The sequence below is a fragment of the Salmo salar genome, chromosome ssa01, assembly GCF_905237065.1.
Source record: "Salmo salar chromosome ssa01, Ssal_v3.1, whole genome shotgun sequence".
NCBI classification, from domain to species: Eukaryota; Metazoa; Chordata; class Actinopteri; order Salmoniformes; family Salmonidae; genus Salmo; species Salmo salar.
In genome coordinates, this window is record NC_059442.1 from 106,321,025 (window position 1) to 106,560,903 (window position 239,879).

General features: G+C 45.5%; 5 protein-coding genes and 1 long non-coding RNA gene across 12 annotated transcripts in view; 4 read left to right on the forward strand and 2 right to left on the reverse strand.

The window, feature by feature from the left end:
- Positions 1-5,902, reverse strand: part of LOC106560905 (aftiphilin) — an 8,574-nt gene extending 2,672 nt beyond the window's left edge. The window contains exons 1-5 of the mRNA XM_045698484.1: positions 5,739-5,902; positions 5,472-5,598; positions 4,873-4,929; positions 4,207-4,323; positions 2,986-3,052 (exon numbers count right to left, since the gene is read on the reverse strand). Coding sequence (XP_045554440.1) covers positions 2,986-3,052; positions 4,207-4,323; positions 4,873-4,929; positions 5,472-5,598; positions 5,739-5,902 — 532 coding nt within the window. The remainder of the gene's footprint in view (positions 1-2,985; positions 3,053-4,206; positions 4,324-4,872; positions 4,930-5,471; positions 5,599-5,738) is intronic.
- Positions 5,903-27,220: 21,318 nt separating this feature from the next.
- LOC106577180 (galectin-related protein-like) lies at positions 27,221-34,802 on the reverse strand. Its single transcript, XM_045687202.1, has 5 exons — positions 34,527-34,802; positions 33,856-33,939; positions 33,634-33,722; positions 29,719-29,905; positions 27,221-28,430 (listed from the first exon to the last, which is right to left on the reverse strand). Exons 1-5 carry the CDS (start codon positions 34,557-34,559, stop codon positions 28,287-28,289), a joined length of 537 nt encoding a protein of 178 aa, XP_045543158.1. The 5' UTR covers positions 34,560-34,802; the 3' UTR covers positions 27,221-28,286.
- A 2,805-nt stretch (positions 34,803-37,607) lies between these two features.
- Positions 37,608-84,366, forward strand: LOC106560913 (ABC transporter G family member 20). Its single transcript, XM_045698546.1, is given in 20 exon segments — positions 37,608-38,139; positions 44,065-44,216; positions 45,133-45,265; positions 45,267-45,293; positions 48,080-48,234; positions 51,946-52,053; positions 52,778-52,871; positions 55,586-55,660; positions 55,924-55,966; positions 59,778-59,918; positions 61,077-61,173; positions 61,349-61,517; positions 63,311-63,318; positions 72,929-73,047; positions 74,516-74,609; positions 75,521-75,609; positions 79,388-79,491; positions 79,983-80,142; positions 80,534-80,638; positions 82,861-84,366. Coding segments are annotated over 19 exon segments (1,965 nt in total). The 5' UTR covers positions 37,608-38,139; positions 44,065-44,079; the 3' UTR covers positions 82,968-84,366.
- Positions 84,367-90,776: 6,410 nt separating this feature from the next.
- abch1 (ATP-binding cassette, sub-family H, member 1) lies at positions 90,777-152,041 on the forward strand. Of its 5 annotated transcripts, none has more exons than XM_045687239.1 (21): positions 91,244-91,411; positions 91,917-91,954; positions 93,873-94,021; positions 102,516-102,675; positions 104,573-104,727; positions 109,727-109,834; positions 110,351-110,444; positions 116,765-116,839; positions 121,517-121,697; positions 125,546-125,642; positions 125,920-126,088; positions 128,217-128,317; positions 135,869-135,939; positions 136,242-136,291; positions 137,827-137,883; positions 138,278-138,348; positions 138,699-138,787; positions 139,700-139,803; positions 146,592-146,751; positions 150,409-150,513; positions 151,615-152,039. In XM_045687239.1, the coding sequence occupies exons 3-21, from the start codon at positions 93,888-93,890 to the stop codon at positions 151,719-151,721; spliced, it is 2,088 nt and encodes a 695-aa protein (XP_045543195.1). In that variant the 5' UTR covers positions 91,244-91,411; positions 91,917-91,954; positions 93,873-93,887; the 3' UTR covers positions 151,722-152,039. The 5 variants fall into 5 exon arrangements, with proteins under 5 accessions (XP_045543163.1, XP_045543195.1, XP_045543180.1 ...); XM_045687224.1 differs by having other exon boundaries at positions 91,256-91,411; positions 91,785-91,954; positions 151,615-152,038; XM_045687230.1 differs by lacking the exon at positions 91,244-91,411 and adding an exon at positions 91,418-91,699 and having other exon boundaries at positions 91,785-91,954; positions 151,615-152,038.
- A 1,599-nt stretch (positions 152,042-153,640) lies between these two features.
- On the forward strand, positions 153,641-159,998 carry LOC123724373 (uncharacterized). Of its 2 annotated transcripts, none has more exons than XR_006756882.1 (2): positions 153,641-155,084; positions 155,144-159,998. It is a non-coding gene; the product is annotated as an uncharacterized lncRNA (long non-coding RNA). The 2 variants fall into 2 exon arrangements; XR_006756881.1 differs by having other exon boundaries at positions 153,641-155,046.
- Positions 159,999-167,010: 7,012 nt separating this feature from the next.
- On the forward strand, positions 167,011-235,838 carry LOC106569858 (E3 ubiquitin-protein ligase pellino homolog 1). 2 transcript variants are annotated; one of them, XM_045687263.1, is made up of 8 exons: positions 167,011-167,606; positions 190,995-191,208; positions 211,143-211,272; positions 211,970-212,071; positions 214,231-214,428; positions 217,229-217,417; positions 232,172-232,372; positions 233,678-235,838. In XM_045687263.1, exons 2-8 carry the CDS (start codon positions 191,120-191,122, stop codon positions 234,074-234,076), a joined length of 1,308 nt encoding a protein of 435 aa, XP_045543219.1. In that variant the 5' UTR covers positions 167,011-167,606; positions 190,995-191,119; the 3' UTR covers positions 234,077-235,838. The 2 variants fall into 2 exon arrangements, with proteins under 2 accessions (XP_045543219.1, XP_045543220.1); XM_045687264.1 differs by lacking the exon at positions 167,011-167,606 and adding an exon at positions 173,470-173,495.
- Positions 235,839-239,879: the final 4,041 nt, after the last annotated feature.

Here is a 239,879-nt window from a genome sequence, read left to right on the forward strand (position 1 = left end):
GGTCCTTCAACACAGTGGGTGGCAGTATAGAGCTGGAATAAGAATCTACAGAACAGAGGAAAGCAGCATAGAGTTGGATAGAGTGCTCTTCCTTACATCTTTGCCATACTGGCTTCAGAGACTGCATGGGCAGCAATATTGAGGGCTTTCTCCATTTTACCTCAACTAGTTAATTGGCATTCGGTAAACAAAGTGAAAGGGTTTGCATACTGCCTCCTGGAGTGTGTTGTCTGAACAGGCATTAAGGCCAAGGTGGGTGATTTACTGCCACACCCAGGTATGGAATGTTTGCTCAGGAGTATAATTCATTGACAGATCCTTCTTGCTGATCTGGATGGAATTCTGTGATCCTTATTTATCCTATAGAAATTCCCACCCAGTTGACTGCTTCCTAATGGTGAACGGCCTCAATGGCACTGCCCATGTTGAACCAGGATGTGTTACATCTATCCATGTCTATGGAGGAAAGTAGTCAGTGCAGTGAAAGAACAGCCAGTGAAAACCAAGAGGCAGGACAGCTCAGATAGGTGTAATATATTAGAAAGAGGTTTATTCACGTATTTACAACAGTGTTTATTGCAACCACACTGAAAGAACCTTAAAACACATCATTGGTTGGGGGAATCTAAAAAGAAATATAAAAACATATACAAGCTAAATCAAAATGTATTTTTTATATATATCACAGTGATTGTAAAGATCAGTTTCAGTTTACTGAATATATATGTCCTCTTTATTTTACAAAGAAAATGAAAAGTAAAGATACAGAAGAATATAAGAAAACACAGAATAGCAGCTTAAACAGAAAACAGTAAGAGAATCCTGGCTTTCTCTATCCTGGGTACCAGTAAGAGGATCCTGGCTTTCTCTATCCTGGGTACCAGTAAGAGGATCCTGGCTTTCTCTATCCTGGGTACCAGTAAGAGGATCCTGGCTTTCTCTATCCTGGGTACCAGTAAGAGGATCCTGGCTTTCTCTATCCTGGGTACTAGTAAGAGGATCCTGGCCTTCTCTATCCTGGGTACCAGTAAGAGGATCCTGGCTTTCTCTATCCTGGGTACCAGTAAAAGGATCCTGGCTTTCTCTATCCTGGGTACCAGTAAGAGGATCCTGGCTTTCTCTATCCTGGGCACTAGTAAGAGGATCCTGGCTTTCTCTATCCTGGGCACTAGTAAGAGGATCCTGGCTTTCTCTATCCTGGGTACTAGTAAGAGGAACCTGGCTTTCTCTATCCTGGATACCAGTAAGAGGATCCTGGCTTTCTCTATCCTGGGTACCAGTAAGAGGATCTGGCTTTCTCTATCCTGGGTACTAGTAAGAGGATCCTGGCCTTCTCTATCCTGGGTACCAGTAAGAGGATCCTGGCTTTCTCTATCCTGGGTACCAGTAAAAGGATCCTGGCTTTCTCTATCCTGGGTACCAGTAAGAGGATCCTGGCTTTCTCTATCCTGGGCACTAGTAAGAGGATCCTGGCTTTCTCTATCCTGGGCACTAGTAAGAGGATCCTGGCTTTCTCTATCCTGGGTACTGTAAGGAACCTAGCTGCTCTGGTATGTCCTTGTTTGTGCTAATATTCCACTCCATGTCATGCCAAACATCATTTTTGGCATAAGACAAATTACAAGGAGTGGAATGTTAGTACAGAACAGGTCTGGATTTCAGGCTTTTTCACATGAGCTTATTTCTACTACAACCAAAATGCAGCTACTGGGGGGATTCCCTTTAGGCTATGGCCACACATTCATCTATATGGCTTGACTTGTCTTTGCCCCATTCCATCCACTAATACTGAAATAACTCTCACCCAGTGCAATAAGAAACAGTGTTTGGATCAATGATGAAGGGTAACAACATGTGAGAAACCTCATCAGCATCACTCTATACAGGGCAGATGAGGTAGCCGGTTAAGTTAGACGTATAGAGAGAGAGCCTTGGGATTCCACAGTACAAGATACAATTAAAGGGAAAGACTGTCATGAAAATGAGTAGTACCATCTAGAGGGAGAGGGGGGAGAGAGGGGGAGTGATAGAGACTATGTTCCAAAGTCCACACTTGCATACCACTTACTTAGAATGCATGTCCAACACATTGCTTCATTATAAATGGTAGTCTAGTATGCCCAACACATTGCTTCATTATAAATTGTAGTCTAGTATGTCCAACACATTGCTTCATTATAAGTGGTAGTCTAGTGTGTCCAACACATTGCTTCATTATAAATGGTAGTCTAGTATGTCCAACACATTGCTTCATTATAAATGGTAGTCTAGTATGCCCAACACATTGCTTCATTATAAATGGTAGTCTAGTATGTCCAACACATTGCTTCATTATAAATGGTAGTCTAGTATGCCCAACACATTGCTTCATTATAAATGGTAGTCTAGTATGTCCAACACATTGCTTCATTATAAATGGTAGTCTAGTATGCCCAACACATTGCTTCATTATAAATGGTAGTCTAGTATGTCCAACACATTGCTTCATTATAAATGGTAGTCTAGTATGTCCAACACATTGCTTCATTATAAATGGTAGTCTAGTATGTCCAACACATTGCTTCATTATAAGTGGTAGTCTAGTATGTCCAACACATTGCTTCATTATAAATGGTAGTCTAGTATGTCCAACACATTGCTTCATTATAAATGGTAGTCTAGTATGCCCAACACATTGCTTCATTATAAATGGTAGTCTAGTATGCCCAACACATTGCTTCATTATAGGTGGTAGTCTAGTATGTCCAACACATTGCTTCATTATAAATGGTAGTCTAGTATGCCCAACACATTGCTTCATTATAAATGGTAGTCTAGTATGTCCAACACATTGCTTCAGTATAAATGGTAGTCTAGTATGCTGGTGTGGACATTGGAACCAAAGAGAGAAACAGGAGTCAGGTAGCAGCAGAGTCGGAGGGGGAGAGTGTGTACAGCAGCATCACCTCTGGCCCTGTAGGTAGGGGGCTCAGTGGGAGGACGTACCATCCAGACGGTTGACGCCAAGGCCACTGCTGCTCCAGTCAAACTCGGACCAAGGCTGAGGGGCCCCCTGCTGGCGGAAGGTCAAACTGTAGTGAGGCTCAGTAGTGTGCCCTCTATTCAACAAAGTCTCTTGAAGGCCCATACTCACAAAAGCACATCAGACAAAGGAGTGCTGATCTAGAATCAGGTCCCCCTGGTTCTTGTTATCTTATTGATTATTAGTTAAAAGACTAGACTGATCCTAGATCAGCACTCCTACTCCGAGACACTTTGTGAATATGGCCAGTTCTTAGTGATGGATTGAGGACAGCACAGAGGAATTGGGAGTTAGTTAGTCCAGGATATTGTCATTATCCTCCTAATGCTAAGGTTAGGATCTGCGGTAAGGATATCTGATCCTAGGTCAGAGTTTAGGGTTAAGTTCATTATCAAGGGAGTATAAAATATAGTACCCAATGTTGCCCTGTTTGTGTTGGGTATACTATGTGAGTCACCGGCTGTCTGGAGACTTTCCCAACTGTCACATCCTAGTCAGACTGTCTGGAAACATTACCAACTGTCACATCCTAGTCAGACTGCCTAACACAGTCAATCGTAGTCATGCCTGGAAACATTACCAACTGTCACATCCTAGTCAGACTGTCTGGAAACATTACCAACTGTCACATCCTAGTCAGACTGTCTGGAAACATTACCAACTGTCACATCCTAGTCAGACTGTCTGGAAACATTACCAACTGTCACATCCTAGTCAGACTGTCTGGAAACATTACCAACTGTCACATCCTTGTAGTTTTGGCATTACCAACTGTCACATCCTTGTAGGACTTCTAAACAGTCACTCCTTAACTTCTACTTACCAACAGTCACATCCTTGCCTCTTCTGTCCTGAATTCAAGGAAATAACTATTCTTACTTCTCTCAAAGTTCATTAGAAGAGAGGATCCAAGGTCCCTCCTCTCAGACCTCCTCCTTCTCCAATGAGCTTTGAGAAAGGGGTGAGGGATTGAGCAAACAAAGACGGAGGAGAGTTTATCAGCTGGTAACATGTTCACACACAGCCGTGGTGTGCCTGTTGCTCCGGGGTGAAGTTTCCCCTAGGTACAGATCTAGGATCTGCTTCACCTACCCCAATTCTAACTGTAACCATTAGGAGGGAAAATGCTAAACTGACCCCATATCAGCATCTAGGACAACTTCACCCTACACCTGTTTCTGTACCTGTATTGACGAGGTGGTGGTGGTTTCCTGTGACCCAGGAAGTGCTTGTGCTGTGGCAGCAGTCTTCTCCGCAGCTGAAGCTGGTCTCAGCGGCTCTTTGGTGGGCTCTAACATTCCCTGATAGAGAGAGGAGAGAGGGACAGGGGGAGAGGCGAGAGAGAGGGAGGAGAGAGGGGGGTGACGGGAGAGAGAGAGAGAGATGGGAGAGCGATAGGGAATCAAAGGTGAATGGGAAAGGGAGTGGCAGAGAAAGAAAGAGGTCACCATGGAACACATGTCACATGATGAAAGGTTTGGAGAGGGAGAAAGCAATATGGCCAACAGTCGAGTCATCATCTTATTGCTTTACACCTACCCAGTATTTTCAGATCTGTGAACATTAAGGGGCTATCAGCATACAAGGCTAAGGGAAGGTAGCCTGGTCCCAGATCTGTTTGTGCTATCATGTCAACTCCTGGTCATGTTTGGCCTGAAAACAAGTGGCCAGGAGAGGCATGACGGAACAAACTGACTGGTACCCAGGCTTAGGGGGAGGATCTAGGGACAGAAATGGAACTAGGGCCACCATGGACTGTGTCCATATGGGCCCTGGTCTAAAGTAGTGCCCTATACAGGGAATAGGGTTCCATTTGGGACATAGAACAGTATCTCCATCAGTCCACTCACCAGGCTGGTTGCAAACACTGGAACTATGACAGGCTGCTTTCTCTGGCCAGTGAACAACTGTGGAGGAGAGACAGAATCAGAAATCACCAAGTAACTTTACATGTAGCAGGAATTCAAGCTGGTGAAATGGTGCTGCTTTTCCACCAATAAACAGAATAACATTATATTATATTATAGATGAAGAATTGACATAACCCACATACAGTATGTACACTATAGACACAGCAACAACAGAGCACTTCTACATAGTAAAGGGGATATATAGACACATTTACAGTAGATGATGTACAATATGGTAATATGGGGAGGGAGGGGCTTACGGACAGACAGACACATTACTTACTACATCGTTGATGCTGTTGTTGTCATTGACAGATGGCTTCATGTTTTATTTAGTTATGTTTCTCTAATGGAAAGTCATTCACTGAGCTCTATACATGTAGATGTTATAAAGTCATGTGAAATGACATCCATCCATTTTCTTACTGTTTGTTTACATCTGCTGTTATTCTGTTGAGGTGGCTGTGGCTCACTCTGCTATGCATGGAGCCATTCACATAATTACAGAGTGTAGCTTTAAACTGAAAAGAGGCCGTTACCATGTTCCTGGTGTCTATCCCCAGACAGCGGAGCAGGGCCCTGTTGCTATGGGAACCGCCCCAATAGAACCCCAGGCCCACGGCATCGTGGAGGTCCTGAGGCTGCCGCCACACACCCCTAGGAACCCTGGGTAAAGCAAAACAAGGAGGCGGTCACATACAGCAGAGTAGTGCTTTGGCCAGCCTCCAATGCTATCGGCTGTTATTCCACTGAACCACCATCATCGTCATTGTTTTAATCATCTTCATCACTAGAGGTTCTCTCACCAGTGTGTAGTGTGGTTGAGCCCCTTCGACTCCTCTTCCACAGGCTGGGTGTCTAGAGTCTCTAACAAAGCCCTGAGGCTGAGTACCTTCAATACCTCCAACCCACTGTCCTCCTCCACCCCACTGTCCTCCTCCACCCCCGTCCCCTCCCCTTCCACCCCCATCTCCTCCCCCTCCAGCCCCGTCTCCTCCCCCTCCAGCGCCGTCTCCACCCCCTCCAGCCCCGTCCCCTCCCCCTCCAGCCCAGTCTCCTCCCCCTCCAGCCCAGTCTCCTCCCCCTCCACCCCAGTCTCCTCCCCCTCTTGATCCAGTTCTGGGACTGCCACTGCAGGGAAGCTGGTCTGCAGGACTCTCTGTAGCCGGATAGACACGGAGGCCTGAATGGGAGAGACGAGGCTTGTTTGAGATCTACTACAGTGCAGTCTACTACATTGTAATCAAACACAATTAATGGGAAAGATTTTTAAACTAACTATTTCCATCTACCTGATTTTGAAGCGAACTGAAGACTGGCAGGAACTGTCTTATTCCAGCAAACTCATTTTGGGGTGAACTACCTGTAGGAACTACCTGTAGGCTAACTGCAGTGACAATCTATTGATACAATAATAAAACCCACCTGGGCAGAATTATTCTTGTGGAGTCAGAGGTTATGACAAACATACTACAAATGTCAGAGTGGATTTCTACCAGATGTTGGACAACTAAGTACTGTAGGATGCCTCGTTATCCAGACTCCTGGAGAATCCTGTTGGGAATCCCAACGCTCTATCACTTTACATTTGAGCATGCGGCAGCTGACCATTCATCTCACCAGTGTCGGCCGTGTTGGGAAAATGTGAGGTGTCGGAGCTGGGACTGTCTCTCCGGTGTTACACAATATAAATCCACTCTACTAACTCAGAAGACCACTCACCTGCAGACTGTCCCTTCGTACAGCAGCACCTCCCTGACATCTCTCTCCCCCTTTCTTCACCTCCGCCTCTTCTGTCCACCTGGGTCTATCCTCCTCTCCAAACTCTGCCCAGGTCTCCCCCTCTGACAGACCTCTCTGGTCCCCAAACGCCCCCCAGCCCTCCAGGGGAGCAGAGTGGAAGTCTGCAAAGCTGTCGCTGAGGGGAAGGTCTCCATGTCCAACCTCCTCCCCACACGCCTGGGTCGGACCTGGGTCCTCAGAATAGTCCTGGTCAAAGTCGCCGAAGCCCTCCTGTGTTCTGGACTCCGATTGGTTGAAGTCAGCAAAGTCCTCCTGGCTAGGGAAGGATCCAGCATCCCTGAAGTTTCCAAAGTCCTCTTCTTCATCTTCCTCCTCCACCATCTTTGTCTCGGTCTCCTCCCTGAGGTCACTCCGCTGCACCTCCTCTTTCTCCTTCTCCTCCTCCCCTATTGACAAGGGAGTGAAGACCGTCTCGCCAAAGTCCCCAAACTCCTCCAAAGCATCTGACACAGCCTCACAAAAGGAGGCAAACTCCTCACTCACTGACCCACTGACTGTGGTGGGGAGAGGAGAGACGCTGTCCTCTGTTTCGCTCTCCTTATCTTCCTCCTCCTCCACCCTCCTCCCTCCCAGTTCTGGGTCCTGTGTAAGCGTGCTATCCCTGTTGATGCTGGGTGCCCTCTCTCCAGGCTCCTCCAGGCCCTCACCCCTAACACAGAGCACCTCTGTGGTGGCTAAGAGGCCAGAGTCCTGAGGGTGGCCCCTTAGCTTACAGTGTTGCTGGACTCCAGTGCAGTCCCTCTCCCCTTGCTCTGCTAAACATTGAGAGTCAGGCCCGCCAGGCTCTATTCTGGCCATCTGCTCTATGTCCTTCTGGACTGAGTGTGCATTGCAGAAACCGTTGGTTAGGTTTGTCCCTTCTGTTCTGACGTCCTTCCTGTGCTCTGTACTGTGAGTGAAGCCACAGCACCAGGGCTCCAGCTCCATCTCTGGCTCGGCGAACGCAGAGAAATCTGCAAACCCCTGCTCCTGGCTGGGGGAGCTCTGCCCAGCCGGTACAAGACCTGTGGTGAATGAATTAATACATTTTATTGGAACGCATTTAAAATACGTATAGAGATGCCTCAGCCATTTGAGTACAACAGCACATATTAAAAATTAATCGAGGATTAAAAACACAATACAACAAAAACTTCACTAACAACTCCATGACAGCCCTCAGGACTAAAGTTGTTACCTGCAGACATAGTTCCCTGGTGATGTCGATTGGTAAACCCATTGGTGAGAGGGAGGTCAGGGAGGTTGCAATGACAGGGCTGCCCTTTGAACTCCGACCCCGGCCGAACCCTGCCAATCTCTGAGGTCCCAGTATTAGCGGGCTGTGATTGGTCCACCACCGGCGCCCGTGGCTTCTTCAGGTCGTCAGCTGCTCGGAACTGTTTTGAGATTCCGTTGCTATGGGTAGTTCCGGCGAAAGAGGAGGAGTTACTAACACTAAAGCGCACTGTTGATGGGGTTGGGGAGGCGGGGTCTGTTGTGGAGGGGCACGGCTGGTTGGATGACATTGCCACACCCCCAGAGAAATCCCCAAACTCGTCATCAACCTCCTCTCCCCCTGATTCGTTGTCCAGCGGAGGGGGGGGGGAGGAGTATATGCGCATCACTTCCTGTTCCATGGGAGAGCTCTCCTGGCTGAAGGCCTCATAGATCTGGAAGGAGAACACACACACAGGTTGAGTACAAAACGGCCTACCAGAAGACAGGTTGAGTACAGAACGGCCTACCAGAAGACAGGTTGAGAACAGAACAGTCTACCAGAAGACAGGTTGAGAACAGAACAGCCTACCAGAAGACAGGTTGAGTACAAAACAGCCTACCAGAAGACAGGTTGAGTACAGAACAGCCTACCAGAAGACAGGTTGAGTACAAAACGGCCTACCAGAAGACAGGTTGAGTACAAAACGGCCTACCAGAAGACAGGTTGAGTACAAAACGGCCTACCAGAAGACAGGTTGAGTACAAAACGGCCTACCAGAAGACAGGTTGAGTACAAAACGGCCTACCAGAAGACAGGTTGAGAACAGAACAGCCTACCAGAAGACAGGTTGAGAACAGAACAGTCTACCAGAAGACAGGTTGAGAACAGAACAGCCTACCAGAAGACAGGTTGAGAACAGAACGGTCTACCAGAAGACAGGTTGAGTACAGAACGGCCTACCAGAAGACAGGTTGAGAACAGAACGGCCTACCAGAAGACAGGTTGAGTACAGAACAGCCTACCAGAAGACAGGTTGAGAACAGACCGGCCTACCAGAAGACAGGTTGAGTACAGAACGGCCTACCAGAAGACAGGTTGAGTACAGAACGGCCTACCAGAAGACAGGTTGAGTACAGAACGGTCTACCAGAAGACAGGTTGAGTACAGACCGGCCCAGAAGACAGGTTGAGTACAGAACGCCTACCAGAAGACAGGTTGAGTACAGAACGGCCTACCAGAAGACAGGTTGAGTACAGAACGGCCTACCAGAAGACAGGTTGAGTACAGAACGGCCTACCAGAAGACAGGTTGAGTACAGAACAGCCTACCAGAAGACAGGTTGAGTGCAGAACGGCCTACCAGAAGACAGGTTGAGTACAGAACGGCCCTACCAGAAGACAGGTTGAGTACAGACCGGCCTACCAGAAGACAGGTTGAGTACAGACCCCTACAGAAGACAGGTTGAGTACAGAACGGCCTACCAGAAGACAGGTTGAGTACAGAACGGCCTACCAGAAGACAGGTTGAGTACAGAACGGCCTACCAGAAGACAGGTTGAGTACAGAACAGCCTACCAGAAGACAGGTTGAGTACAGACCGGCCTACCAGAAGACAGGTTGAGTACAGAACGGCCTACCAGAAGACAGGTTGAGTACAGAACGGCCTACCAGAAGACAGGTTGAGTACAGACCGGCCTACCAGAAGACAGGTTGAGTACAGACCGGCCTACCGAGAAGACAGGTTGAGTACAGAACGTCCTACCAGAAGACAGGTTGAGTACAGAACGGCCTACCAGAAGACAGGTTGAGTACAAAACGGCCTACCAGAAGACAGGTTGAGAACAGAACAGCCTACCAGAAGACAGGTTGAGAACAGAACAGTCTACCAGAAGACAGGTTGAGAACAGAACAGCCTACCAGAAGACAGGTTGAGAACAGAACAGTCTACCAGAAGACAGGTTGAGTACAAAACGGCCTACCAGAAGACAGGTTGAGAACAGAACAGCCTACCAGAAGACAGGTTGAGAACAGAACAGCCTACCAGAAGACAGGTTGAGAACAGAACAGTCTACCAGAAGACAGGTTGAGAACAGAACAGCCTACCAGAAGACAGGTTGAGAACAGAACAGCCTACCAGAAGACAGGTTGAGAACAGAACGGCCTACCAGAAGACAGGTTGAGTACAGAACGGCCTACCAGAAGACAGGTTGAGAACAGAACAGCCTACCAGAAGACAGGTTGAGAACAGAACAGCCTACCAGAAGACAGGTTGAGAACAGAACGGCCTACCAGAAGACAGCCTGAATGTTCAGTCAATCAAAAATAAAGAGAACTTGGTGGGAGGAAAATAGGTAGGCCTTGTTCTACATAGCCATATGTCATTATTAACAAGACAGTAGACCTTGTTCTACATAGCCATATGTCATTATTACACAGACAGTAGACCTTGTTCTACATAGCCATATGTCATTATTAACAGACAGTAGACCTTGTTCTACATAGCCATATGTCTATTATTAACAGACCAGTAGACCTTGTTCTACATAGCCATATGTCATTATTAAAAGAGTAGGCCTTGTTCTACATAGCCATATGTCATTATTAACAGACAGTAGGCCTTGTTCTACATAGCCATATGTCATTATTAACAGACAGTAAGCCTTGTTCTACATAGCCATATGTCATTATTAACAGACAGTAGGCCTTGTTCTACATAGCCATATGTCATTATTAACAGACAGTAGGCCTTGTTCTACATAGCCATATGTCATTATTAACAGACAGTAGGCCTACATGCTCTTCCTATTGAAAGTTAGCAGTAACAAATAAAGCAGAGCAAGTTTGGCTAAACAGAGCTCTACAGTGCGACCATTTTACTCAAATATGCGCCTAAATATTTAGCTGCGTGACCTGGATATTTATTCTAGGAGCACCAGTGCACCTAGACAGTTTTGGAATTCTAGCTTTAATACCTCAAATATATTTCATTGTGCTACTAAACCCTGGCACTAAATTGTGTGCGCCTACATTTTTCAACTTGGCATAAACGTGCTCCTTGTAAAAAAAGGTCAGCGTAGAGCCCTGCTAAATGTAAATGTAAACATTAGGAGAAGTGTGTTGAAAAAAAACACTTTGGCTACTCAGACATCAACTGTAATCACATCACCCAAGTGTATGATTGAGTCCCAAATGGCACCTTACTCCCTATATAGTCAAATCTAATTTCATTTGTCACATGCGCCAAATACAACAGGTGTAGACCTTACAGTGAAATGCTTACCTACAAGCCCTTAACCAACAATGCAGTAAAGAAAAATAATTGAAGTAAAAAATTGATAAGTAAAAAATAAAAGTAACAAATAATTAAAGAGCAGCAGCAAAAATGACAATAGCGAGACTATATACAGGGGGTACCGATACAGAGTCAATGTGCGGGGGCACCGGTTAGTCGAGGAAATTGAGGTAATATGTACATGTAGGTAGAGTGAAAGTGACCATGCATAGATAATAAACAGAGTAGCAGCAGCGTGTGTGTGGGGGGGGGGCAATGCAAATAGTCTGGGTAGCCATTTGATTAGCTGATCAGGAGTCTTATGACTTGGGGTAGAAGCTGTTAACCTGTCTGGGCAAGGGGGCAGTATTTTCACGGCCGGATGAAAAACGTACCCAAATTAAACAGGTTACTACTCTGGCCCAGAAACTAGAATATGCATATTATTAGTAGATTTGGATAGAAAACACTGAAGTTTCTAAAACTGTTTGAATGGTGTCTGTGAGTATAACAGAACTCATATGGCAGGCAAAAACCTGAGAAAAATTCAAGCAGGAAGTGGAAAGTCTGAGAATTGTAGTTCTTTTGATTCTCTATCGAAGCTACAGTGTCTGTGGGGTGACGTTGCACTTCCTAAGGCTTCCATTGGCTGGTTTGAGCATTTTCCTGTCACTGGGCAGATAATAGGAGCTCAGTTACTGAGTGGTCTGCCTGGCAACAAAGGGATTGGATACGCGCGGTCACGCCGTTCCTTCTTTTTCTTCTTGAATGAATATGCTATTGTCCGGTTGGAATATTATTGCAATTCTACGTTAAAAATACCATAAAGATTTATTTTAAACAGCGTTTGACATGCTTCTAAGTACGGTAATGGAACATTTTGTCTTTTCGTCTCTCGTTCCACGCTCGCGCGTTATGCCTTTGTATAAGTGATCTGTACGCACGAACAAAACGGAGGTATTTGTACATAAATATGGATTATTTTGAACAAAAACAACATTTCTTGTAGAAGTAGCAGTCCTGGCAGTGCATTCTGACGAAGATCAGCAAAGGTAAGAGAATATTTCGAATACTAATTCTGAGTTTAGGTTGCCCCGAACTTGGCGGGTGTCTGAATAGCTCACCGTGATGGCTGAACTATGTACTCAGAATATTGAAAAATGTGCTTTCTCCGTAAAGCTATTTTAAAATCTGACACAGTGGTTGCATCCAGGGGTAGTCTATCTATAATTCTTAAAATAATTGTTATATATTTTGTCAACATTTATGATGAGTATTTTTGTAAATTGATGTGCACATTCACCGGGAGTTTTGGTGGGAATACATTTTCTGAATATCATGCGCAAAAATGCTGTTTTTGGATATAAATATGAACTTTATCGAACAAAGCATACATGTATTGTGTAACATAATGTCCTAGGAGTGTCATCTGATGAAGATCGTCAAAGGTTAGTGCTTCATTTAGCAGTGTTTTGGGTTTTATTGACACATGTCCTTGCTTGGAAAATGGCTGTGTGATTATTTTTGTCTATGTACTCTCCTAACATAATCTAAATGTTTTGCTTTCGCAGTAAAGCCTTTTTGAAATCGGACAAAGTGGTTAGATTAACGAGAAGTTTATCTTTAAAATGGTGTAAAATAGTTGCATGTTTGAGAAAGTTGAATTATGACATTTTGTTGTTTTTGAATTTTCCGCCCTGATATTTCACTGGCTGTGTCCCGCAGGTGGGACGCTAGCCCATAGAAGTTAAGAAGTCCTTTGGACCAAGACTTGGCGCTCTGGTACCGCTTGCCGTGCGGTAGCAGAGAGAACAGTCTATGACTAGGGTGGCTGGAGTCTTTGACAATTGTTAGGGCCTTCCTCTGACACCACCTGGTATGGAGGTCCTAGATGGCAGGAAGCTTGGCCCCAGTGATGTACTGGGCTGTTTGCACTACCCTCTGTAGCGCCTTGCGGTCACACCAGGCAGTGATGCAACCAGTCAGGATGCTCTCGATGGTGCAGCTGTATAACTTTTTAAGGATCTGAGGCCCCATGCCAAATCTTTTCAGTCTCCTGAGGGGGAATAGGTTTTGTCGTGCCCTCTTCACTACTGTCTTGGTGTGTTTGGACCACGACAGTTTGTTGGTGATTTGGACACCAAGGAACTTGAAGCTCTCAACCTGCTCCACTACAGCCCCGTCGATGAGAATGGGGGCGTGCTCGGTCCTCGTTTTCCTGTATTCCACAATTATCTCCTTTGTCTTGATCGTGTTGAGGGAGAGGTTGTTGTCCTGGCACCACATGGCCAGTTCTCTGACCTCCTCCCTATAGGCTGTCTCATTGTTGTTGGTGATCAGGCCTACCACTGTTGTGTCATCTGCAAACTTAATGATGGTGTTGGAGCGTGCCTGGCCATGCAGTCATGAGTGAACAAGAAGTACCGGAGGGGACTGAGCACGCACCCCTGAGGGGTCCCCGTGTTGAGGATCAGTGTGGCAGATGTGTTGTTACCTACCCTTACCACCTGGAGGCAGCCCGTCAGGAAGTCCAGGATCCAGTTGCAGAGGGAGGTATTTAGTCCCAGGGTCCTTAGCTTAGTGATGAGCTTTGAGGGCACTATGGTGTTGAACGCTGAGCTGTAGTCAATGAACAGCATTCTCACATAGCTGCTCCTTTTGTCCAGGTGGGGAAGGGCAGTGTGGAGTGAGAGACTGCATCATCTGTGGATCTGTTGGGGCGGTATGCAAACTGGAGTGGGTCTAAGGTTTCAGGGATGATGGTGTTGATGTGAGCCATGACCAGTCTTTCAAAGCACTTCACGGCTACAGACGTGATGCACTACTACCCAAGTGCACTATTATGTGGAGCGTGGTAAAAAGTAGTGCACTATATAGGTGAACAGGATGCCATTTTGAATGCAGCCTGTGTGTCATTGACTTCCCCATGCGTGACTTTGTGCTCTCACTAAACAGGAACTGCAAACACAAATGTGTTTGGCACGCAAAAGATTTGGTTGTTAACTCGGAAATTGGACTATGTTCAGTCTTATCCCTCAGAGGAATGGGTGTTTTATAGGCTAAAGGTTCCCACTACGGTTACCCATTTGGGACAAGGAGAGAATGACAAAGAGATCAAGGTCACGGGGTGATGTATAACGCAGGTCTAACTAGCTACCTACTTCACTCCTCACTGATAGACTAGCTGCATCTTACAGTACACAAACACAGTTTCCCCATTACGTGAGCCAATTCAATAATTGAAGAATCTGTTAAATAACCTCAAAGTTAATAATTATTCTTTAGTCTCTTGCTTGCCTGTAATATCAGTTATTCTAGGCTCAAAAGGCCTACTCTCTACCTCCGCCTTAGTTGTTTTCTTGTTGTTGAGGCTATTGGAGTGGAAAGTCTACACAACACCGCCAGTCAGCCAGTCTGTCAACGAGCCAGTCAGTCAGTCAGTCAGCCAGTGTAAACTGATCCAGGGAATTGTATCCAGCAGCACCATTGAGCTCTGCTAGTCAGCTCACAGATAGGGAGGATGAGGGCTGCTGCTGCACCTACATAAACAGATTGCGTCTCAAATGGCACCCTATTCCCTATATAGTGCACTACTATTGACCAGGGCCAATAGGGCACTGGACTGTTCAAAAGTAGTGCACTACATAGGGAACAGGGTAGAGCCTCTTCCACCAGAAACTCTGTACTTCATAATATTATCCGCCAGCACACCATTAAAGTCAGACCATTTCTGTGTGTAAACAAACAAGCATATCCCTTCACCACTAATTTACTAGGTATCAGTGAGTACATACAGAGATATAGGCTTATCCATACCCATCCAACTAATGAAGGAGCATTTTAGATAGCTACCTGTAACATGGTGCCAATGCACTGCACTGAATATACATTTACGGTCAGTGGAAAATGTGAACTACATTCCCAACTCTGTGTTTTAACGTTTAGAAACGTCAAAAAAACACTAGCAGTTTTGCACAGATCTGTACAGCTATGGGCGCCTCGGCCTCCATCCAACAAAACTACACTTCAGCTGCACTTCCCGAGTTACGCCTACACGTGTTAGGGCTACGCTAGGTATCTAATTTGCTGTAACATGTAGATATGGCCGTTTGAACACCAACCCTATTAAAAGGTGTGTATCAATTTAACATTATTTCTCCTCTGATATGAAAGATAAAGTCATTGTGCGTCTAAAACCATACCGCAAACAATGCGTGTTAATGTCCAGCCCGAGTGTTAAGGCGCTTAACAAAACTCCCCCCTACAGAAGACATCTTCCTCCAATGACTCTTATGTGTAATGTCATGGAACTGAGTCATGACCAAGGGTTAGATGTAATGTAATGGAACTGAGAGTCTTGACCAAAGGTTAGATGTAATGTAATGGAACTGAGAGTCATGGAACTGAGAGTCATGACCAATGTAATGGAACTGAGAGTCATGACCAATGTAATGGAACTGAGTCATGACCAAGGGTTAGATGTAATGTAATGGGACTGAGAGTCTTGACCAAAGGTTAGATGTAATGTAATGGAACTGAGAGTCATGGAACTGAGATCATGACCAATGTAATGGAACTGAGTCATGACCAAGGGTTAGATGTAATGTAATGGAACTGAGTCATGACCAAGGGTTAGATGTAATGTCATGGAACTGAGTCATTACCAAGGGTTAGATGTAATGTCATGGAACTGAGTCATTACCAAGGGTTAGATGTAATGCTTCAAGGAATTGAGTCATTACTGTAATGTGTTGGAACTGAGTCATGACCAAGGAATTAGATGTAATGTAATGAACTGAGAGTCTTGACAAAGGGTTAGATGTAATGTAATGAACTGAGAGTCATGAACTGAGAGTCATGACCAATGTAATGAACTGAGAGTCATACCAATTAATGAACTGAGTCATGACCAAGGGTTAGATGTAATGTAATGGGACTGAGAGTCTTGACCAAAGGTTAGATGTAATGTAATGGAACTGAGAGTCATGGAACTGAGAGTCATGACCAATGTAATGGAACTGAGTCATGACCAAGGGTTAGATGTAATGTAATGGAACTGAGTCATGACCAAGGGTTAGATGTAATGTCATGGAACTGAGTCATTACCAAGGGTTAGATGTAATGTAATGGAACTGAGAGTCATGACCAAGGGTTAGATGTAATGTCATGGAACTGAGAGTCACTAAGGGCTAGTGTTGTTTTAACTAGCTAGATAAACCACTTGACTTTGATACCCTGTAGAAGTGGAAAATAAAGTTGATGTCTGTTGACAGTGAGATGACAACACTGAGCTATGAGAAATAGGTCATGATGAGAAAATATATAACTAGCGAGCTTGTTGAGAAACAAATACAATTTTGCTAGCAACTAATGTTAGCTAGCTTTGAAACAACAGACCCATTTGAGATTAGGCAGGTGTCTTAAACTGGCAGGCTAACTAATGCTGTAATTAGATATCTAGCTAGTAAACTAGATACGTAGATCTTAATAGTTAACGTTAGCCAGTTAACTGTGAGCATAAATGAGACAAACGTGTTTGCTTTTGAAAACACCAGAAATTTTTTCTTTAACTAACTCTGGTCCAAGGGCATACGTCGGATACAGCCCATATTGCAGATCCAGCGCATTCGCATGAGCTAGTGTGGCGGTAGCTAGAGCATACAGAGAAAAGTGCGTCAGCACTTCAGCAACATATTTACTTAAAGTAGCTATATTGAAACCAGTCACTAAACAACGCGTGAAAAAAGATTCAGGCCATTGAAGAAGGCTCTTGCTGCATAATGCCACACGTAATGCCCTGGACCAGAGCTAACAACTAGCTCGCTAATAGCTAACGTTATTGGCTAGTTATTTCCCTCTTACCTTCAAATGTTGTAGCTATGGCATGTTCATCTCACAACCGGGATGTGCAGATAAACTAAGATGTATGAAACAGATTTTGAGTAAATGCCTGTTATGATAATTAGCGTAGCAGGTGCCTGGAATGTAGCTAGCTACTGTTACTGCCTCTCTCTATCAAGCTACTGTTACTGCCTCTCTCTATCAAGCTACTGTTACTGCCTCTCTCCACCTCACTCTGTTGGCATGATAACAAACAAATTCAACTATTGTGCCGATTCGTTACTTTCTGTAATGCCAGCCCAAATGCTTTTATTTGTAAAATCCTCCTTTTATTTAGCTTAGATTAAATAAGCGTTAGTGTTGATTTACAAACATTTTTTTTTCAATATATTTACAAAACATGAGAGCTTCTGGGTAAAGTGGGTAGGTAACAATACTTTCCTGGCATGACATGTAGGTGTAGAGTATATACCAGTGATGCCACATCACTGCTCATATGGAATTGCCACATATCCTTTGTTCATACTGTAATAATGTTAACATAGGTTATAGCCTACTCCAGCGGTGCTGTGCTCACAGACACACCTAGACAAGTGTACATATCAACTACTGGACTGTGATTGAAGGATGCTCATGCTGCATCTATTTTATTCAGCTGAACATGAGAAATATTGTAATTCAAGTTGAGAGAGAAAGAAAGAGACAGACAGGCAGACAGGCAGACACAGACTGGCAGAGAAAGTCAAAGACAGACAGACAGACAGACGGGCTGGCAAAAAGATAGAGTTATAAATATTATTATCATGGGTTATAAGAATCCAATCCATTCACAGAGATTGTTCTTCCATTAAGAACCACTATGCATGGCCTCTGTAGGCTAAGTGGACTCAACGACACCCACATAGAATAAGCTATTTGTCATTTAATGTGTCTGACTGACACATTGTCAACGTATCAGAGAGATGAGGGTCCTTTTCCGGTCATCTGGCGTCGCTCAGTTGAAGAGGGAAAATACATTTAAGGACATCTATGTTCTTGAAGGTGCCCTCAGCTCCCAGCAAAGGAGACTTGGTTCCACAAGTAATTTATTCCTTGTTATAACAACAGTCATTTTGCATCCCAAATAGCACCCTTATCCCTATGTAGTGCACTAATTCTGACCACAGCTGGTCAAAGGTAGTGCACTATATAGGGAATAGGGTGCCATTTGGTAGACAAACACAATCAGTCCACATTCAATATTGACATCCACAACTCTGGAGCCGCTATGGCAGCAATACACAGTCATTGAATGAGCCTCAGAACTCTATCTGGCTATCTGTGCTCATGAGACTCAGATTAGGTCGAGCAATCACTCCAACCAGATTAGATTACTGAGTAACGTTCAATCATGTCAGATCGTCTCTATAATCTTTTATGATTACATCACATTATTACCAATGGAGATCATAGAATCAGTCAAGTCATATAACATGTGATGTTTCTACATTATGAAGCAGACACTGTTTCAGTGACAATTAGGGTTAAGTGCCTTGCTCAAGGGCACATCAACATACTTTTCACCTAGTCTGTACAGGGATTCAAACCAGTGACCTTTTGGTTACTGGCCCAACACTCAACCACTAGGCTACCTACCGCTACAAAATCACATCTATAAAAGGGCATCTTGAAATCATAAAAAATAAATAAATATAATTTTATGTTGATAAAAAAAGGTGCTAGATCTTCTTAATAGAAATGTGATAAGAATGTTACTATTGAACGGTACATTGGCCTACATTCCAGTGGTAACAGTTTGTTAAAGAAACAGCAGGGGGCAGTACAGAGCATAAACAACCATCACGAGTCATCCTGAGCATCCCATTGAAAGCCCGACGAAACAAAAACGGACCCTTACCATAACTCCAACCTTCACCCCTAACCTTTATCTCATTTGAACCATTTTGTTTATTAAATATCAGTTTGTATGTCAGACACATCCCCTTAGTTTTTCCCCGAGGCATCCCAGGCTGAAGAAAGCAGTTTGAAAGGGGCAATCTGTGATTGGTACACCCCATTTTGGACTTTTAAATGAATGATAATACCCATTGATTCTTGATGAATAGAACTTCTAAATGAGCTTATTAGTTCATCTGTCAGAACCCATCAGAACCTAAAATAGATAGTTTTACTCAATTGTTTGTAAACAATGCAATTGTAAATCAAAACAGTCATAATTTAAATACTGATCATTTTGATATCATGGATGGTCAGTCCTTTCATTTTGATATCATGGATGGTCAGTCCTTACATCCAAAGCTTGGTCTATGAATTTGAGAGTGGTTACATTTCTGCAGCTCCATCCCTCAGATGTTTATTACCAAAACCTTCTTTAACCCATTCCACTGCTCCTCCACATAACTGCATAACTTCCTGTCTGTAATCACTCAGTGACTGCGACAAAGGCATTTGTGTCTGTCAGGCAAGACGTCAAATGTCAAACCAGCGGACTCTACCCTGTCTCCATCCCTTTGTCTCTCTCTCTCTCTCTCTCTCTCTCTCTCTCGCACTCTCTTGCTCTCCCATACTTATTTTATGCACACTCTATCTCCTTCCTTTCCTCCTTCCTCTCTCAGCTTGCCAGGGGCAGGACACAGACTCCCTTGTTTTCCTGATGGCTTGTTGTCAAGAGCTCCATACTGTGGTTCAGCCTGTCAGAATGAAACACATTGAGCACCGGCACATTCCAAGATGACACGTTTATTGGTCTACAAAGTAGTTGTTTTAACAAAAGCATGGGAAAAGAAAACGTTTGAAGAGGAAGAGAGCACAACTAGTGGAATTACTCCTTTAATGCACACAAACAAAACATGCTCTAATGCAAAATGTTAAAATTCTCCATGAATGACTCAATTTGGTTTCATTCAGTTAGGAAATAGTGTATAATAAGTCTGCGTGTCCCAAATAACACACTATTCCCGACATAGTTCCCTACATTTCACCAGTTGAAAGTAGTGCTCTATATAAAGGAATAGATTGCCCTTTGGGACACAGCCAGAGTTGTATTGCTCCTGTGGGACTGGTTATATGCAGGATCCTCTGTTGAAAACCCAGAATAGAGAATGAACCTGTTAACCAGGGATCTTCTTTCCTGAGTCAGTCAGTCAGACAGAAACAACCCTTTACATATTGTAGCAGACAGGCTTCTTTTACACTTCATAATAAACAATAAACTTCTCATCCTAACTCCTCATCTGATGTCAATTGTTGAGAGAACAACTTGGTCAGAGTTAACTTTATAGATGTCTTGTAATTCAAAAGTGTTCATCTTTTAGTATTTAATAGGCACTGTTTAAAAAGGAAAATGACCTTGTTCTTGACTCTTTAGAAATGAAAAGGGAAACCGATTGTACACACACACACATCAACAACAGCACAACCTAACCTACATAGGACACTCCATAATAACTACAGTTTGCTTTTCCAAAAAAGCTATAATAATTACTGCATCCCAAATGGCACCCTATTCCCTATGTACCATAGTGCACTACTTTGAACCAGGGCCCATAGAGCTCTAGTCAAAAGAAGTGTCACTTGTAAGGAATAGGGTACCATTTGGTACATAACCATTGACTTGGGCCTTTTCCTTCCAACAGCAGTGTAATGCTTCACTAGGTTATAACACAGCTGGTAGAAAGAACAAAAAGACATCACATATTTTGACAAGTCTAAAAACAAAAACTAGGAAAACCTATAATCTTGGCTTCTCAGATATACAATATGCTCACATAGTACTTGTTTTCAACAACCAGACCAGGGTTCAATTACTACTTGAAATCTTTCAAAAACGTTCAGAGTTTGCTCTAGTCTAGTCTGCCTGGAGTGCCTGATGGGCGGGGCTTGCAGTCCGTGTGACTATTCTATTGGTTCCATTGTGCCAGTCGAGCCAAGATAAAGTATTTGAAACGATATCAAATAGTATTTCAACCCAGGTCTGTCAACAACACAAGCGTACCGAAACGCTTTGCCTATAAAGCACTTATAGACACATTCTCATGTAAAAACCAAACCAACAAGGCCATGTTCAAAATATGTACAAAGTCCGAAGGCATGTTAACATCAGATTATAATCAGGGAGCAATGACATTCAGTTCAAACCAAAAGTCTTCCATGTTTTTCTGCTGTTTTTCTGAGGCCAGTGTAGGTCAGAGTAGGTTGAATGGTATTGGTGTTGTGGCAGGCTGCAGCTGTAGACCCAAGGGCTGAGTTCAAACAAACACTGCAGGTATTTCACATTGTGGAGAAGTCCTGGTAGCTCCTGTGTTCCAGCAATACACCATCTCATTCAAATCCAATCACAGTAACTAATTTCAATCAAATCCAAACCTGATTTCTTCCAATTACCATTGACTGATTAATCAGTATTTATGCAGTTTTTTATGGCAAAAGACCAATGTAACATTTTGTCTGTACTGCATGTTTGCTTGAATGCCAGTCCTATTAGAGGAGTTAGGATCATGAGACACAGAGTCACAAAACAAGCCTTTCTAGGGGCTTAGTCAGTAGGATGCACCATTTACTAGGCTGTTGCAGATAGAGATATGAGGTAATGACAAGTTACCATTTCCTATTTCACATTACAGACAGACATGACTGTTATACACAATGTATTTCTATGTTAACGTTGTTGTGCCCCTCCGGAATAAGCCCCCGCCCCATGTTGTGAATCAGGAAGTCTTTGTGTTATCTCCCTCCCCCGTTCTTCCTGGATATGCAGCGCCATGGGAGTGAGTGACCTCTCAAGTTGACCCCTGGACCACAACTGACAGGCTGAACCACAGGAGAGATGCTAGAGTGACATGTAACAGGCTGAACCACAGGAGAGATGCTAGAGTGACATGTAACAGGCTGAACCACAGGTGAGATGCTAGAGTGACATGTAACAGGGGGAGAACCACCGGAAGAGGAGAGTGACATCATGTATGACATTATTAAGCACTAGAACACGTCTTATTCTGCCTCTTGGTTTTAACCACAATTTGGTCGTTTATACATAGATGTATTATTAGGTTATTAAGTTAGGTCTCTTAAGGATTTCCAATGTGAATTATATAGGTCTACTTATTTTCCCATGGGGCAACTGGATATTTGTTTGTATTTAAAATGAAGTAGTTTCACGAGGGATGTTTTCCAACTCACTACAGCCAGAAGTTGTGGTTTCACGAGGGATAGTTTCCACTCACTACAGCCAGATCAGCACCGACAATGAAATCAGCCACCCGAAACACACCCAGACTCAGCCTAATATAACATTAAGGATACAATACTGTTGAGGTCAGTGCATTGGGCTGGTTCATTCTCTCTCTATGTCCTCCGTATTGCCTTCCTAATAGCCTACTGTAGTTTCCTTACGGAAATGAGTGCCTGTCATGCAAAAAAAAAAAAAAATTCTCTATCTTAGTACCTCAGAAAAACCCTGTGTGACCATCCAGTAGAAAAAGACAGAGAGGAGGATGTTATTGCTCTCTTACAGAAAAGACCTGTGGATATGAAGCCTACTGAACATCCCACAGAATATTGTCATGGATTGCCTACTGTAATGATGTTCTGAGACTGAACGTCTGATATAGCACACACACATTCATTACCAAACATTCACTATCCCCCCATGCTGAATGTAATGCACTGTACAGGGTTCAGTCAGTGCAGTGGCCTATCTGGGCAAAACCAAGGAAGGGTCCATTTGAAGCACATTACAGTGGTAAACCAAGGAAGGGACCATTTGAAGCACCTTACAGGGGTAAACCAAGGAAGGGTCCATTTGAAGCACATTACAGGGGTAAACCAAGGAAGGGTCCATTTGAAGCATCTTACAGGGGTAAACCAAGGAAGGGTCCATTTGAAGCACATTACAGTGGTAAACCAAGGAAGGGTCCATTTGAAGCACCTTACAGGGGTAAACCAAGGAAGGGTCCATTTGAAGCATCTTACAGGGGTAAACCAAGGAAGGGTCCATTTGAAGCATCTTACAGGGGTAAACCAAGGAAGGGACCATTTGAAGCATCTTACAGGGGTAAACCAAGGAAGGGACCATTTGAAGCATCTTACAGGGGTAAACCAAGGAAGGGACCATTTGAAGCATCTTACAGGGGTAAACCAAGGAAGGGACCATTTGAAGCATCTTACAGGGGTAAACCAAGGAAGGGTCCATTTGAAGCATCTTACAGGGGTAAACCAAGGAAGGGTCCATTTGAAGCATCTTACAGGGGTAAACCAAGGAAGGGACCATTTGAAGCATCTTACAGGGGTAAACCAAGGAAGGGACCATTTGAAGCATCTTACAGGGGTAAACCAAGGAAGGGACCATTTGAAGCATCTTACAGGGGTAAACCAAGGAAGGGACCATTTGAAGCATCTTACAGGGGTAAACCAAGGAAGGGACCATTTGAAGCATCTTACAGGGGTAAACCAAGGAAGGGACCATTTGAAGCACTGTATATGACTACAACAAAGAAAATAAACACCAAACAACCAACCCCTCAACCTTCAAAGTTATCATGACTTAAAGGTGCTACACCCCCAGAATCCCATTTCCCCCGTAACATGGAGACTCACAACTGAGCCTTTTACTTTCTGTTTTGGTCCAGCAGCTTCAAACAGCTGGAAAAACGATATATGTTTTATTATTGAACATATGTTTAGCTACACCCCTCAAACTCAACACTGGACCTCCAAGCCAGTTCCACTGCTTTTTGTTGGGACACCAGGTGGGTGATATTAATGATCAGGTAGAACAGACAACCAGCAGGCTCCGGACCTCGTAGGGTCAGAGGTGAATACCCCTGCCCTACACTATTCAGTGCTTGTTTTCTCACATAAACAAATTGAGCGAACAGTGTAGAATTTTTTTAATCAAGAAATTACAGAGTGATTTCTACATTGGCCACTTGACCAGATTTTAAATAGATAACACAGCCACAAAGTCAAAACAGCTTTCCCATTTTGACAACAGATGCCTCTCCAATGGGAGAAATCAATAGGCAAATATCACAGCCAGGTAAGTAATACTGTGAAACACTATCATTCCACTATTATAATGCCATTTAAAAAAAATCCTGTGTAGCACCTTTAATCCAAAGTCCCTCCCTACTCATCTACAACTCAGAGCTGACTCGCTTCCAACAGGAAATACGCATCCCAAATGGCACCCTATTCCATACATTGGGCCCTGGTCAAAAGTAGTGCACTTAGGGTCAAACGTGTCTTGGGTTAAAGTTAGGGTCAAAGTTGTGCATTATGTAGGGGCAACCGAAGAATGAGCGCTCCCTCCAACAACTAAGCCCAGTAAGAGACAATATAGAGAAGGAGAGATCCAACAACTAAGCCCAGTAAGAGACAAGAGAGAGATCCAACAACTAAGCCCAGTAAGAGACAAGAGAGAGATCCAACAACTAAGCCCAGAGAGGAGAGAGATCCAACAACTAAGCCCAGTAAGAGACAATAGAGAGGAGGAGAGATCCAACAACTAAGCCCAGTAAGAGACAATATAGAGGAGGAGAGATCCAACAACTAAGCCCAGAGAGGAGGAGAGATCCAACAACTAAGCCCAGTAAGAGACAATATAGAGGAGGAGAGATCCAACAACTAAGCCCAGTAAGAGACAATATAGAGGAGGAGAGATCCAACAACTAAGCCCAGTAAGAGACAATATAGAGGAGGAGAGATCCAACAACTAAGCCCAGTAAGAGACAATATAGAGGAGGAGAGATCCAACAACTAAGCCCAGTAAGAGACAATAGAGAGGAGGAGAGATCCAACAACTAAGCCCAGTAAGAGACAATATAGAGGAGGAGAGATCCAACAACTAAGCCCAGTAAGAGACAATATAGAGGAGGAGAGATCCAACAACTAAGCCCAGTAAGAGACAATAGAGAGGAGGAGAGATCCAACAACTAAGCCCAGTAAGAGACAATATAGAGGAGGAGAGATCCAACAACTAAGCCCAGTAAGAGACAATATAGAGGAGGAGAGATCCAACAACTAAGCCCAGTAAGAGACAATATAGAGGAGGAGAGATCCAACAACTAAGCCCAGTAAGAGACAATATAGAGGAGGAGAGATCCAACAACTAAGCCCAGTAAGAGACAATATAGAGGAGGAGAGATCCAACAACTAAGCCCAGTAAGAGACAATATAGAGGAGGAGAGATCCAACAACTAAGCCCAGTAAGAGACAATATAGAGGAGGAGAGATCCAACAACTAAGCCCAGTAAGAGACAATATAGAGGGAGGAGAGATCCAACAACTAAGCCCAGTAAGAGACAATATAGAGGAGGAGAGATCCAACAACTAAGCCCAGTAAGAGACAATATAGAGGAGGAGAGATCCAACAACTAAGCCCAGTAAGAGACAATATAGAGGAGGAGAGATCCAACAACTAAGCCCAGTAAGAGACAATATAGAGGAGGAGAGATCCAACAACTAAGCCCAGTAAGAGACAATATAGAGGAGGAGAGATCCAACAACTAAGCCCAGTAAGAGACAATATAGAGGAGGAGAGATCCAACAACTAAGCCCAGTAAGAGACAATAGAGAGGAGGAGAGATCCAACAACTAAGCCCAGTAAGAGACAATATAGAGGAGGAGAGATCCAACAACTAAGCCCAGTAAGAGTAAAGAGGAGGAGAGATCCAACAACTAAGCCCAGTAAGAGACAATATAGAGGAGGAGAGATCCAACAACTAAGCCCAGTAAGAGACAATAGAGAGGAGGAGAGATCCAACAACTAAGCCCAGTAAGAGACAATAGAGAGCTTTGATGGAGTACAATAGCTCCCCTAGGCACCATGTGATGTCCGTGTGCCCCATTCTTGCTCTCCTGGCTCGGTTTCGAGAGGGCGAGAGAGAGAGAGAGACAGAAAGTGGCATTGGGCCATAGACATGGGGCAGTGTGTTGTTAGAGGCATATCAGTGATGTTGTGGTAAATAACAATACGTAGGTAAACTGATCCCTGTTTGTGGTGAGTAAAGTAACGCTCTATATATTTTCAAAGCATTATTCTGCAATAGGTGGGTAAATGCTTACGCAGAATACAAAAGGTGTGTAAGCTGCGATCACGTGAATTTACCCTCCACTAAACCACTGAGTCATATGACAGTTATTGGTGAACAGTAGTATCTCTGTGTGTTGATGAAGTGGTGGGCACTGATCCAAAGTAGTGCACTAAATAGGTAATACACTCTTAGAAAAAAGCCTTCCAAAAGGGCTCTTCTCCTGTCCCCATAGGAGAACATTCTGGTTCCAGGTAACACCCTTTTTGGTTCCAGGTAGATGGCACCTTTTTTTTCTAGAAGTGTAAGGTGCCATTTCAGATGCGGAAATTGGTTGAATCAACGTTGTTTCCACGTCATTTCAACAACCCAAAAAGTATTTGTGATGACATTGAATCAATGTGGAAATGTTTAAATGAAACAATCGTTCATCACTCTTAAATAAGACCTTTTTTCACCCAGCGTTTAACCTAAATCCAATACATGGTGAAACTCTGTTGATTTCACGTTAGTTACAACTCAACCAATTGAAATGAAAACTAAGGCGTTAACTGGCGTCTGTTCCAGTCATCTACCATAGAAAAACATGGCTGCTGTACATATAACAGATTCTTCACAACAGTCAACCGCTAATCGCTAGCTAGCGGAACAGTCTAACTTCCAAATACCCGATTACAGTTTTAGGTCAACTATTTTTTATTTTGGGCAAAACATTTCACTTAGGTGTGCACTAATAGATCTACCCTGGTTTAAAAAATGCTCAAGTGTGGAAGAAATCTACATTTGCATACCAGTAATAATCTGTTCTGTGACCAGCGAGGTTTGAGTGGAATGGTTGTTTAAGGACTAAGTGCAGGCCATCGCTGGGTGTGTTTTCACTCTGGGTTTTCTTCATTTACAAGTCAAGTCCAGTTAATCAAACTCCTTAAAGGGATAGTTCACTCCAAGATAAAATTTGCTAGGATGTTTTCAAGTCTAGAAAGACCATCTGAGTCCATATTCCTACGTGTTGTGTTGTCTAACTGCTGTGAGTCTTCAAAAAACCTACTGATCTCATCTAGAACCCAAATGAATAGGAAAGATTGGCACCTCTAATTCCAGTTTATTAGCTCGACACACAGAACGTTGTATAAAAGACGTTTGATGACATTGAATCAATGTGGAAATGTTTAAATGAACCAATCGTTCATCACTCTTAAATAAGCAATGTAAACGAAGCTCCAAATGAACTATACATTCTATTCACTACCATGTAGCTCTATGTCAGTGCAATATCTATATCTACAGGAGGAGAATGGTTGCAATGAACTGAAATTGTGAGTAAGAACCACCATTAATACACAGTTACAAGACATTTCAATCAAAAAGCTGCTACGGTACATCTTGCTGAGACTCCACAATATATTTCCCTTTCCAAATGGCACCCTATTCCCTACGTAGTGCACTACTTTTGGCCAGAGCCCAATGGGCCCTGATCAAAGTAGCACACTATATAGGGAATAAAATGCAATTTAAAATGCAACCTCTGTATGTAGGTCATTGAGTTAGGATGCCAATAACCATGACAACCAACCAACCAATAAAACCCAATTCAAGAACAGGGAGGGAGTGCAAAAATGGAAGCTCCCATAATATTGAGCTTGTCAACCCCACGAAATAACCCTCATTTAGGTGATAAATGGTGTTGATTCCTGAGAAACCTCCTGAGAATTGTAGGATTTCTCCACATGAAAGCAAATACTTCTTGGTGCTCTACGGTTGTGTCCCAAATAGCACTCTAGTGCCCAATAGTGCCCCAAAAGCAGTGCACTATTACATTTGGAATAGGGCCCCCTCTCTCAGCAAAATCCTCATAGGATGCTTGGTAACCATGAGCAGGCGTTTATATTGTGAGATCCCTGACACACACAGAACTGAGGAAGAAAACAAAGGAATTCTTTCAGAACAAAGACACGCAGAGCTGCGTTACATTGCAACCATTCAACCAACAATTAGGAAGGTCACAATAACGTCAGATCTTGGTAGAGACATGACAAGATAAAAGGGAAAGAAGAGGAGTGATGGCAGAACCAAACCGGGATGGCGAGGCCTTTCCAAAGCGCTAGGCCCACTGTCGCTGCAGTGTTGCATTGTGGGTATTGTAGTAACAGGTGTGTGTGTTCACCTGTATTGAGTTCTTGTTGTGTCACACACAGGCATGGCAGCTGGGATGGTTAACCTAGCTTGGTGATCTGTAGATCCCCTTCTATCCTCACTGTATCGATGGACGGCAAAGATTTCACTTTGTGAAAAAAGTCAAAGAGCGGGTTTCCGTCCACAAATATCCGGAAGCGCGTGTGCTCGCAGTGGATCTCGATCTGGATAGATGGAGAGAGATGGAGAAAGAGAAAAGGCAAGGAGAGAGAGAGAACAGGATAAAACACCCCATTTCTAAACCAAGTCACATTATGTGGCCATGTGGTTCTTTCTCCAAATGAAAGAGAGCTTGTTAGCTTTTACATAACTTATCACTTATGACATCTCCGACCCTCATCCTCTGACATCTCCGACCCTCATCCTCCGACCCTCATCCTCTGACACCTCCGACCCTCATCCTCTGACATCTCCGACCCTCATCCTCCGACCCTCATCCTCTGACACCTCCGACCCTCATCCTCTGACATCTCCGACCCTCATCCTCTGACATCTCCGACCCTCATCCTCTGACATCTCCGACCCTCATCCTCTGACATCTCCGACCCTCATCCTCTGACATCTCCGACCCTCATCCTCTGACATCCCGACCTCATCCTCTGACATCTCCAAACCTCATCCTCTGACATCTCTAAACCTCATCCTCTGACATCTCCCTCGACATCCAAACCTCATCCTCTGACATCTCTAAACCTCATCCTCTGACATCTCTAAACCTCATCCTCTGACATCTCTAATCATCCTCTGACATCTCTAAACCTCATCCTCTGACATCTCTAAACCTCATCCTCTGACATCTCTAAACCTCATCCTCTGACATCTCTAAACCTCATCCTCTGACATCTCTAAACCTCATCCTCTGACATCTCTAAACCTCATCCTCTGACATCTCTAAACCTCATCCTCTGTCAAATGTGTGACTGGAGCAACCTGCTTTACACTAAAACCACAACAAGGAACAATGTGTGTTCCTTATCACTGGGCTATATCTTTACTGAATCATATTACAGCAACTAAAGACAAGTCAGAGAGGGGTAGAGCGAGGGAGTGTATGAGATAGAGATAGTGGTGGAAGGCCAATTATCGTGAAGGTAAGACCCTTGTTAACGTGGCCCCATAGGGCTCTGGTCAAAAGAAGTCTACTAGAAAAGGGATGTGGTGCCATTTGGGACAAGTTGGATAAGAACGTGAAGTGTTCTCGGTACCCTGAAGGGATGGTCGGGTTAGGGGTTAGAATTTAAAAAGAGAGTGGAGTGTTATGGTATCTTGAAGGCCTGATCCAGTTAGGGTTATGGATTAAGGGGTAGGGGTTGGGATTAGAGGTTAGGGGTTGGGATTAGAGGTTAGGATTATATTTTAGGGGTTAGGATTAGAGGTTAGAGATTAGGATCAGTGTAACAGGTACCCTGAAGGGCTGGTCAGGTTAGAGGTTAGGATAAGTGTAACAGGTACCCTGAAGGGCTGGTCAGGGATGAAGGGGAAGTAGTCGATAGACTTCTCCTCCTCGCTCCATTTTCCCGAGACGCGGGAGTTACGCAGAAACTGGCGCTCGGCGAATCGAGCGCTGAGTTTCAGGGCCACATCCGGCTGTGGTTCCTCCTTCTCTGTGCCGCGGCCGCAAGTCAGGCTGACGTCAAAGCTGAGACAGAAAGAAACGTAGAGAAGAAAGAAGAAATAGGTGTCACTGTGCTGGTTTAACAATATCCCTTTTTACCCTAGGTAACCTGTCCCTTAGTGGGAGCCCTAGGTAACCTGTCCCTTAGTGGGAGCCCTAGGTAACCTGTCCCTTAGTGGGAGCCCTAGGTAACCTGTCCCTTAGTGGGAGCCCTAGGTAACCTGTCCCTTAGTGGGAGCCCTAGGTAACCTGTCCCTTAGTGGGAGCCCTAGGGTAACCTGTCCCTTAGTGGGAGCCCTAGGGTAACCTGTCCCTTAGTGGGAGCCCTAGGGTAACCTGTCCCTTAGTGGGAGCCCTAGGGTAACCTGTCCCTTAGTGGGAGCCCTAGGGTTAACCTGTCCCTTAGTGGGAGCCCTAGGGTAACCTGTCCCTTAGTGGGAGCCCTAGGTAACCTGTCCCTTAGTGGGAGCCCTAGGTAACCTGTCCCTTAGTGGGAGCCCTAGGTAACCTGTCCTTTAGTGGGAGCCCTAGGGTAACCTGTCCCTTAGTGGGAGCCCTAGGGTTAACCTGTCCTTTAGTGGGAGCCCCAGGGTAACCTGTCCCTTAGTGGGAGCCCTAGGGTTAACTTGTCCCTTAGTGGGAGCCCTAGGGTTAACCTGTCCTTTAGTGGGAGCCCCAGGGTAACCTGTCCCTTAGTGGGAGCCCTAGGGTTAACTTGTCCCTTAGTGGGAGCCCTAGGGTTAACCTGTCCTTTAGTGGGAGCCCCAGGGTAACCTGTCCTTAGTGGGAGCCCCAGGGTTAACTTGTCCCTTAGTGGGAGCCCTAGGGTTAACCTGTCCCTTAGTGGGAGCCCCAGGGTTAACCTGTCCATTAGTGGGAGCCCCAGGGTAACCTGTCCATTAGTGGGAGCCCTAGGGTTAACCTGTCCATTAGTGGGAGCCCTAGGGTAACCTGTCCTTTAGTGGGAGCCCTAGGGTAACCTGTCCTTTAGTGGAAGCCCTAGGGTAACCTGTCCTTTAGTGGGAGCCCTAGGGTTAACCTGTCCTTTAGTGGAGCCCCAGGGTAACCTGTCATTAGTGGGAGCCCTAGGGTTAACTTGTCCCTTAGTGGGAGCCCTAGGGTTAACCTGTCCTTTTGTGGGAGCCCCAGGGTAACCTGTCCATTAGTGGGAGCCCTAGGGTAACCTGTCCATTAGTGGGAGCCCTAGGGTAACCTGTCCATTAGTGGGAGCCCTAGGGTAACCTGTCCTTTAGTGGGAGCCCTAGGATAACCTGTCCCTATGGGACTGGAATGAGCCTATGGTAACCAAGAGAGAGGGGGCCTATAGGGACATGGTGCTGTAGGGGACATAGAGGAGGGCCTATAGGGACATGATGCTGTAGGGGACATAGAGGAGGGCCTATAGGGACATGGTGCTGTAGGGGACATAGAGGAGGGCCTATAGGGACATGGTGCTGTAGGGGACATAGAGGTGGGCCTATAGGGACATGGTGCTGTAGGGGACAGTGCAGGGCCTATAGGGACATGGTGCTGTAGGGGACAGTGCAGGGCCCATAGGGACATGGTGCTGTAGGGGACATAGAGGAGGACCTATAGGGACATGGTGCTGTAGGGGACAGTGCAGGGCCCATAGGGACATGGTGCTGTAGGGGACATAGTGGAGGGCCTATAGGGACATGATGCTGTAGGCGACATAGGAGGGCCTATAGGGACATGGTGCTGTAGGGGACATAGTGGAGGGCCCATAGGGACGTGGTGCTGTAGGGGACATAGGGGAGGGCCCATAGGGACATGGTGCTGTAGGGGACGTAGGAGGGCCCATAGGGACATGGTGCTGTAGGGGACATAGTGGAGGGCCCATAGGGACATGGTGCTGTAGGGGACGTAGGAGGGCCCATAGAGACGTGGTGCTGTAGGGGACATAGAGGACCTATAGGGACATGGTGCTGTAGGGGACATAGTGGAGGGCCCATAGGGACGTGGTGCTGTAGGGGACATAGAGGAGGACCTATAGGGACATGGTGCTGTAGGGGACATAGGAGGGCCCATAGGGACGTGGTGTCTGTGTAGGAGAAACACCACATAAATGTTGTCATTATGTTTTGCATCTGGAGGAGCAGCATGTTGACATCTGCCATGAACTTCCACATAAATATTGTGCGCCAGGCATTTAAAACTGATGTCACTAAATGTGTTTTTAAACTGACCATTAGTTTCTATTGAGGCCTATAAAGGACACACCCTAAAATGTCTCAACAAGCACTGTGTCCCGTCCCAACTGGCACACTATCCCCTTTGTAGCACACTACGTTTGATGAGGGCCAATGTAGCCCTAGTTGCCTACATAGGGAATAGGGTGCCATTCTTGACAGACCAGCCCTGCCTTGCATTATGAAAAAGCCCTCCGTTCTCAACACACCCACCCACACAGTTCTCCATGTTTCCTCTTCACCTCCCCCAGGCTGTTTCTTTGCCTTCTGCCATGCTGCTAATAATAAACTATTCTTTTGAACTTTTTCCTTTCTGAGCCTGTGTTCGATTCTGTCTTTTACAATACATGTTCTCTCTCCTTATTAGGCTAGATTCACATTCTTCAGCAGACATAACATAGAAAACACAGCATTTCACCAATTAAACATGTAATACACAGGTCCACAACAATTCATTCTGTAGACTACATTCTTACAGAATCAGATCTCCACCTAAAATGGAATGGGACTTACAATCTAATGAAAAAGCAGTATATGAAAGATAAGAAGTTGGTAATGACATTCATTCAGATAAGCCAGGGTGCAGTTGACTAATAGACCTAGTTAGCTCCAGTCCAGAGCGCCTTCTCTTCTACAAGAATAAGTTGAAGGCTCAGCATCAGGAAGCTGCACGCAACGACATGGACCAGAGCTAAGACCTAATGAGTGGAGGTTATATCGCCCTGGACCAGAGCTAAGACCTAATGAGTGGAGGTTATATCGCCCTGGACCAGAGCTAAGACCTAATGAGTGGTTATTGTTTTAGCCTGCCTGTCCAACGACATGGACCAGAGCTAAGACCTAATGAGTGGAGGATATTGTTTTAGCCTACCTGTCCAACGACATGGACCAGAGCTAAGACCTAATGAGTGGAGGTTATTGTTTTAGCCTACCTGTCCAACGACATGGACCAGAGCTAAGACCTAATGAGTGGAGGATATTGTTTTAGCCTACCTGTCCAACGACATGGACCAGAGCTAAGACCTAATGAGTGGAGGATATTGTTTTAGCCTACCTGTCCAACGACATGGAACAGAGCTAAGACCTAATGAGTGGAGGATATTGTTTTAGCCTACCTGTCCAACGACATGGACCAGAGCTAAGACCTAATGAGTGGAGGATATTGTTTTAGCCTACCTGTCCAACGACATGGACCAGAGCTAAGACCTAATGAGTGGAGGATATTGTTTTAGCCTACCTGTCCAACGACATGGACCAGAGCTAAGACCTAATGAGTGGAGGTTATTGTTTTAGCCTACCTGTCCAACGACATGGACCAGAGCTAAGACCTAATGAGTGGAGGATATTGTTTTAGCCTACCTGTCCAACGACATGGACCAGAGCTAAGACCTAATGAGTGGAGGTTATTGTTTTAGCCTACCTGTCCAACGACATGGACCAGAGCTAAGACCTAATGAGTGGAGGTTATTGTTTTAGCCTACCTGTCCAACGACATGGACCAAAGCTAAGACCTAATGAGTGGAGGTTATTGTTTTAGCCTACCTGTCCGGCTCCAGATCAACAATGCCCATGACAATGACCTTCTTCCCCGGCCTCATACCACCTCTGATGCGGCCGCTGAATGGCACCTTCTACGATTGAGAGACAATATTTTATTTTAAATCATCACATTTAAACCATCATCACAACACATAATGTGGACAAAGAAAATAATACTGGCATATATATTGAATAACGTGGATGTTTCAGGATGAATCGTCCCACCAGAAGCCGTGCAATGTCCTCCCTATCCGGCGAGATAAGCCCGGGGTTCCCGAACGAATCGTTGTGATGGTCATCTTCAGTATTCTTCAAAACCACCAGAGACAAAAGGGAAATAAAAAAACAACGTATTGATCAGGTACAGCCTAAATGATAGTAGCCTACTCAATGGGCGGAGTAGCCTAACGTTTTAAAAGGCTGCATATTGCTCTAGATGTCTTCTCTGCATGGTCCTCATGTCGCTATTCAACAATGAAAAGGTGGGGAAACCCATGGCTGTCAAAACATCTGTCATGTTTTAGACTAGAGCGGGTAAGACCTGTGAGAACGGTCGGTCATTACCACCAACCCGCACATAGACAGCCCACATTGTAAACTGATACCGAGAAGTAATGCACCGTATCGGTCAAACGACCTAGGTGAGCACCACACAGAAACATGTTATCATGCAGAATCATTGAATTTGTTCAGCGCCCACAACAGAGGTCGACTCGGGCTGTGCTTGGGAATGCACAGGCAGCCTATTGCCATATTACTCCACACAATAATACAAACTTCATGATGACGTTAATTATAGCTCTCCACAAATGACACGCTTCAACGTTTTACGTACAGATACAGAAATCAACAAATTCCGAGCAAACCGCTGTTTTCCTGAAAATTGTAGTACTCACTATTGCGTCCTTTTCCGTTGCCGACACCGCCATCTTGACTTGTACAGAAGACCATAGGATGCTTATCAGAAGAGAGGCAGCCCGGGCAGTCCTCCTCTCCTGGAATGTGTCAGCGTCGTGGCAGCAGTGACTCAGTCAACATATTTCTAGCTGTCCACACTCACACTCCACATGCAGCGAAGAGTGGAATTACCTACGGTATTCACGTTTAGGACTAGGATACGTCTGGCTGGCTGAGGCTGCGTGTTGTAGTATACTATGTCTAGGCTGTGTTTATCCGCTCTGGAAATGGGTGGATAGTCTTTTTATTTAGCTGACGTGTGCTTTACAATAATAAGAGGGGCTTTGGTAATCCCCGTCTGTTCGTGAACGGGAACGAGCCAGGCTAATCAGATTCTTAATTTCCTACAAAGAACCTTCACCTAATTAAACTGTACCCCCATAAAGTGGGGGCACTTCTCTCATTCGATTCTAATCTTGAGTTAAAATATTTTGTATATCTTCGTTCCTAGACTAATTAAAGAGGCCTGGTATGTGGTAGGAGCCTAGGATAGAAAATGTAACCATTTGGGATGATAATGATAGTGAACAAAATGTGGCGCTAAAGAAACCACCGACCTGATATATAAATCTAGGCTATAAGAGTACAGCTACTTTTGTTCTTGAAAATGTAACCTTCATTTAACTAGGCAAGCCAGCTGAAGAACAAATTCTTATTTACAATGACAGCCTAGACCGGCTAAACCCGGACGACGCTGGGCCAATTGTGCTCCACCCCATGGGACTCCCAATCACGGCCGGTTGTGATACAGCCTGGATTCAAACCAGGGTGTCTGTAGTGACGCCTCAAGCACTGAGATGCAGTGCCGTAGACCGCTGCGCCACTCGTGAGCCTAAAGGGCTTTTTGATTCTAAATACTAAGTTCATTGAGAAATATCCTACTTTGTTGGACACCATTGAGCTATAATAGCATGTTTCCACTCAATAATTATATAGAACATTATTTGCCTATGCAAATCAGGAGGGCATGTTCAAATTGTCAGAGGGCTCCTTCTGTGGCAGTTCACGGTACTACAAATACAAATCCTCTACTCTAGTCCTGCTCTGTTCTATTCTGCAGTTCCCTCATCCAGAAACAAGGGCTCATTGGGGTTCTATATAGAACCTATTGGTTCTGTATAGAACCATTTCTTATAAGAGTGTAGACAACATGTAGACAGAGATTGACTGACAAGATGTTTTGTGGGTCTCAAGCCTTCTGTCTTCTCACCCTGATAGTGACTTCCTCAGTCAGAGCAGCCTACATGATTGGATAACAGGGAACCATCAGTCAGTGTTGTATTGGGGCTGTGTGTAGCCCTGCATGAGGGTATAGAGGAGATGAAAAGGTTGGGACTGAATTGGCCACAGAAGAGCTGCTGGTTTCTACTACCGTTATGCCCTTGAGCAAGGCACTTATTTTGTAACATAGGATGACTCTCAAAAGACAGCAAGGCACATCTCTGACATTCTGTCCATTGCAGCACCTGTCCCTGAAGTTATGCTGGCTAGCCCAGGACATATCTCCTACCATCCTCCTCTCTTCAAGTCATGGGGACTAGCCCAGGACATATCTCCTACCATCCTCCTCTCTTCAAGTCATGGTGACTAGCCCAGGACATATCTCCTACCATCCTCCTCTCTTCAAGTCACGGGGACTAGCCCAGGACATATCTCCTACCATCCTCCTCTCTTCAAGTCACGGGGGCTAGCCCAGGACATATCTCCTACCATCCTCCTCTCTTCAAGTCATGGGGACTAGCCCAGGACATATCTCCTACCATCCTCCTCTCTTCAAGTCATGGGGACTAGCCCAGGACATGTGGGTGTCTTGAAAACCTGGGAACGTATCAGTGCAACACAAGCTCCAAAGAAAATGGCGTCCCTCGCCGTAACTGCAGCGTTATAGGGCCTATCCATTTATTTATTTATTTTTTTGGGGGGGGGGATAGATAGAAACAATGTAGGTTATATTGAAGGTGGCTCTGTTTATTATCCTAAGATGGCATCCTGCTGCCACACATAGACCTAAACTACAGAAACTAATGCAGCCACACATAGACCTAAACTACAGAAACTAATGCAGCCACACATAGACCTAAACTACAGAAACTAATGCAGCCACACATAGACATAAACTACAGAAACTAAATCAGCCACACATAGACCTAAACTAGGGAAACTAATGCAGCCACACATAGACCTAAACTACAGAAACGAATGCAGCCACACATAGACCTAAACTAGGGAAACTAATGCAAAAAGCCAAGATGGTACCGCCTGGTACAGCACCGCCTGGTACGGCAACTGCACCGCCCACAACCACAAGACTCTCCAGAGGGTAGTGAGGTCTGCACAACGCATCACCGGGGGCAAACTACCTGCCCTCCAGAACACCTACACCACCCGATGTCACAGGAAGGCCAAAAAGATCATCAAGGACAACAACCACCCGAAGCCACTGCCTGTTCACCCCACTATCATCCAGAAGGCGAGGTCAGAACAGGTGCATCAAAGCTGGGACCGAGAGACTGAAAAACAGCTTCTATCTCAAGGCCATCAGACTGTTAAACAGCCATCAATCTCTAGCCACTTTAATAATTACAAATTGGATGTAATAAATGTATCACTAGTCAGTTTAAACTATGCCACTTTATATAATGTTTACATACCCTACATTACTCATCTCATATGTATATACTGTACTCTATACCATCTACTGCATCTTGCCTATGCTGCACGGCCATCACTCATCCATATATTTATATGTACATGTTCTTGTTCATTCCTTTACACTTGTGTATGTGTAAGGTAGTTGTTGTGAAATTGTTAGATTACTTGTTAGATATTACTGCATGGTCGGAACTAGAAGCACAGGCATTTCGCTAAACTCGCATTAACATCTGCTAACCGTGTGTATGTGACAAATAAGATTTGATTTGATGTGTCTTTTGTTGTTTTTCTTAGTCTACAGATGAATGATCTTAATTTGAGCCTGTTTTCTATAGCAGGAAAATAATCCTGTAGCAACAGGAAATATGAATTATGTGGGTTATAATTAATGGACATTTTTTGTAGGGGTTGCTACATTTTTTGTTAGGGCAAATCAAATAAGACATTTGAAACTGGAAATTCCAAACTTTAGAAGCCTTTTAGTACCTTGAATACACTATATGTTTCCATTTCCTGCTGTGCAGGAAAATTCTCTGTAACAAAAGAGTGATCAATTTAAGATCTTACATCTGTAGCTACTTCTGTTATGTAATTTAGTAGTAGGTTAACAGGTGTATTCATTCCGGAGCAAGACGCCTGCATGCATTCAGTCTGAATAATGCCACTTCTCCCTTCTCAAGAGCCAACCCGTTCTACCACTTGGAAATAGGCTAAGGCCCAACTACACCCTGATGACATGGAATTGTCAGCTGATCTTCACACAATGTTTAGTTCTGTTGGTTCATGTTTTCACATAGTAGGCTAGGCACACTCACACTCATTGCTACAGTGCTATAGGCTATGTTGTTGCTCTCCATCTTCTAGACTTCAGCTCCTTCTTGTGTAAGGGAACCTTTTCAGGTGAGTCCCTGTTGTAATTTAGGACCAGTATTTTCCTAGTTGGCTAAATTACAGCTGGTGTTTCTGTATTTGCTTTTCTGTGGTTCTTTCAAAGATTGGCTAACGGTATGTTACCGTATCGGAGCATATCTGAAATGATAACGATGAATCGATTTGTCACTTGTCAGACTCATCAAGTGTAGCCCGGCTCCTCCAACTGTTTTCCATCGTGGTCCAAAGGGCTGCACCTGAAATCGGTTGTGTTTCCTCACTGTCAAAATGTACAAAAACATATTCCTCTATCCATTACTGTTGGAGTTTTCTCTGCTCCCTGACTGTTTCGATGACTGTTAGCTAGCTGGATTATAAATGTAGGTCTATTCTCATTTCTACACAGTTTAGATTTTGGTGTTAGACATTTTAAATCAAATCAAATTGTATCTGTTACATGCGCCGAATACAACAGGTGTAGACTTTACTGTGAAATGCTTACTTACAAGCCCTAATCAACAATGCAGAGTTAAAAAGTAAGAACATTTGCACATTTTCTTTGGAGCTTGAGTTTTTTTTCATGTATTTTTTTATTGAACTATTATTAAACTTGGCAAGTCAGTTAAGAACAAATTCTTACTTACAATTAATAACAATAACAAGGCTATATACAGGGAGTACTGGTACCGAGTCAATGTGCAGGGGTACGAGGCAGGTAATATATATATATATATATATATATATATATATAAAAATATATATTTTTTTTTCTTCTCAAACCACCAGCGGGCCGGATTGAATTGTCTCAAGGGCCGGATCTGGCCCGCTGGCCACATGTTTCACACCTCTGAACTGGATGCTTTACTAAATATTGTAACATCTGTTTGTTGTATGACTCCAATTATTATTATTATCCTATTTGACTATTACTTCTTTTATGGAGCTTCTTTAACCGGAGATGGAGTCTTTTAATCTGTTAATATCAAGTATTTCAGAGAGTGTTTGTTGTCTGCAATTTGATTAATTAAAACGTTGAACTTGAATTTATTCTTCACACAAAAAGATAAGAACCCATGTCCGAAATTATTTTGCAGTGAATTAATACTGTCTGTCTGTGTAGAAAGGCTATAACCCTATAATGTCTCACGAAACTATATCCTTTATATTACAATGTTATTACAGTACAACAATATCCTGGCCATTACTCAACAACAGTTCCTTTCTGTACATATGCTGCCATGTGTCATAGCTTGGGTACCAGTTGGTTTAGCTAACATTCTACACTTTGCACTCATTGTTTCATTGTGAAACATTCTTTGGCACCTAACACAGAGTGAAAGGAGTGGAATGTTATCTAAACAGACTGGTACCCAGACTACATGTGACATTGTGTAAAAGTAGGTGATCTTGATCAATAGAGTAAGATTACGGAGTGGTTTCCCTCTAATCTCCCAACGGTGGAATGAAAGATGCTGGATTATGTGAGGGAGAACGGGGAAGCCAACACAGAGAAAGGGAGACTGAAACAAGGGAAGCCAAGGAAAGGAGGCAGGGATTAAAGATTATTTGACCCAGGGTGCATCCCAAATGGCTCCCTATATATACCACTATAGCCTCTATGGGGCTTAGTGAAAAGGAATGCACTACGTAGGGAATATGGTGCCATTTGGGGGCGACACCTAGTTAGGGTTGCTCTACGACCTTGATTCGATGCAGGCTGCACACAGCACCACCAGACCTGGGTTTACATTCTATTTGAAATCTTTCAAATATACTGCTCAAAAAAATAAAGGGAACACTAAAATAACACATCCTAGATCTGAATGAATTAAATAATCTTATTAAATACTTTTTTCTTTACATAGTTGAATGTGCTGACAACAAAATCACACAAAAATAATCAATGGAAATCCAATTTATCAACCCATGGAGGTCTGGATTTGGAGTGACACTCAAAATTAAAGTGGAAAACCACACTACAGGCTGATCCAACTTTGATGTAATGTCCTTAAAACAAGTCAAAATGAGACTCAGTAGTGTGTGTGGCCTCCACGTGCCTGTATGACCTCCCTACAACGCCTGGACATGCTCCTGATGAGGTGGCGGATGGTCTCCTGAGGGATCTTCTCCCAGACCTGGACTAAAGCATCCGCCAACTCCTGGACAGTCTGTGGTGCAACGTGGCGTTGATGGATGGAGCGAGACATGATGTCCCAGATGTGCTCAATTGGATTCAGGTCTGGGGAATGGTCGGGCCAGTCCATAGCATCAATGCCTTCCTCTTGCAGGAACTGCTGACACACTACAGCCACATGAGGTCTAGCATTGTTTGCATTAGGAGGAACCCAGGGCCAACCGCACCAGCATATGGTCTCACAAGGGGTCTGAGGATCTCATCTCGGTACCTAATGGCAGTCAGGCTACCTCTGGCGAGCACATGGAGGGCTGTGCGGCCCCCCAAAGAAATGCCACCCCACACCATGACTGACCCACCGCCAAACCGGTCATGCTGGAGGATGTTGCAGGCAGCAGAACGTTCTCCACGGCGTCTCCAGACTCTCACGTCTGTCACATGTGCTCAGTGTGAACCTGCTTCATCTGTGAAGAGCACAGGGCGCCAGTGGCGAATTTGCCAATCTTGGTGTTCTCTGGCAAATGCCAAACGTCCTGCACGGTGTTGGGCTGTAAGCACAACCCCCACCTGTGGACGTCAGGCCCTCATACCACCCTCATGGAGTCTGTTTCTGACCGTTTGAGCAGACACATGCACATTTGTGGCCTGCTGGAGGTCATTTTGCAGGGCTCTGGCAGTGCTCCTCCTGCTCCTCCTTGCACAAAGGCGGAGGTAGCGGTCCTGCTGCTGGGTTGTTGCCCTCCTACGGCCTCCTCCACGTCTCCTGATGTACTGGCCTGTCTCCTGGTAGCGCCTCCATGCTCTGGACACTACGCTGACAGACACAGCAAACCTTCTTGCCACAGCTCGCATTGATGTGCCATCCTGGATGAGCTGCACTACCTGAGCCACTTGTGTGGGTTGTTGACTCCGTCTCATGCTACCACTAGAGTGAAAGCACCGCCAGCATTCAAAAGTGACCAAAACATCAGCCAGGAAGCATAAGAACTGAGAAGTGGTCTGTGGTCACTACCTGCCGAACCACTCCTTTATTGGGGGTGTCTTGCTAATTGCCTATAATTTCCACCTGTTGTCTATTCCATTTGCACAACAGCATGTGACATTTATTGTCAATCAGTGTTGCTTCCTAAGTGGACAGTTTGATTTCACAGAAGTGTGATTGACTTGGAGTTACATTGTGTTGTTTAAGTGTTCCCTTTATTTTTTCGAGCAGTGTACTTTAAGTGTTTATTCTAGCCTGCATAGAGTGCCAGATGGGCAGGTTGGCATTTATTGTCATGAATCTTGCCCTGGAGGCAGCTCTGAAGAATGGTCACTAGCTGTCACAGCCACAAAGTCATAAAATTGGATTTTAAACCTTAAACCCACTGTTATCCCTAATGCCTAACCCTAACCTTAAATTAAGAACAAAAAGCTTTTTTAAATGGATTTTTATGACATAGTCTAGCTGCCAAAGACAAAAATTGTCTATCTAGTAGAAATCGCTCAGCTCTTCTACAAGGGCAACAATTTGTGACAATAAATGTCAACCTGCGCCAGAATCTCAAGGCTGGTGTACAGGTTAACAGTGGCTGCTATATATATACCACCCCAGCATGAGTAACAGTGGCTGCTATATATACACCACCCCAGCATGGGTAACAGTGGCTGCTATATATACACCACCACAGCATGGGTAACAGTGGCTGCTATATATACACCACCCCACCATGAGTAACAGTGGCTGCTATATATACACCACCCCAGCATGGGTAACAGTGGCTGCTATATATACACCACCACAGCATGGGTAACAGTGGCTGCTATATATACACCACCCCAGCATGAGTAACAGTGGCTGCTATATATACACCACCCCAGCATGGGTAACAGTGGCTGCTATATATACACCATCCCAGCATGGGTAACAGTGGCTGCTATATATACACCACCCCAGCATGGGTAACAGTGGCTGCTATATATACACCACCCCAGCATGGGTAACAGTGGCTGCTATATATACACCACCCCAGCATGGGTAACAGTGGCTGCTATATATACACCACCCCAGCATGGGTAACAGTGGCTGCTATATATACACCACCCCAGCATGGGTAACAGTGGCTGCTATATATACACCATCCCAGCATGGGTAACAGTGGCTGCTATATATACACCAACCCAGCATGGGTAACAGTGGCTGCTATATATACACCACCCCAGCATGGGTAACAGTGGCTGCTATATATACACCACCCCAGCATGGGTAACAGTGGCTGCTATATATACACCACCACAGCATGGGTAACAGTGGCTGCTATATATACACCACCCCACCATGAGTAACAGTGGCTGCTATATATACACCACCCCAGCATGGGTAACAGTGGCTGCTATATATACACCACCCCAGCATGGGTAACAGTGGCTGCTATATATACACCACCCCAGCATGGGTAACAGTGGCTGCTATATATACACCACCCCAGCATGGGTAACAGTGACTGCTATATATACACCACCCCAGCATGGGTAACAGTGGCTGCTATATATACACCACCCCAGCATGGGTAACAGTGGCTGCTATATATACACCACCCCAGCATGGGTAACAGTGGCTGCTATATATACACCACCCCAGCATGGGTAACAGTGGCTGCTATATATACACCACCCCAGCATGGGTAACAGTGGCTGCTATATATACACCACCCCAGCATGGGTAACAGGGGCTGCTATATATACACCACCCCAGCATGGGTAACAGTGGCTGCTATATATACACCATCCCAGCATGGGTAACAGTGGCTGCTATATATACACCACCCCAGCATGGGTAACAGTGGCTGCTATATATACACCACCCCAGCATGGGTAACAGTGGCTGCTATATATACACCACCCCAGCATGGGTAACAGTGGCTGCTATATATACACCACCCCAGCATGGGTAACAGTGGCTGCTATATATACACCACCCCAGCATGGGTAACAGTGGCTGCTATATATACACCACCCCAGCATGGGTAACAGTGGCTGCTATATATACACCACCCCAGCATGGGTAACAGTGGCTGCTATATATACACCACCCCAGCATGGGTAACAGTGGCTGCTATATATACACCACCCCAGCATGGGTAACAGTGGCTGCTATATATACACCACCCCAGCATGGGTAACAGTGGCTGCTATATATACACCACCCCAGCATGGGTAACAGTGGCTGCTATATATACACCACCCCAGCATGGGTAACAGTGGCTGCTATATATACACCACCCCAGCATGGGTAACAGTGGCTGCTATATATACACCACCCCAGCATGGGTAACAGTGGCTGCTATATATACACCACCCCAGCATGGGTAACAGTGGCTGCTATATATACACCACCCCAGCATGGGTAACAGTGGCTGCTATATATACACCACCCCAGCATGGGTAACAGTGGCTGCTATATATACACCACCCCAGCATGGGTAACAGTGGCTGCTATATATACACCACCCCAGCATGGGTAACAGTGGCTGCTATATATACACCACCCCAGCATGGGTAACAGTGGCTGCTATATATACACCACCCCAGCATGGGTAACAGTGACTGCTATATATACACCACCCCAGCATGGGTAACAGTGGCTGCTATATATACACCACCCCAGCACGGTACCAATCTGGACCCCACTGCTATTCTCCTTCTTTATCCCCCTGTTGTTCACTACTATTCCTGTCTTAATAAAGTGACAATTATGGGGGGAAATATATATATATATATTATTATTGTTATTATAATATTATTATTTATTTTTTAACATTTGTTTGTTTTTCTTCTTCCAGTTGACGGAAGGAAGGATGAAGGCAGACCAGGAAGCTCCTCCCCCCTCCCCCGGATTGGAGGATTTGGCGATCCGGTGTCGGGAAGTGTGTCGGTCGTACGGGAAACTCAAAGTCCTGAGTAATCTCAACTTGACCGTGCCACAGGGACACATGTGAGTAATCCACACTGACATTACAGAAAAATCACCCATCATGTCCAAATGATGTATAAGTAAGTTAATTGAGTGGCACCATTAAGTTTTAGATACTTTATGATGATTTGGACATGAAGCGTGAAAATGCTAATATACTGTAGGTACCTTTGACTTGCATTGGATTTGTGCCACATTTGAAACAATGGCCAAGTAAACAAAACCAAAGCATGGATTGCTATCATACCTTGTCCATAGACTGCTTACAGGGTAAGGAACAGGGCCTGATTACTGAACGGGCACGCAGGGCACGTGCACCAGGGCCCCCGTTTTTTTGCGGGGGTTGTGGGCCCTCTGGAGGTCACAAAATGTGTTGAAATGCAGGAAGTTAGCTATTTTCCAGGACCCCAAATGCAGTAGTCCGGCCTTGGTAAGGAAACCAATATGTCATTTTTTTATTTGGGTCAACTATCCCTTTAAAGCCTAATGATAATCCATACCTTTAACAAGTAAACAACATAATTGCATTCTTGCGTTGCGCACTTGCGTATGGTAAAAATTAGGCTTCACTTGGATTTTCACATGAATCATGCATTGATGTCATTGGAAGTTGTATGCGAGTTACGATTAAGAGGCAGACCATACTGAGTAATAAAGGTAGCAATGCTATCATACTATCATACTATAGTACAGGGGTACTCAACCCTGACCCTACGAGGTCTGGAGTCTGCTGGTTTTCTGTTATACCTGATCATTAATTAAACCCACCTGGTGTCCCAGGTCTAAATCAGTCCCTGACTAGAGTGGAACAATGACAAAATGCAGTGGAACTGGCTTGGAGGTCCAGAGTTGAGTTTGAGGGCTATAGTAGATATCTATGATTTAGCTCTCATGTCAATTTTTTTAACCCAAAATTCTGTTCTCTCTTACCTTGCAGCTACGGCCTGCTGGGTCCGAGTGGATGTGGGAAGACCACGCTGTTGAAATGCATTCTGGGAACACTGAAGATCTCCCGAGGGCACATCAGCGTGTTGGGGAAGCCGCCAGCATTTCCTGGACACCAGGTCCCTTGGGAGGATGGTGGGGTACATGCCACAGGTAAACTGTTACCTTATAGGTACACTACATACCACAGGTAAACTGTTATCTTATAGGTACACTACATACCACAGGTAAACTGTTATCTTATAGGTACACTACATACCACAGGTAAACTGTTATCTTATAGGTACACTACATACCACAGGTAAACTGTTACCTTATAGGTACACTACATACCACAGGTAAACTGTTATCTTATAGGTACACTACATACCACAGGCAAACTGTTATCTTATAGGTACACTACATACCACAGGTAAACTGTTATCTTATAGGTACACTACATACCACAGGTAAACTGTTATCTTATAGGTACACTACATACCACAGGTAAACTGTTATCTTATAGGTACACTACATACCACAGGTAAACTGTTATCTTATAGGTACACTACATACCACAGGTAAACTGTTATCTTATAGGTACACTACATACCACAGGTAAACTGTTATCTTATAGGTACACTACATACCACAGGTAAACTACATACCACAGGTAAACTGTTATCTTATAGGTACACTACATACCACAGGTAAACTGTTACCTTATGGCTACACTACATACCACAGGTAAACTGTTACCTTATAGCGACACTACACACCACAGGTAAACAGTAGAACATACTCCATAGTATGTCCGTATTCACAAAGCGTCTTACTCGTGTTTAAGGGAGATGTATGTACAGATGAGCTTACCTCCTCACCTCCTCAGCAGCTGCAGGAAACACACAGCTACAGGCAGACTCAGCCTGTCGACAGGTGTGGCACAGATACAGTAGAAGAAGGAGACAGGTGTCTCAATGGATGTGTAAATCTGAAGCATTCGTTTAGAACTTCTTTGGTGGTGAGAGGAAGTCCAGTGGCGGGAAGTGGGAGATAGAGCTAGATGAAATTTGGCAGACATTCTGCCAATTTGTCATTGATGAAACATTCGATCTCAATACAGTTTTCTGTTCTCAAAACTAGAAGCTGTTACGAACAGAGGACTGAGTTTTATAGGTTTGACCTATTCTAAAAGTTTTTGAAAATGTGTTTTAGGAGTGCAAGGGTGAATTGAGTTATGCGGAACGCCATGGTAACTAGATTAGATGTGTATTTTCACTCGCTAGCCAATCAGTTACTTAGGAATAGAGTCATAGCCGGGGGGTGTCATCCTCCATGGTCCTTGGTTAAGGTAGGGTTAAGGTTAGGGTTCGGGTAGGTAAGGGTTAAGGTTAAGGTAAGGGTAGGGGTTAAGGTTAGGGTAAGGGTAGGGGTTAAGGTTAGGGTTAGGGTTCGGGTAGGGGTTAAGGTTAAGGTAGGGGTTAAGGTTAGGGTAAGGGTAGGGGTTAAGGTTAGGGTTCGGGTAGGTAAGGGTTAAGGTTAAGGTAAGGGTAGGGTTTAAGGTTAGGGTAAGGGTAGGGGTTAAGGTTAGGGTTAGGGTTCGGGTAGGGGTTAAGGTTAAGGTAGGGGTTAAGGTTAGGGTAAGGGTAGGGGTTAAGGTTAGGGTAGGGGTTAAGGTTAAGGTAGGGGTTAAGGTTAGGGTAAGGTTAGGGGTTAAGGTTAGGGTAGGGGTTAAGGTTAGGGTTAGGGTAGGGGTTAAGGTTAAGGTAGGGGTTAAGGTTAGGGTAAGGTTAGGGGTTAAGGTTAGGGTAGGGGTTAATGTTAAAGGGACATTTAAAAAAAAATCAACTTGGGCCTTCTGAGTGGCGCAGCGGTCTAAGGCGTCACTACAGACCCTGGTTCAATCCTAGGCTGTGTCACAGCCGGCCGTGACCGGGAGACCCATGAGGCGGTGCACAATTGGCCCAGCATCGTCCGTGTTAGGGGAGGGTTTAGCCGGCTGGGATTGTCTTGTCCCATCATGATCTAGCGACTCCTTGTGGCAGGCCGGGCGCAGTGCACGCTGACTTCGGTTGCCAGCTGGACAGTGTTTCCTCCGACACATTGGTGCGGCTGGCTTCCGGGTTAAGCGAGCAGTGTGTCAAAAAGCAGTGCAGCTTGGCGGGGTCGTGTTTCGGAGGACGCATGACTCTCGACCTTCGCCTCTCCCGAGTCCATACGGGAGTTGCAGCGATGGGACAAGACTGTAACTACCAATTGGATATCACGAAATTGGGGAGAAAAAATACACCAATTTAATACTTAAAAAAAAATGTCCACTTCATGTTCATCATCTCCAGCACCACCACAACATCAACATATGTTAAAATGGAGTGTTTCTATGTTTTGTAGTAAAAAAAATAGAGGAAGATAAGTGTTTTCAATGACATCATCGGTGTGCATCATGTGATTTTAGCCAATTATGAGCAGGCATTGCCTAGTTATCTTCATCTATCTTTTTTACTACAAATCATAGAAACGCACCATTTTCATATATGTTGATGTTGGGGTGGTGCTGGTGGTGATGATAAATATGAATTTGAGACATTTAAGGGAAGGTTAGGGGTTAGGGTTGGGTTAAGGTTAGGGTTAGGGTTAGGGTTAGGGTTAGGGTTAGGGTTATGGTTTAGGGTGGGGATGTCCCAAGGATCCCGGATAGCACTTCCCCCATGGTACAGAAGAGGTATCTCGTGTTACTGGCCTGCTGTACGAGACTCCTAACTTTGGCTGGGCATGAGACTCTCCTTTTCACTTAAATGAAACCTGGGCATAAGCAGCACAGCTCCGCGAGAGGTTCACGCTGCTCAGCGTAAAATTACGTTCTGGTTCTATTTCCAAGATTTCAACTAACAGCTCACAGCTGAACACAACACACCAAAACACAACACATACCATGACAAAACATTGTGATTCCCCTTTAGGACCTGGCGTTGTACAATGAGTTTTCTATCAGTGCCACCCTGACGTTCTTCGGACGGATCCACGGCCTGTCAGCTACGGACACCCAGGCACGCATGGACTTCCTGGTGGACTTCCTGGACCTACCTCACAACAGCAGCCTGGTTGGAAAACTCAGGTAATTAGGGTTGCAAAATCCCAGTATCTTTCTCAAAGTTCCCAGGATTTCCAGAAACCTTTCCTTTAGCTTTCGGAGCATTGTTAACTCGATGCCATTTTATTTACGAGCTGGAATAAATAATACTCCATGCTATCTCCCTTAAAAAATAAACAACGCTACGTATACAACAGGGTGGTTAAATAAGTGCCTTTCGCGTCCCTTTGATATTTATATTTTAAGTACAAGTTGTGCACCAATATTGAATTTTAAAAGCCTGTGATATCAAACTAAGTGTGTTTTAATATAGACCACATTCATTTTTAATATGAATGAAGACATACTAATGTGCCAAAATTCTGCATTGTGACATGTCCCTCCGTCAACCCTAGGAAGATTTTAACACACCTAACCCCAACATTTCTCCAAGTTTCACCATCATTGTAAAGTCCTAGTTATGTTGTTGCTTTGACAGTCATTTCTGAAGATGGTTATTTATTTAATGTGTTTAGTGATCCCTCATTTTAAGGTCAACCTTGTTACGTGAACTGACCTCTTTTAACATGGGGAAACTATTTCTCTTTAAAATATTTATTTTTCTAAATAATCATTGAACATCTAATAGTCAAATCACAGAGTAAAAACAGGTGAGCTGTTTCTACTCTTTTTATCCATGTTCTGGTGTTTTGTGGTGGGAAACGGCATGGCAGCAAGACTTTGGGGTGACCATCGCTAATTGTGAATGGGAAACTATTCCCACTAATGCCCCAAAAATTATGATATTCCATTTAAAATTATAAATAAATTACAAACTACACCTGTCCCAAATATAAGCAGCACTTGGTACTTATGCACATGTCTGCTGATACTGTCCTGTAGTTAATGATTTGGGAAAAGAGGTGGAAAGGGACATTTCAAACATTTTGGGCTCTCCAGTTGGTCTATAGTGGGTTTTAATCTCCTCCCCCTGTGCCTAGACTATGGCTGAATCCCAAATGGGACCATATCCCCAGTATAGTGCACTACTTTTGACAAGTAGTCCACTATATAGGAAATAGGGTGCTGTTTGGGACTCAATATCTCTCATTTTGATCTGGGGAAAAGTAGTCTACAACCAAGAGAGATAGAAAGAGAAGGAAACTGTTTCCCCCTGAGGAGGTTTATGTTTGTGTGTCACAGGCTTCTGTCATGTAAAAATGCTGTGGAGTCAGCCCGCCCTGTCTGAAACTAAGTAGGTGTTATGCAACAGACATTTGTCAAGACGTCAATGCCAAAACGAAGTCTCCCTCACTTCCATCAAAACAACTCCTCAATGATTGCTTATTACTTTTAGATGTAAAAGTAATAGTACACAGCAAACTGGCCAGTGTTACCTGGCGTTGATTATTCAGTGTAACACTTCTAGTGTTGATTCAGGAGTTAAATTAACACTCAGTGGTGTTAAATAACCCCAGTGTTGGTGTTAATAACCAGAGTTGCTGAAATGGTTGTTCCAGTGTATTGCTTTAGGTAGTGTGATATTTTAGTCTTCCCAACTCTGGCAGTCATTCACAATGCAGGTTGCAGGTGAATAAAAATTCCACATTTTGGATATCCCCTGCTCTGGCTGGATTTTAATAGGAATGACACATCACTTTGCAAGCCAGCATAATGTGACTTGCAGAACTTGATGTGGCCTGTAAACTATGAGTTGTAGGCCACTGTATAAGAAATATGTATTGTATTGTCTTAAAGGGATACTTCAGGATTTTGGCAATGAGGCCCTTTACGTTTTCATGTCTCTGTGTCCAGTATGAAGGAAGTTAGAGGTAGTTTCACGAGCCACTAGCATTAGCACAATGACTGGAATTCTATGGGAATCTACTAGCGTTGCCAAAATCCCAAAGTTTCCCTTTAAATAATTTGTATTTAATGACAGCATATTCACTTAGGACAGGGATGGGCAACTGGCAGCCCATGTGGATTAACAGTTTTTCACTTCAATCAATCAATCAAATGTATTTATAAAGCCCTTCTTACATCAGCTGATGTCACAAAGTGCTGTACAGAAACCCAGCCTAAAACCCCAAACATCAAGCAATGCAGGTTTAGAAGCACGGTGGCTAGGAAAAACTCCCATGAAAGGCCAGAACCTAGGAAGAAACCTAGAGAGGAACCAGGCTATGAGGTGTGGCCAGTCCTCTTCTGGCTGTGCCGGGTGGAGATCATAACAGAACATGGCCAAGATGTTCAAATGTTCATAGATGACCAGCAGGGTCAAATAATAATAATCACAGTGGTTGTAGAGGGTGCAACAGGTCAGCACCTCAGGAGTAAATGTCAGTTGACTTTTCATAGCCGATCATTCAGAGTATCTCTACTGCTCCTGCTGTCTCTAGAGAGTTGAAAACAGCAGGTCTGGGACAGGTAGCACGTCCGGTGAACAGGTCAGGGTTCCACTTGTTATGTCAGGCACTGATAGTCACTCAATTAGCCCATGTTAGCTAACTATTTTAGATTGGTAAGTTAGTCTAGCGGCCAGCTATCTAAACTTGTAGTAATCAATGGCAAAATGTGTAGAATTGCAGGAAATGAGCTCATGATTAGTTCAGAAATTGCCCATCCCTGGTTTAGGATCTCATTTGGTGAAGGCCACAGGACTAAAAATGAATTAATTCAACAACCATGCCCTTTGTCACTAACAAATACAGTCATGGGTGGTAACTCTACAATTTAGTTGAAAGTCAACCTGGGAAAAATTCAAATAAGTCTTAACACTAAGTAGAGTGTTAATTTAACACTGAAGTGTGGAAGTGTGAACCCGTATAGATACTGGAACAGTGTTAATTTGCTGTGTAGCTATCGTCATGGCATCAGCTCATGGGAATCTGAAAAAAGATGGAAGATTACTCTTGGATAATAACTCTTAGATCTGGTATAATAACTCTTAGATCTGGTATAGTAACTCTTAGATCTGGTATAATACCTCTTAGATCTGGTATAATAACTCTTAGATCTGGTATAGTAACTCTTAGATCTGGTATAATACCTCTTAGATCTGGTATAATAACTCTTAGATCTGGTATAGTAACTCTTAGATCTGGTATAATACCTCTTAGATCTGGTATAATAACTCTTAGATCTGGTATAATAACTCTTAGATCTGGTATAGTAACTCTTAGATCTGGTATAATAACTCTTAGATCTGGTATAATAACTCTTAGATCTGGTATAGTAACTCTTAGATCTGGTATAATACCTCTTAGATCTGGTATAATAACTCTTAGATCTGGTATAATAACTCTTAGATCTGGTATAGTAACTCTTAGATCTGGTATAATAACTCTTAGATCTGGTATAATAACTCTTAGATCTGGTATAGTAACTCTTAGATCTGGTATAATACCTCTTAGATCTGGTATAATAACTCTTAGATCTGGTATAATAACTCTTAGATCTGGTATAGTAACTCTTAGACCTGGTATGTAACCATATTATTAAATCATTATTATATAATTAACACAATTCAGCTGCAGAAGGTGATACATTATATTAATGTATTTAATGTGATTCAGAATGTTGCATCTTATACAGCTGTCAAACATAGAGCAGAACCAACAGCTCAGTCCTTGTGTGTGTGTGTGTGTGTGTGTGTGTGTGTGTGTGTGTGTGTGTGTGTGTGTGTGTGTGTGTGTGTGTGTGTGTGTGTGTGTGTGTGTGTGTGTGTGTGTGTGTGTGTGTGTGTGTTTACAGCGGAGGGCAGAAACGGAGGGTGTCTCTGGGAGCAGCCTTACTTCAAAACCCCCAGTTATTGATTCTGGATGAACCCACAGTCGGGGTGGACCCTGTGCTGAGAGCCAAGTATGTACTGGACAACAACACACACATCCAACCAAAACCAAACTGTGAAAACCCAACTATTGTACCCAACCTCATGCCTTCAAAGAACCAGTCTCACACCTTTATTATGATTTAAAAGGCTTAACAGATCCTAGACCAGCACTCTGAGATGCTTCATGGATAAAGAAAACCCGACCAGGTCAGCTTTTCCCAGGTAACCCAGGCAGGTCATCAGGCTAAGACTGCATCCCAGATGGCCCCCTATTCCCTATGTGGTGAACTACTTTAGACCGGGGCACATAGGGTGCCTTTTGGGGGCCCAGAGGGTGCCTTTTGGGACACAGATTAAGACATCTTTATGGTGGTAATCAAATCATATCTGCACGAAGTTAGTTTATTCGTTGTGTGACGCTGAAAGGTGGTTCTCTGAACTGCACTCATGTGATGAGTAACCTTGCCTGAGACCTCAAGACCTGCGTTAGCTCCCCAAGCTAATGCCTAGGCTTTAGCTCAACGGGACACGTAGTCTTGTGGTGCGCAGATGATCACATTTGCACACTCTCTCTCTGTATCTCTACTGCTCGAGGTACAGTACAACATTGTCCCAAACAGAACCCCATGTCCTGTGTAGTGCAATACTTTTGATCAGAGCCCTGGTTATAAAAGTGCACTTTATAGAGAATAGGGTGCCATTTGGGACCATAGGATGTGCCCTTAAACTGAGTTGTGTCATGTGTCCCTGTAGGATCTGGCAGCATCTAGTAGAGATTGTGAAAACTGGAAAAGTATCAGTCGTCATCACCACTCACTACATCGAGGAGGCCAGGCAAGCCAATGTGGTAAGATACAGTCTATATACATGGATAATTACCTACTGATAGACACTACATAGAGGAGGCCAGGCAAGCCAATGTGGTAAGATACAGTCTATATACATGGATAATTACCTACTGATAGACACTACATAGAGGAGGCCAGGCAAGAAAATGTGGTAAGATACAGTCTATATACATGGATAATTACCTACTGATAGACACTACATAGAGGAGGCCAGGCAAGCCAATGTGGTAAGATACAGTCTATATACATGGATAACTACCTACTGATAGACACTACATAGAGGAGGCCAGGCAAGCCAATGTGGTAAGATACAGTCTATATACATGGATAACTACCTACTGATAGACACTACATAGAGGAGGCCAGGCAAGCCAATGTGGTAAGATACAGTCTATATACATGGATAATTACCTACTGATAGACAACTATCTACTGATAGACAACTATCTACCGATAGACAACTACCTACTGATAGACAACTATCTACCGATAGACAACTATCTACTGATAGACAACTACCTACTGATAGACAACTACCTACTGATAGATAACTATCTACTGATAGACAACTACCTACTGATAGACAACTATCTACTGATAGACAACTATCTACTGATAGACAACTACCTACTGATAGACAACTATCTACTGATAGACAACTACCTACTGATAGACAACTATCTACTGATAGACAACTATCTACTGATAGACAACTACCTACTGATAGACAACTACCTACTGATAGACAACTACCTACTGATAGACAACTACCTACTGATAGACAACTACCTACTGATAGACAACTACCTACTGATAGACAACTACCTACTGATAGACAACTACCTACAGATAGACAACTATCTACTGATAGACAACTACCTACTGATAGACAACTATCTACTGATAGACAACTATCTACTGATAGACAACTATCTACTGATAGACAACTACCTACTGATAGACAACTCCCTACTCTATATACGTACATGCCATATGTTTTCATAGCTGCTTAGAGGTTCATTTCAGAAAACATTGGTTGTCTCTATACTGTCTCTATACTCTATAACAGTCTCTATACTGTCTCTATACTCTATAACAGACTCTATACTGTCTCTATACTCTATAACAGTCTCTATACTGTCTCTATACTCTATAACAGTCTCTATACTGTCTCTATACTCTATAACAGTCTCTATACTGTCTCTATACTCTATAACGGTCTCTATACTGTCTCTATACTCTATAACAGACTCTATACTGTCTCTATACTCTATAACAGTCTCTATACTGTCTCTATACTCTATAACAGTGTCTATACTGTCTCTATACTCTATAACATACTCTATACTGTCTCTATACTCCATAACAGTCTCTATACTGTCTCTATACTCTATAACAGTCTCTATACTCTATAACAGTCTCTATACTGTCTCTATACTCTATAACAGTCTCTTTACTGTCTCTATACTCTATAACAGTCTCTATACTGTCTCTATACTCTATAACAGTCTCTATACTCTATAACAGTCTCTATACTGTCTCTATACTCTATAACAGTCTCTATACTCTATAACAGTCTCTATACTGTCTCTATACTATATAACAGTCTCTATACTGTCTCTATACTCTATAACAGACTCTATACTCTTTAACAGTCTCTATGCAATATAACAGTCTCTATACTGTCTCTATACTCTATAACAGTCTCTATACTGTCTCTATACTCTATAACAGTCTCTATACTCTATAACATACTCTATACAGTCTCTATACTCTATAACAGTCTCTATACTGTCTCTATGCACTATAACAGTCTCTATACTCTATAACAGTCTCTATACTGTCTCTATGCACTATAACAGTCTCTATACTCTATAACAGTCTCTATACTCTATAACGGTCTTAATACTGTCTCTATACTCTATAACAGTCTCTATACTGTCTCTATGCACTATTACAGTCTCTATACTGTTTCTATACTCTATAACAGTCTCTATACTGTCTCTATACTCTATAACAGTCTCTATACTCTCACCTGTCACAATAAACCTGTCCTCACCTGTCACAATAAACCTGTCCATACCTGTCACAATAAACCTGTCCTCACCTGTCACAATAAACCTGTCTTCACCTGTCACAATAACCCTGTCCTCACATGTCATACTAAACCTGTCCTCACCTGTCACAATAAACCTGTCCTCACCTGTCACAATAAACCTATCCTCACCTGTCACAATAAACCTGTCCCTTCCTGTCACACTAAACCTGTCCTCTCCTGTCACAATAAAACTGTCCTCACCTGTCACAATGAACCTGTCCACATCTGTCATAATAAACCTGTCCTCCCTGTCATACTAAACCTGTCCTCACCTGTCACAATAAAGCTGTCCTCACCTGTCACAATAAACCTGTCCACATCTGTCATAATAAACCTGTCCTCACCTGTCACAATAAAGCTGTCCTCACCTGTCACAATAAACCTGTCCACATCTGTCATAATAAACCTGTCCTCACCTGTCATACTAAACCTGTCCTCACCTGTCACAATAAAGCTGTCCTCACCTGTCATACTAAAACAAGTCCTACACGTACAAATATTTAATGACTAAGGCTCTTTCTTAATTCATCTTTCCTTGATTCCTCGCATCCTCTCTCCTCGCCTCGTTCCTCAAAACTCCATTTTGAATAACCCTGCTGTTTTCTATCTCTCCAGGTGGGTCTGATGAGGAATGGCCGAATGTTGGCCGAGGGGGAACCAGAAACCATGATGAAACAGAACAGTGCTGCGGTGAGTAGCTAATAACAGTGTATACAATTTACTTATATTTTGTAGATTTCGCATTTTATTCAGACAGTTGGAAACACAGGGGGGGAGACAGGGGGACAGGCAAGCGGGAGTACAGTAGAAGCGGGGATTGAACGGCGGTATATATTAGAGTATATTTAATGGGACTGATGCCAGGAGTGTTACCACTAGACAACCAGCCCTGCAGGCAGTAGCCCTACATTGACCCTATTGCTTCCTACCATCCACCCACCAAGTCACTGCAGACTCTGGAGAAAGCTTTCCTTCAGCTGTGTGAGACATCTGACTGTTGATGTCTGACTGCCTTCCCAGTAGGCAAAATTATATTGAAAAGACGTCTAAAAAAACATATTTTCCAGATGTTCATTTTAGGTTCTGAATGAAAGATGAAAAAACATACAGTACCAGTCAGAAGTCTGGACACCTACTCATTCAAGGGTTTTTCTTTATTTTTGAAGACATCACAACTATGAAATAACAATATGTAATCATGTAATTAGCAAAAAAGTGTTAAACAAATCAAAATATATTTTATTTGAGATTCTTCAAAGTAGACCTCATGAAGCTGGTTGAGAGAATGCCAAGAGTGTGCAAAGCTGTCATCAAGGCAAAGGGTGGCTACTTTGAAGAACACTTTTTTGGTTACTACATGATTCCATATGTGTTATTTCATAGTTTTGATGTCTTCAATATTATTCTACAATATAAAAAATAGTACTAAAATAAAGAAAAACGCTTGAATGAGTAGGTGTGTCCAAACTTTAGACTGGTACGGTATTTTCCGGACGTTTAAAATACGTATTTTCCGGATGTTGAAAAGTCCTATTTTCTGGAGGTGGAATTCGGGTTCATTTTTGGTTCTAAATGAAAGTTGAAAATATGTATTTCCGGATGTTGAAAATACGTATTATCCAGACGTTGAAAATATGTATTTTCTGGACAGTTCTGAATGAGTTGAAGAGACGTAATTTTGGTCATTGATTTAAACTGCACATACTGTTCATTCTCAATTAAGTTTGCATTATATCAGAATAATACTTTTTTTTATCCATTTAATATAAGAAAGAGGAGCCAAGTGAAGATTGCAACATATCATATATCTTGCTCCAATCTGTCAGTCACTTATGTAAGCTTTTTCAAAAGCTTTAAAACTGGCAGCAATGACCTTCAAAGTGGTCCAACAAATGGAATGAACCCACAAACCACTTCAACTACAAGAACATTCTCAGTAACGGTTACAGAATTTTTTTTTCTTGCTATGACTTTGAGATGTTGTTGTTTATCAACCTTGGTTGAATGCACTGACTGGAAGTTACTCTGGACAAGAGCGTCTGCTGAATGACCAAAATGTAAAGGTTCATGTAAATTATTCTAATGCGCTCCACCCCCAAGGAAGTACACATTGGGTCAGTCCGGACCAGAACAAACCTGAACAAATCATAGACATCTAGGCTATGTTTCACAAGTTTGAACAGCACAGTACAGTACGGCACAGTTCAGTAGAGCACAGTACAGTACGGCACAGTTCAGTAGAGCACAGTACAGTACGGCACAGTTCAGTAGAGCACAGTACAGTACAACACAGTTCAGTAGAGCACAGTACAGTACGGCACAGTTCAGTAGAGCACAGTACAGTACGGCACAGTTCAGTAGAGCACAGTACATTATGGTACGGAGGACAGTACAGTTTAATTCAGTACAGAAGAGTACAATACAATACAGTTTAATTCTGTAGAGTAGAATACAGTACAATACAGTTTAATTCAGTACAGTAGAGTACAGTACAATACAGTTGAATTCAGTAGAGTAGAGTACAATACAATACAGTTTAATTCAGTAGAGCACAGTACATTATGGTACGGAGGACAGTAGAGTTTAACTGCACTAAACAAACTTCAGTTAGTGCTAAATACGGCTGCTAGAATCCTGACTAGAACCAAAAAATGTGATCATATTACTCCAGTGCTAGCCTCCCTACACTGGCTTCCTGTTAAGGCAAGGGCTGATTTCAAGGTTTTACTGCTAACCTACAAAGCATTACATGGGCTTGCTCCTACCTATCTTTCCGATTTGGTCCTGCTGTACATACCTACACGTACGCTACGGTCACAAGACGCAGGCCTCCTAATTGTCCCTAGAATTTCTAAGCAAACGGCTGGAGGTAGGGCTTTCTCCTATAGAGCTCCATTTTTATGGAATGGTCTGCCTACCAATGTGAGAGACGCAGACTCAGTCTCAACCTTTAAGTCTTTACTGAAGACTTATCTCTTCAGTAGGTCCTATGATTAAGTATAGTCTGGCCCAGGAGTGTGAAGGTGAACGGAAAGGCTGGAGCAACGAACCGCCCTTGCTGCCTCTGCCTTGCCGGTTCCCCTCTTTCCACTGGGATTCTCTGCCTCTAACCCTATTACAGGGGCTGAGTCACTGGCTTACTGGTGTTCTTCCATGCCGTCCATGGGAGGGGTGCGTCACTTGAGTGGGTTGAGTCACTGACGTGGTCTTCCTGTCTGGGTTGGCGCCCCCCCTTGGGTTGTGCCATGGCGGAGATCGTTGTGGGCTATACTCGGCCTTGTCTTAGGACGGTAAGTTGGTGGTTGGAGACATCCCTCTAGTGGTGTGGGGGCTGTGCTTTGGCAAAGTGGGTGGGGTTATATCCTGCCTGTTTGGCCCTGTCCGGGGTATCATCGGATGGGGCCACAGTGTCTTCTGATCCCTCCTGTCCCAGCCTCCAGTATTTATGCTGCAGTAGTTTATGTGTCGGGGGCTAGGGTCAGTCTGTTACATCTGGAGTATTTCTCTTGTCTTATCCGGTGTCCTGTGTGAATTTAAATACGCTCTCTCTAATTCTCTCTTTCTCTCTTTCTGTCTTTTCTCGGAGGACCTGAGCCCTAGGACCATGCCTCAGGACTACCTGGCATGATGACTCCTTGCTGTCCCCAGTCCACCTGGCCGTGCTGCTGCTCCAGTTTCAACTGTTCTGCCTGCGGCTATGGAACCCTGACCTGTTCACCGGACGTGCTTGTTGCACCCTCGACAACTACTATGATTATTATTATTTGACCATGCTGGTCATTTATGAACATTTTAACATCTTGACCATGTTCTGTTATAATATCCACCCTGCACAGCCAGAAGAGGACTGGCCACCCCTCATAGCCTGGTTCCTCTCTAGGTTTCTTCCTAGGTTTTTGGCCTTTCTAGGGAGTTTTTCCTAGGGAGTTTTTCCTAGCCACCGTGCTTCTTTCACATGCATTGCTTGCTGTTTGGGGTTTTAGGCCGGGTTTCTGTACAGCACTTTGAGATATCAGCTGATGTACGAAGGGCTATATAAATAAATTTGATTTGATTTGATTTGATTCAGTACAGAAGAGTACAATACAATACAGTTTAATTCAGTAGAGCACAGTACATTATGGTACGGAGGACAGTAGAGTTTAATTCAGTACAGAAGAGTACAATACAATACAGTTTAATTCAGTACAGTACAATACAGTACAATACAGTTGAATTCAGTAGAGTAGAGTACAGTACAATACAGTTTAATTCAGTAGAGTACAATACAGTACAGTTTAATTCAGTCGAATACAATACAGTGCAGTTTAATTCAGTAGAGTACACTAGAATACAGTAGAGTGCAGTACAGTTTAAATCAACAGAGTACACTAGAGTACAGTAGAGTGCAGTACAGTACAGTTTAATTCAGTAGAGTACATGAGGGTAAAATACAGTACATTATAATGTATTATACTCTACTGTACTCTACTGTACTAAACTACTTTTCTTTCATGTACTGTACTCTGCTGTGCTCTACTGTACTGTACTGTAATGTAGTGTACTCTGCTGTGCTCTACTGTACTGTAATGTAGTGTACTCTGCTGTGCTCTACTGTACTATAATGTACTCTGCTGTGCTCTCATGTACTGTGCTGTGCTATCAAAACTTGTGAAAAATAGATGTCTATGATTGGCTCAGATTTGGTCCGGTCTGAACCAGACCAAAAATGAACGTCGAAATCAAGGCCGGTCTGGACAGTACAAAAAAGAATCCGTTATCGTGTGTTCAATTGACTGTTTTAATGCTCCCGCTGTGTGAGACCTAGACCAGGTGAGCTCCAAACACAGCACCTACCCTCAGGGTGGGGTACTAGAGAGCGGCCAATCACTCGAGAGCGGCCGGGAAGAGAGTCAACCAATCCTGGGAGTCGGGCCGGGACCAGTTGAAGAGCTGCCCAAATACTCAGGTAAATGTAGGGTTGTATGGACACTACACTGTATATACTCAGGTAAATGTAGGGTTGTATGGACACTATACTGTATATACTCAGGTAAATGTAGGGTTGTATGGACACTACACTGTATATACTCAGGTAAATGTAGGGTTGTATGGACACTATACTGTATATACTCAGGTAAATGTAGGGTTGTATGGACACTATACTGTATATACTCAGGTAAATGTAGGGTTGTATGGACACTACACTGTATATACTCAGGTAAATGTAGGGTTGTATGGACACTATACTGTATATACTCAGGTAAATGTAGGGTTGTATGGACACTATACTGTATATACTCAGGTAAATGTAGGGTTGTATGGACACTATACTGTATATACTCAGGTAAATGTAGGGTTGTATGGACACTATACTGTATATACTCAGGTAAATGTAGGGTTGTATGGACACTATACTGTATATACCCAGGTAAATGTAGGGTTGTATGGACACTACACTGTATACACTCAGGTAAATGTAGGGTTGTATGAACACTACACTGTATACACTCAGGTAAATGTAGGGTTGCAAAATTCCGGAAACTTTCTTGAAATTCCTAGGTTTTCCAGAAATTCCAGATGGAGGATTTCAAGATTCCTGGTAGGAGGATTCCCTCCTAGCATATTCTCTTCTGATTACTGAAATCATGATGACATTGGATAACTTAACTTCTCTCTGGAACCCGATACCAATACTACAGTGTTTCAGCTATTGTCTTGAATTTCCTCAGATATTTGATACTGTGTGTGTTGGGTTTTACTATCTTTGTCGGGACCAGAAGTCCTCACAAGGATAGTAAAACAAGAAAAATTCTGACAAGTGGGGACATTTTGTCGGTCCCCACAGGTAAAAAATGCTATTTTAGGCTTAAGGGATAGGTTTAGGGTTACAATTAGGGTTAGAACTAGGGTTAGCAGTTAGGGTTAGGAGTTAGGGTTAGGTTAGGGGTTAAGGTAAGGGTTAGGTTAAGTGTTAGGGTTAGGAAAAATAGGATTTTGAATGGGAATCAATTGTTTGGTCCCCACAGGGATAGTAAAACAAACGTGTGTGTGTGTGTGTGTGTGTGTGTGTGTGTGTGTGTGTGTGTGTGTGTGTGTGTGTGTGTGTGTGTGTGTGTGTGTGTAGCGGACTGGAAGGTACAAGTCAAGCATGTGATGCCAAAGTGGAGGAACATCGCAGCTCTGATTATCAAGACCATGGTGCGGATGAAGAGAATGCCTGGGTGAGGAGGAGGATGAGGATGAATTAAAGGAGTAGAATTAGCTGGAGGAAGGCAGACAGGATAATGATGAAGATGATCCCGAAACCTTCCAACCACAATTTCTGGAATACCTGGGAATTCTGGGAAAGTTGACAGAATTCTGCAACCCCAGTCTGATTGCATTGTATCTGTCCAGGTCCCTGTTTTTTCAGTTCCTGCTGCCAGTCATGCAGATCTCTCTGATGTGTCTGTGTATCGGAGGAGACCCCAAAGGAATACAGGTGGCTGTGGTAAACAATGAGACCTCCTCCAGCTCCTTCAGCCAATCCCTGCTCTCCTTCCTAGACAACTCCAGCGTGCAACAGGTACTGGACCAATCGGTTGTTAGTTAGTCAGAGAGACTTTGCTCCAGGGTGAAGTTTCGCCAAGGTAAAAATCTAGGATCAGCTTCCCCTCCCCCAATACTAATTAAAACCTAGAAACAACAGTCTATGTTGTGTGTTTAGTTATTACAGTACGGTGAAACAGCACAGTGTCTTCTTTCTACTACACTGTCCTCCTAAATGGAGGAATAGGGTGTAACACTGTCCTCCTGGTCAGATGAGTCCACTAGATGGAGGAATAGGGTGTAACACTGTCCTCCTGGTCAGAAATAGTCCACTAGATGGAGGAATAGGGTGTAACACTGTCCTCCTGGTCAGAAGTAGTCCACTAGATGGAGGAATAGGGTGTAACACTGTCCTCCTGGTCAGAAGTAGTCCACTAGATGGAGGAATAGGGTGTAACACTGTTCTCCTGGTCAGAAGTAGTCCACTAGATGGAGGAATAGGGTGTAACACTGTCCTCCTGGTCAGAAGTAGTCCACTAGATGGAGGAATAGGGTGTAACACTGTCCTGCTGGTCAGAAGTAGTCCACTAGATGGAGGAATAGGGTGTAACACTGTCCTCCTGGTCAGAAGTAGTCCACTAGATGGAGGAATAGGGTGTAACACTGTCCTCCTGGTCAGAAGTAGTCCACTAGATGGAGGAATAGGGTGTAACACTGTCCTGCTGGTCAGAAGTAGTCCACTAGATGGAGGAATAGGGTGTAACACTGTCCTCCTGGTCAGAAGTAGTCCACTAGATGGAGGAATAGGGTGTAACACTGTCCTGCTGGTCAGAAGTAGTCCACTAGATGGAGGAATAGGGTGTAACACTGTCCTCCTGGTCAGAAGTAGTCCACTAGATGGAGGAATAGGGTGTAACACTGTTCTCCTGGTCAGAAGTAGTCCACTAGATGGAGGAATAGGGTGTAACACTGTCCTCCTGGTCAGAAGTAGTCCACTAGATGGAGGAATAGGGTGTAACACTGTCCTCCTGGTCAGAAGTAGTCCACTAGATGGAGGAATAGGGTGTAACACTGTCCTGCTGGTCAGAAGTAGTCCACTAGATGGAGGAATAGGGTGTAACTGTCCTCCTGGTCAGATGAGTCCACTAGATGGAGGAATAGGGTGTAACACTGTCCTCCAGGTCAGATGAGTCCACTAGATGGAGGAATATGGTGTAACACTGTCCTCCTGGTCAGATGAGTCCACTAGATGGAGGAATAGGGTGTAACACTGTCCTCCTGGTCAGATGTAGTCCACTAGATGGAGGAATAGGGTGTAACACTGTCCTCCTGGTCAGAAGTAGTCCACTAGTTGGAGGAATAGGGTGTAACACTGTCCTGCTGGTCAGAAGTAGTCCACTAGATGGAGGAATAGGGTGTAACACTGTCCTGCTGGTCAGAAGTAGTTCATACCGTATACATACCGTTTCCATCCACAGGTCATACCGTTTACATACCGTTTCCATCCACAGGTCATACCGTATACATACCGTTTCCATCCACAGGCCATACCGTATACATACCGTTTCCATCAACAGGTCATACCGTATACATACCGTTTCCATCCACAGGTCATACCGTTTACATCCACAGGTCATACCGTTTACATACCATTTACATCCACAGGTCATACCGTGTACATACCGTTTCCATCCACAGGTCATACCGTTTACATACCGTTTCCATCCACAGGTCATACCGTTTACATACCGTTTCCATCCACAGGTCATACCGTTTACATACCGTTTCCATCCACAGGTCATACCGTTTCCATACCGTTTACGTCCACAGGTCATGCCGTATACATACCGTTTCCATCCACAGGTCATACCGTTTACATACCGTTTCCATCCACAGATCATACCGTATACATACCGTTTCCATCCACAGGTCATACCGTATACATACCGTTTCCATCAACAGGTCATACCGTATACATACCGTTTCCATCCACAGGTCATACCGTTTACATCCACAGGTCATACCGTTTACATACAGTTTACATCCACAGGTCATACCGTGTACATACCGTTTCCATCCAAAGGTCATACCGTTTACATACCGTTTCCATCCACAGGTCATACCGTTTACATACCGTTTCCATCCACAGGTCATACCGTTTACATACCGTTTCCATCCACAGGTCATACCGTATACATACCGTTTCCATCCACAGGTCATACCGTTTACATCCACAGGTCATACCGTTTACATACAGTTTACATCCACAGGTCATACCGTGTACATACCGTTTCCATCCAAAGGTCATACCGTTTACATACCGTTTCCATCCACAGGTCATACCGTTTACATACCGTTTCCATCCACAGGTCATACCGTTTACATACCGTTTCCATCCACAGGTCATACCGTTTATATATATATATATATATATATATATATATATATATATATATATTTTTTTTTAATCATGACAGTTGTGATGGAAACAGTTAGCAGACATTTGTTCATTCGACATGGTGGGATCTTTTTGTGTCTGTAAAATGCACAAATATTGATATAATAACCATCATATCGAAGTCAACTTGAAGTCACGCGATGACATGACTCAGGAAACCATGCAGTTTATTAGGCTACAGATGAAACATGTTGTGTGGTCCTCCCACTACGACTCAGGAAACCATGCAGTTTATTAGACTACAGATGAAACATGTTGTGTGGTCCTCCCACTACGACTCAGGAAACCATGCAGTTTATTAGGCTACAGATGAAACATGTTGTGTGGTCCTCCCACTACGACTCAGGAAACCATGCAGTTTATTAGACTACAGATGAAACATATTGTGTGGTCCTCCCACTACGACTCAGGAAACCATGCAGTTTATTAGACTACAGATGAAACATGTTGTGTGGTCCTCCCACTACGACTCAGGAAACCATGCAGTTTATTAGACTACAGATGAAACATGTTGTGTGGTCCTCCCACTACGACTCAGGAAACCATGCAGTTTATTAGGCTACAGATGAAACATGTTGTGTGGTCCTCCCACTACGACTCAGGAAACCATGCAGTTTATTAGACTACAGATGAAACATGTTGTGTGGTCCTCCCACTACGACTCAGGAAACCATGCAGTTTATTAGACTACAGATGAAACATGTTGTGTGGTCCTCCCACTACGACTCAGGAAACCATGCAGTTTATTAGGCTACAGATGAAACATGTTGTGTGGTCCTCCCACTACGACTCAGGAAACCATGCAGTATATTAGGCTACAGATGAAACATGTTGTGTGGTCCTCCCACTACGACTCAGGAAACCATGCAGTTTATTAGACTACAGATGAAACATGTTGTGTGGTCCTCCCACTACGACTCAGGAAACCATGCAGTTTATTAGACTACAGATGAAACATGTTGTGATGAACTTCACAGGGTGGTGAAAGAGCACGGTGATGAGCTTTATTGAGGGTTTTATTCTGGTAACATGATGCTTAATTGCCGGTTGGACAAATAAAAATATTCTTGCTTCTATCCATAATAATCTCATCCTGTAGACGAGCCTACCCGCACAGCCTACCCACACAGCCTACCCGCACAGCTTACCCGCACAGCCTACCCGTACAGCCTACCTGCATAGCCTACCCGCACAGCCTACCCAGACGGCCTACCCAGACGGCCTACCCGCCTCCCCTACCCACACAGCCTACCTGCATGGCCTACCCGCACAGCCTACCCACACATCCAACCTACACAGCCTACCCGCTAGCCTACCTACACAGGCTACCCGCATAGCCTACCCGCACAGCCTACATGCACAGCCTACCCGCACAGCCTACCCGCACAGCCTACCTGCACAGCCTACATGCACAGCCTACCCACACAGCCTACCCGCACAGCCTACCCGCACAGCCTACCCGCACAGCCTACATGCACAGCCTACCCGCACAGCCTACCCGCACACCTACCCACACTTCCTACCCGCACAGCCTACCTGCATAGCCTACCCACACAGCCTACCCGTAAAGCCTACCTGCATTGCCTACCCACACAGCCTACCCACACAGCCTACCCGCACAGCCTACAAACACAGCCTAACCACACAGCCTACCCATACAGTCTACCCACACAGCCTACCCACACAGCCTACCTGCACTGCCTACCCATACAGCCTACCCACACAGCCTACCTGCACTGCCTACCCATACAGCCTACCCACACAGCCTACCTGCACTGCCTACCCATACAGCCTACCCACACAGCCTACCCACACTGTATCTGTGAGCTGTTGGCTAGAGCACACCTGCCATGACCAGAGTAGACACACCTGCCATGACCAGAGTAGACACACCTGCCATGACCAGAGTAGACACACCTGCCATGACCAGAGTAGACACACCTGCCATGACCAGAGTAGACACACCTGCCATGACCATAGTAGACACACCTGCCATAACCAGAGTAGACACACCTGCCATGACCAGAGTAGACACACCTGCCATGACCATAGTAGACACACCTGCCATGACCAGAGTAGACACACCTGCCATGACCAGAGTAGACACACCTGCCATGACCAGAGTAGACACACCTGCCATAACCAGAGTAGACACACCTGCCATGACCAGAGTAGACACACCTGCCATGACCAGAGTAGACACACCTGCCATAACCAGAGCAGGATAAAGTAGGATAAAGTAATCCTTCTAACCCCCCCCTTAAAAGATTTAGATGCACTATTGTAAAGTGGTTGTTCCACTGGATATTATAGGTGAATGCACCAATTTGTAAGTCGCTCTGGATAAGAGCGTCTGCTAAATGACTAAAATGTAAATGTAAATGTAGACACACCTGCCATGACCAGAGTAGACACACCTGCCATGACCAGAGTAGACACACCTGCCATGACCAGAGTAGACACACCTGCCATGACCAGAGTAGACACACCTGCCATGACCATAGTAGACACACCTGCCATAACCAGAGTAGACACACCTGCCATGACCAGAGTAGACACACCTGCCATGACCATAGTAGACACACCTGCCATGACCAGAGTAGACACACCTGCCATGACCAGAGTAGACACACCTGCCATGACCATAGTAGACACACCTGCCATGACCAGAGTAGACACACCTGCCATGACCAGAGTAGACACACCTGCCATGACCAGAGTAGACACACCTGCCATGACCAGAGTAGACACATTTGCAGTTTAACTGAACCGTTACTGTGACAAAACTATCTGTAGAGGTGAAAATGCGATGGAAACACATTGAACCTTTGCTTTTATTTCTATTCATGACAACTATGTCATCATGGACTGACTTTCATCCACAACAAGTCCGTTTGGTGGAATCACACCACTTGTGGGAAATATTAATGTAATGCGTATTTTATTATTATTCACATGAAGATCTGTCAGCAATTGGATGTAAACCGAGCTATTGACTTGTAATGTTGGTTAAGTCCACCATGATAAAACCAAGGTCATTGTCTAGATTCTTCTCAATGGAAACATGTGCACCTTCAAGTGGCAAATGTGACTGACAAAAGCATTCCGTTGGATAACATGGATACAAAACATGACAAAGCAAAAACAGGTTTTTAGAAATGTTTGCAAATGTATAAATAAATAAAAACGGATACCATATTTACATAAGTATTCAGACCCTTTGCTATGAGACTCAACATTGAACTCAGGTGCATTCTGTTTCCATTGATTATCCTTGATGCTTCTACAACTTGATTGGAGTCCACCTGTGGTAAATTCAATTGATTGGACATGATTTGGAAAGGCACACACCTGTCTATATAAGGTCCCACAGTTGACCGTGCATGTCAGAGCAAAAACCAAGCCATGACACAGGATGGTGTTGAGGCACAGATCTGGGGAAGGGTACCAAAACATTTCTGCAGCATTGAAAGTCCCCAAGAACACAATGGCCTCCATCATTCTTAAATGGAAGAAGTTTGGAAGCACAAAGACTCTTCCTAGAGCTGGCTGCCCCCCCAAACTGCGCAATCAGGGGAGAAGAGCCTTGGTCAGAGAGGTGACCAAAAACCTGATGGTCACTCTGACAGAGCTCCAGAGTTCCTCTGTGGAGATGGGAGAACTTTCCAGGACAATCATCTCTGCAGCACTACACCAATCAGGCCTTTATGGTAAAGTGGCCAGACGGAAGCCACTCCTCAGTAAAAGGCACATGACAGCCTACTTTCAGTTTGCCAAAAGGCACCTAAAGGACTCTCAGACCATGAGAAACAAGATTCTCTGGTCTGATGAAACCAAGATTGAACTCTTTGGCCTGAATGCCAAGCGTCACATCTGGAAGAAACCTGGCACCATCCCTATGGTGAAGCATGGCGGTGGCAGCATCATGCTGCGGGGATGTTTTTCAGCGGCAGGGACTGGGAGACTAGTCAGAATTGAGGGAAAGATGAACGGAGCAAAGTACAGAGAAATCCTTGATGAAAACCTGCTCCAGAGCGCTCAGGACATCAGACTGGGGCAAAGGTTCACCTTCCAACAGGACAACGACCCTAAGCACACAGCCAAGACAACTCAGGAGTGGCTTCAGGACAAGTCTTTGTCCCTAAGTGGCCCAGCCAGAGCCTGGACTTGAACCCGAACAAACATTTCTGGAGAAACCTGAAAATAGCAACCTGACAGAGCTTGAGAGGATATGCAGAGAAGAATGGGAGAAACTCCCCCAAATACAGGTGTGCCAAGCTTGTAACGTCATACCCAAGAAGACTCAAGGCTGTAATCGCTGCCAAAGGTACTTCAACAAAGTACTGAGTAAAGGGTCTGAATACTTGTGTAAATGTGATATCCTCCCCCCCCCAAATAACTAAATTCTGCATTTGCAAAAATGTGTGTTTTTGCTTTGTCATTATGGGGTATTGTGAGTAGATTGATGAGGGGAAAAAATATTGAATCCATTTTACAATAAGGCTGTAACGTAACAAAATGTGGAAAAAGAGAAGGGGTCTGAATACATTCCCAAGGCTCTGTATTCCAGGAAGGCATGTAATGTTGCCAAGCAATAAAGTACTCATGTGTGTGTTGTATTATACAGGATCCTTACTGTATCATGTCTCTGCTCTGTGGTGTGTGTTGTATTATACAGGATCCTTACTGTATCATGTCTCTGTTCTGTGGTGTGTGTTGTATTATACAGGATCCTTACTGTATCATGTCTGTTCTGTGGTGTGTGTTGTATTATACAGGATCCTTACTGTATCATGTCTCTGTTCTGTGGTGTGTGTTGTATTATACAGGATCCTTACTGTATCATGTCTGTTCTGTGGTGTGTGTTGTATTATACAGGATCCTTACTGTATCATGTCTCTGTTCTGTGGTGTGTGTTGTATTATACAGGATCCTTACTGTATCATGTCTGTTCTGTGGTGTGTGTTGTATTATACAGGATCCTTACTGTATCATGTCTGTTCTGTGGTGTGTGTTGTATTATACAGGATCCTTACTGTATCATGTCTGTTCTGTGGTGTGTGTTGTATTATACAGGATCCTTACTGTATCATGTCTCTGTTCTGTGGTGTGTGTTGTATTATACAGGATCCTTACTGTATCATGTCTCTGTTCTGTGGTGTGTGTTGTATTATACAGGATCCTTACTGTATCATGTCTCTGTTCTGTGGTGTGTGTTGTATTATACAGGATCCTTACTGTATCATGTCTGTTCTGTGGTGTGTGTTGTATTATACAGGATCCTTACTGTATCATGTCTCTGTTCTGTGGTGTGTGTTGTATTATACAGGATCCTTACTGTATCATGTCTGTTCTGTGGTGTGTGTTGTATTATACAGGATCCTTACTGTATCATGTCTCTGTTCTGTGGTGTGTGTTGTATTATACAGGATCCTTACTGTATCATGTCTCTGTTCTGTGGTGTGTGTTGTATTATACAGGATCCTTACTGTATCATGTCTCTGTTCTGTGGTGTGTGTTGTATTATACAGGATCCTTACTGTATCATGTCTCTGTTCTGTGGTGTGTGTTGTATTATACAGGATCCTTACTGTATCATGTCTGTTCTGTGGTGTGTGTTGTATTATACAGGATCCTTACTGTATCATGTCTCTGCTCTGTGGTGTGTGTTGTATTATACAGGATCCTTACTGTATCATGTCTGTTCTGTGGTGTGTGTTGTATTATACAGGATCCTTACTGTATCATGTCTCTGTTCTGTGGTGTGTGTTGTATTATACAGGATCCTTACTGTATCATGTCTCTGTTCTGTGGTGTGTGTTGTATTATACAGGATCCTTACTGTATCATGTCTGTTCTGTGGTGTGTGTTGTATTATACAGGATCCTTACTGTATCATGTCTCTGTTCTGTGGTGTGTGTTGTATTATACAGGATCCTTACTGTATCATGTCTGTTCTGTGGTGTGTGTTGTATTATACAGGATCCTTACTGTATCATGTCTGTTCTGTGGTGTGTGTTGTATTATACAGGATCCTTACTGTATCATGTCTCTGTTCTGTGGTGTGTGTTGTATTATACAGGATCCTTACTGTATCATGTCTGTTCTGTGGTGTGTGTTGTATTATACAGGATCCTTACTGTATCATGTCTGTTCTGTGGTGTGTGTTGTATTATACAGGATCCTTACTGTATCATGTCTGTTCTGTGGTGTGTGTTGTATTATACAGGATCCTTACTGTATCATGTCTGTTCTGTGGTGTGTGTTGTATTATACAGGATCCTTACTGTATCATGTCTCTGTTCTGTGGTGTGTGTTGTATTATACAGGATCCTTACTGTATCATGTCTGTTCTGTGGTGTGTGTTGTATTATACAGGATCCTTACTGTATCATGTCTGTTCTGTGGTGTGTGTTGTATTATACAGGATCCTTACTGTATCATGTTTGTTCTGTGGTGTGTGTTGTATTATACAGGATCCTTACTGTATCATGTCTCTGTTCTGTGGTGTGTGTTGTATTATACAGGATCCTTACTGTATCATGTCTCTGTTCTGTGGTGTGTGTTGTATTATACAGGATCCTTACTGTATCATGTCTCTGTTCTGTGGTGTGTGTTGTATTATACAGGATCCTTACTGTATCATGTCTCTGTTCTGTGGTGTGTGTTGTATTATACAGGATCCTTACTGTATCATGTCTGTTCTGTGGTGTGTGTTGTATTATACAGGATCCTTACTGTATCATGTCTCTGTTCTGTGGTGTGTGTTGTATTATACAGGATCCTTACTGTATCATGTCTGTTCTGTGGTGTGTGTTGTATTATACAGGATCCTTACTGTATCATGTCTCTGTTCTGTGGTGTGTGTTGTATTATACAGGATCCTTACTGTATCATGTCTCTGTTCTGTGCTGTGTGTTGTATTATACAGGATCCTTACTGTATCGTCTGTTCTGTGGTGTGTGTTGTATTATACAGGATCCTTACTTTATCATGTCTGTTCTGTGGTGTGTGTTGTATTATACAGGATCCTTACTGTATCATGTCTGTTCTGTGGTGTGTGTTGTATTATACAGGATCCTTACTGTATCATGTCTGTTCTGTGGTGTGTGTTGTATTATACAGGATCCTTACTGTATCATGTCTCTGTTCTGTGGTGTGTGTTGTATTATACAGGATCCTTACTGTATCATGTCTCTGTTCTGTGGTGTGTGTTGTATTATACAGGATCCTTACTGTATCATGTCTGTTCTGTGGTGTGTGTTGTATTATACAGGATCCTTACTGTATCATGTCTGTTCTGTGGTGTGTGTTGTATTATACAGGATCCTTACTGTATCATGTCTGTTCTGTGGTGTGTGTTGTATTATACAGGATCCTTACTGTATCATGTCTGTTCTGTGGTGTGTGTTGTATTATACAGGATCCTTACTGTATCATGTCTCTGTTCTGTGGTGTGTGTTGTATTATACAGGATCCTTACTGTATCATGTCTCTGTTCTGTGGTGTGTGTTGTATTATACAGGATCCTTACTGTATCATGTCTCTGTTCTGTGGTGTGTGTTGTATTATACAGGATCCTTACTGTATCATGTCTCTGTTCTGTGGTGTGTGTTGTATTATACAGGATCCTTACTGTATCATGTCTCTGTTCTGTGGTGTGTGTTGTATTATACAGGATCCTTACTGTATCATGTCTCTGTTCTGTGGTGTGTGTTGTATTATACAGGATCCTTACTGTATCATGTCTCTGTTCTGTGGTGTGTGTTGTATTATACAGGATCCTTACTGTATCATGTCTCTGTTCTGTGGTGTGTGTTGTATTATACAGGATCCTTACTGTATCATGTCTGTTCTGTGGTGTGTGTTGTATTATACAGGATCCTTACTGTATCATGTCTGTTCTGTGGTGTGTGTTGTATTATACAGGATCCTTACTGTATCATGTCTGTTCTGTGGTGTGTGTTGTATTATACTGGATCCTTACTGTATCATGTCTCTGTTCTGTGGTGTGTGTTGTATTATACAGGATCCTTACTGTATCATGTCTGTTCTGTGGTGTGTGTTGTATTATACAGGATCCTTACTGTATCATGTCTCTGTTCTGTGGTGTGTGTTGTATTATACAGGATCCTTACTGTATCATGTCTCTGTTCTGTGGTGTGTGTTGTATTATACAGGATCCTTACTGTATCATGTCTCTGTTCTGTGGTGTGTGTTGTATTATACAGGATCCTTACTGTATCATGTCTCTGTTCTGTGGTGTGTGTTGTATTATACAGGATCCTTACTGTATAATGTCTGTTCTGTGGTGTGTGTTGTATTATACAGGATCCTTACTGTATCATGTCTCTGTTCTGTGGTGTGTGTTGTATTATACAGGATCCTTACTGTATCATGTCTCTGTTCTGTGGTGTGTGTTGTATTATACAGGATCCTTACTGTATCATGTCTCTGTTCTGTGGTGTGTGTTGTATTATACAGGATCCTTACTGTATCATGTCTCTGTTCTGTGGTGTGTGTTGTATTATACAGGATCCTTACTGTATCATGTCTCTGTTCTGTGGTGTGTGTTGTATTATACAGGATCCTTACTGTATCATGTCTCTGTTCTGTGGTGTGTGTTGTATTATACAGGATCCTTACTGTATCATGTCTCTGTTCTGTGGTGTGTGTTGTATTATACAGGATCCTTACTGTATCATGTCTCTGTTCTGTGGTGTGTGTTGTATTATACAGGATCCTTACTGTATAATGTCTGTTCTGTGGTGTGTGTTGTATTATACAGGATCCTTACTGTATCATGTCTGTTCTGTGGTGTGTGTTGTATTATACAGGATCCTTACTGTATCATGTCTCTGTTCTGTGGTGTGTGTTGTATTATACAGGATCCTTACTGTATCATGTCTCTGTTCTGTGGTGTGTGTTGTATTATACAGGATCCTTACTGTATCATGTCTCTGTTCTGTGGTGTGTGTTGTATTATGCAGGGTGATCCAGCGTCAGGTCTCTAAGGAGGTAGTGGATGGAGGGTCGGTGCACGTCTGGTTGGACCTGACCAGTAAGCTCTCACTCCGCAGTCTGCTGGCCTGTGACAGTGTTCCAGAATGTACCTTCAAATAGAGTAGAATACAATACCGCTAGAATAGAATAGAACACTGTTAGAATAGAATAGATCTGAATAGAATAGAACACTATTAGAATATAATAGAATGCCGATAGAATAGAATAGATCTGAATAGAATAGAACACTGTTAGAATAGAGCTGAATAGAATAGAACACTGTTAGAATAGATCTGAATAGAATAGAACACTGTTAGAATAGAATAGATCTGAATAGAATAGAACACTGTTAGAATAGAATACTGATAGAATTAACCTGAATAGAATGGAACACTGTTAGAATAGAATATAATACCGATAGAATACAGTAGATCTGAATAGAATAGAACACTGTTAGAATAGAATAGAATGCCAATAGAATAGATCTGAATAGAATAGAACACTGTTAGAATAGAATGCCGATAGAATAGATCTGCATAGAATAGAACACTGTTGGAATAGAATAGAATACTGATAGAATATAGTTGATCTGAATAGAATAGAACACTTTTAGAATAGAATGTAATAGATCTGAATAGAATAGAACACTGTTAGAATATAATAGATCTGAATAGAATAGAACACTGTTAGAATAGAATGCCAATAGAATAGAATAGATCTGAATACTGTTAGAATAGAATATAATGTCAATAAAATAGCATAGATAGTTTGGCTGTGAAATTGACCTTTAGGTGTTAGTGTAACTGTTTTACAATACTGTGGGGGTATTCTGAATGATGGCTCATCTTCCAGGTAATGGAAATGGATTTTGAATGCTTTTCAAAGTAAATGATTGATTAGTTTTATTCCAAATACTGTAAACGTTCAAATCATTGAAATAGATCAAACATTTTTCAAGTGATGATAGTCAAACTTATGGTGACATTGTTTTAACTTTTTAATGTATTTTCTCCAGATCGACAAATCACCTTAATGCTTCAGAAAAAAATTAAAGATGCCTTTGAGGTACACCAGAGTTCCCTTTTCTTGTTTTGTCATTAGGTGACGAATGATACTGTTTTGGATGAGTTATTTGACTTTTGAGAGTGTTTGTGTTATTATTTATGTAAGCTACTGCCTCTCTGTTCCCTCCTCAGGGGTTTTGTCCAGTATAAGATGGTAGCAGGTCTTGCCTGCTCTCTTTCCTGTCAAAGGTATGACTTGAAATCCAATTGGTTACGTCTAACCAGGGCCATTGGTCAAAAGTAGTGTCTATGTAGGGAATAGGCTGCCATTTGGGAAGCAAGCCCTGTGTTGATAGTATTCTGCCATCCACATCCACTTGCCTTGCTAGTGTCTGATATAGACAAGCTGTTGTCTTCCCAAGACAACAATGTAACCAGTATTGTTGAATGTATACAAATGTTTGATCTCTTCCTGATGAATACACAGATGTACTGTGCATAGGGGGAAAATATTTCACTTACTATTTCTGTGTCACATTTCTCTTTTTTAACCCATTTTGCTCACTTTCTCTTTGTCCCGTTTCTCTTTCCAGTTTGAGGAGCCCATCTATGGCAGCATGAACTCAGACTTCACCACGTTTGTGACACCAGGAGCCGTTCTGAGGTACAGATTCAGTCCACGTCTGAACCTAGTCAGCTTTACTGAGACAAAGATGATAATCTGTTAAAATACTGTATGTCTTATGGTTTCCCCCCTCTTACTCTCTCCCTGTCGCTCTCTCTCTTTCTGTCTCTCTCTCTCCCTCTCTCTCTCCTGTCTGTCTCTCTCCTGTCTGTCTCTCTCCTGTCTGTCTCTCTCCTGTCTGTCTCTCTCCTGTCTCTCTCTCTCTACTCCATATAACTTCCTCATGTTTCCTCTTTTTATTCTCTCAATATTCTCTTATTTTCCCCTTCTCTCCTTCCCTCATTCTACCCCCTCTCTCCCCCTCCTTCTCCTCTCTCCCCTCCCTTTCTCTCTCCCCTCCCTTCTCCCTCTCCCCTCCTTCTCTCTCTCCTCCTTCTCCCTCATTCTCTCCCTCCTTCTCTCTCCCCTCCCTTCTCCCTCATTCTCCCCCTCCTCTCTCTCTCCCCTCCTCCTCTCCTTCTCCCCCTCCCTCCTTCTCTCTCCCCTCCCTTCTCCCTCATTCTCCCCTCCCTCCCTCTCTCTCTCCTTCTCTCTCCCTCTCTCTCCTCTCTCCCTCCTTCTCTCTCCCCTCCCGTCTCCCTCCTCCTCCCTTCTTCTCTCTCCTCCTCCCTCTCTCCCTCTCCCTCATTCTACCCCCCTCCCTCCTTCTCTCTCCCCTCCCGTCTCCCTCATTCTACCCCCTCCCTCCTTCTCTCTCCCCCCTCCCGTCTCCCTCATTCTACCCCCCTCCCTCCTCTCTCTCCCCTCCCGTCTCCCTCATTCTACCCCCTCCCTCCTTCTCTCTCCCCCTCCCTTCTCCCTCATTCTACGCCCTCCCTCCTTCTCGCTCCCCCTCATTCTCTCCCTTCCCCTTCTTCTCTCTCTCCCGCACGCCTTCTCTCTCTACACAGCATCACTTTCTACTTGGCAGTGGGCTTGACGGCTCTCTCCTTCGTGATAGAGAGGAAGGAGGGGCTAATGGAAAGGTGCTGGGTCTCAGGTAAGAGGTCAAAGTTCACACAGTGGGTAACAAAATGGCACCCTATTCCCTATTTAGTGCTTAAATTTTGACCTGGGCTGAGCGTCCCAAACAGCATCCTATAGAGGGCTTGCAAGTACGTCACAAATCACCTAGCAACCCCCATGTTGGAAGACCAAACTCAAGTCTGATGAAAGTCCTCCAATCATCCACATGGCTGGCTGCGTTTTGCTACCACCGGAAACTTCTGGAAGATTTCCCATTATTCCGTTTTTTTCTAAAGACCAAGAAAACGGAGTCAGTGGGAGAACCTATTCAAGTAAGTAAATATATGTTGAAAATAAAAAAAATAAGTATTATTAGCTAGCTTGCTACAGAAACTAAGTGTGCACGGCTAACTCAAATTAGCTGCTAACGTAATGTTCGCTAGCTAGCTAACTTTACATACTGTATACTGTAACTAACTAGGTGAATAAAATATCACCAGTTTGCTAACTTCATATTAGCTTGTTAGCTATCTTGATGTATTTATCATTGTAACTCCAAATGCATTTGTAGCTAGGTAGGTAGCTAACAGCCATGGAAGAGGGTGAACGGATTAGCTAGCAGTTCCAGCTGTCAGAGAACAGAGAGTAGGCTACTCTGGATAGTAGTAGTACCTTTGTGGGAGGACATTATGAAATTATTCTCCAGTCCCTAGTGAGATACTGAGGACAGAGAGATGGCGCAACATAATATTCAGGGCTGTCTAACTCGAGTATAATGCTGCCTGTTTCTTTTCAATGTTGTCTGTCCTCAGATCCTCAGAGCTGTGAAACCCTGTCTGCAGATGAAGAGGTCCTAATTAATGTCTCAAGAGAATATACCATGGATTATATATTAGCACGTTTTTGTGAAGAAAAATAGTTTAATAGTCATACAATGTATAAACCCATTACAACTGGAGCAGGCAGACCATGCTGGGTGTGCAGGGTTCTGTTCCAGCCCTGCACTAACACACCTGATTCAATGTATCAAACCTAATGAATTAATAATCAGGTGTGCTAAAGCTGGACTGGAACAGAAGTCTGCTCCCCCAGTAGATCAGGGATCAGTGGATAATGAGTTAATAAGTGTACTAAAGCTGGACTGGAACAGAAGTAGATCAGGGATCAGTGGAGCGATGTTGGACACCTCTGGTATTGACATTTTTTTTGTTCACCTGAAATTGTTTTAATAATAATAGCATACGTGTTACTAAAATGTCTAACCTTTACATAGGAGTTAGCATACTTGTACACTTTGACATTATATGAAAGTGTTGATTTTTGCAGTTAAGTGTTAACGTAACTATTATTCAAGATGAGCTAGTGTTGATGTTGATTAATCACAGATCACAATCCTGTAATAAAGAGGAATTTGTCTGTTTCTGTGTTCTATTCTCAAATGAACATTACCTCTCCAATTAGTTTGATTTGATTGTCACTATTTTTTGTGATCCATTTTACAGCTGATAATGGCATGCAACACCAATGCATCCATAGACCTACAGCAGTGGTTCCCAACTCCAGTCCTCCAATTCCCCCAACAGCACACATTGTTGTAGCCCAGGATAAACAAACCTGATTCAACTTATTGAGGGCCTGATGATTAGTTGACAAGTTGAATCAGGTGTGTTTGTCCACAGTTCCAATAAAACTGTACTGTTGGGAGGGGGTACTCGAGGACCGGAGTTGGGAACCGCTGGCCAATAGCATGATGGCATTAGTCTTCTGGGCATTTGCAATGCAGCCGTTGACATTATGCTGCTGAAGCAGAGAATAGCTTAACTCACACACTGTTGACATATTGTTCAGCTGTAGACTATGTATATGAGGCTAATCATTATACTAGATGTTGTACATGCTTTGTGCTGACATGACATTTTTGGATGCAAATCTAAGCCTCGTAATCTAGGTGGTGAAATGTCTGAAAGCAGGAGATTGGATCCTTAGCTTAAAACATACACACAACTATACTGAACAAAAACATAAAAGCAACATGTTTCATGAAATAAAAGATCCCAGACATTTTCCATATGCACAAAAAGCTTATTGCTCTCAAATGTTGTGCACAAATTTGTTTACGTCCCTGTTAGTGAGCATTTCTCCTTTGCCAAGATAATTCATCCACCTGACAATTGTGGCATATCAAGAAGCTGATTAAACAGCATGATCATGACACAGGTGCACCTTGTGCTGGGGACAATAAAATGCCACTCAAATGTGCAGTTTTGTCACAACACAATGCCACAGATGTCTCAAGTTCTGCAGGAATGTCCACCAGAGCTGTTGCCAGAGAATGTAACGTTAATTTCCAACTGGCCTCACAACCGTAGACCACGTGTAACCACGCCAACCCAGAACCTCCACATCCTGCTTCTTCACCTGTGTCTGAGACCAGCCACCCGCAGATGAAATTGAGGGGTATTTCTGTCTGTAATAAAGCTCTTTTGTGGGGGAAAAAATCATTCTGATTGTCTGGGCCTGGATTCCCAGTGGGTGGGCCCATGCTTTCTCAGGCCCACCCATGCCTGCACCTCTGCCCAGTGATGTGAAATCCATAGATTAGGGCCTAATGAATTTATTTCAATTGACTGATTTCCTTATATGAACTGAAACTCAGTAAAATCGTAGAAATTTTTGCATGTTGCGTTTAGATTTTTGTTCAGTATAATTCATTCAATTTTTATTTCTATTATTATTTTTTAACTCTGCATACATTGTTGGGAAGGGCTCATAAGCAAGCATATCACAGTAGTGTACACCAGATACGTGCATGTGACAAATAAAATGTGATTAGATTTTGATCAGAATGATCCACCATCTTCCCCTAGTGGTCAATACTGGTCAGTACACAGACGATGATCTGAGCCCATAGTGCACTATAGAGGGCTTGCAGTTGACGTACGACGCCTCCTGGCGGCCATGTTGGAAGACTACCGCATTCATTATTCTGACAGCCAAGCGTCTACTCCTAACGACATGATAACAGTGCCTAAAACTAGTTGATTCATCACAATGGTCATTTTCTGTACAGTATTTGGCAGAGGATTGTTACTTTGAAGAATCTCAAATATAAAATATATTTAGATTTGTTTAACACTTTTCTGGTTACTACATGATTCCATATGTGTTATTTCATAGTTTTGATGTGAGAGTGTCGTTGGGTTTTGTGTGGGTGTGTCAATGTAGTATGTGTGAGTGTTTATATAGTCAGTGTACGGCGGTCAGTGCAAATAGGCTCAATGCAGATAGGCTCAGTGCAAATAGGCTCAGTGCAGATAGGCTCAGTGCAGATAGGCTCAGTGCAGATAGGCTCAGTGCAAATAGGCTCAGTGCAAATAGGCTCAGTGCAGATAGGCTCAGTGCAGATAGGCTCAGTGCAGATAGGCTCAATGCAGATAGGCTCAGTGCAGATAGGCTCAGTGCAGATAGGCTCAGTGCAGATAGGCTCAGTGCAGATAGGCTCAGTCCAGATAGGCTCAGTGCAGATAGGCTCAATGCAGATAGGCTCAGTCCATTAATTGACTATTTTGCTAAATCACCATGGGCCCCACATTATGAAAAACTAAATACATTGCTTCTCCCTTTTCCTCAATGTTCTTCCTACCCTCACTCTCTCTCTCTACCTCTCCCTCTTCTTTTCTCTCTCCTTCTTACTCCTCTCTCTCTCTCTCTCTATCCCTCTCTTTCTTCTCTCTCTCTCTCTATCCCTCTCTTTCTTCTTCTCTCTCTCTCCTTACTCTCTCTCTTTCTCTCTATTCCTCATTCCCCCCCAGGTGTGAGTTCAATGGAGACCGTGCTGGCGTATCTCATCTCCCAGCTGATTATCATCAGTGTCCAGATCGTTCTACTACTGATCTTAATGCTGCTTGTCTTTAAGGTAACACACACACACACACACACACAGGCCTCTGTATTGTGACAATAGAAAGAGTCAGGGCCTTATGTAACAGACACTATATCACTGAATAACATGACATGCTCTTTCACCTTCCTCTCTCTTATTACCATCCCTCCTTTTCTGTCTTTCTCACTTTTTACTCTCTCCTCCCCTCCCACATATTCACTCTCTTTCTCTCACTTTTTACTCTCTCCTCCTCCAACCCCTCTCCTCTCTCTCTCCTTCCTTCTCCCCCTCCTCCAACTCTCGCTTTCCTTCCCCTCTCTCTTTCCCTCCCTCCCCCCTCCTCTCCCCCTCCCTCCCCTTCCTCCCTCCTTCCCTCCCTCCCTCCCCTCCTCTCCCCCCAGCTTCCTAATGAGGGACCGGCTGGTATTATCTCGTGATTATATCTCTGATCGTTCCTCTTCCCTCCCCTCCTCCTCCCCTCCTCCCCCCTCCTCTCCCCCTCCCCCTCCTCCAGCTCCCTCCAGATTCCTAATGAGGGGAGCCTGGTATTGGTTATATCTCTGATCGTGCTGCAGGGCATAACAGGCACTTCCTTTGGTCTGGTCATCTCATCCGCCATCGATGACGAACAGAACGCCACCCAAGCTGCCCTTGGTATCTTCTACCCCAACCTCATCGTCAGTGGTACGTCACACACTCACACACGGATGCACGTACACACGCTAGCACACAGAGACACACACACACACACTGTCTTTTACCTCAATAGTCAGTGGTACGTTTTAGGGGATTTGATTTCCGTAACTATCCAAAACTACAATAGTGTCTTCCATGTTCTCTCAATAAAGTTGAATTAAATCCTATTCAGTTCAGTTCTATTACTCTTTCTGAAAATAACATTTTCTTGGAAGAAAATCCATGTTGCCAAAGCAGTTCAGTTTAGGATATGTCTCTGTCTTCTGAGCCTCACAAAGAGTGAGAAAAACAGCACACACACACACACACACATCTCACTCTCTCTTTCTCTAAGACTCTCTGTTTCTCTAAGACTCTCTCTTTCCTCCTCTCCCTACAGGTATAATCTGGCCTGTGGAGTGCATCCCCTATCCACTACGTTACATCAGTCTGGCCCTGCCCCAGACCTACGCTTCTGAAGCCCTACGATGCATCATGTACAGAGGTAACACACACACACACACACACACACACACACACACACACACAAATAAAAATACTGTACATAAACTCAGCAAAAAAAGAAACGTCCTCTCACTGTCAACTGCGTTTATTTTCAGCAAACTTAACATGTGTAAATATTTGTATGAACATAAGATTCAACAACTGACACATAAACTGAACAAGTTCCACAGACATGTGACTGACAGAAATGGAATAATGTGTCTCTGAACAAAGGGGGGTCAAAATCAAAAGTAACAGTCAGTATCTGCAGTGGCCACTAGCTGCATTAAATACTGCAGTGCATCCTCCTCATGGACTGCACCAGATTTGCCAGTTCTTGCTGTGAGATGTTACCCCACTCCACCAAGGCACTAGCAAGTTCCCAGACATTTCTGGGGGGAATGGCCCTAGCCCTCACCCTCCGATCCAACAGGTCCCAGACGTGCTCAATGGGATTTAGATCCGGGCTCTTCGATGGCAGAACACTGACATTCCTGTCTCGCAGGAAATCACACACAGAATGAGCAGTATGGCTGGTGGCATTGTCATGCTGGAGGGTCATGTCAGGATGAGCCTGTAGGAAGGGTACCACATGAGGGAGGAGGATGTCTTCCCTGTAACGCAAAGCGTTGAGATTGCCTGCAACGACAACAAGCTCAGTCTGATGATGCTGTGACACACCGTCCCAGACCATGACGGACCCTCTACCTCCAAATCGATCCCGCTCCGGAGTACAGGCCTCGGTGTAACACTCGAAATTCCTTCGACGATAAACGCGAATCCGGCTATCACCCCTGGTGAGACAAAACCGCGACTCGTCAGTGAAGAGCACTTTTTGCCAGTCCTGTCTGGTCCAGCGACGGTGGGTTTGTGCCCATAGGCGAGGTGAGGACCTGCCTTACAACAGGCCTACAAGCCCTCAGTCCAGCCTCTCTCAGCCTATTGCGAACAGTCTGAGCACTGATGGAGGGATTGTGCATTCCTGGTGTAACTCGGGCAGTTGTTGTTGCCATCCTGTACCTGTCCCCCAGGTGTGATGTTCGGATGTACTGATCCTGTGCAAGTGTTGTTACACGTGGTCTGCCACTGCGAGGACGATCAGCTGATCGTCCTGTCTCCCTGTAGCGCTGTCTTAGGCGTCTCACAGTACTGACATTGCAATTTTTTTCCCCTGGCCACATCTGCAGTCCTCATGCCTCCTTGCAGCATGCCTAAGGCACGTTCACGCAGATGAGTAGGGACCTTGGGCATCTTTCTTTGGTGTTTTTCAGAATCAGTAGAAAGGCCTCTTTGGTGTCCTAAGTTTTGTGACCTTAATTGCCTACCGTCTGTAAGCTGTTAGTGTCTTAACGACCGTTCCTGTCATGTCCTGACCATAGTAAGTTGTTATTTTCTATGGTAGAGTAGGTCAGGGCGTGACAGGGGGTGTTCGTCTGTTTTTGTATTTCTATGTTCAGTTTCTAGTTTTGTATTTAAATGTTGGTTTTTGTTTGGCATGACCTCCAATTAGAGGCAGCCGGTTATCGTTGTCTCTAATTGGAGGTCATATTTAAGTTGATGTTTGTCCCACCTGTTTTTTGTGGGTGATTATATTTTGTGAGTTGTGTTTGTTCCTCCTGCGTCACAGTTTGTTGTTTTGGCCTTCAGTTTATTTTGGTATTGCATTAAGTTTCACAGTCTAATAAATATGTGGAACGAAACAGATGCTGCATTTTGGTCCAATCATTTAAACAGCCGTGACAGTTCCACGGGTTCATGTTCATGAATTGCTTATGGTTCATTGAACAAGCAACAATGAAGATCTGTGAAGTTATTTGTATTTTTACTGAATTATCTTTGAAAGACAAGGTCCTGAAAAAGGGACGTTTCTTTTTTTGCTGAGTTTACATACATACATACACACAGACATACATACAAATATACATACATACATACATACATACATACATACATACATACATACATACATACATACATACATAGTCCCAAGCTCACAATGGAGGAGAGATATCCTGCTCTCTCTCTGTCTGTTTGTCTGTCTCATCTTCACATCACAGTACAAACTCTAACACACACACACACACAAACAAACTCTCTCTCTCACACACACACACACACACACACACACACACACACACACACACACACACACACACACACAGCAAACTCTCTCACACAGAGAGAGAGAGAGAAAGACACCATCTTATCTTGTCTCTCCCTCAGGCTGGGGTCTCTCCAGAATGATAGTGTGGCGAGGCTTTGTTGTCACCCAGGGCTGGAACACTTTCTTCGTCATCCTGGCCATCGTCATCCTCAAGCTGAGGATGTGAGACGCCTACCAAGGGAAGATGTGTGCGTATGTAGTGTATGTGAGTGTGGGAGGTTTTTGTGTGGGAGTGTCAATGTGGTGTTTGTAAGTGAGTGTGTATATGGTGTGTGTATATATAGTCTAGTGAGTGTGTGTGTAGGGTCAGTGCAGATAGGGTAACTTTCCCCCTCAGTCACCTTAGATTGAGTAGCCAAACTATCTATTTGTCACTCACAAACCAATCAAAATGCCTGAAATGTGCGTCTGGATACTGCACCCGCCCACTCAGGTGTTGTGAGTGTAATCACCGTCAGAAGAGTGATCATCGCCTGAGGACTATTATTGTGGACAATAACATGAATGGGTATAATACGTTTACAGCAGGATTCTACTGTACTGCCGTTATAAGTCTAATGTTAGTGTGTTTTCCCGATACTGCTTTGCATGTTGTTGATAGTTAATTGCCAGTATTGCATTGGTTGCACAGGTGTTTTATGTGGGAGATTTGTTGTACTGGTAACACAAGGGTCGAATTGTTAAAAGTTAAGAAGGGGCATGCTTTTTTGTCAAAGCAGCTGTTAGGGTCAGAGTTATGCGTAGCCTCATTAGACTTATTTTCAAACGCACAACTAGGTTGCCTGACAACTCACACTGAATAATTCCGCTGCTCTATGTTCGCTACATATTTCATTGCGGAGAAGGAACTAACGTCCGTGGGCGTGGCGTAGCTTTTGGCCAGGGCAAGGATTTTGGGTAGTCAGGCAAACTAGGTATATGTGTTGTTTCATGTCTTTCTAGAATGCCCTTTTAAGAAATATTAATTGGGAAAATGTTTGGTCTCTTTCTCAGAAGTTTCTTTTAACTAATAAGATGAAATAAGTTTCATATAAATTAATCCACAAGTGCTACCCTACTAAACACTATCTTGAAGTTTAAAAAAATACATTGATGTTTCTTGTACCTTCTGTAATGATCAACTGGAGACTGCTTCACATTTAGTTTGGTATTGCTCTTATACCAGGAAGCTGTGGCAAGATATCTGGAGATTGTTTTCGATCATAAACATTTCCTCTTCTACTTGAAAATGTGATATTTGGTTTTAAAAGTATAGCAAAGTCTTTCTTCTTAAATCAACCTCATTGTTATTTTAACTCAATTCCATATTCATAAATGTAAATGACTGAGTCAAAAACCTCTTTACTGTTTTTGAGAATGAAATTGAACAATATATAAACAACATTTCTTCTTCTCATGACATAAAAGCAAACAAAAGGTTGAGTGTCATTTTGACAAGGTGTTTACATAATGTATGGTCTGTATTACCCTGACGGTTGTTTTCCATGTTTGGATACTCGGTTGTGTACTCTGTTTGTTTTTCTATATGGGTTTTCTTTTACAATACAATAAAAAAGACAACTAGGCATATCAGACTACAAATAAACAGTTTGTTGTCCTGGCAACTGGGAAGAAGTGGAATAATATATGAAGCATGGAGAATAACAGTAATGTTCTTGCTGACACAAGCAAAGGAATTACCCTGTATTTGAGCCCATTGTCAGGAATGAAAAGTTTTACACTGACTTACATTAGCTATTGTGAAAGACCCAATATCAAGCAGATGTGTAGGAAATGTGGTTGAGTATAGGTTGGAGCCAGAAATGTGGTTTAGAATAGATTGGAGCCAGAAATGTGGTTTAGTATAGATTGGAGCCAGAAATGTGGTTTAGTATAGGTTGGAGCCAGAAATGTGGTTTAGTATAGGTTGGAGCCAGAAATGTGGTTTAGTATAGGTTGGAGCCAGAAATGTGGTTTAGTATAGATTGGAGCCAGAAATGTGGTTTAGTATAGGTTGGAGCCAGAAATGTGGTTTAGTATAGATTGGAGCCAGAAATGTGGTTTAGTATAGATTGGAGCCAGAAATGTGGTTTAGTTTAGGTTGGAGCCAGAAATGTGGTTTAGTATAGGTTGGAGCCAGAAATGTGGTTTAGTATAGGTTGGAGCCAGAAATGTGGTTTAGTATAGGTTGGAGCCAGAAATGTGGTTTAGTATAGGTTGGAGCCAGAAATGTGGTTTAGTATAGGTTTGGGAGCCAGAAATGTGGTTTAGTATAGGTTGGAGCCAGAAATGTGGTTTAGTATAGGGTTGGTTTAGATAGTTGGAGCCAGAAATGTGGTTTAGTATAGGTTGGAGCCAGAAATGCAGTTTAGTATAGGTTGGAGCCAGAAATCTGGTTTAGTATAGGTTGGAGCCAGAAATGCGGTTTAGTATAGGTTGGAGCCAGAAATGCGGTTTAGTATAGGTTGGAGCCAGAAATGTGGTTTAGTATAGATTGGAACCAGAAATGTGGACTGGAGCCTGGATTTGAGCCTATTTTAAATATTGTTAATTGAGATACGTTAAATACACAATCAAAACTTGGCTTTAGTATATGTGTGTTGTTTTGAAGCTAATTTCCTGCAATTCTACATAGTGTAACATGACTCATGAGTCACGACATCTTTTGGGTAGATTATTGTATAGTAATATGGATAAGGAAATTAAAGTGTAGACTATTTTCACAAATGTTATTCTGCTAACAAATTATGTTCTAAACCAGATTACCAAACCGTACAGAAACCACTTTGAACCACTGCCCCCAGCTGAATCACGATTGACTCCTGATTGGTCAAAGTCACCCACCATTTGATCGATGAATGGGTTCTCAATTTTAGACCAATGAGAGGACGCAAACCGAGTGTGTAGGGAAGCGAAATCTATTTGTCATGTTGTAAACCACAGCACAGTTGATTAAGACGGGAAGTTTTCTATCTAAGGTGAAGTGATACAAGACATTATTATTTCATTCATACGGCCTTTACAACCGCAGAGAATACTTTAGATAGCCAACCCCAACTTCGTTCAACTCAAAATGTGGGCGTGCAATCTGCTATCTACCTGTTAGTTTAGCCAGGATTTTCCCTTCATCTGACTCCATTAATAGCCCTTGTGTGACGGAGAAGCCAGGACCTCTGCTTGATGCTTTTTCTTACCAGCTACCTCTTCTAGCTAGAGAGAAGTAACGTCAGAGTTGATCAGGAAGAGGAAAGGAAGATGGACGTTACCGACCGTGACGGTGACACACTGCCCAGCCTTGCCATGGCAGCATGTGAGGGGAACATCAGCCGCGTGTTGTATCTGATCCTGCTTGGCTGCAGTGTGGACAGCCAGGATGACGGTGGCTGGACCACCCTCCACGAGGCAGCAGCTGCTGGCAACACAGAATGTGTGCAGTGAGCTAACAATTGCTGCTGGTAGGGTTTGACTTCTCTTTGTATCTGTATTGGCTCTAGGCTTGGGCAGTATCCAGATTGTCATGCCATCATACCTACCTTGAGCCATACAGGGTTATTCGGTAATACCGGCACTGAACACAAGGGGTGCTGTTTTTAAACACCACTGATACTCAGTAATCCGTTGGTTAGCACATTTTAAAATCCCATAGAGAACGCTAACTAAATGCTAACGAGTGCTTTGCAAACATTTTACAATCTCAGACCTAAACTATACAAGTATACTAGTAACTAAAAAATACTACTCAGTTCGCTGCACGCACAAAGCAACTATTAGACAGCAAGGCTCTTGATCCAGGAGGGGATTCTCTGATGTTACCAAGTGAATGCTTGATTTTGGAGGAAGCTAAACACTTACACTACACAACCAAAAGTATGTGGACACCTGCTCGTCGAACATCTCATTTCAAAATCATGGGCAATAATGTGAAGTTAGTTCCCCTTTGCTGCAACAACAGCCTCCACTCTTCTGGGAAGGCTTTTCCACTAGATGTTGGAACATTGCTGCAGGAACTTGTTTCCAATTAGCCACGAGCATTAGGTGAGGTCTGGCACTGATTTACATTTACATTTGAGTCATTTAGCAGACGCTCTTATCCAGAGCGACTTACAGTAGTGAATGCATACATTTCGTACATTTTTTTTTCTTTTCCGTACTGATGTTGGATGATTAGGCCTGGCTCACAGACAGTATTAGAATTCAACCCAATGGTTTTCGATGAAGTTGAGGTCAGGGCTCTGTGAAGGCCAGTCAAGTTCTTCCACACTGATCTCGACAAACCATTTATGTATGGACCTCAGGGGTATTGTCATGCTGAAACAGGAAAGGGCCTTTCCCAAACTGTTGACAAAGTTGGAAGCACAGAGTCTAGAATGTCAATCTATGCTGTAGCGTTAAGATTTCCTTCACTGGAACTAAGGGGCCTAGCCTGAACCATGAAAAACAGCCACAGACCATTATTCCTCCTCCGGAAAACTTTACAGTTGGCACAATGCATTCGGGCAGGTAGCGTTCTCCTGGCATCCGCCAAACTCAGATTCGTCTGTCGGACTGTCAGATAGTGAAGCTTGAATCATCTCTCCAGAGAACGCGTTTCCACTGCTCCAGAGTCCAATGGTGGCGAGCTATACACCACTCCAGGCTACGCTTGGCATTGCGCATGGTGATCTTAGGCATGTGTGCGGCTGCTCGGCCATGGAAAGACATTTCATGACGCTCCTGATGAACAGTTCTTGTGCTGACATTGCTTCCAGAGGCAGTTTGGAACTCAGTAGGGAGTGTTGCAACCGAGGACAGACAATTTTTACACCCTACACCAGGGCTGCCCAACCCTCCTGGAGATCTACTGTCCTGTAGGTTTTCAGTCCAACCCTAATTTAGCATATCTGATTCAGCTAGTTAAGGTCTTGTTGAGCAGCTAATTAGTAGAAGCAGGTGTGTTAAGTTAGAGTTGGACTGAAAACCCACAGGACGGTAGATCTCCAGGAAGAGGGTTGGGCAGCCCTGCCCTACACGCTTCAGCACTCAGCGGTCCAGTTCTGTGAGCTTGTGTGGCCTACCACTTCACGGCTGAGCCGTTGTTGCTCCTAGACGTTTCCACTTCACAATAACAACACTTACAGTTGACCGGGGCAGCTATATCAGGGCAGAAATTTGACGAACTGACTTGTTGGAAAGATGGCATCCTATGACGGTCCTACGTTGAAAGTCACTGAGCTCTTCCGTAAGGCCATTCTACTGCCAAAGTTTGTCTATGGAGATTGCATGGCTGTGTGCTCGTCAGCAACGGGTGTGGCTGAAATAGCTGAATCCACTAATTTGAAGGGGTGTCCACATACTTTTGTGTGTATATATAGTGTAGCTAGCTAACTAGCAAACCAAATGCACAACTGCAGAGTGTTTAGCACGTTAGACAGTTAACTTAATAGCTATAAGATATTTAGTTGTGAATTCCATAATGTAATTACATTTTTATTTTTTTTACCAGGTATGTTGACTGAGAACACATTCTCATTTACAGCAACGACCTGGGGAATAGTTACAGGGAAGATGAATGAGCCAATTGGAAGCTGGGGATGATTAGGTGTCCGTGATGGTATGAGGGCCAGATTAGGAATTTAGCCAGGACACCGAGGTTAACACCCCTACTCTTACAATAAATGCCATTGAATCTTTATTGACCAATTTGTTAGACCAGAGAAAGAGTGCCTCCTACTGGCCCTCCAAAGCAACATCCAGCAGCATCTGGTCTCCCATCCAGGGACCGACCCTGCTTAGCTTCAGAGGCAAGCAGCAGTGGGATGCAGGGTGGCATGCTGCTGGCCTATGCTGCATAACAGTGAGTAAACAAACAGCACATGACTGGGGAAGACTGGTAAGCTTCATAATGAAACATTGTGACAGTTGAAATGAACAACTTGATCTTCTTCATCTCCTAATGTATTGCACAAGTTGACTCCAGGTATTTACTTAAAAAAGTAGATACAGATATTCAAATGTTTTAAAATAAACTTCAAATAAATAGTTACGAAGGTTTTTTTTTTTTAAATCATCCCGGGGCTTTTTCCAAATAGCCCGGTATACGGTACACCGCCCGAGCCTACTTGGCACCTGAAAGTGCACCTCAAATGGCTAAAGAGGATCCTCTTTCCATTGGCTCGGTGCAGCAAGCTCTTCCCTTGGTTGCCTTGCCTACGTGAACACTCTGACAGATGCGGGTCAGTCGGCGCTGTACATGGCTGCTCAGAATGGACACCTGGAAGTGGTCCAACTCCTCCTTGAAACAGACGCTGACCCCCAACAAGCCAGCTGACAGCATCTCTATGTCCTGTCCTCTATACTCAGGTAACACACACACAACAGAAGGACTTCGTCAACCTTATTAGAAGTTTTACAACAAATGTTATTGGATGGTCTGTGTAGCTGTAGACGCTGGACACACAGAGATGGTGGAGTTGCTGGTCCGGGAAGGGGCAGAGGTCAATGGAACATACACAAGACACTATGGCTCCAAGAGATCCTGCCTTCATCAGGCTGCTCTTAAGGTAAACAGTCATACACACACACACACACACCACACACACACACACACACACACACACACACAGAACAGATATGGTTCTACATTCTGACCTGTTGTGAATCAGAGGAGATGCAGTACATCCTCAAACACAGGGGCATACCCAGACCAGAGCAGCCGAGCAGGAGCCTCTCCAGACCAGAGCAGCCGAGCAGGAGCCTCTCCAAACCAGAGCAGCCGAATGGGAGCATTCTCACTGGAGAGGAGTTATGTGGACTGTTGTGTGAGGGCCTCAGTCAGTTATTCTATGCTTCCTACTGGCTCCCCCCACTACTGCAGGCAGGACTGGAGCCCTCCCTACTGCTGCATCCAGCATCTAACATGTAAGACACACATTTACTTGCTTATGGTTGTCCATCGTGCCTGTTTCCTTTACTTGTGAGTCTTTTGGTGGCAATGGAGGCCACTCCTGGATTTACAGCTGCAGCCATGCCCTTTGAAGGCTTGGTTAGAGGGGCAGTAGCCCTGTGAAGGCTTTGTTGGAGGGCATAGGGGTAGCCATGTGAAGGCTAATTGGAAGGGCAGCTGTAGCCCTGTGAAGGCTAGGCTGAAGGGCAGGGGTAGCCCTGTGAAGGCTAGGTTGGAGGGGCAGGGGTAGCCCTGTGAAGGCTAGGTTGGAGGGGCAGCCCTGTGAAGGCTAGGCTGAAGGGCAGGGGTAGCCCTGTGAAGGCTAGGTTGGAGGGGCAGGGGTAGCCCTGTGAAGGCTAGGTTGGAGGGCAGCCCTGTGAAGGCTTGGTTGAAGAGGCAGGGGTAGCCCTGTGAAGGTTAGGTTGGAGGGGCAGGGGTAGCCCTGTTAAGGCTAGGTAACACACAATAACATGGACACATTACATTTTTGTCATTCAGCAGATGCTTTTTAAAGTGACCTATTTTAATCCCAACGTGTGTGTCCTCTCTCTCTATCTCTATCTAGAGTGTGTGGCCTCTCTCATCTCTGCAGGCTGCGGGTCAGGGAAGAGTTGGGTTCAGTGGTTCTGATGCAGACCGATGTGGTGCAGCAGCTTCCTCTTCCTTCCCTACTGAAGACATACCTCCGGTTTAGAGACATCCCACCACCCTCACATGAAGTCCCAGTCTCACAGAGTGGTGGTTTAGACACGGACGACCAAAAACGATATAGTTGATGCACACATTTTTTTTAACTCCCATTCGAAAAAGAATTGTCTCGTCTGAAATTTTCGGACACAGAATCTTAATTTGGCCGAAGGCTCTTTTCCGTTTATATTATGTAAATTAATTGGCTCTGTTTTGTGTGGTCAGATGTTACTGAACATGTTTATACATTTTTGTACGATTGCCTGTATTGTTTGCATTTGATGCTTGCTAATAAAAAAAGTATTGGTCTGTTTTCAGACACCTTTCCTAGTTCCCCTTCCTTCACGGCCAGTAGATGGAGATAGTTGCCTATTGATTTTAGTGAGAGGCCATCTGCTGGGGGGCTGAGGCTGGATGCATCTCCCGCCAATCGACGAACATGGCCACGGAGGCAGCAGCCGCGGATGATGCTGCGACGACAGGAGGACCGCCCGAATGCACCGAGATGGAGGAGCAGGTATGCAAAGTTTGTAAGCCGGATACGTGGTGGCATTATTTAGTGAGGTATTTTATGGAAGATCTGACAATGCAATACGGCTAACGTTGACATGTCTATGTTGAAAGAACTCCATAGACAATTAGCATTTCAGAAAAAGCACTATAGGCCCAGTGAACAGGGACATCCTTAGGATGTGGGGAAATATAGTGATGTAATAAAAAGAGACGCGTGTTTGAATTCCGTTCCTGTGGGCATAAACATGGAATGTTTGCGGCGTTTATAAAAGAAGCATTGATTTGAAATGGCATGAAAACCTAGCAGCTGGCTATACCGGCATGTAGCCAACCGCTGGATAAAAATAGCCAGGCACCAACACGCATCACAGGTCATGCATGCATGACGCTTTCGCTGCCGAATTCATGGTCATTTGAAGGCTAAATGCGCTAGTTGAGGAAACCGACAGAGTCCGACATGCTCCGTTTTGGAGGTGCTGTGAAGCGGAAGTTGGCAGGCTCTCTGTAAGGTAGTTTTTCCCTACAAGATGATTGGAGAGCGAAAGCTTGTTCTATATTCTGTATCGGATTGTGATTATAGCAGACAGGATAAGGTAGCTTTGGATAAATGCACTGCAGATTCACGAAAGAGCGAACCGGCACCAGTTGGAATGTTATTGCTCCTATAAATGAATTAGCTGTTACGGTTAGAACAGGATATATGGCTGCTCCGTTTATTACGATGGAATCCCGCTGCCATATATAGGCCACCTAAACTGAAGAAAATCATAGGAAGGTGTCGTGGTAGGAGGCTCGTGGTTTGTTTCTTCTAGTTTATAATTTGTCTCGCTAATTCTCTGTTAATGTAATTTAGTAGTAGAATAACAGGTGCATTTATTCCAGAGAGAGGATTCTCCCTTCTCGAAACCCAACCTGCTCGACCACGTTACAATATAGCCTTCCTACACTGTTGGCTCGGCAGACTCACACAGGCACAGTGCAGGTGGCTACATTGTTGCTCTTCATCCCCAATAGGCTACTGGACTTCTACTTGACTAGAGGGACTATTTCAGGTGAGTTCCTGTCACAATGTTGGACACGTTGTTTTCCTAGTTGGCTAAATTAAGCCTTCAGCTTGTGTTTTCGTATTTTTATATAGTTTGTGGTTGTCCCTCTTTCAAAGATTAGTTAGGTTAAACGTATGGTACAGTACCGGTATCAGTGAGTATCAGAAATAATAACGACGAATGGGTATGACACTTGTCATTAGCATCAAATGTAGTCTACCTGGCTTCCATTTTTTTCTTCATTTTAAGTAATCTGGTGTACACAGTAGTTTACTTCAACATCTTGTTGGATGGCTCAAATTATATATTTTTTCCTTTTTCTTATTTTTATGGGGCTTCTTTAAACGTGAACTGGAGTCTTTAATCTGTTAATATCAAGTATTTCAGATCATTTGCGGTCTGCAATTTGATTAATAAAAACGTTGAACTTCAAGCAGAAAGAATAGAACCATGGACAAATTCCCTTACAGTGAATGAATACGTCTGTCTATGTAGATAGGCTTTATAATGTCTCACTTATCAATATCCTATATTACAATGTTATTACAGTACAACAATGTCCTGGCTATTACTATTATAACAACAGTTCCTTTCTGTACATATGCTGCCATGTGGAATTGTGTTAAAGAAGGTGACCTTGATCAAATGAGTCATATTACGGAGTGGTTTCCCTATAATCTCTTCACGGTGGAATGAAAGATGCTGGATTATGTGAGGGAGAACGGGGAAGCCAACACAGAGAAAGGGAGAATGAAACAGGGGAAGCCAAGGAAAGGAGGCAGGGATTAAAGATGATTTTGACCCAGGGTGCATCCAAAATGGTACCCTATTCCCTATATAGACCACGTAGGGAATAGGATGCCAGTCGGGGTTGCTCTACGACCTAGATTCAATGCAGGCCAAGTTACAGGCACACCACCACCAGAACTGGGTTCATATTCTGTTTTGAAATCTCTCAAATACTTTGAGCGTTTGCTTTAGCCTGCCTAGAGTGCCAGATGGGCAGGGTTTACAGTTGTGGGACTATTCTATTGGTCCCATTAAGCCAGGCAAGATCAATCAAGCACAGAGAAAGCATTTGAAATGATTTTCCAATAATATTTCAACACAGGTCTACTACACAACACAGACACAGATTCATGGCAGCTGTTGCTGAGAAGATGTCATTTAGTTCACTTTCTGTTGTCCGTAATGAGCAAGTCCTTAGTTGGACTGCATCCCAAATGGCATCCTATTTTCGATATAGTGCACTACTTTTGACCAGGGTCCTATATGGGCTCTGGTCAAAAGTAGTGCACTACGTATGGAATATGGTGGTGCCCTTTGTAACGCAGCCTGGTGTGTTTTCCTTGTATGTGTGTTAAGGGAATTTTCGATTCCAATCATGCATTTAATCTTTAACCAATTCCCCTAGGTTTGTAAGACTCTGGGATCACTAATAATTGGGCAAAGTCTCAGATTTTATAAAAAAGGTTCAAAGATCTTTATTCGTGAGTGCACTAAAGTAAAAAATGAATACTCAGTCCTTTTATAATACACACATACATTCCTATCTTTAGACCACTCCCTTCTCAAACAACCAGTACTTTTCCGCTAACCACAAAGAACCATAAAAGTTGTTGCAAAGAGACCCTTAATGGCATAGGTGGTAGTACACTTGCCCCGTAACCATAGTCGCCGGCTGTTCTCCCTCAATTGCTAGTAGGGCTGCAACATTCAGGTAACTTTACCCAAATTCCCAGGTTTTCCTGAAACCCTGGTTGGAGGATTCCTGGATTTCCTGCTTATTCCTTCCTGATTCCATGAATCTTCTAACTGGGGTTTCTGGAAAACCTGGGAATTTTGGGAAAGAAACCCTAATCACAACGCTGGGCCATAATGCTGTGGGTGATTGATTTTTTTACATTTGTTTTTCTTCGTCCAGTTGGCGGAGGGAAGGATGAAGGCAGACGAGGAAGCTCCCCCCTCCCCGGGACTGGGGGGTTCGGCGATCCGGTGTCGGGAAGTGTGTCGGTCGTACGGTGAACTCAAAGTCCTGAGTAATCTCAACTTGACCGTGCCACAGGGACAGATGTGAGTAAATCACATTGACACTACAACCTTACCCAGTCCTAACCCTAACCTTATACCATGACACTGACCTCAGTAGTGCTTACTGCCCTGTGGGGTATTCAATCAGAAAAGGCTGTCCTGAGTGTCCAGGATAAGTCAAAACACCACTTCACCCCGCAGTAAGACAGAGCATGTTAATATCGCTAATAAGTAATGGACTTACATGTTATTAATATGTAATGGTCTTACATGTTATTAATATGTAATGGTCTTACATGTTATTAATATGTAATGGTCTTACATGTTATTAATATGTAATGGTCTTACATGTTATTAATATGTAATGGTGTTTTTGTCCACACATTGATGATAGCCTAACAGCTGAAATGTTTGTTGCCTCAACAGTAGTGGCTGAATATTGTCCTTTGACAGTCCTTTGACAGTAACAGCTGAATACTTTCTCTTAAGCACAATTCTATTTCTTATAAAGTATTGTTGTTTCAACATCTCTGTCCCTTAGTAGCAGGTGACGTGAGCTCCACTGACACACAACTCAATTAGATTTGATTTACACAGAGCCTCAGATTCCATTACAAAGGGCCCAGGGTCTGAACCTAGTGAAAAGCCGGAGTAGGGTGACAGGGTGTTAAACACTCAGCGAAGGAGGAGTAGGGTGGTGAACACTCAGCGAAGGAGGAGTAGGGTGGTAAACACTCAGAGTAGGAGGAGTAGGGTGACAGGGTGGTAAACACTCAGAGAAGGAGGAGTAGGGTGGTAAACACTCAGAGAAGGAGGAGTAGGGTGACAGGATGGTAAACACTCAGAGTAGGAGGAGTAGGGTGACAGGGTGGTAAACACTCAGAGAAGGAGGAGTAGGGTGGTAAACACTCAGAGAAGGAGGAGTAGGGTGATAGGATGGTAAACACTCAGAGTAGGAGGAGTAGCGTGACAGGGTGGTAAACACTCAGAGAAGGAGGAGTAGGGGTGACAGGTTGGTAAACACTCAGAGTAGGAGGAGTAGGGTGACAGGTTGGTGAACACTCAGAGAAGGAGGAGTAGGGTGACAGGGTGGTAAACACTCAGAGAAGGAGGAGTAGGGTGACAGGATGGTAAACACTCAGAGTAGGAGGAGTAGGGTGACAGGGGTGGTAAACACTCAGAGAAGGAGGAGTAGGGTGGTAAACACTCAGAGAAGGAGTGTAGGGTGAGAAAACCGAGAAGGAGGTTAGGTAAGGGTGGTAAACACTCAGAGTAGGAGGAGTAGGGTGACAGGGTGGTAAACACTCAGAGAAGGAGGAGGGGGTGACAGTGGTAAACACTCAGAGAAGGAGGAGTAGGGTGACAGGATGGTAAACACTCAGAGTAGGAGGAGTAGGGTGACAGGGTGGTAAACACTCAGAGAAGGAGGAGTAGGGTGGTAAACACTCAGAGAAGGAGGAGTAGGGTGACAGGATGGTAAACACTCAGAGAAGGAGGAGTAGCGTGACAGGGTGGTAAACACTCAGAGAAGGAGGAGTAGGGTGACAGGTTGGTAAACACTCAGAGTAGGAGGAGTAGGGTGACAGGTTGGTGAACACTCAGAGAAGGAGGAGTAGGGTGACAGGGTGGTAAACACTCAGAGAAGGAGGAGTAGGGTGACAGGATGGTAAACACTCAGAGTAGGAGGAGTAGGGTGACAGGGTGGTAAACACTCAGAGAAGGAGGAGTAGGGTGGTAAACACTCAGAGAAGGAGGTGTAGGGTGACAGGGTGGTAAACACTCAGAGAAGGAGGTGTAGGGTGACAGGGTGGTAAACACTCAGAGTAGGAGGAGTAGGGTGACAGGGTGGTAAACACTCAGAGAAGGAGGAGTAGGGTGACAGGGTGGTAAACACTCAGAGAAGGAGGAGTAGGGTGACAGGATGGTAAACACTCAGAGAAGGAGGAGTAGGGTGACAGGATGGTAAACACTCAGAGAAGGAGGAGTAGGGTGACAGGATGGTAAACACTCAGAGAAGGAGGAGTAGGGTGACAGGATGGTAAACACTCAGAGAAGGAGGAGTAGGGTGGTAAACACTCAGAGAAGGAGGAGTAGGGTGACAGGGTGGTAAACACTCAGAGAAGGAGGAGTAGGGTGGTAAACACTCAGAGAAGGAGGAGTAGGGTGACAGGATGGTAAACACTCAGAGAAGGAGGAGTAGGGTGACAGGGTGGTAAACACTCAGAGAAGGAGGAGTAGGGTGGTAAACACTCAGAGAAGGAGGAGTAGGGTGACAGGATGGTAAACACTCAGAGAAGGAGGAGTAGGGTGACTGGATGGTAAACACTCAGAGTAGGAGGAGTAGGGTGACAGGGTGGTAAACACTCAGAGAAGGAGGAGTAGGGTGCTGTAAACACTCAGAGAAGGAGGAGTAGGGTGACAGGATGGTAAACACTCAGAGAAGGAGGAGTAGGGTGGTCACTCAGAGAAGAGGAGTAGGGTGGTAAACACTCAGAGAAGGAGGAGTAGGGTGACGGTGGTAAACACTCAGAGAAGGAGGAGTAGGGTGACAGGATGGTAAACACTCAGAGAAGGAGGAGTAGGGTGACTGGATGGTAAACACTCAGAGAAGGAGGAGTAGGGTCTACTCAGAGAAGGAGGAGTATGGTGACAGGATGGTAAACACTCAGAGAAGGAGGAGTAGGGTGACTGGATGGTAAACACTCAGAGTAGGAGGAGTAGGGTGACAGGGTGGTAAACACTCAGAGAAGGAGGAGTAGGGTGGTAAACACTCAGAGAAGGAGGAGTAGGGTGACAGGATGGTAAACACTCAGAGAAGGAGGAGTAGGGTGACAGGGTGTTAAACACTCAGAGAAGGAGGAGTAGGGTGGTGAACACTCAGCGAAGGAGGAGTAGGGTGACAGGGTGTTAAACACTCAGAGAAGGAGGAGTAGGGTGGTGAACACTCAGCGAAGGAGGAGTAGGGTGGTAAACACTCAGAGAAGGAGGAGTAGGGTGATAGGGTGGTAAACACTCAGAGAAGGAGGAGTATGGTGACAGGATGGTAAACACTCAGAGAAGGAGGAGTATGGTGACAGGATGGTAAACACTCAGAGAAGGAGGAGTAGGGTGACTGGATGGTAAACACTCAGAGTAGGAGGAGTAGGGTGACTGGATGGTAAACACTCAGAGTAGGAGGAGTAGGGTGACAGGTTGGTAAACACTCAGAGTAGGAGGAGTAGGGTGATAGGATGGTAAACACTCAGAGTAGTAGGAGTAGGGTGACAGGGTGGTAAACACTCAGAGAAGGAGGAGTAGGGTGACAGGGTGGTAAACACTCAGAGAAGGAGGAGTAGGGTGACAGGGTGGTAAACACTCAGAGAAGGAGGAGTAGGGTGACAGGGTGGACTGTAGAAAGAAAAGAATATAAGAAATAGAGGAAGAAAACCCAGTAAAATAAATATCTATAGTATTTAATGAAGAGCCTCTTGTTGATGTTGAAACTATCTTTCTCTTTCCTCTCTTTCTCTCGCTCTCTTAGACAGAAAGAGTATCTGTTTTTGTTTCTCTTTCTCTCTTCCTCTCTGTCCCCTCCACACACACACACACACACACACACACACACACACACACACACACACACACACACACACACACACACACACACACACACACACACACACACACACACACCTACACTAAGCCAACTGCTTAATCTGCGTTATTCTGTGAGTTGAGTGGACTTCAAAAGGACAAGAATTTGAGCGAATGTGTTTAAGTTTGTTTACTGAACTCTGCTCAAAGTGAGCTGCATTTGAACAAGCTTGTTTAGTAAAATTACTTATTCATGTTTGCTCAAAACCACACCCATCATTACAATATTTCCCACCATGCTCTTGCAGGTTGATTTTCAGAATTGTTTTTTTCAATACCTGTTTTGTTATGTAGCATACATTTGTTAGTTGATTAGTCTTATGCTACACAAACATAAATAACATAATACATTTTTCTAAACTAATCGTCTCAATAATCAATCTTCCCTACCCCTGCAGTCATCCTCAATGCAGGTTGCGCATTAATTAAAAGTTCCAGTTGTTGGATATCCTTACTCTGGCTGGATTCCAATAGGAATTACACATCACTTTTCAAGACAACATATTACTTACAGGCTTGATGTGGCATGTAAAACAGGAGTTTCAAACAACAGTGTTAGGGTGTTACTTGGCCCTCAATGAAAGGCCTTATGATGTATGGTCATCAAGAGTAGAATTATAAAGATAATTCACTTGGTGAAGGCTACAGGAATGAAAGCCATTCAACAACCATGTCTCTGTCATTAACAAATATAGTCATGGGTGGTAACTACAATTCACTGGAAAAGGCAAGGCACACTGGGAAATATGCAAATAAGGTAGAATACATTCTCAGATTGAATTGTATGTTTACTGAACCTAAAATGTAAAGTTGAGTGAACATACAATTCAACTTGAGAATTTCTGTAGGGTCAGCCAAAATGTTGAGCAAACTCACAATCCTCTTGCAGCGTTACAAAATTATGTTGAATCAACATTTTTATTTTTAGAGTGCAGTACTGTTATTCTGTGTTGTAATTCTCCACTGGTATGTCACAGTATAATTTGCACTATAAATCCAGCTGCAGCAGAAAACCCCCTCAAGCCAATGTCTCCACGTCTTCAACGCTTTGACGACAGCCAACAGCTCCCGGTCCCACACATCATAGTTTCGCTTCACCGGGCTGAGCTTCTTCGAGAAGAAGGCACAGGGGCGGAGCTTCTGTGGCGTGCCCGAGCGCTGAGAGAGCACGGCTCCAATCTCAGCCTCGGACGCGTCCTCCTCCACCGTGAACCCCAAAGAGTGATCCGGATGGGCCAGCACGGGCGCCAAGGTAAACAGAGCCCTTAGGTGACCAAAAGCCCTATCCGCCTCAGCCGACCACTGCAACCAAACCGGACCCCCCTTTAGCAGTGAGGTAATGGGAGCCGCTACCTGACCAAAACCTCGGATAAACCTCCGGTAGTAATGGGCAAACCCTAGAAACCGCTGCACCTCCTTTACCGTGGTGAGAGTCGGCCACTTACGCATGGCTGAAATGCGGTCACTCCATCTCCACCCCTGAGGTGGAAATGCGGTATCCTAAGAAGGAGATGGACTGCTGGAAGAACAGGCATTTCTCAGCCTTGACATACAGGTCATGCTCCAACAGTCGACCAAGCACCTTGCGCACCAAGGACACATGCTCGGCGCGTGCAGCGGAGTATATCAGAATGTCATCGATATACACCACTACACCCTGCCTGTGCAGGTCCCTGAAAATCTCGTCCACAAAGGCTTGGAAGACTGATGGAGCATTCATCAACCCGTACGGCATGACGAGGTACTCATAATGCCCTGAGGTGGTACTGAACGCTGTCTTCCACTCGTCTCCCTCCCGGATACACACCAGGTTGTAAGCACTCCTGAGATCTAGTTTCGTGAAGAAGCACGCCCCGTGCATTGACTCAATCGCTGTGGCTATGAGAGGTAGCGGGTAACTGTACTTCACAGTGATCTGGTTTAGGGCTCGATAGTCAATACACGGGCGCAGACCACCCTCCTTTTTCTTCACAAACAAGAAACTCGAGGAGGCGGGTGAAGTGGAGGACCGAATGTACCCCTGACGCAGAGATTCGGAGACATATGTCTCCATAGCTGCCGTCTCTGCCTGTGACAGGGGATACACGTGACTCCTAGGAAGTGCGGCATCTACCTGGAGGTTTATCGCACAATCCCCCCGACGATGGGGTGGTAATTGAGTCGCCTTCTTCTTGGAGAAGGCGAGAGCCAAATCGGAATATTCGGGGGGAATGCGCACGGTGGAGACCTGGTCTGGACTTTCCACTGTAGTAGCTTTCCACCGTGACCACCCCGTGAGAGCCCTCCGTTGCCAGGAAACAGTGGGGTTATGACAGACTAACCAGGGTAGGCCTAGCACCACGGGAAACGCAGGAGAGTCAGTGAGGAAGAGACTGATTCTCTCCTTGTGATCCCCCCTGCGTCACCGTACCCAGGAGAGCGGTGGCCTCCCTAATTAACCTTGACCCTATTGGTCGACTGTCTAAGGCGTGAACTGGGAAGGGCATAGCCACTGGAACAATGAGGATCCCTAAACTATGGGTGAATGATCGGTCTATGAAATTCCCAGCTGCGCCTGAATCGACGAGCGCCTTATGCTGGGAATGCGGGAAAAACTCAGGAAAAGTAACATGAAAAACAGGTGTGCAACAGAGGGCTCTGGGTGAGAATGGTGCTGGCTCACCTGGGGTGATGCCAGAGTGCCCTGCCTGCTGCCTCTACCCCCAGAGGAACCAATCCGACACCGACCGGCAGTGTGACCTCTGCGGCCACAGATGGTGCACGTGAAGGAACTTCCTCCAGTCTCCCTGAGCGCAGCACCTCCCAGCTCCATAGGTATCGGAGTGGTGGTGCTGGGGGATGGAACCGACAGATCCCGATCTGGACGTCCGCGGGTAGCCAGCAGCTTATCCAGCCGAATGGACGGGTCCACCAGCTGGTCGAAGGTGAGGGTGGTGTCCCTGCAGGCCAACTCCCGACGGACGTCCTCGCGCAAACTGCAGCGATAGTGGTCGATCAGGGCCCTGTCGTTCCATCCTGCGCCGGCGGCCAGGGTCCGAAAGTCCATCGCGAACTCCTGGGAGCTCCTCGTCCCCTGCCTCAGGTGGAAGAGACGTTCACCTGCCGCTCTACCCTCGGGCAGGTGGTCGAAGACGGACAGGAAGCGGCGGGTGAAATCCTCGAAGTGGTCCAGCGCCGCATCTCCTTCTCCCCACACAGCGTTGGCCCACTCCAGAGCTTTCCCCAAGAGGCACGAGATGAGGGTGGACACCCTCTCACGGCCCGAGGGAGCCGGGTGAACGGTCGCCAGATATAAATCCAGCTGCAGCAGAAAAATTTGGCAGCGTGCGGCCGTCCCATCTTACTCCCTGTGAAGTGCGAGACGAATCCCACTGGAACCGGGTGCGGAGGGGGTGAGTAGTGGAGACCCCTGTTGTGCTGGTGGGGGCGCTGGAGGGACACCCTGTCTCTCCTAGCGGTCTATCGTCTGGACGACGCGGTCCATGGCGGCGCCGAGATGGTGAAGCATCGCCGCGTGCTCCTGGATGCGCTCCTCGACTCTACTATCAGGGGTACCTGCAACTGCTGACTCCATAATTCAGGTGTGGAATTCTGTAAAGAAGTGCGTAACTGGCTGCAGGGAAGTCAGGCGCAGGAGAGCAGAAATGGGTACCAAACGGAGCCCTTTGAGGCAAACAAAACACGACACTCAGAAAACTAAACACTCACGGGTTACAATAACCCGGCGCAAACCAGCCTGCAGTACACATACATTTACACATAACAATTGCACACACAGACATGGGGGGAAACAGAGTTATATGCAAGACTAGTAATGAGGGAATGCAAACCAGGTGTGCAGGAAAACAAGACAAAACAATTGGAAAATGAAAGGTGGATCTGCGATGGCTAGAAGACCGGTAACGTCGACTGTCGAACGCCACCCGAACAAGGAGAGGGACAGCCAGTTTCACTGCATTGTTCCTCTCTAATCAGGGACTGTTTTAGACCTGGGACACCAGGTCGGTGCAATTAATTATCAGGTAGAACAGAAAACCTGCAGGCTACCTGTAACGGCTGTCGTCGGGAATAGAGGACCAAAACGCAGCAGGAATGTGGATGCTCATCTTGTTATTTATTTTAAATGAAGAGAACACCAAAATAACAAAACGAAGAACGCACAAACAACAAAACAGTCGTGTCATGCTCACACAGGCAAAACAAGAAACAATCTCCCACAACACTACACCAAACAATTACCCATATATAGGACTCTCAATCAGAGGCAACGAGAAAGCACCTGCCTCCAATTGAGAGTCCAACCTACACATAGAAATACCACAAACCAGAAAGAACATAGAAATACAAAACATAGAACATAAACCAAAACCCGGAAATAATAAATCTAACACCCTACTACATAAACCATCACCCCGAAACACAAACAAAATACCCTCTGCCACGTCCTGACCAAACTACAATAGCAAATAATCCCTAAACTGGTCAGGACGTGACATTACCGGACCTCGTAGGGTAAGAGTTGAGTACCCCTGCTCTAAACCTTACATAAAGTAGACAATGTAATCGGGTTCTTGCATATATAAATTACGTTTAACTTGGATTTCCACGTGAATCATGTATCGATGTCATTGCAAGTTTTATGTGAGTTACGATTAAGAGTCAGACCATACTGAGTAATACAGATATCAATATTATCATTATATTCTACTGTACTATCATACTATACTATCATACTGTCATATCATACTATGATATACTATGATATACTATCATACTATACTATCATATCATACTATCATACTATACTATCGTATCATACTATCACAGCATACTATCATACTATACTATCATACTGTAGTAATATGTATGATTTAGTGCAAATGTTCTTCCTGTTATCTTTCAGCTACGGCCTGCTGGGTCCGAGTGGGTGTGGGAAGACCACACTGTTGAAATGCATTGTGGGAACCCTGAAGATCTCCCGAGGGCACATCAGCGTGTTGGGGAAGCCGCCAGCATTTCCTGGACACCAGGTCCCTGGGAGGATGGTGGGGTACATGCCACAGGTAAACTGTTACCTTATAGGTACACTACATACCACAGGTAAACTGTTATCTTATAGGTACACTACATACCACAGGTAAACTACATACCACAGGTAAACTGTTATCTTATAGGTACACTACATACCACAGGTAAACTGTTATCTTATAGGTACACTACATACCACAGGTAAACTGTTACCTTATAGGTACACTACATACCACAGGTAAACTGTTATCTTATAGGTACACTACATACCACAGGTAAACTGTTACCTTATAGGTACACAACATACCACAGGTAAATCGATCCATAGATGACGCAATCTCTATCGCAGTCCACACTGCCCTCTCCCACCTGGACAACAGGAACACCTATGTGAGAATGCTGTTCATAGACTACAGCTCAGCGTTCAACACCATAGAGCCCACAAAGCTCATCACTAAGCTTAGGACCCTGGGACTGAACACCTCCCTCTGCAACTGGATCCTGGACTTCTTGATGGGCTGCCCCCAGGTGGTGAGGGTAGGTAACAACACATCCGCCACACTGATCCTCAACACGGGGGCCCCTCAGGGGTGCGTGCTCAGTCCTCTCCTGTACTTCCTGTTCACCAACAACTGCGTGGCCGCGCACGACTCCAACACCATCATTAAGTTTGCTGACGACACAACGGTGGTTGGCCTGATCACCAACGACGACGTCAACAAGACAAATGAGCTGATAATGGACTACAGGAAACGGAGTGCCTAGTACGCCCCCAACCACATCGACCGGGGTGTAGTGGAGCGGGTCAAGAGCTTCAATTTCCTCGGTGTCCATATCACTAAGTAATTATTATGGTCCACACACACCAACACAGTCATGAAGAAGGCATGACAACTCCTCTTCCCCCTCAGGAGGCTAAAAATATTTAGCATAGGCCCTCAGATCCTCAAAAAGTTATACAGCTGCACCATTGAGAGCATCTTGACTGGCTGCATCACCGCTTGGTATGTCAACTGCTTGGCATCTGACCCCAAGGCACTACAGAGGGTAGTGCATACAGTCCCAGTACATCCCTGGGGCAGAGCTCCCTGCCATCCAGGACCTCTACACCAGGCGGCGTCAGAGAAAGGCCCTAAAAATTGTAAAAGATTCCAGCCACCCAAGCCATAGACTGTTCTCTATGCTACCGCACGGCAAGCAGTACCGATGCACCAAGTCTAGAACCAACAGGACCCTGAACAGCTGCTACCCCCAAGCTATAAGACTGCTAGTTAGTTAAATAGTAACCAATAGCTACCCGGACAACCTGCATTGACCCTTTTTGCACTAACTGTTTTGACTCATCACATACGCTGCTGCTACTGTTTATTATCTATCCTGTTGCCTAGTCCCTTTACCGCTACCTATATGTACATATCTTCCTCAATTACCTTGTACATGGACTCGATACTGGTAACCCTGTGTATATAGCCAAGTTATCTTTACTCATTGTGTATTTATTCCTCGTGTTATAATTTTTCTATTTTTCTCTCTGCATTGTTGGGAAGTAGATAAGTAAGTAAGCATTTCACTGTTAGTCTACACCTGTTGTTTACCAAGCATGTGACCAATCAAATTTGATTTGATTTGACAGATGCACAAACGCACCTCAGTTCCAAATGGACTCCTAACCTTTAGACACTATGGAAGTGTATTGACATACGACTATAAATACCATGACAACATGATATGTCAACATAACATACTATAGCAAAACACACCATTTTAATTTGTCTCTTAATTTTGTTCTTGTCTATCTTCATTTAAAAATTGTGTAGAAAACGTTTAGTGTTTTTATCTTTCTCACCTTTGTAATAAACGTGCTGTATAAATAAAGTTTGATTTGATATCAACACAACACATACCATGACATAACATTGTGTTCCTCTTTAGGACCTGGCGTTGTACAATGAGTTTACCATCAGTGACACCCTGACGTTCTTCGGACGGATCCACGGCCTGTCAGCTACGGACACCCAGGCACGCATGGACTTCCTGGTGGACTTCCTGGACCTACCTCAGAAGAGCAAACTAGTCCGAAATCTCAGGTAACAAAACCCTACATAGTGGTGAGCCCGTTAAATCCAGCCCACGGATGGGTTGAATTTATATATATGTATACCAAATGGAAACTATGTATAAATGATAATGATCTACATCTATAGTCTCTTCACTCTGTCCAGCTTGATAACAGTCATCTATAGTCTCTACACTCTGTCCAGCTGGTAACAGTCATCTATAGTCTCTACACTCTGTCCAGCTTGATAACAGTCATCTATAGTCTCTTCACTCTGTCCAGCTTGATAACAGTCATCTATAGTCTCTTCACTCTGTCCAGCTTGATAACAGTCATCTATAGTCTCTACACTCTGTCCAGCTTGATAACAGTCATCTATAGTCTCTTCACTCTGTCCAGCTTGATAACAGTCATCTATAGTCTCTACACTCTGTCCAGCTGGTAACAGTCATCTATAGTCTCTACACTCTGTCCAGCTTGATAACAGTCATCTATAGTCTCTTCACTCAATCCAGCTTGATAACAGTCATCTATAGTCTCTTCACTCTGTCCAGCTTGATAACAGTCATCTATAGTCTCTTCACTCAATCCAGCTTGATAACAGTCATCTATAGTCTCTTCACTCTGTCCAGCTTGATAACAGTCATCTATAGTCTCTTCACTCAATCCAGCTTGATAACAGTCATCTATAGTCTCTTCACTCTGTCCAGCTTGATAACAGTCATCTATAGTCTCTTCACTCAATCCAGCTTGTTAACAGTCATCTATAGTCTCTTCACTCTGTCCAGCTGATAACAGTCATCTATAGTCTCTTCACTCTGTCCAGCTTGATAACAGTCATCTATAGTCTCTTCACTCTGTCCAGCTTGATAACAGTCATCTATAGTCTCTTCACTCTGTCCAGCTTGATAACAGTCATCTATAGTCTCTTCACTCTGTCCAGCTTGATAACAGTCATCTATAGTCTCTTCACTCTGTCCAGCTTGATAACAGTCATCTATAGTCTCTTCACTCTGTCCAGCTTGATAACAGTCATCTATAGTCTCTTCACTCTGTCCAGCTTGATAACAGTCATCTATAGTCTCTTCACTCTGTCCAGCTTGATAACAGTCATATATAGTCTCTTCACTCTGTCCAGCTTGATAACAGTCATCTATAGTCTCTTCACTCTGTCCAGCTTGATAACAGTCATCTATAGTCTCTTCACTCTGTCCAGCTTGATAACAGTCATCTATAGTCTCTTCACTCTGTCCAGCTGGTAACAGTCATCTATAGTCTCTTCACTCTGTCCAGCTGGTAACAGTCATCTATAGTCTCTTCACTCTGTCCAGCTTGATAACAGTCATCTATAGTCTCTTCACTCTGTCCAGCTGATAACAGTCATCTATAGTCTCTACACTCTGTCCAGCCTGATAACAGTCATCTATAGTCTCTTCACTCTGTCCAGCTTGATAACAGTCATCTATAGTCTCTACACTCTGTCCAGCTTGATAACAGTCATCTATAGTCTCTTCACTCTGTCCAGCTTGATAACAGTCATCTATAGTCTCTTCACCCTGTCCAGCTTGATAACAGTCATCTATAGTCTCTTCACTCTGTCCAGCTAGATAACAGTCATCTATAGTCTCTTCACTCTGTCCAGCTTGATAACAGTCATCTATAGTCTCTTCACTCTGTCCAGCTGATAACAGTCATCTATAGTCTCTACACTCTGTCCAGCCTGATAACAGTCATCTATAGTCTCTTCACTCTGTCCAGCTTGATAACAGTCATCTATAGTCTCTACACTCTGTCCAGCCTGATAACAGTCATCTATAGTCTCTTCACTCTGTCCAGCTTGATAACAGTCATCTATAGTCTCTTCACTCTGTCCAGCTTGATAACAGTCATCTATAGTCTCTTCACTCTGTCCAGCTAGATAACAGTCATCTATAGTCTCTTCACTCTGTCCAGCTTGATAACAGTCATCTATAGTCTCTTCACTCTGTCCAGCTTGATAACAGTCATCTATAGTCTCTTCACTCTGTCCAGCTTGATAACAGTCATCTATAGTCTCTACACTCTGTCCAGCTTGATAACAGTCATCTATAGTCTCTTCACTTCTGTCCAGACTTTATAACAGTCATCTAAACAGAAGTTATACAGTCGGGTGCATAAAACATTCCAAAAGCGATGTATAAAGGACTATATATTTTTTTAAGTCGACGTTAAGGAAATATAGTACATTTTAAATGCGTCACTCCAGACCTCTGTGAAGAGCGTATGCGACCGGCAAGATGTTATGGTCCACGTTCATTTGGCGTGGGATAGTTTCCCCTTGCCCATGACGAGGAGAGGTCAAATACAGAAGCGGTGACCCATGTCCTCATTATGGAGAGGAGTTATCAGTGCTGTCCCCAGAACACACACACCTTTGTGGGTTAAACGGTTAGTGGGTTAAAGGGTTAGTGGGTTAATGGGTTCAAGGGATAATGGGTTAAAGGGTTAGTGGGTTAAAGGGTTAGTGGGTTAAAGGGTTAGTGGGTTAATGGGTTAAAGGGTTAGTGGGTTAAACGGTTAGTGGGTTAAAGGGTTAGTGGGTTAATTTGTTAAAGGGTAAGTGGGTTAATGGGTTAGTGGGTTAAAGGGTTAGTGGGTTAACCGGTTAATGGGTTAAAGGGTTAGTGGGTTAAAGGGTTAGTGGGTTAAAGGGTTAGTGGGTTAAATGGTTAGTGGGTTAAAGGGTTAGTGGGTTAATGGGTTAAAGGGTTAGTGGGTTAAACGGTTAGTGGGTTAAAGGGTTAGTGGGTTAATGGGTTAGTGGGTTAAAGGGTTAGTGGGTTGAAGGGTTAGTGGGTTAAAGGGTTAGTGGGTTAAAGGGTTAGTGGGTTGAAGGGTTAGTGGGTTAAAGGGTTAGTGGGTTAAAGGGTTAGTGGGTTAAAGGGTTAGTGGGTTGAAGGGTTAGTGGGTTGAAGGGTTAGTGGGTTGAAGGGTTAGTGGGTTGAAGGGTTAGTGGGTTAAAGGGTTAGTGGGTTAAAGGGTTAGTGGGTTAAAGGGTTAGTGGGTTAATGGGTTAGTGGGTTAAAGGGTTAGTGGGTTAAAGGGTTAGTGGGTCTCCATCTCCTCCCTCTCTTCTAACCAGCATAGGTCCATCATGTCCACAAAACCATGTGACCTGTGCCTAGAGACTATGGCTGAGTCCCCAATTGCACTAGTATATCCCATTTTGACAAAGTATGCTACAGCCAGGGCTAAGATGGCTAGAAAAAGAAGGAAACAGTTTCCCCCTAAGTGAGTTTCTGTTTGTGTGTCACGGGCTTCTGTAAAAATGCAGTGTTTTTGCAGCAGACATCTGTCAAGCTGTCAATGCCAAAGAGAAGACTCCCTCACTTCCATCATAACAACTCCTCAATGCTGGCTTATTACCATACATTTAACCATAGTATTACAGTGTTATTGATTAGACCTATTTAAAAATCATCATAAAAATCTATTGAACTTCTATGTGACCATTTAATTAACACACTTCAGCTGCAGAAGGTCATACATTATATTAATGCATGTAATGTGATTCAGAATGTTGCATCTTATACAACTGTCAAACATAGAGCAGAACCAACAGCTCAGTCCCAGTATCCTGACTGTACAGAACCAACAGCTCTCTGTCCCAGTATCCTGACTGTACAGAACCAACAGCTCTCAGTCCCAGTATCCTGACTGTACAGAACCAACAGCTCTCAGTCCCAGTATCCTGACTGTACAGAACCAACAGCTCTCTGTCCCAGTATCCTGACTGTACAGAACCAACAGCTCTCTGTCCCAGTATCCTGACTGTACAGAACCAACAGCTCTCTGTCCCAGTATCCTGACTGTACAGAACCACCAGCTCTCAGTCCCAGTATCCTGACTGTACAGAGGCAAGGCCTCCAGAGAAATGTGTCTGAACTAACTCACCAATTATGTCATAGTAGTGTAATTGGCCCTTGAACCTGTGAAAGCACTGGTGTGGCCCCCAGCTCTCGGCATCCCCCCTACCTCACAAGGACCCAGTTCTGCCCTGTAGTACAAGAAACATCCCCCTACCTCACAAGGACCCAGTGCTGCCCTGTAGTACAAGAAACATCCCCCTACCTCACAAGGACCCAGTGCTGCCCTGTAGTACAAGAAACATCCCCCTACCTCACAAGGACCCAGTGCTGCCCTGTAGTACAAGAAACATCCCCCTACCTCACAAGGACCCAGTGCTGCCCTGTAGTACAAGAAACATTCCCCCTTGACCTCACAAGGACCCAGTTCTGCCCTGTAGTACAAGAAACATCCCCCCTTGTACCTCACAAGGACCCAGTGCTGCCCTGTAGTACAAGAAACATCCCCCAACCTCACAAGGATCCAGTGCTGCCCTGTAGTACAAGAAACATCCCCCTACCTCACAAGGACCCAGTGCTGCCCTGTAGTACAAGAAACATCCCTCTACCTCACAATGACCCAGTTCTGCCCTGTAGTACAAGAAACATCCCCCTTGTACCTCACAAGGACCCAGTGCTGCCCTGTAGTACAAGAAACATCCCCCCTTGTACCTCACAAGGACCCAGTGCTGCCCTGTAGTACAAGAAACATCCCCCCTACCTCACAAGGACCCAGTGCTGCCCTGTAGTACAAGAAACATCCCCCTACCTCACAAGGACCCAGTTCTGCCCTGTAGTACAAGAAACATCCCTCTACCTCACAATGACCCAGTTCTGCCCTGTAGTACAAGAAACATCCCCGTACCTCACAAGGTTAGTGTTGCCCTGTAGTACAAGAAACATCCCTCTACCTCACAAGGTTAGTGTTGCAGGGTTTCTCTGCTTTGCTGCCTAACCAGCCCTGCTAACACACCTACTACACTGAGAAGCCAGTGAGAGTGACGCAAGTCAAACAAATGCAGCTGGATGGATCAGATATATCAGGTGTTTTATGTAACGTGTGTGTGTGTGTGTGTGTGTGTGTGTGTGTGTGTGTGTGTGTGTGTGTGTGTGTGTGTGTGTGTGTGTGTGTGTGTGTGTTTACAGCGGAGGGCAGAAACGGAGGGTGTCTCTGGGAGCAGCCTTACTTCAAAACCCCCAGTTATTGATTCTGGATGAACCCACAGTCGGGGTGGACCCTGTGCTGAGAGCCAAGTATGTACTGGACAACAACACACACACACACACACACACACACACACACACACACATACAAAACCTACAATAATTCACCTGCTTCACATTTCCCCTTTTCCATCCAGTATAATGAATGTCATATACAGTCTGAAGATAACATGTATGTTTCTGAACACCACTCTCTCTCCAACAGTCTCAACCCGTCAAACACACTCTCTGCCCCTCATTACAGAAACCATTTTGTCTCTCATTCAGAAGGACTGTATAAATCCTGTTGGAAGTATCTGGGTGTGTAATCTGATTGTGTAATGGTACCAGTGCTCTGTTACAAAGCCCAGCCAAATCAGTCTAGTCAGGGTAATCCCAGGCAGGTCATAAGGCTAAGGCTGTGTGTCAAATGGCACCCTATTCCCTTTATAATGCACTACCAGGGCTCATAGAGCTCTGGTAAGTAGTGCACTTTATAGAGAATAGGGTGCCATTTGGAACAACAGGATGTGCCCTTAAACTGAGTTGTGTCATGTGTCCCTGTAGGATCTGGCAGCATCTAGTAGAGATTGTGAAAACTGGAAAAGTATCAGTCGTCATCACCACTCACTACATCGAGGAGGCCAGGCAAGCCAATGTGGTAAGACACTCACTCTCACACACACACACACACACACACACACACACACACACACACACACACACACACACACACACACACACACACACACACACACACACACACACACACACACACAGTCCTTTTGTCAAATGCTCCTCTGTGAACGCTGTGCCTTGTTTATCTGTTGTCATAAGAGGAAAGGGGAAACACACAGCTCAACTGACCGGCCCTCCTCAAATACTTTATGAGCAGGCAATTATCAGGTCCCCTCTGCTGAGAAACAATGGGTCCTTTGGTAGTTCCTGTAGTTCTTCTGTGTTTCACCGATTTAGAAAGGGGGGAGAGGTGGACTATGGGTCTGCGTGTGTGTCACACCATCAATGGTTTGGTTGTCTTCAATCAGAACACACTGTTCCAGTTATAAACACTATTCCAGTTGTATGGCCCTCACCATGTCCTCCATCAGACTAGTAGTGTTCATTCCCTATCCTGACTGGTTCAAAGTCTAATACCTAGGAGCTACTGCTCTGTAAATCTACAGATTAGGTTACTGTAAAACCTTCTTCCTGCTTTTCCTCTGCGATGATGTTTGTTTCTGAGCAGCCTTTTTCCTCAGTGAGGAAATGAAATGTGATCGAGTGGTGAAGGGGACAGACATGAACTACAGTACTGAGGGGATGTTCTGGTTCTGTAGCACATGGACCATGAACTACAGTACTGAGAGGATGTTCTGGTTCTGTACCACATGGACCATGAACTACAGTACTGAGGGGATGTTCTGGTTCTGTACCACATGGACCATGTGGATGTTCTGGTTCTGTACCACATGGACCATGAACTACAGTACGGAGGGGATGTTCTGGTTCTGTACCACATGGACCATGAACTACAGTACTGAGGGGATGTTCTGGTTCTGTACCACATGGACCATGAACTACAGTACTGAGGGGATGTTCTGGTTCTGTACCACATGGACCATGACTACAGTATGGGATGTTCTGGTTCTGTACCACATGGACCATGAACTACAGTACTGAGAGGATGTTCTGGTTCTGTACCACATGGACCATGAACTACAGTACTGAGGGGATGTTCTGGTTCTGTACCACATGGACCATGAACTACAGTACTGAGGGGATGTTCTGGTTCTGTACCACATGGACCATGAACTACAGTACTGAGAGGATGTTCTGGTTCTGTACCACATGGACCATGAACTACAGTACTGAGAGGATGTTCTGGTTCTGTACCACATGGACCATGAACTACAGTACTGAGGGGATGTTCTGGTCCTGTACCACATGGACCATGAACTACAGTACTGAGAGGATGTTCTGGTTCTGTACCACATGGACCATGAACTACAGTACTGAGGGGATGTTCTGGTGCTGTACCACATGGACCATGAACTACTGTATTTACATGCCTTATGTGTTCATATCCGCTTAGAGCTTCATTTGAGCAAACAGTGGTTGTTTAAGATCCATATGCTTGTTCATATTGTACTCTTAACTGATTCATGAACTGATTCATGAGCTGATTCATAAGCAGGTGAAAATAAACATGCAGTAAGAATATACAGTAGATTGTCTGTAAATAACTAATGTGAATATGTACAGAAAACCAAAGGAGGAAGTCTTCACAGTATATCTGGTTATGTGCCTCTATGGGCCCTGGTCAAAAGTAGCGCACTAAATAGGGAATAGGGTGCATTTTGGTACGCACAATAGATGTCCTTTACAATACAGATCTAAGATCAGATTAACCTTTAACCCCCTATAGAGCTGTATCAATATAGGGATGGAACATATCTGACCCTGTGTCTGAGGTATCAGTGGTTAGTGGTAACTTCTACCTACTGTATTCCATCCCCTTTGACCTGTTACCATGAGACAGACATTCAGATAACTTCTACCTACTGTATTCCATCCCCTCTGACCTGTTACCATGAGACAGACATTTAGATAACTTCTACCTACTGTATTCCATCCCCTCTGACCTGTTACCATGATACATTTATTTAGATAACTTCTACCTACTGTATTCCATCCCCTCTGACCTGTTACCATGAGACAGACATTTAGATAACTTCTACCTACTGTATTCCATCCCCTCTGACCTGTTACCATGATACATTTATTTAGATAACTTCTACCTACTGTATTCCATCCCCTCTGACCTGTTACCATGATACATTTATTTAGATAACTTCTACCTACTGTATTCCATCCCCTCTGACCTGTTACCATGTGACAGACATTTAGATAACTTCTACCTACTGTATTCCATCCCCTCTGACCTGTTACCAAGAGACAGACATTTAGATAACTTCTACCTACTGTATTCCATCCCCTCTGACCTGTTACCACGAGACAGACATTTACATCTGAGTAATGTAGCAGATGTTCTTATCCAGAGAGACGGATCAGATCTCACTTCTCTATTGTAGCCAGTTCAATGTCCTGCTGAGCCACTAAGGCAGAAGTGAAAGTAGTGTGAAGTGCATAGTACTGTATTCTGCATTTAGCTTCTCACACTCAACAAATATCTCACTGGAAACACACTGATAAGACTCTCTGTTTCAAATGGCACCATATTATTATTATTATTATTATTATAATGCACTACCTTCTACCAGGACCCATAAGGCTCAGGTTAAAAGTAGTGCACTATCTGGGAATAGGGTGCCATTTGGGACATAGAGGTTCCTTGTACCACCTGTGTAATGTATTCTGAATGCATTTAGGGCACATTCTATCACCACAAGTCTACAGTATTACCTCTGTGTTATAGTCTACAGTACTACCTATGTGTTATAGTCTACAGTTCTACCTCTGTGTTATAGTCTACAGTATTACCTCTGTGTTATAGTCTACAGTATTACCTCTGTTCTAGTCTACAGTACTACCTCTGTGTTATAGTCTACAGTATTTCCTCTGTGTTATAGTCTACAGTACTACCTCTGTGTTTGTAACGGCTGTCGAAGTGATTAGACCAAGGCGCAGCGGGTTGCGTGCTCATCATTATTATTTATTCAAGAGAACACGGAAAAACAAGAAAAAACACAACAGTAACAGTTTGCAGGCTATACACAAAGCAATGCAAAAACATTCACCCACAAACCCCAAAGGAAAAACAGGCTGCCTATGTATGACTCTCAATCAGCAACAACGATCTACAGCTGTTCCTGATTGAGAGCCATACACGGCCGAAACAAATTAAACCACCAACATAGAAAATGAACATAGAACGCCCACCCATGTCACACCCTGGCCTAACCAAAAACAGAGGAAAAAACGCTCTCTATGGCCAGGGCATTACAGTACCCCCCTCCAATGGTGCGGACTCCGGCCGCAAAACCTGACTCTAAAGGGGAGGGTCCTGATGGGCCTTCCTACAACGGCGGCTCTGGTGCGGGACGTGGACCCCGCTCCACCCTCGGCTTGACCCACTTAGGTGGCGCCCCTGGCTGCACCGGAGGACTGGCGGGCGACCCTGGCTGCGCCCGGCTGGCGGGCGACCCTGGCTGCGCCCGGCTGGCGGGCGACCCTGGCTGCGCACGGCTGGCGGGCGACCCTGGCTGCGCACGGCTGGCGGGCGACCCTGGCTGCGCCCGGCTGGCGGGCGACTCTGGCTGCGCCGGACAGGCGGGCGACTCTGGCGGCTCCGGACAGGCGGGCGACTCTGGCGGCTCCGAACAGGCGGGCGGCTCTGGCGGCTCCGGACTGGCTCTGGGCGGCTCTGGCGGCTCCGGACTGGCTCTGGGCCGCTCTGGCGGCTCCGGACTGGCTCTGGGTGGCTCTGGCGGCTCCGGACTGGCTCTGGGCGCAGGCACAGGATTCACCAGGCTGGGGAGACATGCAGGAGGCCTGGCTCTGGGCGCAGGCACAGGACTCACCAGGCTGGGGAGACATGCAGGAGGCCTGGCTCTGGGCGCAGGCATAGGACTCACCAGGCTGGGAAGACATGCAGGAGGCCTGGTTCTGGGCGCAGGCACAGGATGCCCCCGGCTGGGGAGACATGCAGGAGGCCTGGCTCTGGACATAGGCACAGGACTCACCAGGCTGGGGAGACATGCAGGAGGCCTGGCTCTGGGCACAGGCACAGGACTCACCAGGCTGGGGAGACATGCAGGAAGCCTGGCTCTGGGCGCAGGCACAGGACTCACCAGGCTGGGGAGACATGCAGGAGGCCTGGTTCTGGGTGCAGGCACAGGACTCACCAGGCTGGGGAGACATGCAGGAAGCCTGGCTCTGGGCGCAGGCACAGGACTCACCAGGCTGGGGAGACATGCATGAGGCCTGGTTCTGTGCGCAGGCACAGGATAGACCGGGTCCTGGAGACGCACTGGAGGTCTGGAGCGCACGGCCTGCACCACCCGTCCTGGCTCGATGCCCACTCTCGCCCGGCAGATGTTAGGAGCTGGGATGTAGCGCACCGGGCGCTCAACGCGTACTGGGGACACCGTGCGCGCTGCCGCATAACACGGTGCCTGACCAGTACCACGCTGCCTCCTGTAAGCACGGGGAGCTGGCTCAGCTCTCCAACCTGACTCTGCCACACTCCCCGTGTGCCCCCCCAAAAAAAACATTTTGGGGCTGCCTCTCGGGCTTCCTTGCCAGCCGTGTTCCCTCATACCGTTGCCGTTGGTCCTTCCTTCCTGCTGTCTCCGCTCTTCTGAGTGCCTCTACTTGTTCCCATGGGAGCAATCCCTTCCGACCAGGATCTCTTCCCAAGTGTAGAATCCCTTGCCGTCCAGGATGTCCTCCCATGTCCAGTCCTTTCTCTCCCTGGCCCAGGATCCTTGCTCCTCCTGGGCACGCTGCTTGGTCCTTCTTTGGTGGGTGAATCTGTAACGGCTGTCGAAGTGATTAGACCAAGGCGCAGCGGGTTGCGTGCTCATCATTATTATTTATTCAAGAGAACACGGAAAAACAAGAAAAAACACAACAGTAACAGTTTTGCAGGCTATACACAAAGCAATGCAAAAACATTCACCCACAAACCCCAAAGGAAAAACAGGCTGCCTATGTATGACTCTCAATCAGCAACAACGATCTACAGCTGTTCCTCATTGAGAGCCATACACGGCCGAAAAAAATTCAACCACCAACATAGAAAATGAACATAGAACGCCCACCCATGTCACACCCTGGCCTAACCAAAATCAGAGGAAAAAACCCTCTCTATGGCCAGGGCGTTACAGTGTTATAGTTATAGTCTACAGTACTACCTCTGTGTTATAGTCTACAGTATTACCTCTGTGTTATAGTTATAGTCTACAATACTACCTCTGTGTTATAGTCTACAGTATTACCTCTGTATTATAGTCTACAGTATTACCTATGTGTTATAGTCTACCGTACTACCTTTGTGTTATAGTCTACTGTATTACTTCTGTGTTATAGTCTACAGTACTACCTCTGTGTTATAGTCTACAGTACTACCTCTGTGTTATAGTCTACAGTACTACCTCTGTGTTATAGTCTACAGTACTACCTCTGTGTTATAGTCTACAGTACTACCTCTGTGTTATAGTCTACAGTACTACCTCTGTGTTATAGTCTACAGTATTACCTCTGTGTTATAGTTATAGTCTACAATACTACCTCTGTGTTATAGTCTACAGTACTACCTCTGTGTTATAGTCTACAGTACTACCTCTGTGTTATAGTCTACAGTATTACCTCTGTGTTATAGTCTACAGTATTACCTCTGTGTTATAGTTATAGTCTACAGTACTACCTCTGTGTTATAGTTATAGTCTACAGTACTACCTCTGTGTTATAGTTATAGTCTACAATACTACCTCTGTGTTATAGTCTACAATACTACCTCTGTGTTATAGTTATAGTCTACAGTACTACCTCTGTGTTATAGTTATAGTCTACAATACTACCTCTGTGTTATAGTCTACAATACTACCTCTGTGTTATAGTCTACAGTATTACCTCTGTGTTATAGTCTACAGTACTACCTCTGTGTTATAGTCTACAGTATTACCTCTGTGTTATAGTCTACAGTATTACCTCTGTGTTATAGTCTACAGTACTACCTCTGTGTTATAGTCTACAGTATTACCTCTGTGTTATAGTCTACAGTATTACCTCTGTGTTATAGTCTACAGTACTACCTCTGTGTTATAGTCTACAGTATTACCTCTGTGTTATAGTCTACAGTACTACCTCTGTGTTATAGTCTACAGTATTACCTCTGTGTTATAGTCTACAGTATTACCTAAGGCTCTTTCTTAATCTTTCCCTGATTCCTCACATCCTCTCTCCTCGCCTCCTTCCTCACTCCATTGTAAATAACCCTGCTGTTTTCTATCGCTCCAGGTGGGTCTGATGAGGAATGGCCAACTGTTGGCAGAGGGACATCCAGAAACCATGATGAAACAGCACAATGCACCGGTGAGTACCCTATAACAGAGTGGACTGCTGACAGAGTGGACTGCTGACAGAGTGGACTGCTGACGGAATGGACTGCTGACAGAGTGGACTGCTGACGGAATGGACTGCTGACAGAGTGGACTTCTGACAGAGTGGACTGCTGACAGAATGGACTGCTGACGGAATGGACTGCTGACAGAGTGGACTGCTGACAGAGTGGACTGCTGACAGAATGGACTGCTGACGGAATGGACTGCTGACAGAGTGGACTGCTGACGGAATGGACTGCTGACAGAGTGGACTGCTGACAGAGTGGACTGCTGACAGAGTGGACTGCTGACAGAATGGACTGCTGACGGAATGGACTGCTGACAGAGTGGACTGCTGACGGAATGGACTGCTGACAGAGTGGACTGCTGACAGAATGGACTGCTGACGGAATGGACTGCTGACAGAGTGGACTGCTGACGGAATGGACTGCTGACAGAGTGGACTGCTGACGGAATGGACTGCTGACAGAGTGGACTGCTGACAGAATGGACTGCTGACGGAGTGGACTGCTGACAGAGTGGACTGCTGACAGAGTGGACTGCTGACAGAGTGGACTGCTGACGGAATGGACTGCTGACAGAGTGGACTGCTGACAGAGTGGACTGCTGACAGAATGGACTGCTGACGGAATGGACTGCTGACAGAGTGGACTGCTGACAGAATGGACTGCTGACGGAGTGGACTGCTGACAGAGTGGACTGCTGACAGAGTGGACTGCTGACAGAGTGGACTGCTGACGGAATGGACTGCTGACGGAGTGGACTGCTGACGGAGTGGACTGCTGACGGAGTGGACTGCTGACGGAGTGGACTGCTGACGGAGTGGACTGCTGGCGGAGTGGACTGCTGGCGGAGTGGACTGCTAATAGAATTTACATCTATCAGTGTTGAGGTCTAGCATTTTTGTTGGCTAATAGTGTTGTTAGCTTTGTGAAATGTTAACGATGGTGACGACTAACAGTGTTGACCCCTAACGGTGTTAATGCCTTACCATTCTAACCCTTGACTTTTGTCTTTGTGGCCAGTTTATTTTTTCTGTCTGCTAACAGTAGCCCTTTATCACCACTAGACAACAGTCCTGCTAACAGTAACTCTTTATCACCACTAGACAACAGTCCTGCTAACAGTAACCCTTTATCACCACTAGACAACAGTCCTGCTAACAGTAACTCTTTATCACCACTAGACAACAGTCCTACTAACAGTAACCCTTTATCACCACTAGACAACAGTCCTGCTAACAGTAACTCTTTATCACCACTAGACAACAGTCCTACTAACAGTAACCCTTTATCACCACTAGACAACAGTCCTGATAACAGTAGCCCTTTATCACCACTAGACAACAGTCCTGCTAACAGTAACACTTTATCACCACTAGACAACAGTCCTGCTAACAGTAACGCTTTATCACCACTAGACCACAGTCCTGCTAACAGTAACTCTTTATCACCACTAGACAACAGTCCTACTAACAGTAACCCTTTATCACCACTAGACAACAGTCCTGCTAACAGTAACCCTTTATCACCACTAGACAACAGTCCTGCTAACAGTAGCCCTTTATCACCACTAGACAACAGTCCTGCTAACAGTAACCCTTTATCACCACTAGACAACAGTCCTGCTAACAGTAACCCTTTATCACCACTAGACAACAGTCCTGCTAACAGTAACTCTTTATCACCACTAGACAACAGTCCTGCTAACAGTAACCCTTTATCACCACTAGACAACAGTCCTGCTAACAGTAGCCCTTTATCACCACTAGACAACAGTCCTGCTAACAGTAACCCTTTATCACCACTAGACAACAGTCCTGCTAACAGTAACCCTTTATCACCACTAGACAACAGTCCTGCTAACAGTAACCCTTTATCACCACTAGACAACAGTCCTGCTAACAGTATCTCTTTATCACCACTAGACAACAGTCCTGCTAACAGTAACTCTTTATCACCACTAGACAACAGTCCTGCTAACAGTAGCCCTTTATCACCACTAGACAACAGTCCTGCTAACAGTAGCCCTTTATCACCACTAGACAACAGTCCTGCTAACAGTAGCCCTTTATCACCACTAGACAACAGTCCTGCTAACAGTAACTCTTTATCACCACTAGACAACAGTCCTACTAACAGTAACCCTTTATCACCACTAGACAACAGTCCTGATAACAGTAGCCCTTTATCACCACTAGACAACAGTCCTGCTAACAGTAACACTTTATCACCACTAGACAACAGTCCTGCTAACAGTAACTCTTTATCACCACTAGACCACAGTCCTGCTAACAGTAACCCTTTATCACCACTAGACAACAGTCCTACTAACAGTAACTCTTTATCACCACTAGACAACAGTCCTGCTAACAGTAACCCTTTATCACCACTAGACAACAGTCCTGCTAACAGTAACTCTTTATCACCACTAGACAACAGTCCTGCTAACAGTAACTCTTTATCACCACTAGACAACAGTCCTGCTAACAGTAACCCTTTATCACCACTAGACAACAGTCCTGCTAACAGTAACCCTTTATCACCACTAGACAACAGTCCTGCTAACAGTAACCCTTTATCACCACTAGACAACAGTCCTGCTAACAGTAACCCTTTATCACCACTAGACAACAGTCCTGCTAACAGTAACCCTTTATCACCACTAGACAACAGTCCTGCTAACAGTAGCCCTTTATCACCACTAGACAACAGTCCTGCTAACAGTAACTCTTTATCACCACTAGACAACAGTCCTGCTAACAGTAACCCTTTATCACCACTAGACAACAGTCCTGCTAACAGTAACCCTTTATCACCACTAGACAACAGTCCTGCTAACAGTAACCCTTTATCACCACTAGACAACAGTCCTGCTAACAGTAGCCCTTTATCACCACTAGACAACAGTCCTGCTAACAGTAGCCCTTTATCACCACTAGACAACAGTCCTGCTAACAGTAGCCCTTTATCACCACTAGACAACAGTCCTGCTAACAGTAACCCTTTATCACCACTAGACAACAGTCCTGCTAACAGTAACCCTTTATCACCACTAGACAACAGTCCTGCTAACAGTAACCCTTTATCACCACTAGACAACAGTCCTGCTAACAGTAACCCTTTATCACCACTAGACAACAGTCCTGCTAACAGTAACACTTTATCACCACTAGACAACAGTCCTGCTAACAGTAGCCCTTTATCACCACTAGACAACAGTCCTGCTAACAGTAACCCTTTATCACCACTAGACAACAGTCCTGCTAACAGTAACCCTTTATCACCACTAGACAACAGTCCTGCTAACAGTAACCCTTTATCACCACTAGACAACAGTCCTGCTAACAGTAACCCTTTATCACCACTAGACAACAGTCCTGCTAACAGTAACCCTTTATCACCACTAGACAACAGTCCTGCTAACAGTAACCCTTTATCACCACTAGACAACAGTCCTGCTAACAGTAACTCTTTATCACCACTAGACAACAGTCCTGCTAACAGTAACCCTTTATCACCACTAGACAACAGTCCTGCTAACAGTAGCCCTTTATCACCACTAGACAACAGTCCTGCTAACAGTAACCCTTTATCACCACTAGACAACAGTCCTGCTAACAGTAACCCTTTATCACCACTAGACAACAGTCCTGCTAACAGTAACCCTTTATCACCACTAGACAACAGTCCTGCTAACAGTAACCCTTTATCACCACTAGACAACAGTCCTGCTAACAGTAACTCTTTATCACCACTAGACAACAGTCCTGCTAACAGTAACCCTTTATCACCACTAGACAACAGTCCTGCTAACAGTAACCCTTTATCACCACTAGACAACAGTCCTGCTAACAGTAACCCTTTATCACCACTAGACAACAGTCCTGCTAACAGTAACCCTTTTATCACTACTAGACAACAGTCCTGCTAACAGTAACCCTTTATCACCACTAGACAACAGTCCTGCTAACAGTAACTCTTTATCACCACTAGACAACAGTCCTGCTAACAGTAACTCTTTATCACCACTAGACAACAGTCCTGCTAACAGTAACCCTTTATCACCACTAGACAACAGTCCTGCTAACAGTAACCCTTTATCACCACTAGACAACAGTCCTGCTAACAGTAACTCTTTATCACCACTAGACAACAGTCCTGCTAACAGTAACCCTTTATCACCACTAGACAACAGTCCTGCTAACAGTAACCCTTTATCACCACTAGACAACAGTCCTGCTAACAGTAACCCTTTATCACCACTAGACAACAGTCCTGCTAACAGTAACACTTTATCACCACTAGACAACAGTCCTGCTAACAGTAACCCTTTATCACCACTAGACAACAGTCCTGCTAACAGTAACCCTTTATCACTACTAGACAACAGTCCTGCTAACAGTAACCCTTTATCACCACTAGACAACAGCCCTGTAGGCAGTAGCCCTACATTGACCCTATTGCCTCCTACCATCCAATCACTGCAGACTTTGGAGACAGCTTTCCTCCAGCTATGTGAGACGTCTGACTGTGTTGACTGCTTTCTATGTTGACTGCTTTCTGTGTTGATCATATAAACCCTTGACTGATTGGGTGTTCAATTGACTGTTGTCTATCTCCTCTACTGCCCAATCCACCCACCGCAGACCCTGGAGAAAGCCTTCCTGCAGCTGTGTGAGACCTCAGACCAGGTGGGCTCCAAAGACAGCACCTCCCCTCTGGGCGGGGTACTAGACAGCAGCCAATTATTCGAGAGTGGCCGGGAAGAGAGTCAACCAATCCTGGGAGCCGGACCGGGACCAGTAGAAGAGCTGCCCAAATACTCAGGTAAATGTAGGGTTGTATGGACACTATACTGTATATACCCAGGTAAATGTAGGGTTGTATGGACACTACACTGTATATACTCAGGTAAATGTAGGGTTGTATGGACACTATACTGTATATACTCAGGTAAATGTAGGGTTGTATAGACACTATACTGTATATACTCAGGTAAATGTAGGGTTGTATGGACACTATACTGTATATACTCAGGTAAATGTAGGGTTGTATGGTCACTATTCTGTATATACTCAGGTAAATGTAGGGTTGTATGGACACTATTCTGTATATTGTGGCAGACCAGGGGGTTTGGTCAAGATGTTTACCCAGATCAGACACGGACAGAGAAGGATTAGCTCAGTTTCAAGGGTGTTTATTTAAATAATAGTTAAAAAAAAGAAAAGGATAGGTCTCCCCCTGAGACCCTCTCCGGGATACCATCTTTTGAGCTCCGGGTCTTGCTGTATCTTGTTTGGAACTCAAACTCAAATTCCCTCGTTTCCGCTCGGGCACTGTCTCCAACTACATCGAAGTCACCTTACTTCCTCCAGTCCCCCTTGTGTGCTGCCCTTCTGGCAGCTTCATGGGCCTTGCACAGCTGGTGAGGAATCCGCCCTTGATTACTCACCAGCTCCCAATCAGTCATGGCTGGGGAGCCCGTCGAGACCTGGCACGTCCAGCAGATGGAGCCATCGCCTCATGATTTACACTCCATCTACTACCAGGCCTTGACGAGTCTCCCGCTGGTGGCTGACCTGCTGTATACCACCCCCCCCCCCCCCTTAGCTCTGTTGGCGAGGGGACTGTCATCAGTGCAACGTAGGTCTCCCTTGTCGATAGGGCATCCGCGTTTCCATGCTTCGCCCCTGACCTGTGCACGAAAGAGAAGTGTTGAAGGGACAAGAACCACCTGGTGACCCGATCGTTCGTGTCCTTTCCCCTGGCCATCCAGACCAGGGGAGCATGGTCCGTGACCAGGGTGAAGTGGGTACCTAGCAGGTAATACTTGAGAGTGTCTAGCGCCCACTTCACGGCTAGACACTCTTTCTCAACGATAGAGTATTTCTTTTCCCTCGGCATCAGCTTTCGGCTGATGTACATGATGGGGTGCTCCTCCCCCTCGTGTACCTGGGACAGAACGGCCCCTAGTCCCGTATCACATGCGTCCGTCTGGACCACCATCGGCACCTGGAAATCGGGCGTTACAAGAATCGGATGGGAGCACAGCGCTTCCTTCAGACTGTTGAACGCCGCTTCTGTCTCGTCAGTCCATTTCACTGTGTTCTGGAGGCGGGCCCTGGTTAGATCGGTGAGGGGGGAAGCTATAGCCGCAAAGTTGGGGATAAACCGGCTATAGTATCCTTCCAGTCCCAGGAAGGATTTGACCTGTGTCTTGGTGCGTGGAACGGGCCAGTCACGCACCCCGTGAACCTTCCTCTCCTGGGGTTTGACGTTCCCCCGTCCGATCAAATACCCCAGGTACTCCACCTCCTCGAACCCTAGCTTGCATTTCCTGGGGTTTGCAGTCAATCCGGCTTGTCTGAGCGCGTCCAGCACCGCCTGGAGGCGCGTCAGGTGCTCTTCCCAACCTTGGCTGTGGATGATGATATCATCCAGATATGCCACTGCGTACTGCTGGTGGGGTCGAAGCATTCTGTTCATCAGCCATTGGAATGTGGGCGGGGCTCCGTGTAGACCGAACGGGAGCACCCGGTACTGATACAACCCGTCTGGTGTCAAAAACGCCGTCTTCTCCCGGGAGGAGGCTGCCAAAGGTACCTGCCAATAACCTTTGGTCAGGTCAAGGGTGCTGATGTACCAGGCCTTTCCCAATCGGTCGATGAGCTCGTCCACCCTCGGCATGGGATATGCATCGAACAAGCTGATGTCGTTCACCCCCCGGAAATCGTTACAGAAGCGGAGGCTACCGTCCGGTTTGGGCACCAACACGATGGGGCTGCACCATACACTGTGGGACTCTTCCACGACCCCCATCCTCAGCATAGCCTCCACTTCCTGTTTCACGGCCTCCCTTCGGGCCTCCGGAATCCGATATGGCCTCTATCGTACCGTTTCCCCGGGCCGGGTACAGATGTGGTGTTCAATGAGGGTCGTGCGGCCCGGCTTCTCGGAGAAGTCCGATGTGTTCCGATCGACGAGCTCCCTGAGCTCTTGCTTCTGGGCCGGGTCGAGGTCCTCATTGCTCAGGACCTCTGCTGGTACCATTGGCGTCCTGGGTCCCGACCATAACACGGCCAAGGCTGTCCTCTCGTGTCACTTCTTCAACAGGTTCACGTGGTAAATCTTTTGGGGTTTCCGTCTCCCCGGTTGCCGTACATGGTAATTGACAGGTCCCAGCTTCTCGACCACCTCGTATGGTCCGTGCCATGTTGTCAGGAACTTACTTTCGGCCGTGGGGATCAAGACCAACACCCTGTCTCCCACCTGGAATTCTCGGGGCTGGGCTCCCCGATTGTAGACCTGGGCTTGGGCGCGTTGGGCCTTCTTCATATGTTCCCTCACAACTGGCCATATGGCTGTCATCCGCTCCCGCATAGTCTCCACGTGCTCTACCACGCTGCGTAAGGGGGTCGGTTGGGCTTCCCACACCTCCTTGGCGAGGTCCAGTAGGCCGCGTGGCCTCCTCCCATAGAGGAGTTCGAACGGGGAAAACCCAGTGGAGGACTGGGGTACTTCTCGGATTGAGAACATTAGGTGGGGTAGTAGCTGGTCCCAGTTCTTCCCATCCTGCTCGATGACCTTCCGCAGCATCTGTTTGAGCAGTCTTTACCAGGGGTCCCACTATGTCCATGGCGATGCGTTCAAAGGGCACCCCGATTATTGGCAGGGGACCAGAGGGTTTCGGAAGGGTGCTTTCGGGGCAGTGAGTAGACACTCTGGGCAGCTGCGACAGTAGTCTTCCACGGCCCTCCTCATCCCGGGCCAGTGGAACCGGGCGGCGATCCGTTCCCGGGTCTTCTCCATTCCCAGGTGCGCTCCCAACAGGTGGGTGTGGGCCAGCTGCAGGACGGTTCCCACGTACCGTCGGGGCAGCAACAATACCTCTCGACGTTCCCCCTGTTTGTGCGACACTTGATACAAAAGGTTATTCTTCATTTGGAAATAGGGGTATCGCCAGTCACTCACCCCCGGAAGTAGCTGTCCATCCACCGCTATCACTTGGGCGGCGGCAGCTTTCAAGTTCGGATCCGCCCACTGGGCTGTCCCAAATTGTCCACTCAGTTGGCCCCCAGCAGGGGTTTCTACTGGCCCCTCGAAACCGATGAGGGGGAGGATGAGCTCCTCCTCCAGGGGTTCCCTAGGGGGATCGGGTTCCGGTGCCCCCTCCGACTCCCAATTAGTCATGGCTGGGGAGCCCGTTGAGACCTGGCACGTCCAGCAGATGGAGCCATCGCCTCGTGATTTACACTCCATCTGTTACCAGGCCTCGACGAGTCTCCCCCTGGTGGCTGACCTGCTGTACGCCACAATATACTTAGGTAAATGTAGGGTTGTATGGACACTATACTGTATATACTCAGGTAAATGTAGGGTTGTATGGACACTATACTGTATATACTCAGGTAAATGTAGGGTTGTATGGACACTATACTGTATACACTCAGGTAAATGTAGGATTGTATGGACACTATACTGTATATACTCAGGTAAATGTAGGGTTGTATGGACACTACACTGTATATACTCAGGTAAATGTAGGATTGTATGGACACTATACTGCAGACGAACATTGCTGAACATTGCAGCTAAAAGTGTGTGTGTGTGTGTGTGTGTGTGTGTGTGTGTGTGTGTGTGTGTGTGTGTGTGTGTGTGTGTGTGTGTGTGTGTAGGGGACTGGAAGGTACGAGTCAGGCATGTGATGCCAAAGTGGAGGAACATCACAGCTCTGATGATCAAGACCATGGTGCGGATGAAGAGAATGCCCGGGTGAGGATGATGATGGTGGTGGTAATAGTAGTGATTTTGGTAGTGGTGGTGATGATGAAGGGTGGTGATGGTGGTGAGGATTATGATGGTGGTGGGGGGGTGAAGAAGGGTGATGGTGTTTATGAGGATGATAACGATTATAATGATCGTAGTGGTGAGGATGATAATGAGGATGATGATGAAGAGGAGGAGGCAGAGGATGATGACGAAGAGTAGTAGTAGAATGAGCATGAAAGATTTCCAATAGTATTTGACCCAGTGTCTGGTATCTGTCCAGGTCCATGTGTTTCCAGTTCCTGCTGCCAGTCATCCAGATCTCTCTGATGTGTCTGTGTATCGGAGGAGACCCCAAAGGAATACAGGTGGCTGTGGTCAACAATGAGACCTCCTCCAGCTCCTTCAGCCAATCCCTGCTCTCCTTCCTGGACAACTCCAGCGTGCAACAGGTACTGGACCAATCAACTGGGTGGCATTCATTAGTGCATACCGTAGCAAAGCGTTTTGCCACGGAAAAGGAAAAACAAGCGTTTCTTATTGGACAAGTTCAGGTTGTCCCTCCATGTTTCAGTCTGGAGGCAAACTAAATGTCTGTTTGTTCGGTATTATGGGGTCAGACAGAGTTTGTTGTGGAGGAGGTGCATGACCTAAAAGAGGAAGTAACAAGAGTTACACTCTACACTCACTACCTGTTTACCTCTAGGTTGCTGGTTTCACTTCTGCACTGCTCTTTATTAATCTAAAAATACATTCATGTGCTGTGTGTCTACAGAAATAAGCCAAGCAAAAGCACTTTCAGAGCTAACTCCATAATTCACCTTTAAAAGGAATTGTGTGTTTTGTTATTACAGTACGGCGAAACAGTTTGAGTATCTACCACACTGTCCTCCTGGTCAAAATCCAGTGAGCAAAATTATGTCTAAAAGACGTATAGAGTACCACATTATGAGTCATAATACCCATAAAACCTAGCTGTCAAACAGGGAATTGGTTCCAATCATTTTTTCACCATTCATGTATTACCATAGTGGATTTTAGAAACACTTAAAATAAGGGCTGTGTTTCGTGTAGGCTTACCCTGGCGTGACGTTTTGATAACCGTCTAAATCTCTTTAGTACTTAAAAAAAAAAACGTTGTTTATAACAAGGTGCATTTTATGAAAACATTCGTCTTGATTTTTTCTTTTTTTTTCTTGCTTTGACTGTGATATGTGATTGTTCATCTACCTTAGTTGAATGCTCTGACTGAAAGTCTCTCTGGATAAGAGCGTCTGCTAAATTAACTAAATGTAAATCTGAAAATGAACATTATTCTAATGAGCTCCGCCCCCAAATAAAGACCACATTTGATTGGTCCGAACCGGAACCAAATCTTAACCAATCATAATGTCTGTTTCACAAGTTTGGACAGTACAGTAGAATACAGTGCAGTGCTGTACAGTACACATTTTTGGGACCAAATTGAGGCTGGACCGGATGTCTTTGGACGTTGAAATTAAGGCAGGTACAGAGGTGACCAGAAAACGTTGTCTGTGGTCGTTGAAATCAAAGCCAGGGCGGACGGACCAAATTTCAACGTCTTTTCAACATCAATGGACAAAGGCATTGGACCGTGCTCACTGGGAAGTAGTCCACTAGTTGGAGGAATAGGGTGTAACACTGTCCTCCTGGTCAGAAGTAGTCCACTAGATGGAGGAATAGGGTGTAACACTGTTCTCCTGGTCAGAAGTAATCCACTAGATGGAGGAATAGGGTGTAACACTGTCCTCCTGGTCAGAAGTAGTCCACTAGATGGAGGAATAGGGTGTAACACTGTCCTCCTGGTCAGAAGTAGTCCACTAGATGGAGGAATAGGGTGTAACACTGTCCTCCTGGTCAGAAGTAGTCCACTAGATGGAGGAATAGGGTGTAACACTGTCCTGCTGGTCAGAAGTAGTCCACTAGATGGAGGAATAGGGTGTAACACTGTCCTCCTGGTCAGAAGTAGTCCACTAGATGGAGGAATAGGGTGTAACACTGTCCTCCTGGTCAGAAGTAGTCCACTAGATGGAGGAATAGGGTGTAACACTGTCCTGCTGGTCAGAAGTAGTCCACTAGATGGAGGAATAGGGTGTAACACTGTCCTCCTGGTCAGAAGTAGTCCACTAGATGGAGGAATAGGGTGTAACACTGTCCTCCTGGTCAGAAGTAGTCCACTAGATGGAGGAATAGGGTGTAACACTGTCCTGCTGGTCAGAAGTAGTCCACTAGATGGAGGAATAGGGTGTAACACTGTCCTCCTGGTCAGAAGTAGTCCACTAGATGGAGGAATAGGGTGTAACACTGTCCTGCTGGTCAGAAGTAGTCCACTAGATGGAGGAATAGGGTGTAACACTGTCCTGCTGGTCAGAAGTAGTCCACTAGATGGAGGAATAGGGTGTAACACTGTCCTCCTGGTCAGAAGTAGTCCACTAGATGGAGGAATAGGGTGTAACACTGTCCTGCTGGTCAGAAGTAGTCCACTAGATGGAGGAATAGGGTGTAATTTAAGACCTAGCTATAGTCACTGAGGGTGTCCCCTGTCCCTCCCTGCCCTAGGTGAACCTGTCCCATGCTGAGGCTTTTGCAGGGGCCTATAACGGAGAGTACTGGGCCGTCATCGGGTTTGGAAAGAATTTTACCAGTTACCTGACCAAGAGGTGAGTCCTACCTCTGGACCTGTCTCTTGTCTAGTCTCATCTTCTTCCCTTGTTCTTCTGTTCTCCTCTCTTCTCTTCTGTTCTCTTCTCTTCTGTTCTCTTCTCCCCTTCACTCTAAAACTCTGTCAATAACCAGGTTTCTATCCACAGGTCATACCGTTTACATACCGTTTACATCCACAGGTCATACCGTTTACATACCGTTTCCATCCACAGGTCATACTGTTTACATACCGTTTCCATCCACAGGTCATACCGTTTACATACCGTTTCCATCCACAGGTCATACTGTTTACATACCGTTTCCATCCACAGGTCATACCGTTTATATATATATATATTTTTTTTTTATCATGACAGTTGTGATGGAAACAGTTAGCAGACATTTGTTCATTCGACATGGTGGGATCTTTTTGTGTCTGTAAAATGCACAAATATTGATATAATAACCATCATATCGAAGTCAACTTGAAGTCACGCGATGACATGACTCAGGAAACCATGCAGTTTATTAGGCTACAGATGAAACATGTTGTGTGGTCCTCCCACTACGACTCAGGAAACCATGCAGTTTATTAGACTACAGATGAAACATGTTGTGTGGTCCTCCCACTACGACTCAGGAAACCATGCAGTTTATTAGACTACAGATGAAACATGTTGTGTGGTCCTCCCACTACGACTCAGGAAACCATGCAGTTTATTAGGCTACAGATGAAACATGTTGTGTGGTCCTCCCACTACGACTCAGGAAACCATGCAGTTTATTAGGCTACAGATGAAACATGTTGTGTGGTCCTCCCACTACGACTCAGGAAACCATGCAGTTTATTAGGCTACAGATGAAACATGTTGTGTGGTCCTCCCACTACGACTCAGGAAACCATGCAGTTTATTAGGCTACAGATGAAACATGTTGTGTGGTCCTCCCACTACGACTCAGGAAACCATGCAGTTAATTAGACTACAGATGAAACATGTTGTGTGGTCCTCCCACTACGACTCAGGAAACCATGCAGTTTATTAGGCTACAGATGAAACATGTTGTGTGGTCCTCCCACTACGACTCAGGAAACCATGCAGTTTATTTGACTACAGATGAAACATGTTGTGTGGTCCTCCCACTACGACTCAGGAAACCATGCAGTTTATTAGACTACAGATGAAACATGTTGTGTGGTCCTACCACTACGACTCAGGAAACCATGCAGTTTATTAGACTACAGATGAAACATGTTGTGTGGTCCTCCCACTACGACTCAGGAAACCATGCAGTTTATTAGACTACAGATGAAACATGTTGTGTGGTCCTCCCACTACGACTCAGGAAACCATGCAGTTTATTAGACTACAGATGAAACATGTTGTGTGGTCCTCTCACTACGACTCAGGAAACCGTGCAGTTAATTAGACTACAGATGAAACATGTTGTGTGGTCCTCTCACTACGACTCAGGAAACCATGCAGTTTATTTGACTACAGATGAAACATGTTGTGTGGTCCTCCCACTACGACTCAGGAAAGCATGCAGTTTATTAGGCTACAGATGAAACATGTTGTGTGGTCCTCCCACTACGACTCAGGAAACCATGCAGTTTATTAGACTACAGATGAAACATGTTGGGTGGTCCTCCCACTACGACTCAGGAAACCATGCAGTTAATTAGACTACAGATGAAACATGTTGGGTGGTCCTCCCACTACGACTCAGGAAACCATGCAGTTTATTAGACTACAGATGAAACATGTTGTGTGGTCCTCCCACTACGACTCAGGAAACCATGCAGTTTATTAGGCTACAGATGAAACATGTTGTGTGGTCCTCCCACTACGACTCAGGAAACCATGCAGTTTATTAGGCTACAGATGAAACATGTTGTGTGGTCCTCCCACTACGACTCAGGAAACCATGCAGTTTATTAGACTACAGATGAAACATGTTGTGTGGTCCTCCCACTACGACTCAGGAAACCATGCAGTTTATTAGGCTACAGATGAAACATGTTGTGTGGTCCTCCCACTACGACTCAGGAAACCATGCAGTTTATTTGACTACAGATGAAACATGTTGTGTGGTCCTCTCACTACGACTCAGGAAACCATGCAGTTTATTTGACTACAGATGAAACATGTTGTGTGGTCCTCCCACTACGACTCAGGAAACCATGCAGTTTATTAGGCTACAGATGAAACATGTTGTGTGGTCCTCCCACTACGACTCAGGAAACCATGCAGTTTATTAGACTACAGATGAAACATGTTGTGTGGTCCTCCCACTACGACTCAGGAAACCATGCAGTTTATTAGACTACAGATGAAACATGTTGTGTGGTCCTCCCACTACGACTCAGGAAACCATGCAGTTTATTAGGCTACAGATGAAACATGTTGTGTGGTCCTCCCACTACGACTCAGGAAACCATGCAGTTTATTAGGCTACAGATGAAACATGTTGTGATGAACTTCACAGGGTGGTGAAAGAGCACGGTGATGAGCTTGATGCTCCTTTACAATAAATATTGAGGGTTTTATTCTGGTAACATGATGCTTAATTGCCTACCCGCACAGCCTACCCACACATCCTACCTACACAGCCTACCCGCATAGCCTACCTACACAGGCTACCCGCACAGCCTACATGCACAGCCTACCCACACAGCCTACCCGCACAGCCTACCCGCACAGCCTACCTGCACAGCCTACATGCACAGCCTACCCACACAGCCTACCCGCACAGCCTACCCGCACAGTCTACCCGCACAGCCTACATGCACAGCCTACCCGCACAGCCTACCCACACATTCTACCCGCAAAGCCTACCTGCATTGCCCACCCACACAGCCTACCCACACAGCCTACCTGCACTGCCTACCCATACAGCCTACCCACACAGCCTACCCACACAGCCTACCTGCACTGCCTACCCATACAGCCTACCCACACAGCCTACCTGCACTGCCTACCCATACAGCCTACCCACACAGCCTACCTGCACTGCCTACCCATACAGCCTAACCACACAGGCTACCCACACTGTATCTGTGAGCTGTTGGCTAGAGCACACCTGCCATGACCAGAGTAGACACACCTGCCATGACCAGAGTAGACACACTTGCCATAACCAGAGTAGACACACCTGCCATGACCAGAGTAGACACACCTGCCATGACCAGAGTAGACACACCTGCCATGACCAGAGTAGACACACCTGCCATGACCAGAGTAGACACACCTGCCATGACCAGAGTAGACACACCTGCCATGACCAGAGTAGACACACCTGCCATGACCATAGTAGACACACCTGCCATAACCAGAGTAGACACACCTGCCATGACCAGAGTAGACACACCTGCCATGACCATAGTAGACACACCTGCCATGACCAGAGTAGACACACCTGCCATGACCAGAGTAGACACACCTGCCATGACCAGAGTAGACACACCTGCCATGACCAGAGTAGACACACCTGCCATGACCAGAGTAGACACACCTGCCATGACCAGAGTAGACACACCTGCCATGACCAGAGTAGACACACCTGCCATGACCAGAGTAGACATACCTGCCATGACCAGAGTAGACACACCTGCCATGACCAGAGTAGACACACCTGCCATGACCAGAGTAGACACACCTGCCATGACCAGAGTAGACACACCTGCCATGACCAGAGTAGACACATTTGCCGTTTAACTGAACCGTTACTGTGACAAAACTATCTGTAGAGGTGAAAATGCGATGGAAACACATTGAACCTTTGCTTTTATTTCTATTCATGACAACTATGTCATCATGGACTGACTTTCATCCACAACAAGTCCGTTTGGTGGAATCACACCACTTGTGGGAAATATTAATGTAATGCGTATTTTATTATTATTCACATGAAGATCTGTCAGCAATTGGATGTAAACCGAGCTATTGACTTGTAATGTTGGTTAAGTCCACCATGATAAAACCAAGGTCATTGTCTAGATTCTTCTCAATGGAAACATGTGCACCTTCAAATGTGCCTGACAAAAAGCATTCCGTTGGATAACATGGATACAAAACATGACAAAGCAAAAACAGGTTTTTAGAAATGTTTGCAAATGTATAAATAAATAAAAACGGATACCATATTTACATAAGTATTCAGACCCTTTGCTATGAGACTCAACATTGAACTCAGGTGCATTCTGTTTCCATTGATTATCCTTGATGCTTCTACAACTTGATTGGAGTCCACCTGTGGTAAATTCAATTGATTGGACATGATTTGGAAAGGCACACACCTGTCTATATAAGGTCCCACAGTTGACCGTGCATGTCAGAGCAAAAACCAAGCCATGACACAGGATGGTGTTGAGGCACAGATCTGGGGAAGGGTACCAAAACATTTCTGCAGCATTGAAGGTCCCCAAGAACACAATAGCCTCCATCATTCTTAAATGGAAGAAGTTTGGAAGCACAAAGACTCTTCCTAGAGCTGGCTGCCCCCCCAAACTGCGCAATCAGGGGAGAAGAGCCTTGGTCAGAGAGGTGACCAAAAACCTGATGGTCACTCTGACAGAGCTCCAGAGTTCCTCTGTGGAGATGGGAGAACTTTCCAGGACAATCATCTCTGCAGCACTACACCAATCAGGCCTTTATGGTAAAGTGGCCAGACGGAAGCCACTCCTCAGTAAAAGGCACATGACAGCCTACTTTCAGTTTGCCAAAAGGCACCCAAAGGACTCTCAGACCATGAGAAACAAGATTCTCTGGTCTGATGAAACCAAGATTGAACTCTTTGGCCTGAATGCCAAGCGTCACATCTGGAAGAAACCTGGCACCATCCCTATGGTGAAGCATGGCGGTGGCAGCATCATGCTGCGGGGATGTTTTTCAGCGGCAGGGACTGGGAGACTAGTCAGAATTGAGGGAAAGATGAACGGAGCAAAGTACAGAGAAATCCTTGATGAAAACCTGCTCCAGAGCGCTCAGGACATCAGACTGGGGCAAAGGTTCACCTTCCAACAGGACAACGACCCTAAGCACACAGCCAAGACAACTCAGGAGTGGCTTCAGGACAAGTCTTTGTCCCTAAGTGGCCCAGCCAGAGCCTGGACTTGAACCCGAACAAACATTTCTGGAGAAACCTGAAAATAGCAACCTGACAGAGCTTGAGAGGATATGCAGAGAAGAATGGGAGAAACTCCCCAAATACAGGTGTGCCAAGCTTGTAACGTCATACCCAAGAAGACTCAAGGCTGTAATCGCTGCCAAAGGTACTTCAACAAAGTACTGAGTAAAGGGTCTGAATACTTGTGTAAATGTGATATCCTCCCCCCCAAATAATTAAATTCTACATTTGCAAAAATGTGTGTTTTTGCTTTGTCATTATGGGGTATTGTGAGTAGATTGATGAGGGGAAAAAATATTGAATCCATTTTACAATAAGGCTGTAACGTAACAAAATGTGGAAAAAGAGAAGGGGTCTGAATACATTCCCAAGGCTCTGTATTCCAGGAAGGCATGTAATGTTGCCAAGCAATAAAGTACTCATGTGTGTGTTGTATTATACAGGATCCTTACTGTATCATGTCTCTGCTCTGTGGTGTGTGTTGTATTATACAGGATCCTTACTGTATCATGTCTCTGTTCTGTGGTGTGTGTTGTATTATACAGGATCCTTACTGTATCATGTCTGTTCTGTGGTGTGTGTTGTATTATACAGGATCCTTACTGTATCATGTCTGTTCTGTGGTGTGTGTTGTATTATACAGGATCCTTACTGTATCATGTCTGTTCTGTGGTGTGTGTTGTATTATACAGGATCCTTACTGTATCATGTCTCTGCTCTGTGGTGTGTGTTGTATTATACAGGATCCTTACTGTATCATGTCTGTTCTGTGGTGTGTGTTGTATTATACAGGATCCTTACTGTATCATGTCTCTGTTCTGTGGTGTGTGTTGTATTATACAGGATCCTTACTGTATCATGTCTCTGTTCTGTGGTGTGTGTTGTATTATACAGGATCCTTACTGTATCATGTCTCTGCTCTGTGGTGTGTGTTGTATTATACAGGATCCTTACTGTATCATGTCTGTTCTGTGGTGTGTGTTGTATTATACAGGATCCTTACTGTATCATGTCTCTGTTCTGTGGTGTGTGTTGTATTATACAGGATCCTTACTGTATCATGTCTGTTCTGTGGTGTGTGTTGTATTATACAGGATCCTTACTGTATCATGTCTCTGTTCTGTGGTGTGTGTTGTATTATACAGGATCCTTACTGTATCATGTCTCTGTTCTGTGGTGTGTGTTGTATTATACAGGATCCTTACTGTATCATGTCTGTTCTGTGGTGTGTGTTGTATTATACAGGATCCTTACTGTATCATGTCTCTGTTCTGTGGTGTGTGTTGTATTATACAGGATCCTTACTGTATCATGTCTCTGTTCTGTGGTGTGTGTTGTATTATACAGGATCCTTACTGTATCATGTCTGTTCTGTGGTGTGTGTTGTATTATACAGGATCCTTACTGTATCATGTCTGTTCTGTGGTGTGTGTTGTATTATACAGGATCCTTACTGTATCATGTCTGTTCTGTGGTGTGTGTTGTATTATACAGGATCCTTACTGTATCATGTCTGTTCTGTGGTGTGTGTTGTATTATACAGGATCCTTACTGTATCATGTCTGTTCTGTGGTGTGTGTTGTATTATACAGGATCCTTACTGTATCATGTCTCTGTTCTGTGGTGTGTGTTGTATTATACAGGATCCTTACTGTATCATGTCTGTTCTGTGGTGTGTGTTGTATTATACAGGATCCTTACTGTATCATGTCTCTGTTCTGTGGTGTGTGTTGTATTATACAGGATCCTTAATGTATCATGTCTCTGTTCTGTGGTGTGTGTTGTATTATACAGGATCCTTACTGTATCATGTCTGTTCTGTGGTGTGTGTTGTATTATACAGGATCCTTACTGTATCATGTCTCTGTTCTGTGGTGTGTGTTGTATTATACAGGATCCTTACTGTATCATGTCTGTTCTGTGGTGTGTGTTGTATTATACAGGATCCTTACTGTATCATGTCTGTTCTGTGGTGTGTGTTGTATTATACAGGATCCTTACTGTATCATGTCTCTGTTCTGTGGTGTGTGTTGTATTATACAGGATCCTTACTGTATCATGTCTCTGTTCTGTGGTGTGTGTCGTATTATACAGGATCCTTACTGTATCATGTCTGTTCTGTGGTGTGTGTTGTATTATACAGGATCCTTACTGTATCATGTCTGTTCTGTGGTGTGTGTTGTATTATACAGGATCCTTACTGTATCATGTCTCTGTTCTGTGGTGTGTGTTGTATTATACAGGATCCTTACTGTATCATGTCTGTTCTGTGGTGTGTGTTGTATTATACAGGATCCTTACTGTATCATGTCTGTTCTGTGGTGTGTGTTGTATTATACAGGATCCTTACTGTATCATGTCTGTTCTGTGGTGTGTGTTGTATTATACAGGATCCTTACTGTATCATGTCTCTGTTCTGTGGTGTGTGTTGTATTATGCAGGGTGATCCAGCGTCAGGTCTCTAAGGAGGTAGTGGATGGAGGGTCGGTGCACGTCTTGTTGGACCTGACCAGTAAGCTCTCACTCCGCAGTCTGTTGGCATGACGATGTGTGAAAGAATTCACCCTCAGAGACACTAAAGTAGAATTAGAATATAATACTGGTAGAATACAATACAATGGAATAGGTATGTTGTCTGTGAAAATGACCACTAGGTGGTAGTGTAACTGTGTGGAAAAGGCATTTTAATGATGATTCATCTTGAGACGTTTTTTATGTTAATTAAATTGATCAATCAAAAGCGTTTTTCAAAAGTGATAATAGACTTGATAATGATGCCATTGTTTTCACCTCGTAGTGTGTTTTTGTCACCAGATCAACAGATCGCCATGATGCTTCAGAAGAAACTAGCAGATGCCTTGGAGGTACCACCAGAGTTCCCTGTTGGTTCCTCCCTGCAGATCTACCTGCTCTTTCTTCAATGGGAACATAGCCTTATTGTTTAACGGCGCCGTCTGGCTTTCAAAACCTTCTATAGATGATATCTTTATCTAGTGTAATACACACTGACTGCATGGCAGCAGGGTCTTTCTCTCCGCGTCTCTTCTCCTCATCTGGACTGATCTAAAAACACCATGGATCAAAGTAACATGGCAAATCAAGGCCTGCTGGAAATGCTTTCAACCTGTCCACTTCTTTTTTACATCAGTGCAGATTAATGAAACGTGACGAGGTGAGGAAGTTGCTTGTTTAGACTGCTGAGATGCAGCCCAGCTGTTGAAGTAGCTTGTTCAGACTGTTGAGATGCAGCCCAGCTGTTGAAGTAGCTTGTTTAGACTGTTCAGATGCAGCGCAGCTGTTGACGTAGTTTGTTCAGACTGTTGAGATGCAGCCCAGCTGTTGAAGTAGCTTGTTCAGACTGTTGAGATGCAGCCCAGCTGTTGATGTAGCTTGTTCAGACTGTTGAGCTGCAGCCCAGCTGTTGAAGTAGCTTGTTCAGACTGTTGAAGTAGCTTGTTCAGACTGTTGAGATGCAGCCCAGCTGTTGATGTAGCTTGTTCAGACTGTTGATATGCAGCCCAGCTGTTGAAGTAGCTTGTTCAGACTGCTGAGATGCAGCCCAGCTGTTGAAGTAGCTTGTTCAGACTGTTGAGATGCAGCCCAGCTGTTGAAGTAGCTTGTTCAGACTGTTGAGATGCAGCCCAGCTGTTGAAGTAGCTTGTTCAGACTGTTGAGATGCAGCCCAGCTGTTGATGTAGCTTGTTCAGACTGTTGAGCTGCAGCCCAGCTGTTGAAGTAGCTTGTTCAGACTGTTGAAGTAGCTTGTTCAGACTGTTGAGATGCAGCCCAGCTGTTGAAGTAGCTTGTTCAGACTATTGAAGTAGCTTGTTCAGACTTTTGAGATGCAGCCCAGCTGTTGAAGTAGCTTGTTCAGACTGTTGAGATGCAGCCCAGCTGTTGATGTAGCTTGTTCAGACTGTTGAGATGCAGCCCAGCTGTTGATGTAGCTTGTTCAGACTGTTGAGATGCAGCCCAGCTGTTGAAGTAGCTTGTTCAGACTGTTGAGATGCAGCCCAGCTGTTGAAGTAGCTTGTTCAGACTGTTGAGATGCAGCCCAGCTGTTGAAGTAGCTTGTTCAGACTGTTGAGATGCAGCCCAGCTGTTGAAGTAGCTTGTTCAGACTGTTGAGATGCAGCCCAGCTGTTGGAGTAGCTTGTTCAGACTGTTGAGATGCAGCCCAGCTGTTGATGTAGCTTGTTCAGACTGCTGAGATGCAGCACAGCTGTTGAAGTAGCTTGTTCAGACTGTTGAGATGCAGCCCAGCTGTTGAAGTAGCTTGTTCAGACTGTTGAGATGCAGCCCAGCTGTTGAAGTAGCTTGCTCAGACTGTTGAGATGCAGCCCAGCTGTTGATAAAGATACATCCAGCAGTGAAGTGAAACAGTCTGTTCCCTCCTCAGGACTTCATCCAGTATAAGATGGGGAGCATGTCTTACCTGGTCTCTCTTCCTGTCAAGGTAGGACAACAATAACCCCTTTAAACCCTGATTGCACGCTTAAAGGCACCCTATTCCCATAAGGCTCTGGTCAAAGTAGTGCACTATGTGGGGAATAGGGTGCTATGTAGGGAATAGGGTGCTATTTGGGGATCGGGTGCTATTTGGGGATCGATAGTATTCTGCCATCCACATCCACTTGCCTTGCTAGTGTCTGATATAGACAAGCTGTTGTCTTCCCAAGACAACAATGTAACCAGTATTGTTGAATGTATACAAATGTTTGATCTCTTCCTGATGAATACACAGATGTACTGTGCATAGGGGGAAAATATTTCACTTACTATTTCTGTGTCACATTTCTCTTTTTTAACCCATTTTGCTCACTTTCTCTTTGTCCCGTTTCTCTTTCCAGTTTGAGGAGCCCATCTATGGCAGCATGAACTCAGACTTCACCACGTTTGTGACACCAGGAGCCGTTCTGAGGTACAGATTCAGTCCACGTCTGAACCTAGTCAGCTTTACTGAGACCCCTCCCTTCTGCTCTTTCTCCCCCTCCTCCCTCTCACCCTCCTTTCTCTCTCTCCCCCTCCCTTCTTTCTCTCCCCCTTCCCTTCTGCTCTCCTCCCTCTCACCCTCCTTTCTCTCTCTCCCCCTCCCTTCTTTCTCTCCCCCCTCCCTTCTGCTCTTTCTCCCCCTCCTCCCTCTCACCCTCCTTTCTCTCTCTCCCTCCTCTTTCTCTCCCTCCCTTCTGCTCTTTCTCCCCTTCCTCCCTCTCACCCTCCTTTCTCTCTCTCATCCTCCCTTCTCCCTCATTCTCCCCTCTCTCTACACAGCATCACTTTCTACTTGGCAGTGGGCTTGACGGCTCTCTCCTTCGTGATAGAGAGGAAGGAGGGACTAATGGAAAGGTGCTGGGTTGCAGGTAAGAGGTCAAAGTTCATTAAGTGGATAACAATCTGTTCCAAATGGCACCCTATATCCTATTTATTGCACTACTGTTGACGAGGGCCCAAGTGTCCCCAATGCCACCCTGTTCTCTATGTAGCGCACTGGTCAAAAGTAGTGTACTATATAACCCAGGGATATTCAACTCTGACCCTGCTGGTTGTCTGTTCTACCTGGTGTCCCAGGTCTAAACCAGTCCCTCATTAGAGGGGAACAATGACAAACTGGGTGCACTACAGAGCCCTTTGGGCCCTGGTTAAAAGAAGTGCACTACTTAGGGAATAGGGTGCACTACAGAGCCCTTTGGCCCCTGGTTAAAAGACGTGAACTATACAGGGCAGGGATATTCACCTCTGACCCTACGAGGTCAGGAGCCTTTCTGTTCTACCTGATCATTAATATCACCCACCTGGTGTCCCAGGTCTAAACCAGTCCCTCATTAGAGGGGAACAATGACAAAACACAGTGGAACTGGCTTGGATATAGGGAATATGGTTCCGTTTGTGATGCATTGACAGTTTGTGGTCATTATCTATGTAGTGACCAGTACAGACCACTAGGGGGAGGTGGATTATCCTGACCAATAATCAGAACATCTGGTTAAATCACAGTGGGCCAGTTTGTCAGAACATTAAATGATCTTCTCCCCACCTTACTCTTCCTTTTCTCCTGTCCCACTATTCTCTCTCGCTCTCTCTCTCTCTCTCCCTCCCTTTCTCCTCTCTCCTCTATTTCACTCTCTCCTTCATTCTCTCTCTCTCTCCCTCACTTTCTCCTCTCCTCTATTTCACTCTCTCCTTTGTTCTCCTTCTCTCTCTCCCTGTCTCCTCTCTCTCTCTCTCTCTCTCTCTCTCTCTCTCTCTCTCTCTCTCTCTCTCTCTCCCTCCAGGTGTTAGTTCGTTGGAGACTGTGCTGGCCCATCTCATCTCCCAGCTGTTTGTCATCAGCATCCAGGTCATTCTACTACTGCTCTTAATGCTGCTCGTCTTCAAGGTAACACACACACACATAGACACACACACACATACACACATACAAACACACACACACACACACACATACACACACATACACAGCAGCCTCCATCCGTCCTCATCAGCAAGGCTTATCATGACTCCTGAATGATTGAACATCCCTGTCTCATGTTCACATCCCTGTTCCACTGGTGTTGTACACACTGAGCAGCACGGTGTGACTGTGGAGATGTATATATTGTGTTGTACACACTGAGCAGCACGGTGTGACTGTGGAGATGTATATATTGTGTTGTACACACACTGAGCAGCACGGTGTGACTGTGGAGATGTATATATTGTGTTGTACACACACTGAGCAGCACGGTGTGACTGTGGAGATGTATATATTGTGTTGTACACACTGAGCAGCACGGTGTGACTGTGGAGATGTATATATTGTGTTGTACACACTGAGCAGCACGGTGTGACTGTGGAGATGTATATATTGTGTTGTACACACTGAGCAGCACGGTGTGACTGTGGAGATGTATATATTGTGTTGTACACACTGAGCAGCACGGTGTGACTGTGGAGATGTATATATTGTGTTGTACACACTGAGCAGCACGGTGTGACTGTGGAGATGTATATATTGTGTTGTACACACATGAGCAGCACGGTGTGACTGTGGAGATGTATATATTGTGTTGTACACACTGAGCAGCACGGTGTGACTGTGGAGATGTATATATTGTGTTGTACACACTGAGCAGCACGGTGTGACTGTGGAGATGTATATATTGTGTTGTACACACTGAGCAGCACGGTGTGACTGTGGAGATGTATATATTGTGTTGTACACACTGAGCAGCACGGTGTGACTGTGGAGATGTATATATTGTGTTGTACACACTGAGCAGCACGGTGTGACTGTGGAGATGTATATATTGTGTTGTACACACTGAGCAGCACGGTGTGACTGTGGAGATGTATATATTGTGTTGTGTACACACTGAGCAGCACGGTGTGACTGTGGAGATGTATATATTGTGTTGTGTACACACTGAGCAGCACGGTGTGACTGTGGAGATGTATATATTGTGTTGTACACACTGAGCAGCACGGTGTGACTGTGGAGATGTATATATTGTGTTGTGCACACACTGAGCAGCACGGTGTGACTGTGGAGATGTATATATTGTGTTGTACACACTGAGCAGCACGGTGTGACTGTGGAGATGTATATATTGTGTTGTGTACACACTGAGCAGCACGGTGTGACTGTGGAGATGTATATATTGTGTTGTACACAATGAGCAGCACGGTGTGACTGTGGAGATGTATATATTGTGTTGTGTACACACTGAGCAGCACGGTGTGACTGTGGAGATGTATATATTGTGTTGTACACACTGAGCAGCACGGTGTGACTGTGGAGATGTATATATTGTGTTGTACACACTGAGCAGCACGGTGTGACTGTGGAGATGTATATATTGTGTTGTGTACACACTGAGCAGCACGGTGTGACTGTGGAGATGTATATATTGTGTTGTACACACTGAGCAGCACGGTGTGACTGTGGAGATGTATATATTGTGTTGTACACAACTGAGCAGCACGGTGTGACTGTGGAGATGTATATATTGTGTTGTGTACACACTGAGCAGCACGGTGTGACTGTGGAGATGTATATATTGTGTTGTACACACTGAGCAGCACGGTGTGACTGTGGAGATGTATATATTGTGTTGTACACACTGAGCAGCACGGTGTGACTGTGGAGATGTATATATTGTGTTGTACACACTGAGCAGCACGGTGTGACTGTGGAGATGTATATATTGTGTTGTACACACTGAGCAGCACGGTGTGACTGTGGAGATGTATATATTGTGTTGTACACACTGAGCAGCACGGTGTGACTGTGGAGATGTATATATTGTGTTGTACACACTGAGCAGCACGGTGTGACTGTGGAGATGTATATATTGTGTTGTACACACTGAGCAGCACGGTGTGACTGTGGAGATGTATATATTGTGTTGTACACACTGAGCAGCACGGTGTGACTGTGGAGATGTATATATTGTGTTGTACACACTGAGCAGCACGGTGTGACTGTGGAGATGTATATATTGTGTTGTGTACACACTGAGCAGCACGGTGTGACTGTGGAGATGTATATATTGTGTTGTGTACACACTGAGCAGCACGGTGTGACTGTGGAGATGTATATATTGTGTTGTGTACACACTGAGCAGCACGGTGTGACTGTGGAGATGTATATATTGTGTTGTACACACTGAGCAGCACGGTGTGACTGTGGAGATGTATATATTGTGTTGTACACACTGAGCAGCACGGTGTGACTGTGGAGATGTATATATTGTGTTGTACACACTGAGCAGCACGGTGTGACTGTGGAGATGTATATATTGTGTTGTACACACTGAGCAGCACGGTGTGACTGTGGAGATGTATATATTGTGTTGTACACACTGGGCAGCACGGTGTGACTGTGGAGATGTATATATTGTGTTGTACACACTGAGCAGCACGGTGTGACTGTGGAGATGTATATATTGTGTTGTACACACACTGGGCAGCACGGTGTGACTGTGGAGATGTATATATTGTGTTGTACACACTGAGCAGCACGGTGTGACTGTGGAGATGTATATATTGTGTTGTACACACTGAGCAGCACGGTGTGACTGTGGAGATGTATATATTGTGTTGTACACACTGAGCAGCACGGTGTGACTGTGGAGATGTATATATTGTGTTGTACACACTGAGCAGCACGGTGTGACTGTGGAGATGTATATATTGTGTTGTACACACTGAGCAGCACGGTGTGACTGTGGAGATGTATATATTGTGTTGTACACACTGAGCAGCACGGTGTGACTGTGGAGATGTATATATTGTGTTGTACACACACTGAGCAGCACGGTGTGACTGTGGAGATGTATATATTGTGTTGTACACACTGAGCAGCACGGTGTGACTGTGGAGATGTATATATTGTGTTGTACACACTGAGCAGCACGGTGTGACTGTGGAGATGTATATATTGTGTTGTACACACTGAGCAGCACGGTGTGACTGTGGAGATGTATATATTGTGTTGTACACACTGAGCAGCACGGTGTGACTGTGGAGATGTATATATTGTGTTGTACACACTGAGCAGCACGGTGTGACTGTGGAGATGTATATATTGTGTTGTACACACTGAGCAGCACGGTGTGACTGTGGAGATGTATATATTGTGTTGTGTACACACTGAGCAGCACGGTGTGACTGTGGAGATGTATATATTGTGTTGTACACACTGAGCAGCACGGTGTGACTGTGGAGATGTATATATTGTGTTGTACACACTGAGCAGCACGGTGTGACTGTGGAGATGTATATATTGTGTTGTACACACTGAGCAGCACGGTGTGACTGTGGAGATGTATATATTGTGTTGTACACACTGAGCAGCACGGTGTGACTGTGGAGATGTATATATTGTGTTGTACACACTGAGCAGCACGGTGTGACTGTGGAGATGTATATATTGTGTTGTGTACACACTGAGCAGCACGGTGTGACTGTGGAGATGTATATATTGTGTTGTACACACTGAGCAGCACGGTGTGACTGTGGAGATGTATATATTGTGTTGTACACACTGAGCAGCACGGTGTGACTGTGGAGATGTATATATTGTGTTGTACACACTGAGCAGCACGGTGTGACTGTGGAGATGTATATATTGTGTTGTGTACACACTGAGCAGCACGGTGTGACTGTGGAGATGTATATATTGTGTTGTACACACTGAGCAGCACGGTGTGACTGTGGAGATGTATATATTGTGTTGTACACACTGAGCAGCACGGTGTGACTGTGGAGATGTATATATTGTGTTGTACACACACTGAGCAGCACGGTGTGACTGTGGAGATGTATATATTGTGTTGTACACACTGAGCAGCACGGTGTGACTGTGGAGATGTATATATTGTGTTGTACACACTGAGCAGCACGGTGTGACTGTGGAGATGTATATATTGTGTTGTACACACACTGAGCAGCACGGTGTGACTGTGGAGATGTATATATTGTGTTGTACACACTGAGCAGCACGGTGTGACTGTGGAGATGTATATATTGTGTTGTACACACTGAGCAGCACGGTGTGACTGTGGAGATGTATATATTGTGTTGTACACACACTGAGCAGCACGGTGTGACTGTGGAGATGTATATATTGTGTTGTACACACTGAGCAGCACGGTGTGACTGTGGAGATGTATATATTGTGTTGTGTACACACTGAGCAGCACGGTGTGACTGTGGAGATGTATATATTGTGTTGTACACACACTGAGCAGCACGGTGTGACTGTGGAGATGTATATATTGTGTTGTACACACTGAGCAGCACGGTGTGACTGTGGAGATGTATATATTGTGTTGTGTACACACTGAGCAGCACGGTGTGACTGTGGAGATGTATATATTGTGTTGTGTACACACTGAGCAGCACGGTGTGACTGTGGAGATGTATATATTGTGTTGTACACACTGAGCAGCACGGTGTGACTGTGGAGATGTATATATTGTGTTGTACACACACTGAGCAGCACGGTGTGACTGTGGAGATGTATATATTGTGTTGTGTACACACTGAGCAGCACGGTGTGACTGTGGAGATGTATATATTGTGTTGTACACACACTGAGCAGCACGGTGTGACTGTGGAGATGTATATATTGTGTTGTACACACACTGAGCAGCACGGTGTGACTGTGGAGATGTATATATTGTGTTGTACACACACTGAGCAGCACGGTGTGACTGTGGAGATGTATATATTGTGCTGTACACACACTGAACAGCACGGTGTGACTGTGGAGATGTATATATTGTGGAGTGTTAGGGAATATGGGTGATAGTCACACAGAGATGTGAGTTCTGGCTTGACTACTACAATACTACAGGCTATGGTACTGCACTACCGTATGTAGTGGTCCTACACCTCCATCTACTGGTCGCTTGGTGTTATTACTGCACTACCTTATGTAGTGGTCCTACACCTCCATCTAGTGGTCGCTTGGTGTTATTACTGCACTACCTTATGTAGTGGTCCTACACCTCCATCTAGTGGTCGCTTGGTGTTATTACTGCACTACCTTATGTAGTGGTCCTACACCTCCATCTAGTGGTCGCTTGGTGTTATTACTGCACTACCTTATGTAGTGGTCCTACACCTCCATCTAGTGGTCGCTTGGTGATATTACTGCACTACCTTATGTAGTGGTCCTACACCTCCATCTAGTGGTCGCTTGGTGATATTACTGCACTACCTTATGTAGTGGTCCTACACCTCCATCTAGTGGTCGCTTGGTGTTATTACTGCACTACCTTATGTAGTGGTCCTACACCTCCATCTAGTGGTCGCTTGGTGATATTACTGCACTACCTTATGTAGTGGTCCTACACCTCCATCTAGTGGTCGCTTGGTGATATTACTGCACTGAAACTGTAAGTTGAGAAATAGTTCAGAAAAAGGGGAAGCAGGTCAAGTTTAATTAGTCAAATGTTAAAGGGACATTCTGCATTTTCCACATCCATGTGTTTTATTTAAAAATGAGTGATATACTCCCATGTCTTTTTAAGGATCAATGTCACACTTCTCCTTTATAGCATGAGAGATACTTTATTTATTGTTATATAACGTTGCAATAATTTATAGCTTTTAAATAGGCACATTCTTTACTCCTCTACCCTGGATTTTTTATTATTTTTACCATAAACCTCAATATAATCTGGCAGCGTAATTACATTTAAAAACGTTTCTTCAACAGTGTGTGTTAGAAAAATGAAAGTAAAAGTATGTGAAAGATTTGAAATAGTATTTGAACCCAGGTCTGGACAGGTCAACCTGAGGACAGTGGATGAATAGAAACATTAGACTCAATAGGCACGTGGATGGAACTGTTGTTGGTGTGTGTGTGTGTGTGTGTGTGTGTGTGTGTGTGTGTGTGTGTGTGTGTGTGTGTGTGTGTGTGTGTGTGTGTGTGTGTGTGTGACAGTCCAAAGAGGTGACTGGAGTATATATTCCTATTCTTGCCGGTACCTGAGTCCATCATATCTAAGGATCACTACGGAATCACCACGACAACAGCCTTTGATTGCTGTGGCAACCGAGCAGCCATGTGCTCTCTCCCTGCAGTCTATTTTTACACGTTGTCAGTGGAGATGGATAGACAGACAGACACACACACACACACACACACACACACACACACACACACACACACACACACACACACACACACAGGCCTCTGTATTGTGACAATAGAAAGAGTCAGGGCCTTATGTAACAGACACTATATCACTGAATAACATGACATGCTCTTTCACCTTCCTCTCTCTTGTTACCATCCCTCCTCTTTTTCGCTTTCTCTCACTTTTTGCTGTCTCCTCCCCTCCAACATATTCTCTCTCTCACTCTAATTTTCTCTCTCTCTCTCTCTCTCTCTCTCTCTCTCCCCTTCCACCCATCTTTTCCCCTACACCTACACCTCCCTCCCTCCCTCCTCTTCCCCCCCCTCCTCTCCCCCCCCTCCCCCTCCTCTGCCTCTCCCTCCCTCTCCGCCTCTCCCTCCCCTCTCCTCCGCCCCTCCCCCTCCCTCCCCCCTCCTCTCCCCCTTCCTCCCTCCTCCCTCCCTCCCTCCCCCTCCTCTCTCCCCTTCCTCCCTCCCCCTCCCCTCCTCCCTCCCTCCCCCTCCTCTCCCCCTCCTCCCCCTCCTCCTCCCTCCAGATTCCTAATGAGGGCAGCCTGGTGTTGGTTATATCTCTGATCGTGCTGCAGGGTCTGACTGGCATCTCCTTTGGTCTGGTCATCTCATCTGCCATCGATGACGAACAGAACGCCAACCAGGCTGCCCTTGGTATCTTCTACCCCAACCTCATCGTCAGTGGTACGTCACACACCAAACCTGGCTTCAAATACATGTGTATTTGTTATTTAAATACTTCTTTTCTGTGTATTTAATAATGTTGCCTGAATCAATTTCTGTTGAAAGTATTTGAAAGTATTTTCAAATGATTTCCTATAAATACTATTTGCAATTTTTTTTCAAATACTATGTTCAAATGCCCCAGTTAAATGCATCGGAGTGTTTGAGTATTTTCAGCAAATTGTCTTATCAAATCAAAAATATCTAAATGCTTCTAAATGTCTTTGAATGTAATTGATACCCTAAATAGTATTTGAACCCAGGTCTTACACACACACAAGGACGCACGCTAGCATACACACACACACATACACACACACACACACACACACACACACAAAACCTCAGTGGTATTTTATGGAGGGGTCACTTTGTAAATCTACAATATTAGCTCTCACATGTTCTCACAATGAAGTTTAATAAAATGTTATTCACTTCAATTCCAGTTCAGTTCTTACAACTCTTTCTCTGACAGACTCTCTTTCTCTGACAGACTCTCTCTTTCCCTAACTCTCTCTCTTTCTCTGACAGACTCTCTCTTTCTCTGACAGACTCTCTTTCTCTGACAGACTCTCTCTTTCTCTGACAGACTCTCTCTTTCCCTGACAGACTCTCTCTTTCCCTAACTCTCTCTCTTTCCCTAACTTTCTTTCCCTGACAGACTCTTTCTTTCCCTGACAGACTCTCTCTTTCTCTGACAGACTCTCTCTTTCTCTGACAGACTCTCTCTTTCTCTGACAGACTCTCTCTTTCCCTAACTCTCTCTCTTTCCCTAACTCTCTTTCCCTGACAGACTCTCTCTTTCTCTGACAGACTCTCTCTTTCTCTGACAGACTCTCTCTTTCCCTAACTCTCTCTCTTTCCCTAACTCTCTTTCCCTGACAGACTCTCTCTTTCTCTGACAGACTCTCTCTTTCTCTGACAGACTCTCTCTTTCTCTGACAGACTCTCTCTTTCTCTGACAGACTCTCTCTTTCTCTGACAGACTCTCTCTTTCCCTAACTCTCTCTCTTTCCCTAACTCTCTTTCCCTGACAGACTCTCTCTTTCTCTGACAGACTCTCTCTTTCTCTGACAGACTCTCTCTTTCTCTGACAGACTCTCTCTTTCCCTAACTCTCTCTCTTTCCCTAACTTTCTTTCCCTGACAGACTCTCTCTTTCCCTGACAGACTCTCTCTTTCTCTGACAGACTATCTCTTTCTCTGACAGACTCTCTCTTTCTCTGACAGACTCTCTCTTTCCCTAACTCTCTCTCTTTCCCTAACTCTCTTTCCCTGACAGACTCTCTCTTTCTCTGACAGACTCTCTCTTTCTCTGACAGACTCTCTCTTTCCCTAACTCTCTCTCTTTCCCTAACTCTCTTTCCCTGACAGACTCTCTCTTTCTCTGACAGACTCTCTCTTTCTCTGACAGACTCTCTCTTTCCCTAACTCTCTCTCTTTCCCTAACTCTATTTCCCTGACAGACTCTCTTTCCCTGACAGACTCTCTCTTTCTCTGACAGACTCTCTCTTTCTCTGACAGACTCTCTCTTTCCCTGACAGACTCTCTCTTTCTCTGACAGACTCTCTCTTTCTCTGACAGACTCTCTCTTTCTCTGACAGACTCTCTCTTTCTCTGACAGACTCTCTCTTTCCCTAACTCTCTCTCTTTCCCTAACTCTCTTTCCCTGACAGACTCTCTCTTTCTCTGACAGACTCTCTCTTTCCCTGACAGACTCTCTCTTTCCCTGACAGACTCTCTCTTTCCCTGACAGACTCTCTCTTTCTCTGACAGACTCTCTCTTTCTCTGACAGACTCTCTCTTTCTCTGACAGACTCTCTCTTTCTCTGACAGACTCTCTCTTTCCCTAACTCTCTCTCTTTCCCTAACTCTCTTTCCCTGACAGACTCTCTTTCCCTGACAGACTCTCTCTTTCTCTGACAGACTCTCTCTTTCTCTGACAGACTCTCTCTTTCTCTGACAGACTCTCTCTTTCCCTAACTCTCTCTCTTTCCCTAACTCTCTTTCCCTGACAGACTCTCTCTTTCTCTGACAGACTCTCTCTTTCTCTGACAGACTCTCTCTTTCTCTGACAGACTCTCTCTTTCCCTAACTCTCTCTTTCCCTAACTCTCTTTCTCTGACAGACTCTCTCTTTCTCTGACAGACTCTCTCTTTCTCTGACAGACTCTCTCTTTCCCTAACTCTCTCTCTTTCCCTAACTCTCTTTCCCTGACAGACTCTCTCTTTCTCTGACAGACTCTCTTTCTCTGACAGACTCTCTCTTTCCCTAACTCTCTCTCTTTCCCTAACTCTCTTTCCCTGACAGACTCTCTCTTTCCCTGACAGACTCTCTCTTTCTCTGACAGACTCTCTCTTTCTCTGACAGACTCTCTCTTTCTCTGACAGACTCTCTCTTTCCCTAACTCTCTCTCTTTCCCTAACTCTCTTTCCCTGACAGACTCTCTTTCCCTGACAGACTCTCTCTTTCTCTGACAGACTCTCTCTTTCCCTGACAGACTCTCTCTTTCTCTGACAGACTCTCTCTTTCTCTGACAGACTCTCTCTTTCTCTGACAGACTCTCTCTTTCTCTGACAGACTCTCTCTTTCCCTAACTCTCTCTCTTTCCCTAACTCTCTTTCCCTGACAGACTATCTCTTTCTCTGACAGACTCTCTCTTTCTCTGACAGACTCTCTCTTTCCCTAACTCTCTCTCTTTCTCTAACTCTCTTTCCCTGACAGACTATCTCTTTCTCTGACAGACTCTCTCTTTCCCTGACAGACTCTCTCTTTCCCTAACTCTCTCTCTTTCCCTAACTCTCTTTCTCTGACAGACTCTCTCTTTCTCTGACAGACTCTCTCTTTCTCTGACAGACTCTCTCTTTCTCTGACAGACTCTCTCTTTCCCTAACTCTCTCTCTTTCCCTAACTCTCTTTCCCTGACAGACTCTCTTTCCCTGACAGACTCTCTCTTTCTCTGACAGACTCTCTCTTTCTCTGACAGACTCTCTCTTTCTCTGACAGACTCTCTCTTTCCCTAACTCTCTCTCTTTCCCTAACTCTCTTTCCCTGACAGACTCTCTCTTTCTCTGACAGACTCTCTCTTTCTCTGACAGACTCTCTCTTTCTCTGACAGACTCTCTCTTTCCCTAACTCTCTCTCTTTCCCTAACTCTCTTTCCCTGACAGACTCTCTTTCCCTGACAGACTCTCTCTTTCCCTGACAGACTCTCTCTTTCTCTGACAGACTCTCTCTTTCTCTGACAGACTCTCTCTTTCCCTAACTCTCTCTCTTTCCCTAACTCTCTTTCCCTGACAGACTCTCTCTTTCTCTGACAGACTCTCTCTTTCCCTAACTCTCTCTCTTTCCCTAACTCTCTTTCCCTGACAGACTCTCTCTTTCTCTGACAGACTCTCTCTTTCTCTGACAGACTCTCTCTTTCCCTAACTCTCTCTCTTTCCCTAACTTTCTTTCCCTGACAGACTCTCTCTTTCCCTGACAGACTCTCTCTTTCTCTGACAGACTCTCTGTTTCTCTAAGACTCTGTTTCTCTAAGACTCTCTGTTTCTCTAAGACTCTCTGTTTCTCTAAGACTCTCTGTTTCTCTAAGACTCTCTCTTTCCTCCTCTCCCTACAGGTATAATCTGGCCTGTGGAGTGCATCCCCTATCCACTACGTTACATCAGTCTGGCCCTGCCCCAGACCTACGCTTCTGAAGCCCTACGATGCATCATGTACAGAGGTAACACACACACACGTTATCCAATAGCAATTAGTTACACAACACAGTACATTGAAGCTTATATCCTGTCTGCACCGAGTTGTGGCATCAGCCCTATGTGTCGCCCTAAACACACACACACACACACACACACACACACACACACACACACACCACACACACACACACACACACACACACACACACACACACACACACACGTGTTACCTGAGACTTTAGACACCTGATTCGTCCGGAATCAGCAGCGAAGTGTTCTAAATGATTCACAATGCCAGTAGTCACACAGTGTTCTAAATGATTCACAATGCCAGTAGTCACACAGTGTTCTAAATGATTCACAATGCCAGTAGTCACACAGTGTTCTAAATGATTCACAATGCCAGTAGTCACACAGTGTTCTAAATGATTCACAATGCCAGTAGTCACACAGTGTTCTAAATGATTCACAATGCCAGTAGTCACACAGTGTTCTAAATGATTCACAATGCCAGTAGTCACACAGTGTTCTAAATGATTCACAATGCCAGTAGTCACACAGTGTTCTAAATGATTCACAATGCCAGTAGTCACACAGTGTTCTAAATGATTCACAATGCCAGTAGTCACACACTGTTCTAAATGATTCACAATGCCAGTAGTCACACAGTGTTCTAAATGATTCACAATGCCAGTAGTCACACACTGTTCTAAATGATTCACAATGCCAGTAGTCACACAGTGTTCTAAATGGTTCACAATGCCAGTAGTCACACAGTGTTCTAAATGATTCACAATGCCAGTAGTCACAGTGTTCTAAATGATTCACAATGCCAGTAGTCACAGTGTTCTAAATGATTCACAATGCCAGTAGTCAGACAGACACACGTGACTTAGTCATGGGCTTCTAGTGGAGGAGAGATATCCTGCTCTCTCTGTCTGTCTGTCTGTCTGTCTGTCTGTCTGTCTGTCTGTCTGTCTGTCTGTCTGTCTGTCTGTCTGTCTGTCTGTCTGTCTGTCTGTCTGTCTGTCTGTCTGTCTGTCTGTGTCTGTCTGAGCTTCCATGTCAAACTGAGACAACACACACACACACACACACATCATGTGATGACGTCTCTCCCTCAGGCTGGGGTCTCTCCAGGATGATGGTGTGGCGAGGCTTTGCTGTCACCCTGGGCTGGAACACTTTCTTCCTCGTCCTGGCCACCGTCATCCTTAAGCTGAGGACCTGAGACGTCAACCAAGGCCTACCCAGGGAACATGACTTGAGCGGGGGGGGGGCTAGGCCCCTTCCTAGTCTCAGCATGTCTGTGTCGGGGGACACTGTGCTTTAAGGGGGAAAGTACTGGTATTCCACAGTTCCTCTTGCAGACAGACTAGAGGTCGACTGATTAATCGGAATGGCCAATTAATTAGGGCCGATTTCAAGTTTTCATAACAATCGGAAATCGGTATTTTTGGATGCCGATTTGGCCGATATTTTTTTTTTTTACACCTTTATTTAACTAGGCAAGTCAGTTAGGAACAAATTCTTATGTTCAATGACGGCCTACCGGGGAACAGTGGGTTAACTGCCTTGTTCAGGGGCAGAACGACTGATTTTTACATTGTCAGCTTGGGGATTCAATCTTGCAACCTTTCGGTTACTAGTCCAATGCTCTAACCACCTACTTTACATTGCACTCCACAAGGAGCCTGCCTGTTACGCGAATGCAGTAAGAAGCCAAGGTAAGTTGCTAGCTAGCATTAAACTTATCTTATAAAAAACAATCAATCAATCATAATCACTAGTTAACTACACATGGTTGATGATATTACTAGTTTATCTAGCCTGTCCTGCGTTGCATATAATCGCTTAGGTACACGTTGCTCCAACCATAAACATCAATGCCTTTCTTAATCAATACACAAGTATATATTTTTAAACCTGCATATTTAGTTAATATTGCCTGCTAACATGAATTTCTTTTAACTAGGGAAAATGTGTCACTTCTCTTGCAACAGAGTCAGGGTATATGCAGCAGTTTGGGCCGCCTAGCTCGTTGCGAACTGTGAAGGCTATTTCTTCCTAACAAAGACAGCCGACTTCACCAAGCGGGGGATGATTTAACAAAAGCGCATTTGCGAAAAAAGCACAATCGTTGCACGACTGTACCTAACCATAAACATCAATGCCTTTCTTAAAATCAATACACAGAAGTATATATTTTTAAACCTGCATATTTAGCTAAAAGAAATCCAGGCTAGCAGGCAATATTAACCAGGTGAAATTGTCACTTCTCTTGCGTTCATTGCGTCAGGGTATATGAGAGGCAGGGTATATGCAACAGTTTGGGCCGCCTGGCTCGCTGCGAACTAATTTGCCAGAATTTTACGTAATTATGACATAACATTGAAGGTTGTGCAATGTAACAGGAATATTTAGACTTAGGGATGCCACCCGTTAGATAAAATACGGAACGGTTCTGTATTTCACTGAAAGGAAAAACGTTTTGTTTTCGAGATGATAGTTTCCGGATTCGACCATATTAATGACCTAAGGCTCGTATTTCTGTGTGTTATTATGTTATAATTAAGTCTATGATTTGATAGAGCAGTCTGACTGAGCGGTGGTAGGCAGCAGCAGGCTCGTAAGCATTCATTCAAACAGCACTTTCGTGCGTTTTGCCAGCAGCTCTTCACAATGCTTCAAGCATTGCGCTGTTTATGACTTCAAGCCTATCAACTCCCAAGATTAGGCTGGTATAACCGATGTGAAATGGCTAGCTAGTTAGCAGGGTGCGCGCTAATAGCGTTTCAAACGTCACTCACTCTGAGACTTGGAGTAGTTGTTCCCCTTGCTCTACATGGGTAACGCTGCTTCGAGGGTGGCTGTTGTCGATGTGTTCCTGGTTCGAGCCCAGGTAGGAGCGAGGAGAGAGACGGAAGCTGTACTGTTACACTGGCAATACTAAAGTGCCTATAAGAACATCCAATAGTCAAAGGTATATGAAATACAAATCGTATATAGAGAAATAGTCCTATAATTCCTATAATAACTACAACCTAAAACTTCTTACCTGGGAATATTGAAGACTCATGTTAAAAGGAACCACCAGCTTTCATATGTTCTCATGTTCTGAGCAAGGAACTTAAACCTTAGCTTTTTTACATGGCACATATTGCACTTTTACGTTCTTCTCCAACACTTTGTTTTTGCATTATTTAAACCAAATTGAACATGTTTCATTATTTATTTGAGGCTAAATTGATTTTATTGATGTATTATATTAAGTTAAAATAAGTGTTCATTCAGTATTGTTGTAATTGTCATTATTACAAATAAATAAAACAATCGGCCGATTAATCGGCATCGGCTGTTTTGGCCCGACAATAATCGGTATCGGCGTTGAAAAATCATAATCGGTCGACCTCTAAGACAGACCCACACCGACACGCACAATCACACACCCTCCTCCCCCCTCCTGCTTGCCAACTCAAAGTAGCTCACCCTGAGAACCAGAGTCTATGGGTGAAGGACTACTAGGTGGGGCGAATCATTCCAAATCTTGCAGGTAGAAATCTACTTCATAGAAAGGATAGCTTTCGCTATTCCATTAGAGTTGTGGCTGTTCTTTTATGTTGTCGTCTTTCAAGCTGCAATGCTTTGAATGTTTCAACTGCCTGAATCTGCCCTGCAGTAATGTTTCTCAACCCAGTTGTTTTACATACAGCCCAGCTAGCACATTTGGTTCCTTTGAAGTTGTAGGAACATATGTTTTTGGTTTCACATTGGTTGTGGGAAGGGAGCCATACTTTCCTGACCGGTAAAACTGAAAGTTCTTCAAACATTCTGACAAGAGAAGTTCCAAGAAAAGCAAAATTGTCACGTCTTACTTCTCTGACCTATTTGAGAACATTCCCAATGTCAAACCAGTTGGAGAACATTACCAAAATTGAAATGAAATGTAGCTATATTTGAACTTATATGAAACGTTGAAACACATAACGTAATGAAAAATGTTTTTGTCAAGTTCATTAAATGTGCAGAGAATGTTCCAAAGCCAAGCAACTATCCTGCACCATTCCCAGGAAGTTGTGGGAAGGTTGTATGCTAAATAACCATAGGACAACCACAACCATAGGACAACCAACCAAGTAACATATGGTTCTCAGAACATTATGTGCTTGCTGGGAGTATTGTCTGATTCACACTACAGGGCCGGGCCAAGCTGTATTGGGCTGGCCTGGTTACGCGTCCACCATAGTTCCTGGAACCATGTTGGAAAGGACAATGTGAAGATAAAATATCAGCCAGTACAGTTCAGGACGTTCCTATAGTGTGAATCAGACATCAGTCAAACGGCTGGTGGACCCAAAGAACTGAGGTTGAGAAACACTGTAGAGTAGGAGTGCTGATCCAGGGTCAGGTCCTCCCTGTCCATAATAATGATTTATTATGATGCAAACGGCTAAACTGATCCTAGGTCAGCACTCTTACTCTGAGACGCTTGATAAATAGGGTCCCTGATCCCTGTCATTTATTATAGGCTCCAGAACACACTGTACACAGTACAGGTTATTATAGGCTCCAGAACACACTGTACACAGTACAGGTTATTATAGGCTCGATACACGTACTTATAGGCTCCAGAACACACTGTACACAGTACAGGTTATTATAGGCTCCAGAACACACTGTACACAGTACAGGTTATTATAGGCTCCAGAACACACTGTACACAGTACAGGTTATTATAGGCTCCAGAACACACTGTACACAGTACAGGTTATTATAGGCTCCAGAACACACTGTACACAGTACAGGTTATTGTAGGCCTTAGGCATGTTTTACTTGTACCACCTGTTCTGAACATAACAATGCATTGATTGGAGGTTTATATTTACAATTGCTGTTGACGTTTTATGAATTACCCCTTCTACAGCATATGTTGACTGTATTTACACAAATGATAGAGAGATATATAATACTATATATTTCAGATTTTTTGAGGGAACTGTGTAAAAAAAATACAATGTTTGATGTTTTTGGTATTGTGGTGTTACTGGATAGAGCTACTGATGCGTGGGTAAAGAATGGCCACGACAAGAAGGACTCCCGTTTGACGGACGTTTTACTGAGGGATGTTCTCTGATGATGGGAATTCACGTTCAGTAGATGCTCTTCTACAACTGGTGGCGACACCGGCTCTGTCCAGGCGCTCAGCCACAGAACGATGTCCACGTCCGTGCGATTAGCATGCGAGCAAACTTCCCAACTAACTGTGGGAAAACCACACAACTGGCTAACCTCAACATGGCACGCCCACTAACCAATGAGCGACTATCAGAAGGTGGACAGTAGAACCCACAGGGGAGAACAAGGAGCTATGCCATCTGCACTACACTATGGATAGAAGTGTATTTTGATGAACTGAAATGCTAAACTCAATGTTGGACAAAAAAAAACGAAACTTATTTTTGTCCTCTGCTATTTCCAGGGGCCTCTGGGTCTGAATTCATAAAGCAGAGTGGAAGTGCTGATCTAGGACCAGTTTTGCCATTTAGATCATAATGAATAAGACTACATGGACAGGAGGGGACCTGATCCTAGACCAGCCCACCAACTCTGAGGTTCTTTGTGGATATGAGCTGTGGTCTCTGTATTTTGTTCTGTTTTGCTTCCTGTTGCCTGATTTGACAGGAAGTGGTGACCCTGTCTCTTGGTTACCAGGTAATCTAACCTCACAGTATTGGCTTGCTGCTGAAGTAGCCTTGGCTTCTGGTTATTGGTGGAATTCTGTATTGCTGGAGTCTGTTTTGTGCCTGTGCTTGCAGCATACCCCTTATAAAAAGGGCAGTTTGATTGTCCTGATGGTGATTGCATGGGGCTTGTCCCGTCATGGTTAACTGTTCTCAGATATCGTATTTATTTGTTTGTTTATTTGGGTCCCCGTTATCTTTTGCAGAAGCAGCAGCTACTCTTCCTGGGGTCCACACAAAATACAAAACATGACAAGTAACAAAACACTGGTACACTGACAGACAAGGACAGTCACACACATTTAAAATACAATAATATACAAACAATTCAACAACAAACTGTGTGTGTGTGTGTGTGTGTGTGTGTGTGTGTGTGTGTTACCTGAGAAGGTCATCCGCTTTTAATTACTTTTGTCTTCCCATCACCCCCCTGCTGCTGGACAGGAGTGGTGGCTGCTGGGTAAAACCCTTGGACATATACCATAGCAAAGAGCATGCAGTCATTTCTGTTTTAATAACATCTCTCCAGCATGTCCATTCATTGTGTTTTATTACTGCTGGTATTATAATGTATTATTCCATATGTGAAATCAAAGTGGCCAACAAGAGATATTGAGGTCTCTTAACTTCCCTGAGCGGGATCAATCAATTTCTCTGATCCAATGGGAGCTCTATATTTCAGAGCTTCTATTGGGTTTTGGGATGATTGACAGCAGCCCATGGTATTCCGGCAGTCCTGAGATTTCATATCATGTATTTCTAGTGTCCATCCTTCATAGTGTCCAAGTCGTGCCATTGACCACTATTACTGAATGAGAAATATGTTTACACGCGTTGAACTGTCAAAGGCTGAAAATAGCTCACGGCAGAAGGAGCTAGTTCATGTCACTCTGTTTGTTGTTTCTAAATATTCTAATAGAGAAGTTACCATGTTAAGTTATAAAGTTAAAGCATCTACACCAGCATGTGTGTTACTGTATGAATCAGAATTGATTGATGTTTTCTGCAGAATAGTGAATTTTAGACCGTAAGGCAACTTTTCAAGGTGACTGCAGAAGTTACATTTACTGTGCTTCCAAAATGGCACCCTATTCCCTACATAGTGCACTATTTTTGACCAAACCCCTAAGGGCCCTGGTTAAAAGTAGTGCACTGTATAGGGAATAGGGTGTCATTTGTGCACTCTTAAACGTTCTTGTTTAACATGGCATATATATTTTTTTTAAGTCAAGTTTGTATTATAGAGAAAGAGTGTTCTACAAATCAAGTTTCAATTGAGGAAAGTGACATAAATATTTATATGTACCGTATTGGGGTCAAGAGGTCAAGGACCATCACGGCTGAACCTTTGAGTTTATTAAGTGTTAATTAATGTGGAACTCCATATTTATTGTGTTTCCTGCATTGCTCACGGTCTGTTGCCTTTTATGTGTTTGCTTGTGCTGCTATTTCCCACATCATAAGGGACACATCCACATTCATCTGGAATATATGTGTCTTACAAATGACATAACAGCTGTTATAAACACTTATGACTGCAGATGTTATCTTTTGACGACTGACGTAACACTGTCATGACAAACTGGAATTGAGGTAGGAAATCCCTCAAACCCTTCATTAGATTGTAGCACTGTTATAACAGACATAACAGGTTTTATATATATATAATGTCAGCTTATGACAACTGACTTAACACTCATGACACCAAACTGTTATTTAGGTCAGCTAGTTACCACTAGCCAACTAGCTTATAGATAATGTTAAGACTATTCATGTCATTTGTTATGTCAATGATATGTAGGCCTTATGCCAGGGCATAGGGTTCAGGTAACGTGTTAGCTGCCATAATGTATAGGCTGCGTCCCAAATGGCACCCTATTCTCTACATAGTGCACTCATTTTGACCAGAGGCCTATGGGCACTGGTCAAAGGTAGTGCACTATAAAGGCAATAGGGTGCCATTTGGGACGGGGTGCCATTTGGGACTTTTATATATGTATCCATACCAGACCTGTGTTCAAATACTATTTGGAATCTTTCAAATACTTTGATCCTTTGCTTTTAGCCTGTCTGGAATGTGAGATGGGCGGGGTTTGCAGTTTTGCAACTATTCTATTGGTTCCATTGTGCCAGGCAAACATGATCAAGCCCAGCTAAAGGGTTTTAAGATACTGTATTTCGAATATACTGAACAAAAATAAGCGCAAGAAGTGTTGGTTCTATGTTTTACGAGCTGAAATAAAAGTTCCCAGAAATGTTCCATACGCACAAAAAGCTTATTTCTCTCAAATTTTGTTCAAAATTTGTTTACATCCCTGTTAGTGAGCATTTCTCCTTTGCCAAGGTAATCCATCCACCTGACAGGTGTGACATATCAAGAAGCTGATTAAACAGCATGATCATTACACAGGTGCACCTTGTGCTGGGGACAATAAAAGGCCACTCTAAAATGTTCAGTTTTGCCACACAACACAATGTCACAGATGTCTCAAGTTTTAAGGGAGCGTGCAATTGGCATGCTGACTGCAGGAATCTCCACCAGAACTGTTGTCAGAGAATTGAATGTTAATTTCTCTACCGTAAGCCGCCTCTAACATCATTTTAGAGAATTTGACAGTACGTCCAACCGGCCTCACTACCGCAGACCATATGTAACCATGCTAGCCCAGGACCTCCACATCCGGCTTCTTCACCTGCGGGATGGTCTGAGACCAGCCATCTGGACAGCTGATGAAACTGGGTTTGCACAACCAAAGAATTTGTGCACAAACTGTCGGAAACCGTCTCAGGGTAGATCATCAGTATGCTCGTCATCCTCACCAGGGTCTTGACCTGACTGTAGTTTGGCGTCGTAAACCACTTCAGTGGGCAAATGCTCACCTTCGATGGCCACTGGCACAATGGAGAAGTGTGCTCTTCACAGATGTATCCTGGTTTCAACCATACAGATAGCAGACAGCGTGTATGGCGTCGTGTGGGTGAGCGTTTTCTGTCAACCTTGTGAGATAGAGTGCCCCATGGTTGTGGTGGTGTTGTAGTATGGGCAGGCCTAAGCTACGGACAACAAACACAATTGCATTTATTGATTGCAATTTGAATGCACCGAGATACCGTGACGAGATCCTAAGGCCCATTGTCATGCCATTCATCCACCACCATCATCTCATGTTTCAGCTTGATAATGCACAGCCCCATGTCACAAGGATCTGTACACAATTCCTGGAAGCTGAAAATGTTCCAGTTCTTCCATGGCCTGCATACTCACCAGACATCTCACCACCCATTGAGCATCTTTGGGATGTGTGTTCCAGTTCCTGCTGATATTCATCAACTTCCCCCAGCCATTGAAGAGGAGTGGGACAACATTCCTCTGGCCACAATCAACAGCCTGATCAACTCTTATGTGAAGGAGATGTGTCACGCTGCATGAGGCAAATGGCGGTCACACCAGATACTGACTGGTTCTGATCCACGCCCCTACCTTTTTTTAAAGGTATCTGTGACCAACAGATGCATATCTGTATTCCCAGTCATGTGAAATCCATAGATTAGGGCCTAATTTATTTATTTAAATTGACTGATTTCCTCATAACTCAGTAAAATCTTTGAAATTGTGTCATGTTGCATTTATTTTTTTGTTCAGTATAGTATTTGAACCCAGGTCTGACCCATACTCCTCTGTGACATCATGTATATGCTGTGACAGCAAACATGCTCTGAAATACTCTTCATGTCTCTGAAACAATAAAACCTTCATGAGTAATGTGTCTTTGGTTGGGTTGTTTTTCCTGCTGATGGTGGTCTACTGACTCATGTTGCATGGTTTATACCTGGTGGTGTTTCTCAGTCAGGTGTAGTCACATGCATGGTTTATACCTGGGGGCGTTTCTCAGTCAGGTGTGGTCACCTGCATGGTTTATACCTGGGGCGTTTTTCAGTCAGGTGTAGTAACATGCATGGTTTATACCCGGGGGCGTTTCACAGTCAGGTGTGGTCACATGCATGGTTTATACCTGGGGGTGTTTCTCAGTCAGGTGTAGTCACCTGCATGGTTTATACCTGGGGGTGTTTCTCAGTCAGGTGTAGTCACCTGCATGGTTTATACCTGGGGGTGTTTCTCAGTCAGGTGTAGTCACCTGCATGGTTTATACCTGGAGGCGTTTCTCAGTCAGGGTTTAGTCACCTGCATGGTTTATACCTGGGGGCGTTTCTCAGTCAGGTGTGGTCACCTGCATGGTTTATACCTGGGGTGTTTTTCAGTCAGGTGTAGTAACATGCATGGTTTATACCTGGGGGCATTTTTCAGTCAGGTGTAGTCACATGCAAGGGGGAGAGAAATAAAGAGAGGTGGAGAGGAAGAGAGTAACAGGGAGGGAGAAAGAGAATGTGAGAGAGTAGAGAAAGTATGATCTTATTGCATTGAGAGGGTCATTGTGTTCTCCTCCATACTAATAACCCCAAATGGCACCCTATCATTCCCTGTATAGTGCACTATTCTCCCTCCCGTGTGTACATGTTGCTGGTCGCTATGGTATTGACCCTGCAGTCAATGGCACCCTATAGATACTTGCTGGCTGCAAATATATGCGTGCCTCAATGGGTGTTAGGCCTGCCCTTATTGAGCTCTATGGGTGTTAGGCCTGCCCTTATTGAGCTCTATGGGGGTTAGACCTGCCCTTATTGAGCTCTATGGGGGGTTAGACCTACCCTTATTGAGCTCTATGGGGGTTAGGCCTGCCCTTATTGAGCTCTATGGGGGTTAGGCCTGCCCTTATTGAGCTCTATGGGGGTTAGGCCTGCCCTTATTGAGCTCTATGGGGGTTAGACCTACCCTTGTTGACCTCTATGGGGGTTAGACCTACCCTTATTGAGCTCTATGGGTGTTAGGCCTGCCCTTATTGAGCTCTATGGGGGTTAGGCCTGTCCTTATTGAGCTCTATGGGGTTAGGCCTGCCCTTATTGAGCTCTATGGTTGTTAGGCCTGCCCTTATTGAGCTCTATGGGTGTTAGACCTACCCTTATTGAGCTCTATGGGGGTTAGGCCTGCCCTTATTGAGCTCTATGGGGGGTTAGACCTACCCTTATTGAGCTCTATGGGCGTTAGGCCTGCCCTTATTGAGCTCTATGGAGGTTAGGCCTACCCTTATTGAGCTCTATGGGGGTTAGACCTGCCCTTATTGAACTCTATGGGGGGTTAGACCTACCCTTATTGAGCTCTATGGGCGTTAGGCCTGCCCTTATTGAGCTCTATGGGGGTTATGCCTACCCTTATTGAGCTCTATGGGGGTTAGTCCTGCCCTTATTGAGCTCTATGGGGGTTAGACCTACCCTTATTGAACTCTATGGGATTAAAGAACCTCACCTCTCAAAACACTAGGGTCATATTCATTAGGGCCCACTGTAGCAAAACGTTTCAAAATGATGTGCGTTTCTTACGCACATCATTTTGTGCGTAAGAAACAATTTAAAACAAAATTGTGGGTTTCTTACGGGCCTCCCGAGTGGCGCAGCGTTCTAAGGCACTGCATCGCAGTGCTGGAGGCGTCACTACAGATCCGGGTTCGTCCCTGGGCAGTGTTGCAGCCAGCTGCGACCGGGAGACCCATGAGGCGGCGCACAATTGACCCAGCGTCATCCGGGTTATGGGAGGGTTTGGCCTAGCCTGGATGTCCTTGTCCCATCGCGCTCTAACGACTCCTGTGGCGGGCCTTGCGCATGCACCCTGACACGGTCGGCATTTGGACAGTGTTTCCTCTGACAAATTGGTGCGGCTGGCTTCTGGGTTAAGCGAGCAGTGTGTCAAGAGGCAGTGTGGCTTGGCTGGGTTGTGTTTCGGAGGACGCACGGCTCTCGACATTCGCCTCTCCCGAGTCCGTACGGGAGTTGCAGCAATGTGGCAAGACTGTAGCTACCAATTGGATTTCACGAAAAAGGGGTCAAATGTTTTTATAATAATAATGAGGGTTTGTTATTGGACAATTTCAGGCAGTCCCTGTCTGTTTGTTTACTTTTGTTTGGTGACTAATAAGCCTTTAAAAGGTTATTTTGTAACTCATTTTGACCTGGTTTGATCTGATTCAAATCTAGATTTTGATCTGTGTTGTTTCTGTTAATGTCTGATGGTATTTGTCCTGGTTCAAAAGTCAAGGACACTTTATTTAAATTGGATGTCTTATTTAGAGCATGGGCTTTTCCTATTGGTGTGAATCCCTTGGTGTCATGTGACCTACAGACGCCAACGTTAGCGTTCTACTAATAGCTTCTCTCACCAAACTGTGTTACACAAATACAGGTAGATCACGTACGTGACTCTGCCCAGTCACCCGCATGCTCCCTGTAAATTCCCTGCAATATGCTAAACATTCTAAAACGTGTTCATGGTTACTGTCTCCATGGCAGCCTGACAACAGCGCAGGAGCCAGCCCCTAAACACCAGAGCCTGTGATAATCCTGTGACACCACCAGGCTTCCCTCCACACACACACACACACACACACACACACACACACACGTGCTTTAGGTGCCCTTTGCGCTGCTGAACGCAATCCTGTTGTTGCTATGTTTTGTTGCTTTAGCCCCGACAACAACAACACCCTGAAATGCACTCTTGGTAAGAGCAGAACAGAACACAGTGGTCTCTCTGAATTGAGCCCCTTCAGAATGTAACTCTTGAGTTCCAATTTGATGTTTCACGAGTCCTCATACAGAGGTGTATTCACTTCAGTGGCCTTTTGGAAAAGATAACTATTTGCTAAACATCCATCAGACCTGAAGCAGCCTGTGTGCTTTTGCATGTGGAGTCAAAGTGCCTGAGTCAGACCTGCTGGGTTCAAATACCATTTGCAACCTTTTAAATACTTGTAGCATTTGCCCTCGCCTGCCTGGCAATGGGTGAAGTTGGGTGAAGTTTGCATGTTGCAACTATTCTATTGGTCGATTGCGCCAGGCAAGCTCAATCAAGGACCAGCTAAAGTATTTAGAATTATTTCAAATAGTATTTGAACCCAGGTCTTGACTCTAGAGGTGCTCTGTCCCAATGTTGGACATGTTAAAGGGAGGTGTTGGTGTTGTAGCAATGGCAACATAAACAGGAGTAGCATGTAGTTTGCCAACAGAGATTAGAACATGGGCCAAAATACTGTATGTTCCCGTGTGGCTCAGTTGGTAGAGCATGGCACTTGCAACGCCTGGGCTGTGGATTTGATTCCCACAGGGGACCAGTATGAAAATGTATGCAGAGCGTCTGATAAATGACAAAAACATATTTTTTTATGTAAGCGTGTTAAAAAATATATTTTAAAAATTAGGTAAAGGCTTAGAGAGAGAGAGTATGTGTGTAGTCCCTGCTATAGTCCAATGTCCCATCCTATTCCCTATATAGTACCCAGAGCTCTGGTCAAAAGTAGGGAATAGGGTGCTGTTTGGACCATAGCTGTGTGTTTTATAGCCCTCTGACAGTGAGAGGGGTGAGGAAGCGTGTGTTTTTGATTACCTTGACCACGGTCTAGTTTAAATTAGTATTTCATCTGTCTTTGGCCCCAGTTGAATTTTCCCACTTACTGCATCCAGGGGATCATCTTGAATTCCATGTATGGTGTAGAATAAGGGTCCCCAAGTTTTCTTCCTTTGTGACCCACGAATTGAGGTGTCTTTTGAGCCACAAACCACCATTGAGAGGTGAAAAAACATACACAGACTAAAGAATAAGTAAAAAATATTATCTTGGCAGCTGAGAGAAAATGTTGCAGTTTCAAAGCTATTCTCCTGCGATTCCACACATCCTGGCATGGCGCTGAAAAAAATGTTGCCATTTTAAACCCAATATCCTGAAATTCTATACACTTTTCCATTGAGCTGAGAAAAACATTTGCATTTTTTAAGCAAATTTGTTTTTAAATTCTCAAAGAATATAGGCTATTATTGTCAAATGTATAGGTCCATTATCTTTTTACATACTTTATATTTGGCTTTAGTTGTTTAAGTTTACACTGAAAGCATTTTTCTATCTCGAAAATGTTGGGGGGCAGGCAATGTCATCCCGCGACCCACAAGTGGGTCCCGACCCACAGTTTAGGAACCACTGGTGTAGAAGACACTTACGCACGCACGTATGCAGGGTAAGTTACTTTCTATAGTTATAGTTACTAGTTAGCTGTCCAAATTGTAATCAGTAACATAGCTTTTGCATTACCCAAACTCAGTAACGTAATCTGATTACTTTCAGTTACTTTTGGATTACTTTCCCCTTAAGAGGCATTATAAGAAGACAAAAAGGAACCATCTCAACACATTTGATGTCATCATAGTTGTCTCTGACAGGTGGAACAAACTTCAACTTGTACCTTTTTTCAACGCTGAATTTGTCATTGACAAAACAGAAAGGTGTCATAATATTTTTTTTCTTTCCGGAAACATCCTTTCTGAATTTAAAAGTAATCCAAGAAGTAATCATCTAGTTTTTCAAAAGTATCTGTAATCTGATTACAATATTTTTTTTCTGGTAACAAAACTGATTACATTTACAGTTTGTTTTGTAATCAGGTGACATGTAACTGATGATATGTAATTAGTATTAGTTACTCCCCAACCCTGCACAGACAGACAAACGCTGGCATGGACACACACCCTATCTCACTCTCTCTCTCAAACACACACACTTGTATGAGCCAGGGGAATGAGTAAGAGACATGACATGATGAGGTAAACAAGGTAGTGATCAAAGGGATGATGGTGCATTTGTTCCCTTCACACAAACATTTTTCAAACACACACTTTCATTTTCACCTTCATTTTCCAGCTTTTTGATGCATTTTGTCTTTGTGTAACGGAACCAAGAATGGCAGTGCATGGAAAAATGCACACAAAAAGTCACAGAACAATGCAAGGAAAAAGTGACATACACGGAAAAAGGCAAACACACAGCCAAGCACACACAAACAAGCACATACACCCTCCTAGGGAATGAGATGGAAAGCCCTCTAGGCCTGTAGGCTTATGTTATGACTCCATTCAATTTCTCCCTTCCATTGACGTCTAGGGTGCTGGCATCTATAGATCAGGTTCACATGGGAGACATATTTATCACACACGATGAGTGTCCACCATCGGCTGTGAGGGCAGTAGACCGTGAGTCCCATGCAACCAGGCTTCGGTGGCTTGTTACAGCCTGTCTCAAACTCCTCTGTGGGAGAGAGAGAGTCCCAAATGAAGTTGGCAGCCTATTATTCCCTATATAGTATACTAGATTTGAGGGAATTTGCCACATATACAATGATTCATCTGTGTGGCATGAAGGTCTGGAGTAGAGGGAGATTATATCTCGGTTGGGATCTATCGAGTCCAAGATCTATACCTCAGCAATAAGGTAGGGAGTTCTGTATCATGAATATGGTCACAGGTAGATGGTGTTGTTCGTCCCGGCGCAACAGCGAGGGCCAGTCTACCCATAAAGTCCTTATACTCTTGCATAAGGGCCTTATCTTTTATATCAGTGAGAATTAATTTTTTTTTAAACAAAAGGTTCAATTGGTACACGCCCTCGTAGGGTTAGTGCTTCCACACAGCCATATCTCCATGTTACAGTGCGTGTTTATGGAAAACACTTGGGCTAAAATTGCTATCTAGTGTGCTCCAAACACCTGTGTGTAAGTGTAGCTCGGGAATAGTTTTGGCGGTTGGAGGCACCCATAGCTGTGTGGATCTGTGCAAAACTGTTGCAGTAAGTATCATTTTTATTTGAAAGATTATTTCTCGCTGATGAAAGGGCTATATGTTTCAAAAGCAGTATCGCAAGCAATGATTATTGACATTTCTAAACAGCATCGGGATTGTAGTTCACATGAGCCAGTCATGGGCGAAGTTAACCGCTGAAAACTGTAGGGAGAAGGCAGAATTCTGCCTAGAGTTTGAGAGCTAGGATCTATCCACAGAAACATGACCTAATATTCAAGCGCCTACGGCTTGCTGCGAACAAGCACTGACAAAGAAACATACCATCTCAGAACACAGGACCACTCCCCACAACATAAATGTATATATAGCAACCATTCAGCACGGACTACACATGACAGAACTCATCTGGACAAGTTCATGGGGTGTGGTTTAATACCATTTTAAATGCTCCCCAGTAAGTAGGGTCCCTTGGGAAACACTGACCAACACTTTGGTTCCTGCCTTGTCACATAAGGTTTGATTGACATAAGACCAGTAAATTACTAGGTTCACCTGAATGAGCTATATTATATTGCCCTTTTCTGCATTTTTTTTTAACTAGGCAAGTCAGTTAAGAACAAATTCGTATTTACAATGACGGCCTATCAAAAGGCAAAAGGCCTCCTGCGGGGAAGGGGTTGGTATTAAAAATAAAATAAAAATATAGGACAAAATACACATAACGACAACAACATAGCATGTCAACAACACATGACAACACAGCATGGTAGCAACACAACATGACAACAACATGGTAGCGGCACAAAACATGGTACAGATATGATTGGGCACAGACAACAGCACAAAGGGCAAGAAGGTAGAGACAACAATGTCTCTACCTTCTAAATGTGAAGCAGTCCAACTGTCACTAAGAGTGTCCATGATTGAGTCTTTGAATTAAGAGATAAAACTGTCCAGTGTTTTTTGCAGCTCAGAGCTGAAAAGAGGAGCAACCCAGGGATGTGTGTGCTTTGGGGACCTTTAACACAATGTGACTGGCAAAACGGGTGGAGGATGAGGGCTGCAGTAGGTATCTCAGATAGGGGGGAGTTAGGTCTAAGAGGGTACATGCTTTGTCTTCTTCTTTAACGGACTGCGTGGTTTTACTCAGTTTCATTACATTAGCTATAGGCTACCACATGAATGCATAATATATAAACAATTTGCACATCACATTCCAAAACAAGTACTTGCATGGTGGCTTCAATGACAGGTTTAGATACTCTGCGGTGCCTTGTTAGGTCGAGAGCTCAACTACGATATCCACAATCCCTTTCGCATCATACGCGGCAGGTTTTTATCGGATCAGAGTACGCTACAATTCAAAACGAGACGTCTCTGTTTATGTTCAACATTACTCCAACACATTACTCTGCCGTCGGCACGGAGAGCGAAGCATTTAAAAAAAAAACATGTATTTTGGGGAATGTAACTTTGTACAGGAAGAAAGCCAACACGAAAACGTCGTATGATTGGCCATTCTGACTCTTTTTTGTATGAAACGTTGAGAGATTTGTTGACAAATTGCCTTTGTTAGCTAGTAAACAAGCTAGCGCAGGGAAGTTGGGCTGAAGCGGCTGGTGGTGGATTGTTGTCAGCCGCTCACTGAGCGGTGTGTCTCGGAGGAGGACAGACTCGACGGGAACCACCTCATCGACTCCGCTGTAAGTAGAACTAGCTAAGGCTAACCTTCCTCTCATTTACACAAGATAACTAACCATATTAACTTGCCAATCAGTTGCCAATCTCCTGTTTTCCTTTGTGAACCCGCTAGCTAGCTCACCTAAGGACAGTAGGCTAGCTAGCTAATATGCTTGCTAGCTGGTGGAGAGATGTGCCAGGTAACGTTAACGTTACAGTAGCTAGTTATTCCTCTCAAAAACCTAGCTAACTAATAATGGTCAGAATTTAGGCTATAACCAAGTCTTCTCTTAACGTTAGTCATAACTATTTATTTTGGGGTCATTGTAATATATATATATATATCCAAAGCTATTTGGTCATAAATCCATACATTTTTACGCACGGTGGCCCCGGGAATCGAACGCACTATTCCGGCTTTGTCTACCAACTGAACTAACGTTACTGTTGGAATGGGATATCATTGCCTTGTTCAAGCATCTGATCTGCTTGCTACCCCTGTTTCTGCCTTTGTTGGTCCGGTCTGGCGATGACTTGGATCAGCCTTTTGACATCCGTGTCCCGTTGTCGTATCAATCATTCGGTTCCCCTTTCCATTTATCTTATCTCTTATTTCGGACCAATAGCTCGAATGGGGATTTGACTTGCCACTCAGCTATTGTTTAGCTGCAAACGTTGTCGTCATTGCATTGCCAAAGGTCTTTGGACACTGTGTTAACTAACCTCCAGACGAGCTTCAATGCCATACAACTCTCCTTCCGTGGCCTCCAACTGCTCTTAAATACAAGTAAAACTAAATGCATGCTCTTCAACCGATCACTGCCCGCACCTGGCCGCCCATCCAGCATCACTACTCTGGACGGTTCTGACTTAGAATATGTGGACAACTACAAATACCTGGGTGTCTGGTTAGACTGTAAACTCTCCTTCCAGACTCACATCAATCATCTCCAATCCAAAATTAAATCTTGAATTGGCTTCCTATTTCGCAACAAAGCATCCTTCACTCATGGTGCCAAACTAACCCTCAAAACTGACCATCCTACTGATCCTCGACTTCGGTGATGTCATCTATAAAATAGCATCAAACACTCTACTCAACAAATTGGATGCAGTCTATCACAGTGCCATCCGTTTTGTCACCAAAGCCCCATATACTACCCACCACTGTGACCTGTATGCTCTCGTTGGCTGGCCCTCGCTTCATACTCATCGCCAAACCCACTGGCTCCAGGTCATCTACAAGTCTTTGCTAGGTAAAGCCCCGCCTTATCTCAGCTCACTGGTCACCATAGCAGCACCCACTCGTAGCCTGTGCTCCAGCAGGTATATCTCACTGGTCGCCCCAAAGCCAATTCCTCTGGTCGTCTTTCCTTCCAGTTCTCTGCTGCCAATGACTGGAACAAACTGCAAAAATCACTGAAGCTGGAGACTCATATCTCCCTCACTAGCTTTAAGCACCAGCTGTCAGAGCAGCTCACAGATCATTGCACCTGTACGTAGCCCATCTGTAAATAGCCCATCCAACTACCTCATCCCCATACTGTATTTATTTATTTATCTTGCTCCTCTGCACCCCAGTATCTCTACTTGCACATTCATCTTCTGCACATCTATCACTCCAGTTTTTAATTGGTATATTGTATTTACTTTGCCACCACGGCCTATTTATTGCCTCCCTTATCTTACCTCATTGCACACACTGTATATAGACTTTTTCTACTGTATTATTGACTATGTTTTGTTTATTCCACGTTTAACTCTGTGTTGTTTTATGTGTCGAACTGCTTTGCTTTATCTTGGCCAGGTCGCAGTTGTAAATGAGAACTTGTTCTCAACTAGCCTACCTGGTTAAATAAAGGTGAAAAAAGGTCAACATGTTGTTTACAAACTGATTTTTGGCCACAATATTTTTTGTTTCTAAACTTGAGAGTGTGCATGCACACACACACACACACACCATATGTTTTACTATCCTTGTGGGAACCTAGCCTTAACCTGACTCCTGAACTTAGCCCTAATTGTAACCAAAACACTAAACCTAACCCCTAAACGTAAAATAGCATTTGTCCTTCTGGGGATGTGGGAAATGTCCCTATGAGGGATAATGTTCCTTGTTTTACTATCCTATTGGGGACTTTTGGGCATTTCCAGTACCCTCAAGGATAGTAATATACACACACACACACACACACACACACACACACACACACACACACACACCCCCCTTTCCACTCCAGAGGGTCTGAGGGGGGGGCTCTGTCCCACTCCAGAGGGTCTGGGGGGGGCTCTGTCCCACTCCAGAGGGTCTGGGGGAGGCTCTGTCCCACTCCAGAGGGTCTGGGGGGGGGGCTCTGTCCCACTCCAGAGGGTCTGGGGGGGGGGGCTCTGTCCCACTCCAGAGTGTCTGGGGGGGGGCTCTGTCCCACTCCAGAGGGTCTGGGGGGGGGGGGCTCTGTCCCACTCCAGAGTGTCTGGGGGGGGGCTCTGTCCCACTCCAGAGGGTCTGGGGGGGGCTCTGTCCCACTCCAGAGGGTCTGGGGGGGGCTCTGTCCCACTCCAGAGGGTCTGGGGGGGGGGGGCTCTGTCCCACTCCAGAGGGTCTGGGGGGGGGGCTCTGTCCCACTCCAGAGGGTCTGGGGGGGGGGCTCTGTCCCACTCCAGAGGGTCTGAGGGGGGTCTGTCCTCTATTGAATCTGTCTCTAAATCAGGTCTTCAGATAAAACCAGCTTGTGGTCAGTCAGAGGATGACTGCCTGATGCAGGTATCGGCTTACATGGGCATCAGTTTTAGCTGTGTAACACACACACACACACACACACGAAAACACACACGAACGAACACACAGGCGCTGTGCGTCTCAGTTTCAGTCAGGAAACCGGAATTAAATCCTGATGGGAATCAGACAGACAGGAACGAAGAGGTCTAATGTCTTAATAGATGAAACAGCACCGTGTATCCGTAGTAACCCCTGTGTATCCATAGTAACCCCCGCCTGTCCAGCGTGTCTGTAGGAATCCCCCGCCTGTCCGGCGTGTCTGTAGGAACCCCCCGCCTATCCGGCGTGTCTGTGGGAACCCTGTCCGGCGTGTCTGTGGGTGGGAACCCTGTCCGGCGTGTCTGTAGGAACCCCCCGCCTATCCGGCGTGTCTGTGGGAACCCTGTCCGGCGTGTCTGTGGGTGGGAACCCTGTCCGGCGTGTCTGTAGGAACCCCCCGCCTATCCGGCGTGTCTGTGGGAACCCTGTCCGGCGTGTCTGTGGGTGGGAACCCTGTCCGGCGTGTCTGTGGGTGGGAACCCTGTCCGGCGTGTCTGTGGGTGGGAACCCTGTCCGGCGTGTCTGTGGGTGGGAACCCTGTCCGGCGTGTCTGTGGGTGGGAACCCTGTCCGGCGTGTCTGTGGGTGGGAACCCTGTCCGGCGTGTCAGATATCCATCAGTCCGGTTTTCAGTTTGAGCGTTCTGTGTGTGTACGTGATGTGTGTAAATGAGCTGTTCTCTGGAGCTGTTGCGTCATGAGGCTTGGTACTGTGTGTGTGTGCACACTGTATGTGCCTGTACTCTGGATGGAATGCCTAGGTAGTTCCCCAGGTCATAACTGTGGGTGTGTACGTGTGTGTTTTTTGCTTACGTTTGTGCATACTGTAAGCTTATGAGTCTGTACTCTGAATGACATACCTGGGTAGTTCCCCAGGTCATAACTGAGACACCTGAAACCCCACCTCTTCAAGGAATACCTGGGATAGGATAAAGTAATCCTTCTAACCCCCCCCCCTTAAAAGATTTAGATGCACTATTGTAAAGTGGTTGTTCCACTGGATATCATAAGGTGAATGCACCAATTTGTAAGTCGCTCTGGATAAGAGCGTCTGCTAAATGACTTAAATGTAAATGTATAACTGCGTGTATGAGGCTAGGAACATCTGAGCAGCTTAGGCTAGGCTGTAGGCTACACTCTGCAGTGTATGAGGCTAGGAACATCTGAGCAGCTTAGGCTAGGCTGTAGGCTACACTCTGCAGTGTATGAGGCTAGGACCATCTGAGCAGCTTAGGCTAGGCTGTAGGCTACACTCTGCAGTGTATGAGGCTAGGAACATCTGAGCAGCTTAGGCTAGGCTGTAGGCTACACTCTGCAGTGTATGAGGCTAGGGACATCTGAGCAGCTTAGGCTAGGCTGTAGGCTACACTCTGCAGTGTATGAGGCTAGGGCCATCTGAGCAGCTTAGGCTAGGCTGTAGGCTACACTCTGCAGTGTATGAGGCTAGGAACATCTGAGCAGCTTAGGCTAGGCTGTAGGCTACACTCTGCAGTGTATGAGGCTAGGGCCATCTGAGCAGCTTAGGCTAGGCTGTAGGCTACACTCTGCAGTGTATGAGGCTAGGGCCATCTGAGCAGCTTAGGCTAGGCTGTAGGCTACACTCTGCAGTGTATGAGGCTAGGAACATCCGAGCAGCTTAGGCTAGGCTGTAGGCTACACTGCAGTGTATGAGGCTAGGAACATCTGAGCAGCTTAGGCTAGGCTGTAGGCTACACTCTGCAGTGTATGAGGCTAGGGCCATCTGAGCAGCTTAGGCTAGGCTGTAGGCTACACTCTGCAGTGTATGAGGCTAGGAACATCTGAGCAGCTTAGGCTAGGCTGTAGGCTACACTCTGCAGTGTGTGAGGCTAGGAACATCTGAGCAGCTTAGGCTAGGCTGTAGGCTACACTCTGCAGTGTATGAGGCTAGGAACATCTGAGCAGCTTAGGCTAGGCTGTAGGCTACACTCTGCAGTGTATGAGGCTAGGAACATCTGAGCAGCTTAGGCTAGGCTGTAGGCTACACTCTGCAGTGTATGAGGCTAGGGCCATCTGAGCAGCTTAGGCTAGGCTGTAGGCTACACTCTGCAGTGTATGAGGCTAGGAACATCTGAGCAGCTTAGGCTAGGCTGTAGGCTACACTCTGCAGTGTATGAGGCTAGGAACATCTGAGCAGCTTAGGCTAGGCTGTAGGCTACACTCTGCAGTGTATGAGGCTAGGAACATCTGAGCAGCTTAGGCTAGGCTGTAGGCTACACTCTGCAGTGTATGTGAAGCTTGCCACACTACTCTCCAGCTCAGCTTATTCGCTCCATTCAGTGTGCTGGGTTTGTGCATGTGAGATGACGGATTACCAGGGTTTGTCATGGAAAGTGGGTCAGATAGTGGGTATGTTTTTACTGTCATTTCTGTTAGTGGGGTAAGAAAGACAAAGGCCTGTTAAAATACCATCAGACGTTTTTCTAAAGTGCTGGAGCAGATTTGACTGTTGGTCTCTCTTTCTCAGTCTCTACACCTTGCATCTATCTCGGTCTATCTCTCTCTACTTCTTCCCTTCTATTTCTTTAGGTATCTTCCAAACCGTCTCTCTCCCTGACCCTCTGCCTCCCTCTATCTCTACTTCTCCATCCCCCTCTTTCTTATTTACGCGCATGAGGTCATTCATACAGTCATGGAAGGACATACCTGCCAACACCTGAGCTTAAAGAAAATGTCAAATCTGGACACTGTGTCACTTTGCTTCTGCACCTGACTGGAGAAACATTTTAACGGGAAAAACCAACTAAGTCTGTTTATGGTTTGTGTTGTGAAGCTCTGCCTTTAGTCTAGCAGTTCACAACATTACAAATGCTGCTCCGGGGGGGAGTTTCCCCTGGGTTTTTTATGTTTTTTAACCTTTATTTAACCAGGCAAGTCACTTAAGAACATATTCTTATTTACAGTGACGGCCTACACCGACCAAACCCGGACGACGCTGGGCAAGTTGTGCGCTGCCCTATGGGACTCCCAATCACGGCCGGTTTTGATACAGCCTGGATTCGAACCAGGCTGTCTCTAGTGATGCCTCTAACACTGAGATGCAGTGTCTTAGACCGCTGCGCCACTCGGGAGCCCAAGGTACAGATCTAGGATCAGCTTTCCCTCCCCCAATGCTAACTAAAACCATTAGGGGAGATGCTAAACTGTCCCCAAATCAGCATTTAGGAGCAACTTCACTCAAGTCCAATAAGGTTAGCCTTACTGAAATTAAGTTGTTTGTATTGTGAACACAACATTTATGATGTCTTTGACTTTCACCTCTCAGATTTGGAAAGTGAAAAACAAAGAGCTGAGTGGTAGTAGTAGTTAGGGTTAGAGAGGAGGGCTGGTAGTAGTAGTAGTAGTAGTAGTTAGGGTTAGAGAGGAGGGCTGGTAGTAGTAGTTAGGGTTAGAGAGGAGGGCTGGTAGTAGTAGTAGTAGTAGTTAGGGTTAGAGAGGAGGGCTGGTAGTAGTAGTAGTAGTAGTAGTTAGGGTTAGAGAGGAGGGCTGGTAGTAGTAGTTAGTGTTAGAGAGGAGGGCTGGTAGTAGTAGTTAGGGTTAGAGAGGAGGGCTGGTAGTAGTAGTAGTAGTAGTTAGTAGAGGGAGGGCTGGTAGTAGTAGTAGTAGTAGTAGTTAGGGTTAGAGAGGAGGGCTGGTAGTAGTAGTAGTAGTAGTTAGTGTTAGAGAGGAGGGCTGGTAGTAGTAGTAGTAGTAGTAGTAGTAGGGTTAGAGGGGAGGGCTGGTAGTAGTAGTAGTTAGTGTTAGAGAGGAGTGCTGGTAGTAGTAGTAGTTAGTGTTAGAGAGGAGGGCTGGTAGTAGTAGTAGTTAGTGTTAGAGAGGAGGGCTGGTAGTAGTAGTAGTTAGTGTTAGAGAGGAGGGCTGGTAGTAGTAGTAGTTAGGGTTAGAGAGGAGGGCTGGTAGTAGTAGTAGTTAGGGTTAGAGGGGAGGGCTGGTAGTAGTAGTAGTTAGTGTTAGAGAGGAGGGCTGGTAGTAGTAGTAGTTAGTGTTAGAGAGGAGGGCTGGTAGTAGTATAGTTAGGGTTAGAGAGGAGGGCTGGTAGTAGTAGTAGTGTAGGGTTAGAGAGGAGGGCTGGTAGTAGTAAGTATAGGGTTAGAGAGGAGGGCTGGTAGTAGTAGTAGTAGTTAGGGTTAGAGGGGAGGGCTGGTAGTAGTAGTTAGTGTTAGAGAGGAGGGCTGGTAGTAGTAGTAGTTAGTGTTTGAGAGGAGGGCTGGTAGTAGTAGTAGTAGTAGTAGTAGTAGTAGTAGTAGTAGTAGTAGTAGTAGTAGTAGTAGTAGTAGTAGTAGTAGTAGTAGTAGTAGTTAGGGTTAGAGGGGAGGGCTGGTAGTAGTAGTTAGGGTTAGAGGGGAGGGCTGGTAGTAGTAGTAGTTAGTGTTAGAGAGGAGGGCTGGTAGTAGTAGTAGTTAGGGTTAGAGAGGAGGGCTGGTAGTAGTAGTAGTAGTTAGGGTTAGAGGGGAGGGCTGGTAGTAGTAGTTAGTGTTAGAGAGGAGTGCTGGTAGTAGTAGTAGTTAGGGTTAGAGGGGAGGGCTGGTAGTAGTAGTTAGTGTTAGAGAGGAGTGCTGGTAGTAGTAGTAGTTAGGGTTAGAGGGGAGGGATGGTAGTAGTAGTTAGGGTTAGAGAGGAGGGCTGGTAGTAGTAGTAGTTAGTGTTAGAGAGGAGGGCTGGTAGTAGTAGTAGTTAGGGTTAGAGAGGAGGGCTGGTAGTAGTAGTAGTAGTTAGTGTTAGAGAGGAGTGCTGGTAGTAGTAGTAGTTAGGGTTAGAGAGGAGTGCTGGTAGTAGTAGTTAGTGTTAGAGAGGAGGGCTGGTAGTAGTTAGTGTTAGAGAGGAGGGCTGGTAGTAGTAGTAGTTAGGGTTAGAGAGGGGGGCTGGTAGTAGTAGTTAGTGTTAGAGAGGAGGGCTGGTAGTAGTAGTAGTTAGTGTTAGAGAGGAGGGCTGGTAGTAGTAGTAGTAGTAGTAGTAGTAGTAGTAGTAGTTAGGGTTAGAGGGGAGGGCTGGTAGTAGTAGTTAGTGTTAGAGAGGAGTGCTGGTAGTAGTAGTAGTTAGGGTTAGAGAGGAGGGCTGGTAGTAGTAGTAGTAGTAGTAGTTAGTGTTAGAGAGGAGGGCTGGTAGTAGTAGTTAGTGTTAGAGAGGAGTGCTGGTAGTAGTAGTAGTTAGTGGTTAGAGAGGAGGGCTGGTAGTAGTTAGGGTTAGAGAGGAGGGCTGGTAGTAGTAGTAGTTAGGGTTAGAGAGGAGTGCTGGTAGTAGTAGTTAGTGTTAGAGAGGAGGGCTGGTAGTAGTTAGTGTTAGAGGGGAGGGCTGGTAGTAGTAGTAGTTAGGGTTAGAGAGGGGGGCTGGTAGTAGTAGTAGTTAGGGTTAGAGGGGAGGGCTGGTAGTAGTGTAGGGTTAGAGAGGAGGGCTGGTAGTAGTAGTAGTAGTAGTAGTAGTAGTAGTAGTAGTAGTAGTAGTAGTTAGGGTTAGAGGGGAGGGCTGGTAGTAGTAGTAGTAGTAGTAGTTAGGGTTAGAGGGAGGGCTGGTAGTAGTAGTTAGGGTTAGAGGGGAGGGCTGGTAGTAGTAGTAGTTAGTGTTAGAGAGGAGGGCTGGTAGTAGTAGTAGTTAGGGTTAGAGAGGAGGGCTGGTAGTAGTAGTTAGTGTTAGAGAGGAGGGCTGGTAGTAGTAGTAGTAGTTAGTGTTAGAGAGGAGGGCTGGTAGTAGTAGTAGTTAGGGTTAGAGAGGAGGGCTGGTAGTAGTAGTAGTAGTAGTTAGTGTTAGAGAGGAGGGCTGGTAGTAGTAGTAGTAGTTTAGGGTTAGAGAGGAGGGCTGGTAGTAGTAGTAGTAGTAGTAGTTAGGGTTAGAGGGGAGGGCTGGTAGTAGTAGTTAGTGTTAGAGAGGAGTGCTGGTAGTAGTAGTAGTTAGTGTTTGAGAGGAGGGCTGGTAGTAGTTAGGGTTAGAGAGGAGGGCTGGTAGTAGTAGTAGTTAGGGTTAGAGAGGAGGGCTGGTAGTAGTTAGTGTTAGAGAGGAGTGCTGGTAGTAGTAGTAGTTAGGGTTAGAGAGGAGTGCTGGTAGTAGTAGTTAGTGTTAGAGAGGAGGGCTGGTAGTAGTTAGTGTTAGAGAGGAGTGCTGGTAGTAGTAGTAGTTAGGGTTAGAGAGGGGGGCTGGTAGTAGTTAGTGTTAGAGAGGAGGGCTGGTAGTAGTAGTTAGTGTTAGAGAGGAGGGCTGGTAGTAGTAGTAGTTGGTGTTAGAGGGGAGTGCTGGTAGTCGTTCTCTCCTCTCCAGATCCCCCAGTCTCTCCCTCCTCTCTCAGGGGCTGCTGCTGCCAGTACAGGCTGTGCTTTAGGCACAGATTTATGATCAGTCTGCCCCTACCCTCCCTGCTGTCTTCCTGTGCAGAGTGAGTCACACTTTCCCCCAGCTGCTGGTCACTGGAACGGGTGGTCACTGGAACGGGTGGTCACTGGAACGGGTGGTCACTGGAACGGGTGGTCACTGGAACAGGGGGTCACTGGAACGGGTGGTCACTGGAACAGGGGGTCACTGGAACGGGTGGTCACTGGAACGGGTGGTCACTGGAACGGGGGTCACTGGAACGGGGGGTCACTGGAACTGGTGGTCACTGGAACGGGTGGTTGGTTTCTGGGAAGGTCACAGTGTGTTCTCTACTGGCAGGAAGTAGTACCTAGACAGCGTGTAAGTGTGCCCATGTGGTTTTGAGTGCATGTGATGTGTGTGTGCTGTTTGTTGTCTGTCCGCTGTCGGTCTGTGTTCACCTCAGTGAATTATTGATGAGCCTGTAACTTGAATGCCTCCCCTCCTCTCCATCTCCCAGTCTCTCCATCTGTCACCAGTCCCCTACATCCCAGTACTGCTTACTGGAGCCAGTACACCCCTCTCTTTCTCTCTCTCTTTTTCTAGGTCCCTCTCTCCCCTCCCCTGGGTGTGTTTGATGGGGATTACCTACCTAGTGACAATCATTTACTGTTAATGCGGCCACACACACACACACACACACACACACACACACACACACACACCACACGGTGGTGGTAGGCTGGGGCTGTATAATCGGTACCAGATGGCCTTTGAAGATGGAAGGTGGGGGTCTCTGTACCTAATTACATTGACCTACACTGCGTTTTGTAGATTTCATGCGTTTCAGGTCCATTACAGCATGTGACTGGGCTGAGTGGATAGAAACATTGCTTTGAATAAGAGTTCAGGTAGGCTACAGCCCACTTCTCCATTTTATGGAATACAGTGTCTAAGATTAAGTCAACCTCTGCCTTTGTAGCCTAAATTTGAGCAGTCCAAAGAAACATGTCCTCTATTGGAAGTCTTTCTTCTGTTAGTCTTATAGGCTATTGTTTTAAATAGGATTCTGGGAACTTTCAATAAATTCCCTGGTTTTCCATAAATCCCATTTCCGGATTTCCTTATTCCTTTCCGATTCCGGGAATCTTCCAACCAGGATTTCTGGGAAAACCAGGGAATTTGTTGAAAGTTCCATGAATTTTGCAACCCTAGTTTTAATTATCTGGAGTGTGTTTTATAAATGTCTGAAAGGCATTTGGGAACCAACCACTAGTGGAATTCACCCTCTGTTCAGTGTATTAGACCTTGTGATAATGTCTAGTTCATTTGACTTCCTCCTCTGTGGTCAGTCAGTTACTGCTTGACACTCAGCATTAAGGGGGTAAGGCCTTGTGATAGACTAGTGTCCTGTCCTGGGGGTGTACTGAGGTGATAGACTAGTGTCCTGTCCAGGGGGTATACTGAGGTGATAGACTAGTGTCCTGTCCAGGGGGTATACTGAGGTGATAGACTAGTGTCCTGTCCTGTCCAGGGGGTGTACTGAGGTGATAGACTAGTGTCCTGTCCTGTCCAGGGGGTGTACTGAGGTGATAGACTAGTGTCCTGTCCTGTCCAGGGGGTGTACTGAGGTGATGGACTAGTGTCCTGTCCAGGGGGTATACTGAGGTGATGGACTAGTGTCCTGTCCAGGGGGTGTACTGAGGTGATGGACTAGTGTCCTGTCCAGGGGGTGTACTTGAACATCTAGCTGCCACACTACAGAAACAGGAGATGGGCTCCGGCTCGTACAAGCCAAGGCTCGTGCAAGGCTACTTACTTACTGTGGTCAGTCAGTCCATTCCCTCAATGAGAAAACGTCCAGTCATCCAGGACCTCAGCTGCCACGGATGACCCAGTTGTCGTGGGAGTGGCACCGATTGGTCCCAGATTCTCTTGGCAAGCGGGTCCCGTGTCCTTTCCAGCTGGAACATGGTTTATTTAACCAAGCTAATTTAATACTGAGGAGAAGGATTTCAACCTGCTCAGAAAGATGACAGATGGATGGGGGTTATCTCAAACACAACAACAACCAGCACTACATTGCTAGATCTTAGATCTGAGAATGAGGAAGATTCTGGCAATCACACAGACACAGAGAATGATTGAAAGCCTGAGAAATGTTTGAAATTGTGAAAAGTGTCATTCAACTTTTCTACATTCACCAACATTCTGGAAACCATTTTTTAGGTCAGATGCTTGGCAATGGGTACAATGGAACAATTCTGATAGGTTTCCATTTCCGACAAGGTGGTGGCTGTGTGGGAGAATTTGCTGAGTTGAGTTGGCCACGTCTACTGATGTTTAACCTTTTATTAGGTTAGTCTTGTTGAGATTAACATCTCTGTTTCAAGAGAGACCAGGATAGCAGAATCAGCACAGCAGTATCAGACAAACTGCCATGACATCAGCCAGAGGAAAATGACATAAATATAAACTGCATGTTCCCATGTCTGGAGGCGAACTACGCCATCTAGCCCACAACAATGCATCTCATCCTTTGTACTCACTGGGTGCCCACTGGTAGATTCCACTGTCTGTGTTGGTTAAAAGGGTCAATTCACCACTTTTTCACCTAATATTTACTATGCTGTCTTCGGCACCATACCAGTGTCTGTCTATTACATAGGCCTACACGTAGGCTAGGCTATGTAACAAAAATATTAGAACATAATATGTATTGACTGTTGTTCTTGTGAGGTTTGTATTCCAGTCTTCTGACAGTTTGGCTGGTTTGTACTCCGGTCTTCTGACAGTTTGGCTGATTTGTACTCCGGTCTTCTGACAGTTTGGCTGGTTTGTGTATGCAAGTGTTTGATCTGAGGCTATCTAACTTCCTGTCTCATTAAAGGGCGCCCGGGTTCACTTTCTTCTTGTTTCGGATACTCAGGGGGACATCACACAGACAGACACACACATACTCACCAAACTCAAAAAAATCACTTCAAACAGTAAAATGGCTCTTTGGCTAGCTTTTGCTACAGCCTATATCAATGAGCGTTAGCATTCTAGCTAACAACTGCTGCATCCAAAACAGTTATTTTGCAAAGATCACAACCGAATATAATCTTAGCGACTGTTCAAGCAAGAATCAAAACATTGTAAGCGTAAGTTATTTTGTTTAGCCTAAGATTGATGTTTTTACTATTTCTATGTTGAATGGGTGCAGAGTGCGATGGCTTTCTTACAGCCGCGTGCATCTGTGTGTGATGTCAGTGTGTCGTGTTCTGGAAAATTGTCTATAGCCTGTTGTCCATCTTCTTTTTAAATAGTCAGTCAACGTGTTTTCAGCACCATTATTTCCCTGATTGATCAAAACGTGTTTTCTCATGCTCTCTCTTGTCTCTCTGCAGCAGTCACATAGTGAGCAATATGTTTCAACATCAAATTGCAATAAAATCGCAGTATTGAATTGTATCAACACCAAATTATGATGATAATATGGTATCTTGCGGTCCCTAGTTGGCATGGGTTGGGTGAACCCCAACAACACACTGTTGTTGGCGTATACCGGTCATTAAAAATATTCATGCGAGTAGACTGCTGATTGGCCATCTCATCCTCCTTAGGAGGATGACTGCATTCTATGAGGAAGTAGCAAGCTTTTTTTTTTTACGGTCTGTTTGAGATACAATTTGTGAGGTGGGGTTTTTTATGTGTTTGTTTGTTTGTTTTCTCCAATTTAAGCTTTGGCCACCTGAGTATAGAATGAGTCAACAACATTATTTGGGTATGAGTTAACAGAATATTAACTTCTCTAGGGCCAGTGGGACGATTTCGTCCCACCTACGTAACAGCTAGTGAAATCCCGTGGCGCGTTATTCAAATACCTTAGAAATGCTATTACTTCAATTTCTCAAACATATAACTATTTTACACCATTTTAAAGACAAGACTCTCGTTAATCTAACCACACTGTCCGATTTCAAAAAGGCTTTACAACGAAAGCAAAACATTAGATTGTCAGCAGAGTACCCAGCCAGAAATAATCAGACACCCATTTTTCAAGCTAGCATATGTCACAAAAACCCAGAAGACAGCTAAATGCAGCACTAACCTTTGATGATCTTCATCAGATGACAACCCTAGGACATTATGTTATACAATACATGCATGTTTTGTTCAATCAATTTCATATTTATATAAAAAAACAGCTTTTTACATTAGCATGTGACGTTCAGAACTAGCATACCCCCCGCAAACTTCCGGTGAATTTACTAAATTACTCACGATAAACGTTCACAAAAAGCATAACAATTATTTTAAGAATTATAGATACATTACTCCTCTATGCACTCGATATGTCCGATTTTAAAATAACTTTTCGGTGAAAGCACATTTTGCAATATTCTAAGTAGATAGCCCGGCATCACAGGGCTAGCTATTTAGACACCCAGCAAGTTTAGCCTTCACCAAACTCCGATTTACTATTAGAAAAGTTTGATTACCTTTGGTGTTCTTCGTCAGAATGCACTCCCAGGACTTTTACTTCAATAACAAATGTTGGTTTGGTCCCAAATAATCCATAGTATAACCAAACAGTGGCGTTTTGTTCGTGCGTTCAAGACACTATCCGAAAGGGTAAAGAAAGGTGACGAGCACGGCGCATTTCGTGACAAAAAAATCTAAATATTCCATTACCGTACTTCGAAGCATGTCAACCGCTGTTTAAAATCAATTTGCATGCCATTTTTCTCGTAAAAAAAGCGATAATATTCCGACCGGGAATCTGCGTTTAGGTAAAAAGACGAAAGAAAATAAAGCACGGGGTCGACTCGTGCACGCGCCTAAGCCCATTGTCCTCTGATCGGCCACTTGCCAAAAGCGATAATGTGTTTCAGCCTGGGGCTGCCTCGATTTCATTCAGCTTTTTCCCGGGCTCTGAGAGCCTATGGGAGCCGTAGGAAGTGTCACGTTACAGCAAAGATCCTCAGTCTTCAATAAACAGAGACAAGAAGAACAAGATCTTGTCAGAGAGGGCACTTCCTGTAAGGAATCTTCTCAGGTTTTAGCCTGCCATATGAGTTCTGTTATACTCACAGACACCATTCAAACAGTTTTAGAAACTTTAGGGTGTTTTCTATCCAAAGCCAATAATTATATGCATATTCTAGTTACTGGGCAGGAGTAGTAACCAGATTAAATCGGGTACGTTTTTTATCCAGCCGTGTCAATACTGCCCCCTACTCCCAACAGGTTAACTTTTACAAGTGAGATTTTGACTGGACAGTTAGTTTTTTGTCAACAGATATCTAATCACTTGACCCTGATGGCATCCTGACATGCAGTACTTTCAGGTTTCTCTGTTTTCACCAGTTTGATTCACTCCCTCAGTTGGCTTCCCCTGGTCAGCTAACCGGCAGAAAGAAAAAGGGTTTGAGCTCCCTCCCTACGTTCCCCAGCAACACGCATCCACATACGCACACAGAATATGCATGCTCACGAACACATCAAACGCTCAGGCAGTACCTCTCCCTATTATCATCCCCCCTCTCACCAGTCTTTTAATCTTTTACGTCTGGAACGTCAGCCTGCGGAGGAGGGTCTAACGTCCGGAACGTCAGCCTGCGGAGGAGGGTCTAACGTCCGGAACGTCAGCCTGCGGAGGAGGGTCTAACGTCCGGAACGTCAGCCTGCGGAGGAGGGTTTTAGAAAGACGGACAAACATCTAGACCTCAAATCAAATTGTATTTGTTACATGCCCAGAATACAGCAGGCCTTAGCCAACAATGCAGTTTTAAACCTAAACAACATGACACTTTTTGCAACAGACTTTTAGGAACACAGACACATAAACGCTGATGACACACTCTTCATAGTGGTAGTGATGTTGATTACCTTGATGTAGGCTTTAGGTGACCTCTGCTTCATGACCAATAACTCACACTGTATTAACGTCCCAGCACTGGTAGGATCATTCGCTAGTGAATTTCCCCATCGTAAAGTTATCAGTGGATTTATAATAGACTAGGCCTATCTGTGGATGGCGCATGTGTACAGTGCAGTAAGAATGTTGTGTTGAAGTGTTCCACAAACAGTCAGCCAAATCCCAGACCTCACACACAACTCTCAGCTCTCGACCATTCTTTTATTTAACCTTTATTTAACTAGACAAGTCAGTTAAGAACAAATTCTTATTTACAATGACGGTCTTCCGGGGAACAGTGGGTTAACTGCCTTTGTTCAGGGGCAGAAGGACAGATTTTTACCTTATCAGCTCGGGGATTCGATCTAGCAACCTTTCGGTTACTAGTCCAACGCTCTAACTACTAGGCTACCTGCCGCCCCAATGCAGGGGGTCAGACAGCCTTCCTAACCCACAGGTTAGTTTCATAATACAGACGGCCTTCCTGCTCTCCCAGCCAGGCCCCAGAGCAGTGCTCCAGAACCACATCCCAGTCCAGAGTAAAAACATTGTTTATCATCTGTATGGAACATCACAGGAGACACACGTAGCCTACACACATCTCCTCTCCTTGTCTAGAACACGATTTCCCTCCCAAATCCCAGGTAGCCTACACACATCTCCTCTCCTTGTCTAGAACACGATTTCCCTCCCAAATCCCAGGTAGCCTACACACATCTCTCCTTGTCTAGAACACGATTTCCCTCCCAAATCCCAGGTAGCCTACACACATCTCCTCTCCTTGTCTAGAACACGATTTCCCTCCCAAATCCCAGGTAGCCTACACACATCTCCTCTCCTTGTCTAGAACACGATTTCCCTCCCAAATCCCAGGTAGCCTACACACATCTCTCCTTGTCTAGAACACGATTTCCCTCCCAAATCCCAGGTAGCCTACACACATCCCCTCTCCCTGTCTAGAACACGATTTCCCTCCCAAATCCCAGGTAGCCTACACACATCCCCTCTCCCTGTCTAGAACACGATTTCCCTCCCAAATCCCAGGTAGCCTACACACATCCCCTCTCCCTGTCTAGAACACGATTTCCCTCCCAAATCCCAGGTAGCCTACACACATCCCCTCTCCCTGTCTAGAACACGATTTCCCTCCCAAATCCCAGGTAGCCTACACACATCTCCTCTCCTTGTCTAGAACACGATTTCCCTCCCAAATCCCAGGTGACTGAGATATGATTCCTCCTCTCTTTCTTCTCCTTCCCTCTCTTTTGATATTTTACACATCCCTGCTCATCGATTAGATGGGTTACACAGGAAGAACGAGGGAGGGAGGCAAAGACGGGGAGTCTGTGAGAGGGAGGGAAAGAGAGACTGTGAGAGGTATCGTTAGTGTCGATCTTCTTTCCCGAGCGTCCCCTCAGATTGATTACCTGGTCATCAGACTTGTAATCTTCAGCGTGTGCAAACCAATCCTCCTCTGATCCCTCCACGCAACCAACACACTCAGGAGTCCAGACCAGACGCAGGGCGTAAGCAACAACCAACACACTCAGGAGTCCAGACCAGACGCAGGGCGTAAGCAACAACCAACACACTCAGGAGTCCGGACCAGACGCAGGGCGTAAGCAACAACCAACACACTCAGGAGTCCAGACCAGACGCAGGGCGTAAGCAACAACCAACACACTCAGGAGTCCAGACCAGACGCAGGGCGTAAGCAACAACCAACACACTCAGGAGTCCGGATCAGACGCAGGGCGTAAGCAACAACCAACACACTCAGGAGTCCGGACCAGACGCAGGGCGTAAGCAACAACCAACACACTCAGGAGTCCGGACCAGACGCAGGGCGTAAGCAACAACCAACACACTCAGGAGTCCGGACCAGACGCAGGGCGTAAGCAACAACCAACACACTCAGGAGTCCGGACCAGACGCAGGGCGTAAGCTACAACCAACACACTCAGGAGTCCGGACCAGACGCAGGGCGTAAGCAACAACCAACACACTCAGGAGTCCGGACCAGACGCAGGGCGTAAGCAACAACCAACACACTCAGGAGTCCGGACCGGACGCAGGGCGTAAGCAACAACCAACACACTCAGGAGTCCGGACCGGACGCAGGGCGTAAGCAACAACCAACACACTCAGGAGTCCGGACCAGACGCAGGGCGTAAGCAACAACCAACACACTCAGGAGTCCAGACCAGACGCAGGGCGTAAGCAACAACCAACACACTCAGGAGTCCAGACCGGACACAGGGCGTAAGCTACAACCAACACACTCAGGAGTCCGGACCAGACGCAGGGCGTAAGCAACAACCAACACACTCAGGAGTCCGGACCAGACGCAGGGCGTAAGCAACAGCCAACACACTCAGGAGTCCGGACCGGACCCAAGGCGTAAGGAGTCCGGACCGGACGCCAGGAGTAAGGAACAATCAGGAGTCCGGACCGGACGCAGGGGTGTAAGCAACAGCCACGCGCACACCTATTTATTTGAACAATGAAGCTTAAACTTTTTAATTTGTCTATGTTCTCCAGCATTTTGGATTTGAGATGAAATGTTTCATATGAGGCGACAGTACAGAACGTCACCTTTTATTTCAGGGTATTTTCATACATATGTTTTACCCGTTTAGAAATGAAAGCACTATATATCTATTCCACGCTGTCATTTGAAGGTTCATAAGTGTTTGGACAAATTGACTTAAAAAGTAGTTAAACGTTTACTATTTGGTCCCATAATACATCAAGCTTGTGACTGCAAACTTGTTGGATGCATTTACAGTTTTTGGTTGTGTTTCAGGGTCTGTTGTACCCAATAGAAATGAATGGTAAATAAGAATAAAAAATGTTTCTGAACACTTCTATTGATGTGGATGCCACCATGATTTTGAATGATGAGTGAATAATAATGAGTGAGAAAGTTAGAGGCATTAATGTCATACACCACCACCCCCCACCACCCCCCCACCCCCCAAAAAAATGCTAACCTCCCCTATTATTGGTAATGGTGAGAGGTTAGAATGTCTTGGGGGTATAATATTTGTTTGAGTATTGTAGAAGTGGTTACCCCTCTTTCCGCCCCTTTAAAAACCTCTGCAGCATGCGCCAGTCTAGACACCATTTGGGAAAACCATGAAAGGAATTCCTGGGAATTGTACAAAGCCTTTGTTTTCCTCCTTTCTCTGTAAAAGCCATCAAGGGCAGAATGTTATCCAGAGCCACGTGGCTGTATACTGTTGGAACTGAGCTGTGGTTTAACACTGCTGCCGTCTTCCTACAGCTAGTGCTGCCTGGGGTAGTACTAGAGTGTTGGCCTAGCTAGTGCTCATCGAAGGTAGGGATGGGCGTTTGCAGTCATTTCACTATTTTAATATTATTTTTAAAAATAATGGGCGTTTACCTTTGTAACTTACATTTTTAACTTGAGCACGGCTTCCCCTTTATTTCTGCAGCGGGGGAGGGGTCGTGTGTGTTTGAGCTGGGAGGGGAAGAGAGACGAATTAGCCATGCCAACTCGGCTACAGCCAAGACTAGCTAACTTATAGCAGCCACAGTGTTATCTTTTACATTTTAGTCATTTAGCAGACGCTTTTATGCAGACCAATTTACAGGAGCCAGTAGGATTAAGTGCCTTGCACATCAACAGATTATTCACCTAGTCGTAAATAATTTTTTTGTATTTTACTCCCTTTTTCTCCCCAATTTTGATCTTGTCTCATCACTGCAACTCCCCAACGGGCTCGGAGGAGAAGGTCGAGTCATGCGTCCTCCGAAACATGACCCCCCCAAACCACGCTTCTTAACACCCACCCGCTTAACCTGGAAGCCAGCCGCACCAATGTGTCGGAGGAAACACCGTTCACATGATGACCAGGGTCAGCCTGCAGGTGCCCGGCCAGCCACAAGGAGTCGCTAGAGCGCGAAAAGCCAAGTAAAGCCCCCCTGACCAAACCCTCCCCTAACCCTGACGATGCTGGGCCAATTGTGCGCCACCCAATGGGACTCCAGATCACAGCTGGTTGTGATACAGCCCGGGATCGAACCCGGGTCTGTAGTGTTGCCTCTAGCACTGCGAAGAAGTGCCTTCGACCACTGCGCCACTTGGGAGGCCCGGCCCAACGCTCTTAACTGCTACCATACCTGCCGTTGTAGCGGCATCCCATCTAACACTGCCTGTCCTGACTGGAGTAGCCTAGAGAAGCTAGCTAGCTAAGCTAGCCATCTAGTGTTAGGCTAATTGCAGGCTACATTCTTCACTTTCTCCCCAACCCCATTCAGAGATCAATGTTCATCCTCAGCTTACCTCCTAGCCTGCTCGTTCTCATTTAACTCCGCTAACTTTATTAATTCTGTAGTTTTAATTTAATCTTGCATTGCATTAGTGAACTCTCATTTCACTTGCTACGCATAGTCTCTTTTTTGGGGGGTTCAACCCACTGTTCCCTGGTAGGCTGTCATTGTAAATAAGAATTTGTTCTTAACTAACTTGCCTAGTTAAATACATTTTAAAAAACTCAATTTTTGGGGGGAAATATTTTAAATATCTATTTTTTTTGTGTATTTCACAAGAGTTCTGAACCTTTCTATTCTCATAGATTCTACATATTGTAAATTAAAGATTTTTTTTTGCTAAGAGTATTATTATTATAATATTGATCAATGACTGACTTTTTAAATCACCCAGCAGTGCTATTTGCAGAGTTGGCTCTAGTTAAATGTTGCAATTCTTCAGCCATTCCTGAACCTGTGACCAAAAACAAGCTACATATGGGCCGCACCAAAACAAATGATTCTGTCTCTTCGCAACAAAATATGCAGAGCTGGGATGGTTGTACCCCCTACATATATATCATTCTATTGGTTGCAATGATTGAAATGGAAAAACTTATGTTTTGAATCCAGTGTCATTTTGTGTATCAGTTCATAAACCATGTGCCATGGAATCGGTACATTAAAAATCTCTTCCCAACTATTTTGCAATCAACTGGTATACTTTTTTATTTATCACAATTTTCTTTAGCCATTTTTGGTTTTTAATGCAGGGCCAACAGATAAGTTCCTTACTTACTCCCCCTTTCGCTTGCTTCTTCCATTTGTGCGGTAATGCTGCAGTTAGTTGGTTGAGTAGAGCCTTTTTATTTTTTTAAATTTTTCCAAAAAATATATATTTTTTTAAAAAATCAATTAGTATATTTGAGTTTAACCATAATATTTGTTCTGTCTTTTCTGGTGGATTAACCTGAAATTGCAACCAGCTGTCAATGGTTTGTTTTAAAAATAGCGATATTTATTTTAGAGATCGTTTTTAATTTTTGAATAACCGAAAGTGAGAGGTTATTCTGAATCTGAATAAAGGGAAAAAGGCCATTTAAAAAAAATATATATATATATATTTCACCTTTATTTAATTCTTGAACATGGGGTGAGACATTCTTACTAATCTGCTGGAGAACCAGTTCAGATTTAAGTATAACTTTTGTATGACTGAAGCCTTTAGTGAGAGGTCTAATGCTTTAATATTTAATCATTTCTGCCCTCCAAATTCATATTCAGTATATAAATAGGCCCGTTTAAATTTTTTGGCTTGCCGTTCCAAATAAAATTGAATATTTCTGCAAATAGGTAAACTGGGATATGACAAAAGAGTTAATCAGGGTGATTTTTTTTTCACGAATAGACAGGTATTTTCCTTTCCACGGCAGAAAGAGCTTATCTATTTTTGCTGACTTTCTATTCAAATGTATTGTAGTGAGCCTCTGACTGTAGGCCTAGTGCCGCTTTGATTGGCTAACAAAAACAAGCTACATGTGTGAAGGCGCCTGTCTTTTTATGGGGTGCATGTCATAAAAATGACTTTTAAAAGTAGTTTTATTAAATTAAGAATTTGAAATGTCATGGTATATCCTTGTATGCAGCAATGTAACATGGATATTTAATTTTAAAAATAGGCCTGTAATGTTTTCTTATAAAAATGAATACTCACACAAGAAATCAAATACGAATGTCTGTTCAGATATCCAAATATTTCAGTAACCGTGCCCATCCCCAGTTGAGAGTAAACAACCTAAGTACAGGAGTGTTCTCGCTGAAGGTTGAGAGTTGGCAATTTAGCTCATTGCCCTTAATGGAGGCTGAAGTGCAGAGAGTTGATAGCCATCAATGAGACTGGCTTAACTATGATATATCTAGTTTAGCAGAAGGTCCTGGGATTTGAACCCACTATCCTGCCGTTACAAGTGCCAGGCTGTACCAACTGAGCTGCATAGGACCTCTGTTACTCATTTAACCAGCCAGCCAATTAGCCAGTCTACAAACCATTTAGGCAGTGAGTCAGCTAACCAGCCAGTCCTCCAGCCAGCCAGCAGCACTAAGTGAAAGTAAGATGACTGATACTGACTTAGCCTAGCACTCTCTCTTAGTGGTGCTGGCAGACTGGGTGCCTGAAAGGTTCACGGACTACCTAAATGGCTGGCTGGTTGACTGGCAGGGTGCCTGATTGGTTGGTCGACTGGCTGGGAGGTTAGCTGGCTGGTTGACTGGCAGGCTGTCTGGTTGGTTGACTGTGATTGACTGGTTAGCTGGCTGTCTGGCTAGTTTGTTGGCTGGCTGGCTGGTTGGGTGGCTGGTTGACTAGCTGGTTGGCTGGCTGGCTGACTAGCTGGTTGGCTGGCTGGCTGGCTGGCTGGCTGACTAGCTGGCTGGTTGGTTAGCTGGCTGGTTGGTTAGCAGGCTGGTTGACTAGCTGGCTGGCTGGCTGGTTAGCAGGCTGGCTAACTGGCTAGCCTGTTGGATATCCCAGGAGGCAGCTGGTGTTTGCCCAGGAAGCAGGCTGTCTGCTGGGGCCACTGATGTGGTTCTCCTTCCCCATGGTGGTCCTCCACCACACACCACATCTGGTTTAGGTATTCTCTCTATCTCTCTATCTATCGAGCTGATAACCTAAAAGTTAATTGAGATTCAGACACTTCCTAGAAGACGGTGTTTGGACTCCTCTCATCAGATTGTGGGTGAGATCTTTGAGTTGAGTAGCTCTGACCCCTGAGATGTAGGCTACCCCACACCAGGGTTTCACCAGTTTTTATTTTGATGTGGGCACTAGTGTTATTTTGCTGAGAGATATGAAGTAGGTTGTGTGTGTGAATCTGTTTCCAGGAAACTGGCCCGATATGTTCCATTTGTGAATCACCTCAACTCCCAGTTTAAGTGACGTCATCATCGCAGTTCTCACAAGCTTCTCTATCAACAGCCAGTCCAGTGTGTATTCTGAACACTCAAGTGTGGTTGAAGAATAGCACACCTTTCCCTTTCATTGAACTGTTGAAGGACGGGACTCAACCTGCGTGCCAAACAGGACACAGGCTAATTGTTGGTGTTGTTTTTAGGGGGGGAAACTGCCTGGCTGCACAAAGGCACCGTTGTCTGAGGAAGTGAGGTCACTGTGAAAGCCCTGGGTTGTATTCATTAAGGGAAACAGTAGCAAAACCTTTTGAAACTTTAAGCACCCCTTGTTTTTCTGCCGAGCGCATTTGGGGGAGTTTGGTGACCGCTTGTGGGAGTATAAACCTATCCTTAGGGGATACACAGAGACACAGCAGCAACCGTTTCAACCCCAGACCACACACACACACACACACACACACACACACACACACACACACACGTGTGGGTGTAGTTATCCTTTATTGCAGGGGGCACTAGCCAGAGACCGTTGTTTGGTTAGCGGTGTTTCTGTAGCTCTCATGAGATTTCTAAGCAAATGGCCACTGGATTGATGCAAATAATCATGGTATCATTCTGCCAGCTAGGCATAGGCTGCTTTGTAGTTAGCTTTAAATTGAGAGAGTTTTTGGGAAAGCCTTTCCATCTACCAGCAGATGGTTATCATTAGCATCATCGCTAACGGCTACACTAAGTGTAGACTAGACATAAGAGCACCACAACACAGACACGCATTCCTGAGCCCTTTCAGAAAGATGCAGGAAAATACTAATCACTGGTGCATTTTCTTCATGTCTTGTGAGTCACATGGGCAATTTTTAAGGAATGTTCTAGTCCAATACATTTTTGGAGTATTGTTTAATTCAGGTTTAATGTCTGGATTCCATGCTTGGTGCAACGCAGATTTAGTTTTTTCTAGGGCCCTATTTGTGTGTGTGTCTTAAAGGGTGTGTGGTGGTGTAACTGTCAGTGACTTCCTGTTCAGTGTAAGGTGAGACCTGAGAGATCAGGTGACTTCCTGATGTTGTGAGCTGTGTTGTCCACGTGTGACTGATCTCTCTCTCTCTCTCTCTCTCTCTCTCTCTCTCTCTCTCTCTCTCTCTCTCTCTCTCTCTCTCTCTCTCTCTCTCTCTCTCTCTCTCTCTCTCTCTCTCTCTCTCTCTCTCTAGGGTTGCGGCGGCGACAACCAACAGGCACATGCAGGATGAGGAGGCGGAGCTGAGGCTCAGCTGACCCCACCCCTTTAGTGTGACCTCCCTCCTACCCTCACCCATCCATCCAGCCAGCCGGGCCCATGTTCTCTCCAGAGCAGGAAAATATCTCCCCCTCCTCCACCTCTTCCTCCAAAGTGCCAGTGAAATATGGAGAGCTCATGGTGCTGGGGTAAGGAGCCAACCACATTATAACACTTCACCACTTAGTTACTAACTCAGATCCTTATGGCTGTTCCTCTATGTTGATGATACTAACTCAGATCCTTATGGCTGTTCCTCTATGTTGATGATACTAACTCAGATCCTTATGGCTGTTCCTCTATGTTGATGATACTAACTCAGATCCTTATGGCTGTTCCTCTATGTTGATGATACTAACTGGCCTCCAGGCTGTCAGGTAGATGATTATAACAGTAGTGTTGGTCTCCAGACTGTCAGGTAGATGATTATAACAGTAGTGTTGGTCCTGGTCTCCAGGCTGTCAGGTAGATGATTATAACAGTATGTGTTGGTCTCCAGGCTGTCAGGTAGATGATTATAACAGTAGTGTTGGTCCTGGTCTCCAGGCTGTCAGGTAGATGATTATAACAGTAGTGTTGATCCTGGTCTCCAGGCTGTCAGGTAGATGATTATAACAGTAGTGTTGGTCCTGGTCACCAGGCTGTCAGGTAGATGATTATAACAGTAGTGTTGGTCCTGGTCTCCAGGCTGTCAGGTAGATGATTATAACAGTAGTGTTGGTCCTGGTCTCCAGGCTGTCAGGTAGATGATTATAACAGTAGTGTTGGTCTCCAGACTGTCAGGTAGATGATTATAACAGTAGTGTTGGTCTCCAGGCTGTCAGGTAGATGATTATAACAGTAGTGTTGGTCTCCAGGCTGTCAGGTAGATGATTATAACAGTAGTGTTGGTCCTGGTCTCCAGGCTGTCAGGTAGATGATTATAACAGTAGTGTTGGTCTCCAGGCTGTCAGGTAGATGATTATAACATTAGTGTTGGTCTCCAGACTGTCAGGTAGATGATTATAACAGTAGTGTTGGTCCTGGTTTCCAGGCTGTCAGGTATATGATTATAACAGTAGTGTTGGTCCTGGTCTCCAGGCTGTCAGGTAGATGATTATAACAGTAGTGTTGGTCCTGGTCTCCAGGCTGTCAGGTAGATGATTATAACAGTAGTGTTGGTCCTGGTCTCCAGGCTGTCAGGTAGATGATTATAACAGTAGTGTTGGTCCTGGTCACCAGGCTGTCAGGTAGATGATTATAACAGTAGTGTTGGTCTCCAGGCTGTCAGGTAGATGATTATAACAGTAGTGTTGGTCCTGGTCTCCAGGCTGTCAGGTAGATGATTATAACAGTAGTGTTGGTCTCCAGGCTGTCAGGTAGATGATTATAACAGTAGTGTTGGTCTCCAGGCTGTCAGGTAGATGATTATAACAGTAGTGTTGGTCCTGGTCTCCAGGCTGTCAGGTAGATGATTATAACAGTAGTGTTGGTCCTGGTCTCCAGGCTGTCAGGTAGATGATTGTAACAGTAGTGTTGGTCCTGGTCTCCAGGCTGTCAGGTAGATGATTGTAACAGTAGTGTTGGTCCTGGTTTCCAGGCTGTCTGGTAGATGATTATAACAGTAGTGTTCGTCTCCAGACTGTCAGGTAGATGATTATAACAGTAGTGTTGGTCCTGTTCCAGGCTGTCAGGTAGATGATTATAACAGTAGTGTTGGTCTTCCAGGCTGTCAGGTAGATGATTATAACAGTAGTGTTGGTCCTGGTCTCCAGGCTGTCAGGTAGATGATTATAACAGTAGTGTTGGTCCTGGTCTCCAGGCTGTCAGGTAGATGATTATAACAGTAGTGTTGGTCCTGGTCTCCAGACTGTCAGGTAGATGATTATAACAGTAGTGTTGGTCCTGGTCTCCAGGCTGTCAGGTAGATGATTATAACAGTAGTGTTGGTCCTGGTCTCCAGGCTGTCAGGTAGATGATTATAACAGTAGTGTTGGTCCTGTTCTCCAGACTGTCAGGTAGATGATTATAACAGTAGTGTTGGTCCTGGTCTCCAGACTGTCAGGTAGATGATTATAACAGTAGTGTTGGTCCTGGTCTCCAGGCTGTCAGGTAGATGATTATAACAGTAGTGTTGGTCCTGGTCTCCAGGCTGTCAGGTAGATGATTGTAACAGTAGTGTTGGTCCTGGTCTCCAGGCTGTCAGGTAGATGATTGTAACAGTAGTGTTGGTCCTGGTTTCCAGGCTGTCTGGTAGATGATTATAACAGTAGTGTTCGTCTCCAGACTGTCAGGTAGATGATTATAACAGTAGTGTTGGTCTCCAGGCTGTCAGGTAGATGATTATAACAGTAGTGTTGGTCCTGGTCTCCAGACTGTCAGGTAGATGATTATAACAGTAGTGTTGGTCCTGGTCTCCAGGCTGTCAGGTAGATGATTATAACAGTAGTGTTGGTCTCCAGGCTGTCAGGTAGATGATTATAACAGTAGTGTTGGTCCTGGTCTCCAGGCTGTCAGGTAGATGATTATAACAGTAGTGTTGGTCCTGGTCTCCAGGCTGTCAGGTAGATGATTATAACAGTAGTGTTGGTCTCCAGGCTGTCAGGTAGATGATTATAACAGTAGTGTTGGTCTCCAGGCTGTCAGGTAGATGATTATAACAGTAGTGTTGGTCTCCAGACTGTCAGGTAGATGATTATAACAGTAGTGTTGGTCTCCAGGCTGTCAGGTAGATGATTATAACAGTAGTGTTGGTCCTGGTCTCCAGGCTGTCAGGTAGATGATTATAACAGTAGTGTTGGTCCTGGTCTCCAGGCTGTCAGGTAGATGATTATAACAGTAGTGTTGGTCTCCAGGCTGTCAGGTAGATGATTATAACAGTAGTGTTGGTCCTGGTCTCCAGGCTGTCAGGTAGATGATTATAACAGTAGTGTTGGTCCTGGTCTCCAGGCTGTCAGGTAGATGATTATAACAGTAGTGTTGGTCCTGGTCACCAGGCTGTCAGGTAGATGATTATAACAGTAGTGTTGGTCTCCAGGCTGTCAGGTAGATGATTATAACAGTAGTGTTGGTCCTGGTCTCCAGACTGTCAGGTAGATGATTATAACAGTAGTGTTGGTCTCCAGACTGTTAGGTAGATGATTATAACAGTAGTGTTGGTCCTGGTCTCCAGACTGTCATGTAGATGATTCTAACAGTAGTGTTGGTCCTGGTCTCCAGACTGTCAGGTAGATGATTATAACAGTAGTGTTGGTCCTGGTCTCCAGGCTGTCAGGTAGATGATTATAACAGTAGTGTTGGTCCTGGTCTCCAGACTGTCAGGTAGATGATTATAACAGTAGTGTTGGTCTCCAGGCTGTCAGGTAGATGATTATAACAGTAGTGTTGGTCTCCAGACTGTCAGGTAGATGATTATAACAGTAGTGTTGGTCCGGTTCTCCAGACTGTCAGGTAGATGATTCTAACAGTAGTGTTGGTCCTGGTCTCCAGGCTGTCAGGTAGATGATTATAACAGCAGTGTTGGTCCTGGTCTCCAGGCTGTCAGGTAGATGATTATAACAGTAGTGTTGGTCCTGGTCTCCAGGCTGTCTGGTAGATGATTATAACAGTAGTGTTGGACCGTCTCCAGACTGTCAGGTAGATGATTATAACAGTAGTGTTGGTCTCCAGGCTGTCAGGTAGATGATTATAACAGTAGTGTTGGTCCTGGTCTCCAGGCTGTCAGGTAGATGATTATAACAGTAGTGTTGGTCCTGGTTCCAGGCTGTCAGGTAGATGATTATAACAGTAGTGTTGGTCCTGGTCTCCAGGCTGTCAGGTAGATGATTATAACAGTAGTGTTGGTCTGTCTCCAGGCTGTCAGGTAGATGATTATAACAGTAGTGTTGGTCTCCAGGCTGTCAGGTAGATGATTATAACAGTAGTGTTGGTCCTGGTCTCCAGGCTGTCAGGTACATGATTATAACAGTAGTGTTGGTCCTGGTCTCCAGGCTGTCAGGTAGATGATTGTAACAGTAGTGTTGGTCCTGGTCTCCAGGCTGTCAGGTAGATGATTGTAACAGTAGTGTTGGTCCTGGTTTCCAGGCTGTCTGGTAGATGATTATAACAGTAGTGTTCGTCTCCAGACTGTCAGGTAGATGATTATAACAGTAGTGTTGGTCTCCAGGCTGTCAGGTAGATGATTATAACAGTAGTGTTGGTCTCCAGACTGTCAGGTAGATGATTATAACAGTAGTGTTGGTCCTGGTCTCCAGGCTGTCAGGTAGATGATTATAACAGTAGTGTTGGTCCTGGTCTCCAGGCTGTCAGGTAGATGATTATAACAGTAGTGTTGGTCCTGGTCTCCAGGCTGTCAGGTAGATGATTATAACAGTAGTGTTGGTCCTGGTCTCCAGACTGTCAGGTAGATGATTATAACAGTAGTGTTGGTCCTGGTCTCCAGGCTGTCAGGTAGATGATTATAACAGTAGTGTTGGTCCTGTTCTCCAGGCTGTCAGGTAGATGATTATAACAGTAGTGTTGGTCCTGGTCTCCAGGCTGTCAGGTAGATGATTATAACAGTAGTGTTGGTCCTGGTCTCCAGGCTGTCAGGTAGATGATTATAACAGTAGTGTTGGTCCTGGTCTCCAGGCTGTCAGGTAGATGATTGTAACAGTAGTGTTGGTCCTGGTCTCCAGGCTGTCAGGTAGATGATTGTAACAGTAGTGTTGGTCCTGGTCTCCAGGCTGTCTGGTAGATGATTATAACAGTAGTGTTGGTCGTCTCCAGGCTGTCAGGTAGATGATTATAACAGTAGTGTTGGTCTCCAGGCTGTCAGGTAGATGATTATAACAGTAGTGTTGGTCCTGGTCTCCAGGCTGTCAGGTAGATGATTATAACAGTAGTGTTGGTCCTGGTCTCCAGGCTGTCAGGTAGATGATTATAACAGTAGTGTTGGTCTCCAGGCTGTCAGGTAGATGATTATAACAGTAGTGTTGGTCCTGGTCTCCAGGCTGTCAGGTAGATGATTATAACAGTAGTGTTGGTCCTGGTCTCCAGGCTGTCAGGTAGATGATTATAACAGTAGTGTTGGTCTCCAGGCTGTCAGGTAGATGATTATAACAGTAGTGTTGGTCTCCAGGCTGTCAGGTAGATGATTATAACAGTAGTGTTGGTCTCCAGGCTGTCAGGTAGATGATTATAACAGTAGTGTTGGTCCTGGTCCAGGCTGTCAGGTAGATGATTATAACAGTAGTGTTGGTCCTGGTCTCCAGGCTGTCAGGTAGATGATTATAACAGTAGTGTTGGTCCTGGTCTCCAGGCTGTCAGGTAGATGATTATAACAGTAGTGTTGGTCTCCAGGCTGTCAGGTAGATGATTATAACAGTAGTGTTGGTCCTGGTCTCCAGGCTGTCAGGTAGATGATTATAACAGTAGTGTTGGTCCTGGTCTCCAGGCTGTCAGGTAGATGATTATAACAGTAGTGTTGGTCCTGGTCACCAGGCTGTCAGGTAGATGATTATAACAGTAGTGTTGGTCTCCAGGCTGTCAGGTAGATGATTATAACAGTAGTGTTGGTCCTGGTCTCCAGACTGTCAGGTAGATGATTATAACAGTAGTGTTGGTCTCCAGACTGTTAGGTAGATGATTATAACAGTAGTGTTGGTCCTGGTCTCCAGACTGTCATGTAGATGATTCTAACAGTAGTGTTGGTCCTGGTCTCCAGACTGTCAGGTAGATGATTATAACAGTAGTGTTGGTCCTGGTCTCCAGGCTGTCAGGTAGATGATTATAACAGTAGTGTTGGTCCTGGTCTGCAGACTGTCAGGTAGATGATTATAACAGTAGTGTTGGTCTCCAGGCTGTCAGGTAGATGATTATAACAGTAGTGTTGGTCTCCAGACTGTCAGGTAGATGATTATAACAGTAGTGTTGGTCCGGTTCTCCAGACTGTCAGGTAGATGATTCTAACAGTAGTGTTGGTCCTGGTCTCAAGGCTGTCAGGTAGATGATTATAACAGCAGTGTTGGTCCTGGTCTCCAGGCTGTCAGATAGATGATTATAACAGTAGTGTTGGTCCTGGTTTCCAGGCTGTCTGGTAGATGATTATAACAGTAGTGTTCGTCTCCAGACTGTCAGGTAGATGATTATAACAGTAGTGTTGGTCTCCAGGCTGTCAGGTAGATGATTATAACAGTAGTGTTGGTCCTGGTCTCCAGGCTGTCAGGTAGATGATTATAACAGTAGTGTTGGTCTCCAGGCTGTCAGGTAGATGATTATAACAGTAGTGTTGGTCCTGGTCTCCAGGCTGTCAGGTAGATGATTATAACAGTAGTGTTGGTCCTGGTCTCCAGGCTGTCAGGTAGATGATTATAACAGTAGTGTTGGTCCTGGTCTCCAGGCTGTCAGGTAGATGATTATAACAGTAGTGTTGGTCCTGGTCTCCAGGCTGTCAGGTAGATGATTATAACAGTAGTGTTCGTTTCCAGGCTGTCAGGTAGATGATTATAACAGTAGTGTTGGTCCTGGTCTCCAGACTGTCAGGTAGATGATTATAACAGTAGTGTTGGTCTCCAGACTGTCAGGTAGATGATTATAACAGTAGTGTTGGTCCTGGTCTCCAGGCTGTCAGGTAGATGATTATAACATTAGTGTTGGTCTCCAGACTGTCAGGTATATGATTATAACAGTAGTGTTGGTCCTGGTTTCCAGGCTGTCAGGTAGATGATTATAACAGTAGTGTTGGTCCTGGTCTCCAGGCTGTCAGGTAGATGATTATAACAGTAGTGTTGGTCTCCAGGCTGTCAGGTAGATGATTATAACAGTAGTGTCTGGTCTCCAGGCTGTCAGGTAGATGATTATAACAGTAGTGTTGGTCCTGGTCTCCAGGCTGTCAGGTAGATGATTATAACAGTAGTGTTGGTCCTGGTCTCCAGGCTGTCAGGTAGATGATTATAACAGTAGTGTTGGTCCTGGTCTCCAGGCTGTCAGGTAGATGATTATAACAGTAGTGTTGGTCCTGGTCTCCAGGGTGTCAGGTAGATGATTATAACAGTAGTGTTGGTCCTGGTCTCCAGGCTGTCAGGTAGATGATTATAACAGTAGTGTTGGTCCTGTCCAGGCTGTCAGGTAGATGATTATAACAGTAGTGTTGGTCCTGGTCTCCAGGCTGTCAGGTAGATGATTATAACAGTAGTGTTGGTCTCCAGGCTGTCAGGTAGATGATTATAACAGTAGTGTTGGTCCTGGTCTCCAAGCTGTCAGGTAGATAATTATAACAGTAGTGTTGGTCTCCAGGCTGTCAGGTAGATGATTATAATAGTAGTGTTGGTCTCCAGGCTGTCAGGTAGATGATTATAACAGTAGTGTTCGTTTCCAGGCTGTCAGGTAGATGATTATAACAGTAGTGTTGGTCCTGGTCTCCAGGCTGTCAGGTAGATGATTATAACAGTAGTGTTGGTCTCTCCAGACTGTCAGGTAGATGATTATAACAGTAGTGTTGGTCCTGGTCTCCAGGCTGTCAGGTAGATGATTATAACAGTAGTGTTGGTCCTGGTCTCCAGACTGTCAGGTAGATGATTATAACAGTAGTGTTTGTCCCTGTCTCCAGGCTGTCAGGTAGATGATTATAACAGTAGTGTTTGTCCTGGTCTCCAGGCTGTCAGGTAGATGATTGTAACAGTAGTGTTGGTCCTGGTCTCCAGGCTGTCAGGTAGATGATTGTAACAGTAGTGTTGGTCCTGGTTTCCAGGCTGTCAGGTAGATGATTATAACAGTAGTGTTGGTCTCCAGGCTGTCAGGTAGATGATTATAACAGTAGTGTTGGTCCTGGTCTCCAGGCTGTCAGGTAGATGATTATAACAGTAGTGTTGGTCCTGGTCTCCAGGCTGTCAGGTAGATGATTATAACAGTAGTGTTGGTCCTGGTCTCCAGACTGTCAGGTAGATGATTATAACAGTAGTGTTCGTCTCCAGGCTGTCAGGTAGATGATTATAACAGTAGTGTTGGTCCTGGTCTCCAGGCTGTCAGGAGATGATTATAACAGTAGTGTTGGTCCTGGTCTCCAGACTGTCAGGTAGATGATTATAACAGTAGTGTTGGTCCTGGTCTCCAGGCTGTCAGGTAGATGATTATAACAGTAGTGTTGGTCCTGGTCTCCAGGCTGTCAGGTAGATGATTATAACAGTAGTGTTGGTCCTGGTCTCCAGGCTGTCAGGTAGATGATTATAACAGTGGTGTTGGTCTCCAGGCTGTCAGGTAGATGATTATAACAGTAGTGTTCGTTTCCAGGCTGTCAGGTAGATGATTATAACAGTAGTGTTGGTCCTGGTCTCCAGACTGTCAGGTAGATGATTATAACAGTAGTGTTGGTCTCCAGGCTGTCAGGTAGATGATTATAACAGTAGTGTTGGTCTCCAGGCTGTCAGGTAGATGATTATAACAGTAGTGTTGGTCCTGGTCTCCAGGCTCTCAGGTAGATGATTATAACATTAGTGTTGGTCTCCAGGCTGTCAGGTATGATGATTATAACAGTAGTGTTGGTCCTGGTCTCCAGGCTGTCAGGTAGATGATTATAACAGTAGTGTTGGTCCTGGTCTCCAGGCTGTCAGGTAGATGATTATAACAGTAGTGTTGGTCCTGGTCTCCAGGCTGTCAGGTAGATGATTATAACAGTAGTGTTGGTCTCCAGGCTGTCAGGTAGATGATTATAACAGTAGTGTTGGTCTCCAGGCTGTCAGGTAGATGATTATAACAGTAGTGTTGGTCTCCAGGCTGTCAGGTAGATGATTATAACAGTAGTGTTGGTCTCTCCAGGCTGTCAGGTAGATGATTATAACAGTAGTGTTGGTCCTGGTCTCCAGGCTGTCAGGTAGATGATTATAACAGTAGTGTTGGTCCTGGTCTCCAGGCTGTCAGGTAGATGATTATAACAGTAGTGTTGGTCCTGGTCTCCAGGCTGTCAGGTAGATGATTATAACAGTAGTGTTGGTCCTGGTCTCCAGGCTGTCAGGTAGATGATTATAACAGTAGTGTTGGTCCTCTCCAGGCTGTCAGGTAGATGATTATAACAGTAGTGTTGGTCCTGGTCTCCAGGCTGTCAGGTAGATGATTATAACAGTAGTGTTGGTCCTGGTCTCCAGGCTGTCAGGTAGATGATTATAACAGTAGTGTTGGTCCTGGTCTCCAGGCTGTCAGGTAGATGATTGTAACAGTAGTGTTGGTCCTGGTCTCCAGGCTGTCAGGTAGATGATTGTAACAGTAGTGTTGGTCCTGGTTTCCAGGCTGTCTGGTAGATGATTATAACAGTAGTGTTCGTCTCCAGACTGTCAGGTAGATGATTATAACAGTAGTGTTGGTCTTTCCAGGCTGTCAGGTAGATGATTATAACAGTAGTGTTGGTCCTGGTCTCCAGACTGTCAGGTAGATGATTATAACAGTAGTGTTGGTCCTGGTCTCCAGGCTGTCAGGTAGATGATTATAACAGTAGTCCTGGTCTCCAGGCTGTCAGGTAGATGATTATAACAGTAGTGTTGGTCCTGGTCTCCAGGCTGTCAGGTAGATGATTATAACAGTAGTGTTGGTCCTGGTCTCCAGGCTGTCAGGTAGATGATTATAACAGTAGTGTTGGTCCTGGTCACCAGGCTGTCAGGTAGATGATTATAACATTAGTGTTGGTCTCCAGGCTGTCAGGTAGATGATTATAACAGTAGTGTTGGTCCTGGTCTCCAGACTGTCAGGTAGATGATTATAACAGTAGTGTTGGTCTCCAGACTGTTAGGTAGATGATTATAACAGTAGTGTTGGTCCTTTTCTCCAGACTGTCATGTAGATGATTCTAACAGTAGTGTTGGTCCTGGTCTCCAGACTGTCAGGTAGATGATTATAACAGTAGTGTTGGTCTCCAGACTGTTAGGTAGATGATTATAACAGTAGTGTTGGTCCTGGTCTCCAGACTGTCATGTAGATGATTCTAACAGTAGTGTTGGTCCTGGTCTCCAGGCTGTCAGGTAGATGATTATAACAGTAGTGTTGGTCCTGGTCTCCAGGCTGTCATGTAGATGATTATAACAGTAGTGTTGGTCCTGGTCTCCAGGCTGTCAGGTAGATGATTATAACAGTAGTGTTGGTCCTGGTCTCCAGACTGTCAGGTAGATGATTATAACAGTAGTGTTGGTCTCCAGACTGTCAGGTAGATGATTATAACAGTAGTGTTGGTCCTGGTCTCCAGGCTGTCAGGTAGATGATTATAACAGTAGTGTTGGTCCTGGTCTCCAGGCTGTCAGGTAGATGATTATAACAGTAGTGTTGGTCCTGGTCTCCAGGCTGTCAGGTAGATGATTATAACAGTAGTGTTGGTCCTGGTCTCCAGACTGTCAGGTAGATGATTATAACAGTAGTGTTGGTCCTCTCCAGGCTGTCAGGTAGATGATTATAACAGTAGTGTTGGTCTCCAGGCTGTCAGGTAGATGATTATAACAGTAGTGTTGGTCCGGTTCTCCAGACTGTCAGGTAGATGATTATAACAGTAGTGTTGGTCCTGGTCTCCAGGCTGTCAGGTAGATGATTATAACAGTAGTGTTGGTCCTGGTCTCAAGGCTGTCAGGTAGATGATTATAACAGCAGTGTTGGTCCTGGTCTCCAGGCTGGCAGATAGATGATTCTAACAGTAGTGTTGGTCCTGGTCTCCAGACTGTCAGGTAGATGATTATAACAGTAGTGTTGGTCTCCAGACTGTTAGGTAGATGATTATAACAGTAGTGTTGGTCCTGGTCTCCAGACTGTCATGTAGATGATTCTAACAGTAGTGTTGGTCCTGGTCTCCAGACTGTTAGGTAGATGATTATAACAGTAGTGTTGGTCCTGGTCTCCAGACTGTCATGTAGATGATTCTAACAGTAGTGTTGGTCCTGGTCTCCAGGCTGTCAGGTAGATGATTATAACAGTAGTGTTGGTCCTGGTCTGCAGACTGTCAGGTAGATGATTATAACAGTAGTGTTGGTCTCCAGACTGTTAGGTAGATGATTATAACAGTAGTGTTGGTCCTGGTCTCCAGACTGTCATGTAGATGATTATAACAGTAGTGTTGGTCCTGGTCTCCAGACTGTCAGGTAGATGATTATAACAGTAGTGTTGGTCCTGGTCTCCAGGCTGTCAGGTAGATGATTATAACAGTAGTGTTGGTCCTGGTCTGCAGACTGTCAGGTAGATGATTATAACAGTAGTGTTGGTCTCCAGGCTGTCAGGTAGATGATTATAACAGTAGTGTTGGTCTCCAGGCTGTCAGGTAGATGATTATAACAGTAGTGTTGGTCCGGTTCTCCAGACTGTCAGGTAGATGATTCTAACAGTAGTGTTGGTCCTGGTCTCCAGACTGTCAGGTAGATGATTATAACAGTAGTGTTGGTCCTGGTCTCAAGGCTGTCAGGTAGATGATTATAACAGCAGTGTTGGTCCTGGTCTCCAGGCTGGCAGATAGATGATTATAACAGTAGTGTTGGTCCTGGTCTCCAGGCTGTCTGGTAGATGATTATAACAGTAGTGTTGGTCGTCTCCAGACTGTCAGGTAGATGATTATAACAGTAGTGTTGGTCCTCCAGGCTGTCAGGTAGATGATTATAACAGTAGTGTTGGTCCTGGTCTCCAGGCTGTCAGGTAGATGATTATAACAGTAGTGTTGGTCCTGGTCTCCAGGCTGTCAGGTAGATGATTATAACAGTAGTGTTGGTCTGCCAGGCTGTCAGGTAGATGATTATAACAGTAGTGTTGGTCCTGGTCTCCAGGCTGTCAGGTAGATGATTATAACAGTAGTGTTGGTCCTGGTCTCCAGGCTGTCAGGTAGATGATTATAACAGTAGTGTTGGTCCTGGTCTCCAGGCTGTCAGGTAGATGATTATAACAGTAGTGTTGGTCCTGGTCTCCAGGCTGTCAGGTAGATGATTATAACAGTAGTGTTCGTTTCCAGGCTGTCAGGTAGATTATTATAACAGTAGTGTTGGTCCTGGTCTCCAGACTGTCAGGTAGATGATTATAACAGTAGTGTTGGTCTCCAGACTGTCAGGTAGATGATTATAACAGTAGTGTTGGTCCTGGTCTCCAGGCTGTCAGGTAGATGATTATAACATTAGTGTTGGTCTCCAGGCTGTCAGGTAGATGATTATAACAGTAGTGTTGGTCCTGGTCTCCAGGCTGTCAGGTAGATGATTATAACAGTAGTGTTGGTCTCCAGGCTGTCAGGTAGATGATTATAACAGTAGTGCTGGTCTCCAGGCTGTCAGGTAGATGATTATAACAGTAGTGTTGGTCCTGGTCTCCAGGCTGTCAGGTAGATGATTATAACAGTAGTGTTGGTCCTGGTCTCCAGGCTGTCAGGTAGATGATTATAACAGTAGTGTTGGTCCTGGTCTCCAGGCTGTCAGGTAGATGATTATAACAGTAGTGTTGGTCCTGGTCTCCAGGGTGTCAGGTAGATGATTATAACAGTAGTGTTGGTCCTGGTCTCCAGGCTGTCAGGTAGATGATTATAACAGTAGTGTTGGTCCTGGTCTCCAGGCTGTCAGGTAGATGATTATAACAGTAGTGTTGGTCTCCAGGCTGTCAGGTAGATGATTATAACAGTAGTGTTGGTCCTGGTCTCCAGACTGTCAGGTAGATGATTATAACAGTAGTGTTGGTCTCCAGACTGTCAGGTAGATGATTATAACAGTAGTGTTGGTCCTGGTCTCCAAGCTGTCAGGTAGATAATTATAACAGTAGTGTTGGTCTCCAGGCTGTCAGGTAGATGATTATAATAGTAGTGTTGGTCTCCAGGCTGTCAGGTAGATGATTATAACAGTAGTGTTCGTTTCCAGGCTGTCAGGTAGATGATTATAACAGTAGTGTTGGTCCTGGTCTCCAGACTGTCAGGTAGATGATTATAACAGTAGTGTTGGTCTCCAGACTGTCAGGTAGATGATTATAACAGTAGTGTTGGTCCTGGTCTCCAGGCTGTCAGGTAGATGATTATAACAGTAGTGTTGGTCCTGGTCTCCAGACTGTCAGGTAGATGATTATAACAGTAGTGTTGGTCCCTGTCTCCAGGCTGTCAGGTAGATGATTATAACAGTAGTGTTTGTCCTGGTCTCCAGGCTGTCAGGTAGATGATTGTAACAGTAGTGTTGGTCCTGGTCTCCAGGCTGTCAGGTAGATGATTATAACAGTAGTGTTGGTCCTGGTCTCCAGGCTGTCAGGTAGATGATTATAACAGTAGTGTTGGTCTCCAGGCTGTCAGGTAGATGATTATAACAGTAGTGTTGGTCCTGGTCTCCAGGCTGTCAGGTAGATGATTATAACAGTAGTGTTGGTCCTGGTCTCCAGGCTGTCAGGTAGATGATTATAACAGTAGTGTTGGTCCTGGTCTCCAGGCTGTCAGGTAGATGATTATAACAGTAGTGTTGGTCCTGGTCTCCAGACTGTCAGGTAGATGATTATAACAGTAGTGTTGGTCTCCAGGCTGTCAGGTAGATGATTATAACAGTAGTGTTGGTCCTGGTCTCCAGACTGTCAGGTAGATGATTATAACAGTAGTGTTGGTCTCCAGACTGTCAGGTAGATGATTATAACAGTAGTGTTGGTCCTGGTCTCCAGGCTGTCAGGTAGATGATTATAACAGTAGTGTTGGTCCTGGTCTCCAGGCTGTCAGGTAGATGATTATAACAGTAGTGTTGGTCCTGGTCTCCAGACTGTCAGGTAGATGATTATAACAGTAGTGTTGGTCTCCAGGCTGTCAGGTAGATGATTATAACAGTAGTGTTGGTCCTGGTCTCCAGGCTGTCAGGTAGATGATTATAACAGTAGTGTTGGTCTCCAGGCTGTCAGGTAGATGATTATAACAGTAGTGTTGGTCTCCAGGCTGTCAGGTAGATGATTATAACAGTAGTGTTGGTCCTGGTCTCCAGACTGTCAGTTAGATGATTATAACAGTAGTGTTGGTCTCCAGACTGTCAGGTAGATGATTATAACAGTAGTGTTGGTCCGGTTCTCCAGACTGTCAGGTAGATGATTCTAACAGTAGTGTTGGTCCTGGTCTCCAGACTGTCAGGTAGATGATTATAACAGTAGTGTTGGTCCTGGTCTCCAGACTGTCAGGTAGATGATTATAACAGTAGTGTTGGTCCTGGTCTCCAGGCTGTCAGGTAGATGATTATAACAGTAGTGTTGGTCCTGGTCTCCAGGCTGTCAGGTAGATGATTATAACAGTAGTGTTGGTCCTGTTCTCCAGACTGTCAGGTAGATGATTATAACAGTAGTGTTGGTCTCCAGGCTGTCAGGTAGATGATTATAACAGTAGTGTTGGTCTCCAGGCTGTCAGGTAGATGATTATAACAGTAGTGTTGGTCTCCAGGCTGTCAGGTAGATGATTATAACAGTAGTGTTGGTCCTGGTCTCCAGGCTGTCAGGTAGATGATTGTAACAGTAGTGTTGGTCCTGGTCTCCAGGCTATCAGGTAGATGATTGTAACAGTAGTGTTGGTCCTGGTTTCCAGGCTGTCTGGTAGATGATTATAACAGTAGTGTTTCTGGTCTCCAGACTGTCAGGTAGATGATTATAACAGTAGTGTTGGTCCTGGTCTCCAGGCTGTCAGGTAGATGATTATAACAGTAGTGTTGGTCCTGGTCTCCAGGCTGTCAGGTAGATGATTATAACAGTAGTGTTGGTCCTGGTCTCCAGGCTGTCAGGTAGATGATTATAACAGTAGTGTTCGTCTCCAGGCTGTCAGGTAGATGATTATAACAGTAGTGTTGGTCGTCCAGGCTGTCAGGTAGATGATTATAACATTAGTGTTGGTCCTGGTCTCCAGGCTGTCAGGTAGATGATTATAACAGTAGTGTTGGTCCTGGTCTCCAGGCTGTCAGGTAGATGATTATAACAGTAGTGTTGGTCTCCAGGCTGTCAGGTAGATGATTATAACAGTAGTGTTGGTCCTGGTCTCCAGGCTGTCAGGTAGATGATTATAACAGTAGTGTTGGTCCTGGTCTCCAGGCTGTCAGGTAGATGATTATAACAGTAGTGTTGGTCTCCAGACTGTCAGGTAGATGATTATAACAGTAGTGTTGGTCCGGTTCTCCAGACTGTCAGGTAGATGATTCTAACAGTAGTGTTGGTCCTGGTCTCCAGACTGTCAGGTAGATGATTATAACAGTAGTGTTGGTCCTGGTCTCAAGGCTGTCAGGTAGATGATTATAACAGCAGTGTTGGTCCTGGTCTCCAGGCTGGCAGATAGATGATTATAACAGTAGTGTTGGTCCTGGTTTCCAGGCTGTCTGGTAGATGATTATAACAGTAGTGTTCGTCTCCAGACTGTCAGGTAGATGATTATAACAGTAGTGTTGGTCTCCAGGCTGTCAGGTAGATGATTATAACAGTAGTGTTGGTCCTGGTCTCCAGGCTGTCAGGTAGATGATTATAACAGTAGTGTTGGTCCTGGTCTCCAGGCTGTCAGGTAGATGATTATAACAGTAGTGTTGGTCTCCAGGCTGTCAGGTAGATGATTATAACAGTAGTGTTGGTCCTGGTCTCCAGGCTGTCAGGTAGATGATTATAACAGTAGTGTTGGTCCTGGTCTCCAGGCTGTCAGGTAGATGATTATAACAGTAGTGTTGGTCCTGGTCTCCAGGCTGTCAGGTAGATGATTATAACAGTAGTGTTGGTCCTGGTCTCCAGGCTGTCAGGTAGATGATTATAACAGTAGTGTTCGTTTCCAGGCTGTCAGGTAGATTATTATAACAGTAGTGTTGGTCCTGGTCTCCAGACTGTCAGGTAGATGATTATAACAGTAGTGTTGGTCTCCAGACTGTCAGGTAGATGATTATAACAGTAGTGTTGGTCCTGGTCTCCAGGCTGTCAGGTAGATGATTATAACATTAGTGTTGGTCTCCAGACTGTCAGGTAGATGATTATAACAGTAGTGTTGGTCCTGGTCTCCAGGCTGTCAGGTAGATGATTATAACAGTAGTGTTGGTCTCCAGGCTGTCAGGTAGATGATTATAACAGTAGTGCTGGTCTCCAGGCTGTCAGGTAGATGATTATAACAGTAGTGTTGGTCCTGGTCTCCAGGCTGTCAGGTAGATGATTATAACAGTAGTGTTGGTCCTGGTCTCCAGGCTGTCAGGTAGATGATTATAACAGTAGTGTTGGTCCTGGTCTCCAGGCTGTCAGGTAGATGATTATAACAGTAGTGTTGGTCCTGGTCTCCAGGGTGTCAGATAGATGATTATAACAGTAGTGTTGGTCCTGGTCTCCAGGCTGTCAGGTAGATGATTATAACAGTAGTGTTGGTCCTGGTCTCCAGGCTGTCAGGTAGATGATTATAACAGTAGTGTTGGTCTCCAGGCTGTCAGGTAGATGATTATAACAGTAGTGTTGGTCCTGGTCTCCAGGCTGTCAGGTAGATGATTATAACAGTAGTGTTGGTCTCCAGGCTGTCAGGTAGATGATTATAACAGTAGTGTTGGTCCTGGTCTCCAAGCTGTCAGGTAGATGATTATAACAGTAGTGTTGGTCTCCAGGCTGTCAGGTAGATGATTATAATAGTAGTGTTGGTCTCCAGGCTGTCAGGTAGATGATTATAACAGTAGTGTTGCGTTTCCAGGCTGTCAGGTAGATGATTATAACAGTAGTGTTGGTCCTGGTCTCCAGACTGTCAGGTAGATGATTATAACAGTAGTGTTGGTCTCCAGACTGTCAGGTAGATGATTATAACAGTAGTGTTGGTCCTGGTCTCCAGGCTGTCAGGTAGATGATTATAACAGTAGTGTTGGTCCTGGTCTCCAGACTGTCAGGTAGATGATTATAACAGTAGTGTTGGTCCCTGTCTCCAGGCTGTCAGGTAGATGATTATAACAGTAGTGTTTGTCCTGGTCTCCAGGCTGTCAGGTAGATGATTGTAACAGTAGTGTTGGTCCTGGTCTCCAGGCTGTCAGGTAGATGATTATAACAGTAGTGTTGGTCCTGGTCTCCAGGCTGTCAGGTAGATGATTATAACAGTAGTGTTGGTCTCCCAGGCTGTCAGGTAGATGATTATAACAGTAGTGTTGGTCCTGGTCTCCAGGCTGTCAGGTAGATGATTATAACAGTAGTGTTGGTCCTGGTCTCCAGGCTGTCAGGTAGATGATTATAACAGTAGTGTTGGTCCTGGTCTCCAGGCTGTCAGGTAGATGATTATAACAGTAGTGTTGGTCCTGGTCTCCAGGCTGTCAGGTAGATGATTATAACAGTAGTGTTGGTCCTCCAGGCTGTCAGGTAGATGATTATAACAGTAGTGTTGGTCCTGGTCTCCAGACTGTCAGGTAGATGATTATAACAGTAGTGTTGGTCTCCAGACTGTCAGGTAGATGATTATAACAGTAGTGTTGGTCCTGGTCTCCAGACTGTCAGGTAGATGATTATAACAGTAGTGTTGGTCCTGGTCTCCAGGCTGTCAGGTAGATGATTATAACAGTAGTGTTGGTCCTGGTCTCCAGACTGTCAGGTAGATGATTATAACAGTAGTGTTGGTCTCCAGGCTGTCAGGTAGATGATTATAACAGTAGTGTTGGTCCTGGTCTGCAGACTGTCAGGTAGATGATTATAACAGTAGTGTTGGTCTCCAGGCTGTCAGGTAGATGATTATAACAGTAGTGTTGGTCCTGGTCCAGGCTGTCAGGTAGATGATTATAACAGTAGTGTTGGTCCTGGTCTCCAGACTGTCAGTTAGATGATTATAACAGTAGTGTTGGTCTCTCCAGACTGTCAGGTAGATGATTATAACAGTAGTGTTGGTCCGGTTCTCCAGGCTGTCAGGTAGATGATTATAACAGTAGTGTTGGTCCTGGTCTCCAGACTGTCAGGTAGATGATTATAACAGTAGTGTTGGTCCTGGTCTCCAGACTGTCAGGTAGATGATTATAACAGTAGTGTTGGTCCTGGTCTCCAGGCTGTCAGGTAGATGATTATAACAGTAGTGTTGGTCCTGGTCTCCAGGCTGTCAGGTAGATGATTATAACAGTAGTGTTGGTCCTGTTCTCCAGACTGTCAGGTAGATGATTATAACAGTAGTGTTGGTCTCCAGGCTGTCAGGTAGATGATTATAACAGTAGTGTTGGTCTCCAGGCTGTCAGGTAGATGATTATAACAGTAGTGTTGGTCTCCAGGCTGTCAGGTAGATGATTATAACAGTAGTGTTGGTCCTGGTCTCCAGGCTGTCAGGTAGATGATTGTAACAGTAGTGTTGGTCCTGGTCTCCAGGCTATCAGGTAGATGATTGTAACAGTAGTGTTGGTCCTGGTTTCCAGGCTGTCTGGTAGATGATTATAACAGTAGTGTTCGTCTCCAGACTGTCAGGTAGATGATTATAACAGTAGTGTTGGTCCTGGTCTCCAGGCTGTCAGGTAGATGATTATAACAGTAGTGTTGGTCCTGGTCTCCAGGCTGTCAGGTAGATGATTATAACAGTAGTGTTGGTCCTGGTCTCCAGGCTGTCAGGTAGATGATTATAACAGTAGTGTTCGTCTCCAGGCTGTCAGGTAGATGATTATAACAGTAGTGTTGGTCTCCAGGCTGTCAGGTAGATGATTATAACAGTAGTGTTGGTCCTGGTCTCCAGGCTGTCAGGTAGATGATTATAACAGTAGTGTTGGTCTCCAGGCTGTCAGGTAGATGATTATAACAGTAGTGTTGGTCCTGGTCTCCAGGCTGTCAGGTAGATGATTATAACATTAGTGTTGGTCCTGGTCTCCAGGCTGTCAGGTAGATGATTATAACAGTAGTGTTGGTCCTGGTCTCCAGGCTGTCAGGTAGATGATTATAACAGTAGTGTTGGTCTCCAGGCTGTCAGGTAGATGATTATAACAGTAGTGTTGGTCCTGGTCTCCAGGCTGTCAGGTAGATGATTATAACAGTAGTGTTGGTCCTGGTCTCCAGGCTGTCAGGTAGATGATTATAACAGTAGTGTTGGTCCTGGTCTCCAGGCTGTCAGGTAGATGATTATAACAGTAGTGTTCGTCTCCAGGCTGTCAGGTAGATGATTATAACAGTAGTGTTGGTCTCCAGGCTGTCAGGTAGATGATTATAACATTAGTGTTGGTCCTGGTCTCCAGGCTGTCAGGTAGATGATTATAACAGTAGTGTTGGTCCTGGTCTCCAGGCTGTCAGGTAGATGATTATAACAGTAGTGTTGGTCTCCAGGCTGTCAGGTAGATGATTATAACAGTAGTGTTGGTCCTGGTCTCCAGGCTGTCAGGTAGATGATTATAACAGTAGTGTTGGTCCTGGTCACCAGGCTGTCAGGTAGATGATTATAACAGTAGTGTTGATCCTGGTCTCCAGGCTGTCAGGTAGATGATTATAACAGTAGTGTTGGTCTCCAGACTGTCAGGTAGATGATTATAACAGTAGTGTTGGTCCTGGTCTCCAGGCTGTCAGGTAGATGATTATAACAGTAGTGTTGATCCTGGTCTCCAGACTGTCAGGTAGATGATTATAACAGTAGTGTTGGTCCTGGTCTCCAGACTGTCAGGTAGATGATTATAACAGTAGTGTTCGTCTCCAGGCTGTCAGGTAGATGATTATAACAGTAGTGTTGGTCCTGGTCTCCAGACTGTCAGGTAGATGATTATAACAGTAGTGTTGGTCCTGGTCTCCAGACTGTCAGGTAGATGATTATAACAGTAGTGTTGGTCCTGGTCTCCAGGCTGTCAGGTAGATGATTATAACAGTAGTGTTGGTCCTGGTCTCCAGGCTGTCAGGTAGATGATTATAACAGTAGTGTTGGTCCTGGTCTCCAGGCTGTCAGGTAGATGATTATAACAGTAGTGTTGGTCTATCAGTGATGAGTGAGCTATCAGCAGAGCTGGAACACACAGAGACACACAGCATAAACCTAACCCTAACTTTATACCTAGCCTTTGTCCTCATGTGGACATGGGAAATACTTTGGGGGTTTTCCAGTACCCACAAGGACAGTAATACAAGCCCAGACACTCACACACACAATGACAGGCATGTCTGTGAACTCACAGCAACTCTCCCTGCCTGCTCTAGGAACACCTCTTGCTTCCCAAATGGCATCCTATCCCTTTGTTTATCCCTCTCTCCGTCTCTCTGTCTTTAGGTACAATGGCTCTCTACCCAACGGTGATCGAGGCAGGAGGAAAAGCCGTTTCAGTCTGTCTAGGAGGCCCAAGGCTAATGGTGTCAGACCCAGCACAGTGCACGCTGCCTGCACCGCACAGGCAGCTAAGGTAACACACACCTACACACACACACACCCCTACCAGTCTCTCTTGTCATGATTTGTGTTTTGTCTTATATTTGTCATTTTAATCCCAGCACCTGTCCCTGCAGGAGGCATTTTGCCCTTTGGTAGGCCGTCGTTGTATATAAGATTTGTTTCTTAACTGACTTGTCTAGTTAAATAAAGGTAAAAAAAACTATTGGAATTCAATTAAAAACCTACACACACACACACACAACCCCATAACACTCCTGCCTTGGTTAACAGTGTGAGTATGTGAACCATGCCTTTATGAACACACGGAACACACTGGCTGTTTACGGGAGAGTTAAGTGTGAACTGTCCAATGAAGGGCAGCAGACAGATGTCCTACAAAGTGTGTCCTTGGAAACACATGTCTGTTTCCATCCTGTTTATTAACTCTTTAAACAGGCCTGTTAAACCACAAGGCTGGCATTATTGGGGAGGATTTGGAATAGTGATTGAGGTGTGTGTGGGAGGGAGGGGGAAACGCTACTTAGCAGATAGAAATATAACAAAAAGAGCTGAGGACAGAACCTTGTCTGTTCAACATTTCTATACTGAACGTTCCTCTTTTCTCCATTCCTCCCCCGTCTTTCCCTGTCTCCGTCCTCCCTCCCTCCCCTCTGTCCCTCCCTCCCTCCCCTGTGTCCCTCCCCTCCCTCCCTCCCTCCCCTCTCCAGGCTATCAGCAACAAGGACCAACACAGCATCTCCTACACGTTATCCAGAGGTCAGACGGTGGTGGTGGAGTATACTCATGATAACAACACAGACATGTTCCAGGTAACTACAAACTCAGAGTTCTGGGCCCAGTTGTATAAAACAACTTAAGGACATTTTCTCTTAGTTTCCTTCACTTTTAAGTCAGTTGCAAAAAAAAAAACATTTTAAGGCAAATGTCCCCCTTAAATGAAGTGAAAAGGTTACGGGTGTCCGTGAGGTCCGTTTTAAGTGCTTCATTCAGTATGGATATCAATGTAAACAGTGTTTTTGTGGAGGTGAAGGTTGCTTTCATCTGCCCACCAGCAGATTTTCTACTTGGTAGTGCTTCTCTTGTCCATACAAAATACTCAGATATCTGTTAAATTAGCCTACCTTTTAAAAAACCAATATTATAGTCGTATCAGGTGTAGGGTGTTATTTAGTCTGGATCATCAGGGTAAAGCACATCTGGAACGTTCTGTCTTCTGGGCTACTTTGTGTTTAAAACAATAAGCCAGACACCAGGCCCAGGAACATGACATGTTGGAGAGGTGGGGGGAAAACAATAAGCCAGACACCAGGCCCAGGACCATGACATGTTGGAGAGGTGGGGGGAAAACAATAAGCCAGACACCAGGCCCAGGAACATGACATGTTGGAGAGGTGAGGGGAAAACAATAAGCCAGACACCAGGCCCAGGAACATGACATGTTGGAGAGGTGAGGGGAAAACAATAAGCCAGACACCAGGCCCAGGAACATGACATGTTGGAGAGGTGAGGGGAAAACAATAAGCCAGACACCAGGCCCAGGAACATGACATGTTGGAGAGGTGAGGGGAAAACAATAAGCCAGACACCAGGCCCAGGACCATGACATGTTGGAGAGGTGAGGGGAAAACAATAAGCCAGACACCAGGCCCAGGAACATGACATGTTGGAGAGGTGGGGGGAAAACAATAAGCCAGACACCAGGCCCAAGAACATGACATGTTGGAGAGGTGGGGGGAAAACAATAAGCCAGACACCAGGCCCAGGAACATGACATGTTGGAGAGGTGAGGGGAAAACAATAAGCCAGACACCAGGCCCAGGAACATGACATGTTGGAGAGGTGAGGGGAAAACAATAAGCCAGACACCAGGCCCAGGACCATGACATGTTGGAGAGGTGAGGGGAAAACAATAAGCCAGACACCAGGCCCAGGAACATGACATGTTGGAGAGGTGGGGGGGGGCTGTTAGGCTCTGAGATTTTACACTGCTTTGGTGCTCTCCACTCTTTCTACATTGTTCTGTTGCTTTATGTTAATAACTACCATATATTTTGAACATTTAGGCAGTTAGGTAAAAAGGGAATTTGGTATGTCGCCGTGCGGTGTGCTCGCCGTGCGGTGTGCTCGCCGTGCGGTGTGCTCGCCGTGCGGTGTGCTCGCCGTGCTGTCAGACTCTGGCGCTGCAGTCAAGTTTTAAATATGCTAAACCATAGTTTGTGACATCACGGTGTCGCCACCATCAACGATGGCTGTCACACATCGATAGACCATACAATCTTAAAGTCACCCAACACTAATGTAGTGCACTTCTTTTGACCAGGGCCCAAAGGGCTCTGTAGTGCACCCAGTTTGTCATTGTTCCCCTCTAATGAGGGACTGGTTTAGACCTGGGACACCAGGTGGGTGATATTAATGATCAGGTAGAACAGAAAGGCTCCTGACCTCGTAGGGTCAGAGTTGAATATCCCTGCCCTGTATAGTTCACGTCTTTTAACCAGGGGCCATAGGGCTCTGTAGTGCACCCTATTCCCTAAGTAGTGCACTTCTTTTAACCAGGGCCCATAGGACTATTAGGGTGCCATTTGGGACCTATCCATATTGTTATATTTTTATGTGAATGTATTGGCTTGTTTGTACTTTGAAATGTGTTGTGTGTTTACTAGTTCCAGTATGAAGATAGTATTGTCTGAGTCAGAATGGCCCATAGGGCAGGAGCCTGTTTCTGTGAGGCAGTCTGAAGTACCAGTAAACCCCCTTGATAAGACCTTTTTAATGTGGATAAATAACATATTACCTGTTTTGAATGGAATTAGCTTTAAATCTACCTGTGCAGTCAATGTCTCTAAACACATTTACCCCTCTGTCTTTCTCTCTCCCCATTTCTCTCCCTCTGTCTCCCACATAAAGTCAAGCTACTTGTAACATATTTTCTCTTCTCTCCCACCGTTCCCCTCCCTCCTCCTGTCAGATTGGTCGCTCCACAGAGAGCCCTATAGACTTTGTGGTAACCGACACGGTGGCAGGGAGCCAGAGTAACTCAGACACCCAGTCAGTCCAGAGCACCATCTCTCGCTTCGCCTGCCGTGTCATGTGTCAGAGGACGCCCCCCTACACCGCACGCATCTACGCTGCCGGCTTCGACAGCTCCAAGAACATCTTCCTAGGGGTGAGTGGGGGAGGGGAGGTGTGGGGGAGGGGAGGTGTGGGACGGGGGGAGGTGTGGGACGGGGAGGTGTGTGGGTGTGAGACGGGACGAGGGGAGGGGAGGTGTGGGACGGGACGAGGGGAGGTGTGTGTGTGTGTGGGTCGGGGGAGGTGTGGGACGGGACGAGGGGAGGTGTGTGTGTGTGTGGGTCGGGGGAGGTGTGGGACGGGACGAGGGGAGGTGTGTGTGTGTGTGGGTCGGGGGAGGTGTGGGACGAGGGGAGGTGTGGGACGGGACGAGGGGAGGGGAGGTGTGGGACGGGACGAGGGGAGGTGTGTGTGTGTGTGGGTCGGGGGAGGTGTGGGACGGGACGAGGAGGTGTGTGTGTGTGTGTGTGTGGGTCGGGGGAGGTGTGGGACGAGGGGAGGTGTGGGACGAGGGGAGGTGTGGGACGAGGGGAGGTGTGGGACGAGGGGAGGTGTGGGACGGGACGAGGGGAGGTGTGGGACGAGGGGAGGTGTGGGACGAGGGGAGGTGTGGGACGGGACGAGGGGAGGTGTGTGTGTGTGGGGACGGGACGAGGGGAGGTGTGTGTGTGTGTGTGGACGAGGGGAGGTGTGTGTGTGTGTGTGGGACGGGACGAGGGGAGGTGTGTGTGTGTGTGGGACGGGACGAGGGGAGGTGTGTGTGTGTGGGACGGGACGAGGGAGGTGTGGGACGAGGGAGGTGTGGGACGAGGGGAGGTGTGGGACGAGGGGAGGTGTGGGACGAGGGGAGGTGTGTGTGTGTGTGGGACGGGACGAGGGGAGGTGTGGGACGAGGGGAGGTGTGGGACGAGGGGAGGTGTGGGACGAGGGGAGATGTGTGTGTGTGTGTGTGGGTCGGGGGAGGGGAGGTGTGGGTCGGGGGAGGTGTGTGTGTGTGTGTGGGTCGGGGGAGGGGAGATGTGGGTCGGGGGGAGGGTGTGTGGGTCGGGGGAGGGGAGGTGTGGGACGGGACGAGGGGAGGTGTGTGTGTGTGTGGGTCGGGGGAGGTGTGGGACGGGACGAGGGGAGGTGTGTGTGTGTGTGGGTCGGGGGAGGTGTGGGACGGGACGAGGGGAGGTGTGTGTGTGTGTGTGGGTCGGGGGAGGTGTGGGACGAGGGGAGGTGTGGGACGGGACGAGGGGAGGGGAGGTGTGGGACGGGACGAGGGGAGGTGTGTGTGTGTGTGTGGGTCGGGGGGAGGTGTGGGACGGGACGAGGGGAGGTGTGTGTGTGTGTGTGTGGGTCGGGGGAGGTGTGGGACGGGACGAGGGGAGGTGTGGGACGAGGGGAGGTGTGGGACGAGGGGAGGTGTGGGACGAGGGGAGGTGTGGGACGAGGGGAGGTGTGGGACGGGACGAGGGGAGGTGTGGGACGGGACGAGGGGAGGTGTGTGTGTGTGTGGGGACGGGACGAGGGGAGGTGTGTGTGTGTGTGTGGGACGAGGGAGGTGTGTGTGTGTGTGTGGGACGGGACGAGGGGAGGTGTGTGTGTGTGTGGGACAGGACGAGGGGAGGTGTGTGTGTGTGTGGGACGGGACGAGGGGAGGTGTGGGACGAGGGGAGGTGTGGGACGAGGGGAGGTGTGGGACGAGGGGAGGTGTGTGTGTGTGTGGGACGGGACGAGGGGAGGTGTGGGACGAGGGGAGGTGTGGGACGAGGGGAGGTGTGGGACGAGGGGAGATGTGTGTGTGTGTGGGTCGGGGGAGGGGAGGTGTGGGTCGGGGGAGGTGTGTGTGTGTGTGGGGTCGGGGGAGGGGAGATGTGGGTCGGGGGAGGGGAGGTGTGGGTCGGGGGAGGGAGGTGTGGGTCGGGGGAGGGGTGTGGGTCGGGGGAGGGGAGGTGTGGGACGGGACGAGGGGAGGTGTGGGTCGGGACGAGGGGAGGTGGGACGGGACGAGGGAGGTGTGGGACGGGACGAGGGGAGGTGTGGGACGGGACGAGGGGAGGTGTGGGACGGGACGAGGGGAGGTGTGGGACGAGGGAGGTGTGGGTCGGGGGCAGGGGAGGTGTGGGTCGGGACGGGGGAGGTGTGGGACGGGACGAGGGGAGGTGTGGGACGGGACGGGGGGAGGTGTGGGACGGGACGGGGGAGGTGTGGGACGGGACGAGGGGAGGTGTGGGACGGGACGGGGTAGGTGTGTGTGTGGGTCGGTGGGAGGTGTGGGACGGGACGGGGGAGGTGTGTGTGTGGGTCGGGGGAGGGGAGGTGTGGGTCGGGGGAGGGGAGGTGTGTGTGTGGGACGAGGGGAGGTGTGTGTGTGGGACGAGGGGAGGTGTGGGACGGGACGGGACGAGGTGTGGGACGGGACGAGGGGAGGTGTGTGTGTGTGTGTGTGTGGGGACGAGGAGAGGTGTGTGTGTGTGTGTGTGTGTGTGTGTGTGTGTGTGTGTGTGTGTGGGACGAGGGGCGGTGTGTGTGTGGGACGAGGGGAGGTGTGGGACGGGACGGGGGAGGTGTGTGTGTGTGGGTCAGGGGAGGTGTGTGTGTGTGTGGGACGAGGGGAGGTGTGTGTGTGTGTGTGGGACGAGGGGAGGTGTGGGACGGGACGGGGGAGGTGTGTGTGTGTGGGTCAGGGGAGGGGAGGTGTGTGTGTGTGTGTGGGACGAGGGGAGGTGTGGGACGGGGGGAGGTGTGTGTCACTAAAATGAAAATGGGGGGGATTTTCCCCTCCCTCTCTCTCTTGATTTGTTAAAATATTCAGAAAGGTACATACCACACAGTACAGTAAATCATGACACCATAAGGAAAATGAACAACTTACTTTCTATTTCCCTCTCTACCCCCCGCTCCATCAGGAGAAGGCAGCTAAATGGAAGACGTGTGACAGTCAGATGGACGGACTGACCACCAACGGCGTGCTGGTGATGCACCCTCGCCACGGCTTCACAGAGGACTCCAAACCGGGCGTCTGGAGAGAGATCTCCGTCTGCGGAAACGTCTTCACCCTCCGAGAGACCCGCTCCGCTCAGCAGCGGGGCAAGATGGTGAGACACACACACACACACACACACACACACACACAGGGCAAGATGGTGAGACACACACACACACACCTGGCAAGATGGTGAAAGGGGGAGGGGGAGGGAGGAGAGGAGTAATGTGAAAAACACATTCTACTATAAAGGGAGAGGGATAGAGAGATATAATGCGAGAGAGAGATATATGATTCCACAAGTTTATTTTTATTTTTTATTTTTTTCACTACTCGTTAGCAATTCCAAATGGCAGTGAAGGTCTTTATTAAGCATCATCCCACCTCCCCTCTTTCTCCTCGCTTCCTCTCATTCCTCTCCTTCTCTCATTCCTCTCCTCCTTCTCTCATCCCTCTCCTCATGTCTCCCATGCAGCAACAAATGAACGAGTACGTTATGTGGAGCTTTTAATAGTGAAGAGTTAACCATGTGTTGTCCAGCATTTAAAGAACCCACTTCCTATTTCACAGCTGATTGGCTGTTTTAGATACTCACCAATAGAAACGTCCCGTTACATCATGTACAGAGCCTGGTGAAAGTCTACACATACGCTTTGCACAGTCTTCATATTTATCTGCCTGACAAGGAAATCTAAAAAGGCATTAAATTAGATTTGTTTCCTTCCGATCTACACAACCTATTTTTCCTAATGAATAAAAACAAAAATGAAGATGTATTGATTGTGTATGTCTTCACAGCCCAGAGTTCATACTTGGTGGAAGCACCTTTTGGCTGCTGTTACAACTGTGAATCATTTTGAAAAAGATTCTACCAACTTTACACAACTCTTAGCCCACATGGGAAACAAATACTGTAGTATATTTAAGCAGTAAGGCCTGAGGGAGTGTGGTATATGACCAATATACCACGGCTAAGGGCTGTTCTTAGGCACAACGTGGCAGGAAGAGAAAAATGTAGCTCCGGTCTTTTAGTTTTGAATGGTTTGGGTTAGAGACAAGCGGTTTTCTGCATTGTGAAGGTCCAACCACGGAGACACAGCCATGCTCTGTGTGTTTCTATAGCAGAGGCTCTGGTATAGCTAAGCCCAGAGCCATACAGTACCAGGAGCTCTGGTATAGCTAAGCCCAGAGCCATACAGTACCAGACCCTCTGGTATAGCTAAGCCCAGAGCCATACAGTACCAGACCCTCTGGTATAGCTAAGCCCAGAGCCATACAGTACCAGACCCTCTGGTATAGCTAAGCCCAGAGCCATACAGTACCAGAGGCTCTGGTATAGCTAAGCCCAGAGCCATACAGTACCAGGGGCTCTGGTATAGCTAAGCCCAGAGCCATACAGTACCAGACCCTCTGGTATAGCTAAGCCCAGAGCCATACAGTACCAGACCCTCTGGTATAGCTAAGCCCAGAGCCATACAGTACCAGACCCTCTGGTATAACTAAGCCCAGAGCCATACAGTACCAGGGGCTCTGGTATAGCTAAGCCCAGAGCCATACAGTACCAGAGGCTCTGGTATAGCTAAGCCCAGAGCCATACAGTACCAGGGGCTCTGGTATAGCTAAGCCCAGAGCCATACAGTACCAGGGGCTCTGGTATAGCTAAGCCCAGAGCCATACAACACCAGGGGCTCTCGTATACCTAAGCCCAGAGCCATACAGTACCGTTTGGCTCTGGTATAGCTAAGCCCAGAGCCATACAGTACCAGGGGCTCTGGTATAGCTAAGCCCAGAGCCACACAGTACCAGGGGCTCTGGTATAGCTAAGCCCAGAGCCATACAGTACCAGGGGCTCTGGTATAGCTAAGCCTAGAGCCATACAGTACCAGGGGCTCTGGTATAGCTAAGCCCAGAGCCATACAGTACCAGGGGCTCTGGTATAGCTAAGCCCAGAGCCATACAACACCAGGGGCTCTCGTATACCTAAGCCCAGAGCCATACAGTACCGTTTGGCTCTGGTATAGCTAAGCCCAGAGCCATACAGTACCAGGGGCTCTGGTATAGCTAAGCCCAGAGCCACACAGTACCAGGGGCTCTGGTATAGCTAAGCCCAGAGCCATACAGTACCAGGGGCTCTGGTATAGCTAAGCCCAGAGCCATACAGTACCAGGGGCTCTGGTATAGCTAAGCCCAGAGCCATACAGTACCAGGGGCTCTGGTATAGCTAAGCCCAGAGCCATATATTAAGAAATAAATGACTTTTGCTTTGGATGCTCACCTCTCAAATGTAACATTAGCTTGCGAACACTGGACTTAAAACAACCACACAGATATACTTAAGTAACGTTTAATGTTTTACCTGACCGCCACTAGTGCTCCCAAGTCAAAAGTCCACTGGTCACGTTAATAAGTGAGTATTAAAAAAAGAAAGTTTCACAGCACCTGAGAGTTCCTCAAGGCCTCGGCACACCGGTGGGAACCAAGCATCTACAGAATGCCACAGGAAAATGACCTCCTGTATAAAGTAGTGCAGTCACTCACCTTCCCTGAGCCCTCCTGTATAAAGTAGTGTACACCCTCACCTTCCCTGTGCCCTCCTGTATAATGTAATGCAGTCACCCACCTTCCCTGAGCCCTCCTGTATAAAGTAGTGTAGTCACTCACCTTCCCTGAGCCCTCCTGTATAAAGTAGTGTAGTCACCCACCTTCCCTGAGCCCTCCTGTATAATGTAATAGTCACCCACCTTCCCTGAGCCCTCCTGTATAAAGTAGTGCAGTCACTCACCTTCCCTGAGCCGTCCTGTAGAAAGTAGTGCAGTCACATGAATTAAATGAACCTCCACACAGCTGCAGGGTACAGTAATGTCATGGGGAAGAAGAACAATACCACACTTCATCATTTATCCTGAATTTAAAGGGGCAATCTGCGACAAAAACCAAGTGTTACCCGTTACTGATTTGGTAAACAGCCGAGGGATGGGCTGGAGAAATGGAACCTCTCATGTTCACAGACAGAGTAATGGATACAAGGACTGACCATCCATGATGTCAAACGTATAGATTTAACCAAGTTTTACATTTACATTGTTTACAAACAGTGAAGGATAACAAGCTTATATTTGGAAGAAAGTTGAACTAAACTAATTAGGCATTTTATAAGTTATATTCTTCAATCACAGATTGGCCTATTTTTAATCAGAACTTTTCAGCTCCAACTAAAGAAGCCTGGTAAGCCTTAGCAAGACCCTTTTAGTGGTCAAAACATTTATTTAAGGAAAAAGCAAAACTTAGGACAAGAACATGTTTAGGCCTTTGTCTTCTCCTTGACATGTCTTAGGTTTAGTGTGAATGTCAGGGATTTCAGCCTGTAGCCTATGGCAGTATACCCAGCCTGTAGTTGATGTGAGGCTGTAGCCTATGGCAGTATACCCAGCCTGTAGTTGATGTGAGCCTGTAGCCTATGGCAGTATACCCAGCCTGTAGTTGATGTGAGCCTGTAGCCTATGGCAGTATACCCAGCCTGTAGTTGATGTGAGCCTGTAGCCTATGGCAGTATACCCAGCCTGTAGTTGATGTGAGGCTGTAGCCTATGGCAGTATACCCAGCCTGTAGTTGATGTGAGGCTGTAGCCTATGGCAGTATACCCAGCCTGTAGTTGATTTAAGCCTGTTGCCTATGGCAGTATACCCAGCCTGTAGTTGATGTGAGGCTGTAGCCTATGGCAGTATACCCAGCCTGTAGTTGATGTGAGGCTGTAGCCTATGGCAGTATACCCAGCCTGTAGTTGATGTGAGGCTGTAGCCTATGGCAGTATACCCAGCCTGTAGTTGATGTGAGCCTGTAGCCTATGGCAGTATACCCAGCCTGTAGTTGATGTGAGCCTGTAGCCTATGGCAGTATACCCAGCCTGTAGTTGATGTGAGCCTGTAGCCTATGGCAGTATACCCAGCCTGTTGTTGATGTGAGCCTGTAGCCTATGGCAGTATACCCAGCCTGTAGTTGATGTGAGCCTGTAGCCTATGGCAGTATACCCAGCCTGTAGTTGATGTGAGCCTGTAGCCTATGGCAGTATACCCAGCCTGTAGTTGATTTGAGGCTGTAGCCTATGGCAGTATACCCAGCCTGTAGTTGATGTGAGCCTGTAGCCTATGGCAGTATACCCAGCCTGTAGTTGATGTGAGCCTGTAGCCTATGGCAGTATACCCAGCCTGTAGTTGATGTGAGGCTGTAGCCTATGGCAGTATACCCAGCCTGCAGTTGATGTGAGCCTGTAGCCTATGGCAGTATACCCAGCCTGTAGTTGATTTGAGCCTGTAGCCTATGGCAGTATACCCAGCCTGTAGTTGATTTGAGCCTGTAGCCTATGGCAGTATACCCAGCCTGTAGTTGATGTGAGCCTGTAGCCTATGGCAGTATACCCAGCCTGTAGTTGATGTGAGCCTGTAGCCTATGGCAGTATACCCAGCCTGTTGTTGATGTGAGCCTGTAGCCTATGGCAGTATACCCAGCCTGTAGTTGATGTGAGCCTGTAGTTGATGTGAGCCTGTAGCCGATGGCAGTATACCCAGCCTGTAGTTGATGTGAGCCTGTAGCCTATGGCAGTATACCCAGCCTGTAGTTGATGTGAGCCTGTAGCCTATGGCAGTATACCCAGCCTGTAGTTGATGTGAGCCTGTAGCCTATGGCAGTATACCCAGCCTGTAGTTGATTTGTGGCTGTAGCCTGTGGCAGTATACCCAGCCTGTAGTTGATGTGAGCCTGTAGCCTATGGCAGTATACCCAGCCTGTAGTTGATTTGAGGCTGTAGCCTGTGGCAGTATACCCAGCCTGTAGTTGATGTGAGGCTGTAGCCTATGGCAGTATACCCAGCCTGCAGTTGATGTGAGCCTGTAGCCTATGGCAGTATACCCAGCCTGTAGTTGATTTGAGCCTGTAGCCTATGGCAGTATACCCAGCCTGTAGTTGATTTGAGCCTGTAGCCTATGGCAGTATACCCAGCCTGTAGTTGATGTGAGGCTGTAGCCTATGGCAGTATACCCAGCCTGTAGTTGATTTAAGCCTGTTGCCTATGGCAGTATACCCAGCCTGTAGTTGATGTGAGGCTGTAGCCTATGGCAGTATACCCAGCCTGTAGTTGATGTGAGCCTGTAGCTTATGGCAGTATACCCAGCCTGTAGTTGATTTGAGGCTGAAGCCTATGGTAGTATACCCAGCTTGTAGTTGATTTGAGGCTGTAGCCTATGGCAGTAAACCCAGCCTGTAGTTGATTTGAGGCTGTAGCCTCGGGCAGTATACCCAGCCTGTTGTTGATTTGAGGCTGTAGCCTATGCCAGTATAACCAGCCTGTTGTTGATTTGAGGCTGTAGCCTATGGCAGTATACCCAGCCTGTAGTTGATGTGAGCCTGTAGCTTATGGCAGTATACCCAGCCTGTATTTGATTTGAGGCTGTAGCCTATGGCAGTATACCCAGCCTGTAGTTGATTTGAGGCTGTAGCCTATGGCAGTATACCCAGCCTGTAGTTGATTTGAGGCTGTAGCCTATGGCAGTATACCCAGCCTGTAGTTGATTTGAGGCTGTAGCCTATGGCAGTATACCCAGCCTGTAGTTGATTTGAGGCTGTAGCCTGTGGCAGTATACCCAGCCTGTAGTTGATTTTGAGGCTGTAGCCTATGGCAGTATACCCAGCCTGTAGTTGATGTGAGGCTGTAGCCTATGGCAGTATACCCAGCCTGTAGTTGATGTGAGCCTGTAGCCTATGGCAGTATACCCAGCCTGTAGTTGATTTGAGCCTGTTGCCTATGGCAGTATACCCAGCCTGTAGTTGATGTGAGCCTGTAGCCTATGGCAGTATACCCAGCCTGTAGTTGATGTGAGCCTGTAGCCTATGGCAGTATACCCAGCCTGTCGTTGATTTGAGGCTGTAGCCTATGGCAGTATACCCAGCCTGTAGTTGATGTGAGCCTGTAGCCTATGGCAGTATACCCAGCCTGTAGTTGATGTGAGCCTGTAGCCTATGGCAGTATACCCAGCCTGTAGTTGATGTGAGCCTGTAGCCTATGGCAGTATACCCAGCCTGTAGTTGATGTGAGCCTGTAGCCTAGGCAGTATACCCAGCCTGTAGTTGATGTGAGCCTGTAGCCTATGGCAGTATACCCAGCCTGTAGTTGATGTGAGCCTGTAGCCTATGGCAGTATACCCAGCCTGTAGTTGATGTGAGCCTGTAGCCTATGGCAGTATACCCAGCCTGTAGTTGATTTGAGGCTGTAGCCTATGGCAGTATACCCAGCCTGTAGTTGATGTGAGCCTGTAGCCTATGGCAGTATACCCAGCCTGTAGTTGATGTGAGCCTGTAGCCTGTGGCAGTATACCCAGCCTGTAGTTGATTTGAGCCTGTAGCCTATGGCAGTATACCCAGCCTGTAGTTGATGTGAGCCTGTAGCCTATGGCAGTATACCCAGCCTGTAGTTGATTTCAGCCTGTAGCCTATGGCAGTATACCCAGCCTGTAGTTGATGTGAGCCTGTAGCCTATGGCAGTATACCCAGCCTGTAGTTGATTTGAGGCTGTAGCCTATGGCAGTATACCCAGCCTGTAGTTGATGTGAGCCTGTAGCCTATGGCAGTATACCCAGCCTGTAGTTGATGTGAGCCTGTAGCCTATGGCAGTATACCCAGCCTGTAGTTGATTTGAGGCTGTAGCCTATGGCAGTATACCCAGCCTGTAGTTGATTTGAGGCTGTAGCCTATGGCAGTATACCCAGCCTGTAGTTGATTTGAGGCTGTAGCCTATGGCAGTATACCCAGCCTGTAGTTGATTTGAGGCTGTAGCCTATGGCAGTATACCCAGCCTGTAGTTGATTTGAGGCTGTAGCCTATGCCAGTATACCCAGCCTGTAGTTGATTTGAGGCTGTAGCCTATGCCAGTATACCCAGCCTGTAGTTGATGTGAGCCTGTAGCTTATGGCAGTATACCCAGCCTGTAGTTAATGTGAGCCTGTAGCCTATGGCAGTATACCCAGCCTGTAGCCTATGGCAGTATACCCAGCCTGTAGTTGATGTGAGCCTGTAGCCTATGGCAGTATACCCAGCCTGTAGTTGATTTGAGACTGTAGCCTATGGCAGTATACCCAGCCTGTAGTTGATGTGAGCCTGTAGCCTATGGCAGTATATCCAGCCTGTAGTTGATTTGTGGCTGTAGCCTATGGCAGTATACCCAGCCTGTAGTTGATTTGAGGCTGTAGCCTATGGCAGTATACCCAGCCTGTAGTTGATGTGAGCCTGTAGCCTATGGCAGTATATCCAGCCTGTAGTTGATTTGTGGCTGTAGCCTATGGCAGTATACCCAGCCTGTAGTTGATTTGAGGCTGTAGCCTATGGCAGTATACCCAGCCTGTAGTTGATGTGAGCCTGTAGCCTATGGCAGTATACCCAGCCTGTAGTTGATGTGAGCCTGTAGCCTATGGCAGTATACCCAGCCTGTAGTTGGTTTGAGCCTGTAGCCTATGGCAGTATACCCAGCCTGTAGTTGATGTGAGCCTGTAGCCTATGGCAGTATACCCAGCCTGTAGTTGATTTCAGCCTGTAGCCTATGGCAGTATACCCAGCCTGTAGTTGATTTGAGGCTGTAGCCTATGGCAGTATACCCAGCCTGTAGTTGATTTGAGCCTGTAGCCTATGGCAGTATACCCAGCCTGTAGCCTATGGCAGTATACCCAGCCTGTAGTTGATGTGAGCCTGTAGCCTATGGCAGTATATCCAGCCTGTAGTTGATTTGTGGCTGTAGCCTATGGCAGTATACCCAGCCTGTAGTTGATTTGAGGCTGTAGCCTATGGCAGTATACCCAGCCTGTAGTTGATGTGAGCCTGTAGCCTATGGCAGTATATCCAGCCTGTAGTTGATTTGTGGCTGTAGCCTATGGCAGTATACCCAGCCTGTAGTTGATGTGAGCCTGTAGCCTATGGCAGTATACCCAGCCTGTAGTTGATGTGAGCCTGTAGCCTATGGCAGTATACCCAGCCTGTAGTTGGTTTGAGCCTGTAGCCTATGGCAGTATACCCAGCCTGTAGTTGATGTGAGCCTGTAGCCTATGGCAGTATACCCAGCCTGTAGTTGATTTGAGCCTGTAGCCTATGGCAGTATACCCAGCCTGTAGTTGATTTGAGGCTGTAGCCTATGGCAGTATACCCAGCCTGTAGTTGATTTGAGGCTGTAGCCTATGGCAGTATACCCAGCCTGTAGTTGATTTTGAGGCTGTAGCCTATGGCAGTATACCCAGCCTGTAGTTGATGTGAGGCTGTAGCCTATGGCAGTATACCCAGCCTGTAGTTGATGTGAGCCTGTAGCCTATGGCAGTATACCCAGCCTGTAGTTGATGTGAGCCTGTAGCCTATGGCAGTATACCCAGCCTGTAGTTGATTTGAGGCTGTAGCCTATGGCAGTATACCCAGCCTGTAGTTGATGTGAGCCTGTAGCCTATGGCAGTATACCCAGCCTGTAGTTGATTTGTGGCTGTAGCCTATGGCAGTATACCCAGCCTGTAGTTGATTTGAGGCTGTAGCCTATGGCAGTATACCCAGCCTGTAGTTGATGTGAGCCTGTAGCCTATGGCAGTATATCCAGCCTGTAGTTGATTTGTGGCTGTAGCCTATGGCAGTATACCCAGCCTGTAGTTGATTTGAGGCTGTAGCCTGTGGCAGTATACCCAGCCTGTAGTTGATGTGAGCCTGTAGCCTGTGGCAGTATACCCAGCCTGTAGTTGATGTGAGCCTGTAGCCTATGGCAGTATACCCAGCCTGTAGTTGGTTTGAGCCTGTAGCCTATGGCAGTATACCCAGCCTGTAGTTGATGTGAGCCTGTAGCCTATGGCAGTATACCCAGCCTGTAGTTGATTTCAGCCTGTAGCCTATGGCAGTATACCCAGCCTGTAGTTGATTTGAGGCTGTAGCCTATGGCAGTATACCCAGCCTGTAGTTGATTTGAGGCTGTAGCCTATGGCAGTATACCCAGCCTGTAGTTGATTTTGAGGCTGTAGCCTATGGCAGTATACCCAGCCTGTAGTTGATGTGAGGCTGTAGCCTATGGCAGTATACCCAGCCTGTAGTTGATGTGAGCCTGTAGCCTATGGCAGTATACCCAGCCTGTAGTTGATGTGAGCCTGTAGCCTATGGCAGTATACCCAGCCTGTAGTTGATGTGAGCCTGTAGCCTATGGCAGTATACCCAGCCTGTAGTTGATGTGAGCCTGTAGCCTATGGCAGTATACCCAGCCTGTAGTTGATGTGAGCCTGTAGCTTATGGCAGTATACCCAGCCTGTAGTTGATGTGAGCCTGTAGCCTATGGCAGTATACCCAGCCTGTAGTTGATTTGAGGCTGTAGCCTGTGGCAGTATACCCAGCCTGTAGTTGATGTGAGCCTGTAGCCTATGGCAGTATACCCAGCCTGTAGTTGATGTGAGCCTGTAGCCTATGGCAGTATACCCAGCCTGTAGTTGATTTGAGGCTGTAGCCTATGGCAGTATACCCAGCCTGTAGTTGATGTGAGCCTGTAGCCTATGGCAGTATACCCAGCCTGTAGTTGATTTGAGGCTGTAGCCTATGGCAGTATACCCAGCCTGTAGTTGATGTGAGCCTGTAGCCTATGGCAGTATACCCAGCCTGTAGTTGATTTGAGCCTGTAGCCTATGGCAGTATACCCAGCCTGTAGTTGGTTTGAGCCTGTAGCCTATGGCAGTATACCCAGCCTGTAGTTGATGTGAGCCTGTAGCCTATGGCAGTATACCCAGCCTGTAGTTGATTTCAGCCTGTAGCCTATGGCAGTATACCCAGCCTGTAGTTGATTTGAGGCTGTAGCCTATGGCAGTATACCCAGCCTGTAGTTGATTTGAGCCTGTAGCCTATGGCAGTATACCCAGCCTGTAGCCTATGGCAGTATACCCAGCCTGTAGTTGATGTGAGCCTGTAGCCTATGGCAGTATACCCAGCCTGTAGTTGATTTGAGGCTGTAGCCTATGGCAGTATACCCAGCCTGTAGTTGATTTGAGGCTGTAGCCTATGGCAGTATACCCAGCCTGTAGTTGATTTGAGGCTGTAGCCTATGGCAGTATACCCAGCCTGTAGTTGATTTTAGGCTGTAGCCTATGCCAGTATACCCAGCCTGTTGTTGATTTGAGGCTGTAGCCTATGCCAGTATACCCAGCCTGTAGTTGATGTGAGCCTGTAGCTTATGGCAGTATACCCAGCCTGTAGTTAATGTGAGCCTGTAGCCTATGGCAGTATACCCAGCCTGTAGCCTATGGCAGTATACCCAGCCTGTAGTTGATGTGAGCCTGTAGCCTATGGCAGTATACCCAGCCTGTAGTTGATTTGAGGCTGTAGCCTGTGGCAGTATACCCAGCCTGTAGTTGATGTGAGCCTGTAGCCTATGGCAGTATATCCAGCCTGTAGTTGATTTGTGGCTGTAGCCTATGGCAGTATACCCAGCCTGTAGTTGATTTGAGGCTGTAGCCTATGGCAGTATACCCAGCCTGTAGTTGATGTGAGCCTGTAGCCTATGGCAGTATATCCAGCCTGTAGTTGATTTGTGGCTGTAGCCTATGGCAGTATACCCAGCCTGTAGTTGATTTGAGGCTATAGCCTATGGCAGTATACCCAGCCTGTAGTTGATGTGAGCCTGTAGCCTATGGCAGTATACCCAGCCTGTAGTTGATGTGAGCCTGTAGCCTATGGCAGTATACCCAGCCTGTAGTTGGTTTGAGCCTGTAGCCTATGGCAGTATACCCAGCCTGTAGTTGATTTCAGCCTGTAGCCTATGGCAGTATACCCAGCCTGTAGTTGATGTGAGCCTGTAGCCTATGGCAGTATACCCAGCCTGTAGTTGATTTGAGGCTGTAGCCTATGGCAGTATACCCAGCCTGTAGTTGATGTGAGCCTGTAGCCTATGGCAGTATACCCAGCCTGTAGTTGATGTGAGCCTGTAGCCTATGGCAGTATACCCAGCCTGTAGTTGATTTGAGGCTGTAGCCTATGACAGTATACCCAGCCTGTAGTTGATTTGAGGCTGTAGCCTATGGCAGTATACCCAGCCTGTAGTTGATTTGAGGCTGTAGCCTATGGCCCTGTTGTTGATTTGAGGCTGTAGCCTATGGCAGTATACCCAGCCTGTAGTTGATTTGAGGCTGTAGCCTATGGCAGTATACCCAGCCTGTTGTTGATTTGAGGCTGTAGCCTATGCCAGTATACCCAGCCTGTAGTTGATTTGAGGCTGTAGCCTATGGCAGTATACCCAGCCTGTAGTTGATGTGAGCCTGTAGCTTATGGCAGTATACCCAGCCTGTAGTTAATGTGAGCCTGTAGCCTATGGCAGTATACCCAGCCTGTAGCCTATGGCAGTATACCCAGCCTGTAGTTGATGTGAGCCTGTAGCCTATGGCAGTATACCCAGCCTGTAGTTGATTTGAGGCTGTAGCCTATGGCAGTATACCCAGCCTGTAGTTGATGTGAGCCTGTAGCCTATGGCAGTATACCCAGCCTGTAGTTGATGTGAGCCTGTAGCCTATGGCAGTATATCCAGCCTGTAGTTGATTTGTGGCTGTAGCCTATGGCAGTATACCCAGCCTGTAGTTCATTTGAGGCTGTAGCCTATGGCAGTATACCCAGCCTGTAGCTGTACATTTAGATAGTGATATATGACAGTGTGTGTGTCGGTCAGTAGAGGACTCTCCACCAGGCAGGTGACTGGGGGAAACAGAAGCAGTCAACACAGCAGCATAGTGTCCTACAGTATGCCCTTCACACACACCCTACCCCCCACACACACACACACCCTACCCACACACACACCACACACACACACACACACACACACACACACCCTACCCCCCACACACACACACACACCCTACCCCCCCCACCCACACACACACACACACACACACCCTACCCCACCACACACACACACACACACACCACACACACACACACCCTACCCCCCCACCACACACACACACACACCCCTACCCCCACACACACACACACACACACACCCTACCCCACCACACACACACACACACACACACACACACACCCTACCCCACCACACACACACACACACACACACACACACACCCTACCCCACCACACACACACACACACACACCTACCCTACCCCACCACACACACACACACACACACACACACACCCTACCCCACCACACACACACACACACACACACACACACACCCTACCCCACACACACACACACACACACCCTACCCCACCACACACACACACACACACACCCCTACCACTACACACACCCCCCTACCCCACCACACACACACACACACCCTACCCTACCCCCCCTACACACACACACACTCACCCTACCCCCCCACCCCCTACACACACACCCTCCCCCTCACACAGACACACCCTCCCCTACACACACACATGCACAAACCATCCATACAAACACGTAGATATGCGCATGCAGACATGTTCACACACACCCCACCAGAACCCAGTGACAGTAGGCCTGTTTGTCCTTCCCCAGTTTGGATAGACCCATAGGAGAACTCACACACTCCCCAGGGCCTGGAGTCCTTACAGTATGTGTTGATAAAAGCCTTGATTTATAATGTGTGTGTGTGTGTGTGTGTGTGTGTGTGTGTGTGTGTGTGTGTGTGTGTGTGTGTGTGTGTGTGTGTGTGTGTGAGTGTGTGTGTGTGTGTGTGTGTGTGTGACATGTCAGTTGGTGTGTGTGTGTGTGTGTGTGTGTGTGTGTGTGTGACAGGATGTCAGTTGGGTCTCGTGTCGTGTTTGAGACAGGATGTCAGTTGGATGTCGTGTCGTGTTTGAGACAGGATGTCAGTTGGGTGTCGTGTTTGAGACAGGATGTCAGTTGGATGTCGTGTCGTGTTTGAGACAGGATGTCAGTTGGGTCTCGTGTCGTGTTTGAGACAGGATGTCAGTTGGGTGTCGTGTCGTGTTTGAGACAGGATGTCAGTTGGGTGTCGTGTCGTGTTTGAGACAGGATGTCAGTTGGGTGTCGTGTCGTGTTTGAGACAGGATGTCAGTTGGGTGTCGTGTCGTGTTTGAGACAGGATGTCAGTTGGGTGTCGTGTCGTGTTTGAGACAGGATGTCAGTTGGGTGTCGTGTGTTTGAGACAGGATGTCAGTTGGGTGTCGTGTTTGAGACAGGATGTCAGTTGGGTGTCGTGTGTGTTTGTCAGTAATGTGTACCAGCTCTCCAACCTCCCTACAGAGACATGGAGAACAGATGGGCTAGCCTGCCACCTACAGGGCTATACTAGACACTACACCCCTTCAACACTGTGCTTCTTAAAAGTAGACTTTGAGATGCACAAAGTAAACAGCAATATTGTCCGGTCCATTTCCTCAACAACTAAGAGCGTTGAAGCGCGTGGCTAAACTTCTCTGTTGTTTTGGTCCAGTAGCTCAGTCCTTGTAGCAGCGTGAAGTGCACCTGTGTACATGCACAGATACTCTGTGTGACTGAGAGAGTGAAGTCATGCACAGATACTCGGTGTGACTGAGAGAGTGAAGTCATGCACAGATACTCGGTGTGACTGAGAGAGGGAAGTCATGCACAGATACTCGGTGTGACTGAGAGAGGGAAGTCATGCACAGATACTCGGTGTGACTGAGAGAGTGAAGTCATGCACAGATACTCGGTGGGACTGAGAGAGTGAAGTCATGCACAGATACTCGGTGGGACTGAGAGAGGGAAGTCATGCACAGATACTCGGTGGGACTGAGAGGGAAGTCATGCACAGATACTCGGTGGGACTGAGAGAGTGAAGTCATGCACAGATACTCGGTGGGACTGAGAGGGAAGTCATGCACAGATACTCGGTGGGACTGAGAGAGGGAAGTCATGCACAGATACTCGGTGGGACTGAGAGAGTGAAGTCATGCACAGATACTCGGTGGGACTGAGAGAGGGAAGTCATGCACAGATACTCGGTGGGACTGAGAGAGGGAAGTCATGCACAGATACTCGGTGGGACTGAGAGAGGGAAGTCATGCACAGATACTCGGTGGGACTGAGAGAGTGAAGTCATGCACAGATACTCGGTGGGACTGAGAGAGGAAGTCATGCACAGATACTCGGTGGGACTGAGAGAGTGAAGTCATGCACAGATACTCGGTGGGACTGAGAGAGTGAAGTCATGCACAGATACTCGGTGGGACTGAGAGAGTGAAGTCATGCACAGATACTCGGTGGGACTGAGAGAGTGAAGTCATGCATCGTGCTCATCTCAACATCTGCTGTGCTGCTCGTGGTGACGTCATATCGCTGAATCTCAGTTTACATTTTATTAAAGTGTAATCATCTGGACGTTTTAAAAGTAGGTTTAATGTGTGATATTTTAACCAATGTTCTGTTCTGATGATGAAATGATGCATATTGTTGCGTATATTGACGCGTGTTTTGAAGGTTGTCCCCTCTCCACTCAGGTGGAGGCAGAGAGCCAGGAGCTGGTGGATGGCTCTCTGATAGACCTGTGTTTTGAAGATTGTCCCCTCTCCCCTCAGGTGGAGGCAGAGAGCCAGGAGCTGGTGGATGGCTCTCTGATAGACCTGTGTTTTGAAGATTGTCCCCTCTCCCCTCAGGTGGAGGCAGAGAGCCAGGAGCTGGTGGATGGCTCTCTGATAGACCTGTGTTTTGAAGATTGTCCCCTCTCCCCTCAGGTGGAGGCAGAGAGCCAGGAGCTGGTGGATGGCTCTCTGATAGACCTGTGTTTTGAAGGTTGTCCCCTCTCCACTCAGGTGGAGGCAGAGAGCCAGGAGCTGGTGGATGGCTCTCTGATAGACCTGTGTTTTGAAGGTTGTCCCCTCTCCCCTCAGGTGGAGGCAGAGAGCCAGGAGCTGGTGGATGGCTCTCTGATAGACCTGTGTGGTGCCACGCTCCTGTGGCGCACGGCCGAGGGCCTGAGCCGCACCCCCACCGTCAAACACCTGGAGGCGCTACGTCAGGAAATCAACGCAGCCAGGCCCCAGTGTCCCGTCGGCTTCAACACCCTGGCCTTCCCCTCCATGAGACGCAAGGCAAGTTCCCTCCCTGATACAATGACAACACAAAAGACAATATATCCCCCCCAAATAAATGTTTTGCACTTACAGCAGTTATTACATACATTTTCCTTTTGGTTGCCCCAGCGGGAATCAAACTCACGACCCTGGTGTTGATGGCTCCATGCTCTATCAACTGAGCCAGACATTTTAGTCATTTAGCAGACTCTCTTATCCAGAGATACTACAGTAGTGAGTCATTTAGCAGACTCTCTTATCCAGAGACACTACAGTAGTGAGTCATTTAGCAGACTCTCTTATCCAGAGACACTACAGTAGTGAGTCATTTAGCAGACTCTCTTATCCAGAGACACTACAGTAGTGAGTCATTTAGCAGACTCTCTTATCCAGAGATACTACAGTAGTGAGTCATTTAGCAGACTCTCTTATCCAGAGATACTACAGTAGTGAGTCATTTAGCAGACTCTCTTATCCAGAGACACTACAGTAGTGAGTCATTTAGCAGACCCTCTTATCCAGAGAGACTGCAGTTAGTGAGTCATTTAGCAGACTCTCTTATCCAGAGACACTACAGTAGTGAGTCATTTAGCAGACTCTCTTATCCAGAGAGACTACAGTAGTGAGTCATTTAGCAGACTCTCTTATCCAGAGACACTACAGTAGTGAGTCATTTAGCAGACTCTCTTATCCAGAGATACTACAGTAGTGAGTCATTTAGCAGACTCTCTTATCCAGAGAGACTACAGTAGTGAGTCATTTAGCAGACTCTGTTATCCAGAGATACTACAGTAGTGAGTCATTTAGCAGACTCTCTTATCCAGAGAGACTACAGTAGTGAGTCATTTAGCAGACTCTCTTATCCAGAGAGACTACAGTAGTGAGTCATTTAGCAGACTCTCTTATCCAGAGATACTACAGTAGTGAGTCATTTAGCAGACTCTCTTATCCAGAGAGACTACAGTAGTGAGTCATTTAGCAGACTCTCTTATCCAGAGAGACTACAGTAGTGAGTCATTTAGCAGACTCTCTTATCCAGAGAGACTACAGTAGTGAGTCATTTAGCAGACTCTCTTATCCAGAGACACTACAGTTAGTGGCTAGGTGGGACAACCACATCTCAGTCATAGTCAGTACATTTGTCCTTAATGAGTAAAGTCAGAGCTAGTAGGGAAAGACCAGTTGTAGAGAAGGCAGCAGGGGGTTTCTGTTCTGTTTGTTTTCTGATGTATCCAAGTGTTTCTGTTGTTGCTGTATGTGTTGCTGGTGACTATTCCATTCTCCCCTTATGGGATTACTTACAATGTATCTCATCTACTGTAGGACACCCCAGATGAGAAGCAGCCGTGGGTCTATCTCCAGTGTGGCCACGTCCATGGTTACCACAACTGGGGGAGCCACCGGGACAGAGACAGGCTGGACCGGGACCAGGAGGAGAGGGAGCAGGGCCGGAGCAGGGAGTGTCCTATGTGTCGAGCCAGTGGGCCGTACGTTCCCCTCTGGTTGGGCTGCGAGGCAAGCTTCTATCTGGACACGGCTCCGCCCACCCATGCCTTCTCACCGTGTGGTCACGTGTGTTCTGAGAAGACGGCTGTGTTCTGGAGTCAGATCCCGCTGCCGCACGGAACACACACCTTCCACGCCGCCTGTCCCTTCTGCGCCCAGCAACTGAGCGGCGAGCAGGGATACGTTAGACTCATCTTCCAGGGCCCACTCGACTAGGGGGACTATTTGTCCTTGGTCGGAACTACTTTCTTTTTGGTCGCAAAGGAACGACGCTTCTAACAAAAAGCATATAACTTCCAACTCCCTGGGATTTTGGGGCGGGGGGATTTTCTGGACTATTCTCTCTGTTTCTGTTTGTCTCTCTGTTTTTAAGTGACCTTTTCTATTTTTGATTTTTATTGGGAATGAAAACAAAGATTTCTATATTTTCATGTGAAACAGAAAAAGAAACCAAAACACTACTGGGGGATATAATTGAGTTTCTGAAAGAACTGTAAACTGTATTTATCTATTGTACTAACATATGACCACATATGGGTTTATTCTCCTTTATTGTTGCAATATCCATCCGTATCCATGTTTAAGACTTAAAGTCCTTTATTTCTGCCCAGACTTCATAATAACTCAACTCCAAAATGAAGACAAGCTACATTAGTTATTCTCCTTTACTCTTCTTGGTCAATATGCTTCACTTCAATACTCTTTTAACATTTTTATTGTGCTATTAGACTATAATAATAGCAGATTTCAAGGTCAAGGGTCGTATTCACTAGAAGCAAACAGGAAGGAACCTACCTCAATTGGTCTAATGAGAAACGTTTGTTTTCCGTTGCGAAACGTTTTGCTACGGTATCCAGTAATGAGTACGACCAAGGTGTGTTTTGGGGGTTCAGTTTTGTGTATAGCGGTGTGTGTGTGTGTCCCTCCCCCCACATCATGTATCTATTGAGTATCCATGACAACGTCCTGTCATATTGAAACCTCTGTGTTGTCTGTCTGATGGGGAGTTCTGGCTGTGTGTAAGGGGTGAAGTTTCCCCGAAGTACAGATCTAGGATCCGCTTCCCCTCCCCCAATTCTAACCTGAACCATTAGTGGGGAAAATGTGAAACTGACTCAAGATCAGCATCTAGGGGCAACTCCACCCTACACCGTGTTATAACTGTTAATTTTTTCCCACAAGGCATTGCCATGACCTTTCACATTTGAAGCAATAGATTTGGACGCAGACTTCCTACTTTTCGAGCAACTTGGGATTTGTAGTCCCTTGATTGGTTAGATAGATTGACAGCTATGTGATTGCTGTCTGTAGTTATGAATGAGTGTTGAACACACACACACACACTGTTGCCTGTGTAAAGACAGACCGGTCATGTTGAATGTCATTCTCTTCTTAAGTATCTAGTCGTCACGATAATTCTGAATGGAACAGTATTTATAGGGACAAAATACCTCAGTGTAAAAAGTAGTCCTGAACTTCAACCTTCAGAATTCAGTGGGGGAGGGGCATTACTTAGTATAAATTGTCTATGGATGGTATTTGATCATGTTTTTACTCTGAGTGTGTATTTTGTGTACAGTATTTTGTGGGTTGGTTCTTATATCCTTTTTGGGACCTAAAATCCCGACAGTCCCCACAAGGCTAGTAAAACAAGGGAAATTCTCCCTCATGGGGACATTTACCACATCCTCATGAATACAAAGGCAATTTTAAGCTCAGCTGTTAAGTTTAGGGAAAATAGGATTTTGAATGGAAATGAATTTTAGGTCCCCACGTGGGTAGAAGAACATAGTGTGTGTCAGTATGTGTTGTATTGTGTACAGATGGTATCTCCACTCTCTCTGAATCTGACTGATACTCACCTCAGGGAGAACACACACACACCTGTCTGGTCCATAGATACACACACACACACACACACACACACACACCTGTCTGGCCCATAGATATACACACACACACCTGTCTGGCCCATAGATACACACACACACACACACACACCTGTCTGGCCCATAGATACACACACACACACACACACACACACACACACACACACACCTGTCTGGCCCATAGATACACACACACACACACACACACACACCTGTCTGGCCCATAGATACACACACACACACACACACACACACACACACACACACACCTGTCTGGCCCATAGATATACACACACACACACCTGTCTGGCCCATAGATATAGACACACACACACACACACACACACCTGTCTGGCCCATAGATATACACACACACACCTGTCTGGCCCATAGATACACACACACGCCTGTCTGGCCCATACACATCCAAACAGACACTCTCCATGCAACAGACTTCAGAGGATACCTCATCAGTAGTTAAAGGTGTCTGTCTTGTCTTCTACAGCCCACTGTCCACAGCCTCATGTTTATACTCTACGTAAGTACGCAACACAAGCCAAGCCAAATGGCTGTTAGGGTTATTGTGTAGTAAAAATATACAAACGTGTTCAGTCCTGCAATTTCATAATTACGCCGCATCACCATGTTGTGTAGGTTGTTGCGTAGGGTGTATAATACCCTTAACATCTTGTCTGTCAGCTGTTCTATGGACTTGTCAAAGGCACTGTGTTCCTCTTTATTGGGGAACGTGTGCAAGTAAGGGCTTTACTCTCTGGTCGTCCCTAATGGTACTCTGTTCCCTTCATAGGGCTCGGGTCAATAGTAGTGCACTGTATAGTATAGCCAGGACGTTAACCGATCATTATCCACACCGGCAGTACCCATCACTTATCGTATTAAACCGATCATTATCCACACCGGCAGTACCCATCACTTATCGTATTAAACCCATCATTATCCACACCGGCAGTACCCATCACTTATCGTATTAAACCCATCATTATCCACACCGGCAGTACCCATCACTTATCGTATTAAACCCATCATTATCCACACCGGCAGTACCGATCACTTATCGTATTAAACCGATCATTATCCACACCGGCAGTACCGATCACTTATCGTATTAAACCGATCATTATCCACACCGGCAGTACCGATCACTTATCGTATTAAACCGATCATTATCGACACCTGCAGTACCGATCAGTAGTAGTAGTTTAAAGGAGAATAATACAAACTGTGGTGCAGATTAATGTTATAAACAGATTGTTCTATTTATCGGTATCGCATCAATTCAGGCAATTTATCTCCATATCACCCAGCTGTACTATATAGGGAATAGGGTGCCATTTTGGACTCAGCCAATGTCTGTCTCTGTATACTGTCTGCATGGTGTCTCTGTTTCTCTACCCCTCTCTCTAGCTCTGGTCCTGGGCGTTAGTGAAGGAAGGCTGAGCAGTAGCACCCTGGACCAGAGCTAGAGTATCTCTTCTGTCTGGAGGATTTCTGATGCTTTAAGGCAAAAGCTGAGAATGTTTTCTGATTTAACAGTTTTTGTACCGACTTTAAACAATAAAGTTTAAAACATGACACATTTTATATTTTCATTGTATTTTCATTTGTATTGTTACTCAAATGTTGCCATTGTATTGTGAATAGCGTTAGCTCAACTCTGTCCTCTTGTGGTTGAAATGATCTGTGTTATTTCATAGTCACATGATACTAGAGCCTTTCTCTCTCTTTGTCTCTCTCAGCATTAACATATTCATAATCTCTTGTGGACAGACTCAAGTAACGTGTGACGCAATTATTCTCAATTGTTGTAGTTCCGGGTTTCTGAGATTAACAAGTTAATTCAACTTCTCTGTGAGAAGAAAACCAGGACATCTTCCCCCTGGATGAGTTCTGACATCTACATCTTTTACTCCCTTCATTTCTACCTCTTTCTTCCCTCCGTCCTGTCAGAGCTGCTCCAGAGAGTCAATAAAGATAAGCTGCTCCCAAGAGTTAATAAAGATGAGCTGCTACAGAGATTCAATAAAGATGAGCTGCTACAGAGATTCAATAAAGATGAGCTGCTACAGAGAGTCAATAAAGATGAGCTGCTACAGAGATTCAATAAAGATGAGCTGCTACAGAGATTCAATAAAGATGAGCTGCTACAGAGATTCAATAAAGATCAGCTGCTACAGAGATTCAATAAAGATGAGCTGCTACAGAGATTCAATAAAGATGAGCTGCTACAGAGATTCAATAAAGATGAGCTGCTACAGAGATTCAATAAAGATGAGCTGCTACAGAGATTCAATAAAGATGAGCTGCTACAGAGATTCAATAAAGATGAGCTGCTACAGAGATTCAATAAAGATGAGCTGCTACAGAGATTCAATAAAGATACTACTAAAGCCTCCGTCCTGTCAGAGTGGATGTCAGGTGTGATGTGTCAGTGTCTTGTGATGTCAGAGTTGTGTGTGTCAGTGTCTTGTGATGTCAGAGTTGTGTGTGTGTCAGTGTCTTGTGATGTCAGAGTTGTGTGTGTGTCAGTGTCTTGTGATGTCAGAGTTGTGTGTGTGCCAGTGTGTTGTGATGTCAGAGTTGTGTGTGTGCCAGTGTGTTGTGATGTCAGAGTTGTGTGTGTGTCAGTGTCTTGTGACGTCAGAGTTGTGTGTGTGCCAGTGTGTTGTGATGTCAGAGTTGTGTGTGTGTCAGTGTCTTGTGACGTCAGAGTTGTATGTGTGTGTCAGTGTCTTGTGATGTCAGAGTTGTGTGTGCCAGTGTCTTGTGATGTCAGAGTTGTGTGTGTGCCAGTGTGTTGTGATGTCAGAGTTGTGTCAGTGTGTTGTGATGTGTCAGGCTTTGTGGAACTGTTTTGAAGAGGGTTCTCTGTAATGAATGTGTGTCTGTGTGAGAGAGGAGGGTTGTTAGTGGTTTATTCTGATGGAACAGGAGAGATGCTTTTGAATTAGTCCAGATCAGAGCTTCTTCTTCACTTTGATCTGAGTGCAGGGGCTGAGACCAAAAAACGCTTCCTCTCCGTGTTCATGCATGTCTTGATTTTCTCCACGGTGAATCTAACATGCTACTGTATAAGAACAATGGACGTGTTCTATTATTACTATACCAGGCCTAGAATATAACACACCTTTATCCAATCGCTGTAGTGTGTAGTGATGTGTAAAATACAGACGTCAAGCTTCACTAATGTGCTGCTGATGCATATATCATATCCCTGTTGGTTTAGTGGTTTGTGTTATAGTTTAAACACTCCTATCAGACCTGCAGACCAGAGAGAAGGTGCTGTTGCAGAGTTATTAAATGTGTCAAATTCATTTATTGTTACTGTAATGTTTTTGCACATCCGTGCAGTTTTTCCCCTCGGCAGTCACAATCTCCGGATGTGTCCCAAGTGGCACCCTATTCCCTATGTAGTGCACTACTTTGGACCAAGGCCCATAGGGTTCTGCTGAAATGTAGTGCACTACTTTTGACCAAGGCCCATAGGGTTCTGCTGAAACATAGTGCACTACTTTGGACCAAGCCCCATAGGGTTCTGCTGAAACATAGTGCACTGTATTTGTGTGGGATGTCTAAGTGGGATATGGGGCTGTAATTTTCTCTCTTTAAAAGTGATTGTATGTAGGACACAACAGGACAGTAGTGTCTCTCTGGAATCTGTCAGCGATCAGGAGAACACATATAGAGTCCCAGCTGTTCAGTCTCTCTGGAGAGGAATGGGACCTCTGCTTTGATTCAGTCTCTCTGGAGAGGAATGGGACCTTTGATTTGATTCAGTCTCTCTGGAGAGGAATGGGACCTCTGCTTTGATTCAGTCTCTCTGGAGAGGAATGGGACCTCTGCTTTGATTCAGTCTCTCTGGAGAGGAATGGGACCTCTGATTTGATTCAGTCTCTCTGGAGAGGAATGGGACCTCTGCTTTGATTCAGTCTCTCTGGAGAGGAATGGGACCTCTGCTTTGATTCAGTCTCTCTGGAGAGGAATGGGACCTCTGCTTTGATTGTCTCTCTGGAGAGGAATGGGACCTCTGCTTTGATTCAGTCTCACTGGAGAGGAATGGGACCTCTGATTTGATTCAGTCTGACTGGAGAGGAATGGGACCTCTGCTTTGA

Coding starts and splice junctions, on each gene's coding strand:
- LOC106577180 (XM_045687202.1), bottom strand. CDS start 34,559: ATGGCGGTGTCGGCAACGGAAAAGGACGCAATA. Junction 33,723..33,855: donor AGGACATTGCACGGCTTCTG/GTGGGACGATTC, acceptor TCTCAATCGTAG/AAGGTGCCATTCAGCGGCCG. Junction 29,906..33,633: donor GTTGATCTGGAGCCGGACAG/GTAGGCTAAAAC, acceptor TTTCTGTCTCAG/CTTTGACGTCAGCCTGACTT.
- abch1 (XM_045687207.1), top strand. CDS start 90,829: ATGGCCACGGAGGCAGCAGCCGCGGATGATGCTGCGACGACAGGAGGA. Junction 137,884..138,277: donor TGGTCTCTCTTCCTGTCAAG/GTAGGACAACAA, acceptor TTCTCTTTCCAG/TTTGAGGAGCCCATCTATGG. Junction 139,804..146,591: donor TAATGCTGCTCGTCTTCAAG/GTAACACACACA, acceptor TCCTCCCTCCAG/ATTCCTAATGAGGGCAGCCT.
- LOC106569858 (XM_045687263.1), top strand. CDS start 191,120: ATGTTCTCTCCAGAGCAGGAAAATATCTCCCCCTCCTCCACCTCTTCC. Junction 212,072..214,230: donor ACAACACAGACATGTTCCAG/GTAACTACAAAC, acceptor TCCTCCTGTCAG/ATTGGTCGCTCCACAGAGAG. Junction 232,373..233,677: donor TCCCCTCCATGAGACGCAAG/GCAAGTTCCCTC, acceptor CATCTACTGTAG/GACACCCCAGATGAGAAGCA.